The following is a 266,064-nucleotide window of genomic DNA, read 5'->3' as shown; positions in this document are numbered from 1 at the left end:
GAAAGGGTTTGGGATGCTGCTGAACCCAGCTGATGCTCATGGGCACCACTGCTGCCTGCTGACATGTCTGTGCTGCTGGTGCCTGTCGTGCTGGCACAGGTCATTGCCTTTCCTGAGCCAAAAAGGCACTTGCAGGAAAAGGCTGCTGTGGCCAGTGATGAGCTGTGCTTGTGGCCCTTAGCAGGAAGGAGGAGATAAGCCCTCCACCTCAGGCTTGGAAAGGTACAAAGCCCTCGGGGCTGGCTTGGCTTCTGCTTAATGGTACAGAGGCCTTTCCTCTCCCCAGGGTTGTGGGTCTCTTACCATTATCACTGGTGTGAGCAGAGCTGCCCACTGCTGTTGTGCTGCTGATTCCAACCGAGGAAAGCAGGGGGTTTCATGTGTCCAAGTGGTGGGACAGACTGTTTCACCTTTGGAGGATATGGCAAAGCCTTGCTGTCATTCCCTCTGGGTTTGGATACCCCTGAAGAAGCACACACACACCCCTGGAGTGTGCAACGGCCATGATTCACAGGAGTGGCTGGAGCAAGAGAAACTTGTGGGGATCCTCATCTTGAAAACAAAGATCCACATGGATCTGACCAAAGGTGTGCTGATTCTTGCCCATATTCTGCCTGATTTCTGTGGCAGTGAAGCTGCTAAGGTGGGATCTGCGGGACAGGGCTGGACCTCGAGGAAACTTCTGCTGTGGCCTGGAGTGTCAGCTCCTCTGGAGCAGGCACCATGTGGGCAGGAGGGATTTATGGGAAGTCAGAGGAAAGCCTCAGTGACCATCAGCCAGGGAAGAATGTGAAGGCAAGCAAGATAACGAGGCTGCGGAGCTGGGGCAGATATTGATCCCTGAAGGATGGAGCAACTGCATTTCCGTGACAGCCCTACATGGCCTCTGCTTGAGGCCTGAGGAAGGGTTTCTGTGCCTGACAGCTTGTCAGGTTTTTTCCCAGCAGTATCATTGGGTCTAATAAAAGACATTACCTCTTCCTCCAAACACGGGCTCTTCTGCTCCTCACAGCCTGCAAACGTGGTGGAAGGCAGCCTGGGGCTACCATGCCCTACAAGGGTATTGGGCGCCTGGCAGAGAGCTTGGGAGTCACCCAGCTGGTTCTCACAGGCTGCTGGGGGGGTTCCTGTAACCTGCACTCTTAGTTAGGAATAAAAGTGATGACACACTGGAAAAATCACTCTAAGGTGGGAAATGTGTGAAGGATGGGTGTCATGGAGGGACTGGAGGTGGATGAGGATGGGGTTCACTGCAGGCTGCAGCAGGGAAGCAGGGGCAGGTGATTATTTTTTCCCCAGTCCCAGGAGAGTATGTCCCAGGAGAGTAGAAGTGGGAGAGTTTTATTCTCCCAGCTATAGGACTGGAGCAGGAGCCTGGGATTTAATCAGTGGCAACTTTAGGGCCTGTCTTTGAAGTCAGGGTAGGTTGCCAAACTGAGGTCAAATCTGTTCCTAGTGGTTTGGGGTGTGCAGAAGCATTCTGGTGTTCAAGAACTCAGAACTCCTCACCCTTCTGCCTTGGGAGCAAGTGGGGCTGGAAGGAGGGTGAGCAGGGAGAGCTGGAGACAAAAATCTTCCCCTGCTGCATTTCTAGTTGAGTTGCTACCCAAGCACTTTGCTGAACTCAGCCTAGAGCTGGAAGGGAAAGGCAGAGAGTGTCTTCCTGACCTTTGGCGCTGAGAACTGAGAGATCTCATGAGCTGGGACCTGAGGTTCTTATGAAAAGGCTCAGGGATGCTTTCAGCCTCACAGCTTTGCTGCTCCCCAGCCTCTGCTGGGATGCCTTGTTGGCTGCCAGTGTGGCCTGGCATGAAGCTGGCAAGGAGCCTGCACAGGGACAGCTCCTGGGCAGCCGCTGCTCTCTGTTGCTGTCGGTGACCACATTGCTGTCCTCGAGCTGCTGTGTCCCACCAGAAGCTCTTTGGGTGATGTTCCCCATAATTTGGGATCTGTCATGACATGAGTGCAGCTCCTGGGGGATGTCCTAGGAGCTGCTGGAAGCCTGTCTGCTGGGGTTGGTCCCAGGCAGGCTGCCTGGCCTCTGTTCCAGCAGCATGGCTGGGATTCAGGTGGGGATGTTGTTCTCCCCTGTGCTGCTGCTCGATTTAGACGGGTGTAGGGTTTCCTGGAGCCTGGGCAGGGCCTGGCTGGGCAGAGCCTCCCTTCCCCAGGAAAGGCAGAAAGGTTAAAGTGTGCTGGGGAGTTGTGACAACGGCGTCGCCAGGGAACGGCCGTGCTTGGTGCAGGGCCAGCTCCCCAGCACAGGCTCTTTGCCAGCTCCAGCCAATGTAGACTCTGGCTTTAAGTTCCTGAATGAGGAAAGGGGAGGAAAAAAAAACCCAAAAAACCCACCCTGAGAAGCTTTGGTGGTGTTTGCTTTGCTTCTGTGCTTTGCAGAGACACAGAGCTCCGTGCTGCTCCTTGGGCTACCAAAGGCATCCAAAATGCTGGTGCACAGCTGCTCTTTCCCTTCCCTGCCACACAACTTGGGACTGGGCTGCTTTCAGCTCATTTCCCTTTGCTCACAAAAGTATTTTGCCACAGTGCTGAGTCCTGTGACACTCATCCACCCCTCCTGCCACTCTCCTGTGGAGATCCATCGTGCTGGCCCCTAGCACTGCAGTGTCTGCTCTCAGAGGGTTGTTTACCTGATCCCCTCTGAGCGAGTGTGTCTCATAGGCAGCCTGGGAAGGCTGCAGGCAGCTCTCCTGCCCTCCCTGGAGAATGTTGTCCAACCTTCCCCTGCACCCACAACTCTGAGGGGATGGCAGGGCCTGGCTGGGGTGCATGGGCTCCTGCTCCCCTGCCCTCGGAGGAGATGTGCTCCTTCCACCCAGGGCTGGTCAGGAGAGTACAGGGCCAAAGGCTGCTGCAGCAGTGGCAGTGTGTGCTTGAAGTGACATTGGTGGCCTCCAGGTGCCTGGCAGCCCTTGGCCAGAGGAAGGGAGAGGCAATTCCAAAGTGGATGTGGTGATGACAGTTGGTGGGCAGGGTCCCCACTGCCCCAGGCACGATCTCTCACTAGTTATTGTGCCCTCTGCCCTGCACAGGCCCAGCTGGGGGACTCCTGCTCGCCATGGCAGTGGTGCTTGGGCCAGGAACAGGCAGAGTGGATGCAGCTCCAGGGCTGTGTTCAGCATTGGACCCCTCACTGCCAGAGGGACACTAAGGGGCCAGAGCCAGGCAGCAGAGATGGGGAGGAGCTGATGAAACGGGGGTGTTGAGCCTGGAGAAGTGGAGGCTGAGGGGAGACAGAGGCACCCTCTGCAACTGCCTGACAGGAGGCTGCAGGGAGCTGGGGGTCGGTCTCTCCAGCAATGAATGACAGGACAAGAGGAAATGCCCTCAACTTGTGCCAGGGAGGTTTAGGTTGGAGATTTGGAACAATTTCTTTCCTGAGAGGGTTGTCAGTCCTTGTGCCAGGCTGCCCAGGGCAATGGAGGAGTCCCCAGCCCTGGAGGGATCCCAAAGCTGTGGAGCTGTGAGGCCGAGGGACTTATGCAGGGGCTGACGATGCCTGTGCAGCACCCACACACAGGCTGCTCCCTCTGGCAGCCCCCAGCTCCTTCGTTTCTTTCTCTGATCCCCAAAACACTTTCTTTTGCAGGAAAACAGTCTCTTAAGTGAGTGCTGGGGCAGGCTGCAGCCACCAGCCAGTGACCAGTTCCCAGGTGGGCTGGGCATCCGTGCCTGGAGCCGCTGGTGCCCTTGGGTATCTCCTCATGCCCAGGGGTCCTTGGGGGCTGCTTTCCCCAAGGGCTACAGCGTGGGCACTGTGGCATCTCAGTGGCACACTGACCAGCACTGTCACCGCCAGCTCCCGGCCACCATCCCCAGGGGGTGGCCACTGGCTGCCCAGTGCCACCTGTGGGCACCTTGGAAGCACTTGGCCAAGTTACCCCCCTGTGCTGTTAGTGGGTGCTGCTGTGGCCAGGGCCAGGCCAGGGCCGGGGCAGGGCTGTGTCCTTTGAACGGGCTCCAGCAGCGACAGGTGCTGGGAAAGGCGAAGCGGGACGGTGCCGCTGCTGTAACGGATCCCCCTGTGCCCGCACTAATCCGGCTCCGTTACAGCCGGGCTAGAAGAGGCTGCTCCCGCGGGCGCTGGCGCAGTGCGATGCTGCCCTCCCCACTCTGCACTGGGACACAGGTAAAGGGGCTGGAGGGGACCCTGGGGCGCAGCACTGGGAGGACCTGGGGGCGGCAGAGCCCCCGACCCCAGGACAAGCGCAGGCTCTGTCCCTGTGGGCTCCCTGCGCTGAGCTGCAGGAGACGGGATTGCTCAGCTGGGAATTGGCTGCTGTAGCTCCGGTCCCAGCAAGACACTGGGATGGTCACCAGTGGGTTTGTTCCTAGGCCTGGGCTGTCCTGGGCTCTGGATGGCTGCAAAGGGGGCTGTTGTGGAGCAGGATGAGGGGAGGTGGCTGGGCAGTGGAGCAGGGATTTGGGGATCGGGTGCTGGGCTGGAGGGGACAGGGTGGCAGCTCGTGCAGATACATGGGCATCAGCAGGTCCCTTTGCTGGGGACTGTGGCAGGGCTGTGCAGGGAGCTGGGTGGCTGCTGGGGCCAGGGGTCTGCATGTCCCTGTGCAGCTGGGGCTCTGCTGTGCTGGGGATGCTCCCCTCCCTGGCAGCCTGGGGCTGGAGCTGCCGGCTCCTGCCCAGCCATGGGAAGACGTGGCCTCAGCTTGGCCCTGTGGCAGCGACAGGCGCCAGTGCCAGACCCACGGCTGGGCAGATGTGGGGCCCCAATGGGACGGTGCGAGGGAGCGGTGGCTGCGTGGGGCCGGCGGCAGGGGCACGGTCCTGGCTGGCTGAGCCCCTCCCGCCGTGTCCCTCTGTGGGGTGGTGGGACCCTGGAGCCCTCAGCTTCTGTTCCCTTCCACAGGAGCATCGCTGAACAGGGAGCGCCCCAGAGAGCCGCCTCCTGCCCAGAGAGCCCCCATGGAGCAGGACGGCGGGGTGAGCAGCGTGCCAGGCACAGGGGGGGCTGCTGATGTGTCCCCCCTGGGAGCAGAGAGTGGCACAGCCCCAGCAGCCCTCCAGGACCAGCCCCAAGCAGGGACAGTGCCGGCCGTCACGGAGGCGCAGGATGCAGGGAAGGACGAGCCTGGGCACAAGAAGGTTCCGGCTGCTGCTGTGGCTCAGGGTGGGGAGCAGGCAGAGGCTGGGAAGGGAAAGGCTGTGGGAGAGGCCGAAGGGAAGGCAGAGCCTGTGGGGAACACAGCCCTGAGCGCTCCAGAGCCCCTGGAGGGGGAGAAGGAGAAGGCAGCACCAGCAGAGGAGGCCGCTGCAGCAGCACAACACAACACAGGACAGGCAGCGCCTGCTGAGAAGGTGCCGGCTGGAGCCAAGGCCCAGGACAGAGGGAAGGGTAAGAGAGATGCTCCAGCTGCAGGAGAGCCAGCAGGAGGGCAGGCAGTGCCTGCAGAGGGGAAGGCTCCGGCTGCTGCCAAGGCTCAGGATGGAGGGAAGGAGCAAAGCTCTGGTGGGTTAGAGGCTGAGAGTGGGGGGAAAGCTGAACCCGTGGAGAAGGCTCCAGTCACCACAGAGAATGAAGGTGGGAAGGGAAAGCCCACAGAGGGAACAGCCTCAGCTGCAGCACAGGCTCAGGATGGAGGCAAAGAAGAACCTTTGAAGGAGAAAACTCCAACTGCTGCAAAGGAGAAGGCTTCATCTTCTGCAAAGGCTCAGGATGGAGAGAAGAAAGCTGCAAAGACAGAGAAAGCCCCAGCTGATAAAAAGCCTGCAAAGGAGAAGACTCCAGCTACTAAAAAGGCTCAGGATGGAGAGAAGAAAGCTGCAAAGGCAGAGAAAGCCCCAGCTGATAAAAAGCCTGCAAAGGAGGAGGCTCCAGCTACTGAAAAGGCTCAGGATGGAGAGAAGAAAGCTGCAAAGGCAGAGAAAGCCCCAGCTGATAAAAAGCCTGCAAAGGAGAAGACTCCAGCTACTGAAAAGGCTCAGGATGGAGAGAAGAAAGCTGCAAAGGCAGAGAAAGCCCCTGCTGCAAAGAAGCCTCAAGAGGGAGGCAAAGAAGAGCCTGCAAAGAAGGCCCCGGCTGCTGGAAAGCCTCAGGATGGAGAGAATAAAGTGGCAAAGGCAGAGAAGGCCCCAGCTGCAAAAAAGGCTCAAGATGGGAGTAAAGAGCAACCTGCAAAGGAGAAAGCTGCAGGTCCTGTAAAGGAGAAGGTCCCAGCAGCTGCCAAGGCTCAGGAGGGAGAGAAGACAGCAGCAAAGGCAGAGAAAGCCCCAGCTGCAAAGAAGCCTCAAGATGGAGGCAAAAAGGAGCCTGCAAAGGAGAAGGCCCCGGCTGCTGGAAAGGCTCAGGATGAAGCTGTGCCAGTGGAACCCTCTGCAGCTGCAGCAGAGGCTGGGGATGGAGCCGAGGAGCCCACAGAGACAGCGGCCACAGCTGTGGCCGGGGCTCGGGGTGAAGGGGAGGAGACGGACAAGCAGCAGCAGCCAAGGGGCCCCGAGCCCCCGCGCCCGGCTCTGCTGCAGAGCCTGAGCTGCCCGGCCGCCTGCCAGAGGTACCTGCACCCTCCTGGGCTGGGGTCCCCCCTCACTGCTCCCCCAGGAGCCCGGGGACCCTCTGGGCTGCGCTTGGGGGGCTGCTGCCCGGGCTCCGCTCACCTCCTGCTCCTGTTGCAGGGAGGAGCAGCCCTGGGCACAGGGGGCAGCGATGGAGATGATACCGGAGGAGGCCACAGCGGAGCCATCCCTGAGGGACCTGGAGCCCCCCAGCCCTGCAGCGAGCCCTGGCACCCCCCAGGAGAGGACAGTGCCCAGTGCCACGGGGCAGCCCCCTGCTCCTGCTGGGGCCACGGAGCAGCCTGGCTCTGGAGGGCCACCTTCCTCAACAGAGGCAGAGCCACCCCTCAGCCCCTACCTCACCCCGGATTTTGGGAAGGAAGACCCTTTTGAGATACTGGGTAAGGCTGGGAGGTGTCTGCATTGTTCTCACACCCCGGGACCCTCAGTGGGGCAGCAGCCCGGGGTCCCCCATGGCCCTGCCCGTGCTTGCCAGCTCATGCTCTTGGCTTGTCACCTGCCCGGTGGCCTTCGAGCTCCTGTTTCACTGTAACCAGGGCTAAATGCGTCGCGTCCTCTCCCCGGGCTCCTGCGGCCGCAGCCTGGCACAGCCCCCGCGGCCAGGGCTGCCCGGCAGGATGAGGAGCCCGGGGAGTGACAGCCCCTGTCTGGCCGGTGGCAGGGGCCGGCGTGTCCCCGTGTCCTGCCCCGCTGTCCCCGCAGGGCTGGCAGCGCTGGGGCTGCGGCGGGTGCTCGTGCGGTCCCTGCGAGGCCGGCTCCGGACGGGGTGCGTGGTGGGGAGGGGTCCGTCCTGGGCGGGCGAGCGAGAGGGACGTGGTGGCCCGGAGAAGGTGACACGCAGCAGCGTGGCCTGGAGAGGGCGAGCTTGGCTCGCAGGACCGGGTGTGCCCCGCAGCCGGGCGATGCTGCGGGCGGGAGCGAGGGGCTGAGCCGCCGGTAGAGGCTGCGGCAGCCCCTGGCTCAGCCCGGCTCGCGGTACGTGGCCGCATCCTGCACGGGTCTGGGTCGTGGCGCTGGGTGCTGGTCCTCCCTGCGGGGAGTTCCTGGCCGGGCAGCTCTGCTCCTCAGCCCAGCCTTCCTCTCTGGGCAGATGACGTCCCGCCGCCTCCCGCGCCCTTCGCGCACCGCATCGTCACGCTGCGCTCCGCCAGCGTCAGCTCCCACTTCAACCTCAGCTCCAAGGACATCCTGGGAGGGTAAGGAAGGGCCCGGGGGGTGGCTTTTCCCCGGCCTCGCCCCTCGCTGCTGTCCAGCCTCGGGCCGTCAGCCTTGCTCGAGGAGGCGCCTCAGCTCAGGGTGTGCTGGTGCCTCGGGCAGGATGGGTGCGGAGGGGAGCGGTGGGCAGCACCCCAGGGCAACCTGGAGGGCTGCAGCAGCCTGGGTGGCTGGTGGCATTGGCATCTCCCTCTATCCCTCCCCAGGGGCAAGTTTGGTGAAGTCCACACGTGCACAGAGAAGCAGACGGGGCTCAAGCTGGCAGCCAAAGTGATCCGGAAGCAGGGTGCCAAGGACAAGGTCTAACCCACGCTGGGGCAGGGGCAGGGGGCTCCTCCTGGCCTCGGCGCCACTAGAAAACGGTGTGGCCAAGGTGGGAGGTGGCAGCATCCTGCCCCTGCTGCCGTGCCACAGCCCGTGCCGGCACTGGGGGCTCGGCTGGGGCTGACACTGGGGGCTCCTTCTGCAGGAGATGGTGCTGCTGGAGATCGACGTGATGAACCAGCTCAACCACCGCAACCTCATCCAGCTCTACGACGCCATCGAGACGCCCCGGGAGATCGTCCTCTTCATGGAGTTGTGAGTGCTGGGACAGTGCTGCAGGGGGCCCGATGCCCGGGTGAGGGGCGCCGCTGTGGGGGATGCTGCAGGGATGGAGCAGATGTGCCCAGCCCCTTGCCAAGCAGCGGGGACTGGCCACAGGAAATATCCCTCACTTCACCTTTTCCCTCTTGGGCACCTTCATGTCATATTGGGCTTAGTGGCAGCCTCAGGCTCTGCCTGGCTGGGATGGCATCTCTTTCACCAGAGCTGCATTGGGGGTGGAGCTGACCCAAGTCTTCCCATACAGCTCCTTTTCCCCTGACCACTTGCTCCAGGGAGGCTGGAGCTGTGCTGGGGCTGTTCTACTCTACAAGCCCTGGGGGAGTTGGGGTGCTTTGGGGTAACCCTGCCTTTGCTGTGCCTGCCTGGCAGGGGGTATCTAATCCCAGCACATACACATCCTGCCGTGGCTCTGCTCAGCCTCTACACCAGCATCTCTATCTACAGTGGGGCTGGGGGTCCCTGGGTGGGCAGGGGGCTCTGCAGGAGGGTTGCTCGGGGCAGGGAGCTCTGGGTGATCCCACGGTCCATCCCTGCCCAGCGTGGAGGGCGGAGAGCTCTTCGAGCGGATCATCGACGACGACTATCACCTGACGGAGGTGGACTGCATGGTGTTCGTGCGGCAGATCTGCGAGGGCATCCGCTTCATGCACCACATGAATGTGCTGCACCTCGACCTCAAGGTGTGGGGCTGGGAGCGATGATGGGTGCTGCTTGGGCCTGGGTCAGCCATGGGAGTCGTGGGCTGCCAGACCCCTGCGCTGGGGACGTCCCCTCTCAGCAGAGGAGCAATGGTCTTCCTGTGCCCACAGCCCGAGAATATCCTCTGTGTCGCTGCCACCGGACACATGGTGAAGATCATTGACTTTGGGCTGGCTAGAAGGTGCTATCATCCCACCTTGGCTCCATCCCTCCTCCCTGACCCTGTGCTCCCCTTCAGCCCCACGCACTCTGAGGCTGCTGGAGCCCCAGGACGTGCTCTGGGCTGTGACTGCCAGCCCCGCTGTCCCTGGCTGGCACGGGAGGGCAGCGGTTTGGGGGAGCAGCCTGTCCCCCTCCTGCTGACTCACCACCCCCATCTGTAGGTACAACCCCCAAGAGAAGCTGAAAGTGAACTTTGGAACCCCTGAATTCCTCTCCCCTGAGGTGGTCAACTACGAGCAGGTCTCCTACTCCACGGACATGTGGAGCATGGGCGTCATCACCTACATGCTGTACGTCAGGGGCGTGAGGGGGGGCTGGGGGCTGGGGCAGAGCTCCCCCAGCCACGGAGCCATCCCCAAGCTGTCCACATGCCCCAGGCACCTGGCTGCACAGGAGCACAACGCAGCAAAACACCACCTCCCTCCTCAGGGTCACCCTGCCCCAAGCACTGGGGCCAGAGTGGCTCTGTTCCAAGGGGTTTGGGAGGTGCTGCAGCCCAGGGACACCCAGTTCCTCATCCCCTTGCACCCCCAGGCTCAGCGGCCTCTCCCCCTTCTTGGGTGACAATGACACTGAGACTCTCAACAACGTCCTGGCTGCCAACTGGTACTTTGATGAGGAGACCTTCGAGAGCGTGTCTGACGAGGCCAAGGATTTTGTCTCGAATCTCATCATCAAGGAGAAGAGGTGTGAGGCAGGGGTGGCTGTGGGGACCCTGGGGTGGGCATCTCCAGAGCTGCATGCTCAGCCTCTGGGCACCACACTAATCCCTGCACCTGGACCAGCAGCATCCTCTGCTGTCCTGTATCAAAAGAGCCTCATATGCCTCTGTCCCAGCAGAGCCTTGTGTCCCTCTGGAGTCACCTGCTCTAAGCAGGACGTGCTGGAGCACTCGGGGTCCTGCCCAACCCCACAGCCCCCTGCACACAGCCATCGGGCTGGTTTCTCCCTGCAAGTTCCTGGGGTTTAGGGGTTCTTGGGCAGCTGGAGAAGGAGGTGGGGCAGGGAGAAGGGCTCGAGCTGTGGTGACCCAGGCTCCTCTCACCCCCAGTGCCCGGATGAGCGCTGGCCAGTGCCTGAAGCATCCCTGGCTCAACAACCTGGCAGAAAAGGCCAAACGCTGCAACCGCCGGCTCAAGTCCCAAGTGCTGCTCAAGAAATACGTCATGCGGCGGCGCTGGAAGGTGCAGACGGGCTGCTGGGGAGGGGCAGCGCTGCCTGCAGGAGCTCCCCGGGGTGGCCACCCTCTGCCTCACTGCCAGATGGCATCTGGGATATGAGGGTGGCTCTGTCTGCTGCTGCTGGCAGCCGGGGCACGAGGGCTGGGGACTCCTGAGCCTGCAGGAAAGGCTCCCCAGCAGCAGAGTCCTTGTGCGGAAGGTGGGACCCCTGTCAAATGTAGGTCCCTTTGTGGTGATTGTTTCTTCCCGAGAGCACAAAGGGGCAGAAATGGTGCGGTGACAGTGTAAGGGATGATCCCCAGCAGCAACCCTTTGCCCCCCTCTGCCCTAAGCTCCCCTCCCATGCAGCCCCGCTGAGTTGGTGCCTGGGTGCTGCCCACTCCCCAGCCTGGCTCCTCCCCAGCCCCAGGAACAGGGTCTGGCTCAGCTTCAGCCCTCGCAGTAGGATGAGCATCTCTCCTCTTCCCCCTTTACAGAAAAACTTCATCGGGGTGTGTGCTGCCAACCGCTTCAAGAAGATCACGAGCTCGGGGTCACTGACGGCGCTGGGTGTCTGAGCAGGGCTCGGAGCCACGAGGCCAGAGAGGGACTGCTTGAGAGGATCTCACATCAGTCTTGCTTCTGGACAGCAGCAGGACCTCAGGGGGGTCCTCACTTCCACCACGGGGCCGAGGGCTGGAGCCGCGCAGCCCCTTCCCTGCCCGTGCTGCTGCCGGGTGCCTGCTCCGGACCCCGCGCTGCTGCGGCACACGCTGTGCCCCTGCTCTGTGCCACCACCACCGCTGCTCTGCCACGTTTCCTGGGGCTGCCCCTGCCCTGGCACCCAGCGCCCGAGGGACTGCTCGGGGACCGGGACCCGCCGGGCTCTGTCCCGCACCCGGCGCGGCGCCGGGGACCCGCTGCTGGGGGTCGGCAGCGACCTGCGGGGCTCCAGCCCTCCCCATTCCGGATTTCTTCGGACTTTGAGGCTGCTGCTGAGCGCTGATTCCTGATTTCACTCTGGCCCAGCTGCGTGATGCTCGACCAGCAGCATCTCTGCTTCCTTGCCGGGACCTCAGAGGCTCCGGGTCGGGTTGGTGCGAGCCCCCGCTCCCAGGGCTGCTCTGCGCTTGCCGCTGCCTCGGACCCAAGACTTGTGTGCTCTGCCTGTAAATGCTGCAGCCCTCCCCTGCCTTCGCTGTCCCTGGAGCCCGAGCTGCCCGACCTCCCTTCCCCGCCCCGGGGCTCGGCGCGGGGATGCCGGAGGGCTGGCACGGACCGTCACCCTGGCACTTTGGCACCGGGGCTGGGGCTCCTCCTCACCGGCTGCGCGGGACGGATCTGGCCCCGATCTGTTGCTCGCACAGGAAGGGAGGAAGCGGTGAGCACGCTTCCAGCAGCGTCCCCGGCTGGGAGCCAGCGCGGGAAGAAGGAGGCTTTGTGTTCCTCCTGCCCTCCCTGCCCTTCGGCTTTGCCAGCGGGGGGAAAACACAACCTTTGCTTCACCCGTCCCCGCCAGATCAAGATGAGCGAGGCGGCCGTAATGCAGAGCAGCTGCAGCGGCTCCCCCGCGAGCACCGCTCCCGCCCCGACCACCAACACACAGGAACCGCGGCGCGGGGGCTGCGGCCGCCCCCTGCTCCCGGGGCTCTGCGGGACCGATCGCTCTGCGGGGTGCGGGTGCTCTGCCTCCTCCTCTGCCTCACCCTGACCCTCTTCCCTGCTGCCTGCACCCCTCGAGGCTCCCCAGGGCTGCTGGAGGAGGGACAGCCCCCGGGCTTTACACCTTCCAGCCCCGACTGCGGTGGGGAGTGAGATGGGGGGGGGCTGTTGGAGGGGTCTCAGGCTCCCCCTGCCCTCCAACTTTGGCTTTTGCTGTGGCTGAGCCCCCCCCGAGCCAGGACTGTGTGTTTGCTGGAAAAAACCTGGGGAGAGATGGTGGGAGGCATCAGCCTCCCAGAGCACCCTTGGCTTCAGTTTCATCCCTCACCCCCAGTAGGGGACACAGCTCAATGCCACCGTCCTGCCCAACTCTCACCCTCTTGTAAATAAATGTACAGGTCTGCCCGCAGCCCCTGCTGCCCTTGCTTCTGGCTCCCAGCCTCACCCCTGCTCCCGGCCCCCTGAGCCCTGTGGCTGCAGTCTGAGGGCTGCAGGTGAGCGAGGGACAGGGTGTCCTGTCCCCGGGGCTGAGGGGACAGAGGGGTCCCAGCTGTGCTGGAGAGGCAGAGCTGTGCAGCTCCCAGCGCAGCAGGGACTGGCTCAGAGCACCTCAGGCTGCCGGAGGGAGGGAGGGAGGGCTGGTGTCCTCACAGCGTCAGCAGCTACTCAAGCGGGGTGGGATGCCCAGGCCAAGGCTGGTGGGAGGCTGCTGCCCCTCGGTGCTCTGGGGCTGCCCCTGGCCCCGAAGCAGTTCGGGCAGCGGGGCCGTGCCGCCGTTCCTCCGGCCGGTGCCTGTCGGCGGCCGCCAGCGCAGCCCCATCTGGTTCGAGTTACGCTGCGCAGCGCTGACGTCTCCTTCCTGCCGGGCCCCGGCAGAGCGTGGGGGCTGCAGGGCCCCGCTGCGGGGTGGCCCGTGCTCCTGCTGGCCCGGCCGCTGCCCCTGGATGCTCCCGGGACTCTGAGCTGCTCTGAGGCATCAATTCCTGGCTGCAGCCCTGCCAGTGCCTGGCTGGGGCGTGGGGATGGACGGGCACTGGCACATCACCGTGCCCCGAGCCCAGGGTGGGGGATCCCTGCCCCACAGCTCACTTTTGGCTTCTCCCCTGCCCCAGGACCCCACAGGAGTACCCATCACACCTCCATCGAGCCCAGAGGAAAGGGGATGTGGGACTAGCAGCCGTGGAAGCAGCCATAGCCCCAGCCTGTGCTCCCAGAGGCAGGACAGAGCCTTGGAGCACCCAGAGCCGTGGGGAGGGGACGGGTCCTGCTGGGGATGCTGGGCACAGAGACAGAGCTGGTCCTGCTCCAGCACAGGCTGCATCAGGCACACACAGGTACAGCAGTGCCATCCCTCGTATGGGGGGTCTCCGTCACCCCCATGGCCACACAGCACAGCCTGGGCTCCACACAACGTGTCCACAGCATCTGTCCCCACAGCCCTGAGCACTCCCATGGAGCAGCCTCTGCCCAGCCCTGCTGCAGCCCATCCCTATGGCACCCACCCTGCCTGCACCAGCCAAGGGCCCCGAGGGCAGCCCAGGGAGGGAAGGGGAGCTGGCAGACCCGTGCTGGCACCCACAGGAGGTTTGCCCCATGACTGGGTGCAGCCCGGTCCCCAGATGCGGCACAGCCCATGATGGGAGCGGGCAAGTGGGCCAGGGGCCAGTGGCCAGGCCACCCACTGCGAGCTGAGAGCTGGGGAGGAGGCAGGGCAGGGAGAGCAGCGAGCCCACGGCCAGGAGCCGGGACGGGCGTGGGGAGGAGAGTGGATGGCCCCGGTCTGCGTGTCCCAGGGCTCTGTGGGACGGGGGTCCCCATCCCCATCCCCACCCCATCCCCATCCCCACCCCATCCCCAGGAGCTGCAGCTGGAGGGGGCAGCGGGATGGCACGGCACAGGGCCGGGGCCGTGTGTCCTTCCCAGGCGCTGGGGCGGGCGCTGTGGAGGGCGCTGGGCCCGACCACGCTGCGTGGGAACCAGACGGCCCCCGGGCACGGCCGCGGCCGCGGCTTCCTCCCGCGCCCCCGGGGAGCACGGGAAGGAGGGGGCTGAGGTCAGGCGCTCGCCGCCGCGCCGGAGACGCCACAGCATGATGTAGGCGCTCAAATATTGTTTTTCACTGGGGAGGGGAAAAAAAAACGAGAGAATGGAGAGGCCCAGGGCTGAGTGGCCGTCCTGTCCTGCCCTGTCCTATCCCCTCCTGTCCCGTCTCTGATGTGGAGGGCAGCCCCCCCCTGCCCTGCGCGGGGTTGGGATGTGGCCACAGCTCAGCAGAGTGTGTCTGGGGGCTGATAACGGGGCTGACGTGGCTGTGGTGCTCTTGGTCCCTGAGTGACGCCAGCACTGTCCCTTAGTGCCAGCGCAGCCCCCGCAGAGACCCCCCAGGACTGGCCAAGCTGGGGTCCTGCAGCTTTGGGGGGCCACGGGGCTGTGCCACAAACCCTCTCCCCACAGCAGTGTGGAGGACCCCTGCAGCCTGGCGTTCTCACCCCGTGCCTGCCCTGTGGCTGCTGGTGCCGTGGGGCCTGGGCACTGCTGCTCCTGGGGGTCCCCCGTCTCCCAGGCAGGGGTGGGCTGGATGAGGGTGTGGGCAGAGCCCCTCTACCTTGCCGGCACTGCTCTGGCCCCAATCCAGCCCTGTGGAGATGCTGTCCTGGTGGCCTGGGGGGGATGGGGCTGGTGGGCTGCTCCCAGCCTGGAGCTGTGTGGAGACTCTAGCCCACCCAGCGCCCCAAGCTCAGCTGTCTGGGACAGGCCCCAGTGCCAGCCTGGTGCCAGCAGCGCTGATTCAGCCTGTGCCTCTCACCGGCAGCTGCCCAGAGTGATTCAGATCAGAGGAATCCACTTTCCCCTCCATTCCCATCCCAGCCACAGCCCCTGGCACAGCCCTGCTCTGGGGGTGCCCCGGCCTCAGGGTATCTGCAGGGACCTGGTGGGACCCTGGCATGCACTGGCACAGCCCTGGGCAGGGATGGGGATGGAGCCCTGTCCCCCCACGGTGCCACTGTCTCTTCTCCCTGGTCTCTCAGGGCCCATATGGGTGTGTGAGTAGAGCCACGTGCTGAGGCTGGTGCCCGTTGTGCCACGAGAGGCACTTTGAGCAGCCCCAGGCACAGCACCCTGGCCGGGGCTCTGTGGGCTCTCGCTCCTGTTGCAGCACATTCCCCTGCTCCTCGGGGTGAGGTTTCCTCCTGCTACCCCAGGCTGAGGCTCTGGGGGTCCATGCAAAACCATGTCCCCAGCACATCCCAGGGACATGGGACCTGGATAAGGGTGCCCTGACCCAGGCTGTGCCTCGTCCCCCCATGGCCTCACCATCCGGTCGGTGACGGCTGATGGAGGGGCTGCACTGGGTGGCCTCAGGGGCTCAGGTCCCCCAGCCAGCAGCCGGGCTGGGGCAGAGGTTCCCCAGCTCACCCCTGCCCGCTGCCCACCCCAAGCAGGGCGCAGAGACCACAGAGGCAGCGTTGGGGAATGTGCTTTATTCGGTGCTTGGGGCGTCCCTCACTCGAAGAAGAACATGCCGGGTGTCCGGTAGAGGCAGGGGGGCAGCCCCAGCGGGTACCCACCGGCCCCCTGCAGCGGGACGGTGCCCACCGGCCCCCACGGCTCCTTCTGCTCACCCACCCGCGGCCCCACGGCCCCAAAGGGAGGCTGGCGGGAGGCAGTGGGGGCCGGGGGGGGTCGCGGCCAGGAGATGCTCCAGCGCAGCGCTGCATGGCCGCTCCTTCACGCAGAGCCGCAGCGCCTGCACCCGGCACTGGAAGCTGCCACCCAGCGCCTCGGGCCCCGGCCGGCCGAAGGAGCCGAAAACCGGCAGGGGGGGCTGTGCATAGCCCTCCCCCTCCAGGAAACAGGACGGGGGGGGCTTGCCCGTGCCCAGGAGGGTGCCGGGGAACGCTGGGGGCACCTGCCCAAAGGGCTGGCCTGGCCCTAGCCCTGGGATAGGCAGCTCCTCGCCTTCCAGCTGCCCCGGGGGGGTGCCCGGGGGGGCCGGGGAGTCCTGGGGGGGGTCCCTGGGCTGGGTGGGCAGAAGGGCAGGATGAGGCGCCGGGCGCTCGCTGGGCAGCGGGTACTGACCTGGCCGGGGCAGCGCTGCCGGGAGCCCCCCGAAGACAGTCTCCTTGGGCGGGCGGCTCTCGTGGGCGGCAAAGAACGGCCCCTTGGGCTGCGGCACGTCGGGCAGGTACCGGCAGGGCTGCCCGCCCTTGGGCAGCTGCCGCCGGGCGCAGGGCTCGGCGCACCCCGGCGCCCCGGCACCCTCGGGCAGCGTGGGGGGGCTCGGCAGGCGCCCCGTGCCCAGGGCCGAGCCGTAGCCCCCCTCGTCCTTCCCCTCCTCGGGCAGCGTGGCGACAGTCGGCCCCCGTGCCCGCTGCCTGGGGGGCTTCCCGCGCCCCTCGTCCCCCTCGTCCCCCGGCGTGTGGCAGAAGCCCCTCTTCCTGGTGAAGCGCCGGCGCCGCCGCAAGAAGCTGCCGTTCTCAAACATGTTGTAGCAGTCGGGGTCGAGCGTCCAGTAGTTGCCCTTCCCGGGCTTCTTGTCGTCGCGGGGCACCTTGACGAAGCACTCGTTGAGGGACAGGTTGTGGCGGATGCTGTTCTGCCAGCCCTGCTTGTTGTCGCGGTAGAAGGTGAAGCGGCCCATGATGTAGCGGTAGATGCCGCTGAGCGTGATGCGCTTGTCGGGCGCGCTCTGGATGGCCATGGTGATGAGGGCGATGTAGCTGTAGGGTGGTTTGGTGGCTTCGGCGCTGGGGAAGGAGCCGCCGGTCGGCTCGGGGGCCGGGGGGCTGCGCAGAGCCGCGTCGCCGACGGGGAGGTCCGGCTGCATCCTCCTGCCCGGCCGCCGTCCTCCCGCTCTGCCGCCCGGCCCCCGGGACGGCCCCGTTAAAACCCGCCGGCGGCCCAGCCTCCTGCTCCCGGGCGGCGAGGGGGCGGCCGGCCCCTCCTCTCCGGGGCCGCCCAGGGCGGAGCGGGGCTCTGCCGTCCAGCGCCGGTCCCTGCGGGCGGACGGACGGATGCGCCAAGCCCTGGAGCTGGCACGGCCGCGGCGTCCCCAGCCTCCGGCTCCCTCTGTCCCTCTTCCCACGGGAGGTTCCCACGACCCGAGTTTCATCCTGCTCACGGTGTGCAGCTGGGCCCCAGCTGGGGATGGTGGGGGCTGAGCAGCGGGGCTGCTGCCGGCCCTCGGCTCCCCACCAGACCCCTGCCCACCCCAGTGCCCTCCAGCCTGGGACTGTGCTGGATGCTCTGCACCATGCCAGGTCTCTGCTCTGTGCCCAGTCCCTGCACCGTGCCCAGCCAGGACGCTGCCTCTAGGGTGCAGCACAGCATCTGCCTCCCAGAAGCCTCCTTGCTCCACTCACCAGGGGAAACTGAGGCACCTTTGGGACAGGATTCCATGTTGCTAATGGGCACCTCACCACTGCCAGAACCAGGGGCAGGGCAGGTCTGGAGGCAGCACAGGGGCAGGGGAGGTGGCCCACACTGTCCCCCATGGCTGGGGCTGAGCTGGCTGTGCTTGCAGACTGAGGTTCTGCCTGGGTACAGCTCCCTCAGCTGCCTGTGCCCACCTTGCACCAGCCCCAGCCCCCCAGGCTGCTGGTAGAGCAGGTGCCCCCCCGACACCGGAGCCAGTGGTACCAAAACACAGCCTTTATTGCTGAGGTTCGCTAACGGCAAGTCCAGAGGATGGAGCCGGCTCTGCCCCGGCTCTGCCCCAGCTCTGCCTCCTCACCAAACAAGCATGTGGCCAATCCCAGCCCGGGGGTCCCGGGGAATAAACACAGCGATGGTCTGTGTGGGAGGAGCAGCCGCCTGCCCCAGCCAGTGCCCGCCTGCGCCCGGCCCCGTGGCGCTCAGCACCCCGCGGCGCTCAGCACCCCGCCACACACCGCAGCGCCCGGGGCTGTGGGGCTGCAGGGCAGCCTGCTCCAAGGTTCTTGTTGCGACTGAGCTATTGTGTGGTGCCGGCCCAGGCTCAGGGTTGGCAGAGCTGTTTGAGGACGCGGATGATGTGGCTGGAGGCACCGGGGGCATAGGGCTGGGGGGAACCGTGGAGCAGCGTCGGTCCCATGCGCTGGGCGTGATGGAAGAGCTCCCGCGCGAACACCGGCTCCACCTGCAGAGGCACAGCGCCCGTGGAGCAGGTGGCACGTGCCCGTGTGCCCCACAGCCACCAGCGCCAGCCCTGCTGCCTACTCACGTGGGCCATGATGAGCTTCTGGAGGTGGTGGCCGGTGCTGGTGGGATACTCCTCCCCGAAGCACAGGTGGATCTGGTACTGCGGCGTGGGCTGCCCGTGGCTCAGGTACTCCCGCAGCTCTGCAAGACACCGGCCCTGTCAGGGTACCCCACAGCCCCACAGTACAGAGCTGGGGCCAAACCTGCCCCCATTGCCGAGGGCATCGGGGTCTGCCGGGGCAGGGGCTGCCGCGTGGGCACTTACGCTGCAGGAACTGCTGCGTGTCCAGCAGCTTGTAGGTTTTCTCCCTCTCCAGCTTGTTGGGCCAGTCCTTGTGTGGAGCCAGCGGCCCGTTCCAGTACACCCTGCCCTGGCACTGGCGCTTCATGAAGACCCCCTCGGGCGCCACCCACAGCAGCACCCCGCGCTCCAGGTGCGGCAGGAGCTGCTGCAGCACGTGTGCCATGGCGGCGCCGTGGCCGGTGCCGCCCAGTGCCCGCGGCGACGGGAACTCCACCTGCTCCATGCAGGACGGGCCGTAGAGCCGCTCGCTGTCGGCCGGCACAGCGCGGGACGTGATGCGGCAGCCCTCGGCCGTGTGCGTCGTCACCTCCTTCACCAGCACGTCGCAGTAGTACAGGCGGATGTGGAGCCAGCAGTCTGAGGGGAGGGGAGGGGAGGGGAGGGGAGGGGAGGGGAGGGGAGGGGAGGGGAGGGGAGGGGAGGGGAGGGGAGGGGAGGGGAGGGGAGGGGAGGGGAGGGGATGGTCAGCTCGTGGGCAGTCTGGTCTGACGGGACCACCTGGGGCATTGCCCGGTCAGAGCGGCTCCTACCTGAGTGGCTGACGTCCTCCATGAGCAGGTAGGATGGGAGTCTGGGGAGGAGGTGGCTGTGGGTCGGGTCCCAGGCGCAGAAGGCTCCCCTCATGTGGCAGCCTGGGCCAGGGTAGAGATGAGGTGGAAAAGGGATGTGGACAGCTGTCCCCAGGGGCTCCCAGGTGCTGTCCTGGGCCAGGTGGGCAGCAAGGTCTTTCCCACTGCTGCTGCTCATTACTGGGCCTTATTAAAGCTCTTAAGCAGCTTCACTGGGGCAGGAGGCCCCAGTCCCAGCCTCCATCCCCCATCCCCAGGCTGGGCAGTGTGTGCTCCCTGTCCCCAGCCCCATCCCACTGCCAGGGACCCTCCTCACCTCGTTCAGCCAGGTGGGCAGACAGCGGGGTCTGTGGACACACGTGCCACTTCTCCACTGTGTCCTTCTGGCTCTCCGGACTGCTGGTGGCACTGGCCTGGGGAGGAGAGCAGCTGCTGTGAGGGCCGAGGCAGCAGAGGAGGGCCCTGAGCAGGCTCCTGCCTCTGTCACACACCCCATGTGCCCACACATCCCCAGCCTGAGTCTGGCAGCAGGGGACCTGCAAGGATGACCTGCAGGGGACCAGCACAGGGACCTGCAAGGATGCTCAAGGGAGCCAGGGGGGATGCAGGCAGGATGTAGGCAGGGGGCAACTAGCAGATAAAGGGAGATTTGGGGCTCCTCCAGCACACAAGCAGCTCCTGTGGCAGACAGCACAGGGTAGGCGGCTGGCTCACCTGTGGATCTTTGCTGGCTGGGGACATGTCACCATCCTTCTCTGCAGGGAGTAAGGAAAACCTACTGATCTCCCAGTCAGGAACAGCCCCAGGGAAGGAACCCGTGACATCTGCAGAGGAGGAGGAACAGGGAGGAAGGATGGTGTCTATGGGACACAGGGCTTGTGGAGGCCCAGTGCAGTCATCAGCCCTGAGTCTGGCACAGGAGGAGGAGGAGCAGAAGGGACGTACCTGTGTTGTGGGCACCATCAGACATGATCTGATACACCTTGTAGGGCTCAGAGATGTCCAGCTGGCTCCTCTCAGGCACCTCCTGGAAGTCTGTGCTCTTGTTGAGGGCGCAGCGGAGACGAGTCTTCCAGGTGGAGGGGTCAGCTTTGTCCATCCCCTCGTGGTACTTCCCCTTGTAGACAGTCCAAGCCTGCCAGGCAGAGGGTGCTCAGCGCCGTGCCCTGGTCCCAGTACTCTGCTGCCCAAGGGGGCTGGGGGGCAGTGGGGAGCCGGGGCTGTGTGTCCTGGGGAGCTGAAGAGGGTGTCCCTGGGGAGTGCACGGGGAGCTGGGCAATGGAGAGCCCCGAAGGTGTGCATGGAGCTGGGTAGAGGGTCTTGGGGCTGTGGAGCTGAGGGGCAGGACACAGGGCTGTGTAATGGGGAGCCGCGGGGGTGTGCACGGAGCCAGGTGGAGGGATCCCGGGGTTGCTCCTGGAGCCGGGCAGGGGGTCTCGGGGATGTTCTCAGGGCATATGGAGGGTCCCAGGGTGTGCACGGAGCCTAGTGGGAGGTCCTGGGAAGCGCACGTAGCCGGGCAGGGGGATCCAGGGGATGCTCTTGGAGCCGGGCAGGGGGTCTCGGGGATGTTCTCAGGGCATATGGGGGGTCCCAGGGTGTGCACGGAGCCTAGTGGGAGGTCCCGGGGAGCGCACGTAGCCGGGCAGGGATCCAGGGGATGCTCCCGTCTCCCGGGGGGTGCCGGTACCTTGAAGAGCGCGGCGTCCTGCTGCTGCCGGTAATCCTGCTTGGCCGCGTGCTTCCAGGGGATGCGGAACAGCGTCCGGTGCCGGTTCTCCCAGCGCAGCCCCGGGTACCGGCCGCTGTCGATCTGCGCGATCAGCCACTCCTTCAGCCTCAGCGGTCCCCCCGACTCCGCCATCGCGGCCCCGCGCCCGGCCCGGCCCGAGGAAACGTGCCGAGGTGGCGAAAGCGAAAGCGCCGCTCCGGGTTTCACTTTCCCTTTCCCGCTGTGCGCCGGCTGCCCGGAGAGGCGCGGGGGGAGCGGGACGGGACGCGAGGGGCGCCGCGGGGAGCGAGCCATGCGCCTCGCAGCCGCGGCAAAGCGGGTCCGTGGCCGGGGGGCAGTGAGCCCATCTGCTCGCCGAGTCATGCAGCGCTTCGCTCCGTGTCTGCGCGGGCGGGTGCTGGGGGGTGACTCCTCCGAGCAGCGCACACAGCAGCGCGTTTACACCAAGTCCAGTGTTATTCTCTTTTCTGACTCCTCCTTGTCCTGAAGATTGAGTAAAGGATCATCCAGCCTCTGGCGCCCGAGGCAGGGGATTCCATCCTCACCGGTGCAAAGCCTGCATGTAAAGTAACCGGGCCCGCTCCCATAGAGATGCTGATGGTGGGCTGAGCACAGTCGTTACCAAATCATGCATATTCAGTGGCTGAGGCCATCCCATCCACCTGTTGATGATGGTCTCTTCCTCTCAGGCAGAGAAATTGTTGTTCCAGGATGTCCTTTATGAGGATAATTTGTCTGTCCTGAGTCCAGAGACGTTTATTTTGATCAGTGCCATCTTAATATTAGTTCTAACTACAAAGCCCCTCTGCATCTGGGCCTAGAACATACTGTTTCAATCTGTCTCCTGTGATCTTTTATCTGGTTATGGGACAGAGTCACCCACGGGAGAGGGGGCACCCACCTTGTACCCATGGGAGAAGGGACAGGGCCACCCAGGACAGTGGAGACAGGCACCCAACAGAAGTGGGGAACAGGGTCACCCACAGGAGAGGGGATGTGGCACCAGAAATCACAGGAGTCTCCTTTACATCCATCCCTGGTGCCTTCCCTCAGACCTTCAGAACTCCCACATGCACCCCACAGGGGACAAGGGACCCACTCTCCCATCATCCTGCTTTGGGGACCAGGACACCTCCTTGCCCCTGGGGACATGGCCTCAGGTGGGACTGTGTCGGCCCACAGGGGTGAGGAGCTGCAGGAACAGGCCTGGGGTTTCCTGGCTGGCTGAGCAGTGACATTGTCCCATCTCTAAGATCTCTCCTCCCCTCTGACACTCACTCACATCTGCCTCACGGGGCTTTGGGTGCTGAGTCGAACAGGAACCGGGTGGGAAGGAGCGAGATGAGCTGTACCAGAGTCTGCTGGGGGCTGGGAGAGAGCCTGAATCATCCCCCACTGCCTTCGGGGTTCCTGGCAGAAGCTGTACTCACAGAGGAGCCGTGGTCAGGGTGCTGCTGGGCACTGTCCTTCCCACACCTCAGCAAAGGGCTTCCTGCGCCTGCGCTGCTCTGCAGGGCTGCACGTGCTGGTGTGCACAGGGGTAAGATGAGTGTCAGTGCTGGGAGATCCAGCACAGGGTCCCAGGCAGCCCCTTGGCTCCCAGCTGGCTCCTTAGTATCCTTCCTCAGTGCTGTGGCTACTGGCAGGGTCTATCCCTCTCTCCTTGCAGTGAGGAGCTCAGCTCCGCTGCCCTTTCTGGAGGAGGAGGAGTTTCCCCTCTCTTGGGGCAGGGATGGAGCTGGCTGGTACCAAGCAGCCCTCACAAAGGGCTGTGCTGGAGCAGGGCTGGCGGTGTGACCCCCTCACCAGCAGCAGGGCACGGGCCAGGGGCCTCTGGGCTCACAGGGCTGCCCTGGGGTGACACTGCTGTGACTCCTCCATCACTGCTGCAGAGCCACATGTCATTGCCTGGGGAAGCCCCACTCCTCTGCCCAGCCCACCGGGTCTGTGCTCACAGCCCGCTGCGTTTCCTTTCCAGCTCTGAGTCAGAGCAAAGCACCTCTCCCTGAGAGAAGAGACGAGGCTGCCGAGAGCTGACGGGCTCCCTGGGGCTTGCAAAGCCTCGGAATGAATCAGCTGCGGCACCGCTCCCGACCCTGGGCTTTCCTGGAGGGCGTGGGGATGGGGGCACAGGGGGCTGTACAAGCCAGCCACGCTGCCACGTGTTTGCTCTCCTTTACTCAGCCTGTCTGTGGCCTCTTTGCCACAGAGCAATGGCTGCACAGGCTGTGGGGTGGGCTGACCTGGGGGCTGCCTGTGCCCACGCAGGGTGTGGGGCTGTGGCTGACCCAGGGGCTGCCTGCAACATGGCTCTCCGTGCCTGGGAGGAGGCAGCTGTGCCAGCACTGCAGCTCTGAGCACAGAGGCAGTCCTGCTCCAGCAATTGGGGAGAGGAGCAGCAGGCAGGATCCCCTGACCCAGTCAGCGTTGGGCTGTGCTTGCCCTCACCCTGGTAGCCTGTGGCTCTCCTGCTTAGTGCTGCCACAGCCAGGCTGGCACCTCACAGGAAGCTGCTCACCACCAGCCAGGGGGGGGATTTCCAGCAGCTGTGGGGCTGTCTGGGCAGCAACCTGAGCCCCTGGTGTGTGTCCCCCACCCCGTCCCCCCTGTACCGGTGCTGCCTCTCCCAGGGGCTCACACAGATGACACCGAGGCCATTGGGGAAATTGCAGCCGTTTGGCAGCCACAGCCCGGGGGCTGAGCCTTTGTCAGGCAGGAATTTCACCTCGTGTGACAGGGCCTGGGGGATCTAATTAGCACAGCGTCACTGAAATGCTCAGGAGCCGGTTTCCCTGCATGGGGAAGATGAAGCTGCTTAACCCTTCAACTTTTCATGCCAAAATGAGCTTCAAAGGGAGTCAAACATTAACCTGCAACTAACCCAACCTTCACTGGGGTTTTCCCAGTTTTGCAAACGAGATCTGCCAAAATAAACATGTTTTGCTGTGCCACAGAGCTGGGCTGGAGCTAGGCTGGAGCTGGGCTGGAGGGGCCAGGGGTTTAAGGGAGGAACAGGGTGTGAACACCTGGGCACAGTGTGTCCTGGCATGAGGCTGATGGAAGGGTACAGCCACGCACACATCCATCCCAGGTGCATAGCCCTGTGGTGCTGGGACACCACTCTGGTGGATGCTGGAAGGACAAAGGGTACTGGAGAGCCCTGGCCTGGGAGGAGAGGGGGAACCCCATGGCAGAGGGTGCAGGAGCAGCAGAGGATGATGCACTCCTGCTTACTCCATGGGCTCAGTGTCTATCCAGTGAGGTGGGAGTCAGGTTCCCAGGCTGCCTGGGCCATCCCAAGCTGGGAGACACCCTCTCCTGTGAGAGAGGGATTGCAGGGGTGAGAGACACCTCAGAAACCTGCTCTGGCAGCTCAGCTCCCAGCAGAGGAGATGCTGACGTCCCAGCTGGGTATCCCCAGCATCTTTCCCACCTGTGACTCTGTCTCAGGGAAAGGTATAAAGGTGTGGGGAGGAGCTGGGGCTTCTGGTGATCAGCTGGTGCTGGGTTCCTAGTAGCTGGATGCAGAAGGCTTCTGGACCAGGTAAGTGGGGTAGTGAGACAGGCTCCACGTGAGCAGCTGCCTGCTGCTGCCTGGAGCAAGGCCTGTCCCCACAGAGCCCAGCCACAGCACCCAAGTTTCTGGCTTCTCCTCTGACCTTCCTGTAAGGCAGAGGGTGGTCCCTAGGCAGGCATGTCAGTGCCCTCAGCCCACTCCTCCCCGGGGCTGCAGAGAGCTGCAAGCAGCAGCCTCCAGCCCTGCCCCATGCCAGGACCTTCCTCCTCAGCATCCTCTGACCCAGCCATGGCAGGGGAGTCAGACTTTGACAGTGGGTGTTTATTACTGTGGGGGCATCAAAAGTCTTTAAGCAAAATGGCTTAAGGCTCTGCTTTAGTGAGGTCTGCCTGGGTTAAACGCTCTGTTCCCACCTTGTACAGATTGTGCCCTGGGAGGGCTGGGAATGGGGTGCGATGGACTCCTAAAGCTACAGAGCTCGCTCGGGGCTTGTGCTTGGCCGGGCTGGAGCTGGGAGCCGGTGCGGTGGCGTTACCCGGTACTGCACCCGCGCGGCCCCGGGAGCTGGTGCTGCTGGTGGGACCAGCGCTGGCTCTCCCGTACCCTGTGCGTCCCGTCCCCAAGTGCTAAAGCTGCTGCCGGCATCACCTGGCTCTGCCCCGAGCAGGAGCCCGCAGGGACCTGGGGGCAGAGACCTGCACCTTTCACCGGGGGTCCCAGATATGCTGATGTGAAGGGGCTGAGCCCACCGAGTGCTGCAGAGCCCTCAGCACACACAGATCCCTCCCCGAGCGCTGAGAGCCGGGGCAGAGGATGGCACACTCACAGCCCAGAAGAGAAGAAGGAGCTGGGCTCGGTGTGAGTCCCCTGCACAGTGCTCCCCCAGCACCCTGCACTGCAGCTCCTTCGTCTCTCCCAGGCTGTCGGGTGGTTCCTGCAGCTCTCCCTCGGCTGGAGTCACTTCAGACAAGCTGGGATGCAGGAGAACGTCCTCTTCACCCTCAGCAGGAAGGGAGTTGTGCTCCTCATGTCTCTGGCTCTTGGGACCAGTCCTTGCATTGCTCCCTCCGTCCTGGATGCTCCTCTTCTCCCTGCTGGCAGCAAGGCCCTTATTTCTTCCTCGTCGTCGAAAGGGGATGGCCCATACCTCTGCTTCAGGTGCCGGCGGACCTGGGGAGGGAGGGAGAAGCCAATTAAGGCGCCTGTTTGCAAGGGCAGGTCTAGCAAGGGGAGCAGGGAAGCAGCCTGGTGCTCTGGGCACTCGTCCTCGCCCTGGGAGCCGCGGGCAGGCTGCGCCCTGGAGCAGGACACGGGGGGGTGCAGAGGCTGGTCCCACCTTGCGGGCTGCGCCGCTGCCGAACTCGGCCAGCTGCTGCCTGAAGCCGGGGTTGGGGTTGGCCACGGGCCGGACGCTGCGCACAGCCTCCAGCACCTCCTGGCAGCTCAGCTCCGTCACGGCCATGACATAGGCGACCACCACGGTGGTGCTGCGGGAGATGCCGGCGAGGCTGGCGAGGGAAAGGGCACAAGGGCTGTGGCTGGCGGCACACCCCGACCCCCACGCTCAGCCCTTCCCCCGCCGCCGTGCTTCGGTTCCTCTTCTCCAAGGACTTGCTCCCCGGGAGGCCTCAGCCCTCCCCAGGCTGCCCAGGGTGCCTATAAATACCCACCACTCCCCGGGGAAGCGGCAGCAGCGGCGCTGCCTGGCTGCCTGCCCCAGGCCCCGCTCTTCCCACTCGCTCAGCTGCAGCAGAAAGCTGCCCCGTCTCCAGGGCTGCCTGGAATCCTGCTGGGCTTGAGTCCCAACCCGCAGCCGAGGGTGGATCCGTGGGCACAGAGCCCTGTGACAGGCTGGCTTTGCTCAGGGGGCTGCAGCCAAAGCTGGGGCTGGGGGCTGCAGTGTGTGGGGGCATGTGGCACAGGGACACGAGTGTTACCAGTGGACGAGGCAGTTCCCTCCGTGCAGGCGACACTGGTGAATAAAACTGATGCATTCTTTGAAGTGCCTCTTGCTAGCAGGAAAAATAAACCAGACAGAATAAGGGCTTCAGGGGTGGAACAGGGTTTTTAGGCTGCAGACACAGTAGCCCTGTGTGTTTGAGGCTGAAGCACTGACACAAACTGCCAAGAGCTGCTGGGACCTGAGCAGCTCGGTGCTGCTGCTGCCTGAGGGAAGGTGCCTAGGTCAGCTCAGGCTGTGCTGGAGCCATGTGGGGCTGCACTGGCCTGATGTAACTTGTGCTGGGCCAGTGGGAGCTTGGCTGCTCGTGCCTCCAGCCATGCCAGTGCCCTTGGCTAGCTCCATACCCTTTGCCCACTCTCCTCCCTCCAGGCACCCCTAGGGGGAAGCTCACTGCTCCTGTCCCTCAGAGCTGCCCCAGGGACAGCACCCGCTCCCAAACAGTTACTGGGATGCTGTCAGTGTCCAGAGGTGGTTCCCCAGCACCGGGTCATGGTGCCTCCAGCCTGTGGGTTGCTGTGTTAATGGGGCTGGAGGCAGCACCTCAAGAGCCTGGGGTTCTGTGAGCTTCCCCCTTGATTGCCCTGCAGAGCTCAGCCCTTCCCCCAAGCCAGCCCCAGCACCCCGGGGTACTCACATGTTAGCCTCAGGGGTGTCAGGCAGGGGGATGCGGAGGTAGGTGATATCCTGGGAGACAGAAAGAAAGAGAAGCTCAGGTGCTGTGCTCAGGGTGTTGTGTGTGCTTGCAGATGGTCTGGCAGGGCCTTTGTTCCTCACCCAGCGCTGCCTGTGGGGCTTCACCACTCCCAACACAGCATCCTCCTGTGTGGGGATGGGCTGCTTTCTGCCTGGGCAGTGGGGGACGGGCAGCTTGTAGGAGGGGGTAGGAAACAAGATGGTTGAAGAGCTGGAAATTGTTTCCTATTGGCATTCAAGGACAAGTTATAGGCACAAGACAGTCAGTTTCCTATGCCTGGGGGGCTGCCCAGCTCCTCTGGGACCAACTGAGAGGAAGAGAGGGGTATATGTGCCATGGGATGCTGCTGCATGGAAGGGGCTGTAGATATCTATACAGTGCCATGGGGTGCAGGACCTTACCTGCAGCAAGGGCTGGGGAGATTCATGGATGGAAACGATGTGGGTGATGTTGTTCCGGCTCAGCTGCTCCAGATCTTTGGCATCTAAAGGATAAAGCTGGATATGAGTATGTACTCACTTCTTACCCTCTCACTCTGCTGTGCTCCTGCAGCCAGCCAGCACACAAAGCTGTGCTCCAGAGCATCGGCTGCCTCACCTACCACGTGAGACACATCAACACACCCTGTAAATCTTGAATGCAGACCCTGTGATACCAAACCAGGGACCAGCATTGACACCTGCATGGAAAAACCCCCTCCCTTGTGATCAGGCAGCTTCCTGCTTGCCTGCGCTTGCCCTCATCTTTGCCTGCACCTCCCCTGTGCAAACACATATGTAGCAACGGGACTTGGTGTAGCTTGAGGAATCTGCTTCATCTCATCAGCTGTGGAAGGGGAGCTGCAGAGATCTGTGTCACCCCTGAGTTTGGCTCACTCTGAGCTCTTCTTGAGCACCCGAGGGATCTGCAGAAAGCACCTGCTCTCTGTGTCCCCTGCAGCTGTGTGTGCAGCACTGGGTACCCTCAGCTCACTAACACCTCCCAGCTCTGGCTGGGATCCCGGTCACCAGGCCAGCAGTGGTTAGGCTGGGAAGGGGCTATGCTTGCCATCACAGCCATCTCCCTTTTATGCCATGACCTGGATGCTGAACAAGCTGCTGGAGAGGAGGACAAATGTCTTCCCATCTCATTGCCTTGGGTTTGTAACATTTCACGTGGTGCAAAGCCTTGGCTCAGGAATCCAGAGCACAGTGTGCTAATGGTGTGATGTGAATTTTAACAGGAGTCTTGAGAGAGACACTGTGGGTTAGGGGAGGCGGGTGGGGACCTTCAGGGGAACTTGCACAGTACCTATGACCTTCCCACCTGCCTCAGGCAAGCAGAGGTGGCAATTGGTGACACTGGCACCAAGAGCAGAGGGATGGCAATTAATGATACTGGCATCAAGGCTTACAGGGGCTGGGAAAGCTTTTGTTTGGAGACACTGTCTCCATGAGCAGTCAGAGCTTCACGTAGCAGGCCTGAAATCTCTGTCATCACCTGGATTGCCTGGCAGAGCAATGCTCAGGTGGCATCGGGCCAAGGCCCCAAAGGAACACCCATGATGAGCCCTTGTCCCTCTGCTCCCAGCAAGCTGCAGCCCCTCAGCACACTCCAAGGTGCTGGGCAGTGCTGGGACCTTTCCTGGCAAGGCCATGGCCCCCCTCAGCCCCTTCCTCCCCCGTGTCCCTGGGGCTCAGGGCAGCTGTTAAATAAGGAACCAGAAGTGAAGGCAGTGGGTTTCTGCCCCGCATTTCCCCTGGTGCCTCCCCTCTCACTGCTGCCAACTGAGCACATGGTGGGGGCTGGAGGGCATTGGGCAGCATTTGCAGGCAGGCATGGGCTCAAATGAGCCCAGTTCACAGGCTGGAGAGGTCTCTGTAAGTGCTGGGGCTCTGCTTACCGATGAAGTTCCCGAGGTAGAGGCCAGGCAGGATCTGTGGGACACAAGGAGAAGTGGCAGCATGAGCAGTGACCTTGTGCCACGGTACCCGCTGTGCCCAGCCCCCCACAGGCCAGAAAGCCCCAGGTTCTGCCATTCTGAGCATCAGAATGATGCATCATTCTGAGCACCAGCTCCAGGGCAGGAGCAGTGCCCATGCAGCTAAAGCTGTGTGCTTCTGGGGCTGCCCTGGCACACCAACCTGGGCAGCCACACAGTGCTGCACCCTCACGGGTGCTGGGACTCAGCCACAGCTTTTTTATTGCTCCTCTTGCTTATTATCAATCAAGTCTTTGTTGGGGCTTCTGTTCTGAGCTCAGCGAGCTGCACACGCCTCCGTGCAGCCTCACACTACACCCGTGACCTGCTCAAGTCCTGCTGCCTGAGGGACCAGGAAGCAACAGGCTCAGAGAAGCCCAAGGGGAGTGTGATGATCCCTCTCCAGGCCCCAGGCTCTGCTCCCCTGGCTCTGTGCTGCAGGGAGCCTTTTTCTAAGTGCCCAGGAGCAGATTGCTCTGGACACTGTGTCTTCATCTTATTTTCCTTGTGAAATTCCACTTCTCATCACGAGAAGATAATGACTTGACAATGCCTCAGTTAATAGCACTGCAGATGTGGAAGCAGGACACCTCACAACCTCTTACCCAGAGGCATTTTCCCTTTCCCTCTGCCTGGGCAGGGAGGATCCCTGGGCTGTTCACCCCAATATCCAGCCTGTTCCCCTCAGCTTCTCCCAGCTGCAACCTTCAGTGCCCAGGACCTGGGTAGGGGGAGGTGATTTCCACCAACACAACTGAGCTCATCCCCAGCTCAGCCCACGTTTGGAAATGTTTTTCTTGATTGAACAGCTTAAAAAATGGGGTTATTTTATGCTTCCTAAGATTTTAGATCAATTTTCTATCGACAGGGCACCTTTAACTTGCAGCTGCAGCACTGAGAGGAGCGAGCAGCAGAGCAGCAGTTAGGAAGGGCAGCTCCCAAGGGCAGAATGCTGAGCCACAAATAACGGCACGTTCCCGTGCCCAGCATTCTTCTGACCCGCTCCTCGCTGGAGAAAACCCCGCCTGCAGCACTGGGCACTTCCCCGGGTAACGAGCAGTTACCGGCGGGTGTTTAAAGCTTAGGACCCGGAGATTCTTGCAGGAAGATGTATTTGGTCAGCTGTGACAGGGAGGAGCTCAAACAACCATAAAATAGTGGCCAGGGACTCTCACAAAGCCGGGCTCTGCCGAGCAGGGGTGCAGGACCACGGGGCTTGGGGCTGCACAGGGCTCCCGGCGTGTGCTCGGGAGCCGGTCCCTTGGCTTTAAAGGCGTTGGGCAAGGTTCCCCCCTCCCTCCGAGGTGCTCGCTACCACCCCTGCCCTCCACACGCCCCGGGGCCGCCGTCGGGAGGAGCCGCGGCTGGCGCAGCGTCCTGCCCGCTTCTCCTCTGCTTTGGCTGTCCCAGCAGGTAAACGGGCTGGCGACGGCCGAGCCCTGGCAGCTGAAACGCGGCTCGGCAGGGCTGAGGGAGCCGCCGGGCAAGCGTGTCCCAGCCGCAGCGCCCGGCCGAGCCGCCCCGGCCGGCAGCCGCCCCGCAGCTCCCCGTTACCTGGCTCATGCCGTTGCCCATGGCCGGCAGCGGCCGCCGCGGGCGGGACGGGACGCGGGTGTCCTTGTCCCCAATGCTGCCGTCCTCGCCGTCCCCAGGCACGGCCGCCGGCCCCGCTCCGGACTCTCGCCGGTCGGGTTTCCGTCATGAAGAGCTCGGCTGGCCCGGGCCGGCCGCGGCCGTGCAGGGGCAGAGCGGACCTCGGGCGCCGTCCTGCGCGGCTCCTGGCGAGGCCGTTCCCGGGCCGCCCCAGTGCCGCTGCGCACCGGCTGCTGCTGGCGCCGGGAGCAGACAAAGGAGGAGAAACTCCCCCTTTGCGCCGTGGCGCGGGAGTGCGGGGGCCGCGCTGGCTGCTGCCTGTCGCCGCTGCCCGCCGCGGCCGCACAACGCTGCAGTGTGCGGAGAAGAACAAAACCTTTGTCCTGCGCCATCAAGGAAGGTCTGTGCGGCCACGCACTGAAGCGCCCGGAAGCATACCCGCCCCTGCCTGCACAATGCCACCTCTGCCCGCTCCATGCCACCCCTGCCCGCTCCATGCCACCCCTGCCCGCTCCATGCCACCCCTGCCTGCACAATGCCACCTCTGCCCGCTCCATGCCACCCCTGCCTGCACAATTGCCACCTCTGCCCGCTCCATGCCACCCCTGCCTGCACAATGCCACCTCTGCCTGCTCCATGCCATCTCTGCATGGACCATACCACCCCTGCCTGCTCCATTCCCACCCCTGCCTGCACAATGCCACCTCTGCCCGCTCCATGCCACCCCTGCCTGCTCCATGCCACCCCTGCCTGCTCCATTCCCACCCCTGCCTGCACAATGCCACCTCTGCCCGCTCCATGCCACCTCTGCATGGACCATACCACCCCTGCCTCCTCCATTCCCACCCCTGCCTGCACAATGCCACTTCTGCCTGCACAATGCCACTTCTGCCCGCTCCATGCCACCCCTGCCTGCTCCATTCCCACCCCTGTCTGCAGAATGCCACCCCTGCCTGCTCCATGCCCGCCCCTGCCTGCACAATGCCACCCCTAACCTCTCTGTGCCCACCTCTGCCTGTTCCATGTCCACCTCTGCCTGTACTATGCCAGTAAGTACCCTGCTACCCCTGCTTGTGACATGCCCAGCCTTGCCTGCACCCATTACAAGGTGTGTGAGACCCCAGCTCTGCCTGTGGACAGAAAGCAGTGCCCACCTGCAGGTAGGTGATGCAGTGGCCCTGCCATGCTCAAGGGGGTCTACACGAGTCTCCCAGGGTCTTTGCAAGGGCAGAGGGGTTGGGCAGTGCCAGTGGGTCTCATGAGCCAAGCGCAAAGGTCCTGCAGGTAAGGGGTCACTGCTCCCCTGCAATGACCTGGGCCAGATTTTAGAAGTTTTTAGATCAGTTTGCTGTCTGTCTCTGCCACTGGCCCTAGCTGGGTGCCATGCTGGGCCACCACTGGGCTCATTGGGACTGGGAAAGTGCCAGCCCCCATCCTGGCAGTGGGGCAATGGCAGAGCCAGGGGTCAGGGACTCCCCCTGCCCTGACACGCTGCAGCCCTGTATGGGGCTGGAACTTGTGGGTGCAGGGCAGGGGGACATGAGGTAGGGGCTTAGGGACACAGGGTAAGGGGACATGGCAGGATGAGAGGGGACAGTGGAATATGGGGTGTGGGGGTTTGGGAGCCCCCAGGCCAGGACTGAGGGGACAGAGTGGAACTGGGAGACACCGGGACATGGTGGGGACGAACGCCTGGGACGGGAGGGGGGGTTACAGCGAGGCTCGAGGGGGAGACGGGGGGTGATGGGCAGCTCGGGGGGGATCAGCTCGGTGGAGGGAGGGGCAGTCCCGGTGTTCTGGTCCCGCGACCGCCCCCTGCTGCCCAGCGCACCAGTTGCCACGGAGACGGGCGCAGGCTCAGTCCCGGTCCCGGTCGATGCTCGCGGTGGGAGGTGGTGTCAGCAGCCCTGGGCTGGGGGGGTTCGGCCCGGAGCAGCGCCCGGCAAAGGGAGTTTTTGCCTTCCACTGTCCCGGGGCCGCTGCTTTGCGCTGGGGTCTCCCGAGCGGGGACACTCGTTTGTTCCCGTGCGCAGCGCTACTTGCTACAGGTCGAGCTCTCAGAGCCCGGGAGGCTACTCCTGGGTATACCCGGGCATCGCTCCCGCCGCGGCGGAGCGGGACGCGGCCCCGCACTCGGCAGCCGGGCACAGAGCGGGGCTTGTAACGGGGTGCCAGAGCCGGGGGTGGGAGCGGGGATGGGCTGCTGCGGGAGCGGGGCTGAGCCTGCCCGGGGCCGGCTGGGACAGGACGGAGCTACGCGGGGGCTGTGCTACAAATGGTAGAACACGGGTTGTAAGAGCTGCTCTGTTGCAGCTCCCCGTGTCCGTGCAGACACACAGAACATTGAAATCCAGCCTTCTCCTCCACAAAGAAAATCCGTTCTCAGTGGTATCCGTGTTCATTCTTTGTTCTCCTCTTGGTGGCTGATCCCCAGCAGCTTCTCCAGGGTAATTAAAGTGAGTCAGACTGAGGGAGCATTTGTGGCACTGAACCTTCTATTTCTCTTTCTACCCAGCTGATCAGCAGAAGTGCTGAGTGAAGAATCTGAAGAGGTTTCAGAAGCAGTCAGAAGGAGAAGCTGAGGCAACAAAATGTGCCTTTATTCTGAGGACCATCAAAATGCCTCCAGAGTTGTTTGTGGAAGTTACATTTATTTGTGGAAGAATTTCACAAGAATCCTGGCATTGCTTGGATTATGAAAGCAGTGAGTATGTGCTGTCCCAAGGAAAGTGAGACAGGGATGAAGGAATGCCTTCCTTCTGCAGAGGGAGAGGAAAACACACAGGACATCCCCAGGAAGAGCTGGGCAGAGCAAGGGGGCTGGGAGCAGCAGTGCTCTTGGCTGCTTTCCTGATCAACTTGTACTACCAAAACACTTCTTGCCTAACAATTTACTTCAGCAGGCAAAAGACAGGTTGTTCTATTTGTAGACCCAAAGTTAACTTAGTGGTGGAGATATAAAGTACAGAGGTCTTGTGTGGAGGAACAAGTTGTTCTGGGGGTCATGGCCAAGTTCATGCTCTGAAATCTTTCAGTTTGGCTGCAGGTGTGCAAGAAGGTGGCTGGGTGTGCAGAGCAGAAGTCTAACTGGGTTTCTGGCTAAGCAGCATTCTGAGGTGGCCCCCAGAGGGAGGAAAATCCCACTGTGTTAGACATGAACTGCTGTAAGTGCAGACAACCTACTGAACAACTTCCCTCTGAGAATGTGAAAACATTCCAGGAGCAACTTGGAGCACAAATTGAGGTGGGTTTGTTGGGCATTAGCTTCTCTCTGCTCTGCAGTTAGAGACCTGAAGGGTAACCTCGTTCTCTGAATCACATTTGTCTCCCCAAACCTGTAGCTACTTGGAGCTGTGCTGAAGGCAGCAACTTCCACTGCAACCAGTGTTCTGGGAACCGAGGGAAAAGTGTGTTTCCTTTGAAAACTACGACAGTACAACATGACACCCAAATGCTGTGCTGCTGCCAACTGATTCCAGCCACTTAACACCAGGAGTATCCTGCTGGGGTGAGTAATTAAAACTACACCCATCTGTGAGACCTGGGATCCAGCAATCCCCTTGGGAGGAGGCTGGGACAGGAGGATTCCCCCCCTCTGCCCATCAGGCCCAGCTAAGGGCATACATTTGTGAGAAGTGAATGGGAGGTAATTATGCAAACTAATATCTGAATTGCAGCCAGGAGGAGAACAGTTAGTGATTATCCAACTCTACCAAAAGGGAACGTGTTAATTGGCAACTAAAAACCTTACATTAAGCTGATTTGATGCCCACAGTCTCAATGATAAATAACAAGGATGCAAGAAGAGCTCATGATCACTGAGATTACACCAACAACTTCCATGGAATAGTTTGTGGCTGACCTCAGAAGTCACAGACAGCCCATGTCTGAGGTACAGTGGCAAAAAGGCAGAGCCCAGCTCAAAGGGAGAACAGGCTGAGATAAGGGAGAAAAAGCCTCCTCAGAAGCTGGTATTTAAAACAAAACAGCAACAAGAAACAACCTTTAGTTTGACTCTAGATTGTTATTTTTTTCATACAGGTTTTGTCACTGAGTGAAAACTGTGTCACCAAAGCTCAGCTGAAGGTCTCAGCAGTGCATGTGCTGCAAACACAGCACAGGTATTGGAACAGCAGGAACCCGAAAGCACAACCCCCTTGTCATTGCAGGAGCTGAGAGAAACAGAAACAGCAAGTGGCACTTCAGAAATGACAAGCAAATAGGATGATTGTTCTTTCAGCCTTAATCATGCCAAGTGTGAGCAGTACTGTGGGTAAGGAAACTTCCCCTGGATGTGATTGATGTTGACAGTGCTCCCTACAAAGTGTCTTCTCCGGGTTTATTTCACTCCTCTCTCTAACAAGGGGTGGCAGCTGCTGTACCTGTTACAGCCCTGTGTCCTGGCAGCTTCCATCCAGTATCCCACAGGGTGCCACTGGGGACAGTTTTACATCAAGTGAGGCAGTAGCTGCAGCTCAGCTGTGGTCCTGGATAGCTCTGACTTGCACAATCTGCTCTGTTCAGCTCTCAGACCAAGTCACTGCCCAGGCAGCCTGTACTTACAGAGCTGGAGTAGCTCGAGCTGGTCAGGAAATGGGTGGGAATGGAAACCACAGTGCTCAGCTGCTGTGGGGCTCTCCTGGGAGATGCTGGGCTTGGTATCACCCCCAGAGACATCCACATCCCACCACTATAAAGGGTTAATGCTCATTCTGTCAGTTCCCCTCAGCGTTTGCTGCAGCCAGACTTTGGGTTTCACTCCTCTCTTTCTGGAAGCTGAGGGATGTTGTTTTTGCTTTAGTACGACTGAGAACAGGAATAGAAACTTTGCAATAAGCTCAGAATGTTCTTTGGCTCAGTGCATGGGAAAGAGATTTAGGGTTGGATTTCCTATTGCTTCACACTTTCTCTTGCCCAGGGGCTGGGCAATGGTTTTGGGGACAGTCTTTTCTCAGATGAACCGTTGGACACTCTGCCTGTGCCTCTCATTTACTGCTGTCAGATCTCCCCAGGTGGCTTCTGGAAGCAAGTGCTTTGTCTTCCCCCACTGCCAATAGCCAGGAAGGCTGTAGGCTTGAGTGCTGTCTTCTCAGAGATGCACTTCGTGTTGTGGCCAGGGAGGGCAGGCAGGAAAAGATGTTTATTGCCTTCTAAGGGGTTTTATTAAAAGGTTTGGAATGGATGGTGTGGTTCCACGTCTTTCTTGGCAACTGATCACAATCCTCCAACATTTATAGTGATTAAATGGTGCCTTTCCTGCAACAGAGCAGTGTAAGCACAAATGCTGCTGCTTCAGAGTGGGGAAACAAAGCAGCACAGGGCTGTGAAGGGCACAGAGTCCCTGTCAGAGCTGGGCCTTTCACAAGAGCTCTCTTTCAGAGGCCCTTCTGCTTCGTGCCTCCCACACTTACAGCTTCTGGGGCACTCTGTTCCCAGCAGCTTGTCTTGCAGCACTTGGGGATTTTCACCACTGTGCTGACCTCAGATGTTAATGGTAGAGGGATGGCCACTGCTTTCAGCTTTGTCTCTGGTTGTCTGGGAGTTTATTGCTGTGCACAGAGAATTGTCACTGCTCAGGTGCTTCAGTGCCTGTGTGTGATGCTGTAGGCTGACAGGGAAGAAGAGTGTTGGAGGCTCTGAGCTGACAGAGAACAGCAGCCCTGACAGAGACTAAAAGGGGCAAATGCTTCCCAAAAGTGGCTGCAGAAGCCCTGCTGAAAACAAGCACCTGAGTGTAGGGGCAATGGTGTCCTTCACAGCCTTGCTTTCCAAGCCTTGAGTCCCAGTAGAGTTCCTCACATGGCAGCTTTGCTGCAAAGCCCACCCTGCAGCCCCCATGGTGAGTGCTCACTGGGCACTTCCCTGGAGCTGCCACTGTGGCAGCCTGTGCAGAGCTTCTTCCCTGTCAGCCCACAGCATCAAACACAGGCCTGAAGCACCTGAGCAAGGACAGGCTGGACGAGGGAGATGCTGTCTTCTGGAAAAGCCACACGTGAGACAGTTCAGGTTATTTTTAACCTGTGTGAAAACTCACAGAGGGTTTGACTGTGCCTCTTGTGGTTGTCAGCTACAGTGCTGTAGATCTGCCATGGAGCAGGGGTACTTGGCTTTTTAGCTTTAAATCACACCAGTTTGGGGGAGCTTGGAATGGGGCAGTTGTGGGAACTTGGCATGATTAGGAGCAGCTGTGGAAGTGGAGAAAGCAGCACTGGGGAGGCTGGAGTAGGCATTGCTGCCCTGGCAGGATGGACAGTGGGCAAGAGTCAGAGGCAAGTGCAGAGTCCTGCATCTGGGGAGGAACAGCCCCCTGTGCCAGGACAGGCTGGGGGTGACCTGCTGGAGAGCAGCTCTGGGAGAGGCACCTGGGAGTGCTGGGTGATAATAAATTGACCATGAGCAGCAACGTGCCCTCGTGGGCAAGGAGCCAACGAGTGTGTGGGCAGCAGGTCAAGGGAGGTTCTCACCCCTTCTACTCTGCCCTGCTGAGGCCTCATCTGGAGTCCTGGATCCAGTGCTGGGATCCCCAGCTCAGCAGAGACAGGGAACTGCTGGAGAGAGGCCAGGGTAGGGACACCAAGAAGCTGAGGGGATGGAACATGTGTGTGAGGAGGAAAGGCTGCAGCCCTGGGGCTGTTCAGCCTGGGGAAGGCTGAGCTCAGGGGCACCTCAGCAACACTGACCAATATCTAAGGGGTGTGTCAGGAGGATGGGGGGGGGACAGTGCCAGGACTGGGGGAATGGACAGCTGGAGCACAGAAAGCTCCAACAGTGACCTTAGCAAGTTGTGCTGGGGGAGCAGGCTCAGACTCAGGGCAGTATGGAAGACAAGGAGTGTTAAAACCTTTGTAGGAGCCATTACTGGTTAAATCACTTGTCCTTTTGCTCAGTGACTGTCCCTGCTCAGCCCCCCTCAGGATGCTTTTTAAGCCCATCTGCATTTTATCCCTTCATCTTGCTTTGAAGGCCTTTCTCTGGTCTCTTGCCTTCCAACTTAACAGCAGAACATGTTTTCTCAGCAAGACTAAAAGGATGCTGCCTCCCCCTGTCCCTCCCTATGCATCTTCAAGGAGATTCCTGACATGCCTCAATTGTGGAGCTTTGTTTTAACTCCACAGGCACTCAGAACTCCTCTGCTGTGGGCTGGGCACTCTGAGGATTCCCAAAGCCTCCTACTCCTGTTCCTAACAGGACAGTGAATCAGCTCAGAGGCCAAACTGCAGCAGCACTCCAATAAAGACCCAACACACAGCGTTAGGAATGTCCCAGTGCTCTGGTTTTAATGACCCCACTTCCACCCCAGCCATGTCCCAGCCTGTGCCCTGGTGCTGCAGCGAGGAGCAGCAAAGGGTTTGTGATCCAAGTGCACTGCAGCTCTGTAGCTGAGGAGCCAGAAGCTTCCCAGGGCCTCAGCCCAGGTGGGCTCTGTGCACACCAATGTTCTCCTGCACATCCTGAAGGCTCCAGGAGTGACACAGCTGCATCAGCCCTCCAGGATGCGATTGATGAGCTTCATCTCCTCAGCAGTCATGGGGTTCAAGTTAAAACCCTTCAGCTGAGCTTTACCTGAGAGAACACAGAGGAAAATCAGGATTCTGCTACAAAGTAAGAAAGAAGAACATGCAAAACCCTAGAAGGGCTGCAGGGAGAGCCCTGGAAGCTGCTGTGGGGTCACTCTGGTGTGACAGGGGAGTCTGTTTAGCATGCTCTGCCACAGGATGCTGCTGGAGCCAGGAAGGAGCTGCAAAGGCAGCAGGAACCCAGCTGCAGGAGCTTCTGAACCCTGGGGAAGGGTGTGGAGAACAAGTCATAAGGAACAGCTGAGGGAGCTGGGGCTATTTAGCCTGGAGGAGGCTAAGGGGAGGTAGGGGGTGTAGTGAGGAGCTCAACTCTTCCCTTTCCAGTAATGACAGGACAGGGGGAAAGGGGCTCAAGTTGCTCCAGGGGAGGTTGAGGTTGGAGCTGAGGCAGAAGTGTTTCCCTGAGAGGGGTGTCAGCCCCTGTGCCAGGCTGCCCAGGGAGCTGGGGGAGTGCCCAGCCCTGGAGGGATCCCAAAGCCATGGGGCTGAGGTGCTGAGGGCTGTGGGTCAGTGCTGGGCTGGGCAATGGGTGCACTCCAGGAGCTGCAAGGGTTTTTCCAACCAAACCAATTCTGTGATTGTCTGAACCCTCCTGGCACACACTGTCTCCTCCCAGAGAGCCAGGAGGTTCCAGAGCAGAGTGTTTACCCTGAGCTTCCAAGAGGCGGTTGACCTTCACACGCAGCTCCTTCCGCAGGTTGTTTATCTCCTCATCCAGTTGTTCCTGGTCTGAGGCAAGTGGCACAGGAGTGAGGAGGGCTGTGGGCTCTGGGGTTGAGGCTGAAGGCTCTGGGGTGGGATGCTGGGTGTGGAAGCCCAGGCCGGGGGAGGGGGCGGGAGAGGACACTTCCCACCCACCTCAGGGTCCCACCTGCCCGTGGGGGCTCAGCCCCAGCTCGTGCCTCCCAGGGCCCTGCCTGGAGCAGCTGGGTGCTGGTGAGGGCCAGGGTCTGCCCTGAGGTTTGGGCACTTTGAGCCCGGGGCTGGGCAGAACCCCGGGTATTTCAGCGAGTGCCATTCAGGGGCTGAGCCCGGGGGCTGCCTCACCCTTCTGCAGCATCTCCTTGGTGCGCACTTTTGGGAGCTCGACGAACATGTTCCCGAAGCAGACCATGGCCTTGCCTGGGGGGGGCAGGAGGGAAAGGCAGAGGCTGTGTCAGTGAAGCCGTTCTGGCAGCGGGACGCAGCCGCCGGGGGCCGGGCTCGGGCCTCACCGTCGGGCTCCGGGTCCTTGTGCAGCGCCCGCAGCGCCTCGCGGTTCCGATTCCGCTTCACGTCCAGGTCCACGATCTGTAGCGGGAGAGAACGAGAGACAGCGAGAGGCGGCCGCGGCTGGGGGACAGCGCCGGGGCCGCCGGGCCGGGCCGCACCTGCTGCCGCGCCGCCAGCACGTCCTCGGCCAGCTCCTCCACCTCGGCCAGGTAGCGCAGCACGAAGGCCGGGTCCCGCGCCATGGCCGCGCCGCTCCGTTCCGGTCCGCCGCCGCTCCGGGCCGGGCTGCAGCCGCAGCCGGGCGGGCGGTTCCGTGGCGGGAGGGTCCGGGCGGGAGGGCGCCCCCTGGCGGCCGCTCCGCCGCCTCCCGAGGGCCGTGTGCGCGCGCCGCGGGGACGCGCGAGCTGCCGGGAACGCGGCGGGAGCGGGGACGGACGGACGGACGGACGGGGGGAGGGAGCGGGGAGCGCGGGACGGCGCCCGCCGCCCGGCACAAGGACGGAGCGCTGGGCTGAGCAGCCGGCGCTGGCCGCGGCCCCGCGGCTCCCCGCGGCTCAGAGGGGCTTTGCGCTGCGACCCGTCCCCGCGCACGGGGGTCGTTCACGCGCTGCGGCTCGTCCCCGCTCGCCGCCGGCTCCACGCTGCTGCTCGGCTCGGCGCTGGCGGCCGGGCTCCTGGAGCCCCCACCGTGCCTTTCTCTCCCGTTTTTCTCCCCAGATCGGCACGAAGAGCACGGCGAGCGCGGCGCGGTGAGCTCGGGGCTCGTTTCCTTTCTGGAGCTCAGCGGGCGAGCGGCCGCCGCCCCCGGGGAGGGGACTCGGCTGCGGTCCCGGCAGCTCAGCCCAGCCTCGGCCGGTCCCTGTGGCCCCCGGTTTGCACCGAGCTCAGAGCAGCTGCGGGGCTCTGCCAAGGGCACTGCGTCAGTCTTTTGCCCTGAATGACCCTGCCTAGGGGAAGGGGCAAACATCACTCTTCAGAACGGTCTTTGTCCTCTTAAAATGTCTCTTACCTCCTTTCCCCCCCTCACCCAGCCTGTGAGCAAGAGGCAGGGAAATGGAGCATTGGAGGTGCAGAGAACCCCAGCACTGGTGGCAAGGACTGGCAGACCCTCACCTGACAGGTCATGGTGGATGCAGGTTTTCATGTCCCTGCTCTGGGCAGAGCTCCAAAGCAGCGTTTACTCCTCTCTGCTGGAAGGGAGGTTCCCAGCTCAGAGCCATCAGCCCCGTGGCCTCTCCACACGGTGCTGGTCCCGCTCCCATTGCCCACTGGGAACAACATGCTGCACGTTTCCCTGCGGGTCTGTGCTCTCAAGAAAGTGTGTCCTGACCTTCAGCATGGCAGTGCTCAGCCAGGGCTGCTCCTGCTCAGGACTCTGCACCCTTTCTGCCTCTCAGCAGCACCACTCAGCATCGCTTGATGCTGGGGGCACTGGAGAGAGGTGGTGGCCAGCCCGTGGTCACCACACTTCAGTGGGCACATAATCCCTTAAGGGAGATTACCCAGATCAGAAGATTACTGGCCCTAATCCCATCAGGTCGTTTGTTGCTGTTAACTGGGGAGAGCTGCTGTGTCTGCTGCAGCCTGGGCTAAAATCAGGCGCTTCCAGGGCTGCAGGGGAAGCGAGCTCTGGTGCACAGCATCCTGCCCAAGCCCTGGTGCACAGCATCCTGCCCAAGCCCTGGTGCACAGCATCCTGCCCAGGCCCTGGTGCACAGCATCCTGCCCAGGCCATGGTGCTCAGATCCTGCCCAGACCCTGGTGCTCAGATCCTGCTCAGGCCCTGGTGCTCAGATCCTGCCCAGGCCCTGGTGCACAGCATCCTGCCCAGGCCCTGGTGCACAGCATCCTGCCCAGGCCATGGTGCTCAGATCCTGCCTAGGCCATGGTGCTCAGATCCTGCCCAGACTGGCAGCATTCACACTCCACTTGGATTTTTTCCTGACATCGACTAGAAGAGGCAGCAGGATTGGGGCTGGAGCCAGGGCTGGAAAATGCTCCTTTTTTTTGGTGGGGGTGGCTGACTGGAGGTCTCCAGAGTGGATCAGGGACCAGCTGCTTCCCATCCACTGTCTCAGGGATCCCAGAGGGACAGGGGCCCCGGGGTCAGCTGCAGAGGAGGGTGCAGGGCATGGGATGGGATGTGGGACACAGAATGTGGCACGTGGATCTGATTTTCTCCTGCAGCCTCACAGCACAACATCCATCATGGTGTGAGTAGCTTCAGCTTCTGACAGACATAAAGGTAGCATTTGATCCTTGTTGCTTTGATGGGATCAGAATTGAACAGCACCTGAGTCTCATGATGTGTGCTGAGATCCTAATAGGAGCTACGTTGGCCTCCCAGTGACAGCCCCGTCCATCTCTCCTGCTCCACACACATGGACACGGCCTCTTGACACTGAGGGTTGGCTGCAGAGCTGGGAGCTGGTGGTGGTGCAGGGGAAATACGACCTGACTGGGTGGTCACCATCCCCTTCAGCACACTGGGAACCTCCCACCACCTCCCTCAGCAGCCCTTGTACTGCCCAGTGAGGCAAGGGGGAGGGAGTGCCTTCAAAGTCTGTATGGCAGGCGTGGCGACAGGGAGGGGATGGGGATATCAGGATGGAAACAGGAAGGTGGGGATGGGATAAGGGTGTGGGGATGGGATGGAGATGGGGATAGGAATGAGCTGCCTGTGTGCTGGCAGCAGTGGAAGGAAGCACAGTGGTTATCTGGGGTTGCCAGTGACAGTGCAATGAGGGCAGGGTTTTGCCAGGGCTTTTGGGCTGCTCACCCTGGGAAGGGAGGGTCCAGCCTGGCACAGACCTGGGGGAGCTGCAGCTGAGTCTGCTCTGGCAGGAGGATCACAAAGCCACGGGCAGCAGGAAAGCGTTTGCAGGGCAGCGAGTGGCGGCTGCTGCTGAGCTCAGGGGCCTTTCCCCAGCCAAGCTCTCAGTCAGACACAAACCATCAGGGATTTCTCTTGCTGGAGCCAGCGCTGGGGCTGGTCATTTGTTTGGAAGCTGGACTCAGCCTGGGGACTAGAGACTTGTTTGGACCAGTCACACATTTATGTGCCCTCTGGGGAACCAGGCAGTCAGAGGAACCTCCCTCCCTCTCTCCCTCCTGCCCGCTGCCGAGGGCTGCTTTGCTTTGCTGTGTATTTGGTTGTGGAAAGAACAGGGTTTGGTTTCAGCATGTTCCTTTTTCTTCCTGGCAGCACTTTTATGTATGCAGCTAGAAACCCTCCCTGCCTGCTGACAGCTGCACGAGAAGGCTTCAGGGATGTTTATAGGGTTTGGTTTTTTTTCTCTCTCGTTTTTTCCTGTGGCTGCTGGGGCCTGTTGTTCAGATAAATCATCAAACCACGGCCCTGTGTTTTCATGCTGTGGATGTTTAACTCTGCTTTCAGCAGATGCCTTTCAGGACCAGTGAAGGAAAGTGGGTCCATCTCTCCCTGCTCTCCAGTTCCCCTCTCCCTGGTGCTGTGCCCACCACTGCAGCAGCACCAGCACCAGCTCTGCACCATTGCCCAGCCAGGGGAGTGACTGAGCCCACAGAGGGCTGGGAGTGCCCAGGTGATGGAGATTGCTCTGGCCCGTGGAGCCAGTCCCCCGAAAGGTCCCTGGTCCTGAGCAGTGGTGGATGAGAAGCTCCTTTATTCATGTTTTGGGATGCTGGGATCGTCCCCTCCCCCAGGCAGGCGTTTGTGGAGGGGATCTGTCAGGAGCATCTCAAGGTTAGGTATTTAAGTCTCATTACCCATGCTAATGCATGCAGCACTGGGAGCCTCGCCGAGGGCCTGACTCTGCTCCCTTGTGCTGACTAATGCATCCCCCACCCTGCTTGTCCCTCGGTTTTGTGCAGCAGGACCCCAGACTCATCCCTGATATGAGCTGATGCCCTTGCTGCTCTGCCAGGCAGGGTTGGGAAGTTGGCTGTGTCCTGGGGTAGCACTGTGTGCTCACCGTGGGACACGCTGCAGCCGTGTGTGGGGCTCCTCAGGGCTGAGCCTTGGGGGTCCCTGTCTGTGGTCTGGGGGCTGAAGCTGCCTTCTCCAGCCAGCTGCCTGTCTGCCATTACCCTCCCTGGAGACATGCTACAAAGGAACAAAAAGGCTTTTCGCTGCCAGCAGTGCCAGGGATGCCTGCACAGTGCTGCTCCCTGTGTGTGTGTCCCGTGGGGCTACCAGCCCCTCACGCTGCCAGCCGGGGGGGCTCTGCCACACACTGCATCCAACTCTGATAGGCAGCAAACAGAAGGGAGATGATGGGGCAGAGCTGAGCAACGTCTAGGGGCACACACATGCCTAAAGCCCAGTGCCTCAGAGACTCTGGCACTTCCACTGGCCGTGAGGCTCCTCAGGGTGCCTCGGGCAGTAACCCCGGCCTGTGGCCTGGCCCTGGGGGAGCAGAGGCACATCACCTCCAGGACCCATGAGCAGGGGTTTGCTTGGGCTGAGACCTGGGGCCGGGGGAGCTCAAGGCAGCTCAGCTTCAGAGCTCGGGTCCTCCACGAGCTGGGCGAGGGGTGGTCGGGCAGCAGGACCCCCGCCCCGGGGGGATCAGCTGGCATCGGGGCGGGAAGGCAGCTGCTCGCACCGGCAGGTCGGTGCGGGCTGGGGAAGGGGAGGAGGGACGGGGCGGCCGCCGGCACCGTGCGCTCCCCCGGGACCCCCAGCGGCGGCGGCGGGGGAGGGTGGGCCGGGGGGGCGTCCGCCCTTTCCGGAGCGGGGAGTGGCGGGGACGGGGCGGGAGCTGCCGGGACCCGCCGGGGCGGGGGGGTCGGGGCTGGGGGGATGTGCCGGGCTCGGCGGCTGCCGGCCGGCGGGCGCGGGGCGAGGCCGGCGGGGGCGGGCGCTGCCGGGGCGGGCTCGGCGGCTCCGTCCTCCCTCCGGAAGTCTCTCCCGCTCCCTCCTTTCTCCTCCTCTCCCCCGACAACATGGCCGCGAAGTCGGACGGCGGCGGCGGCCCGGCCGTGCGGCTGGAGAGCCCGGAGGGGGGCGGCGGGAGGCGGGAGGGCAGCGCGACCCCCCCGGCGCGGCGGTACCGGCTGCGGGACGGCTGCTGGGTGCTCTGCGCCCTCCTGGTCTGCTTCGCCGACGGTGCCTCGGACCTGTGGCTGGCGGCCCATTACTACGTGCGGGGGCAGCGGTGGTGGTTCGGGCTGACGCTGCTCTTCGTGCTGCTGCCCTCGCTCGTGGTGCAGCTCCTCAGCTTCAGGTGGTTCGTGTACGACTTCGCCGCCGGCAGCACCAAGGACAGCGCCGGCAGCACCAAGGACAGCGCCCGCGGCCCCCGCGGCTGCTGCCGCCTCTGCGTCTGGCTGCTGCAGGGCCTGATCCACCTCCTGCAGCTGGGGCAGGTCTGGAGGTACGGGGGGACCCGGGATGGGGGGGGCAGGGAGGCGGGATGGCGGGATGGCGGGATGCGCGGCTTGATCCACCTCCTGCAGGTGGGGTGGGTCCGGTGGTACGGGGGTCCGGAGATGGGGGAGACAAGGGGTCAGGATGGGAGGCTGCAGGGCTTGATCCACCTCCTGCAGCTGGGGCAGGTCTGGAGGTACGAGGTGAGCAGGGATGGGAGGGGGGCGGGAGGGACAGGGGGCCAGGATGAGGCTGCTGAAGCTGGAACGGATCTGAAGGCATGAGGCTCATGGAATTGAGATGGGGCTGGATGGATTGGCAGGGTGCAGCAGGGACACAGTAAGGATACCAGGATGCAGCACAGCAGACACAGGTGGGGATGGCAGGAGATGGGGGAAGCGGGTGGGGATGGCTGGGGCGGGGCGTGGGGATCAATCCCTCTGCAGCCACAACAGGAGGGGTGGTGGGGGACACCCTCAGCAGAGCCCGGCTGTGGGTGCCGGTGGGTGCAGGCAGGAGCTGTGGGTGCTGCCAGGAGCTGGCATCAGCTCAGCTGAGTGGCACAGACTTGCTGTCTCCATGGCCAGGAGATGCTGGGCCTGCTGAGGGGCCTGCCTGGCCGTGGAGGTGCTTCTGCTGGATCTCTGAACACCTCGGGCTCAGATTCTCCTCCCAGGTCCTCCCCTGCTCCTGCTCAGAGTTCACTGTCATCTGCGGGGTCGCGGAGGTGCCATTTGTCCCCGGTTTGTCCCCAGTCTGGAGGGTCTCTGCTGCCTGCCCCTTCCTGCTCCTGGGGACAGCTGGGCAGGGCGAGCAACAGCTTGGCAGGCTGGAGCAGGCTTGAAGTCCTTCGCCTGTGTCTCCACAGACCCTGCAGAAGCCCGAGCTGATGGTCTCTTGGCTCCTACCTCCCCTGTGCCGTGGAGCCGGCCGTTGTCCCTCCCAGCACTGCTGAGCTCCATCCAGCCGCGGCTCTGGCACGGAGCTGCTTCCTGGGGAGGCTGGTGCTGGCGGGGAGTGGAGACAATGGCAAATTCCCGGAACAATGGAGCAGACAGTCCTCGCCCTCCCGGCTCGGGTTTCAGTGCTTCCCCTCCTGACCTACTGTAGTACAGAGGCTGCTCCACTCCCTGTAGTTGTCTACGTGCATTTGTCCATCTGTGGCTCTTTCTGGGATGCTCCTGGGATGTCAAACTTTGTTTCACAGTGCAGCGTGCACCGTGCTCGAGGGGCTCCTGCCCCTTCCCTCACGCAGCCACCGCCTGCCCTGCCCATCCCCATGGCAGCTCCTGGGCTGTGCTGCCTGCAGGAGGGGTACGAGCCCTGCCTTAGTGTGCTGGTGGAGCTGGTGAGGAAGAGGATGAGTTGTCTGGAACTGAGAATTGCCTGGCACCCTGAGGGCAGTCGCCTGCTACCGGCCTGAGTCGGACCAGGCTGCTCTGGGGGCTTTGCTCGCTGTGGTGTCAGCTGTGCTCTCCTGAGCGGCTGCTTCACGGAGGCTCTTAAGCCAATTAAAGTGGTAACTCTCAGCACTGACCCTCCAGGACATGTTGGTCTCAAGCTGCAGCTGAGGCTGTTTCTAATCTCGGGATTTGGGATTAGCTCGGGTGACCAGTTAAATGCAGTTTGCTAAACCCATTAGTGAGGCTGGATCCGGTGCAGGTAGATGTGGCAGTTAAAGAAGTGGATAAATGCTGCATGTGAAGGGAAGGCTTTTCCTTGGCCAGGGCACTGTGCCTGTCCCTTGCCAAACTTGTCCTCCTTCCCTGATTTACCTGCCCCCCGCTGCCTTGCGGTTGCCTCGGCAGGTCTCACACCTACCAAATCAATCACTGCACTGCCCCAAGCCCCAGCTGTGACAAAAACCCCAAATCACAAACACACAGCTGCTCCCCAGCTGCACAGGCAGCTCTGAGCACTGCCTGAGCTTATCCCAAATGGAAGCTGTCGTGAGAAGCTGCTGAAGGTAGTTGCCATCAGCACGTTCATGATGCACACGCGAGTGCTCTGCCAGGGATGCTCTCTGGAGGTGGTGCTGGTTGCACGGCCATGTGCTGCCACAGCTGCTTTCACCCAGGGTCATACCAGGATTGACTGCCTCCAGGTCACTGAGGCCAGACCCAGAGTGCCCCCCTCCACTTGCAGATCCTCCCTAAAAGTCCACCATCAGCCCATGTTCCCCCATTCTCTGCTGGCTTGGGGGCCTGGTGCCACTCCTGGGTTTTGATGCCAGTCCTGTGGCAGCCTGTGGGTCACAGACACCCTTGGCAGCTCCCTGTGTGGGGTTACAAGGTGTGGCAGAGCTGAGACCCACAGATTTCCACCCCCCCACCCCCACCCCAGCCCCTCTGCTCCCCAGGACTTTGCTCTGTCCTCTCAGGAGCCCTCAGCTCTGAGACCACCCAACTTTGGGTTGTCAGCTGGTCCCACTGCAGGACCCAGCACTGGAGTCAGTTGCTGAGGGTTCCCACATAGCCTGGGGTGCACAGGACAAGGGGCTTTTCAGGGCCAGACTGAACCTTCCCCTGAGCACGAGTGGCCTTGGCTGCTCCTGTCCACAGGGAGGACCTGGGGCACGTTGGAGTGTGGGGATGGTGACACGAGGACTTTGATGGGCGTGGGGCTGTGCCAGCCAGGCACACGTGCAGCTCTCTCTGATGACCTGACTTGGTGGGATGTGGAAGGGATTAAAATGGCTGCAACAGGGAAGCAATTTTCTCCTTGTTTAAATAAAGGATTAAGGGATGAGATCCCAAATTGCCTTCTAGGAAAATCACACTCCCTATCACTCCCGCTTAGGCCGGGGGGGTCCCTCATCCTTTCCCATCTGAGCACCATGATAACGGATTTGGTTATAATCAGACCTGAGCTTTTCTCCTCATGCTTCTTTTTATTTCCCTCCCCCCTCCCAACACTTAAAGCCCAGGGTCAGGAGCTGGGAGTTGAGGGCAAACGATGACTCTGGCATCAAACCCAGCGGTGCCAGTGCCGCAGCACAGCCGGCTCCTGCCCCTGCCCGCGGCCGCCCCGCCGCAGGCTCTGCTCCGCTGCCTCTCGGTAACACGAAGGCGGGAGCAATGAGCCCTGGGAGCTCTCTCAGTCGCTTTTCTGCCTCATCATCAGCTTTTGGAAAATGAAATGACTGTTTTCCCCTCTGGCCGGGGCCGATGCCATGTTTTCGGGGCAGCTGCCAAGCGCCCGCCCTCAGCGCCGGGACGTTCCTCTGCGCCCAGGCGCCGCGGGGTGATCAGATGCATCGCAAACAGCAATCAACAGTTCACTCTGGCCAGTTGAGGGGAGATGAAATCGTGTTTTAATGAGATCTGTGGAGCTGACGGGAAGGCGGGAGGAGTAACTGTGGCCTCGCCAGAGGATGGGGGGGCTGCGTGTCACTCGGGCAGCCGGGGACCGTGTGGGTCTGGGGGCTGTGTGAGGGAGGGGCTGTTGTGCAACGGGGTGTCCCAGCACTGATGGGCCCAATTAGTGAGGCTGATTACAGGGTGAGGCTGATTACAGGGAGAGGATGAGGTTGCTGGTGTCTGAGTCTCACTCGCACATGGGTGCCCTGGGACTGGCAGTGACTCCCTGTGACATCCCAGGCTTGGCATCGCTTCTCCCATAGCCCTCCCCTATGCCCTTCTGGCCCCAGGATGCCCCCAGTTCACACCCTGGTAGTGAGGGGGGGCTGCAACTGGGGTGCAACTACTGAAATGGCATTCTTTGCTGACAGTAACTTCTTGCCCCACTCTTCTGGGGGAAGAGCTTTCTGGAGCTCCCAGCAGGGCAGTGGGAGGGGATGGGGCAGGTGGTCATAGGGCTGCTGGTGCACCAGTGGCCTCACTGGGGAGGACCATGGATGCCCTGTGGGACCAGCATGCCCACCCTGCCCTCCTGCATGCTGAGAGAGCTGGTGGGGCTGCCCAGGGTGGGAGAAGATGGCAGCAGGATGGCACAGGGGCCTCAGTGGCCCCAGCTGATGGCCCCCACCATGGTGTTGGGGCTTTCCAGTCCCGGGGTGGGAGGACTCGGCTGTCCCTGCAGCAGGAGCAGGGCTGGCTCCTGCCTCCCCACGCTGATGGATGAGCCAAAAGTGCTGGGATCGGGGTTTCTCCTGTGCTCTGGGCTCCTGGAGTTGGCTGGCAGCACTTTCTGGAGCTGATGGAGAAGCCATCACTCTGTGTGAGGGTTTTATCCACCTGGGAGGAAGCTTTACAGCCTGATGCCCTCCCTCTTCACCCCTCTTTTTTTCCCCTTGTCCATCTCCCTCCTCTCAGGAGGCAGCAGAGCCACTGGCCCACCGTGCAGGCAGGGCTGCCCGGGGATGCCCGGTGCCCATCCAGCCCGTGTTCCCTCCCGCAGTGCCCGGATCTGGCCCGGTGCCACCGGCAGGGGTCCCTGGTGCTGGTGACTCAGCCGGTGCGTGTGTCAGTGCCACGCACACCTCCGCTGACCCCCGGCCGACAACCAGATGGCCGGGGCCGGCATGTGCCCATGTCTGTGGCCCTGCCAAGAGCTGGGGCAGCACCGGCACGAGCGCCCGGGAGCTTCCCGCGGGCAGCATGGCATGACCAGCTGGTGCCACCGTCCCGGCTGAGGCAGGGGGCTTCACGCCAGCCCAGACGAAAATATCCCCTTTGAGAAGCAGCCGGTTGTGGTGCTGGGCTGGGGCCAGGGCACTCCAGATCCACTGGTGGCTGGATCCAGGGGCTGTGGGACAGATGCCTTGGCTGGGGCAGGGGGAAGCCCCCAGCTGCATAAGGGCACCGGGGCAGCACCCGGGAGTGGAGGGGTGGGGTGATGGCCAGGTGGGCATCGTGATGGCTGAGTGGGAGGCCAGGTGAGCCCTGGGGTAGCAGGGTGTTGAGCTGCCTCTATATAAGCTGCTCCTTCCTGGCATCTCAGGGCCCTGGGATGGGAGTGGGATGTGCTCTGTGTTGCTGCTGCAGCCTCCTGTGCTCCCTGGCTTCCCTGCCCCCAAGTGTGGGGAGGGGGTGTTTGCAGTTGGCAGCAGTCCTGGGGCGTTGTCTCATTTCACCCGCGTTCCCCATCTGCTCAGGTACCTCCGCACGCTGTACCTGGGGCTGCAGAGCCGCTGGCAGGCCGAGCACCGCCGCCGCCACTTCTACTGGCGGATGATGTTCGAGAGCGCGGACATCAGCATGCTGAGGCTGCTGGAGACCTTCCTGAAGAGCGCGCCGCAGCTCGTGCTGCAGCTCAGCATCATGGTGCAGCAGAGCAACATCGAGCCGCTGCAGGGTAAGGGCCATGGGGGTGCAGGGGCATGGGGGCGGTGGGACGGGGACCCTGGGGCTGGCACAAGCTCTCGTTGCCCTCCCCCTGTGCCCCCTGCAGGGCTGTCGGCCTCTGCCTCGCTGCTCTCCCTGGCGTGGATGATCGCTTCCTACCAGAAGGTGCTGCGGGACTCGCGGGAGGACAAGATGCCCATGTCCTACAAGGGGGCCGTGGTGCAGATCCTGTGGCACCTCTTCACCATCGCCGCCCGTGCCATCGCCTTCGCCCTCTTCGCCTCCGTGTTCCAGCTCTACTTCGGCATCTTCATCGTCACCCACTGGTGCATCATGACCTTCTGGATCATCCAGGGCGAGACGGACTTCTGCATGTCCAAGTGGGAGGAGATCATCTACAACATGGTGGTGGGCATCATCTACATCTTCTGCTGGTTCAACGTCAAGGAGGGACGGAGCCGCTACCGCATGTGCATCTACTACATCATCACGCTGTCGGAGAACGCCGCCCTCACCATCCTCTGGTTCCTCTACTACGACCGCAAGGCCACCTCCGACTTCCACGCCTTAATCCTCGTCTGCGTGGTCAGCTCCAGCTTCGCCCTCGGCATCTTCTTCATGTTCATCTACTACTGCCTCTTGCACCCCAACGGCCCCATGTTCGGCCCCCGCGCCGGGGGATGCATTTTCCGGCAGCGGCCGGCCCCGGCGCCGGGGTCCCCCACGGACGCCGTCACCAGCCCGCCCCGCTCGCTGCCGCGGACTACAGGGGGGGAGCGGGACGGGGCGCCGGGGGAGCGGGACAGCTGCGTGCCCGTCTTCCAGGTGAGACCCTGCGCCCCGCCGGCGCCGGCCGCCCGCGCCCCCCGGACAGAGGGACCCGTCATCCGCATTGACCTGCCCAGGAAGAAGTACCCGGCCTGGGACGCCCACTTCATCGACCGGCGCCTGCGGAAGACCATCCTGGCGCTGGAGTACGCGTCGCCCACCACCCCGCGCCTGCAGTACCGCACCCCGGGTGCACCCCAGGAGCTGCTGGAGTACGAGACCACCGTGTAGGGGGGGGAGTGTGGGGCAGTGGGCGGCTCTCCCGGGGCCGTCCCCGCCTCTCCGAGCCGTTTGCCTTTCCGTTGGGTTTGCCGGCGCTGCCGTGTCGAGTGCCCCGCGGGCGGGGGCTGGGGGGGGGGTCTCTTGGTGCTATCCCCCTCCCTGTGCCGCTCTCCCGCAGCCAAGACCCCCGTCTCACCCCCTGGCAGCCGCCTCAGCTCCCCCTGGGGCTCGTCCTTGCCAAAAAACCTCACCGGTGCCTGAGGCCAAGGTGGTGGGTGCTGTGGCCCCACAGCACTTGACCGTGTCAGTGGTGCAGGATGGGGAGTGGGGACAGCCCGGGCTGGGAGCCAGCAGCTGCGAAGGGCTGGGGGCACGGGGGGGCACGGTGAGGCCCAGGTGAGCGGCACACAGGGGGACACAGGTGCCGGTGCCATGGCAGGGCCATGGGGCTGGAGCGTGGCCACACTGGGGAGTACGTGGGGCTCCTCATCCCCAGGGAGCTGGGGCAGGGGACAGATGGGATCAGGCCAGCCCCTCCATGTCTCCCACTTCCCCCACACCCTGCAGAGCCGGTCCCAGGGAAATTTCCTCCATCTCCATCCTTGGTGCCCCCACCTCAGAGCTGAGCCATGTCCCAGGTCTAATGGGGTCCCTGCTACCCTGTGGGGTGCAGCCCCTGCCCTGGGCCACAGACCCTGCTCTCCCTGGCTCTGAGCTGAGCCCTGTCTCTCCCCTCTGTCCCCACAGGAACTGCTTCATCTCATCGGGTTTGTTTTCACCTGAATGGTGACATTTTGTTTGACATTTTCTACCTCCACTGCTCCCGGGGGGGCAGGGGCCTGACTGGCCCCACGGAGGGGGGCACACGGGGTTCCCCAAAGCAGGATTCACCCTCAGCCATTCTCTCCTCCCAGGGCTGGTTTTGCTTCCCACCCGAGAGCGTTTCTATCCACCCTCCATCAGTATCAGCTCCCTCCCGCTCCCCAGTGTAAGCTTGAGCCTGGATCCTGTCTCTCCCCTGCCCACACAGAGGAGTGGGGCTGCCCTGGGCTCCAGGTCTGAATGTGTTCCTGCCCCTGCCTGGATCCCTTGGTGTGTTTCTACCCCAAAGGGCTCTGATGAATGTACCTTGTGCCCCCCAGGCCAGACATGTCCAAGGGGATATGTGTGTGTGTATGTGTGTGTGCAGGGGCTGGCAGGGGGTTGCAGGGCAGGGCAGCTGCTGGACTCCACGGCCAGGTATTGCCCCAGCACCCACAGCCCCTGTGCCTTCCCTGTGCCCCCCACAGCAGCCACGCAGGGGCCTGGGCACCAGCTACCCCGTGCCATGGTGCCAAACCCTGTCCTGGGCTGAGGAGCGTGGCACGAGGCAGCGTGTTGGCTCGGGGAAGCGGCTGCGAGGGAGCTGTGCCCGGGACCAGCTCTGGCTGCTGCCCGCTGTGCCTGGGCACAGGGTTCCCAGGGGTCGGCGTGGGGGCAGGGCCGGGGGGGCTGCGCCGTGTCCGTGGCATCACCTTGCTTTATTTTCCCATTTCTCTGTAGCCAGAAGGCCAAGGTGAGAGTGGGCCGGGGAGGGCTGATGGTGGGGTCACTGGTGCTAACTGGTGCTAACTGGAAGCCTCGGAAAGCCTTTCGGACCACGACCTACGCCCCTCCTCCGCTGCTGGTCCCGGGCAGCTGCCGGTGGCTGGTGCCGACTGCGCCGGGGGCAGCAGCGGGCGCGGGGCGGCTCCGCGGGGAGGGAGGGGGGGGGTCTCTTTTCCTCAGGGAAGGTGGGAGGGTGCCGGACTGGAGCCAGGGGTCAGCCCTGCAGCAGCCGGGCAGCGTTACCAATCCCCGGCGCAGAGGCGGGAAGCTGCCGGGGATGGGGCCGGGATGCGTGGGGACCGTCTGCCAGGACAAGGCAGCTCCCCGGGGCTCCTCCCTGCCCAAGCCCCCCCTCCCCCGCCCCCCGAGAGTAGCTGCCGGTCAGGGCGATCTGCACCCTCGTGCCCTTCACCGCCGGGGTTTGCGGGGGGACCCCGGGGCCGGGACAGCGGGACGTCGGGACACTTTTCTATGCACTCAAGCCACGGTATTCTCAGCCCTGGGCTGCTCCGGGCAGGGGCTCAGCAGCAGCGAGCCCCGGCCCGTACGGTGCTGCCCCGCTCGGAGCGGGGGGTCCTGGCCACGCGTGGGGCTGGGGGCAGCCACAGGTCACCCCACTGCCACCCACCCCCCAGCCTGTGCCATGGCGGGGGCAAACGCAGGGCCCCGGTGCCAGCGGCAGCACCGGGATGGTGGCATTTGCCTACCGGGGCCGCGGTGAGGGGACACGACCCGGGGCCACGCCGGGTGCGACGGGACGGGGCAGCTCCGGGGGTGCTGGAGCTCCCACCGGGGACGGGGGTCCAGGGGGATGGCCGGTGGGGTGGCCGCGGGCTGCCCCTGCTTCAGGGAGCGGGGAGAGGTTGGGGCCGGGGCCGTTCATTCGCTGTGGAGGCGGTCGGGGGGTCTCAGCCACGTCCCCGGTCCTTCCCTCCGGCCCCCGGGGGCTCGCGGCCGCTGTCACGTACTGTAAATACTCTGTGTGCCACCTTCTTCTCTGGGACCCCCGGCGCGGGCAGGGGGCGAGTGGGAGGCCGGGTCCGGACCGAGACTTTTTTGTATACCACAAACCTTTTGTATATTTTTAATTTTGCTGCAACATGAGATATTAAATTCATTTCAATAAGCTCTGCCTGCAGGAACCTGCCCTTGCCCTCACCCCCTGGGCTCTGCGGCGGGGCAGGACGCTGCCCATCTGTCCCGGGGTGCCTGGGGGTGTGGGGGGACGGGGCAGGACGGCTGCAGCCGGTGTCGGTGGCCCTGGCCGGTGCTGGCCCTGGCCTGCCGCCTGGCAGGGAAAGGGTGCATGGGCAGGATGCAGCTGCAGGGGAGGAAGCCTCCGGACATGGCCACTGCCAGACACGGCCACTGCCGGGACAACCTCCCCCCGTCAGGGGCCCCGATCCCCGGCAGACCCCCAGACCCAAGGGGTACTCGTGCCTGATGGGTGGCCGTGGGCACGGGGTGCTGGGTGCAGCTGCACAGCATCCTGCCAGTGCCATTCCCCGTGCCAGGGCCCAGGGCAGGACGGGGCAGCGCAGAGAGGACCGATACCCCCCAGCACTGCCCTGTGAGAACAGGAGTCAGAGGCAGCAGAACCTGCACCAGACCCAGCAAGGAGCCCACCCGTGGCAGTGAGGAGCAGGGGCTGCCCTGCAGCCGGGTCCCGTGGGCACCCACAGCCCCAGCGCCTGCTCCAGCCCCAGCCTGCCTCAGCCCCTGCCTCTGCCCAGAGCCCAGAGCAGCCCCAGCTCACACCAGTCCCAGCCCAGCCCTAGCCCCAATCCCTGTCCCTATCCCAGCCCCAGCCCTAGCCCCAATCCCTGTCCCCATCCCAGCCCAGTCCCAGCCCAGCCCAGTCCCAGCACCCCCGGCAGGAACTCACGTCCTGCCGTCCTGGTGGAGTTTCCGATGCAGGAAAGCGCGGCGGCGCCGGGCGGGCGGTGGGGCGGCCGTGCCGGAGGCCTCACCATGGACTGCGAGGCCAAGAAGGGGAAGAAGGTGCGTGGGGCTGGGGTTGGTACCTCGTGGGGGCCGGTGGGGCAGGGTGGGAGTGGGCAAGGTGCATGGGGACACTTGGGCCAGGGCCCTGCAGCCCCTCCCCTGGCACAGAGGGGTGAGGTGGGGTCCCCACTCGCTGCCTCCCAAACCACCCAAACGGTGCAAGTTTGGGGTGAGTGAGCAGAGAGGTGTCCCGCAGAGCCCGTGCGTGGTTGCCAGGGTCAGGTGCCCTGTGCTGATGTGTCCCTGTGCCCCTTCTCCCTGGCAGGGCTTCGTGTCTCCCATCAAGAGGCTGGTTTTCCCCAAGGCTGCCCGGAGGCCGGCGCTCCGCAGCAGCGTCTACCGGCGGCCGCTGCACTCCGTGCCCCTCTACCCCCCCGACTACCTGATCGACCCCCAGATCCTGCTGCACGACTATGTGGAGAAGGAGGTGAAGGTAAGGGGTAAGGGGTGCCCAGGGCTGTCCCTACCTGCTCGGGGAAGGCAGACATGAGGCCACTGCCCCTGTGGTGGCCAGGAGGGTGCTGGTCCCCTCCCTGCCCTGGCAAACACTCAGGGAGGGGGAGCTGGGGGTGCAGAGAGGACCCACCATTGCAGAGTCTCCCTGTACCCCAGGGGACGTGGGTGCTGAGGTGTGGAGGGTGGATGCCCCAGCCCCTCAAGCTGCCCTGGACTTTCTTCCCACTAGTTTTTAGGCCACTTGACCTGGGTGACATCCTCCCTGAACCCCTCCAGCCGGGACGAGGTGCTGCAGCTGCTGGACACGGCCAGGGTAAGAGGGGTCCCCACACCTCGGGGGTGGGCGCCGGGTGCCCCATGCCATCGGGTGCCCGAAGCCCTGTGTGCCCCCGCAGCAGCTGAAGGAGCTGCCGCTGCAGACGACGCCGGAGCAGGACAGTATCCTGAGCCTCTCGGCACGCTGCCTCCTGCTCACCTGGCGCGACAACGAGGAGCTCATCCTGCGCATCCCCACCCACGAGATCGCCGCAGCCTCCTACCTGCGTGACGATGCTCTGCACCTCCTCATCCTCAAAACCGGTGTGGCCATCAAGCCACGGCCACCTGCAGTGGCACAGCCAGCCCCGAGCGCCCTGTGTCCTCAGGACATGGGGGGCTGGAGCCTGGGGGGTGCTGGGGGGGCTCTGGGGCCATCCACAAAAGCCTGTACTGACCCACCGGCTCTTCAAGGGGCTTGATGGGCATCTGCTTCCCACTGTCCTCACTCCACAGGGCTCCCTGTCTTCAGGCTTCTGCTGCCCTGGCAGGTCCCAGCTGCGTTCCCAGCCCGTTCCCTTTAATGACAGGAGGAAAGGAGTCTGGAAGTGACCCCTGTCCTCCTGCTCTCCCCACACATGGAGCCGGGGGGGAGGGGGGGGGGGCGGTGCAGGGGCTCTGGCACTTTAATCAGCAAACTAGGCTCAGCTGTTTGCTGCAGGCGGGGGTCTCTAGGGAGGGTCTTCTAATCCCCTGCCCCAGCCCCACTGCTCTCAGTCTGCTGGGGCTCTCTCCGTCTCTGCATCCTGCTTGGGTGGTGAGATGGGGCAACCAGGGCAGGGCGGGCAGCACAGCTCCCTGCCCTGAAGCCCAATCTCTCCTTGCTGCCCCAGGCCTGGGAGTGGACCCGGTCCCCGCTGGAGCACACCCCGAGGCGGCCCCGGCCGGTGTGCCGGAGGCTTTCCCCCCCGAGAAACGTCCCGGGGGCTCATGGCCGGAGGGTGGGCGTCTGGGGGGCCCGATGGAGCGGCGGCACACCATCTGCAGCCTGGACTGGCGAGCGTCGCGGGGCGGACAGGAGACCCGTCAGGGCGGCAGCCTGGAGCGGCGGCGGGGCGGCAGCTGGGAGCGGCGGCAGCGCGGGCGGCCGTCGGGCAGCTGGGAGCGGCGGCAGCCGTGCGGCGGCAGCTGGGAGCGGCGACGGGCCGGGGCCGGGGCCGCGGGCGGCAGCTGGGAGCGCGGCACCGGCGGCTTCGGCAGCTGGGAGCGGCGGCACGCGGGCAGCAACCCCCTGGACCCCCAGGAGCCCTGCCCCGACGCCTACTCCAACCTCATCATCCTCGCCGTGCCCAACAGGGTGAGTGGCCCCGTGGCATGTGCCCACTCGCTGGCACACGGACACCCACCGGCACCCACCCACGCTCCCTCCCTCCCTCTCTCCTGTTGCAGGATGCCGGCGAGGAGTCCTGTGCACTCATCTGTCAGGTCTTCCAGATCATCTACGGCGACCAGAGCATCGAGTGTGTCGACCGTGCTGGGTACCACTACACCTCCACTCCCACGAGGCCCTGGCTCTGCAGCAGGAGTGAGTGGCTGGACAGGCGTGGGGCTGGCGGGCAGGGGTGTGTGAGCACCTGCATGGGGGGCAGCAGCCGTGGCAAGGGCTCAGCCCCACTCTGAGACCTCATCTCTCCCTCCGCAGGTGAGAGCTGCCGCACAGACGGGACGTACGCCTACGATGCCGACTTCAGCTGCTGCAGCTCCTTGTGAGTCTGGGTCCCCAGGGTGTCCCTGCCCTGGGGTGGGTGTCCCTGCCCTGGGTGGGTGCCCCTACTCCCAGGTGGGTGTCCCTGACCGGGGTGAGTTCCTATTGTGGATGCAGAGATGCCCCAGCCCTGCCTGATGGTGGGTGCTGTGTATGGAGGAGCACGTGGGCACGAGGGGTGCCAAGACCCACTGACCCCCATCCTCCCACAGCAATGGCTCCCACGAGACCTTTGAAGCGTACTACAGCGGCGCCTCCTCGCCCTCCTTCCACCAGTCCCACCACAGCCTGGCCACAGCCTGCAGCGGCAGCGACCAGAGCGGCGTGGGGCTGGAGCAGCTGCAGGACTACATGGTGACGGTGCGGCTGGGGACAGGGAGGGCTGGCAGCGGGCAGGCCTGAGCCCCCCGTGCCAGAGAGCGGCCAGCAAGGCACGAGGTGGCAGTCCAGGACCCGTGTCCCCAACCTGACCCGTGGCTGTGTCCCCACAGCTGCGCAACAAGCTGTCGCCACAGGAGATCCAGCAGTTTGCCGTCCTGCTGCGCGAGTACCGCCTGGGCACGCCGGTGCCGCAGTACTGCGCCGAGCTGCTGCGCCTCTACGGCGAGCGCAGGAAGTTCCTGCTCCTGGGTGAGTGGCTGCGGCCCTGCTGTGGCGCTCGGTCACTCCGGCCACGCCGCTGCAGCCCGTGGGTGATGGTGGCGGGTGTGATCTGGGGAGTGCTGGGGTCCTGCTGCTGATGGGATGGGATGCAATGGGATGGATGGGATGGGATGCAATGGGATGGATGGGATGGCATCCCCTTCAAGCAGCTGGTGGGGCTGCCCACCAGGGCAGAGACACCCCGAGGCTCACAGCACCCCTGGCAGGAATGAGGCCCTTCATCCCCGACCAAGACATCGGGTACTTTGAGACGTTCCTGGAGAGCATCGGCATCCGGGAGGGCGGGATCCTCACCGACAGCTTCGGGCGCATCAAGCGCAGCATGAGCAACACGTCGGCCTCGGCCGTGCGCAGCTACGACAGCTGCTCCCTGCGCTCCGAGGCCGAGTCCTTCAACCGCATCATCACGGACATCACCCACGACATCGAGGCACTGGCGCGGGATGAGGAGGAGGAGGAGGAAGAGGACAACTACCTGTGAGGCAATGCTGAGGTGCCCTCTGTGCTCACCAATGTGCTGCACCTCCAAGCCAGGGTTTGCCGCGTGCCCAGCTCTGCCCCGCTGCCTGGGAGGTGGGATACTGCCCCCCTCTGTGTCACTGCAGGAGAGGACACGGGCTCTGTGCTGCCCTGGCAGCTCTCAGCGGCGTGATGGCATCGCAGGGCTGCCATGGCAGTGGGGGAGCTCCAGGCCAGCAACACCAGGTGCTGTAATTTCTGTAGATTGCAATTAAATGCCAGGCCTGGGAGTGGAGCAGGTTCTTCCCCAGGGAAAGGCTGTGAGGGGTGGGGGGCTGCTCACTGTGCCACTGCTGGCCTGGGCAGCATCCACCCCCATGCCACACACAGGTTTGGGTGCTCCTGGCTGTGCTGGGCTGTCCCTGGGGGTTACTCCTGGCAGTGTGGGACTCTGGGGAGCTCAGAAGTGCAGAGGCACAGCGAGTGTGTGCTGTGCTGGGGGGCTGGTGGCCACTGTTGGCCTGCTGCTGCCCGTGCCACTGGCCTGGGGCACCCTGGAAAAACACTTTTGCTTTCCAAAACAGGGGAAGCACTGGGGAAGGCTGTTCCTACCCAGAGCCCCCGGGATGCTTTCAGCAGGGGCTGCTGGTGTAGTGTCCCCTCTCCTGTGGCTGAGCACCCCAGTGTGAGGCAGAGCTGGAGGCTGTTGTGACACAGCCCGTGGTGTCCCATCAGTGGCCCTGCACCACCCGTCCGGCTGTTTCACAAGAGGAAGTTGCTGCCTGGGGCCGCGGCTTCCTGCAGCCCCTCCCGCTGCCCAGGGCCGGGTCCTGCTCCCCGCCGGCCTCCTGAGCCTCAGCCCGAGGTCCTGGCCGCTCTCCTCTGGCCAGTGTCCCCTGGATGATGTCCCCCGGCCGCTGTCCCTCGGGGGGTCGGTGCTGCAGCCCGCGGCCGGTGCGTGGGCAGCCAGGGGCTGGGGCTACCTCCAACTAGTCATTTTTTTCTCCTTTAAAAATATACATATGCAAATCCTGCTGCAGGCGATGTGCTTCCACCCTCTGCCACCCCGAGCCAGAGCAGCGGTGGAGCCGTGGGGCCCTTCGCTGCTGCCCTCCCCGTCCCTGCATCAGGGGTGCTCTGGATGAACCAGGACAGAGGCTTCCTCAAACCCCTCTGGGCTCCCGGCGGTCTCTGGCACCCATCGGGGGGCATACAGCCCATCCTGATGACACGGGGGGTCCCCACAGGCAGCAGAGGCACCCACGAAAGCCAGTTCTGCTGCCTTTGGCCCAGGGGAACCTTCCTGGACCGGAGGGGTCCGATTCGATGTGCGATGGGAGTCCTCACTTCTGTCCCGGTTTGGGTGCCCCGAGGCCGGTACCGAGAGGCATTGGCCGCGCCGGTCCCGTCGGGCAGCAGCGGCCCCGGGAGGGCGGCGGGGGCAGGGGCGGGCCGGGGCGGGGCCGGGGCAGAACGCGGCGGCTGCGAGACGAGACCGAGCCCGGGAGCGGGACGGGGACGTTCCCCGGGACGGCTGCGCAGGTGAGAGCGGAGCCCCGAGGGCTGCGGGGCCGTGCGGGGAGAACCCCGCTGCCGGTCCCGGCCAGCCCGGTGAGTCCGTCCCTGCCCCGGGCCAGCCGCCGCTGCCTCGGTCCGTCTCCGTGCCGGGGCTGGGTCTGGCCCTTCTCGGTGCGGCGGCGTCTCAGTGTTCCGGGGGAAGCGGTGCCGGAGCGTCCCGGTGCAGAGCCGGGGAGATGGTCCCTGCCGGGGCCGCGCGGGGGTTATCGGGGTCTTGGCAGCACTTGCTCTGCCAGCGAGGGCACAGGGCAGCGGCGGGCTGCAGGACGTTGCTGCAGGGTGGGATGCACCAGGAACGGCAGCGGCTGCCCCCTCAATGCTCCCGGGGCTGCAGGAGCCATCCGGAGAGCTATGGCCACTCAGTCACTACAAGGGTGAGTGAGCCCCGGGCCCCACATCCCAGACGGGGTTTTGCCCCTGACCTGAGCAGCTGGGGGTGCAGGGGCCGAGGGGCTCCTGCCTGTGGCTCCAGCTGTGACCCACAGTGACTCCTGCACTCCCTGGGGTGGTGGCTGTCCTGCTGCTGCTGCCACAGAGGCTGCCGTGGGCTCTGCTCTGAAGCACAATGCAGCGGCTGAGAGGGGCTGCTGATGGCCCCTCGTGCTCTCTGGCAGGGCAGAGTGATGGGCTGTGCCAGAAGCTCACCCACCCCTGCTGTGTGCCCAAACCTCAGCAGCCCTGGCAGAAGGATGCCTGGGAGATCCCTCGGGAGTCGCTGAGGCTGGAGAGGAAGCTGAGCCAGGCAGTTCAGAGAAGTGTGGATGGGTGAGAGCGAGGAGGAGGCAGCTGGGATGAAGATCAAGGTGATAGTGGAGGATCAGGATGAGGGATGGGAGAGGAGGTAGGGAAATAGCAGGGAGAGAGTGACTTGTGGGAGAGGAGCAGGGGAAGTGGAGGTGGCCCTGGACTTAATGCAGGACCTGCTGGGGGCTGGGTGTGGGGGGTCTCCAGACCTCATGCAGCAGCTCCATCTGCAGGACTGGCTGCTTCAGCTCCAAAATCCAGTGCTCCCAGTGCCTGGGCACTGGGCAGCCTGGGAGCAGTCTGTTGTGCCACCCCACAGCTACCTACAACAAGCACACCAAGGTGGCAGTGAAGACGCTGAAGCTGGGCAGCATGTCTGTGGCCGCCTTCCTGGCGGAGGTGAACCTGCTGAACATACTGCAGCACAACAAGCTGGTGAAGCTGCATGCAGTGGTCACCAGGGAGGAGCCCATCTACATCATCACAGAGCTCATGGAGAAAGGTGCTGGTGCATCCCTGTGCAGCTGCCACAGGCCAGGCCAAACCATGGTACCCAGCTGCAACAGGGATGCTGCAGCATCGGCCCCTCCTGCATCCCTGCACTTGGCTGTGGGCTCTGGGGCTGTGTGTGGGCTCTGGGGCTGTGTGTGCTGGGGCAGGGGGCTGAGCTGGGCTGGGGGATGCAGTGACAGCCCTGGCAGAGAAGGACAGGGGGCAGACAAGGAGGAGGACTGTGCAAGGCAGGAGGGAGCTCACCCAGAGGGCTGAGCCACCAGCCCCACACCCTTCGCTGTCTGCAGGGAGTTTGCTGGATTTCCTGAAGAGCGAGGATGGGAAGAGGCAGCCACTCCCAAAGCTGATTGACTTCTCTGCCCAGGTGTGGAGGGAGCAGACCTTAAATGGTCGTGTTGTGCTGGTCAGCCCGGTCCTGACCTCCTCTGCAAGGGATTCCCAGCAGGAGTCAGTCACATCCTGCAGCAGGGAGGAGTGACCTGTAATGCCTTGAGATGGGTTGTGGTGTTTCAAGGAGCTGATTTGTGTTTGTCTCTTTCCCCTTTTTACAGATTGCAGAAGGAATAGCTTTTATTGAGAAGAGGACCTACATCCACAGAGACCTGAGAGCTGCCAACATCCTGGTGTCAGCGATACTGGTGTGCAAGGTTGCAGACTTTGGGCTGGCCAGTCATCAAGGATGATGAGTACACGGCCAGGGAAGGTGGGGAGCTGCTGGGGGAAGGAAGGTGGGGAGCTGCTGGGGGCAGCTGCTGCTGTCAGAGGGGTGAAGGGCTGTGGGAGTCCCTCAGAGCCCTTGAGGGCTGTGCAGATGAGGGAAGCTGCTCTCATTTGCATGGCTTCACCTCTTCCTCTTCTCTTTGTTAGTTTCCTGTTCCCCATATTTCAGCACAGTTTCTCACCATATGGGCTGAAGCTCATGTTTCCCACTGGATTTCTTTGCCCAGGTGCCAAGTTCCCCATTAAGTGGACGGCACCAGAGGCCATCAGCTATGGCTCCTTCACCATCAAATCAGACATCTGGTCCCTCGGGATCCTCCTGACTGAGATCATCACGTACAGGCGCATCCCCTACCCAGGTAAGGAGGGGAAATGGCAGGTTCCATCCTCCACCTTCTGGGCCCCAAGCACAGGATTCATTTCTGTATGGAGTTCAGTCTGTGAGAGCAGAGGGGAATGGTGAGGAAGGTGGCTCTCACGGGAGGAGCAGAGCTCACAGATGGTAGCACAGGGTCTCAAGAGGGTGATTCTGTCTGTGAGCCATGGACAGGAGCCCAGAGCACACGATGGTCTCTGAGCAGTCTGCACCACTCCTTCAGCTACACCCCCTGCTCAGGACAGAGCTTCCCTGGGATGGAGGAGTCAGAGGGTTTTCTCCCTGGGAGTCCTCAGCAGCCACCAGCTGATTTCACTGCCCTGAAATTCACAGCAGTGTGGCACAGGCCCCCTCTTCTCAGCTTCCAGGAGGCAGAATTGGGACATCTCCCTTGGGGAGCCCCTAAAATAAGCCCAAGACTTCAGGGTACCCATTGTTTTGGTGAGACGGGTATGCTGCCCTGGGGCTGCTCCTGCCAGGCCTCCAGCTTCGTGGGAAACCAGCAGTAGTCAGAATCTCTGACAGACCTGGTCTCCCTGCTTCTAAAGTGTAAGATCCTGGTTTTAAGGTAAGAAGAAAGCTGCCCCAGCTCAGGCTGGGCTGGCTGCCCTGGGTATCTCCCTCAGGGGTTCCTGCCTTGTGGCTCTGTGTCACAGCACAAAATCCCTGGTTCTCTGCCTCCTGTAGATCAGGTGTTTGGAAGCAGCACATCACTTCAGGGCTGAGAGCCGGGCCAGGAGATTTTGGGAAGGCTCAAGCAGTCTGTCAGTCATCATCCTCAGGGACCACCCTGTGTTTTATATCAACAGTTTCTCTGCTACCTTTTTTTCCCCCCACGGGATTCTGTACAAGAGGAGTAAAAGCTGCCACAAAGCAGCGATGAAGGACGTGGGGTGGCACAAAGGGCGGTTGGGGAAGGAACAACTCTGCCATCAAGCCCAGCTTTTATTGGAAGGAATGGCTCATTAAAGGCTCAGCAGATGGAGAAGTGTAGCCTCCATTTGTTTTGAAATGGATGCAAAATGGTTATAATTCCCATCTGATGTGCTCAGCTGGGGCACAAACTGACCTGCTGCAGCCGCCACAGCCTCACTCACACACTCGTTTCCCTGGCCAGGAGCAGCAGTTCCCCCTTCCCACCCCCTTTAACCTATCCTTTTGCCCTTTTCCTCCTGCTGATGTTGCCCAAAGGGTGGATTTGGTTTGGGTTTGGTGTTACCTTGGGGAGGAATGTGTGACAAGCCGTGACACGTTCCCCCTGCTGCGCCGTTCCTCGGGGATGTCGAGCGCGGCGGGGATGCGGGCGCTGGAGCGTGGGTACCACGTGCCCCGCACCCACAACTGCCCCCAGGAGCTCTACGACATGATGATGAGATGCTGGAAAAACAAACCAGAGGATCGTCCCACCTTCGAGTGCACACAGAGCATTCTGGAGGATGTCTTCACCGGCACCGAGGGCCAGTACCAGCAGCAGCCGTGAGGCTGGGCGCGGGCTGAGGCTGCGGCACCGCGCCCCGGCTCCTCCCCGTCCCGCTCCTGCTCTGCCTGCACACGCTGCCCCTGCCAGCCTGGCCCGGGAACTGCAACCTTCCCGGTGTGGCTGAGCTGGAAGCGGGGGCACGAAGCCTTGTGCTCGTGAGGCGGGTGCTTGCCCCGGCAGCGCTGAGCGAGGAGAGCTGGGGATGAGCCTGAGTCTGCTACACATCCAAAAGGCCCAGATCATACCTTTTTAAACCCTTCTGAGATGTTGCCAGGCTGTTTTGCAGAAGGAGGGGCTCTAGCTGTGAGGGCTGGTACGGTCTGGGTGTGCTGGGCAGTGCCCGTGTCTCCGGTCCCTGCGCTGGGGCAATCCCGGTGCATTCCCACGGGACACGCTGCGGTGCAGCTGCAGCTCATCAGCTCGTCCTCTGCGCAGCACCCCGGCTTGTCAATGTCAAATATCACAGAAACACATCTCTCTGCTCTCCCTCCTCGGTTTCCTTCCTGTTTTGCATGGTCCTCGCCCTGCAGAGGGCAAGCTGTGGTGAGGACAGGGCTGCAGGGGACAGACGGACACAGACGGTGCTTTGCAGGGCAGCCTGTGGACAGACCCCCTTCAGAGAGCCTCTGGAGCGGGTTCTGGAGCTGAGGGCTGCCCGGAGCCAGTCGCCAGCCCCAGCAGCCCTTCCCTGGCCCAGCCCCGCAGGCTTCAGCGGCTGCTGGTGCGCCTCCCGCCTCAGCACCGAGCGCGGCGCTCCCTGCTTGCTCCTTACACGCTCTTGCTTGGTTTTGGCGTTCGACGCTGTGTTATCTGGGGGCAGGAGGCCGCTGCGTGCTCGGGCTGCCTCCCAGCCGGCCGCAGCTGGGCCTGCCGCTGCGTTCCGTCCCGCCCCGAGCCTGAAGCCATGGTGCGCTTTGGCCCCAGCTTCGCGGCCTCACGACACGGCGGCGGTCGGAACGGACCCGTAACGGTCACCCAGCGCCATCCCCCGCCGCGGCTGCCCGGCGTAACCGATACGGTACTGATGGCCCTCGCGTCCCTCGGCCCCTGCTCCCGCTCCCCAGCGCGGCGGCGGCGGCGGGGTCGGAGCGGGGCCGCGCCGCCTCAGCGCCCGCACCCGCCATGGCGCCCGCGGCGTCGCTGCCGCCCTCCGCGCCGAGGGCCCGCTGCCCTCAACAGCCATGGCGGCGCGGCCCGCCCTTTCCCGGCCGGTTCTGCGGGGCCCGAGACTCGCCGGGGCCCGAGCCGACGGCCCCTGGCCCGCGCCGCGCGGCAGCAGGGCCGAGCCCGGGCCAGGCGCCGCTCACAGCGGCCGCGCGGGCTCCGCCGCCCGGGGCCGGGCCGGGCCCGCTCCGCCGCGGCCGCCGTCGCCATGGCGATAACCCCGCGGCCGCGCGCGCGCCGCTTCCGCTGACGTCCGCCCCGACACGTGGATCCAAGATGGCGGCGTCGGCGGCGATGGTGAGTGCGGCGGCCGACGGGCCCCGGCGCGGCCCTCGCGCCTCTCCTCGGCCTCGGCGCGGCCCCGGAGGGAGCCGCCGTGCGAGGGGCCCCGTGTCGGGCCTGCGCCGCGCTGGGCGGGACGCGGTGCCGGCCCCCGCCCGGGTCCCGCAGCCGCACCGCGTCTGGCCGGGGCTGTCTCCGCGCCGCGGCCGCTGTCACTGCCCGAGCGGCGGCTCCCAGCTGCGGCGGCCCCGCGCTGCCTCCGCGGCCTCTCTGCACCGCTCTGGGCTGTGAGGACCACCGGCTGCCCTTCCCTTCCCTTCCCTTCCCTTCCCTTCCCTTCCCTTCCCTTCCCTTCCCTTCCCTTCCCTTCCCTTCCCTTCCCCGCTCTCCCAGAGGGCAGCGTTGCCCTGAGCCAGCTGCTTGTGCCGTGGAAAGAGGCTGTTGCGTCGCGTGTGATTTTCCCCAGGTGTTCGGCAGCTGCTTCACCTCTCCGTGTCTCGGCGCCTCAGTTATTCCAGTTATGCCCCACTCCTTGGAGAGCTGAAGGTGTTTGTGCTCGGAGTTTGCTAAGGCAGGCACCTCGCTGCAGAAACGGAGCTGCTGAGATGTTGATGACCTGCCTGAGGTCTTCTAGTAGAAAAGCGGGTTTCCCCCCTCGCCTTTCACGGGAGGGTGTTTCCTCGCTAAGGTGCTGTGAGAAGGGCTGTGTGAGCGACTCGTGCTGATACCTGTTGGCTAGGATGAGGTGTGAGGAGTCCCATGGAGCATCCAGGTTGGCAGAAGCTGGCAGGGAGAGCAGAGACTGGTGCTTGTTTTGCTTTGAGCGTCTGCATCCCCTCAGGCAGGGAGGAAGGAGCGTCTGAACGGGTGTGAAGAGAGGAAGATGGTCCCACTGGGAGTTGCCTCGTAGCCTTTGCTGTTCTGAGGGGCAGAGAAGCCTGTGAGCAGCTCTGCTGAGATGGATGTGAATGTGTCTCTTGTCTCCAAAGCCTTCAGTGACCCTGCCAGTGCCAGGGGGAGCTGGGCAGGGGCCAGACGGGCACAGAGGGTGCTTTGCAGGGGAGCCTCTGGACAGACCCCCTCAGAGAGCCTTCAGAGGAGTGTCTTGGGCTGAGGGACCCCCAGAGCCAGAGGCAGGAAAGATGAGCTTGTGCCAGTCGTTGTCAGGGGGCCGAGGGCCAGGCTGGTTCCTGGGGGGAGGCCAGCAAGTGCCTTTAGCACTGGTAATGTGCCTGAGTGTGGATGTTGCACGTGGGTGGGAGCTGCAGCTTGCTCAGTTACACCTGGATTGGGGCTTTTCCCCTCTCACAAAGTGGAAGCTCGTGTCTTTCCTCCCTTTCTGCCGCCTTGTGACGTGGAGCAGGAGCTCTGTGCGTCCTGCTGGACAACTGGCTCTGCACAGCTGGTGTTTGCCCTGGGTTTTTTCTTCACAGCTGCCTTTGAAAGTTAAAAGCTGTTGGTTACAGCTGTTTGACGTCCCTCTTGCCCTTCCCTGTGCAAAAGGAACGGGACAGTGTCCCTCATCTCATTCATCTGAGCCCCACTGCCACCTCCTACTTCCTTTTCCTCCTGAGGCAAACACTGTGTTGTATTTTTAAGTTCCCATGTGGCTGATGAAACTGTCAGAGCCAAAGCAGCCCTGACACGGTCCCAGCCCCATTCCAGTGCTCGTGGAACACTGGAAACTGCTGCTGCTTCAGCCTCTTCTCCAGCTGTCAGTCTGTGGCAGCCTCTGGTTGGTCAGAGCGTGTTGGCCACGGGGAAGAGCTGCTTGTCAGCTCCTGTTTGCCCCTTCCCTTCCATCAGTGTGGGAGCTCAGACCCTGGCAGTGGCAGCTGTTGGCACCACACGCTGGAGGGGAGTACAATGTGAGAGCAGAGATGTGTGGGGTGGGGGCTCAGCAGGCTGGGGTTCGGCTGGGTGATCCCTCTTTGGTTCCCCTGAGTGATGTGTGTGCCTGGCACTTGGGTCACAAGCCGAGCAGCAGAACTGCTGAAGGTTCCTGGTGCTGCAGAGCGTGGGGAGGACACTGCTGTTTCCTTCTGCTCAGCTGGAGAGGCACAGGGCACTCTTACCAGATCACAGAGGGCAAAGTGTAGTGAAGCACTGGCAACAAACCTCACCTTGTTTCAGGTTGGATCAGTTTTGGGAGTCCAAGGGGTTTCAAAGGAGTGTTTCCCACTTGCTGTGCAGCTGAGTCTCTGCCTGCATTAGGCTGAGCTTAGAGTAGACCTGACAATGTCCCCTGCAAGATAGAAAGCTGTATGTGGTAACTGAGGCTGGTGGTGGCTCGTTTCAGCCCCAGCCTCTTGCCTGGTCACTCTGTTTCCTCTGTATTTGTGTCCTGCCCCTGCTGGCAGAGCTACTGCCTGTGGGCAGCTGGGCAGCAGGTCACAGGGACTGACCCCTCAGAGGCCAGGCAGGGGAAGGGGCACGTGGCTTTGTCACCCCCTTTAGCATGAGCTCGAGTTGTCCCAGCTGGCCTCTGGGGTTTGTGTGGTGTTCTGCTGGTGCTGTACACAGGGAGCTCAGGAGAAGGGACTGAAGGCTCCTTATACCAGAGATTAGACCAGAGCTGATGCTCTAATCCAGCCAAGCTGCTGCTGGATCTAAAGCTCGGTTCCTTTTCCCAGCCCTGCTGCTGGTGCTGGGCAGGGCTCCCTGAGGGCAGGGCGCAGCTCCCTCCTGGCTTTGCTGTGCTGCAGCTTGTGTTGGACCTGCTCAGACCTTCCAGCCTGACTCATCTCTCTGCTCCCTCAAAAAGGACTGGAGACTTTTTCAGTGCTTCTGAGCTGTGTTGGGGTGCAGAGGGGTGAGGAAAGGGGAGTGGAATAGGGGAAGTGCTGCTGTCGGCACCCCTCGAACACAGCCACGAGAGGCTCGTTGGGTATCGGCCCTTGTCCACTGCAGGGGCTGTGAGCAGTGACAGGCTGACTGCTGGCAAGCAGAGCTGACACAGCCAGTGCCAGTACTACATCCCTCTTCTCTGGGAAGCCAGGGAGCTCCCTAGCACAGGAGCTGAGGTGGGTGGGAGTAGCAGAGTCAGCTGCCAGGTCAAGCACGTTTTGGTTGGACAAGGGCAGTGTTTGGCCCAGGGCAGGAGAGACAGCCAGGGAGGAAAGGGACTCATCCAGTAACAAAACAAAGTGAGGAACAGCTTTTCTGAATGTAATTTGTGCTTCACCTGCTGCCTGTGCAGCCTTTGCAGCACCTGGGGCCAGCACTCCCACTGCTGCTGCCTGTCTCTGCCGTCGTTCCCGTGTTTCTGTCATGTTCTAATGTTTCTTCTCCCTTTGGCAGGGAAGGCTGAGGCTGGTGCTGCTCTGCCTGTTGTTGCTGCACACTACAGACTCTTTCTATGTGCCTGGTGTGGCTCCTATGAACTTCCACCACAATGATGCTGTAGAAATAAAGGTAGGAGGAGCGTGGAGGGAGCTGTTACCCTGGGGTCTGGGGCTTTGTGTCCTTTTACTTTTGTCCTTCTTTCTATCACAGTAGTTAAGTGAGACTGGACAGTCAAACCTGAGCATCTGCTTACTGACATTTGGGGGACAGACACTTTCTCCCTTCACAGCGTTTGTGCGGGGTGTTGGGGATGAGCAGCCCACTGCTGCCTCTCGCCCTGCAGCCCTCAGCATGCTTCTCTTTTTGCTTCTGGGATCTTCTACCAAATTCCTTCATCAGTTGCACCAAAGTCCTCAAGACACTGCTGTGTTGGTTTCCAAACTCTCCTTCTCACTGTAGCTTTGAAGTGAGTTTAACCAGAGATTTTTGCCCAGCCTCACAGTGACTCTCCAGGTGCTTTTAGAGGATGGGCCTGTAGGTGGTAGGTCCGTGGAGGAATGAAGATGTGGCTTGAATCAAACCTGTTCAGTTTTCTGTCTCCAAGTCAGATGAGATCCAGGATAAACCCTTTCCAAGTGCAGGCTTTTGTCCTTGAGTGTTGCAGGTCTCACAGCCCAGGCTTGCTGAAGATGTCCTATGCAGCGTTGCTGGCTGTGGATGCTGGATCTGCCTCACCCCTAAGGGAGGAGGGCAGCCTTTGCTTCCAGACATCAGCAATTTATAGCCCATTTCATTTGTTTTTCTAAAGCTGTGGCCTCTGTCTCAGCAAAATCCAGCCCCCTTGGGGTGCTGAGGCTGGCTGCTCCCACGGGAGGCACAGCACAGTTTTCCTGTTGGCCACAGGCTGCCAGACATGGGCTATTTTTAAGCAAGTGAGACTTGCCTGTGGCTACAAGAAGCTTCCCAGAGGAAGGAAGTATTGGGATGGCTGTTCTCAAAGGGATTTCAGGAGCCAAATGCTTCCTGAAGCAACAAGGCAAGTTGGCACATTGGTCAGGCCCTTCCAAGGAGTGAACTTGCCTGTGTTACACAACGCTTCTGGTTTTGGTGCAGCTGTGGCCTGGGCTGTGTGTGGCAACTCTCCAGCAGTGCTTGGGGTTTGTCTCCCCAGGCTGGTGGCTCTCTGCCTTTCCTCCCTCAGATAAAAACTGCTGAACTCTTCATGTCACTGGAGCTCAGACCTCAAGGGCCAGTGTGACATGAACAGCTTTCTTGAGGAAATAACTGTGGTCTTGTTTGAAATGTGACTCTCCTGTGAGCTCCTCCTGTCTCTGAGGACTCCACTGAGCCATAACCTTGTGAAAGAATCCACCACTAAGTAACTTCTTCAAGTGTTTCTCTGTGGACGAAGTGTAGAGAATGAACAGCTGAGAGTTGTGCAGAAGGACGGGAAGCTGGAGACCTCTGTCTCTCTTCTTGATCTAACAGCTTCCAAAAGTGAGCTGGATGGGAGGTGTCTTGAAGCAAACTTCAGCTTCTGGCTGATGCTGGGGGGATAGAAAACTGTCAGAGGTCTTTCCTGGGGATGATTCTCTGTTGTCCCTCCAGGCTGTGAAGCTCACCAGCTCACGAACCCAGCTGCCCTATGAGTACTACTCCCTGCCCTTCTGCCGGCCCACGAAGATCACCTACAAGGCTGAAAATCTGGGTATGTACCCTTGGAGCAGCCCCTTCCCCAGCAGTGCTGGGCTGTCTCTGCCCAGCTGGGGCTGGGAATGTTCACAGGGCTGAAAGCAATTGCAGGTGTCACCTCAAATAGACTGTTTGTGGAACAAGTCCTCTTACTTGTTATGTACTGACTGTTTGCAAACTGGGATGTCCACGTGCTGGAAAGAGGAAGCACCTTTCCTGAAGGCATGTAAGCGGCTTTATGGCAGAGCTTGGAAATTCCAACAAAACAACTGAACTCTTTTGGTTTTATCCCTGAGTGTGTGGCAAGCAGCTGGCAGCCCCAGGGCAGAGTTGATGGTGAGCAGCCTGACGCTCCCTCCCGCTGGCACTCCCTCACCCCTGCTCCTCCTTTCCTGTTTTCCAGGTGAGGTTCTTCGGGGGGACAGGATTGTGAACACACCTTTCGAGGTTTCCATGAACATGGAGAAGAAATGTGAAGTTCTGTGCAACCTCCACAATAAGCCAGTGACTCTCACAGTGGAGCAGAGCAAGCTGATGGCCGAGCGCATCAGGGAAGATTACTACGTCCACCTGTGAGTCGCCTCAGGCGTGGGTTTGTCTCGGTGGGGATTCTGTGTTGTGGACAAATTTGACCTGGAATGTGTGTTTTCAGCATTGCTGATAACCTCCCCGTGGCTACACGGCTGGAGTTCTATTCCAATCGTGAGGAAGAGGAGAAGAAGAAGGAGAAGGATGTGCAGTTCGAGCACGGATACAGGCTTGGGTTCATGGATGGTAACAAGGTAGAGAATCCAGCTGCTGTCTGAGGGAGCCTGGAGGAGCTCTGAGACTGTCAGAGGCCTTTAGAAGGCTACTCAGGGAGTGCCAGGATTGGGATTGCAACCAAAACGTTTTATAGTGGGTGGAAATGTGAGCAGGAGGCCCGTCCCTTGTTGGAAGGAGGTGACTGCTCTGATGGGCAGCAGCACTAGCTCTGAGTCACTGCATGGCCTTGGGCAAACTCCTGCGGTGCTTTGCCCTCAGCAGAGCAAGGGCAGCACACCCCAAAGGCTGTCTGATCTTTGGGTGGCTTGGAGCATCTTGTCCTTCAGAAGAGTGAAGTGTTTCTTGGAGGACACCTGCTGAAGTTTCCAAATGGAAGCTCGTCACGTGCATCCCTGTGGGTGTCTCCCAGGGCTGTGCCCCAGAGGACCTGTTGCCTTACAGACACTGTGTGGCACATGCAGCCCCAGCACTTGTCATGGGTGAATGAACCTGCTGTGCCAGCCTGGGGTCATGGCACAGGTGATGTCAGAGCCTTCTGAGAGCTGCAGCCCCAACTCTGAGTGATGTTTGTCTGCCTGGTGGGAGCAGCAGGCAGGAAACACAGGGCTGTAGCTGCTGAGGTCTTTGTGACCTTTGTGGTGATGGTGCTGAATGCATGGCTGAGAGTTGAGATGTGAGGTTTTCCAGGCCAGAGATAGACCAAAATGTTGTCCCTGATGCTTGGGGGTGGTTGAGGTGTTGCCTTTTCACCAGCTCTCTTCTCTCTTCTGCTTCTTTTGCCCTTGGGGAGCATTAGCCTGATCTTGCTCTGTAGCACAACATATCTGGGAGTAGTTGGAGCCTTCAGACTTCTGTGCTGAAGCTGCTTTCTGCAGTTGTTGCTCCTGAACTTTGCCCACTCCTCCCTCAGGGTGCTAACATGTTCTTTAATATCCATCTGTTTTAGTTCTACCTGCACAACCACCTCTCCTTCATCCTTTACTACCACAGAGAGGATGTGGAAGAGAACCAGGAGCCAACCTACAGGGTCGTGCGCTTTGAAGTGATCCCTCAAAGCATTAAACTAGAAGGTGAGAGATTCTTCTGGAGAGGGGCAAGGGGAGAAGAATCTCTTGTGAGACCGAGAGCTGAATGCTACTGATGTGTCAGGGTGCCAGTTGGTGCTTCTGTTCTGATCTCAGGGCACAGAAATGAAGGAGGCTGAGTGGTAAGGACAATAAACCCCTTTGTTCTTAAGGAAGGATTAAAAGTAGAGAGTGAGCCTTGAAATGCAGCCATTGGACAAACAATTCATAGAAAACCATTGCAGTTTGGGGGCTGGTCATCTAGCATGAAGTGTGCATGGCCTCTAGCTCTTGTCATGGCCCTGATCTCCCCCACTGGGACACTACATGCTAGTCCAGAGACCCACAGAACATCTGGAACTGTTCTGAGGAGACTGGATGTTAAAAACGATGGTTAGGGGGAAACATTCCTACCTCAAGGAGGCCAGGGTGGAACAGGGATCTTGAGGGGAAGTTGTCCATTGTGTATATCACCCTGTGCAGCTCTCCTCTGGCCACAGCAGGCTCTCTGGAGAGATCTTGTTCCTCAGCCTGTCGTGCAATAGAAGCTCTGCTCATGGTCCAGATCCTTGGCCTCAGAGCTTCTGGCTTTTATCCTCCTAGTCAAGGAAAACCCCACACACAGCTTTCCTTAGAGACTGTTGTGGAAGAATAGTTCAGCAAACTGCTAGGCAGGTGAGGAAGGGATGAAAAGCATTTCCAAAGGCTTTGGGGTGCCCTGAGGGTACTCAGGGCAGGGTGATGGGCAGGAGGTGGTGCCTGAGGGGAGGGCTGACCTATCTGTGCTTCCCCTCACAGACTTGAAGGCTGATGAGAAGAACATGTGCACCCTGCCCGAGGCCACAGGCTCTGCCCCTCAGGAAATAGATCCTTCCAAGGAGAACCAGTTGCTCTTCACCTACTCTGTCCACTGGGAGGTGAGGCAGCGGTGGGCTGGGGCTGGCACAGGGGTGTTGTGGAGGGCACTGGGGCTGTGCTGGTATGAACAGAGCTCTGCTCCTCTCTCAGGAGAGTGACATTAAGTGGGCTTCTCGCTGGGACACGTACCTGACCATGAGTGACGTGCAGATCCACTGGTTCTCCATCATTAACTCCGTCGTGGTTGTCTTTTTCCTGTCAGGTGAGTGAGCTGTGTGGGCTGAGGCTTTGCCATGAATCTGCAGGGAACTGTCTGAGGCCTCAGCTGCAGGTAGCTCGAGGGCGATGCAGCTGTGTCTGAACACGGTCAGAAGGGGCAGGGAATGGACAGGGGGCACATCAAACCTCCTGGGCCAGGCAGCATCCCGTGGGGTTGGGCAGTGACCTCCTCCTGCCCTCTGATGGGTACTTGAGGAAGCAGAGTGTGGTTAACACATGCCTTGCATGTCTGTTCAAGGAGGAAAACCCACAGGAAAGCCACAGTGCCCTGTTCCTGCTGGACTGCTGCCTTCCTCGCTCCCTGGGGAGGTGTTTCTGTCCTTGCTCCGGGCTGGGAGAGATGGTTAATGAGTGAGGGCCTCTCCTGCTCACCAGAAGTGTGTTGGTGGAGCGTGAGAGCAGCGCAGCCAGGCGGGAGCTCCTGCCCTCAGCGGGCTTTGTGCTTGTTTCCAGGCATCCTGAGCATGATCATCATCCGCACCCTCCGCAAGGACATTGCCAACTACAACAAGGAAGATGATATTGTATGTGTTCACTCTCAGGGCTGGGATCAGGGAGGGAGGGAAGCCCAAATGAGGAGGGATCTTGGATGTGGTGTCTCCTTCCTTGCCCCTCTTTTGCTTTGAGCCCTAGGGGCTGTCAGCACAGCTCTGGTGCTGTGCATACATCAGCGTTCCTGGTTCAGATGTCTGCAGACCTCAGTAATGATTGCAGACAGCTCTGTAAACCTGTGCCCTGCACTGGCACTTCAGGCCTGGACTGTGTTAAGCCCAAGAGGAAAGAGATTTAACTTATAGTGATACAGTTCTGTAGAACAACCTGGGATGGGACCTGAATTTCCACTGGCACGTGGTAGCTAAAGAACCTTCTTTCCCTGTTGTTGGTACAGGAAGATACCATGGAGGAATCTGGTTGGAAACTTGTGCATGGAGATGTCTTCAGGCCTCCACAGTACCCCATGATCCTCAGCTCTCTCCTGGGGTCTGGAATCCAGCTCTTCTGTATGATCCTGATTGTCATCTGTAAGTGGCACATGTTGCATGGGGGCGCTGTGGGGAGAGCAGCAATGATGCCCCAGGGCACTTGTAGCTCCCACTGACATCGAGTTGTGGAATCCCAGAACCCTTTAGGTTGGAAAAGACCTTTAAGATCATTGACCTTTAACCCAGCACTGCCACAGCCACAACTAACCCATGTCCCTCAGCCCCACGGCTCCATGGCTTTGGGATCCCTCCAGGGATGGGGACTCCCCCACTGCCCTGGGCAGCCTGAGACAGGGCTGGAAGAATTTGTTCCCAATCTCCAACCAAACCCTCCCTTGGTGCAACTTGAGGCTCTTTTCTCTTGTTCTCCTGTATCACTTCACCCTATGATCGTCTCACTTGGGTGAGGAGGCAGCAGGCTGCTTGCTGTTGTGAGCTGGGCAAGGTGATGGGCCTGTGCTCAGCATTTCTGAGTTCCCCAGCTGAAAACATCCTTTGGTGATTATGTTTCCTGTTACCAATGTATGAGCCCTGGGTGATGGAGGGCCAGGAGACTTCAGCACATGTGTGCCTTACCTTTGAGCTGCACCTGCCCAAATCTCAGGTGAAGCCATGGCTAAAGTGTGGTCTGTAGCTTGAGATCAAAGCAGTAGCTGCTTCTCTCAGTGCTGGGGGTGATTGTGCTTTGAAGGAAGCGAGGTGTGTGCAGAAGGCAGAGGTTCCAGGTGGCTGTGGCCTGCTCAGGAGCTGGACTGCTCTCCAGCTGCTGCCTGGCATGTCCCTCACAGCTCCTGCCCTTTGTCCCTTCCCCCCTCGCAGTTGTCGCTATGCTGGGGATGCTGTCGCCTTCCAGCCGGGGTGCGCTGATGACAACCGCCTGCTTTCTCTTCATGTTCATGGGGTAGGTGTCTGCTGCTCCCACAGCAGTGCTCTCCTCTCTGCCCCTCTTCTCCCCAGCTGTGGAAGCCCATTTCCTTTGGTTTGGCTTTGTTTCTCTCCAGGGTTTTTGGCGGATTCTTTGCTGGCCGCTTGTACCGGACTCTGAAAGGACACCGATGGAAGAAGGGAGCCTTTTGTGTGAGTCTTGGGGGGTCCTGTGCTGCTTATCCAGATTTGCAACAGATGCAGATAACTCCACACACATTTGTGGTGTGGGTTGAATCCCATGAAAGGGCAAACAGCAGAGCACATGCTGTGGTAAAGCAGGAGGATTGTCTGAGGCCCTCCCCACGGCCCAGCTGTGTGTGACTGCTGCAGCCCCGGGGATCCTTCCTCCACATCTGCCCTGTCCCAGCAACATCTGGCTGCTCAGTCAAGCGTTTTCTCTTAACCTATGGTTGCTCTTGCAGACAGCCACCCTGTATCCAGGCGTTGTCTTCGGCATCTGCTTCGTCCTCAACTGTTTCATCTGGGGGAAACACTCCTCTGGAGCGGTGGGTCCCGCGGTCAGCCCGGCGCTCGCTGGGCTGGGGGCGAGGGGCAGGGCTGTCTGTTCCAGGTGGGCTGCCAGCCTCACTTCTGTGACTCTTGGTGTGCTTCCAGGTGCCTTTCCCTACCATGGTGGCCTTGCTCTGCATGTGGTTTGGGATCTCCTTGCCCTTGGTCTACCTGGGTTACTACTTTGGATTTCGCAAGCAGCCGTATGACAATCCCGTCCGCACCAATCAGATCCCCAGGCAGATCCCAGAGCAGAGGTGGTACATGAACAAATTCGTTGGGTGAGTTTAAGCCTCCTGCCCTCAGTCTCCTTGGGCTGCTGAACATCCCCTTCTGCTGCTCTCTGGACAGCCACAGAGCAGATGTGTTTCCTTGTGCAACGGTGATGATGTGGGATGACCGTGTGTGTAGGTCATCCACTTGCTGGGTGGAATTTGAGTGCTGGGAGGCTGTGGAGCTCTTGGTAGGAGTGCTGGGAGGTGGCAGGGGGTTTGTAACCTACTGTGCTGCTCATGACTCTGTGTCTCTGCAGGATTCTCATGGCTGGCATTCTGCCCTTCGGAGCCATGTTCATCGAGCTCTTCTTCATTTTCAGTGTAAGCATTTAACCCGCTCTGCTCCCAAAGAGGATTCCTCTGGAGCACTCTCCTGTTCCTGTCCTTACTGCAAGGGCTGCTAGGTTCTCTCCAGAGAGAGCTTGGCTGTGGGTCTCTTCATCCTGTCCTCTTGCTGCAGACACCCAGAGATGTCTGTGGGCCCCTCCTTGGTGATTTGGAGGGTGGTGGTGAAGGGGAGAACTGACCGAGCCATTGTGTCAGGAGAGGCCGTGGTCTCGGGCACCCCCTGAGCCATTCCAGCTGCTGCCTGGGTTTTCCTTCTGTGGTCAGGGAGGAAGTTGCTGTTCCATTGCTTGGGTGATGGAGGGAGGTGAACAAATGATCTCAGAGCTGCCTTTGGGCAGCTTTTTGCAGGCTACTTCCTCTGCAGCAACGCTGTGAAACGCGTTAGATGTGTGGTTCCGTCGGCCCCAGGCTGGGGGGCTCCTCCTTTTCCCTTGGGTTGGCTGCCAGAAGTTTGTCTCGTGCTCACTGATTGATGGAAACAAATTTCTGCTCTGTCTTTTGTTTCAGGCCATCTGGGAGAACCAGTTCTATTACCTTTTTGGCTTTCTCTTCCTGGTGTTTATAATCCTGGTGGTATCGTGCTCCCAGATCAGCATTGTCATGGTTTACTTCCAGCTTTGTGCTGAGGTGAGATCCCCACACGTGCAGTTTCAGTAGCTCAGGGTCCTTGCTCCTGGGAAAAGCCCAGCAGAGCTCCAGGTTGGCTCAGCTCTGGGAGGGTGATTGCTCAGAACACCTCTTGACTTGAGGAGAATTGAAGCTATTGATTATCTGCTAGGCTGGGAACTGTGGTTTCGTACCAGAAGTGGCAGCTGAGAGCAGGGCACTGAGCTGCCATCTCTTCCCAAAGAAACCCTTTGATTCCATCCCCATGGGGAGTGCAGCGTGGGGCCAGAGGTGTGTGTGCTCCTCAGGGGCAGGTGCTGGGGCACTTCACTGTCAACTTTTCATCTGGAAACACTTGTGTGACAAGAGAGTTCCACAGCCCCAAGCTGTGCTTTTCCTCTGAAGGGAAATGGGTGGTGTCCTCCCTGTCCCAGAAGGGTCACAGCTGCCCGGGACGGTGACAGGGAGAGGACCCTGTGGGATAAGGAGGCTTTTCCCTGCCAGGATTACCGCTGGTGGTGGAGGACGTTCCTGGTGTCAGGAGGATCCGCCTTCTACGTGCTCATCTACGCCATCTTCTACTTTGTGAACAAGGTACTGGCACTTCTCTTGTGTGGGAGAGCCCCCTTTCTAGAGGAGACAGTGGGATTTGGGCAGGGAGGGGGTGGGGACTCCCTAGCCCTGACCTGTCCCCATGCCAGCCCAAGGCAGCTCAGGAGCCCCTCCCTGGGGAGGGAAGGTGGGCAGTGCCCAGGCCCCTGTGCCAGGCTGAGCTGTGTCCCCTCACTGCAGCCCGAAGGGCATCGATCACTCCTCAGCTGTAGAGAACCAAAGGGGGTGGAGATTCCCCTCCCCTCTCTGCCCAGTGTCCCCTCGGGCAGGGCACTGCCTGCTCTGGGCACCTCTTCCCTCTGGGCTTCATTTCGCTCGTGTTTTCCTCCTGTCCCGTTGCAGCTGGATATCGTGGAGTTCATCCCTTCCTTACTGTACTTTGGCTACACCGCCCTCATGGTCCTGTCCTTCTGGCTCCTCACCGGCACCATCGGCTTCTACGCAGCCTACATGTTCGTGCGCAAGATCTACGCGGCCGTGAAGATCGACTGACGCTGCAGAGAGCCAGGGCGAGCGGCTGCCTCTGAGCCTGGGCTCCTGGGAGCCAAGGGCACGTCTCCTCCTCCCAGCTCCTGAGGAAACAAAACCCAGTGGGAGAGCCATGAGAGAAATAAATAGCTCCTCATTTTGGAATGTGACTTTGGCACGGTGTACATGGATTCTGGGCTACTTCTGGGGGAAAAGGGGTCTGTAGATACCTTGCATTTTAACTTTATTATCCTGTTCCATATCTGAGGGAGTTTTTTAGCAGGGAGATGTCCCTCTGTGTCAGTAAAACCCCCTTTTTGCTAATTCATCCTTTTTTGTTGTGACATTGGTGACGAATGGAGTTCAGACGGCAGCGGGAGCACTCGTGGAAACGTTTTCTTCCAGCCCCTTCGGGTGCTCTGGGATTCAGGGAGACTCTTCAGACAACCATCACGCCGGGTTTCTTTCCTGCCTGCACGGAGGAGGGAGCTTTACTGTGGCAAACTGAAAGGAGCTTGGAGCCTGAGCCCCGGCGGCGGCGTGTTCACAGCGGGCTGGAGGAGCCACTGGGAGCCTGGCAAGTGCGACTTCAGCCCAGAGCGCTGCAGAGCCCTGAGCCTCGGCATCGCTCCTCCCCCGCCGGCCTCAGCAGGAGGAAGGGCTGAGGGGGAGGGGATTCCCTCTCCGCGGGAGTGAGGTCGCTGCCGGTGCTGGACAGGACTGGAGGGATGTGTGAGGTACCGACCTGGCTGTGTTTTGTCGGTGGGCTGAGCCACTGTGAGTGTGTGCAGAGGGGCTGGGGACAGAGGCAGCGGCCCCCAGGGGCTCTCCCATGGCCAGGAGCAGGCTGTGCCCTCCCTGCCCTCTGCTCCAGCTGCTCTCTTCTCCTCAATCCTCTACCTCCAGGGAACAGGAGGTGTGTGCCCTGGAGCTGGAGCTTGTTCTCCTGCCCTGGGAGGGCTGGTGGGGCTCTGCTGTGGTGGGCTCCTCTCTTTGCCAGCATCAGCCCCTGGGCAGCTCTTGTTAAAAGAGGTTAAAAAGGTTTTTCTATTCTGGTCACTTCAGTTTACCAGTGAAAAGGTTCCACAGTGCAGTGAAGGCTCCCTCCTTTCCCCAGACCTGCTGGACTCAGTCAGGGCTGCAGGGGAGAGGGTTTTTAGTGAGGTGTTTGTACCCAATGAGGCCTCTGAGTAACCAACTGCCACAGGCAAACCCCTTCCAATCCAGGACTGCCCAAAGCCTTCCCTGTCAGCAGCACTGATGTGCACCCATCAGGGGTTTGGGGCTCTGTTAACCTCAGTTGCCATAAGTTTCCAGCAGGTCCCTGCCAGGAGCTGTGTCTCACAGTGGCCGTGGCCCTGTGGGAGGCTGCCCAGGGGGTGACTCCTTGCCATGGAGCCTCCCCAGCCTTGTCCAGGGGCTCCTGTGGCTGCCCATCATGCCAAAGTCTAATGAGCCAGGAGTCCTGGGTGGGAAAAGGCAGCGAGGCCTGTGCAGGGAGGCTGTGCCCAGAGGCCTGTGTCACTTCTGATTTGAGGTCACTCTGAGATTTCAGTTGATTTCTTTTTCCTGTCATGTTCTGCCCCAGCCCCAGGGGAGAGGCTTAGCCAGCACTGGTTCCTCTCCCTTCCCTGAAGTGTTTTCTCTGTATTCTTTGTAATTTTTAATTAATGTATGTATTCTTTGTGTCTCACTGTAAATAAATCTGCCATTGTCCTCTTCTGCTCTCCTGGGTTCTCCTAAGCCACCTCCTGAGGTTTCCTTGTCCTGACACTTGTCCAGCACCCGTGTGCAGCCCTGGACGTGTGGCTTCTGTCAGAGGCAGAGCTTGGGACGTGCTGCTCTTCCCTTTGTGCTGTTCCTGTGCTGCTCAGGTGACTGAGCAGTGTCTCCCAGCATGGTGTGTCCTGGCTGCTGCCAGGTGCTGTAAGGCAGTGCCAGGGGGCTGAGGTGTTGGGCTGATCCCTGCGTGCAGGGAGCATCTCCTGCGTGAAACGTTGTTTGAGGCAGCAGCAGCAGTGCTGAGGGGCTGAAGGGCCAGGAGCAGCAGCAGGGACAAGGTGCAATACAGGAGTACGATGGGGAGGGAGCTGCCGCCTCTTTCCTCGGAGCCCTTCGGGTGTGTTGGTGCTGTGGAAGCTGTCCCGTTGGTATTGGCCCAGCTTGATGTCTTTGCCAGTGCTGGGGGTGTGTGGCAGGAGAGCAGCAGGTGGCTGTTAAAGGTGCTGAGAGAGGGAATTCACCTTTCCTCCCCTTCAGGCAAAAGCAGGATTCAGCTCTGCTGCCAGCACAAGCTGGGCCGAGCTTGGGTTTGTCAGGCAGCTGAGGGAATTGCTGTTGCCTTAAGGATGAAACTAGATCACACCCAGAAAAGGGCCTCAACACTGACAAAGGTGCCAGCTTTTCAACAGGGTGCTCAAAAGAAGCTCCTGAGAGGGCAGGATGCTCTTTGCCCTTCTGTGCACCTCAGGCTGCTCCTGCAGCTGGTGTCAGTGACGCTCGTGGCTGAGGCCGGGAGGTTTGCTCCTGGGCTCTGGGGAAGAGGAGTGGGCTGTGCTGCTCTGAAAGGCTCCCACAGGGGTGGTAGTTGTAGTGGAACCCAGTGACTAGAACTTGGTGTTTATCAACTGTTTGCTCACTGGCAGGAGATGACAGCACTGGCAGCAGTGGGCTGGGCCCTGTCTGGGGGAGTCAAATGCTTTTGCTGGAAAGAGTCTGAGAAGTCTGAGTGGTTTCATGTGGGGAACTGGCTTTGACTTGCCTTGTCTTTACTTAAACCCAAACCCCCAGGTTCCTCCAGGACAAACACCTAGAGCAGGTCATTCAAATGGTTTTAATAAGCAGCTTCACTAGAACAATGTTCAACTGGAACTTCACTTTGCAGGAGCAAATTGTAGCAACACACCCTCCATTTCCTAAGGGCCTGCATTTGCCTTTACTGTGTAAAACCCTTGTTCACAGCCCCCACAGTACTCCATGGAAAGAGGGGATTCACTCAACAGTTGAGCTTTAACAAAGGGAAGCTTCTGGCCTCGGCAGGTTGGGCACAGGGCCAGAGCCACTGCAACCCTCCCAGGGCTGAGGAAGCCCAAACTCTTTCCCTTCCAGCATGGTGTTTGCAGCTCTGGATCAGACCCCAGCAGCAGCTCTGCCCAGGGGCAGCTTCTTCTGTGAGTCCAACTGCAGACCTGGCCTCGAGGATGAACATGGGGTGAGGGAGATGCTTCAGTCACTCCCTGAAGCCTCTGCACACATGGAAGAAAACCTCATGGTGGAGCTTCGCAAGCAGCAGCAGTTGATCTGTTCCCTGGGCATCAGTTTCTGCTCACCAGGTCAGTCTTTGGCTCATTCCTGGGGCAGCCCAGAGGTGCTCAGTGAAAGCACGTGGGGATGGCTCTGGGTGCACATCGCTCCCAGCCCTGAGGAAACTCCCTGCCTGGAGCCCCAGGATGGCTGCACATGTTCCTGTGCCCCCTGATGGAGGGGAACCTGCTTTGGCAGGGGGTTGGGCTGGAGGAGCTCTGCAGGGCCCTTCCAGCCCCCACCATGGGGATCCCCCTCCCCATGGCACCCCTCAGCGGGGGGCTCAGCTGGCTGTGCTGGTGCTGGCCTCTGAAGGAGCTCAGTTTTCTCTTGGGAACAGGTAGAAGCTGTTCACCACCAGGAAGTGGTTTGTGAGGTGCACATGCAGCACTGCACATGGAAGTATTCCCTGATAGTTCTGGCCTGGCTGACACAACAGTCCCAGCTGTGCCTCTGCTGTGAGAGGGGCTGTGGCTCCGTCTCCCACTCCAAACCACCCCACGAGCTCCAGTGCACCAGCACTACACACTCCTCTTGCTGGTTTGGACCTTCCCTTTGTGGACAAGTGTTGCTGCAACTCTGCTGGTTACAGCAGCTGTGGAAAAGCAACTCACACATGCAAATAATAGCAAAATGAATTCCATTTATTCTTTGACAGACTACTGGTAGGAAGAAGATGCCTGGCTCTAAGTTTAGCTACCACTGCTAAAGGAATCCAGTGCTGATGTCTGTTCAGAGTACAATGCAGGCAAAAAGCAAGAAAGCTGAAGGCTGGGGAGCAGGAGGAGGGGTGCCAGGGCGTTGCATAATCCTGCCCATCCTCACTGGCTGCGAGGGACCAGCTCTGAGCAGCTGTTTCTCACAACAAAACACGCAGTTAAGAAGATCCCCTCAACTGAAGGCAGGGCTAAGGCTTGCATATAGTGGTAACAGTGATTTGCAGAGAGAAAAGCAACAGAGGAGAGGCCTGAGGTATTTGGTGACAGCAAACAGAGAAGCTGCAATGCCCTGTTTACCCTTTCTACGCTAGAGAACGAGAAGGCACTCATTGGACTTCAAAAGGCAACGTTTGACAGAGGAGGGAGGGATGTACTGCATTTCACTGGGGGAGATCATTGCCACAGGATATTGCTGAGGTAAATAAATCTTATATTACATTTTGATACAAAAGTATTCTTTGCAGCATTGCTGGCTAACCTAAACTGCCTGGTCTAAGTGTGGGAGAATCGGTGGATCTCTAACAGTCACTCTGGGAACAATCACTAAGCTAAATTAAAAGTAAAATTCTTGGGTAAAATGGGAGGGGGAGAAGCCTCTGGGGGAGGGGGAGAAGCCTCTGGAGAAGGGGTGCAGTGGGATGGGTGGCTCAGCAGAAGGTTCAATGCACTGCCAGGGACGTGTCCGGCCTCGCTGACGGAGCTGACACCACAGAGCAGAGGTAGATGCTGTGTTTTACAGGTTTATGGAGAACAATCTCGATCATCTCCTGGTTTATGTTGGCTTACAGTGGGTCCTCCATGCTGAGGTATGAGGGTGTGTGTGTCTGTGTGCACAGATGTGCACTGGTGTACGGGGAGATCGGCCTCGTGGGGCACCACCTGCAGCACACGGGGCCCAGGAGCAGGAGCCAGGGCTGATGCCGAAGGACTCAGCACCCACCAGGTGGACAGTCCATGGAAGAATGTTAAGTGGTGGAGCAGGGGAAGCAGGACTTCAGGAGGCAAAGCTCGAGGAGGTGGGTACAGAAAGGGCAGCGGGACCAAAAGCCAAGCCAGAGGGTGGCTGTGCTGCAGGGTTGGGGCCCTCAGTGCCCGCTGGAACGGTTAGTGTTGGGGAAAACGCATCAGATGCCCTGACAGGGTGTACACCAAGCTGGGGCCAGGTCTTCCTCCCACTTCCTGGATGTTATCACCTTGGGATAGAGGTAAAAATGTATCTCCTAAGAGACTGCTTCATGGATAAGCCGAAAAGGGGGTACTGACCTCACTCAGCTGCTAGGCTGGAAAGGCCCGAAGGAACTCGTACTGCGCTCCTCCTGTGCAGCGGGGCTTGCAGCCCGCTCCCCACTGCCTGGGGCTGCTCCCTGCTGCTGGCCCCGGGCTCCTCACCTCGTTTCTTCACATGCTTTGGTTTCCAAAACAGATGCCCATTCTGCCTGCCCAGGGGCAGCGTTTCCAAGGACTGTCCCCAGCCCCTGGGTGGGTGCCGAGCTGCCCCGTGCCCCCAACATGCCGCAGCCGGGGAGCAGACGTGGGGAGCTGCTGCCTGCAGAGGCTGAAGTGGTCCGAGCTCAGTGTGTTTCCCCATGGGGGAAGAACATGATCAGTGGGGAGAAATCAGTGCAACCTGACTTCGTTGTGTAAACAGTGTTCTAAGCTACACCAGCGAGAAACCCAGCGGGTTCTGGTGCCTCCTATGTCTGTAATGGCAGAAACAGATTTGTGTTGTGTAAACAATGTTCCCTGTAACGAGTTTAAGCAAACAGCTCCGAGAGGAGAGCGAGGCGATGCCTCCAAACTCACTGTGTAAACGGCCTCGTTGCTTAACACTGCTGTGGAGCCAGATGTGCTCCGTGGGGTGAGCTGTGCTCCGTGGGGTGAGCTGCTGTGGAGCCAGCTGTGCTCCGTGGGGTGAGCCGTGCTCCGTGGGGTGAGCTGCTGTGGAGCCAGCTGTGCTCCGTGGGGTGAGCTGCTGTGGAGCCAGCTGTGCTCTGAGGGGTGAGCTGTGCTCCATGGGGGGATGAGAGGTAGTGGGGAAGGACGCCTCTTCCCCGTCGGCTTCACACAGAGTGGGTGTCCTGACTTCTCCTTCTCCACGGGGAGACGTTGGCTGTTTTGCCAGAATTGCAGTGTGGTAACATGAAATGGAAGCTGGACTCTTCAATTTAGCCCGAGATGAAAGAGCCTCAGCTCCTCCTCAGGGGCAGTCCCTTCCCAAAGCGCTCCGGGGTCTCGGGGAAGGTCAGTGCTAAGCGTGGCTCCTGATTCACAGATTCAAAGTTAGATAAAATACATCCAGTCTATTAGCTGAAATCTTCCTGCTGTACAGGACTGGGACTGGCACAGGGATAGATGCTGTTCCAGTCTTACAAGTGCTCCAGCCAGAGATCAGACACCTCCTGCCCGGAGGCGGCTCTGCAAAGCTTTCGCTCCCCCAGGGGAAGAGTTGTGCGTTTTTAAGGCTCTCTGCAGAAGGGTGGCTGAAAGCTCTGTCCTCCAGTGCCACGGTCAGCTTATTGGAACGCCTGGTGGAAACGTGGCAGTGTGGTTGTGCTCAAGCTGGAGGTGAAGACGGGGGGCAACGAATGAAGGGGCCCAAAGTTCAGTGAGGCCCCAGCTCCAGGAGACTCTTGAGGTTGGTGTTGCAAAGTGGTAAGCAGTGGCTGTGCCTCCCCCTGTGAGTAGCCCATGACCAATCCCCCTGACGACACGGGTGGATTGCAAGGAGGAAGGTTTAGGGGGAGGAAGCCAAGAAGATGAGAGAAGTCCATGTTAGCAGCACAGAGAGCCTCCGAAAGGTTAGCGGGGCTCTTGGAAAGCAAAGCCTCATCCAGGGGGGGCGGCTGAGGCGAGGAGGACTGAGGCTCACCAGATGAGAGAGACAGGCTGCCAGGGAAGTCTGACAAAAAGCTGTCCACCTCTACTTTGGGTAGTTTCTCAGGCAAATATGAGGTAGATCCAAGCTGATACTTTGGAGGAGGCTGCGGTGGGGAGGAGATGGGAGAAGACGACTCCAGAGGATAGCTCATTCCCACGGGAAGAGAGTTGGGAACCAAGGAGTGGGGCATCCCTGAGCTCGGCATGGTCTGGAGGTGCGTGCTGTACATGCCCACGGGCAGCATGCCAGGGAAGCTCTTGCCCCCCATCATGTCTCTGGATGCCACGCACAGGACAGGACTCAGCTCTTCCTTCACCGCGACAGACGAGCTGCAGCTCAGGAGCCCCAGCATGTCGACTGGCTCCGTCTTGATCTTCAGCAGTTCCTGGGAGTGGCTCTTCTTCATGTGCCTGGTCAGATGATCTTTCCTCCCAAACCTCTGGGCGCAGTACTGGCACAAGAAGTCCTTCCTCCCCGTGTGCACCACCAGGTGCCTGCGCACGTCCTTGCGGGTGTAGAAGCGCCTGTCGCAGTGGTCACACGGGTGCTTCTTCTCCTTGGCGCCCCCCGACGCCCGCCGGGAATGGGCCTTGAGGTGCTCCAGCAGGACCTGGGTGCTCTCGAAGCTCTGCAGACACACCTTGCAGCTGAGGTCGCCGCTGGCCGCCGCGTGCATGGCCAGGTGCCGCCGGAAGCCCAGCTTGGTGTTGTAGTTCTTGCCGCACTCGGGGCAGTGCAGAGCCTCCTTGTTGGGGTCGTGGGTCTGCAGGTGGTTGCGGAGGTGATCCTTGCGGTGGAACATCTTCTCGCAGTACATGCACTGGTGAGGCTTCTGAGCAGAGTGCGTGGCCATGTGCCTGGTGGGAGGAAAGTGGTGGAGTTCAGACCGGTTCCCAGCCCCCAGCACAACCGTTTCCCTCGTGTTCTACTCTTCAGCCCACGAGAAGTCCCCGGCAGCGTTTGCTGCCGCCGAAGGCCGTGTGGAGCCCCATGCCCGAGGGGGCAGCTACAGCCCTGTCCCGGCAGTGCCTGTCCCCCCTTCAGCTGCCACCCCACACGGGCACTGCAGCCCGCTGCTGGGCTCCTGCTCTCCAAGGGGCAGGTGGTGGGTGTCTGCAGGCTGCCTGCCATCAGGAGCCGTTGCGCAGGCAGCACCTCGGGATGTCCCACCCCCTGACACTGGGCTTCACCTCACATTCCTGGGGATCATGTGGTTCAACTATTCTCTGCTACATTTCAGTAAGTAAGACCTTCCTGCTACAACAAGAGCTGCCATAGAAGCATTTCTGTGATTAAAGTCGGGGCTTGTCAAATGAGAATGCTGTTTGTGCGTTTCATCTCGTTTTCTAATCTGTGACCTTCACTTTCTGCTTCAGTTTCCTCCTCAGTAAAACACAAAACAGCCCAAGCTCAGGATAAAGAGTCATCTGAGGTTCTCTGGAAGGTGCTTAAAAAGATGCCAAGGACAGTACTGCCTGGCAGCTGCTGTGCCAGGTAACAAGGGCATTTCCCCTCCTCCACCTTCTCAGAAATTCAAGCCCAGCCAACACGAGGGAGGGGTTTTCCCCTCTGCAGAGGCACTCAGCAGTTACCCACCTGTACAGCTTGTACTTGGAAGCAAAGGCCTTGCCACAGTGCAGCTGGGGGCAGTTGTAGGGTCTCTGCTCGCCGTGAGGAAGCGGGTGAGTTCTCAGCTTGTCCACACTGGGGAAGGAGGGCTCCGATATTTCACATTGGCACTTGCCCTGACTCTCTGTCTCTTCACCTCTTGGTCTGGGGACTAATTTCCAGCCCGTCTCTTCCTCCTCCTGCTTTGCATCTTGCATCCAGTTGGGAACACCGGGGAAAAATGCCGTCATGGCAGGTCTAGTGGAACACGGCCATGTCGAGCGGAAGCAGCCAGCGGGCGCTGCACTTCTCTCCTGGAACCCTCTGTGACCAGACGGCTCTAACAGCCAAACACCTTCACCTGCAATCACACAAGGGTTGCTGTTGGCATGCTGCATCCTGCCCCTGCACACAAACCCGTGGGAGCACTCAGGCAGCGCTACACGAGGCTGCTGTGAGTACAGAGGCACAGGGCACCCCGAGCCCCACATTTGCTGTCTTTTATCCCCCTGTTCCCCGATGAAAAGGACGTTAAACCTTTCTCTGAATGACATTTGTGCAACTATTAAGAGCCAGTGTTGCCTCTTCTGTGCATCTCCTCCTGAAGTACCAGACGGGGTCTCTCTGTAGCTCTGAAGACCTCACCTTTCCCCCTGGGTTTTGGGGATCACTTCTCTGCCCCTTTTGTCACGTTCTTCAAGACCTGCTCTCGATCTTTGCTCACATGGAATTCCCTGCTAGAGCTTCTCACAGAAACTAAGCTTCTCTTGCATTTTTTCCTATCTACTCTGCTCCCACCCTGGGGCAGCAGCAACACCATCTCCCAGCAGACCAACCTGAACTCCCACACATGGGGCAACGGGGATGGGGAACAAAACTCGCTCTTACCAGCACCACCAGCCCTGTTTCAGGAAGGCAGCAGATGCCTCTTCTCTTCAGGGGGATATTAGTCATGGTATTTTCACTTTCCTACTGTGGGGCAGATTCTGCCTCCCTGGATGTGGCGGTTTTGCTACACTAACGAGCAATTTCAATGGTTTTGATTACTTTATGCTCTTCTCCATTGACAATGGAAGCTCCAACCCGTTACTGTTCACCACACTCTCTCTTCCCTATGCTCTGCTGCCTTTCAGGTGGATGAGAGTCTACATTAATCTCCCTCAGCAGGTCATTCCTGAGTTGTGTTTGTCTGGCTGGTGAAGGGCTGTGTTCTCAGACACTTCTGCCAACGCCTGATCTGGGCAATGTCTGGCTGACAGCAAACCCTCAGAAAAGATCTTTCACTGAATTTAGCTGCCTGAGAAACTCTTCTTAAAATAGCACCAAACCCTCAAGCTCTTTCTCACTCCATGATTGCTTCAGAGGAGGAACTTCCTGCCTGCACCATCACCACGAGTGCCAGTTGTGGGCAGGATGTGCAACTAGAAGGGAACTCACCAACCCCCATGAAGAACGTTATGAACAGTCACTGCAGCTCCAGCAGCCCTCACAGCAGTGTGAGTGGCTCCAGCAGCCCTCAGGGTAGCGTGAGTGGCTCCCTCAGGATGGGAAACACTGGGAAATGGGAGGACTCCTGAGAAAACCTGTCCCTGGGAGGTCTGGAAATGTCTGTCAAGAACAGAACTCAGCTCTGTGCAGGCTGAATCTGCGTGGGCAGAACAGAACAATAAAGGGCTGGATCTGCTGAGGTGCCCCTGGGGTAGGGCACAGGAGCCCTGTGGGTCCCAGCACTCAGCCTCTGTAGGTGTCTCAGTCTGGAGCAGTTCCCCTCAGTACCAGACGCGGGCCATAAAAGAGGAAGGGTCTCTACCTCCTGTCGAGGGCTGTGCACATGTGCCAGGAGTCTTTGCCACTTGCTCAGGTTGTTGCTTCTGTCCCTCTGAACAAGCTCAGCCATCTGTGCTGGTTCCAAAGCTACCTGAAAGGAGACAGACCTTGAATTTTGCTGTCTGTCATAATCAGGCACATTAACTATTGCCTTCAGAGCAGAAACCCCAGTCCCACGGAGGAAAGGTGTGGTAACCTCTGTAACTGGAAAACTTTATCAACTTTACTTTAAAATGGTAAGGGTCTAGCAAGAAAAAAGGCTTGACCTAGTTGGGTCTGGTTCTAAGTCTAAATGCATGTCCTGGGGCACTGTGGCAGCTGTGGCATGAGCAAACAAACCCAAACAAACACACCAGATGAGGGTCTGGCACAGCATCAGTGGAAGACAGGAGCTGTGTTTCTTACAGCTTTCCTGCAGTCACAAACCCCGACTGCCATGTCCTTCAGGACCCCTGACAGCCCTTAGGAAAACCCTTGTTGCATTGCAGTGAGGGACTCCGGCTGCTTCCAGAGACAGAGGCTTTTCACCCTTTCCCAGCAGGGCAGCTCAAGCGTTGCTCTCACTTTCCTTCACTTGCTCACTTACACATTCTGGAAAAACACTCTGTGCAGAGTTTGCGTTTAAGGCCCAGGGAGAAGCTGCTGCAGCTTTCCCACAGGCTGGGAGCAGACACACCATCTCCCAGGATGATCTCCCCATCCAACCGAGCTCCCCATCCACCCTCTCCTTCCCTGACGTGACCACAGACGGGACTTTAAACGCGCGAACCCTCTCCCTGCACCGCCGGGAAAGCTCCAAACGCCGACACGGCTCCGCCACGATTTACTTATGCTACCAAAACCCGCTTTTACCACCCGCTCGGCCCCAAAGCGGCCGCAAAACCCCCAAGGGACGGTGCGGCCACGCTGGCTGCGAACCGCGGAGCTGCCCGCGGCCGGGGCCGGGTTGCCCGGAGCGTGTCCGGGGGGAGCCGCTGGCAGCTCCGCCGCTGGCAACGGCAGAGCCCGCGTCGGGGAAGGGCCGGTGGCGGGGGCCGCGCACGTGCCGCGCCCCCCCGTTACCATGGCGCAGCCCTGACGGGAGGGAGGGGGGAGGCGGGCCCGGCCTACGCCCCCGTCCCCCGCCCCCCCTGTGCCCTGAGGGGACCCCGCCGCCGAGGGGACGGGGCCCGCCGTGACGCCGCCCTCCGTGCCGGCCCTCTCCGCGCCGGTGCCGCCCCCCCCCCCGCAGCCCTCCTCCCCCGCCCCCCCCCCCGCACTCACCCCGTTCCCCGGGGCCCCGCCAGGCGCGGCTCCGGCCCAGGCCCCGCCGGCCCCATTGTGCGGGGCATTGTGGGAGTGACGTCGCTCTCCCGCTTCCGCCCCCATGGCGGCGGCTTCCCGCTGGCCAGGCCGTTCCGGCGGGCCGCGGGGCATGCCGGGATGGGGCGGCGCGCCCGGGGCCTCCGCCGAGCCGCCATGGCGCCGCCGCGCGCGCTCCGCCGTCTCCTCTTCCTCCTGCTGCTGCTGCTGCCGGCGGGCGCCGGCGCGGGCCCCGCCTGGGACGAGGCCGGTTACGTGCTCTACTGCCCCTGCATGGGTGAGGCCCCGCCGCCGCCGAGCCCCCGCGGCCGAACCCCCGGCTGAGCCCCCCCGGCTGAGCCCCCGCGGCCGAGCCCCCGGCTGAGCGCCGCTGTCGCCCCTCTCGCAGGCCGGTTCGGGAACCAGGCCGAGCACTTCCTGGGAGCCCTGGCCTTCGCTCGGGCCCTCAACCGGACGCTGGCCGTGCCGCCGTGGATCGAGTACCGGCACCACCGCCCGCCCTACACCAACGTGAGCCCCGGGGAGGGGTCGGGGGAGCGGGGAGGGGGCTGCGGGCTGGGTCCCGGCAGGGTGAAGCGCGGTGCGGTGCGGGCCCCGGCCGAGGCTCCGCGCCCCGGGGCCGGACGTTCCGCCGCCCGCTGAGTGAAGCCGTGGGCCGCGCCCGCAGCTGCACGTTCCGTACACGGAGCACTTCAAGCTGGAGCCGTTGCTGCGCTACCACCGCGTCATCCCCTTGGAGCAGTTCATGCGGCGGCTGGCGCCCCGGCACTGGCCACCCGGACAGCGAGTGGCGTACTGCTTCGAGGCTGCGGCACAGCGGAGCGCCGACAGGAGCACGTGTCCCATGAAGGTGAGCTCCGGGCAGCCCGTGCTGCTGCTGCTGGGCCCCAGGGCAGGGCTGACTCATTCAGCTCGCTGTTGGTTTGCAAACTGTCCACCCTAAATGTGCCCGCAGGGCGTTCCCTTTCCCAGCCCTCAGGGCAGTGCCTGCCCTCTCACACCTTCCTTTGTCAGCAAGTGCTTGGGGGGCAGGAAGACGGTGCTATAAGGAGTTTTGGCCACGCAGTGGTGTGCAGCAGGACAGCAGCTCTGTGGCTGAGCTCCCACTGGTCTCTGCCCGTTTCCCACCTCTCGTGCTGCTGGTTTTAAAGCAGCCTGTTTTAAACAGGAGCTGGAGGGCCGTGGTGTTCTTGTTCTTCTAAGGCAGCCTTTGTATGAGTTGTTTTGCTCTGGTGTGTTTTGCTGCCTCCTTTCTGGGGAGCTATTGGGTGACACACAGGCTGCTGTATTTGATCAGCTTTCCTCCTGCCACGGGAAAGCTCCTCAGCTCAGCAGTCTAGGATCTCAGCAGCTCTACCTCTCAGGCTCTGAACACTCATCTTTCCTTTCAGGATGGAAATCCCTTTGGGCCCTTCTGGGATCAATTTCAAGTGGATTTTGATAGATCAGAGCTCTTCAAGGGAATCTCCTTCAATGCTGCATACAAGGACCACTGGATCCAAAGGTAGTGAGGGGATGTGGAAGTGCTGGTGTGCTGCTGCAGAACGAGTCATAGATACAGTTGTAGGTGCTGTGAGAAGCTTTTGTGTTTGGAGGGGAGAGACTGAAGGGTTTCCTTAGCAATACAGTTTAAACTCTCTGTGGTTGGGCATGAAGTACTGGCTGAGCCCAAGCCTGTGGGCAGCCTGGGGCCTGAGCTCCGTCAGGCTGGGGGATTTCTGCACCAGCAATATTCAGTTGCAGTGTTTGTTGGTAATGTGTAATTCCTCCTGACAAAGAATTCAGTGGTGGGTTGCTGAGCGTGAGCTGGGGGGATTTTTGTTGCCTCCTGTTTTCAGAGCCACTTCAGTGGTGACAGAATGTCAGAACATTTGAGTGACAGATTTGCCCTAGTCTGGGATGAAAAGCTAAGCTGTCCTTGCTCGCTAGCTCATCACCATGTGGTGAGATCCTGCTTTTTGTCTGTCCAGCAGCACTCATTTGCTCATTGCAGGTGAAAGCAGAACCTGACCTTTGCTCCAGTGCTCTGTTCATGTGCCAGAATGGTCAGGATCTGGCTTGGGTAGACCTGGAGCAGCAGATGCTGTTCTAGTTCAGAGTGTTCATCCCTTCCACTGGCCTTCACAGAGTTCATGCACAGTAGTCTGTGCCAGGTGGTGCACACAAGATGTCATGTTTGGGTCTGCTGGGTGCTTTTGCTGTAGGTTTCCCCCATCTGAGCACCCTGTCCTCGCCCTACCTGGAGCCCCAGCCCAGTTTCCAGTCTTGGAGGAGCACCGGCCCCTGCAGAAGTACATGGTGTGGTCTGATGCCATGGTGAAGAAAGGAGAAGCCTATATCCACTCCCTGCTGGTCAGGCCCTACGTGGGAATTCACCTGAGGATTGGCTCAGACTGGGTAGGGTCCCTGTGCCAGGCTGGCTGCTGTGCCCCGGGCAGCTGCCCCAGGCTGAGGGAAGCTGCCTGAGGAGGAGCTGTGCTGGCTGCCCCGGCCCCACGGCAGCTCGTTGGCAGCGCCCTCTGCAGCAGGCAGAGCCAGGGCCTGGGGCAGTGTTCCCTCACACTCTGGCCGTTCCAAAGTGAGGTTTTCTCTGGTCTCCCTTGGGCAGAAGAACGCCTGCAACATGCTGAAGGAGGGCACGGCCGGGCCGCACCTCATGGCCTCGCCGCAGTGCGTGGGCTACGAGCGGAGCGCGGCGGCGCCGCTCACCATGGACATGTGTCTGCCCGGCCTGCGCGAGATCCGCCGCGCCCTCGGCCTCTGGGTGGCAAAGACGGAAGCCAAGTCCGTGTATATCGCCACCGACTCGGAGCCCTACACGGCAGAGATACAGCAGCTGTTCCAGGGCAAGGTGAGGCGTTCAGAAACCCCTCTGACCCCCGCTGGCACGAGTGACTTGATAAAAGCCTCCCGTGGCTACCAGCCTGTTGCTGTCCTGAGCAGGATGGCAGCTGGGTGATGTGCTACTCACAGGCAAACGTTGGCATCTCCCTTTGGGTCGTAGCTATAGCAATTGTGCTGTGAAGAGCATGGTCCTGTGTGGTAGTCCATCTGTCCTTGGAAAAGCCTTAAATGACACAAGTCTCAGTGATTACAAACATGTAAAGGGTGGGTGTGAGGAGGATGGAGCCAGGCTGTGCTCAGTGATGGCCAATGATAGGAAAAGGGGCAACGGGCACAAGCTGGAACAGAAAAGGTTCCAAAGGAACACAGGGGGAAATTTCCTCCCTGCTGAGGTGAGGGAGCACTGGCAGGGGCTGCCCAGATGGGCTGTGGAGTGTCCTGCTCTGGAGACATTCCAACCCAGCTGGATGAGTTCCTGTGTGCCCTGCTCTAGGTGGTGCTGCTCTGGCAGGGGGGTTGCACTGGATGAGCTTTCCAGCCTTTGGGACTCTGTGATCTTCAGAACTGCTTTGCTGTTTATCTATCTGCTCATAAATGAGTTGTAGGGTGACCTAAGACAGAATCCACTCACTTTTTGTCATGTATTTCCATTCCTAATGTTATGCCAGGGTGTTTGCATTGTAATCACAGGTGGCTGGGTTCACGTGCTGCCCTCGTTTCCCTGCAGGTCAAGGTTGTGAGCTTGCAGCCAGAGGTGCCCCAGGTTGATCTGTACATTCTCGGCCAGTCCGACCACTTCATCGGGAACTGCGTCTCGTCCTTCACCGCCTTTGTGAAGCGAGAGCGCGACGTGCACGGGAAGCCCTCGTCCTTCTTTGGCATGGACAACCCGCCCAGGCTACGGGATGAGTTCTGAGCAGAAGGGGAAGGGGCTCTGTTGTTCTCTGGGCTCTGAGGTTGGTGCCTCGCTGAGGGGCCGCTTGGTGCCAGCGCCATTCGCTGCACCCTGCCGGGCTGTCTCAGACCTGCCCCAGCCCTCATCCTGCTCAGTCACCTCTAGACTGTTCTGTCTGACTCCTGTGTTTCCAGCATGAGGTCAGGCAGAAGAACTCCTAAACTCACGTTGTTTGTAGGGAGCTGTAAGCTCTGTGTAGTTTTTAGGGTGTAGTTGTGTAGTGCTGGGGCTGGGGCTCGCCAGCCGCCAGTGTGAGGCAGCTGCTGCCCTTTCCTCCTCTCCATTCTTTACTCCCTCGGATTGAAATTTTACCTGGAGACATTGGGAAGCTTCTTGTCAAAAACTGACCCAAATTTCTCTGTAAGTGCCAAATCTTACCAGGAACATTCCATTCCCTGCACAGGGAGTGCAAGGGAGAGCTCAGGACTGGAAGCCAGCTCTGGGTTCATCGAGTATTGCTGTTGCCTTCCCAGAGCTGTGTCACCTCAGTGCCTCGTTGCCATTCCCCTGCTGAAAGAGATTAATCTCTGGTGCTGTGGGGCAGCTGGGTGGCTTCTGAACGAGGCAGCTTCCTCTTCAGTCTGTCTTTGTCCAGAGCTGGGGAGATCTTCACAGCCAGTTGAGAGCAATGGACGTGGGGCTTTTGTAGCTTTGTAGCTGTTGGGGTCAGGTAGAGGCTCGTGGTAGGACCAAAGCTGGTTTTGAGCTGAGACTTTTCACAGTAGCTGTAGTGGGGTTGGTGTGTGTTGTCCCTGGATCTGTGTTAACGGTTTCTATCCTCTTGTTTGGTTTTGTACTGTGTAAAATAACCCCTCTGACCCCAGGACCTGTGTCTGGGGGCAGCTCCCTGGGAAGTGTTGGCTGATGGTGGAACAGCAGCCCCAGCCCTTGGCTTGACACAGTACAGCCTGGTGCTGGGAAGACCCCTAATCCTGTCGGGGTGAGGCTCCCAGGCCTCTGGTGCTCTGACTTCAGTTGGATTTTTTTATTCTTTATCCAAAGACCAAGTAGAGAACTTGCTGCTCCTTTTTGTTCAGAGGCCACCAAGCTGAGTCTGTGGTGCCAGGGCTGGCTGCCTTGCTACAGGCTCCAACCACAGCCTTGATGGAGCTCTAAATGCCACTTTGGTGGTGGGTTTTTTCCTCCCTGCCCGTGTTTCTGAGCTGTGAAGGAGTTTAAAGGCTCAAGGCACTGAGCAGAAGAGGAAGGTACTCCCGGGGCTGGGCTGGCAAAGCCCCATCTCTCGCTTCCTCAGGGCTGCTTTGCAGGAGCTGCAGGCTGTGGTGGGTTTGGGCCCCTGGATGCTCCTCAGCGCTTCACTGGGGCCGGTGCCGCCGAGGGGTGGCTCTGGGCTGCTTTGCAGGGTGAGGAGCGCGGGCAGCCTCGTTACACCGAGGGGTGGGGGCTTAAAACACACCTGTCGTTGTCGTAAGAATAAAGAGCTGGTTTTGTATTCGCTGCTCTGGCCCCGCCCGTCCTTCGCGCTCCGGGCAGCGAGAGGGGCCGGGGCCGGCGGCCGCTCTGTCCCGCGCCGGCCGGGCCGCGGCCGCTCCGGAAGTGGCGGCGTGGGGGCGGGCGCGCGCGTTGCCAAGGAAGTGCGTCATGGCGGGGGCGGGGCCTCGGTGCCGCGGGAGGAGGCGGCCGCGCGGCTCCATGGTGACGGCGCAGGTGAGTCGGGCCCGGCCGCGGCCGTGCGGCGGCACCGGCCCCGGGACCTGCCGCGGCCCGGGGCGCTCGCCCGCCGGCCGGGGCCCGGTGCGGCGCGGGGGTGGCGGCGCGGGGCTGCCCGCGCGGCCGGTGCCGCTCGGCGGTGTGGGCCGGGGCAGGGAGCGAGGGACGCGGCGGGCCCTGCCCCCTGACAGGCCCCGGGCGCCGAGGGGAGGGCGGGCGGCACCGGGCGGCTGAGGGTCTCTCCCTCCCGGGCGCGGCTCGCTGGCCTCGGGTGCGGGGCCGGACGCCCCGGGCCCCCTCCCCTGGGCAGCCGCGAGGGCGGCGGGTGATGCCGTTACCAGGAGCGAGCTGGCAGGCCCGGCTGGAGCCGGGGGCCCGTGCCCGACGCCTCCCCGCGCCAGGGGACACCGCAGGGCGCTGCGCTGAAGCGAGGAGGTGACAGAGGTGACCACAGCAGAGGGCACGCGGTGGCAGAGGGGACGCTGGGGGTGTCCTGATGGGCCACGGCGCGTTAGGGAGGTACGGGAGAGGGGAACGGCAGCCACAGAGATGGTTGGGTTACGATGGGAGAGAAGGACACGAGGGGTGAGGCTGAGGCATTGCCAGCCCACAGATAAATCGCAAGGAGGCGATGGAGTGTGTGAGGTGGTTCCCGGGGACGTGCAGAGAAGGGCTAGGGCTGAGGCAGCACGCCAAGAAAACACTGCTTAGATCTTTAAGCTTGAGCTGGGATGTGGATGGGCCTCGGGACTCCAGACCGGCCAGGGCAGGCAGGAGGAGAGGGACGTGCCTGACACAGCCGATGCAGCAGCACCTCACACCAGCACCTCCCAGCTCCCGAGAGCTTCTGAGCACACATCCCTACCTGAGCTTACATTCTGGTAGTGGCAGTGCTTGGTTTTCTTTCAGGCACAGCCTTGTGCTTGGATTTCTGCCCACCCTTCCCTCTTGGTTCATCTGGAGCACAACTCCAAACACATTCATCCTTCACCTTGACCTTTAGGGAGGGAAGGGCAGGGCGGGGAGCGTGGATGCCATCCCCACTCTGCTGGCCAGCCCTGTCTGGCCACTCTGGGCAGCTCAGGCCTTGCCCAGGGGTTTCTGAGCAATGCAAAGGCTGCCAACTCATTGGGTTTATTTTTCAGTTACACACTTGGGTCAGTCTGAGGAAAACCATTGTTTGTTGTTCTTCCAGTAATCTTCACAGCAGCAGCTCAAATAATTTGGGACGATTTGTGAGGGATGTTACGAAAATAGCCCAAATGAGGGGAAAGTAAGTTATTTGTGACTACAGATTATCAGCATTATCAGACTCATCCTGATGAGATATTCCCAGAGGGACAGAACTATGGGACCTAAGTTTTGTTGCCAGAGCTGTCACAGGGGACACGGTGGGTGTTTCACTTCTGGCTCCTGGAGAGTATGTGGCTGGCCACGTGTGTTCTGGTGAAGATTAACTTCATTCTGGTCTCTTAGTGTCAGTCACAGCAGCTTCAGAAGGGGCACTTCTCATCAGTGGAGCGTTTTGGTTATTAATATAACACATACAATATGTCCTGGCTCTGCTTTCCAGAATCCTGCTTGTTGGGAGTGTTTGCCAATGGGAATGTTCTCCACAGTGGTGCAGGTGAACGTTGTGTGGACTTGTCCAAAAGAGTTTGTTTCCTGTGAGCTTGATCTACAGGAATATGTCTGGCAGGGGAATGTGTTTGACATGCAGCTGCTGCTGGTGAGCAGAGGGAGAGCTGCTTCCTGGGATCCTGCCAGGCTTGTCCCCGTTTCGCCTGTTCTTTGGTGCTGTTGTAGAAGGTGTGTTCCTTGTGAGCCAGACTGTCAGGTCATCTTCATGTGGAGCTGCCAGGAGGGAAATGGTTTCGTTCAGCAGTGATCCAAAATTCCTGGATCAGTTTGAATTGGCTGGGCAGGCTGGAAATGCTGCTTCTGGGTGATTGTCCAGTTAGGTCAGTTCAGTGCATGTTCCTCATCTTCCTCCCAGCAGCTACCACATGCTTTGGTGGGAATGAGGAGAAGCAAGAAGCTTCCCCTCACACACCCAGGGAAATTCTGAGAGGCCACATTGAGCTGTTCAGTACAAACTTGCTTATTTGTTGCTCTTGTGCTGTTCTTTGTAGCACAGATTGACAGGCTGGATGTTGGGAGAAAAATCAGAACCACAGCATGGTGGGGGTTGGAAGGGACCTTTAGAGATGGTCTAGTCCAACCCCCTGCCAAAGCAGGTTCCCCTCACTCAAGTGGCACAAGAACATGTCCAGGGGTTTTGGAAACCTCCGGAGCAGGAGCCTCCACACCCTCCCTGGGCAGCCTGGGCCAGGGCTCCCTCACCTCACACTAAAAGAGTTTCTCCTCCTATGCCAGTGAAACTGTTTGTGTTCCAGCCTGTGCCCATCACCCCTTGTCCTGGCACTGGATACAACAGACAAAAGTGCTGCCCCAGCCTCCTGACACCCACCATTAATGAGCTCCCCCCTCAGTCTCCTCCAGACTGAGCAGCCCCAGGTCCCACAACCTTTCCTCAGCAGGAAGATGTTCCAGTCCCCTGATCATCTTGGTGTCCCTGCACTGGCCTCTCTCCAGCAGTTCCCTGTCCCTCTGGAGCTGGGGAGTCCAGAACTGGCCACAGGACTCCAGATGAGGCTTCATCTAGACAGGGCAGAGGGAGAGCAGAACCTCCCTCACCTTGCTGCCCACACTCCTTGATGCACAAGCTTCCCTCTCAGTCCTCTTGCTCCAGTTCTGAAGTTCTCTGCCAGCTTGTGTGAAAAGCCCTCCTGAGACACACAATTACTGAGTGAAAAACAGACAAAACCCGTGGTCTCTGCAGGTCCAGCTGGTAGGGGAAGAGCAAAGAGGTGCTGAGGAGGCCAGGCTGGGCGCTGCCAGTGCTGCCCAGGCTCTCCAGCCTCTTCCAGTGTGGCAACAATTTGGTTTTTAAGGGTTGGTTTGAAAGCCAAGAGAAGGTTCCCCACTGACTCCACTGTTCCCCACTGACTGTAGAGATGTGATTTGAGGTGGGTTCTTTGCAGCAGAGCCTGTAGAAGTGATGCTGTTTGATGGACAGGACGGGCTTCGGTGAAGTCCCTCCCAAGCCAGCGACTGCCAGGCGCTGCTGGGGGAGCCCAGGCTGCGGCTTTGGGAGAGGATTGCTCCCTGCAGCAATGTGCCCTCACATCTTCCTCCTTTGTTGGTGTTCCAGGGTTCTAGCAGGGCACCATCCGCCGCTCAGCCCGGGCCGGCCCTAGACCCGCTGCCATGTCGAAGCTGAAGAGCTCGGAGTCCGTGAGGGTGGTGGTTCGGTGCCGGCCCATGAACAGCAAAGAGAAAACGGCTTCGTACGAGAAAGTGGTCAATGTGGACGTGAAGCTGGGGCAGGTCTCGGTGAAGAACCCCCGGGGAACGACTCACGAGCTGCCTAAAACCTTCACCTTTGACGCCGTGTACGACTGGAACTCCAAACAAGTGGAACTCTACGATGAGACCTTCAGGCCTCTGGTGGACTCGGTTCTGCAAGGGTTCAACGGGACTATCTTCGCCTACGGGCAGACTGGGACGGGGAAAACGTACACGATGGAAGGGGTCCGCGGGGACCCTGAGAAGAGGGGCGTCATCCCCAACTCATTTGATCACATCTTCACCCACATCTCCAGGTCTCAGAACCAGCAATACCTCGTTAGGGCGTCTTACCTGGAAATCTACCAAGAAGAAATCAGAGACTTGCTGTCAAAGGATCAGTCCAAGCGGCTGGAGCTGAAGGAGAGGCCGGACACTGGGGTGTACGTTAAGGATCTGTCGTCCTTTGTCACGAAAAGCGTCAAAGAGATCGAGCACGTCATGAACGTGGGGAACCAGAACCGCTCCGTGGGGGCCACCAACATGAACGAGCACAGCTCTCGCTCTCACGCCATCTTCGTCATCACCATCGAGTGCAGCGAGCTGGGGCTGGATGGGGAGAACCACATCCGCGTGGGGAAGCTCAACCTGGTGGACCTGGCGGGCAGCGAGCGGCAGACCAAGACTGGAGCCCAGGGAGAGAGGCTCAAGGAGGCCACGAAAATCAACCTCTCCCTCTCGGCTTTGGGCAACGTGATCTCCGCCCTGGTAGATGGCAAAAGCACACACATTCCCTACCGGGACTCGAAGCTGACTCGCTTACTGCAAGACTCGTTAGGTGGCAATGCCAAGACTGTGATGGTGGCCAACATAGGCCCTGCCTCTTACAACGTGGAGGAGACTCTGACCACGCTGAGGTACGCCAACCGCGCCAAGAACATCAAGAACAAGCCACGAGTGAACGAGGACCCGAAGGACGCTCTGCTACGGGAGTTCCAGGAGGAGATCGCCCGGCTCAAGGCACAGCTGGAGAAACGGTCCATTGGCAAAAGAAAGAGGAGAGAGAGGAGGAGGGACGGTGGGGAAGAGGAGGAGGACACCGAAGAGGGTGAGGATGAAGGAGATGACAAAGACGACTATTGGAGGGAGCAACAGGAAAAGCTGGAGATCGAGAAGAAAGCTATAGTTGAGGATCACAGCTTGGTGGCAGAAGAAAAGATGAGACTGCTGAAGGAGAAGGAGAAGAAAATGGAGGACTTGAGGCGAGAGAAGGAGGCGACAGAGATGCTGAGTGCTAAGATCAAGGTACGGTCCTTCCTTGTCATGTGTTTTGAAAGCACTTTATGTAGGCCGTGGGGAGAACAGAGGCCTTCCCAGCTTGGGAAGAGCTTTCACAAGAAGGCTCCAGGACAGTGGCTTATGTTTAGATTGGAGGGCTTAAAATAAACCGTTTCTGGCCAGAAGTTGCAATTTCCACCATTAATTACACATCTCAGTGGTGATGGGTTGTTGCGTTGTTCAGATCTTGTCAGATCTTACACAGTCAGCACAATGAAATGTGATGATGCATCTTTCCACGAGCTGTGGCGTGGAAGGTGCTTCATTCTGTCCCAGGTCATTAAGGAGTTAATTACAGGAGAGCACAGTCTTGGTTCTCCAGCTGTGCTGCAGGTTGCAGCCCTGGGTGGTTCTAAGCAAGTCACTGTGTCATTCATCCCTCAGTTCTGTAGGAGCTTTAGGAAACAGTAATTCCTGCAGCAGCTGACATGAGGGAGATCATTAGATAAGGGTCCTTCCCCGAGGAGGCTGGATCCACGTGAGAGAAAATGCAGTTTTGTGGTCACTGAGAGAAGGTTCTGACCCTAGTTTTTCCTTTCAGGCCATGGAAAGCAAGCTGCTGGTGGGGGGGAAAAACATTGTGGATCACACGAACGAGCAGCAGAAAATCCTCGAACAGAAACGACAGGAAATCGCAGAACAGGTACAAGGAAGAACATTGGCTGGGCTGTACAGAACTTGTGTCAAAGGTTGTGTCAGGAGCAGCTGTAAGAGAACTCACCATGGTTAACTGCAGCATTGGTTGAATGGCAATCTTTACTTCAAAAGAAGGGGGAAGGGCTTATGTCCTGTTTGTCATTGTATGAAATAAGGAGAAGAGGTTTGTAAGAGCTTTATTCCAGCTCTTCACATTAAGGATTTGTGTCCTGTCTTGCTTCGAGCAGCCTGGAAGTGGAGAAATCCTTGGAATACCTCAGAGAGGGACAGTTCAGCCATCAGCTCAAGGGAGGGGTGTTTGCTCTGTGCTCAAAGCATTTTCTGCTGCTGATTCTTAAGTGCAATGGCTGCTGTGAATCCCTAAAGAGAATCTAAATGGTGTTTGATTCTTTTAATTGAAGCTTGAGCACATTTACTCACACTATCTGATTTTAGTAGCAAAATCAGGACAAAGAAGAGTTAGTGCTTCTGGTGCTTCTGAGGAAAGAGGTAGGAAGAGCTCAAAGGTGAAGCCCAGGGAGGTAATAACATCCTGAGCTTGGTTCCACACGTGGCAGCCTGGAGGTGACAATGGAGTTGTGGTCTTTAATCTTGCTTGTCACCTTCAGAAACGTCGGGAGCGAGAGATCCAGCAGCAGATGGAGAGTCGGGACGAGGAAACACTGGAGCTGAAGGAAACCTACAGCTCCCTGCAGCAAGAGGTGGACATAAAGACCAAAAAGCTCAAAAAGGTAAAATGATTCCATGTCTAGTGGGTTAGGGAGAAAATGGAGTTGTGTGTGGAGGAGACGTGGGCAAACTGTGCTTTTGGCTCCCGTGTGTGTTGCAGCTGTTTTCCAAGCTGCAAGCTGTGAAGGCAGAGATCCACGATCTCCAGGAAGAGCACATCAAGGAGCGCCAGAACCTGGAACAGACCCAGAATGAACTTACCAGGGAACTAAAGCTGAAGTGAGTCCCATCCCATCACAGCCTGCTGTTACCTGTGGCAGAGGCAGTTTCCCTGGCTGGGGAGCGGAGGGACTGCATTGCACGTGCTTCTGGAACAGGGCTGAATGTGATCAAAACCATTCCTCCTGTTCCAGTGGGAAGGGAGCAGTGGAAAGTCATCTGCTAATGATGTTTCTTGTGTCTTTCCCATTGCTGTGGTTGCATATAGGCACCTGATTATTGAAAATTTCATTCCCTTGGAAGAAAAGAATAAGATCATGAACAGATCATTCTTTGATGAAGAGGAAGACCAGTGGAAACTGCATCCCATAACCCGTCTGGAGTGAGTCTGCTTCTAATCTGCTCTTGGGATGGAATTACAGATCCCACAAAACCCTCTAGCTGTCAGAAGGGGCATTGGATTGGGGATTTAAAGTGACCCTCTGGAGTTCACAGCTCCTTGCTGCACAATACAGCACGGTGTTCCTCTTAGTAGGCTGACTACAAGGGGAATGTTCAGTTAGGAGAATTCTGGGAAGATTAGGATTCTTCTTCTAGATTAGCCCAATAATTGATTGTGAAATCCACCTAGGAGTGCATTCACCATTCCAGTAGCAATGAGTTCCTGAGTTTCTTTCCTGGCTTAGATAGGAAAGCTCTCAAATACAATTCTGGGGAGAGCTGTGGCTGGATCCTGCCTCTCTCCACACAGAGCTCTCCACAGCAAATGTAGACAGTTGGGTGCATCTGAGTGCAGCTGTGGTCTGTGGAGTAAAAATAAGTAGAAATCCTTCCTTTTGGGTTGGGAACAGATGACTCAGGACAGCTGAATGTCCTTTGTCTCTGCAGAGGTAGTTCCTGCTCTCCTGAGAGGTGTTTCTCTGTGAACTGGCTGATGTTTTAGCTCATAAACTCCAACTCTTTGGCTTTGGTGTGTAACAGAGCAGGGCTCTCTTTTCTCTAGTACCCAGCAGATGATGAGGCGCCCGGTGTCTGCCGTGGGCTACAAGCGGCCGCTGAGCCAACACGCCAGGACATCCATGATGATTCGCCCAGAGGCGCGGTACAGGGTAAGCCCACATGTGGTTACAAGCTTCAGCTGCTCACCCTCCTGGTCAGGAGAATGGCCATTGCAGAGGGCTGGGAGTTCTCTCATGTCCTGCAGACATCTGTAAAATTCTTCAGAATCAGTTTCTGGAGGGAAAAGTGCATTTCATTTGTATGGACACGGGTAGACCTGGACTGTGCTTTTACTCTCTCAGGCAGAGAACATTGTGTTACTGGAACTGGACATGCCCAGCAGAACAACGAGGGACTATGAAGGTCCAGCCATTGCTCCCAAAGTTCAGGCAGCTCTAGAAGCAGCTCTGCAGGATGAAGATGAGATACAGGTGGATGCTTCCAGCTTTGAGAGCACCTCAAATAAAAAATCAAAACCCAGGTGAGCTGGACTTGGGGTAAGCAGGTGAGGCAGCAGCAGGGCTGCAAGGACAGTTGTATCTCTGTCAGTGAGGTTAGGGTGAGCTGGGCTGTGAAGCAGAGAGAGAGAGGAACATGGGCAAGCTGAGACTGATGGGAGAATAAATGCAGTGAAAAAAGTCAGCTTTGGGGAGATTCATCTTAACAGGTAACAGGGGACATTGGTGGGGCTTTTGGCTTATTTTGTTTCATTTTTATTTCTTCAGGCCTAAAACTGGAAGGAAATCTGGGGGATCCTCTTCAGCAGGCACCCACAGTTCTCAGCTCTACCCACAGTCCCGAGGGCTGGTTCCAAAGTAAAACCAGCAGTTCCTCTCCAGGGCATCAACAGCCTTTGCCTTCTGAGAGCAGAGACGAGGAAAAAGCTGCAGAGAGAACTCCTGGCCAGGCTCCAGCCCCTTTCCCCTGGAGATGGCCTCTGTGCTGTTGAACTGACTTGTGCCAGTCTGGGAGCACTGAGCCACAGGAAGATCCGTGCTTGCAATTCAGCATTTGGCCTCTGTGGGAAACAGATTTTAGTTAGGAAATGAGAAATGCATGAGGTACGTTCAAGTGTGTTAGAAGCCATGGGAATCACCTCACAGCATCACCATCTCCTCCTGCACTAGCCCTTCTGCTGCACTGGGCCTTTTTTGTTGTTGGGCAATAAGAAGACAAGAGTTGAAAATCATCTCAACAGAACCATCACTCCAGAGCTCCACAGTGAGAACCAAAGCAGAGGATCTGTTCAAACTTGACTAGGTGCATAGTTTTTTCCCTCTTCCTGCTTGACGGACTGGAATCATTTGTGGTTAAGAGGTCAGTGTGAACGGGCAGCAGCCAGTGTGTACTCACCACCACGTAGCTGTGCCTCCCGTTAGAGTGGGAGGGAAAAAACGGGGCCTTGGAAGGAACTTTTCACTCTCCAGAAAGAAAGCAGTAGAAACTGAAATCCCTTCCTTGTTTACAGGCACAAGTGAGAGCTCCACTAAACTGACCTCCCACAGACCTCACCCCTACCAGCAGGAACCACCTAGTCAGAGAACACACCTGCATAGCAGTGCCAGCTTCACAGCTCGCTTCCTCTCTCATGCCTTCATTTTTACCCCAGGCATTTCAAACCAGTGTCCATGCGAAGTCTTAAAACAGTGGGGTGGTTTCCTCACGGGACTGGCTCAGAGCTCTCTTCCTGGCAGGCTCTGAGCTCTCTTCCCGGCAGGCTCGGGCTGCCCTTGTGCTCCCCCGGGAGGCGGGCAGAGGGCAGAGCACCGTAAGGCGGAGCGGCCTTGGAGCAGAGCTCTTCCTGCAAGCACAGCCCTTCCCCTCGCTGTATGAGGAGGTTCAGCCTTCGGTACCTTTTGTGCCTCGCCTATTCCACCTTGGAAGCTTTCCCTTTGCACCTCTCAGCCTGTGCAGAGCCCGCTGGGAGTGAAAGCACCAGTTACTGACTCTGGGAAATGGACTCTGGTAATAATTCCAGGGAGTTCACTTTGAAAACGAGAGAGGAAGAGCTCCTGCTTTTGATGGTCTCTATGCAGAGCTGCCCTATGACTGAAGCAGGCTCCTGTCATGCTGCAGGCTCGTGTGGCAGGCTAGAGGGTGGTGGAAGTGCCACGCTGAGGACAGAGTAAGGTGTCCCTGTCTAGTGTCTCACAGCTCATTCGTAAGTTTTAGTTCACTGTATACCGAGGCTCGGGATGGTGCTTTTTCTGGTTGCTGTCACCTTATGAATGTTTTTACCCCTTTCCCTCACTGATGACTTCCTCCAGGCTGACATGTGCAAGTGGATGAGAATTTGCCTGGTTTCAGAAATGCCCTGCCTCTGCCTGGTGTGCTCATTCGGCACTAGCACAGCTCACCTCTGCATCTGCAGGCACGGTGCCCCGGTGAGCAGCTGCCCAGGGCAGCCCCAGCTCGGCTGCTTTCATCCACACAGTGCTTCTCTGCACCTCAGAATCAAGATACATACACACAAATGCATATATATATGAGTTTTGGTGGAAGAAAGAGGAGTTTGCTTGTAACTGAGAGCAGGCATGTGACAAATTTCTTTCAGTATGGAAACCTGGCATACTCTTCCCTTTCATAAAGCACTGTTTCTGCTCACAGAGCCTCTTCAGTGGCTCTTGCTGCAGAACATGTCACCTTCCCTTTTCTCCTTCCTCCTCTCTAGCACATCATCCTCTGCACATGGCTGTTTCAAAGGGATGATTGTATGGTGTAAGCACTCTGAGAACTGAAACGAAAGGGGGCAAAGACCTGAAACATCGACAACGTGTGTAACCAGGTGTATGTGCACACCCCTGTGCATGTTCTGTGTGCTGATGCATACAGAGGCATGTCTGTGCCTGCATATAGAGCTCCTGGGACACTGTTCTTCCACAGGGACTCCTCTGTGGAACTCCTGTGCTGGGAGCTCCTCATGGCAGGGCTGGCGTGCTGCAAACCCAACCTCTCCTCGTTTGAGTGTCCATAGCTGGTTAATGTGGCAGAAAGGCTCTGTTTTTAATACTGTAGAAATTCAGTAGCAAGGTGAAGGAAACTCAGTAGGGTGGAAAAAAGAGAACAAAACTGCATATTTAGTTGTTGTATTTCCATTGGAGCAGGGGCTGGAGGCTGGGGGAGTGCAGGCACGGGCAAGCTCACGTCACTACAAAAGCTTCAGAGTCTCATTCCAATGGACTTGTCCTCGACCAGATACTCAGTGGCACTGATATTAAGATAAAATACATTGTCTTAAGCTGTACAAAATGTACTGAGCTCTGTGTTGAAGTTTCTAGAAACATTCCTGTCAAGTTTGCCCCTCTGTGGCTGTTCCCTGAGCCAGCTGGGCTTCCTGCAGGGCAAGGGCCAGACACAGGAAATCCAGCAGCTCCTGGAAGAGGCCCACGGACAGCATGTGCCAGCACAGTTCCTTCAGAGGAATGTTTTACATCCTTCTGCTCTGATCTGTATAATGGGATCCTTTTGTGAAAGGTGACATGGAGCTCAAGGCAGCCCCTGGCTCTGGGACAAGCCCTGTGTGACATGTGCATAGGAATCAAAAGCACTTTCCAAAACCCCTTGACGGGGCTCTAGCGCCTTTCTGAACACATTTGCATGCTGCTTGAATCTTCTGAAGCACATACCTCTGTCCCAGCCCCTGGGGCTCATGCAGTACACAGATCAGAGCTGACTCGTGTTCAGGGTTGTCTGCAAGCCTGCCTGCTCTGAACACAGCTCCCTAAGACACCCAGAGCCTGGAGCTGTCTCCTCTCTGTCACCCTTCAGGTGCAACAGCTCAGGGCGACTCCCCTGGGTCTGTTCCTGCTGTGTGGAAGGCAACTTGGGAAAGATAACCTGTACAAGCCATAACTGAATAGGGAGATGGAACTGAGAACACTGCTCCTGGCTGTGCTGTGCAGGGGGGTCACTGCCCCAGGTGCTCACAACCCCCTTCAGTCCCGTGTCCTGCCCGAGGGAGATCCCGAGCCCTCTGCACACAGCTGTCCGTCCCTCTGAGAACTCCTGGGGGTCACCCCTCTCCGCTGTCCCTTCGCTCATCTGTAGACAAAGAACCTGTCAATAGTTCTGTCCATAGTTTTACAGCTTGTATTTATTTGTATCATCTCTTTTGTCTAGGAATGTAAAGTGATACCGAGATACAACGTCTAATAAAGTCAATAAGAGCTATTGCATCTACCAAGGCGGGTCCGGCTCCATTAATTCCCCTGTGAGTAAGGGCAGCGCAGCTCCATGTATTACCCCGCCGCACGGTGCTTCCCCCTCCCGCCCCCACGGAGAAGAACCACCTCCGGGCAAGCGATGAAGTGTAAGGCGTGAGTGGGAGCGGAGCTGCGTCTGGCACTGGGCACCCGGCGAGCCGAGGGAAGGGCCGTGGCCGGCGATAACGGACGCGCCAAGAGCCCGGCGGCAACCGGCGGCGGCTTGAGCCCGGCTCCGCGGGGAGAGGCGGCCTCGGGGCAGCGCGGGAGCCGGGGAGCGGCGGGGCCGGTGCCTCCATCCCCGCGGCCGGCGCATCCATCCCCGCGGCCGCCCCCCGGCCCGGGCGGTGCCCCCTCTCCCGCCGCCATCAGGCGAGGGCGAAGGCAGCGGCCGCTCCCGGCGAGCCGCGCGACGCGCGCAGTGCCCGCCGGGAGCCGTAGTCCGGCGGGAGAGGCGGGGCCGCGGCGGCGGCGGCGGCGGGAACTACAACTCCCGGCAGCCATTGCGGTTTGTTTTCCTTCAAACGAGGCCCAGGACCCGCCGGCGCGCACCGGGCCCCGCCTCTCCGGTCGCAGCGCGCGGGCCTCGCCGTGTCCCGCCGCGGCCACCGTCGCCGAGCCCCGCCTCCTCCCCCCCGTTCCCGGCCCTTTGACCCCGTTGTTATGTCGGGCCCGAGCCGCCGCCGCCGCCTCCCGTAGCGCCCGGAGCCGCCCCCGCCTCGCGCCCCGCTCGGCCCGCCCCGCGCCCGCCGCCCGCCCGCCCGCCCGCGCGCGCCCCGCCCCACCGCCGCCGCCGCCGCCCGCGCGCGCATAACGGTCCGCGCCCGCCGCGCCGCCGCCCCGCGCGGGAGGAGGATGAAGGAGATGAAGCAGCGGAGGAAGAAGGAGCGCACGTGGGCCGAGGCCGCCCGCCTGGTGAGGCGGGGGAAGGGCCGCCGCCGCCGCCCCGCCGCGGAGGGCCTGGGGCGGGCCCCGGGGAGGGGGGTGCGGGGGCTCCACCGGGCCCCGCCGGGCCTTGCCCGCCCGGGGGCTGCGCTCGCCGCCGGCTCCGGCCGCTCCTCGCCTTACCGGAGTGGGGAGGACGCGGGCGCCGCGCCCCAGCGGGGCAAAGCCGGGGCCCGGCTGTTCCCGGCGGCGGGAGTGGTGTCAGTGGTGCCGCCCCGGTCCCGCGGCGGGCGGCCTCGTCCCCGGCTGTTTTCCTTCCCCAGCCGGCCGAGAGGGAGGGGAGCTCCCGGGAGTGCGCTGGGGCGGGGGTGGGGACGGTGCGACCGCAGCTCCCGGCCCGCCGAGGAAGCTTTGGGACGAGCTGCCCCCCGCCCGGGGGTCCCCGGGGCCGCCGCCGCCTCCTGCCGGGCCGCGGGGCCGGGCTGTGGCGGGGCTCGGCGAGGCAGCGGTTCGGTACTTGCCGCCGCGGTTGTTGCGCGCGGCCCGGGCAGGGCTGTGGCCGCTCTTGGGGAGGGAACGGTTCATTTTCTCCTTTTCAGATGACTTAAGGCAGCGCGGGAGGAACTGGGGCCGGGGGGAGGCCTGGCCCGGGCTCTGGGCACAACCGCTGTCAAAACTTTCTGGTTTAATGCCCGAGGCTGCAGGAACCTGATGCCTCCGGTTCCCTCCGTGCCCCAGCAGCCCCAGAGAGCGGGCAGGGGGTGCAGGGGGGGCTTCAGCCGCCTGTGCCAACACCCCGGGGTCGGCACGGCGCTGGGTGTTACTGTGACCCTTTGCGGTTTAGGGGGTGTAGCTGCGGGTATTTCTGAGTCTTTTTGTCTTTGAGGCTCAAACTTGCAGATGTGCTCCCACGGGCTTTGTGCCTGTCTGTGGGGAGGCTGCAGTGCTTCCACCATGGCAGTGGGAGAAGGGGAATTTCCCTCCGTGTGAAAGCTGTAACTGTCTTGAACCCACACTCATAGTCTAGGGAATGCAAAGGGAAAGATGACTGGGGTATGTTTCAGGTAGTGAGCGTGAGCTAGTTGGGAGTTTCATTCAAGGGGTGAGTTTGGAGGTGTTTAGGCTGGTACTCGGTTCAGGGCCTCTGTGGCCATAGCTGCAGCTGGTGAGAAGGAGCCCATCACTCCTGGTGACACAGTGACCCAGGTCTGTGCAGGTACAGGAATGCCAGAACACAAGGTGAGGGATGTTCCATCTGCCTGTGGCCGGTGTGAGGGCATCTCTGCTCTCTCCATAGTCCTCTGGGTGGCCCTGGGCTGGTGAGGATAAGGGAGAACTGCGTGTGGAGATCTGCAGGGATGGGTGTGCAGGGCCTCAGGGTGTTTTGTTTCTTTGCTTTTTCTCCTGTGTGTGTTTATTTTGTTCTTGCCTGGCCAGGTTGTGCGCTGGAGCACGTAAATATTCAGAAGAAACTGTGTGTGAATCCAACTGAGACTCGTGTCTGGTGTCAGGGATGTTCAGGATGGGTCTTGGTGCTCCCTCTGAGTAAGATTGGTTTGGCTATCAGAGTGTTTTCTTACTGCTTGCCAGGAGGAAACCTAATCAGACAGGCATCTGTCTTCCAGCAACTTGCATAATCTTTTGTGTGTGTGAATTGTAATATTTCAGACTTTGCCTGGAAAACTGGAGAATTCCCTGAGCCAGGCCCTGGAGAATTCCCTGCAGGAGTCTGGGGGTCTGTCACCTCATCCTGCGTTTCTCCCCGAGCTGAGGGCATCACTGCAGGGGGCAAGGATGCTCCCCTGGCAGGTGCCATGGGGGCAGAGGCCATGGCAGATGACCTTATAGTCACCTCATGCTCCTGAGCTCCAACAAGTAGAAAAGATCCATCTTTCTGAGCTGCCCAAAGCAGAGTGTGGGGCTGTGCTTCTGAGGCAGCCCCCTAACACCCCTCCTCATGCCCACCTGCTGCGAAAGGGATCTTCCAACACAGCTCCTCTCCCCTGCCTCGTGGCCAGAACCTCAGGCACAGTGGGAGCACAACGAGCCTGAGACTCAACAGCATCTTGGAGCCATTGATGAACCAGGAATAGAACCATCTCACACTAGATTATGCACTTAGAGAGACCTGTAGCAGCGCTTCCAGCTCGTGGGACTGATTGTAAATGCACTAAAAATAGCTGCTTTATTTCACACCAGTCTTACACATGCTCCCTGTCAAAATGCCTTTACTTTGCCATTCTGACACTCACCATTGTGGGGTTTTCTCCTCTCCACGTTTCTGAGAATCACAGGCAAAAGTGCTTTCAGAGCAGCTGCTCTCCTGGAGCCAAATGCTACACACGCTCCACAGAACGAGCCTTGAAAGGGCCATTTGAACAGCCAGAGCTGTGGGACTGTCCAGCAGGTGCTGGCAGAACCAGATGGCTGGTGAATGGGGTGCAGGAGGGATGGGAACATCCCTACTTAGGGATGTAGAAACCTGTGAGTGTTGCTGTTATCAACAGTGGAGGGGGAAAGGTCTGTTTTGGGGCGAGGAGTAGCTGAGGTGGAGTCACTGACAGAGGGTCGATGTGGTGACAATGGGGTTGGGTTGGCGAGGGCTGGAGGGCCCATGCTGGGGCTCCCCCAGCCCTGCCGTTGAGCAGCCCGTGTGGCTGCTGGTGGGAGATTGTTCCCCTGAGCACAGACTCTTTGCTCTTTATGTAAACGCTCGTTCGTGCTCTGCTTTGGGCTGTGTGTTTTGCTCCCTGTGTCTGTTGCTCCAGGGAGGTTTCTGTGAGCTGTGAGTGTCCTCATTTTGCAGAGGAGGCTTGTTGCATGCTGTGGCTCTGGCCCTAGGCTTCAGGGCTGTGTTTCCCCTCCTCAGCCCTCTGCTCCCTGCGGGTCACACTTCATGGAGGCAGCATAACCTGGGCAAGGGTTTGGATTAGTGGAAGCAAAAAGTGTGATGGAGCTGTGTTGACTCAGAATTGAAATTGCTGACTCTCTCTGGGTATGGTTCACCACTTTGATCTTCTCTGTAAACTCTTTGCCTTTTGGCTGTGTTTTCTCTCAGGTTATGTAGAGCTCCTTTCCCTCCCCTGCAGCCCAACGCCGCTGGCTTTTTGATCTTCCAGTGTCTGAAAAAGACACGTTGGGTGGATATTGCTCTCAGGAATTCCTTTTATCACAAAGCATAGTTGCAGTGCAGAACCACACTGACATGGGTTGGATCTTTCTGCACTCGTGGAGGCTGGACAAGGTGTGGAGATGCAATGGTGCCCTGCACCATGTTGCGTTTGTGAGTGTCCTGTTGGGAGGCAACCTGCAGGCTCTGTGCCTGGCCACGGTGCTGCAGTGACTCACTTCTGGATGTCACTGATAGAAATGGGGCATTGGGGTTCCTCTGCTGAGTCCTCACACAGTCAGACCGAAAGCCGTCGGCGTGCTGCTGCGTCCTGCAGAGCCCCGTGACGAATGCAGCCAGGCCTGTGCATCGCTGTGGCCAGTGCTTTAGGGGAATTTAGACCACAGCTATGATCAGAAGTTCCCCAGTGAAAACCCATTGCTGCCTTTCTGGCTGTTCCAGGCCACGTCCTGTGCCTGTGTCACATCTCTTTGCCCAGCCAGGCCTGGAGGTCAGTGAGTTGGGGTGTCCTTGTGGTCAGGGAGCCGTGCTGTCTGCTTCCATGTGTGGAATCTGCTCCCAAAGAGACCTGGTGGGTTCCATCTACTGCAGCTGATTCGGGTTGGTTGTTTCCTGTTGGTGTGGGTAATCATCCACAGACATGACCAATCCTCTCTTTGAATCCTTCAGTTTTTGCTGTTTAGACATTTTGGAGCAGTAAGTTGCACAGCCTTTAGGACAATATCAGTACCATCCCCCTTAGGTGTGCCCATGAGTCAGTGACAATCTGTTCCTCATACCATATGTGAAAGGAGTAGTTATTGTATTGCCTCTTTAATACCTGATTGTACTCCTTTTCTTTCAAAGGCAAGCAGTCCAAATCTTTACAGTGTCTCAGCCATTATTTTTCCCCCACACACCTTTTACTCTCCTTTGTCCTTCTCTGAATTCTGTCCTTCCCTGACAAGAAGTCTGACTCTTACCCATGGTACCCTCCTTGAACTGGAGCGAAGATGAGTGCAGTGACCCAAGGAAGGTATGCTATCGAGTGATCTGCTTATACAGTAACACTGGTAGGGCCAGAAAAAGGCTGGATGCCTTACTGACAGATAGGAAGGTGTGTGGCAGGGGGAAGGTTTTACATCGTTAGAGGTCACTAACATCTGAACACTTGAAGGTTGTGTGTGGCAGCAGCTCAGGTGAATGTACACTGGGGTCACTGGTAAAGCTTCCACTGGTTTCGTGCTGTGGGGCTGAGGCCAAATTCTGCTGCTTTTTCTCTCCTTCGTGTTTGTATTTCAGTTCATTAGGGACCAGATGAAGCCTTTTGTGGTGCTTACCAGCATCTAATCTTGAGGCAGCCTGAAACTTGTAGTGTGTCTTTTGCAGATGAATGAAGTTTTAAGAGGCAAATCGTTGGAGCTGAGCTGCAACTTGTGGAGTGGTCTGAGAAAGCAGAAGCAAATTCTGTGCTGACATGTGGCCTTTCTCTCTTTGCAGGTGCTGGAAAATTATTCTGATGCTCCTATGACCCCAAAACAGATTCTGCAGGTCATAGAGGCTGAAGGACTAAAGGAAATGAGGTTAGTATTGATGACTTTGCCTAAAACATAGCGCAGAGCATGGGGAGGCTGCCTGTGAAGGTTTGTGTTGCTTCCTGCAGCTCTGCCTCAGCTCCAGCCCACTTTTTCTTCTTCCCTTTTTCCTCTTTCCAACATGGTTATTTCTTATGACAGTGCAGACATTTATATACAGGTTTGGGGTTTTGTTTGGAGGGTTTTTTTCATCTTTGACAATAACTGAAAGCTGTTGTTGGGTTTTTTGGTAACATCCATCGACTGTAAATCACCTACTGCAGATCAGACTCCTACACTGCTGTACTTGCTGTTTCTCTCATAAGTAGCTCCCAGTCCCTTCTGTATTATGACTCTAGTTTCAGATCAGTTTAAGCTTTGTGTCCTCTGATGCTTCTAGAGCAGAGAGTCTGTTTAGGAGGCTGAAAACAGCCATCTTTACTTTATACCTGGATTTTCGAGCACCGTGGCAGCGCAACTCACACTGTTGTGGCTCTTGCCATTGGACAGAGGAGATGCCTGTCTCAATGTGGGCTTCATATGGAAAAGAACTTCATATGGAGCCTCAGAAGCGACAGGAGTGGGAGACTGTTCTCCCTGGTTAAGTTCCTGTGAACTTCCACCTGATCCTGTGACAGTGGTAGAAGAGAAATACGGTGCCTTGCAGATCAAAGACAGCAGGTAACTCTGGTAGTCCAGTTAGTGCTGTGTGGCAGAGAAAGAGTCTGACTACCAGAGACAGCAAAAGCAGTCTCTCTTGGCTGCTGCCCATTGATTGGCTTCTGGACAGTCAGGATGTGTGGCCTGTTTCTAGTCTTACTTTCCCCTCACCTTCATTCTGGGGACTTTTTCCACTGTGGTGTTTGCCTTTCCTCAACCTGTACCCTGAACCCAGCTACAGGAGGTAAACTGGTTTCCCCAGGATCTAATAACTCAGAACGTTAGCTTGTGTCTGCTCCCTGTTGGTGTCTGAAATCAGGGAACTGCTGGGATGGTTTGAATAGTGAGAGTGATGCCTCCAGAGATGTGGTGAGTGGGAGCTGCCATTGTTTGGAGAGGGGTGATGTCAGGTTGATCCTTGCCCAGGAGGTCTTTACTGGATTGGATATGGGCAGTGGTTTCACAGCTCTGAGTAGGGTTCAGAGAGGCTTTTGATGAGGACTTCCATACAGCTTTGTTTTAATCAGTACTCTATGTCAGTCCTGTTACCTCAGCAGACAGCTGAGGATCTCTGGGTGTAGACTGGCCTCTGCTAAGGGCAATAGCAGCTCTGTCTCCACACACATAAGTTACCTTGGTGCTCTCCCAGTTTTGACAAGTGACCTGCCCCAGCAGGTAACTAAAGAGCAGACTGTGGAGCCTGTGCCCAGTTAAATCCCACAGAGCTCAGTCCTTCCTTTGAAGGTCAGTAGTTTTCCCTCAGGATATCTGCTTTTCCTTCCCCGGTCATTAGTGCTCTGCTTTAAGAAAAGCCTGTTTTCTCGGGAGGAGGATTGTTCAGAGAAGAAAGGCCGTGATCCTGCCTGGCTACCCACGCTGCAGACTCAGCTGCAACTTGTATAGAACCTCTTCCTGAAACTCTGTTTCCTGAAGGAAATGGCTTAGTGGCTGGAGATGTTTTTCCCTTTGAGTCAGTGCTGAGGCAGTGCTCAGAGATACTGGGGCCCAGCACCATGGCTGGATCCTGCCTGCTAGCACAGATTTAATTGCTTGGGGTTCTTTTTTCTCAGTTCAGGGAAAACTCTTTCTTCTGCTCTTCTCAGGAAGTGTGCTCAGGGTGGCTGTTCAGCACCAAAGGGAAAACACTGTCAAACAGGACAGGAGGCTGGAAATGTTTCTCACAACACCTAAAAGTGACACAGGGGTAATTCTGTCTGTTGCCAGGGCTTGTGCAGAAATGTCCAAAACCCAAACACACCTTCATGATGGAAACAGACACTACCCAAAGTTCTCATCTGAGAACGATTGTTTCCTTGGAAGTATTTTGTCTCAGCCCAGTTTTCAGTTTCACTTTTAACAAGAATGAAACTGATACTGCTTTAATGTATCTTCCAGGTAACTTTCTGCCTCTGTGACTTAATGGAAAGCATGAGGTTACGTGGCACAGAGGTTCCAGCAGTGTGAGTGTAGGATGGTTGCTTAAACCAGGCAATTACGTAGGACTTGAGAAATGAGTGGCCCAGAGCCTTTCTGTGTAACTGTGCCAGTGTGGTTGGTGTGTGACGTGCTGGGGAAGCCATTCCAGAAGCAGTCTCTGTGCAGTTGCTGCTGGGTTTGTTTACATCTGAATAAACTGGGAGGGCTGGTGAAATTAATCCAACCGTGGAAGTGTCAAGCAAAGAAAGGGAGGAAACGGGAAATGAAAGTCAGAAATGTCTAAAAATGGCTGAGAGGGACTTGAAGAGTTGGCATAACACTCCCTGCTCTCTGGTGGTTGCTTTACTGTGATGAGCTTGGGCTGATTGCACTGGTCAAGAGGGTGAATACAGTCACACTGGGACCGAAGTGCCCACCCCATAGGGCTCAGGAGTGACACCTCTGTTCCCCTCAGCTCGATGCTGCCCATTTAAACAGATCCTTCACACTGTGTTCTCGTTAAAAGCTGCTGTTCTGTGCCATTCTCTGTTCCAGTGGCACGTCTCCCCTGGCCTGCCTCAATGCCATGCTCCATTCCAACTCCAGGGGAGGAGATGGGCTGTTTTACAAACTGCCTGGACGCATCAGCCTGTTCACACTCAAGGTGAGTGCAGGGTCCCTGCCCTCAGCTGAGGGCTGAGGTGTGAGTCCTGCTGTGGCTGGGCCTGGCTGGGTGTTAAACTGTCCCTGAGCACTGTGTGAGCTGAAGGTGCAGCATGTGGGATCATCATGTGACAGTGTCTGGAATCTATCACTACATTAGAGCTTGTGCCTTTCAGCTCTTTCAACCATATATGATACTTTCCTTTTAAAATACCCTGTTACTTGAATTGCACAGGCAAGATAAATCCTCTTACTCCAATGCTTGGTGTCCAGCTCAGGTGGCTGCTCTCTTTCTGCCAGGCACGAGGGAACACAGCCAACCAGTGAGTTAAATTGGGCTGAGAGCTCCTAGCTGCAACTGAAATCTTGACAGGAACATGTATATTCATTCTTCTATTGTTTGCTTTGTGTTCCACCACACTCTGTGTATGCTCAGCACCAGTGTTTCCTCAGATCTTGAGGTCTCTCTGCAGCACTTTGTAGTTTGGGTTGATTGTCCCAGTCATCTCTAATGTTGAAAATGCTTCTGGTCTGAGGCTTTTCTTTTGCATTGTTTTGTGATTCCCTGATAAGTGTCAGCTTGGTAGAAAACAGGTATCTCAGCTCTTCCATTTGCATCCGTTCCCCTGCTGCCAGGGAGTTGTGTTGAACTGCTGAAAACAGATGGAATGGAAATGGCTTTGACTAGAGAAGCAGTAAATACATCTCTTAAGCTGACTCTCTTAGTAGCTGGCTACTCTGATGCTGCCTGTTCTGTCACAGTGAGAATGAGAGATTTCTCTTTATTAGAAGCTGCCAGCTTGCAGAAAAGTGTGACAGATTCTTGACCTCACTTTGCACATGTCTGAGTTACTCATCTGAGAGATGTTCCAATAGTTGAGGTGACTTCTGTTCCCCTGTGAGCCCAAAGATGCTTCAAAATACTTTCCTGTATCAAGGAGTAAAATAGGGAAGATTAAAAAATAGCTTAAAAACCTCTCTGCAGCCAGCTGTATGTGTCCTGGGTTGAGGGTGTGGTGGCTGGGAGGGAGGGCTGTACCCACCCCAGCTGTGTTTGCCCCTGTAGAAGGATGCCCTGCAGTGGTCTCGGAACCTATCTGTGCCAGAAGGGGAGGAGCTGGAGGATACAGCAGACGCAGAAAGCTGCGGGTCCAATGAAGCAAGCACTGTGAGTGGTGATAACGATGGTAAGTGTCTCAGGACATTCAGCTGCACCTGCAGGACCTACTGCTGTGTCTCACTGAGTGCCCACCTCTTACAGTGTCCCTCGATGAAACCTCTTCTAATGCCTCGTGTTCCACTGAGTCTCAGAGCAAGGGACACGCTGCTACCAGGGAGAGCTACAGATCCGCCTCCCAGGTAGGAAAACGTGGGGCTGGAGGGAAGCAGGAACTTAAGGGGAGCTTCCATCAGTGTGTGGCAGCTGGGGAGTGTGACAGGGGCTGGGTGTGCACAGAGGTCTCAGTTATGGGGCTGTCTCCTGAGCTGAGGAACTGCACTATGGCGAGGTAACTTGGACTTGTCCACTCTTCCTAAATGTAACAACAGCTGGAGGTTTCCCCACGAGCCAGGTACTTCTTTAACTGGGAAATGTGCAGCTTAGAAGATTATTTTACCCCTCCATAAAACTTTGTTGTTGTTTCTTTCTGGACTGCAGACAACCAAACAAAAGAAAAAGACTGGTGTGATGCTGCCACGTGTTGTGTTAACACCACTGAAAGTCAACGGGGCACACATGGAGTCTGCCTCTGGTGAGCGTGGCTTTGGCTGGGGTGGGTTTCTGATGGCTGCATGCACAGCTTACCATCAGTGGACCCTGGTTATCTGTGAGTTTGCCTGAGGGTTTCTGTGGCTGTGAATGTGACCATGCAGAGCTGTGTGTGTGTTCAGCTCCACCAAAGCAGTTGGTTACTGGGCAATACCCTGTAAAGTGTGTCTGTTACTAGCAGGCGGTTCTCGTGTGTCAGAGCACTCTCCCACTTGGGCTTCTGCTGTTCTTTGTGTATTTTGATGGAATTGTTTTGGTTTTAGGCTTCACAGGAAGGCATGCTGATGGGGAGAGCAGCAGCACATCCAGCAGCAGCAGCAGCTCTTTGGCCCTGTGCAAAGCCTCCTTGCGCAGCAGAACAGAGATCAACAGGGACCCTCCGCAGCTGCTGAGGGGCATCCGCAAGCCCACGGCTGGTACGTGCTTCTGGGTGCAGTCACAACAGCTGAGCATGAGCACAGGCACTGCTGGGGTCCTTGTGTGCCTGAGGAAAGAGCACCAAGGTTCTCTGCCTCCAGAAGGCACCTGGTGGTCCTGAGGCTCACGAGCCGGTTGTTTAAAGCAGTTGGTGGGAAGTTTGCCTGCTCTGAAGAGCAGCACAGAGAATTGAACCCGAGTGTGGCAGAAGTGTGACCTCATTGCAGGATCCCAGCTGTGTGTGCGTTCATTACTGTGCCTGAGACTCTGAGACTCTTCCCTGCTGGCACACTACAGACCTTCCCCATCTTGTACTCCTTTTGCTGTCGCAGTTTGACATGAGTTTCATGCCTGGAATGCTGAGACACTTTCATACAGCAATGTTTCCTTTATTTGCCTGTCCTTAAACCACAGGGCAAATGAAACGAAACAGGGGGGAGGATATTGACTTTGAGACACCGGGTTCCATCCTTGTCAACACCAACCTGCGAGCTCTGATCAACTCCAGGACCTTCAACGCGCTCCCCTCGCACTTCCAGCAGCAGCTGCTTTACCTCCTGCCAGAGGTGGACAGACAGGTACGAGGGTGCAGCATGGGGGGGTTTCCCCTCCCCTGCTGGCAGAACAGCTGGACAAATGGTGTGTGTCTGTCCTGGGTTGCTCCCGCCAGGTCGGGGCCGACGGGCTGCTGCGGCTCAGCGGCAGCGCCCTGAACAACGAGTTCTTCACGCATGCGGCGCAGAGCTGGCGGGAGCGGCTGGCGGATGGTGAGTGTCTGAGGAGCAGGTCCCCGCCACACAGCGCTGTGGGGGTACTCTTTTGCTGTTAATGAATGGGAATCCAGCCCAGCTTTGCAGTGTATCTCTGGGTATGTTGTCCCCAACTCTTCTTTCTTCTTTCAAATCAAAGATGTATTTCCCTTTGGTGCCACGGGACCTTGAGAACAAAGTGCTGGGGTGTGAAGTTCTGCCAGGCTTCTCTTTCCTTCAGTGGCAACCTGTGTCTGGTAACACAGGAATTTTTGCAGGCTTACTTGAGGCTGTGACACTGTTGTTGTCCTTAAGGAGTTGCAGGTGGCACATGGGTCTGTGGTGGGGTGGAGAGCAGGACACCACCAGAAGGGCTGTCCCTCGTGTACTTGGCTTCTGTGCTGTTAAGCTCTTGCAGAGTCAGTTTTGTTTGGAGTTGCATTTCGGTCTCTTGCTGCCACATAGGTGAGTTCACCCACGAGATGCAAGTTCGAATTCGGCAGGAGATGGAAAAGGAGAAGAGAGTGGAGCAATGGAAAGAGAAGTTCTTCGAGGACTACTACGGGCAAAAGTGAGAACCGTTGCCTCATTGTCCTGTTTGGTGGGTGCTCAGGCAGGTTCCAGAGCGTGTTTCTGCCTGGAGATACCTGAGGGGATGCAGCATAAACTCCTGAAAAGCAGAGGCTTGGGGAAGTCCTGAGTGGAAGGGGCTGGGCCGTGCCAGGGCTGTGTAGCCCATCTCTCTCTTTTGCAGGATGAGTTAATATGACTCGTTTTCCATCACAACTCCTTTAGTTTTCCCCATCCCCATGTAGAGATGGTGTCATTGCAGAGTGCCTCGGTGGGGTTTTGATGAGTCTGTTCCTGTACACAGGACAAGCCATCATGGAGGACGAGTCCTTCCCTTAGTGTGGGCTTCAGCTTTTAACTGGTTCTTGTGTTTGCCTCATAGGTTGGGCCTGACCCAAGAAGAATCCCAGGAGCAGAATTCGGTGCAGGAGGATGCTGAGAACAGGACAGGACTGTCTGTGAAGGGAGAGGGGAGGCTGCCCCGCGGCCCTGCCACACGGCAGAGGGACGGGCACTTCAAGAAGCGGTCGCGGGCCGAGCTGCGCTGCAGGGCCCGCAGGAGCCTCTACAAGCGGCGTGACCCTGAGCCCGGCGAGGCTCCCTCGGAGGCCCCTTCCCTGGCTGCAGCCTCCTCTCTTCCCAAAGAGACAAAGCCCGAGACAGACCCCCAGCAGGATGATGCGACGAGTCCTTCGGCCGCGGGGCTGAAGCCAGAGGCTTCGGAACTGCACCTTCCTGCAGAGGCTTCCAACTCCCACGGGGCGTCGGAGGATCTGCCCCTGGCAGCTGCAAACAGAATTCCCAGCGTGCCCCAGGAGAACTCTGCTGGGGAGGCCAAGGAGCAGAAGAGGAAATGCTTTGAGGAGGCTGCCTCTGCCTCCTTCCCCGAAAAGAAGCCCCGGCTTGAAGATCGTCAGTCCTTTCGTAACACAATTGAAAGTGTTCACCCAGAAAAGCCACAGCCTACTAAAGAGGAGCCAAAAGTCCCACCCATCCGGGTAGGAAAGAGTCACAGCTGCTGGGTTTCTCGGGGCTGTCTGCTCAGAGGCATCCAAACCGTGCTCACAAGTGTTGTGATGTAAAGAGGGGCGGTGAAAGGGTTCCCTTGGTAGAGTAGCCGTGGGTAGCACAGCTTCACCGTCAGCCTGGGGCAGCAAAGAGGGGAAAAGCATTGCAGGGTCTTTGCACAGGAGCACAGGGAAACTTTGCCTTGCTCTGGCAGTTTGCATTTCTGTGGAGACAGAGGGCACTGCTCAGACCAGCTGACTTGTTGGAGAGAGACACCTCTGAGTTGTGTTCTTCACCCCATGCAGCTTCTCAGTTCTGCTCCTTTTGGGCAGAACCTCAGTATTCCTTCAGGCTTTTCCCCTTTTGACTGGAGGTGTCGATGTTGTGAGCCTCAGGGGCAGCCATCCTGGCCCAAAGGACACCATTTGGGTTTCTGGAGGTCTGGATGGAAATTGCTTCCTTGGTAATTAATTGTGTGTGGGCTCTGGTGGGAGGAGGTGAATGGGGACTGAGCTGTTGTGGCAGCATGTGGGGGGGGCTGTGGGCAAGGAGGGCAGGGACAGGGGGCTGGGAGCAGTTTGCTGCTGCTCTGCCCACAGCAGCTTCCTCCTGGGTGTTTCGAGCTCTGGTTGAATTCTCGCGGTGAGAGCTGTGACGGGGAGCTGCTCAGAAAACGCCTCTCAGCGTCTGCAAGCAGCCAGGGCTCCGAGCTAACGGCTTCTCCCTCTCTTTCCAGATTCAACTTTCACGTATTAAACCACCCTGGGTGGTTAAAGGTCAGCCCACTTACCAGATCTGCCCCCGGATCGTCCCCAGCACGGAGCCCCGCGGCCGCGCCGGCGCCAGGACTCTCGCCGACATTAAGGCCCGTGCTCTGCAGGCCCGAGCCCAGCGCGAGGCCGCCATCGGAGGCGGCGGCGGCCCCGGCGGGGGGAGAAGCCCCGAGGCAGGAGGGGCTGGAGGGGACCCCCCCGGCCCAGCAGAGCGCAGGAGTTCCAGGAGAGCTCACGGAAAGCGTCCGGCAGATCCACAACGAGCACAACTACTGTCGCCTCTCCGCCTGAACTCGGAGGCGGCTGCTCCGGGGGGCGAGGCCAGGCCCTCCCTCTGCTCCAGACCAAACCCCCTGTGTCCTGGGCCTGGGGAGCTGGGCTGTGCTGCCTCGGGGGAGGCTCAGCCCCGAGATGCTTCACCCAGAAGGTGCTTCTGGGAGGCTTCGACTAGGTCACCCTCGGACAGTGCAGCTCCCGAGGGGCAGGAGGAGGGCCCCGAGCAGCCCCACCGTGACCCAAGGACCGAAGCCCCACCTTGTGTGGCGTCCCAGGAGAGGCACAGCCCCAGCCCGAAGCGGGGGCTGCCTCTGCTGAACGGTCTGTCACGGCCCTGGGCGCTGGGAGACGCGTCGGGGCCCAGAGATGCTCCTGCTCCCGCCAGGCAGCTGGAACCTCACCCCCATCCAAAGGAACAGTCCTCCAGTTGTGCTCTGCCAGAGCTGGCATCAGCTGGTAAAGAGTGCCATGAGCCAGAAATGGCGCCCAGGGCTGGATTTAAAGGCTCTGAAACGATTGTGGAAAAAGGCATCACCGACAGCAGTAGCTCCAGAGCAGCAGCTGCTGGAGGGGAGAAGCTGGGGCCTGGGCCAGGCCCCTCTACTCATCTGCCCGTGGAGAAAGAGGGAGATGGGAAACCCTGCAGCGAGGAACAGGGCCCAGAGCCGCTGGGGAAGCTCTCTCTCCACGATGGCTTTATTCATCAGAATAGGAGAGACGGTGCTGAAAAACCTGTGCAGCTGAGGGAGAAATGCCCCAGAGCACTGCAGCCGCTGAGGGAGACTCCAGAGCTCAAGACAAAGAGAGATGATGAAGCACAGAGTGTGCACAGTGGCACCACAGACACCGCTTCAGACTTCGAAGCTGACGTAGCCGAGGAGGGCACAGAGCTGGGTCCGTGTGGCAGGAGCGAGACGGCTGGGGAAGTCTCTTCCTGTGCCAGCAGCAGCGAGAGGGTCAGAGCAGAACCATCCGTGGGAGCTGAGGGCCTGGGCCACGTTGTGGACTCTACTGGTGCCAGGACAGACCCCATCTCCCCATCGTCGGGGTGGGGGCCGTGCCCAGCGCCGCCCCGGGGCACCCAGCGCCCCACGGCTCCTGCTCAGCCCGTGGCCTCTGTGGAAACCAACAACCCTCTGGTGCTGCAGCTGCTGAAGGGGAACCTGCCCCTGGAAGAAGCTCTCCCAGTGTCTCACAGCGAGGTGAAGCTGGACGTGGCACAGCCGCTGCTGGATGAGCAGCCAGGAAGCCTCTCCCTGCACACGGACAGAGGCAGCGAGGGCTGCTTGGGCAGGGAATCTGCAGGTGGAGGGACACAGACGAGCGCCCTGGGCAGGAGCAAGGACTTGCAGGCACTGAGACCTTCTGTGGAGCCCCAGGAGCAGCGTGGGACAGGGGCAGCACCGCCCAGAGCGGGAGCAGCGCAGGACCAACCCGCCCCAGATAAACATTCCAAAGTTGGCGCGACCTTCAGCCACCGAGAGCGACGGGCAGACGTGGCAAGTGCCTGGCAGGAGCCTGAGGACACGGGCCCTGGGGAGAGAACGTTGTCTGCTCCTGGCCTCGAGGAGCAGAAGGAGTTGTGGCAGGCGCAGCGGCTTCCGCAGCTCGACGCCCTGGCGAGTCCGGAGAAGCCGAACGGCTGCGGGGAGCCCCGGTTCTTACCCCCGGCTGCAGCTCCTGGCGCAGCCCAGGCCGCAGGGGCCGCGCTCGGCAACAGCTACGTGGGAGCTCAAGGCAAGAAACTCTTTGGCTCTGGCTTTGCTGGCAAGCCCAGTGTGAGGCCGCATCACGGCAGCACCACGTGCCCCGGGACACAGGCTCCTGCGCCCAAGAGCCGCGCGGCAGCAGCAGCGGCCGTGGGGGAGCCGCCGGCAGCGAGGAGGAGTGAGAAGGGGCTGGTGAGCGGCAGCCTGGGCAAGAGCGACGCAGAGAACCGGCAGCACTCGGCACCGGAGCCGGGGGAGCGTTGGCAGAGCCTCCCCCTGGTCATGGACCTGCCCTTCTTCAAGCTGGCCAGGGAGCCGGGGCGAGGACACGGTCACCCTCTGGAGCCTTCGTCCATCCCCTCGCAGCTCAACATCAAGCAGGCGTTTTATGGGAAGCTCTCGAAGCTGCAGCTGGGTTCCACCGGCTTTACCTGCTCGTCCCCCGCGGCCCTGCAGGGGCTGGGGGGCAGCGTGGTGCCCCTGGCCCACCCCGGGGCCCTGGCTGCCGCCCGCAGCGCTGCCCTGTCCGTGCAGATGTTCTCCGGCGGCGGCCAGGAGCTGGCGTTCCAGTGCTCCTGCAGCCTTAAAGCCATGATCATGTGTAAAGGCTGCGGGGCCTTCTGTCACGACGACTGTATAGGACCCTCTAAGCTCTGTGTATTGTGCCTTGTGGTGAGATAATAAATTATGGCCATGGGACAAATTGTATCTTCAGTGTGTGTACTTTGATAAGGACTGATCCCAGAACCTGTCCCCACTGTCCGCTCCTGCTCGTCGTAGAAACGCTGTTACACGTGGTCTGGGTGAGGAAAGGACCGAGCCGAGGGAAGCCGCTGCAGCCTGGGTGGGCTGAGCCCCACAGGAGCCTCCCTTCTGCGTCCTGCTCTCCTGGAGACCCCTAGCCCGTGCTGCCCGAGGGGAACCTGCCAGGCCCTCGGTGGAGGAAACCTTCACATCCAAAGGAACTGCTGGAACAGGGTGTTTTCTCTCTCGGGGCTGCGTTAGCTGAGGCCCTACAGTCTTCCACTCTCCCCTTCCGCCGTCTCCGTTGTTCCTGGATCGTGTGGGAAGTGCCACTGGCCAGCGAGTGAGAGCAAAGAGCTGCTGTGCCCCGAGGGCTGGAGCGTGCCTGGGCTGCTGCAGCAGGACACGGTGCCCCCTGGAGCCTCACCCAGCCGCCTGTACCCTGGCTGGAGCCACCTCGGAGGGTGCAGGAAGGAGAGAGGAGCAGCGTCCAGTGCCCAGCTCCTGCCCTGTGCCAGGCTGTGTGTGCCCAGGGCTGCCCCCGGCCTGGCTCCTGCAGCAGCTGCTGCCCGTGGGACCCAGGGGGCTGCGCCAAGGACCGTAACACGAGGGCTCTGGCCAGGAGCAGGTGTCCCTGAGCAGCTCTGGGACCACCATTCACATCTAAACAGTGCTTTTTCTTTTCTGTTTGTTTTTTATTAATCTGTTTTCATTCTTGGATGTATAAAGTGAATTCTTTGCCTCCTGTAAGTATCCTCTATGCATCTGTTGATCATGTATTTATATGTTGTACACAGTACTGGCCACCTCTGTAAATGGATGTAATGTACATAGACCAGAAAAAGGTTCTTTTTCTTTCTTCCTTTGGCTTTTCAGGCTCTCCAGCAGTGTTGCATTACAGTGGTGTTAGTTATGAACCTGCAGCAGCAGTCAGAGCCTCTGTATTCCAGGAGGCTCAGCCCATGCAGGTGCCTGGGTGCTGACAGCCTGCCCCTGCCCCAGGGCATTTGCCAGGTCTCTGCCCTGCTCTGTGCTGATGGGTGCTGGCAGTGAAATCCCAAAGCTGCAGGGGAGGAGGTGACCAATGCCAGGAACAAACCCTCCTCCTCTTCAGAGCAGGTGCTGATGAGAAGTCGTGGCTATGCTGAGGGGAGAGGAGGCTGCTGGACTCCAGCAGCAGCAGCCACAATCATAGGAGGGTGTTGTTATTTTTTCTTGTCCCTTTTCTTGCTCTGTCCTACCTCCCTTGACCATGCACTTTTGGTTTTAACCGTGCAAGTCCCTCTTTGACGTGCAAGCCTGAGGGATGCAGCAGGTTCCGTCTCTGGGGTGGTTTATCCTCCAGGCCTCTGGCAGCCTCGTGGTGTGGGAAGGAGCGAGGCCCCGGCTGCAGGGCTGCAGGGCAGTGCAGGGACCTGCTTACCAAAGAGAGGGAGCGGAGCTGGGGCTGGCTCTGCCTCCTCGGGGGCCACTGCAGGGTGCAGATTGCAGCAGTGTGGGCTGCAGAGCCCTCGGGGTGGGGGGGCTGCTCGTGTATGTCCCTTGTGGTATTGGAAAAATAAACACTCTAAAACCCACATGTGTGGTTGCAATCCTCTTTTTGTCTGAAATCATCCTCTGTGCTCTCTAAGCCAATGTTGCTTTTCCTTCCCTCCTAACTGGGAGCCTTCCAGAGCTCTGCTGTGGGGATTCAAGAGGGGGCTGTGTTGCTGCCTGGGCTTCAGCAGATGGTTTTGATGCAGTCACAGGGTGGAGGCAGCACCTGCAGACACCACAGGGTTCAGGGGTCCCAGGAGGCAGCAGTGGGACCGGGGTGCTGTGGGAGCCAAGCCCCTGGGCACCCTCCAGCTGCCTTTGTGTCTCAGTCCTTGGACAAATGGACTTCAGAAGGTTCTAAAGAGCCCAAAACCCTGAGAGCAGTTCTTGAAGCTGGCCGCAAAGGTCAGGTATTGATCTGTCCTGGGGAGCTGCATGGTCAGACGGTGTCTGCAGGCACAGGGAGGGGTCAAGATGCCCAGATGATGTAAATACACTAAAGTAATGCAGAAACCAAGTGGGGTTGTTGCTCAGGTGAGCTGTGAAACCCCTGAGTGACTGACAGGGAGTGTCCCACGTCACTGGCACAGCACACGGGGCTGTCGGGATCGGTTCCATCCCACACGGCAGCTCCGAGGGCTCAGGAGCCAGATCCTGTTCCTGCCAGGAGTTCCCACAAGGCAAAGGTAACTCTTTTCTCTCTGCTATTTAATAAACAAGAGATTTTTTCTCTCTCCCAGACTCTGGCTCTGGCTCTGTGGCTCTGCAATGTCCTGGCTCCGTGGCTGTGGAGGGGACGTCCCGGATCTCCCCGGGATGCTGCGGAAGCGTTTGCAAAGGAAGCAGCAGCTGGGCTGCAGAGGGCTGGGGCTGAGCCCTGCTGCTCCCCAACCGTCCCCCCGGGGCTGTGACCCCTCTGACCCATCTCCTGCATCCTCCTGGCCGGCACCAGCCGCTGATGCTCATCAGGAGTTTGTCTACACGGCGCTTTGAGAGAAACGTTCCATGGATGCAAAGGTTTATTATACTTAGTGAATAGAGCTGATGAAGAAAAGAACCCAGTCTTTTCCATGAGGGACAGGGAGAGTGTTCCACAAACTTCAATGAAAACTCCATTTTTCTTTGTTTTCCACAAAAAAAACCCCCCACCCAAGACACTTCACAAATTCAACCTTGTCAACATATAAGTTAAGCAGGAACTTTGTGACTCCCCAGAGCTGCTCTGGGCAGAACCCACGCCCGGGAAAGCACAATTTGGGCAGCAGCAGGGACAGGTGGAGGTTGGGGTTTGATCTTTTCACACCTCAATTTAGATCCCACCTCGGTGACCAGCTCTGGCTGGGGCTGGGGGCACAAGGGGCAGCGGCACCCCGGGGGGCTCGACAGGAGGAGGAAGCCCTTGTTGTTATACAGTGTTTATTAAGTAGATTCAGTCTTATATATGATATACAGATCCAAAGGGGGGAAATGAATGAAAGAAAAAAAACAACCCCCCCCCCAAAATAAAAAAGAGGATTCCACATAGTTATGAAATCAGTGCATTTAGCAGGTCATACCATGGAGAGAACAGCTCGATTAACAGCTCATTGGTCTTTGTTAAGTGAGGGGAACAGGGAGGTGGCCTGTGCTAATCATTCCACAAACAGAACAGAACCGAGTTGCATCACACAGATAACAGACACACGTTCTAAGAATTAAAATATTAAGCCACATTTACTGGAAAAATCCACAGTATATAACACAAATAACTCTTATCAAGCTCGTTGAGGAGGAAGCGCTCATCTGCTTGAGAGCCACGTGAAGTTGCATAGGTGCCTATCTGCAGAAAGATCCTTTCAAACGATTTCAAATCAATCGATTAAGCAATAAAGTGTCACCTCAGAAGCTGGATTAAGTGCCATGAGCTTGGTCTGAGCCCTCGGGAAAGGCCCCACTTCCCCAAGAGCCTCCTCCCGAGGCAACCAGCTCCCAGGAGCTCCCACCTCTGCCTGCGGCCGGGTCCCCCCCAGCCCGGGTGCTGCTCCCCCACAATGAACTCAGCAGCTTCACCCTCTGGGAGGAGGAAGAGGAAGAGGAAGAGGAGGCTGGGGAAGCTGCAGCCCCACACGGTTCACTGTCTGAGCTGGGGGGTGAGTCGAGGCCAATCCCAATGTCGGCTACTGGGGCAGAAAAAAGGAAAGGAAGGAAAATCGACTGATTTGTGCAAAACTCCGAATTGCCTGGAGGGGGTCTGGGCTCAGTGGGGTCTGGGCTCGGTGGGGTCTGGGCTCAGTGGGGTCTGGGCTCGGTGGGGTCCGGGCTTGCTCAGTGGGGTCTGGGCTCAGTGGGATCTGGGCTCGGTGGGCTCTGCCCCGGGGTGGGTGTCAGCAGGAGGGGGAGGCTGTGGCTGGCTCAAGCAGATGAAGGGGGTGAGACGCATCTTCCTCGTCAACAGCGGGTCTGGCAGAACACACAGGGGCCGGGAGTTCTGTACATGTAAACAGTACACTTCCACTGAGTCCAAAATCAGGAGCAAAAAATACAAAGGTTCACATTGGTCTTAGGTAGATACAGGCGAAGAACCGAGCTCTGCAGCTCCCAGACAACCCAACGAAAGTTCCTAAAGCACCACTAAATCATATAAAAATCAGACCATGGACGGATTGTGGTCGGTTTCTGCTGAAGTTTCTATGCTACCTTGTAAAAAGTTTTACAAAAAATTACAAATCAAAAGTCTATTTAACCCTCTGAGTTCAAAGCAGCATTGATACCCCCCCATGGAACTGGTACTAAACAGCGGCCCGTGGGGAGGGGAGACGCCGTCCTGGGGGCTGCACAGTCCCGGGGCTGCACAGCCAGGGCAGGGCAGGGCAAGGGCTGGAGTTCAGAATACAATAACATTAAATTAAAAATAAATCTATTCTTCTCGACCAGTGATCAGCTTTTTCCTTAAAACCAAACCAGAGCATCCAGACCGTTTGCTAACCCAGCGTCCTCCCACCTCCCCTCGGAGCGTCCCGAGGGCTGCCGTGTTCTGCTCCTTGCTCCTTCCTCCTGGGTGAGCCCCTGGAATGGTGGTTCCTGACCCCGTCCTTGCCCGGGCAGCAAAGGAATGCGGCTGCCAAAGGGTCCCAGAGCACGGACGGGCCGAGCACGGATCAGCTGGAGAGGAGGTGCCAGAGAAGGAACCGTCACAGTCACAGCGCGGCTCGGGGGAAACGCAACAGAAAGAAAGAAAGAAATGCAAAGATCCCTGACAGAAACTCGGAGCCAACCCCGTTTGCTTCGTAACTTGTCACCAGGCTGTCCCCAGGGCTCTGGGAGTCTGAGTCTGTGCCATTCAGCTGGAGGTGGGCGCACGGGTGCTGGGGCGGGGGAGGCTTTGCCCAGCTCCCCCTGCAGCCCCGACCTCCGCCGGCCCCGGCCGCCCTTTGACAAGGAGCCGCTCGACTTCGGGACGTGCCGAGACGCTGAAAGTTCAAAGGTGATCTGCTAAGGACAGATAGAAACTCGTATAAATTAAACCCCAGGCAAAGGCAGCTGCCGGCGACCTGTCCAGGAGCCCCAGGGAACCTCTGCGCCGGCGACCCGCCTGGCAACCCCGTGGCCGCGCTGCCGGGGCCGGGGCCGAGGGAGGGTTCCGGGCCAGCGATTGTCTCTGCCTCTCCTTCCTTAACGTTAAGACTCTCACACATGGCTGCAGATACGTGTTTTTGTTGTCAGAGGTTTGTTACTTCGTGGTATCCACACAAAAATAAATATTTACATAGACTGCAGGGACGGGAGGATGCGGCGAGAGGCCAAACCCAGCGGCGGGGGAGAGCCGGCTGCCGTGGGGGCTGCTGGCCTGGGGTGGCCCTCACCCCCTCCCCAGGGCAGGGGGATGAGTGGGGAGAGGGAACAGCCCAGGCAAGGGGCAGGGATGGACACGGTGCTCCCGGTTCCAGCATCGCCTCCCAGCTCATCTCTGCACAGACCCCCCGGCTGTGCCCCCGGCTGGGTCCCTTTTCTCCAAATGCTATGGGGAGTTTCAGGTTTGGGGACAAACAGTCAATGCAAGGGTGAGTCCTTTCTGCTGCTGGGCCTGTCCTCAGGCTGAGAGCAGGGCAGAGGTTCTGCTTCTCTTCCAGTGTCTGGGGACTGTGATTGGGATCAAGGCTCCCGAGCCCCCGCCCGGCTCCGCTCCGGCCCCAGCTCAAACCCCAGGGAGCAGCAGCCCCCCGTCACCAGCCCGGAGCAGCCAAAGCAGAGAGAGGCTGCAGAGAGAAACCATCCACCTAGGACAGAGCACTGTGGGGTGACTGATGGGACCTCTCGGGCAGCCAGGGCTCCTGCCCCGGCCAGGCAGTGGGAGGAGGAGGGAGGGGGGTCCCCAGCGTGGCCCCCCACACGTTGCTGTGCTGGGCTCAGCACTGGGGTTTAGCAGCACTGGCAGTAGGTATTGCACTGAGCAAAACGAAGTGCATTCGTGGGGATGGGGGTGCTAAAGGGCAGGGTGGGCTTCGGGCTCTTCCACACTGGGGGGGTTGCGGGCTCGTTCCGGGGCTGTGAGCTGGGGGACGGGGGGGTCCCGGAGGGGACGGTGTCAGTTCTGCTGCCGATGGCCGCCCGGCTGGGGGCCGGAGCCACCCCCTGCCCGGCTGCCGGGGGGCTGCAGCAGCCGGGCTCAGCGAGCTGGGGCCAGGGTCCCGCGCGGCAACACTCACCGGCCCCAGCCCCGGCCCGAGCCCACAGTGGAGTGTGAGGTAGAGAACGGACGCTGGCCACCACACACATGTTTCTCGGGCTCCTCTCCTTCCTTGCCGCTCTTCGCCGTGACTCAGACGAGCGCCAGTCGTCCTCCTGCCCGCAGGCTCCGCCGGGTCTCTGCTCAGCACCGGGGCTGCGCAGGATTGGCCCCTCGCTCCGCTCTTCAGCTGCGCTCGCCCAGGGCCGGGCAGCCTCCGAGTCCAGGGCTGGGTGACAAACTCGCTCCCTGTGGGACAAGGGCTCCCCAGAGCCGCCCGGCCGCTAGCAGTGTAGTGATATGGAATGTGTTACTTCACAGGAGGGATCCCCTCGGGTCAGACACACACAGCACTGGCATCTGTACAAACTCAAACGAATCCATTTCCAGAAAAATAAATTACTAAGGGGAGAGGAGGGTCCATTGCTCAATAAATACGTGATTCACCTAAGACCTGGAAATTAGCTGGGGGCGGGAATCTAACAGTTGGGTCCACAAAGGTTATTCTAAATACATCTGCAGCCCCAAACCTCCCCAGGCTCCCTTCTGCCCTTGCAAACCCCACCCCCGTCCTTCCGAGCCGCGGGCCTGGCTCCCGCTGCAGAGCGTGTCCATCGCCTCAGCTCCCAGCTGCTCGGGGTGGAAAACAAAACAGGTCTCTGGGCTCCCGGCTTCCGAAGCTCCCCGCGGCCGCCGCTCGCCGGGAGGCCGCTGGGCAGGGCAGCGCCGGGAGCCTGTTCCCGGCAGGTCCGAAGGGTGCCGCGGGCAGAGGCCGCTGGCGGCGTCAGTTCTGCTGCAGGATGAGGTTTTCCAGTTCGTCTGCGGAGCGCAGCAGGAACGCGGCCGACTCCCGGTAGCCGGCGATGAGCTGCCGCACGGCGCTGATCTCCGTGGGGCTCAGCTGCGCCGCCTGCATCCCCCGGCTGCTGCTGTTGGACGGCGCCGTGCTGGAGGCGCCGCCTTTCATGCTGAGGTCGGTCGGACCTGGGAGGCAGAGAGAGGAAGAAGCTCAGGCACGGCAGCCTTGTCCCTGCACGTCCCACCCCAGGAGCCCCCGGGGCAGCACAGACCCCTCAGCCAGCACAGGCCTCTGCAGCAGCCTGGAGGACAGAGGCCTCAGCATCACCCTGACCCCAACCATGGAATCACAGACTCATTTCAGCTGGAAAAGCTCCTGGAGTCCCCCCCTGCCCTCACCCTGCCCAGCCCAGCACTGACCCACAGCCCTCAGCACCTCAGCTTTGGGATCCCTCCAGGGCTGGGCACTGCCCCAGCTCCCTGGGCAGCCTGGCACAGGGGCTGACACCCCTCTCAGGGAAACAGTTCTGTCTCAGCTCCAATCTCAGCCTCCCCTCAAGCAATTTGAGCCCATTTCCTCCTGTCTTAAATCCCACACTGCAGCCTGCCCCAGCTGTGCTGCAAAGGGAGGGTCTGTGGCCACACTCTGCCAGGAGCCAGCCCAGCTGGAGGGGCTCAGCCCACCACAAACCCCTGCACAGGGAGGGGAAAGCAGGGAGAGCCCCAAGGAAAGCAACACTGGGGCAGCAAATGCTGCAGGAGGAGTGGCAGCCACAGAGGACTGACACAGCTGCTGAGAAGGAGGGGAGGAGGGGGAGGAGGAGGAGAAGGAGGAGGAGGAGGCTGTCACGTGAAAGCAATTTCACTGGACAGAAAGGCAGCAGCACAGGGAGCCCATTTCCCAGCTCACCAAGGGGGAAGGAGCTGGGAGTGGGGACGTGGGTTTGAGCAAGAATCACCTTAGGTGGGGGATGGAGGGAGGAGATACTTCTGGGCAGCAAACACCACAGGCTTTCTGCTCACAGAGGGAGAAGGTGCAGCTCCAGCATGCTCTTACCTCTAAAGGACTGGACAAGAGCTTGGGCAAAGGGGGGAAATTGTGACGCAGGGGGTTAAAACCCCAGCAGAAGGCAGCAAGGTGAGCTGCAGGCTCTGCTGTGGGCCCTGCTCTGTGCCCTGCCCTGAGCTCTGCTGTGTCAGCTCCTCCCAGGCCCGTGCTCACTGGGGCTGCTCTGAGGCACCCACGAGGGTTCCCTGTCTCCCACTGAGGGGCCCACGCTCGTGGCCAGGAGAGGGGCTGGGGGTGCCTGTGCTGCTCTGGGGAGGACCCACAGCTGCCCCTGCCATGCTGCAAGGATTAGGTCTCAGCAGCTGGAGGCCGGTGCAGGATCTTTATTCAGGGTTAAGAAGCATTAGGAAGGGATGATAAGAGTTAATCCCAGACAGGCATCTCTCTGGGCTCCGGAAATCACATCCCTCCAAATCCTCACTCCCCTCTGGGCAGGCAGGGGCAGGGCAGGAGCCCAGAGGGCACTGGGGAAAGCAAAGGCAGCCCTGAGGTTGCCAAAGACCAGCTGAGGACCTCATGGACTCCAGCCCCTCCTGCCACTGCTGCCAGAGGGCTGCTGCCCAGTTGCAAGGCCCCTCAGCCTCACCTGTGCTCTCCTTCTGCCCTCCCACCCTGCAGCATCCATCCTTTCCCAGGCCATGCCTAGCCCATCACTGCCCCCCCGAGCTGAGGCAGGAGCTGCCTGTGCCCTGGCTGCTGCTGCAGAGCCCCCTGACTTCACCAGCCCCGTCCCCATCCCTGTCCCAGGAGCAGCCAGGGAGGGCTGGGAAAGGCAGGGCTCATGGCAGCAATGAGATCAGGGCAGTGATAGGCACCCACTCCTGTTAATAATTAATAGCTGTTGGTACAGATTCTCTTTTTTTCCAGTGACACTCCTTCCCTCCTCCAGTGCCACCCCGACCGTCCCTCCAAGTTCAGCTCAAACAATTAACCCCCCGCTGACGAGGCAAGCTGAGCAGAGGCCTCTTGTCAGCTGCAGGACGGGGCTGTGCTGTGTGTGGGAGATGCTGCTGTGACCGGGCTGGGGGGAGCAGAGGCGAGGGCTGAGGGGGCTCCCCGTGCCCCCACGGGCCCTGGCACAGCGTGTGCCCACTCACCATTACTGTGGTTGCCCGTCTGGAGGGAGGCGGGTGGCTGCAGCCCACTCCCCAGCGACCCGTAGCCACGGTAGCTGTAGTTCAGGCTTCCATTGATGTACACTGGGTCTTGGGAGTAAGATGAAGCTGGCAGTGAATAGGAGGAGTGGGTGATGGCTGTGGAGTCTCTGGAGTGCTGCTTGTCTAGAGCAATGGGTTCATCCTGCATGGGGGAAGCACAACCTTGCTGCAGCAGGAGCCCAGGCAGGAGCCCAGGCAGGAGCCCAGGCTGTTGGGAGGCTTGGTGAGGGCACAGTTGGTCTCCCATGGCTGCACCGTGGCCAACACAAGCCAGGGTCTCCATCCCCGCTGGCCCGAGTCTCAGCTCACACCACGGGGCCCCGTTCTGCTGCTCCCTGACGTTCACAGAGACTTTCTCAAATGCTTTGCCCCAGGTGGCTCAGGACTGTGTCTCCTCCCGCCCCCGCTGCCGCAGGAGGCCGTGGGCCCCGTCCCTCCCCCCGTACCTGGGAGCTCTGGTAGATCTCCAGCCGCATCCTCTTGGCCGCTTTCCGCGTTTCACTCTCGCAGGCGGCTGCCAGGATGTTCTCAGCCATGGCCGAGGTCAGGTGCGGCGGCGTGGGCCTGGTCTGCGGGGGGAACACGAGCAGAGAGGGTGCTGAGGGCTGTGCCGGGGGGGCAGCACGGGCAGGGGGCCGTGGGGCGGCCGCTCACCATCTCCATCCCGTTCTTCTTCATGCGGCGGCAGGACTTGAGGTAGGTGCGGATGCGCTTGCGTGCCCGCTCCTGGAACTCGGGGAACTGCCGGCTGCAGGACTCGATGATGGCCTGGATCTTCTCCTTGGGCTGCTTGGAGATGGGAACCATCCTGTCCAGGTTCTCGTCCACGAACAGGCGCACGAACATCTGCAAGGGAGGAGACAGACGGTGTGGCCACGGGGGCGGGAGGCCGGCGGGCTCGGGCTCGCCCCCGCCGCGGCGCCCTCCTCACGTTGAAGGCCTTTAGTCTCTCTGGGTCCATCCCCTCCGAGTCGTTGATCTTGTCGTTGTCTTCGTGGTCGTCGTGGTCATCGTCGTCCTCGTCGGCCGTGGGGGCCCTGCCCACCGTCAGGTCCTCGGGGCAGCCGCTGGCCTCCGTCTTGATGGAGTCGTAGCTGCCGGAGCTGTATGGAGGGGACTGAGAGGAGACGGGGGTTACCGTGAGCAGCCCTGGCCTGCCCCAGCCCAGCCTCGCCGGGAGAAAGCCCTTTCTGCCTCGCTCACTGCTTCTGGCCCCTTTCCTCACGTCCCCCTGGGAAGATGAACCTGTGGCTGGACTCAGGGTGTCAGCTCCTGCCCACTCAGGGCTCGGGAGGCCTGAGGTGTGGGGACCGTGGCTCTGCCTGACCGGGAACGGGCTCCCGGCACGGCAGCAGCGGCACAGCTGGCCAGGCTGAGCTGAGCCCCCTGCAGTGCCCCGGCTCTGGGGCAGGCAGGGTGTGGGGGATGCCCCTGGCTCTCCTAAACCATCCCTGACTCTCCCAAACCACTCCTGGCTCTCCCAAACCATCCCTCCCTATCCCAACCATTCTTCCCTCTCCCAAACCATCCCTGGCTCTCCCAAACCACCTCTGGTTCTCCCAAGCCATGTCTGGCTCTCCCAACCATCCCTCCCTCTCCCAACTCATCCCTCCTCCCAACCATCCCTCCTTCTCCCAACCCATCCCTCCTCCCAACCATCCCTCCTTCTCCCAACCCATCCCTCCCTCTCCCAACCATTCTTCCCTCTTCCAAGCCACCCCTGGCTCTCCCAAACCATCTCTGTCTCTCTCAAACCATCCTTCCCTTTCCCAAACCATGTCTGGCTCTTCCAAAGCACCTCTGGTTCTCCCAAGGCACGTCTGGCTCTCCCAAACCATCCCTCCCTCTCCCAACCCATGCCTTCCTCTCCCAGCCGTGCCCCAGCCCGGCAGCAGCGGCGGGCAGCCCGTGCCGTACCTCAGCTGTGCTCTTCACCGCGTACTTGACCCTGCTGCGCAGCCCATCGGCGCTGCAGCCGTCGGGCTGGAAGGCCGGGGGCACGTGTGCGGGCGCGAGCTTGTCGCAGAGGTTGATGGGCTGGTCGTCGGCAGAGGCGGTGAAGTCCATGGGCGCTGCGGTGCCATTGCCGTTCATCTCGGGGAAGGTGCTGTCGCCCTGCGTGCTGCTGGACGTGGAGGGGTTCAGGGTGGAGGAGCCGTTCCCGCTGCAGCTCTCTGACGAGGAGTCATCTGCGAGGAAGGACACGAGCTCGCTGCTCTGCCCCTCTGTGCCGGCCTCCCCCAGCCCGCAGCGGCACCGGCGGCACGGCCGGGGCTGCTCTGGGCTCACTGGGCGGGTGAGTGGCTGTGGCCGGGAGCTGGGCTGGCACGGCCGTGCTTCAGGCCCCGGGGTGCTGCAGCTGGAGGCTCAGGCTGCGGTGGCCGTGGCTGCGGGGCCATGGTGGCGTGGCTGCGCTCCCCTGGCGCTCAGAGCAGCCGGATGCCACCGTGCCCCGTGCCAGGGCCACCCATCCCTCTGGCAGCTGACGGTCCCCGGGGCTGCGGCGCCTGGGCTTGAATAAGAACTTTGGAATTTGGTCCTTTTTGGTTTCTGTTTGCATTGCAGGGAGGAGAAAGGGGCACTGCCACTCCCCAGCGGGTCCCTCGCCTCCCAGCACGGCCCGGGGCTGTGTGCGGCGGGAGGTGAGGAGCTGCAGCGGCCTGGGGACACGCTGCTCCCGGGAGCGCTGGCGTGTGGGGATGGCACACGAGGACACGCTGCTCCCCACAGCGCTGGGGTGTGGGGATGGCACACGAGGGCAGGCTCACTGGGCTGGGAAAACCCTGAGTGGGCACGCTGCCCGGCTGGGCATGCTGCTGCAGGCTGCACAGCCATCTCTCCTGTCCCACTCACAGCCCGAGTGACCTCCTACACCCTTCGTGGACGCTCCTGCTTCCCTGTTTCCACACTCCCCAGAGCCATCCCCATGGCAGCTGCCCCTTTCCCCAGCACCACGGCCCAGGGCCCGGCCAGAGCGGTGCCACACACTCCCGGCACACAGCCCGGCTGCTGCTGGGGCTCAGTTACGTTCCCACCCCCAGGGCCTGGCACCCTCCCCGTGCCCGGCTCCAGGCACAGCCCGGAGCCGCCGGTGCCCGGTGCTCCCGGGGCCAGGCACGCCGTTTGCACGCTGCTCAGCCCGCTTTCCCCTTCCCTCCCCCTTGCTGCAGTAAATCCTTTATTTCATTAGGTGCCTCTGCGAGAGGGAAAGGGCGAAGCACGTGGGGAGCCGCTTCCTGCGCCAGCGTGCGCCGGGCGCCGAACAAAGAAGCAGCGGCAGCGGGGAGCAGATGGCGGGGCCGGCGCACGGCCCATGCCGCCCGGCACAATGGCTCCCGGGGCCGGCCGCTCCCGTGCACCACGGCCGGGCCCGAAGGCGTGAGGGGAGGAAGGTGCCCAGCTGCTGCGGCCCAGCCTCCTCCCGCTCCCCCCGCTGGCACCCACGGCAAGCTTTGAGGAGAGGCTGGGCGAGCGCTCCCGTGACCCTGCAGCAGCCCAGGACTTTGGATCCCTTAAAATAAACAGACTTGAGGACACTCAGGAGGCCAAGCCGGCCGTGGGGCCAGCCGGGGCTGCCACCGTGTCCCCGGCTGCCCCGCCACGCTGCCGGCGCCCCCTGTCCGGCCTCAGGCCCGTGAGCCCCAAAACGAGAGGTCCCTGCTGGCGCTCCCTGCCCAGCGCAGCTCCCTCCCCCTCCTTTCCCTTGCGCTGATCCACTTATTTGTCTGAGCGATGGCCGGAGCCGACCTAATCCCAGGCGCCGGTTGTGTGCCGGGTGCTCCGGCATCGCCCTCCCCAGCACGGGGCTGCTCCAGGCAGGAGCCCTCAGCCCTGTGCGGCTCTGGGGCAGCTCAGCAGCCAGCATAGCCCCGGGAGCCCCTCGCAGCCAGCCGCCGGGCTCGGCGCTCAGCACAGCCCCTGCCAGGCTCAGGAGCGCTGGGCTCCCCGGGGCCACCCCGGATCCTGGCCAGGCCCTCCCCCTGCTCTGCTCTGTGCCGGGCAGACGGGGCTCCCAGAGGGAGGCTCCAGCCTGGCCCAGCGATGCCTCTTGGAAGGATTAAGGAGAATTACTCCCCTTTGCAGAGGCAGGAGCTGCACCCAGGCCCTGCCATCAGCCCCCTGGCAACAGCGCTGTGCCACAGCACCCACCCGTGCCACAGGGCAGGGACCCCCAGCATGGCGCCAGGGCCCCTCCATGCCAACAAACTCTCACCAGGTAACACCACCAAGACAAGTGTCACGTATGAGCGCCCTGAGCATCCCCAACCTGCTCCCAACAGCCCTGTCCTGGGCACCCCTGCGTGCCTCTGACATCCCCATCCTGCCTCCAGCACCCTGGGCACCCTGCTCTGCCCTTGCCCAGCCACCTCCAGCCTTCCCGTGGCTCTGGGACCATCCCCACTCCCTGCAGCTCCCATCCCAGCTGGGTGGGATCTCGGGGGTGAGCTCTGGACCCCCCAACTTCTCAACATCTCCTTTCTGTTGCACAAAACACACTCAGCAGCTGCAAACCAGATTTGCTCCTCAGCTCTACTGCATTTACAAACCTTGGGCTTGCTACAGCCAAAACACACTGAAAACAAAGAGGAGATGCCTCCAAGAACCTGCCCAGGTGGAACAGGAGACGAAACAGGAATCTAAGGCAAGGACCAGCACCTACTTAAGCCAGCTCTGCTTAAACCAAGGCAGGTAAATAACAAGGTCTGTAAACCCACTAGCTACAGATAATTTCCTCATTTCTACATTTGTGCAGGTTGTGCTCTCCCAGAAGCTCTGCATATAAAGTGGTGGATTAATCTCAGCCTTGTGAGCAGAGAAAAAGCCACAAATTCAGATCGCCAGGTCCCTGGTGCTGAAGGGGAACGGCCTCAGTCAGCTCAAGGGGCTGGGGAGGGAGCTCTGGGCTCTGCCACCCAGCACAGGGCCAGGCAGCTTCCCTGGGGCATCTCCAGCCCACGTCCTGCCCTGCGGGGACACCCACAGCGAAGCAGGGCGTGGGGAGAAGGAGCAGGAGCCCCCCTGGATGGACGGCGGGCAGCGGCGGGGCCGTGCTGGCGGCACTCCCAGAGAACCACTGTGGTAACACCCACCAAGCCCCTGAGCTCGGTGGGGTCCTCTGCAGCCCCCCAAAGCCCCGTGAGCAGCAGGGCTGGGGCAGCAGCAGGTGAGCAAGGCCAGGCTGTGCAGCCATGAATATATTCATTATGGAACCAGCACGAGCCTGGTGAGCCCCCTGCTCGCGGCTGGAGCTCGGCTGCACGAGGAGCCCCTCTAATGAGGATAATTGGGAGCCCCCCTGCTCTACCCCTATGCCCTAATTGAAGCAGATGGAACTGTAAAAACAACGTCACTCCCTCCCATCCCATCGGGTTTGGTCTCTGGGTTGGAAAAGGGGAACATCTCGTTTAACGCCCTTGAGACGCGGCTCCAGGGGCTGGGGGTGCAGAGCCCGGCAGCGTGCAGGGGATGCTGGTGGAGACGCTGCCCGCCCCGTGACCTCGCAGCACCGTCCTCCCCGGCCCCTCCACGAGGCCAGGCCACGGCCAGGCTGGCGAGGAGGCCGTGGGCAAGCTGCTGGTGCCTCTGCCACGGCCTCGGCATCTCCCCGGCAGCGCCCAGCCCGCCCGAGCGAGAAGCAAAATGGCTCCTTGGGCCGCGGTGCCGGGGGAGGAGGGGATCAGTCACTTATTAAATGAATTAATCAGGGCTCAGTGTTTTCATTTTGAAGAGGCTGCTGGATTATCCTTGATTTTCTGAGGCCCTGGATTTGCGGAGATCAGGAGGGGAAGGGGCGATTTCCAACACCTGCTCCCCGGGAGGTTGTACGGCGGGGAAGTGGTTGGGTTGGACGTCTCTGTCGGCGAAGGCCACCAAAGGCACAGCTAACGATGAATGGGGCAAATTGTTCCTCCTCCTGTCACATCTCCAGAGCGGAGACAAAAACCTCTTTTGACTCACAAAACAATGAGCTTATGTAAGAGCCAGCGGCCCACGGAAACCTCGCAGCAGCCCCGCACGGCGCGGCCCTGCCCGCGCCCCACCGCAGCCCACGGCCAGCGCGGCCACTGCCACGGCCCAGCAGCCACCCACCCACACACCGACCCTCCTGGAGCTGCTCCCACCTGAGGCTGCCGGGAGGGGGCTGCCGGGAGGGCTGGAGCATCCCAGCGCCCGCCCGCAACACAGCAGCGAGATGAAAAGTACCATAAATTATTCACTCACAAAAGAGAGGAGCAGGGGGAAGGACGGGAGGAAGGGAGCCCTGCGAGGAAGGGACACTTCATACAAATTACAGAGCCCGAGTGGGAAGGGGGCCCCGTGGGGGGCCGGGGCTGGGCGGCGGCGCCGTGTCCGTCGGGGCTCCTGCACCCACGGCCGGGCGCTGAGCAGCAGGAGAGGCCCCGGCCCGTGCTGCTCACTGGGCCAGAGCACGAGTCCCGGTCTCCCCAGGTCCTGTCTGGCTCACGGCCTCCAAGACACACGAGAGAGGAGAAAGGCCTGTGGCTGGGAGCGGCGCTGGGCTTCCTGTCTCCCTCGGTTAATGCAAACCTCGTTATTCCCAGACCAAGTGCCCAACCCTCCGCTCCCTCCCTGGGTCCCTGCCTCGACCAGAGCACTCCAGCAGTCAGACATCTGGCCCGGCTGGACACAAGGCAGCGCTGTGCCACAGCTCCCCCCTCCCCATGAAAGGTGCCCCCCGGCGCCATCTCCCCCGGTGCCGTCTCCCCCGGCTCCGCTGCCCGGCCCGACGCCGCAGCTCCCTCCCGGCTCCAGCCCCACCACAGACATTGTCCCACGCACCAAAGCCTGGCAGCTCCACAAACACACTCTGGCCCTCGGTTCTCCCTTCTCCTCCCGACCCCAGTCCCTCCCAGAGCTGCTCCTCCAGCCACCTCACTTGCCCACACCAAGGAAGGAGGTGGCACAGTCCAAGCCTCTCCTTATGCCACCCGGATCCCACTGCAGGGAGGAGACACGCTGTGGCCTGGCACTGCCCAGGCTCTGCCTCTTCCCACGGCAAACAAACGGGTTTGGCGGCTTTGGGCAGGACTGACAGGGAGCCCTGCCATCAGAGACCCTGCTGCTAACCCCCATCCTCTGGGCAGGGCAGAGGGGGACGGTCCCCAGCCCCCAGCTCTGCACCCCTCGCAGCAACAAAGGACAGCCCTTCAAAAGACACCGAGAGGAGAGTTGTTTATCCCCAGCCTTTGCTCGGGAGGAGCAGCAATGCCCCTGGAAACGGTCACGGGGAGCAGAGCCACCAGCCCAGACCGCTGAGGCGAGGCAGGGACGTGCCTGCTGCCCTCTGCCATGGGGACAGCACAGCGTGGGGACAGCGGAAACACACACCTCAGAAAAGTAAGATGAGGTCACACCTAGCTGTTGAAAGGTCTGGATGCTGGTCCTGGTCTTGTTTTAGGCTCCTGGGAGGGTGAAACCCAACACTGGTGCAGGAAGCGCTGGGAAGAGCGAGGATTTTGCAGCCTGGGTGAAACACGGGGCCCGGCGCTCGCAGATCAGCTCCTGGGATGGCCAGGTGCCATGTGTCTGCTGGGCCCTCCCAGGGCTGGCAAAGGTGTGTTTATGTTCTCCTGGAGCAGGGACGGGGCCGGATGAGGAAAGCCCCAGCACAGGGAAGCGCAGGACACCCGATGCCGCCGGAGGAACAGAGGCTGCGTGGCCCAGCCGGGTACCAGCTGCCGGGGCGCTGCAGGTGCGGAGCGGGGCCTGGGCACGGAGCCTGGCACGAGGCCGGCGTGTGGGGTCCCGTGGGCAGGAGAGGGGCTGGCTGTGCCGGCACGGGCCGGGCTGCTGCTCTGCACGTGCCAAGAGGGCTGCTCTCCTCCCCACAAAGCGCTCTGCCAGCTCAGGGGCTCAGGGGACCTGGTGACATGCAGCACATCGTGGGCATCACAGCAAGTACCAGCGGTGTGACCCGGAGCTGTGGGATGTGTGCCATGCCAGGAGATGCTGCTGTGCTGGGGACGGCTTGGTGCTGTCCCTGCCAGGCCCAGGGCAGGGTGTCACAGGAGCAATGAGCCCCTGCTTGGTCTCAGGACAGCATCCTGACATAACACCTGCCTGCACGTCCTTGAGGTTCCTCCTTGGAGCACTCCTGAGGGATGTCCCCAGCACCTGGATGCCCTCCCAGCCAGATGCCTCGAGGGATGGTCCCCAAGAACACGTGCCTTCACCGTTAAGTAGGTTAAGAAAGTTCTTTCTCCAAGGTCTGGATTAGCTGCTGCTGCTCCAGGCAGAACTGGCTCAGTAGGGGGATGCTGTCAGTCAAGCGAGGACTCAGCAGGGAGCTTGGCTGGGAGAGGATCTATCTCAACATAGTGCTGTGAAGCAGCCTCACGCCCCTCGTGCAGGGAAAGATCTTACACTCAGGAGCTTTCCCTGCTCTTCAGAAGGATGGGGCAGGAGCAGCAACCCCTGTCCATGGGCTGCTCCTGGGGAGCTGGATGCGCAGCCAGGGACAAGGCAAGATGTGTCCTATCAGCAGGCAAAACGGAGGCATCTTCTGCAGTGGTCCAAGCGCTTGGCCGTGTCACACACCCCAGTTTCAGGCTGGCCTCCTGCTTTCTCTTCAAGGGCACTGCACATGCCAGCACATCATGGCATCCCCGTGCTGGGCTCCCCTCTCAGCCTCACACACCAGACCAAAGCGGGAGGGAGGGTTTGGGATGCTGCACTGGCCTGTGGATGCAGATGGGCTCTGGGGATGGACAGACTCCGGCTGAAGCTGCTGTGGCACGACAGGACCAGGGCTGGGACCTGTGCTCAACTGGGAGAGGGCAGGGGATATCTCCAGGGATTACAACAGGCACAGGGCACAGCGAGCTGGCACAGCAAGTCCAGTCACCTTGCTCCAACTGCTGGCTCCCACAGCCGTGTCCCTCCAGGATGTGCAGCACAATGGCTCCGCTCCAGCAGCAAAGGGCTCACGTTGATCCTGACGCTGCTTTCGGTGGCCAGCAGCTTCCTGCAGCCACGTATGCCGGCAGCAGCATCCGACGGGGAGGGGACGCTGCAGGGAGCTTCACATTTTCCGTGCTGGGGCCCACAGGGTGAGTAACACAGGAAAGTGGAAGGAGGGAGCGTGCGCACGTCGGCGTCGCTGCCCCGAGCTCTGCAGCCCGACCCGAGTCCCACCCCGTGCCCACCAACACGGGGAGAACCCAGCTCTGCTCCTGCTCTCTCCCCATGGTGCCTTCTCCGTCCCTTACTCACTGAAGTCATAAGGTCTAATTTGTCTTCCCTGCTGGCCCAGGGGCTGATGCTGGTTGCACCATGGCTACACTGGGCAGAGGGATCCAGGCAGGCAGACAAAAGCAGGTATTGGCTTTCCTAGGAGCTGCCTTTGAGCTCTCTGAAGATTTAGCAGATACTTGTGTATCACAGCATGGGACAAGGGTTCCCTGCTCTCCCACGTCTCTGGATTTCACAGCTCTCCCATGTCTCTGGATTTCACGCCACTCTGCTCCTATGCCACAGGACAGCACTTGCTCCTCCCAGGCCTCTGACAGACCTGGAGCTGGGGCTTCAGTCCTCCAAACAAGACGTTTTTTAACAACCCTGTCAGATACTGCTGCTCTCCTCTGGGCTCACTCCAGGAAAACTCTGTACTTTAGGAAGCCTCCCACGGAAGACACACTCCAAGCATCCCACCCATCGCACAGTAGCAGGTTGGAGCAATTTAGTAGCTCAAAAGGATTTCCAGAGGGAGGAAAGTACCAAGTCCTGAACAGGCTGCTGACTGCAGGAAGTGGCTGGTGCCAGGACGCTTGGCGTGGCTGTGGGACGGGCACAGGGCTCGCTGTGGCACTGCCTGCATCACCCACGGCTGCTGGACAAAGGCTGGGGCTCTGCAGAGCACAGTGCACAGCTGAGGGCAGGAGATCAAAAGCACAGAGAGCTCTGAGCAGAGCCCTCAGGCTGCCCTGGCACCAGGACTGTGTGCAGGGCACCTTGGCCAGTTGGACTCCAAGGGCCAGGCAGCTCATGCAGGCTGGTTACTCACACTTAGATGACTTCCTTGGGAAGGCCTTGCATGTGCACAGCCTCAGCAAGCCAGTGGGAACCTGGTCAAACACATTTCCTTCCAAAAAAAAGAGGTTCCATAGGTTGAGAGAAGAGGAAGCTGCAGAGTGCTTGACACTTTGATCGATGCATTCCCTTCCCCATGCCAGTGATTTGCCCTTCCTCTTGCAATGTGCTCCTTCCCTGCTCCTTCCCTGCTCTGTGCTCCTCTCCTCCAGCTGCCTGCTGCCCTCCTGGGTCACTTGGGTCTCTCCATCATCCTTCCCTTCTCAGCCTCCTGAATGCTGCAGTCCTGGCAGGAGGGTTGGTTTGGCAGAGGGACTGGCAGGAGACCTTTCACTCCAGTGGCATTAGCCTGCATTTCAGAGCTCCAGGACACAGACCCTCACCACAGGGACAAAACCTCTTCTCAGTCCCATAAAATGCTCCCTGAAGTACGACGGCCTGATGGAAATGCCACGCTGGCTTCTTCTTGATGGGTCTCATTACTAACCCAGGGCTTGGCTGTTACTCCTCAACTCCACCAGCAGTGACCTGCTAAAGCCGACCTGGCTCAGGCTGCTGCTGACCCCAGGGACAGCCTGGGACACCCACCTTCCTCACAGAAAGGAAGGGACTAGTTGTGCTTTATTGCTCACCAATGAGCCTCAGAAAAGAAGGGCCCCAAAGAGGACACCTGCTTCTGAGTTAAAACCACAGGGCATGAAAAAATGGAAGCACTTCCTAAGAGGGCAGAGAGAGGGGATTTAGCTTTAGTGAGAACATCTTGATTTGCCTAAATACGCGAGTCCCTCGTTAAATCACCGTCCTGTGGAATCAGAGTGCTCAGCAAAGCAATCAAAACTGTGTCACTCCAGATTGCAAATGAGACCTGGGAATTCAGTGGTGAAGGATAAGCCACCAGCCTGAAACGTCCCCACGGGCAAACAGTAACGTTGAGGAGGGACAGAGAGCCTGTGGAGGCGGCAGGGCTGCAAGGCAGCGCGCTCAGGGAGGAGGCTGCAGCCTGGTCCTGAACAGCCCAACGCCTCTGATGTCAGCAGCTGTGCTACCACCCAAACACTCTTCCTGCTGCCACAGGCACAGCCCCACTGCCAGGCCCTGCACAAGCACAAGTGCCCCTGCCCATCCCACTGACCGGTTTCACATCCTCACCACGCTGCCTGACACTGGGGCTGCTCCTGGTGAGGTAACACCAGCAGCTTCTCAAAACTGCAGATTTGCAACACAAACTGAAGTGCAACAGTGCTGGACTGAAGAGAGCAGTGTCTCTGCTGTCCCCACTGTCATTGCCACTGGCCACACATGCAGCTAAAAGCCACCATGGGGAGACCTGCCGGCACAAAAGCCCTTTCATTCCTCTGGGGTGGATTTCCAGCCCCCTTTCTTAAAGCAGCACTGACCCAGCCCGAGTCGTCCCTCAGCTCCTCCACTCCCCACTCTCCCAGCAGCAGCCAGACTGGGGATAATGAGGGATTCAACCTCTTGAGCAAAAGCCAGTAATAGTCCAACCACTGAACCCTTCAAGCACCACAGAGATGAACTCTGACCTGAACCCATCCTTCTACCATTTATTTACCAGCACGTTTCACAGAGGTAACAGACCACCTCTCTTCACCAAACACTTCCTCCCACCCAGCCCACGTCTGACACCTTCAGCCCCTTCCAATCTCCTGCCCAGACAGAGTGAGGAGACACCCACGTCCACCCCACACTCCCACCAATGTCAGGAACTGCACATCACACACTTCTTGCTGGGGGATCCAAGATGCCGTCTAAGATGCAGCTTTCCAAACAGGGAAAGCTGTGACCTGCACTGTGAAGCCTTGCTATCCTTCCTGCAGTGGGGCAGCATGCAGCCCACAGTACAGATTCATGGGGTTTGCCTCTGCACACCCAGAGAACTACAACCTCATGCCTTAGGAGAGGATTTGGTGACTTTACCAAGTCACCTCATCACTCCCTCCAGCTCCCTGGCAGGAGGTTGTGGCAAGGTGAGCAAAGTCTCTTCTCCCAGGTAAAAAGTGATTGGATATGAGGAAATGGCCTCAAGCTGCTCCAGGGGAGGCTGAGATTGCAGACTGGGAAAATCTCCTTCACTGACAGGGTTGTTCAGCACTGTGCCAGGGTGCCCAGAGAGGTAGGCGAGTCCCCGTCCCTGGAGCTATTGCAAAGCCTCGGAGCTGAGGTGCTGAGGGCCATGGGTTAGTGGTGGGCTTGGCAGGGTGAGGGGAGGGGTTGGTCTTGATGATCTCAAAGGTCTTTTCCAATCAAAACAGGTCTATGATTATATGACTCTCTGGAAGAGCTGGGAGCCAGGTCCTCACATAAAGACCATCAGCTCTGAGCTGAAGAGGGCCCTGGCTGAGCAGGGACTGGGAGTCAGTGCTGCTCTGAAGCCTGTGCTGATAGGAAATCCATCCTACAGGTGGGACACCTGATCAGAAGGGACTGGTTAATGTTTAATAGGTGACAAACCCAGGGTGCAGCGGAGGCTTCCCGCCCGCCGGGACTCACCGTCCTCGTGGCCGTGCAGGTTCTGCGGGCTGCGCATGCTCTCGTCCTGGCTGGGGCTCAGGCTGGAGTTCAGGTGCTGGTCAGCTGAGATCCATGTGGAGTCGTTCATATCAAAGTCCTCACTGCTCACCGACGTCTCATCCTGGGGGCAAGCAGCAAAGGGTTAACCCAATGAGTTATTTTCTTTCCTCCTTTCTCTGGCTTTAACATCTCCTGCCCTAAAAGCAGCCCAGCGAGCAGCCCCTGCTCCCCCCGCGACGGCTGCCGGCCCCTCGGCGCTCCCCAAGGCCAGCGAGCCCTTCCCCGGGCGGCCGCCCCAGCCCCGGTGAGGCCGGGCTCTGCTTCCTGCCTGCAGACGTGCCTGAGCAATGGCACTGTCTCTAATTGAGGACAATTAGAAGGAGCTCGCATCCTGTAGGAGCGGATGGCTGAGCCCCGCAGTTTACCCTTTAATCTCCATCCACCCCAGCGCGCTTGTGGCGGGCGGGAGCTGGGGACGGCCTCGGCCCCGTCAAACGGCTCAGACCCTCTTTGAGGTCAAATCGTCTGCGGCAACGGGAACCCCCAGGGGACTGGCACCCGCGGGGAGAGGCCGCTGGGGCAGATCTGGGTGGTGGCACCGATGCCCCTAGACCTGCGCTGCTTCGTGCCACAGAGGAGGCTCCTGGAGAGCCGCCCCGAGGCGCTGCTCCTCCAGCCCTCTCCGAAGGGAAACTGCTCCCTGTTCCCTGCCCAAAGCCGACCACATGCTCCCCGGGAAGGGGCCGGGGCAGCGAGGCCCCAGCGAGGCAGGGACACCAGAGCTCGGGCCAGCCGCCTGCTCCACGGCAGCATAGATGACATTCCTCTCTCCCACTCCTGCAGCTGAAAGGACATTTTCTCTCTGCCTCTCTCTCCCTTCTCCCTAACCTTTACAGTACTTCAAGACACAGCCCTTGGATCGCTTCCAGCGCCGGAAAGGTCAGCCACAGGATTTCAAAACCATCATCATAAAGGCAGCACTGAGATCCTGAATGAGAGGAGGGGCTGGGGGACCTCCCCACACGCAGCTCGGGAGGAAGCAGATCCGTGTTCCCATATGAGCATGGTCCTGCTGGATCCCTTCATCTGCCCTGCTCCCCTCCCCAGGCGATGGGCACAGACCATGTCCAGAGCCCTGGGGTGCAGGGGAACACCAAAAATGCTTCCAGAACCGCTTTCAACAGCGCTTTCCTTTGATGGAAACATTTCAAAGGCTTGTAAACTCTCTGCTCTTATTTTGTTTTCCTCCCCCTGGTCGTGAGATAAAATGCAATCCCCGCTCCTTCCCGTGTACCAGGCGGCTGGTGTGTGCCCCTCCAGCCCAGCCTGCAGCCCATAAAGGCTGCCCTGTCTGCTCATCGCTGCCTGACCATTTTGACTGTGAGCAAACAAATGTCTTTCAAGATAGGTTTGTGCTTTTCCTCCCAGCTCCTCGTCCCTGCTGCAGACACATCTGCTGGCTCCGGGCTCCAGCCCGCCCCAGCCCACTCCCTCCCTGTGCCTCCCAGGGAGCTTCCTGAAATCTGCAGGAAGGGACAGAGGGACGGGGCTCAGCAGCCCCGTGGGGCAGGGCCATCCAGCCCCCAGCAGTGTGCCCCCCTGCAGCCCCCTGAGCCCAGGTGGGACAGAGGGACACAGCAACTCCCCCACTCAGCACTGCGCCGTGGCCACGAAGCAATCCTGTCTCTCCAGAAACTCCATCTTGTACACAGAGGAACAGAACTGCAAAGGTCTCCCTGTTGCAAACTATAAATAGTCTCTTTATTGTAAGCATTTGCAGGGAGGCAGCCACCCTAATATCTGGCCTCCTTCACAAGGCTTACTCAAGATTACTGTCAGAGCTTAAGAGACAAACGCAAATGCCAAGGTCCTTGCTGCCCACAGTCTCTCACCTGTCTGGTGAGGAGGAGGAGCCCTGGGAGAGACCCGCGATGTTTTTGGAAAGCAGCCAGCTCTGGAGTAGCCTCTGGGGGCTGCAGAGGCCACCCAGCACCGGCACCCACCCTCCAGCCAGGCAGTATCACTCTCCCCATGCTCAGCATCACGCTCCCCACGCACTCTCCCGCGGTGGGAGCACGGTGACAGGAGGGATTCCTGCCTGCACGTGCCACCTGAAGTGCTTTACAAATGTGTACAACTCTCTAGAGGTGCAATAACATTTGCCTATTATTAGGAATACTCTGGATATCAAACCAGAAACTGATAACCTATAAATGACTCAAATCAAAAGAGGCCGTCGCACGTTCACCAGTCCAGGGTGCAGTCACCAGCAGAAAGAGACAGTTGCTGCTGTGGGACCCTGCCAGGAGGCCACATCCCCACATCCCCAGTGTCACCCTCTGCTTTCCAGTTTGCTGCTTTCCAACAACCTTGGCTAAACCATCAAAGAGACAGCCCTCCTGGCAGCTCCCAGGCACAGCCCACCCCAAGGGCAAGCAAAGCCGACAGTGCAGGCGCTGGGTGAACCCTTCATGTCAGTGGGAAACAGCCACAGCACTGCTGGGACAACATCTGCTGCCCGTGGGCTTGGGGCAGCCCCCACAGCTCTGCCCAGGCCACGATGCCTGGGAGCTCCTCACACCTTTGTGCCTCTTCCCCAAAGCAAGAGAAAAGCTGCAATTTCGAGCATGGCTCTGGCCAGCCCTGTCCCGTGGCTCTGGCCAGCCCCGTCCCTGTGGCTCTGGCATCCTCTGCTGCCCCTCGGCCACATCTCTCACTGCTCGCTGGGACATCAGAGGCCACCAGCAAGTTCCCTCCTCAGAACATCCCTCAGAGAGCAAAGGCTCAGTGTTGTGAGCTCACACCAGGGACAGTCCCAGGCATGGGAGGCCCCAGCAGCAGCACCCAGAGCCCAGCCACAGCCCAGGAGCAGCCCTGATCCATCGGCTGGAGCAGAGGGACAGCAGCACAGCACAGGTCCTGGTGTCAAAACACACGACAACAGAGTGCAATCAAAACTGCTGGCTGGGTGGGGAGCTCTGAATTTCCCCTGGATGCCAAGAACCTGGCTGAAGGCTGAGCCCTGGAGCAGGCTCCACCACCCAGCCAAACAAGGAAGCATTTCTCAACAGCCACACAGCTACGACTCGGAGCAATACGGTAAATCTCATCTACCCTTCCACCCTCTTTTGGCTCGCAAGTCAGGCAGCTCATTCTTTTTCCTCTCTGGGTTCTCAGGAGAATTCTCTCTGCTAATTTCTTCTTTCCTGTAAACAAACTTCAAATGAAACTTTCATTAGCAAACAGAACACAGTCCATTACCAGAGCCCGTGTCAGGACCGGACGCCTCCTCCCCGGTTCCACGCCACCGGTGGCACAGACGGCAGCGACAGCCCCAACCAGCCAGCCCAGCGCCGAACCCCAAACCCCGGCTGCCGCCCTCCTCCTTCCTGCCTTCCTCAGCTCTCCAGAGAGATCTCCTCACCCCGCTGTAAAGTCCCATCGCTTTGTTTCCAACGTTCAAGGGACTGAGCGATCAAGGGTCAGGCGACGTGCGTGCGGCTCCTCTTTGGCAAGGGGAAGTCAGATCCTGCCGGTGCGCTCGCAGGCCACACCCCAGGGCTCCGGGCACCAGGCAGGGTTTGGAAAACAACATCCTCGCTCCTCTCCTTATCTACAGTCCAACATTCACAGCTGCTCTGCAGCCAGCGTCGCTCTAGCCGGCAAAGGCAGAGACTCACATGCGCAGGGCTCACACTCCGCGTTTCTGTCCCACTTTCCATTCACCACTCCTGGAGCAGCTCGTGTGCACGCGGCCGCTGAGCCTCCCAACTTCCCTCCAAGTCAGAAAAGTATCCTTCCTCCTCTAGAGCTGGAAACCCTGGGTACCAACAGCAGCCCTGGCTGGACTGAGAACACAGCGAGTCACTGGTAGATCCAGGGGCATCATCGGGACCTCCGGGTAGCAAGGCTTTAATTTCCAGGCAATGTTTCTCCAGCAGCAGCTCTCCTTCCTGGAGAACCACCTCCCACAGCACAGGCTGGAGCAGGGCAGGGGGGGAAGCTACACTTAGAACTGCATCTCGTAAATATATGCAAGGCTATCAGTAACCTGCTTATTTTACAGCCAGGCTCAGTTTCTCGGGGACTGCCTTGCACGTCTCTCTCCAGTCATTTACATGCTGTGCCTCACGCTTTATATTCCAGGCTCCGAGTCTCAGGACAGTTTATTTTCTCTCTTTGAGTCCTTTTATTCTAAGCTGTGTCCTTTCACGCCACAGTCTGCTGTCCCGGTGGGATTTCCCAGGGCAGAGCAGGAACCGAGGCTGTGTAACGTCCCCAGCACGCAGCCACGCTCAGCTTCCCACCACAACCTGACGTGTTTTTAGAGTCAACAAAAGGCAACGCGTGACCACCAGCCCCCGGAGCCGCTCCACGGCCGTGCCAGCTGCAGCCTGCCCGGCACAGGCAGCCCCCAGACCCGCCAGGTCACGGCAGCTCCCGCCGGGACCCGTGTCCCCAGCCTTGGGACGAGCTCTCAGCAAGGCAGCCTCATCTCCGTCTCAAGCTGCTGTTTAAACCCGGCCCTCTGAGCATGCCAAGAAGGTATTGAACCAGATTTGACCCTAACTTAACCAGTTCAGCGCGGAGAAAGGCTTACTAATGGAACATAAAACACTCCCGGTCAAAGATTGATCCTGCAGCCCCCAGCACGGCGCTGGTCAGTGCTCGAGGAGCGGCGGCACACGGGTGTACGCGGGCTGCGGTGGCAGCGAGCTGTGACTGCGCTGCCTACTCGTGTGTGCAATTCACACACCAAACAGAGCATCCCCAGAGCTCTTTGTCAGGGCACTTACGTCCTTATTTACTGCTATTTCTCCCCGATTTCCACAAGACGTGGCAAAAACGAGTATTCTTTAGTTCCCAAAAACGGGCAAAAGAGTTAATTCAAAAGGCGAACAGCAAATGAAAGAGGAAGAGAGGCTCATCGCCTCCCGCACCTCCCCTTGCTCTAAGAGCTCTCCTTCTGGGACCCCCCCGGAGCGCAGGGTGCTTAGGGGGGGGCAGGGGCGGCCCCGCACCCCCGTCCGCGGCCGCTGCCCCCCGCGCTCCTGCTTCAGCCGGGCAGCGCTGAAGAGGGGACCCGGGCCCCGTGTGTCCCCCCCTCCCCGTACCTCGCACCCACCTCCCTGGCACCTGAACTCGCTCCCAGCCGGGCGGGCGCTTTGCTTTTCCACGCCAGGCGCGGACGGTGCCTCGATCCCCATAAAGCGCGCGGTGTAAAAGGGCACTTTGCTCTTCCCCCAGCGCCGGGGAGGGAGGGAGGGGGCGCGGCTTTGGAGCAGAGGGCCGAAGGGAACAGCCCTGCGGGCTGAGCGGCTGGGGGTCCCCCCCCATCCCCGACGGCCACGGGGCCCGGCGTCGCCCCCCGGCTGGGACACGGCTCCCACGCGTGTCTCCCCGCAGCAGCGAGGTGCCGGGAGCCGGGCGAACGTTCCCGTCCCGCCCCCCGCGCCCCTCTGCCCGCAGGTAAATAAATACACCCGCGACGGAGAGACCTGGCCGCGCGTGTGCGCGGAGCCGGGGCCGGCACACGGAGCTCGGCGTGCGCCGGGGATTGACACGTAAGTAGGGCTTTACCTCCAGGGAGGCGGCTATTTCCAGCACAATCCCCGCCCGTGGCCGGGGCCGGGGCGGGCGGCGCGGCGATGGCGGCGTAGAACCGGTGCCCAGGAATTGATGGGGCCGGAGCGCTCCCGCCGCCGCCTCCTCCCACTTTCTTCTCCGCTTTTGTGCTCTTCCGGGGAAGGGAAGGGGGAGCCGCGCCGGGCGCGGGGAAGGACGCGCCAACCTCCCCCCGCCGCCGCCGCCGCCGCCGGGCGGGCGACCCGCAACTTCCCGGGGAAGCGGCGCGGCGCGGCCGCTCCCCCCCGAGCCGGGGCCGGGCCCCGCGGCCGCCCCCCCCGCCCCGCCCCGCCCCGCCCGCCAATGCCCCCCCCACTTCCCGCAACGCCGCGGCCGCGTGGAGCCCCGCGCATCCTCCCCCCTCCTCCTCCTCCACCTGGGGGCCGGGGCCGGAGCCCCCCGCGGCCGGGCGCGTACCTGGAGCCGGGCCTGGGGCCTGCCGGCCTGCGCCAGCCCGGCGGCGCGGCTGGGAGCGCGGGGCGGAGGGACGGAGGGAGGGGGCCCGGGCTGGCGGCGCTCCGGAGAGGCTGACAACCAGCTGCTGCCCGGGGAGAGGGGCCGGCGCTGCGGAGCGCGTCACTCCCGGCTCCCGGGGGGGCGGAGGGGGGCGAGCGGGGCCCGGCCGCGGGCGGAGGGGGCGGGGGAAGGGGAGCGGGGCCGCGGGGGGCGGGCGCACCGGGCCGGGCGCGGCGGGGGGCGCGGGAGCCGCGCCTGGAAGAGCACATTGTGGAGGGCCGGGGAGGGCCCTTCCTCCGGGAGGAAGAGACAATGTCCAGGGCCGGGCGCCTGCTGGAGAGCCGCGAGAATGCACGGCCGGCGGCACGGCACGGATCGGTACGGCACGGCCGGGGGTGGGGGGCTGCAGCCCGCCCGAGCATCCTCCGCTCGGCACGGCACGGCACGGCTCGGGGGGGGGCTGCAACCCGCCGGGGGACACCCGGCCGGGCCCGGCCCGCTGACCTACAGCCGGCCCGGCCCCGGGAGCTGCGGCCTGGGCAGCGCCGAGGTTTGCCCGTGCCGCCAGGAACGGGCCCGGCGGCGAGTCCCCGGCGCGGGGTGGGCGTCCCGCAGCCCCCAGCCCCCCTTCCCCTGCGCTGGGTGGGTGCAGCGGTGCCCAGGCCCCGCGCCGCCGCCTCTGCTGAATCCTTTTGTTTCAGAGGATTCTCCCTGTCGCACCGTGGGAGCAGGAGAAGACCCCGCGCTGCCAGCGGCAGCATCGCTCGGCGCCGCAGCCGCCCTCTGCACCTTGGAGCTCGGCTGCTGTTAAAGCAGGGCAGCTCCTCGACGGCAACGCTGCCCACCCCAGCTCAGCCGTGCCCCCAGCACAGCCCCGTGTCGGGCACCCTGCTGCCGCATCCCCAGGAGGGCTCAGGATGCTGGGTGGGCAGTGCCTGGGGTCCTGGCACGGCTCTGGATGGTGCCAGCTACAGACAGGGCCCTGAGGACAGTGGGTTGGTGACCTGCTGCTTGGTTGGAGATGGAAGCTATGGGCAGAGGGGCCTTAACATCCCTCTGCCCAGCCTGTCTCCCACCTCAGCGTCCCCCTCCCCAGCCCATCTCCCTCCCCACACTGTTTAAGGGCGATGAAGGCAATTTTTACAGAGCAACCCAAGTGTAAGGGATTGTGCTGGAGCCTGCAGCAGGCCAGTGCCAGAGCTGAGGATGGGAACTGTCACAGTCGTGTTTATGGCTTGTTAGTGCGGATGCCCAATTATGATGTTTTCTACTCCAGCCTTAACCACTTCACTGCTAGGGAAAGCATGCAAGGGAGGAGGGGCAGCTGGGGAAGATCTCAGGCCGGAGGTGAAGATGGGTATTGCTCAGTAATGGTGTTTGCATCTCCTCCAGGTCAGTCCATGGAGCCAGAGGCTGAGGGGTGGGAGCAGAGCCCCAGTGCTCCCACTGCCAGGGAGAGCAGTGGGCTGCAAGCCCCCAGCTGCAGGGGCCTGCTCTGCACTCACTTCCAGCTCAATGGCTGCTGCTCCTCCCTGGAGCTAAAATAAAATCCTGACCATTTAAGGTGAACAGGAGACTTGCTGTGGACCTCACTGGAGCGGGATTGTAACCCCTTCCCATTGCTGGGCTTTGTTTACTCCTTACGCTCCCTTCAGCTTCGAGCTAGACCAGCTTGAAGCCATTTAGGAGAACAGCACATCCCCCCAGGGAGCGAGGCTCCGGCCCCTCTGTGCAGAGCTGGCTGGGGACACAGGCTGGCCAGGGTGTGGGTTGGAGGCACGGCCACTGCTCCGTGCTGCCTCACCATGTGGACACTCTTATTTTATACTAAGTGCCTTTGTGTGGGTTAGGTTAATCCACTTTGGAAATGGATTAACCTAAATTTCACATCGGCAAACTTAGTGCCCAACGGCCACATCCACACAGGGAGCAAGGGAGGAAGAGCAGCTCAGCCGTAGCTGCCGGGCAGGAGCTTTTCCTCACGCAGGGGAGGGGTCCTGACCCTCAGGGGGGTCACTGCTGCAACAAGTGGGGTCATGAGCCCGACAGAAACGCAATTGTCTGTGCCAGCGCTCGGGGTCGCGGCGCTGGCAGCAGCGGGGCTCACCGGCGCAGGGGGGCTGCCTCCAGAGCCGGGGAAGCTTTGGGGAGGAGCACACACAGCTCCTTTCCAGTGGGTATTTTTTTGATTCAAAAGTATCTAGGGGGAAATAACTGGCAATTAGATTTAGAATTGGTAATAATAATTCATCAGGTTGTCAGGAAGAGGGCAAGTGCCTTAGGAGACTGCACGTTACCATAATAAACCAGTACTACTCTTATTATTTCATATACAACACACAGCAAATACATTATTCATAAGTCGCTTCCCTCCCACTCTCCTCTCATCATGTTCATTACTCCTGGTCCCTGCAAACCCCTTCACACAGCCAGAGAACCCGGGGTTCCCTGCCAGGCTGTGCCAGGGTGCCAGCAGAGCCCGAGCCGCGGGGCAGAGCAGCCGTGCCCCGTGCCACACTGCCCAGCCGCGTACCAGGCAGCGCTAACCATGCCCTGACCCCATCTGTCAGCATTTCCTAAGGCAAGGCTCCACAAGAATACCAGGGCTGCTGGCAAACCCAGGGATAAGCTACGTTTAAGGCACTGTGGGAGCTTAATTGAATGGTTGTGTTGTGGAGTATGGGGCACAGTGATCTAGTGGCAGGAGCAGGGGACTGCAGGATCCGGCCATGGTGCCAGAGGAGTCACTGACTCATGGGCGACCTTGTGCCAGTCACTTGATGTTCTTGTGCCTCTGAAAAGTAGGCTAAATAACAAATGGGAGCTCCTGCATTGGGTCCTCTGTGACCATCAAACCCCGCTGGGTAACGGGCATTAGAACACGAATCTATGGGGGCAAGGACTGTGAGGAAAGCGGGGCAAGAGGGGCCGTGCTGCGGAGGAAGAGATGCTCACAACTGCTCCTTTTGCCGAAGGAGGGCCCCAGTTGCATGGCACAAGCTGTTATCAACACTGTAGTTTAACTTATCTGCCATCTAGAGCAGAGTCAGGGAAAAAAAGAGAGTAAAGATTTGGGAAACTTTGCTCTAGAGCAGATTCGATGTGGGTGAGGGCTGCATTCCCACTGCAGCTTGGGCTCTCCCTCTGCAAAAGCAGCAGTTGTGAGCATCTGGCATATGCATGAATAAAAAGGTGGGGTTTTTCTTCCCCAAGAGCCAAGATCAAGACATGGGAGTGAAATACAGCTCCCTCCTTCATGGGGTACATCAGGCTCTGCCAAGCAAAGGAGCAGGAAAGGAGCTGGTGGAATTTGCCTTGCTCTGGAGCACAGGGAATGTGTTTTTGAAGGAGCAGGTCACAGTCAAACATCCCCCCAACATCTCTTGCCAAAGCCTGAACCCACAGCACCAACAGGAATATCTGCCTTGCACTACACACTGAGCACAACCCTCACAGCTCCTACCCAAATCAGAATCAAGTCAACATAAACAGAGCAACCACTGAACCCATTTCTGGCAGTTCTCAAGCCACACCATGTGTTTCAGAATCCATCTTTGAGAGTCAAATGGACTCCTCAGAGGTAGACACACCCTCAGAGATACACATACCCTCAGAGATACACACACCCTCAGAGACACACACAGCCTCAGAGACACACACAGCCTCAGAGACACACACAGCCTCAGAGATAGACACACACACCCATTTTGTGCTCATGAGGCTCGTGAGGTAGGTCCTAGGAGCCTGCAAGGTGCAGGCAGTGGAAACAAAAGCCAGTGGCCAACGTGAGGTTTGAAAGCTGAACCACACAGCTCCATCTCTGTAACAATGGAAATCATTAATAACAGCTCCCACTCTCCAAGTAGCTGCCATCCAAGCTCTTGAAGAGCTTTATTAGTGAGCAAGACCTCAGAAGTCTCTCTAAGGTATCATCCCCTTTTTAAAGGGAGAAGGCAATTAAGAGACAGCCATTTGTGTGACTTGATCAAAGTCAATACACAACACCCAGCACCTGTGCTCGCTCAGGAGCCAGTGCAGAGCACCTCACCATGCAGAGCCTCCCACAGCACGGGGCAAATCTAACAGGATCCGTGAGACTGTTGCATGGATGTGAAATGCTTTCTTCAAGGTGCAGTGTGCGTCTTTCCAGCCTCCCCAGGAACATTTCCTGGCCCCACTTCACAGGACCTGAACCAAAACTTTGTTTCCAGTTGTGATGGGAACAGAGGCTCTGCTGCTGGTGACTGCACAGGGGCTGGACAGCATCCCTCCTCACCACACAGGGGAGGCACATGGAAGAAATGACAAATTAAAGACAGGTAATGTGATTTCTGGCCCCACTCATTCAGTGCTCCCAGAATCAGGCTCAAGCAGCTCTCAGGTCTTAGTAGGTTCCTCAGGCTGAATCAGTGGACAACGTGCACCGAGGGGTTGGGGGTGTGTGTGTTGGATCAAGGAGGAGCAGGGAATCCACACAAGCCTTGCATGGGCCAGGCAGTGCAGGACCTCACAGCCACAGCTGTGCAGCTCTGAGCTCCATGGAGTCACCAGCCCAGGGGACTCCACATTCCCCAGCCAAGCGCCACTGGCCCGTCCTTCCTCCCAGGCACACCCACTGCGGGCTCCCACTGCCCAGCACAGGTCTGCCATGCCCTGCTCCTGCTTGATCCAACACAGCCCTCACCAGCACAACAACCACAGCTCCACTGAGAGGGAGATTAACTTGTAAACATCCCCCAGATGCTCTCCTGGACCTCAGCTGAGCTCCACAGTGTCACAGAGAGTGAGGAAGGGAACTGCTTCTCTCCACTGGTCCACCAGTGAGGAAAACAGACCAGACCAGTCACACTGGGCAACTAAATACACCTGAGCAGCCGAGGAGTAGGTGAATTGTGCCAAGCATCACTGGCATCAGGCAATGCCACTGCCTTCCTTACAGATTTTCCCCAAAACTCCAGAGTCTGGGCCTTGGCATCACACCTCATTTGAAGATGAAAGCCACAGCGGCAGGATTTATCCCGGGCAGCCCAAGCTGGGGGTCTCAAATTGTTTGCTTGCATTGAGTGTTGCACTGAACAAACAGCAAGCTCACCTGTACTGCAGCTGTGCTGGGAAAGTACTGCGAGATGCACACAAAGGGAAAGAAAAGCTCTTCAGTTGTTACCAGCTGGGGACGTCAGCGTTAATTCCAACAACAAAAACGAGTTGACCCTCGCTGAAAGCAAGCTATTCACAGGAGTCTGAAACCAGCCTCAGTGCTGTGATCATCTGACCTCCTGCATCTCATGAGCCATTAAGGCCAAGGATGAAAGTTTTGCTAAACTATCTTTGCCAGTAAAGGAGGCTGTTGTGACAGCCAGAGCTGCCTCCTCAGCTCTGGCCAGGGCCAAGTCCCTCATTTAGGGCAGAACTGGTGGTTGCCAGGCCCCTCCTGCTGCAGCTCCACTAGAGCAAGCCTGCATCCTATCGATTGCATGAGCAGCTCTGGTCACAGTGCTCACTCTGGCTGTATGGCAAATATTCCCTTTTCCTCTGGATGTAAGGGTGCATTTAGCACTTCCCTAGTGCTCCAAAATGGCTTAAAACAGGAGGAGCAGGGAACAAAGATCTTTCCAAGCCAAGGAAAGGCCCCTTGAATGAGTTACCTCATCAGGTTGATTTAGAGGTATTTATTCATGGAGATGTTTAACACCCTCTTTAATGGGCTGGAAAGTACCTTATCATCCTCATGTGATGCAAACCCATCATCCCACTTCCTTTTCAGATACTGACTGCATACTTCTGCCTTCCCTGCCTATGAACAGATGCAGCATTGCTTTGGGATCCCTTCACTAAGCACCCAAACAGCTAAATCCGGGTCCTGGATCTCGCCCAGCAGCTGCCAGCCCTCCCAGATTTGGTTCTGGTCTCAGGACTATGTGAAATGAGATGTCTACAGTTCTCACTGGTGAACTTACAGGCTGCAAATGAAAACCTGGTGTGTCCTCTCCTGCAGCCACTCTCCCCCCTCCCTGCCTCTGCAGCCTCCCCTGTGCCAGTTCTGCACCCCCAGGATTAGCCTGGAGATGGATGTGAGGCAGAAGGAAGCGAGCAAGCTGCCAGGGGAAGATGCATCTTAGCTCTTCTGGTAATACCAGAGCCTTCTGAGACACTGAAGCGAGCGAGCACAATAGGGGGTGGACCAGGGAGAGAGGAGAGTGGAAGGAGGAGGACTTAACGCTGCAAACCAGCCTCTGGTCACGAGGCTCTGAGAGCTCCCAAATCCCGCAGCGGAGGCTCCATCCTCCCCAGCATTAGATAAAGCCAACTCCCTGCACATCTGTGGGAGCTAAACCCGAGTGCCCCCTCCCAGCCTTACATTACTCTGCTGTTGGGGTTAAAGCATTGCTTGAAACCGTCTTTTAAACCCCACATTCACGCATCCTCACACCCTCCAGGCTTGCAGGGAAACTCCCTGGCGGGTGCAGGACCAGGCTCTGTCCCTCTCAGACACAAGCCAGCCTGGCAAAGCCATGGCAACAAGGAAAACGCTGCCGTTGTTCCTCATCCCAGAGCAGATCCTGCCATTCACTGATTGCATGACCTTCTGTCAGCAGTCATTGAAGCAACCTTTCAAAATGTTTCTGTATCATTTAAACCTGGTTACTTGGCCCTGGACTGCATCTGCCAAGGCAGCAGCAACATCTCCAGAGCAGCGAGTGAGCCTGGGGCACTGCAGGGCTGGGGTTTGGCTTTTAAAATCTCTATATCCCAGCAGCCACCAGTGGAAATTCTGCCCCAACAGCCTTGCATGGAAAATAAATCCAAGGCTGAGTTGGAGTAAGACAGAAAAGATTGTCTGGGAGATGGCTGCAATACACCTGAGTAACTCAGTCACTTAAAAATGCCAGTATTTAGCACGTGAAAATGAGGTGGAAGGATCGTCACAGATAAATAGCAAATCTCTTTATTCCCTTTTGCTGCCACATTGGGAAGGTCAGGAGTTCAGAGGTGCTGTAATGCCTGGGTACAGACCCTGCAGTGTGGTTACCTCAGCACTCTGTGGAGTGGGTCCTGATTTTTGTCACCCGTGTGAGAACTGGTATAAAATGGGAATGAAGGAAGACTCACACCCCAGAAGCTCCTTCTTGTGAGCCCAGTTTAAGCAACACAGGTCACAGCTGGTTTTCACCACGCCAGAGCAAGTGTACTGACTCCAAGAAATACACTGCAACACATTCAATGGGAACTCTTGGTCTGGTGAGCAAAGAGCTCCTCTTCTCACTGCTCCTTGTCCCTAAGCAGAGATAAAAGGCTTTATCTAAGGTTCTTCTGGAGACACCATTACCCTAATACTGATGTGCTCAGGAGCACTAATAAATTACACTTACATGCACACGTTTTTTCCTCAATAATGAAGTTAAAAGCCCACTTTGGCATAAATTCATTCACTGTTACCCCAAGTGAAGCAAGTTCCTCCCGGTGCTGCTGCACACCAGTAATTGCTTCTGGCAAAAGCAAAGTCCAACCCAAGTCTGTTTCATTTCTTTCTGTGCTCCCCCCCCCAAGCACTGGTGAGTGCTGGGCAGAAGGGTGGCACAGCAGCAGAGCTGAGCTGCAGAGGAACCAGGATCATTCTGTAAATGTTAGTCTATGAAAGCCAGGCAGTGTGTGTTTGGACAGTGCACATGTCAAAGCAGGTTGTCTTTTCTTCCTGGTTTGCATTTGTAGCAAAGTCAGAATTCCCCTTTTTCTTTTATTTTCATCTTCAGAGGACTCTGGCAGTTTGTAAACCCCTGGAACCCCAGCAGCTCAAACTCCTAACCCCAAAGCTTCCCCACAGCAGCCCATGACCTGTGCTCCACAAAGACTGCCAGGATCCTCCAGGAGAAGAGGATGGGACTGTTGTGTTTCCAATGCAAAGTATGAAGAAGGAAAAAAACAGGAGGGGAATGCTTGGCAAAGGGAACTAAAGCCTGGTATTGATATTATGACACACATTTTCTGCACGTGGCCTTCAGTGCTCACAGCACAGGTAGAGCCAGAGCTGCCCTGGGAGGGTGGCACTGGCTTCCCTGGGAGCCGTGGAGCACCCACACCCAGCGCCCAACCAGCTGAATCCCCTCCAGACTGGCATTCCTTCTAGATCTCAAGGAAAGCTTTAACACTTCAGAAGCCTGAGCCACAGGACTAATCCTTTGTTCTTTTGCTCTCAGAAATCAGTTCCAGGAACACACCAATGGCAAATTTTACCTCTCCCAAAGAGTTTTTCCCCTTGGTTGCTACAGCTTGAAACTTTCCAAAAGCTGCACTGCAACGTGCTGATGGGAGCTCAGGGAAAGAGAAACTTTAGAGGCAGGGAGTAACATCAAGCCATTTGGTTTATGATCTAAACCACCAAGTCCTGCTTGCCTCAGCTGGTCCCTTTTCTGTTCCCATATGACACACACGTCTATTCCCACCTTAGTGAGCGTCAAGGGTGTTGGTGGTAGCAGCACATCCCATCTCTCTACCTCTCCAGTGCAAACTGCTAAAACATGCTTCAGGGTATAAACTTCTCAGCCCTCTAAATTACCAAGCAAAGTTCTCAAAACAAGTATTCCTAAGCATGCAGCCTCAAAACTCGAGGTTCAGTACTAAAGCCTGCCAGCTTCTGGGGTGGGTTCTATTCTGGAAGTAAGACCAAACTGCAAGTACAGTTTTCTACCTGTAGAAATTTGGTACAGGAGCTTACTGAGGCTTCATAACACAATCCTGTAGAACAGAGCTTTGAAGCCAAGAGGAACAGGTAGGAAATGCATAAATGTTAACTAGACAAAGCCCTCAGACTGTCCTTTTGTGTACATCAAACTTGCAAGAGCTGCCTGGAATGGTGAAAAGCACCATTTGTCCTCATGGCCCACTGAGTCCTTAAACCTTGGTGAAGAGCAGGTTGGTGTTCATTGGCATGAAGAACAGTTGGGTCTGCAACATCAGCACCCCGCTGCTGGGAGTTGCACCCAGACCCAGCAAACACTGCACAAGCCAAAGGCGGTTGGAACACGTTGGCTTTCGATCCTCTTTATCCCAAAGTGGTGCTGAAGCAGCCATCACACACCACCAGGCAGCACAACCACCCACTCCATGTCCCAGCCCAATCCTGCCAAACTTGGTGCATTTGGCATTTCAAAAGCTATAACATAACCCGGTGCAAACACAGCCTTAAACCCACTCAGACATCCAACATGCACAAAGGAGAGCTCCAGAACCCAGAAGTGCTTCTGCTCTTGTCCCTCAGCAAGGTTTCACTGCCAAAGCCTCAGAGGAGCTTGGTGTCTCTCCAGCTCCTGAGAGCAAATCCACATCTGGCATTTCACACCCTGGCAATGGATGCTCTAACCAATGTCCCTTTAGGGTGCCACTAGACAGAAGTACTTGTTGGGCACAGTTTCACAGGTGAAGCTGTCAGCAGTGTTTGCCACCACTGCACAATGCAAACTCCTTCACTCCTTGCAACTGGCAGTAACATATGAGATCAGATTCAGGTTTCAGTGTGCTGGAAAGAAAACCCAGCACTGCCTTCCAGTGCAGATTGTGGGGAGCAAGTAAAACACACTTTTCTTTTTATAGACTGTTTCCATGGTGCACAGAGGTTCCCACAGCTAACTCTGCAGCTGCACAACTTCACAAAATTGCACAGCCTGGGTGTAATTCTGTGGCAGTCTGCCCCATCCAACCCCAAATCAAAATTCAGTGGCTTAACACTCTCATCAGACAACTGAGCCTTCTCCCACTTGGACACAAGAGCAGAGTTGCTGTGAGTGAACTTCCTCAAGCTGCCCATCAGCTGCAGAGAGCACCAAACACCTGAAGCAAGGTCTGGGTTTCACATCTCACTTGCAAAAGCTCCCAGACAATTAGGAAGAGGTAAACAAACCAAGTCCTATGTGCTACATTTATTTCTAAGGCAATTTCTTAGAAGAACCATACTTCTAAAGAACAAGCAGAGTGTTGTAAGCAGTAACTGCATCAGCTCCATCTCTGCACTGACACGACTGTGGAGCAGACCTGTTTGCCTTCCCCGAGCCAGACCAGAGGCACACTGCTCTCCCAGCCTCCACACACCAACACTCACTGCACCTGAGCAGAGCCTGACCTGCCTGGGCCAACTGGCTGTTTCCAGAAGCATCCTCCCAAAGCCAAGGTGCCCAGGCCCATGGCCACACAGACACAGGCCCGTGGCCACACAGACACCCCGCACCGCAGCCACTCACCTGCTCCTGGGAATTCATCACCCGCAGCTTCATTTGCTTCAGGTAGGTCGAGGTGAGGGGCATGTTGTAGTCAATGATCCCAGAAACCAAAGAGGAAGGTGGTTCACTCTCTGAGGAACAGAGGAGACACTTCATTTAGATACAGGGACCTGGAAGCACAGACCTGCCCTGTGTGCTCATCATCCTTAAGCACATGCATTTAACAGCCCTTCGAATCCCAAGCCAGCGCCCCCTGGGCCGAGGGTTCCAGCAGAACATGACCCCACCAAGAACATGATCACAGAACAGATGCTGTTTTGCACACAGAGTGGAAAAAAAAGGCATTGCTGTCACCTGTGGAAAAGAAAACACATAATACAGAGCTGTCCAGGCTGTCCAAGTGGGATGTAGGAGAGGAAGGAACCGAGTCGTGCCGCCATCTCAGCAGCACTTCCATGCAAAGGGGATCCTTGCAGAGGCTGAGGAGCAGGAACACGTTTGCAGCTTGCTTCAGCACTGCAAGGGCTTGCCAATTTTGCTGGGATTCCCTCAGGTAGGAGTTAACATTAAGGCAACTTATTAAGCATCTCTATCTGGTGATGAAGATTATTTTTAACACCCTCATTAAAACACAAACTTAATTTTAAAGATCTTTAATGTAAATTGTTCCCATTGATTCCTCTGGCTGCACCATATTGAGCTCTAGACATGAGATTCAGACCTCTCCTGCAGATTTGCCTGGTCCTTCCAGACCAGAAGGGCCCCCACAAAACAAATCCTCACTGTTTTTCCTGAATTCTCCAAGTCTAGCCAGTTCTGCCACCATCACCGTGGAGCTTGTGAGCTCTGTACAGAGCACAGGAACACTGGTGGAATGATCTGTTCTCATGCTGAATTCACAGGCTCCTGCAATGTGTTTGTCCCATTGGAAAGTTGCCACAGGAACAGCCTCTGGCTAAAAAGAAGATTTCTTTGCCTTCAGTACAGGCAGATGCAAGTGTGGAGAATTAATCCAGCCTTCCCACACACTCTGAAGGGATGTGGTGTCCACTGGAAAAGCAGCTGACAGGACAAGGGACTGGGAAGAAGGATTCCCAGGAGCTGAAGGTGAACCCACAGTGGCAGGTTTCCATTCCCATCTCTGAATCTCCCTGGCTGGCTTGCATTGTCTGGATTCACAGGCACTTCTCACACAGCCCCTTGAAAAAGCACCTTAGAAAACCCACCAACCCAAACACAAGGGCCTGGCTTTTCAGAAGTGCTGAATACCAAAACATGCCAAGAAAACTCAGCAGCTCTGCAGATGCTTCACACCTCTGGAAATGCCAGATCTGAATAGAAATGACCTCACCCAAAACCTGTCTGTAACCACCTTAAGCATTCAGTGAGTTTTCTGTCTCAAAACACTAACTGCATCCACGGAAATACAATGCTTGCTTTTTCTTTTTCCAGGTCCATCCCATTCATCCCTGAATGTCCTGCCTGTGGATGCAGGAAAGGGCAGACAGAGCTACTCAGGCCATCAGCTTGCTCACACATGAGGGTACAAAGCCTTTAGGAACCCTGTAAACTGATTCTCCCTTCCCATGCCAGTGATCTCTGTCAGGCTTCAACCTGCACATTAATGAAGACCACTCCTATGCTTCCACATATGAAGTACCTAAAGTAACCCACTACTGCACCATGCAAGGACGTTGCTTCGTGATGAAAAGCTCCTAAAATCCCAGAGCAAGGGCTGCTCCTCTCAGTCTGGTTTGGTGGTGAAAGGGGAACCAGCTCCCAGACACAGCATCTGCCACCACCCAGGCTGCCAGGGGTCAGCAGCCTTTGAGAAGAGTTTAGGAAAGCATTTGCTAAGAGTAACAATGATGGAGCCACAGGCATGGCCCAGGCAAGTCTCTCAGACCACTCCCCACTTAACAGTTCAACCCTCCAGAGATGAATGAGGTTCAACAGCAGCAGCTCAGCATCCTCAGACAGGGAGGAAGAAGGAAGCTGATGATCTTTGGTGCTTAGATTCTGCCTGAAACCATCCTGATGTAAATGGCTAATAATCCTATTAGCAGTCACAAATTTGCTGTGGATCCCTTCAGCTGCCACAGATAACAGCTTCAGCCCAAGAAAGCAAAACCTCTTTCATTTTCCCCCCTTGTTTAAGCCAACTGGAAAAGAAAGAAAACCTTTGTTTTCAAAGGCCTGGGGGACTCCACGGGAACAATCCTCCCGTCCTACGTCACACGAGGGGGCTGCTGGAACCCTTCAGCTCCTTTTTCAAAGTGCTCTGTATCACATGCCCCACGTGGTGGACACACAGATGGAACAGACACAACAGTTGGAAGTACCAGCGTTTTGATCCCAACTCCACTGGAACTAGTCCCAATTTACTAGTGGGGTGAGGAGATCACAGGGAAGTCCACTGATGTTCCACCTTTCCCACGAGCAAGACAATTTGCTGTATGAACTATGGGAGTGCCCTGCAGGGCTTCATGTCACTTCTGCTTAATTAGGGATTTCTGTGATGAGGATTTAAAGGTGCTGAGATCTCTAATGGACAGAGATGGGAATGGCTGACAAGCATCTACAGGTAAAGCTTAACCCGGGGTGTGTGTGTGTGCATGTGCCCACACTGAGGTGATTCTCCTGTGACTCCGATGCTTTTTCAGGTGATTTGCTCCCCATACATTCCTGAATATGTATCAGTGCAATCAGACACTTCCCCAGTAAAAGTTCCCTTATCTAATCTGCTCCATGCATTTTCACAGGTACTTAGTCACTATTTAGGTACAATTCAGAGCAGAAAGGCACTTCTGTCCCTCTGTCTTTCCATTCCTCTGGGAGAGGAAGCAGAACCTTTTACGTGCAGGATCCTTTGTTTTCCTGCTCCATTTATTTTTAGGAGAGCTGCTAAAGGGGAAAGCTTCAGGAAAATAACTATTGTATAAACTTACACAGCTAGGGCTGATCTGGGGAAGATACCCAGCACCTCCTGTCCTGTGAGCTGCCTCTGGGCTGGGGCGGGTGCCCTGTTGCTGGAGCAGCCAGGGGAGGGGATGGTGGGTGGGCAGCAGGGAGCCCCTGAAGGAACAATGATTCTTTTCATCACCTGCCTCCAGAAGAAGGATCCCAAGCAGTGGGGCTGAGGGCTCAGCTGGGGCCAGGCATTTAGTGAGGTGTCCTGGTCTGGGTCAGGTCAATGGGCAACATCTGTGTTGGCCTCACTCATCCCATGGCCCTTCCTGGCCACCCCAAGCACAAGGCTGTGCTGCAGGGCTCGGAGTGTCCCGGTGATGGATGCAGCACAGCCAGGGATGCAGCTCCCAGCAAGGCCAAAGGCCAAAGCTTCTCTCAACCTAATTGGAAAGAGGGATCGGGCCCCTGGCCAGCAGAGTGGGAAGGGCTGCAGTGATGGAGCTGAGGCTGAGAAATGTCACATAGGGTTTTTTGTGAGAGTCCCTAAAAAAACACAAGTACAGAGCATTTCAGTCACTATCTTTGGAAAGCTGGCCCCAAAAATCCACTGGGGCCCAACCTCTGGGCTGTCCATAGCTCTGCTGCCACCAGCAAACAGTGGAAGTTGGTGTTTAGTATTTAGGCACTATTGTTGGGTCTTTTGTTCCTTTAATTCTGCTTCTTTGCTTGATAAGAGCTGCCAAATGAGCCCTGTTTACCTTAACAGGTTTGGAACAGAGGAACTCTCTGCTTATGGGGTTTTTTAAAGCAGCATTTTTGTTGGACTAAAGCTCTCAGTCAGTTTGATGCTTTGCACTTGATAATGGAAACAAGTCTGAGAAAGAAAAACATGCAGCCATCAACTTTGACCGTTCACTGGAAGAAAACCTGATCCCACTCTGTGCACTGCTTGTATCTTTCAGGCCTGGGAGCTGCAGATTGGTTCTGTTTTCAAAGGTATAAAGGAGCCAAGGGCCACAACGGCCCCACCAGTACACAGGCATAACAGAACTTTGATTACCAAAACACTTTCCCTTATCAAAGCAGGAGAATGATGTGCACATCTGTTAATTACTGCAGATTACTCCTTTATCAGAAGCTTGGGTTATTCACACACATTCAGTGCTTTTCATTGCAAAATTAATAGCTTCAATGAAAAACTTGAGGTCATTTTTTTTGGTCAGCAATAGAAGTTTCCACCCCTGTAGGACTCTGGGCTGACTGCAGGCATATCTGCAGTGGCTTTGCCCCACGCTTTGTTCAGCCACACCAGAGAAGCTCAGAGAGGAAGATCAATGGCTTCTGCTCTCCAAGCTGAAAACAGACAAACCACATTTAAGCAGTTCTTTCAGCTTGGCTATAAAAGTGCATGAAAAATCACACAGGTTAGGAAAACCATTAGGTTAAGCAGTATCCCCTGGCTGGGGCAGGATCCTGACAGCTCCCAGCGAGCCTGTGCTGCTGCGAAACGCTGCGTCAGCTCTGCTGGCAGGATACATTCCCCTTACCTTTGGGCTCCAGGCCGTTGGAGTTGAAATGCATCCTCTTCTGGCACTCGGTGCAGCTCATCAGGAACCTGGTCACGGCTTCTCTCGGGAGGAAAGCGTAGGTCTCTGCAATCTGGGAGAACAAGGAGAGGGCTGTACCTCCTGGGCAAGGGACAGTGCCTAAGGGAGAGCCGGGTGCTCTCCCACCCAGCCTGGCCAAGAGCTCACAGCAACACACCCTGCCCTTCAGCTGGTCCTGGGATCCCTGTACCACTCCCTCCTGAGCAGCTGTTGATGGAGCAACATTTTAGGAGGGTAATGGGTGTGTCAATGAGGCACCAGGATGCAAAGGACCAGCCCTCTGGGCATAGCCATCCCTTCCCAGAAACTCCTTTGCACTCCTCCTTGGAGCCCAGGAAGAGCCAAGCTACCAATGTGTGAGACTCCAATGAGAGTGAGGCCTCCTCAGCTCTGTTTGCATTGTTAATTACCATCACACCAGTAACCTGAAGAATCCATTAATCTTTCGTAAGGGCAGGTCGCTTTTCCCCACACTGACAATCAATTACTGTTAATAACACTTTGCACTTCTGTGACATATTTCATCAAGGGAATTGGGAACATTTTTACAAACAGCAATGAATGAAGTGTCCTGCACCTGTGTGGCAGGGCTGCATTTTACAACATGAGGAAAAGCTCGGGATAAATATTGAAAACTTGGATGCTTGACATTAAACACTATACCCAGACCTGAGCACCCTCAGAAGGTGCCTGGCTACTGCAGAGTCCTATTCTTCCAATTAATCCCTGCCAGCAGCAATGTTACAGCATTTCTAAAGATCAAGACTAGGTCATTTAGAGAAGGAATGGGGCAATTTCAATGTAGATTTCTTTAAGGCCATAAGAGACCATCAAATCACAGAGTCAGACCTTCCTGGTAGCACCAGTCAGGGAAGTGCACCCAGGTTCTGCAGCCCAGCAGCCTGTGCCTTGCCTGAAACATCTTCCAGGAAGACATCTGGTCTTAATTGGAAGGCATTAAGAGGTGGAAAGCCCACCTCTTACTTTGGGGTTGATTCCTACAGTTAATCACCCATCCTGTTTGGTCTAAGTGACTTGTGGTAGCACGGCAGTTCCCAAACCAGGGGCCGTGACCCCAGCAGGGGTCACAGCACTTACAAGTGGGGTCATAAAGCAGACAGAAATGCAATTGTTTGTGCCAGTCCTGGGGGCTGAGAGCCCAGCAGAAGTGGGGCTCAGGTCGGGAAGCGGGGCTGCAACCAGACACCCCGGGAGCCACGGCCGGAGAGGGGGCTGAGCCGGGACAGCAGTCCAGGCCGTCCTGACCCTCTCCTCTGGCCAGTGGGCATCACCGTCCCACCTCATTTTGTTTACAACAATGAAAGATACATTCCAAGAGGCTTTTTTTTCTGGCCTCCAGGACAGTGTGCTGCCCAAGCTTGGGAGACAGCGATGTCGCAGAAGCAGGGCGGTAGGGACAGTGTGCTGCCCAAGCTTGGGAGGCAGCGATGTCCCAGAAGCAGGGCGGTAGGGACAGTGTGCTGCCCAAGCTTGGGAGGCAGCGATGTCCCAGAAGCAGGGCAGTAGGGGCAGGGTGCTGCCCAAGCTTGGGAGGCAGTGATGTCCCAGAAGCAGGGCAGTAGGGACAGGGTGCTGCCCAAGCTTGGGAGGCAGCGATGTCCCAGAAGCAGGGCAGTAGGGACAGTGTGCTGCCCAAGCTTGGGAGGCAGCGATGTCCCAGAAGCAGGGCAGTAGGGACAGGGTGCTGCCCAAGCTTGGGAGGCAGCGATGTCCCAGAAGCAGGGCAGTAGGGACAGGGTGCTGCCCAAGCTTGGGAGGCAGCGATGTCCCAGAAGCAGGGCGGTGGGGCAGAGGGTTCGTGGCTGGCGGCACAGGCAGCCCCGTGACCCGCCGCTGCGGCGGGAGCACACACAGCCATTCATTCATCTCCACTGAGCGGCAGCAGAGCCCGAGGTTTCCGTGCACGCTGATGCCAGATGGGTGGAAAGTTCAGGCAGGGACCTCGTCCCAGCCGTTCAAATGGAGGATGCAGTGCCTGGTCCTCATGGGAGTCTCCTCCTGTTCAGCTGCAGCCCCGTGGAGCTCCGTTGTGACCGAGCGCCTGCCCAGCTCAGCCTTTGCCTCTGTGTGTGTGGTAGGAACCCACACACAAGCACCAGCAGCTCCCACAGAAACGCTGAAATCAGGGGCCTGGAAATTGCTGGTGGCTGAGGTGGTGGCGTGGCACAGGCAGGGAGCTGCCCTGTCACTGCCTGCGGGGCTGAGCCCTGTTTCCCTGCCTCTTTTGCTCCAGCAAACTCATAGTCTCTGCTGCAAATGTTCAGCTAATTTTAGTGGTACAGTTGTTATTTCTCAGCTGATTTGATGCTCTGCAGAGCAGACAGCTCCCTTGATGAGTTATCTCCCATCCAAACTCCCTTTCTGATTGCCTCCCTCCGGAGGTCACGGACAAGGGCAAACTCTCCAGTGCCTCTAATCACAAACGGTGGGGAACAGGAGAGGGAGGAAAGCGTCAGGGGACACGGGAAGCTCTGGAGGCAGCAGCCCCACAGTGTGTCCTTTGTGCACCCCGAGCCGTGGCAGGGGCCACGCTACGCAGCATTTCACCTTCCAGAGCCGGCTGCAAAGGCGCTGCAGGGAGACAGGGCACGAGCAGGGCCAGGCAGCCCAGCCAGCAGCGTCCTGCCAGGTCAGGAGGGGATACACGCTGCTAATGTGATGATCTCAGCTCAAGAGGGAGACAGAGGGGAGGAGCGTGAAGCTCTGTGACTGCTGTGAGCAGGCCTGGGAAAACAGACGGATCCAGCCGGCTCCCCCGGGGCTGTGCAGGGCACAGATTAGGCCTCCAGAGAGATGAATTGAAGGAATTAGGGGAGGGTCGGAGGGGCCTGCTGCAGACATGAGCGGAAAGTTTTCCAATCGTGGCCGTGCTGGTGGGGCTGCTCCCCACCCCCTTCCCAGCTATAACGAGGTCACTTGCCCCAGGGAGGGTCAGCGCCTGCCCCAGCCCCGTGCTCTGCTGCAGGGCCGGGAGCTGAGCCCGCAGGGCACAGGGCGATGCCACCAGCTCCGTGTCCGCAGCCCTGCTCCCCAGGGGCTCCTCCTGCATACAAGGGGCTGCAGGGCACCAACAGCCACGGACAGACAGCCACGGCAGGACAGGCAGGGCAGACTCCACCCCTGAGGCAGCTCCGGCAGCACACCCAGCCCTGCATAATCTCAGGCATCATCACAGAGACCAGGGCAGGCTGCACAGACCTCTCTGAGATGATGTATACACCAGAGACAGGAGCTGCCAGCCAGCCACTTCTGTCTCTAAGCGACCTGGTCCTTAGGGCTGTGGGATTCAAGGGAGCAGCTCGGCTTTGGACAGTAAATTCAGCTTTTCCTGTAAAAGGAGAGCCCAAATGTTTGCACGTGGGCTGTGCAGAGTCAGGAGGAACACCAAGCTCCCTGGAGAAGCACACTTCAAGCTAAATTATTCCCGACCTAACTGGAGTGGGTTCAGGATGGATAGAGCTGGTTCTCAGCATCCATGGAGCACCTGATGAGACTCAGCTCGGTGCCTGCCTCCATTTTGTAAGGGAGGAAGCCCAGCCATGGGCTGGCAAGAGCATCCACTCGTCTGGGGAAGAGGGCTGGGCTCCAGCCCTGCCCCAGTCCCCCCTTTCTGGCTGCTCCTGCCCTTCAAGACCCAGGCGGGACATTTCCCTCTGGCTGAGGGAGAGGGAGGCAGATGGCACAGAGCAGCGTGTGCAGGGGTCTGGGCAAACCTCCCCTCACCCACCAGTAATGCCGAGCATTTCTCTTTCTCCTTTCTTCCCCCCAGACACCTACAGTTGTCTTTGTATGATTCACTGGGCCTTTCCTCCCAGGCAGCCCCACCGTTGCGCTGCCTCTGCAGCCGCGTTTCCCATCTCCCCGGCACAGCTGCTCTGCCTTTGAACGGCTCCTGCCTCACGCCTCCCTGCACAGGCAAACACGGCTCCCCTCTGCCTGTGCCTCGTGCCAGTGGCTCTGCTTCCCCCCAGCCTCCCGTGGCCGTGGCTGCTGCAGCCCCGTCCCCTCGCTGCCTGGGGCACGTGAAGGGGGAGTCTCACCGCTCGGTAGGTTTTCTTCTGCCCGGCATGTTTGGGTGCTTTGCCTGGCTCCGACGAGCTCTCCACATGCATCGAGTATATGATGTCAAAGAAATCTTCCACCACAGCCACACGTTTCAGAGAGATGCCCTCGGGCTCCGACAGTCCATCTGCCCCCTACAACAGTGCAGGCAAGTTGAGTTAGTGTCAGGATGGGTGACAGGGGTGACGAGATCGGCCCCGGGGCTAACGTGGTTGGAGGGGGCAGAGTGGCAGTGCTCCAGCCCCGGGCTGCCTTGGGCACGGGGGGATGTGGGGGATAAATTAAACAGTGCTCCAGGGAGGATCCTGCTGTAGCCAGGGCAGTGGCGGCTGCTGCTGCTGTGCTGCTGAAGCTGCCAGTGAAATTGGGCCAGGAACAAAAAAAAAATACCACGAGGACAGTCCAGAATGGAGTCACAGCCAATCAAGAAATTCAATGTTCATAATTTGGGAGTATTTTGCTAGGCAGGGAGCAGGCAGGGGAAGCCATTTGGACCCTCACATGGTACTAAACCACCCCGGGAAGCCCTGCAATGTGGGGCAGGCTCGCAGGCTGCAGTCCCCACAGCCACGGATCAGCTGGCAGGACAAGGCTTCTCTCTGATGCCAGGATACGGCCCCTAAAGGAAGGAGATAGAATCGCCCTCCTTCCCTGCGCTGACCTTTCCAAGGCACCCTCCCTCTCTCGCATACGCAGAGCAGCTGAGCGCTGGCAGCAGCAGCACAGCTCTTTGTGTGTGAGGATGTGCTGGAGAGCAGGAGGCAGTAATTCTGCCACACGGCAGTGGTGACAGACTGGTGGGAGTGGGAAGTGTGGGGAGCAGGGCTCCTCCGAGCTGACTGGCACCAACGGTGTCAGCTCAGGCTGGCAGGGTGTGCTGAGGGAAGGGGAGGCAGCCCTCGGTCCCTGGCACAAAGCACCAGAGCGGGGAGTGCCCGTGGGAGGTGGCTGGTGGCTACTGCAGTGGCAGAGGGTCCCCAGAGAGGGCCAGGCTCGGGCAGGCCCTTTGCTGGCTCCTTGGGAAAAGGGCCATTGCTGCAGAGCCAGCTGTACAGAAATACCCACGCCACAGGCACAGGCACGCCGTGTCCCTTGGAGGCCCTTTCCAAAACGGGATGCTGAGCAGCTGGCACAGCCCAGGCTGGCCAGCAGCAGCCCCCACACCTCACTGACACACAGAATCTCCTCTCCACCAGCACTCAGGTGCCTGTGAGTGCGGGCAGAGGTCTGTGTGTGACAGGAACACCCAGGCTCCCAGCCCCCGGCTTCTGCTGTTACTGGTGGTTGGGCTCCGTGTATCTTACACGGTCTATAGATCGGATAAACGCTGTTCTTAAGCTACCAGTTGAGGGACTCTCAAAAATCAATCATTTTAGAGGGACCTTCTGCTAAAGACGCACCCAGCATGCTGGGGAAAGAGTCCTTTAATATAAAGCACCTCCTGTTACAGCTGGCTCCTCAGCCCTGCTCAGAAGAGGGGCACGGAGCGTGGTGGGACAGGGCAGCCTGCTCACCCAGCACCAGCATTTCCCAGCACAACCCGCCTCTGCCTTCCCTGGGGAGCCCTGAGCCGCGTGTCAAGGTGGCTGCAACAAAGGGAATGTTGGGAAGGAACACAAGGGGCAGGGTGGCAGCGCTGCCGTGGTGGGGGTCGGGAAACTTTGCCCCAGGGAGCGTCTTTGAGGAACACGGATCTAATTTCTTCTGTCACCATTCAGGGAGTTTTACTTGAATCGAGGGCACGGGTATTCCCCTGCCAAGGAGAAGCGGGCATTAGGAGGCTTCCTACTGACCAATAATCCTCAGAGCGGGGTTGAAATGAGGATAATTATGGAAACAGGACAAAGGAAAACGCAGAGTCAGATGCAACAAGCAGAACCCTCAACATTAAGGTTGTAACCAACCCCTACACAGCTCATTATTCCCAGAGCCATCCCAACCGACTAACGCCCTCCTCCCTGCACGGCTGGCGGCTTTCCTCCTCGCTTTCAGGATGACTGCAGTGAAGGTAACCTCAGGGTCTGGGCACTGCTACAGACTCTCTGCTCATCCAGCACTGCTGGATGCCAGAGCTGTCTCCTCGATGCCCCAGCCCCTGCAGCAGCTCTCTCCTGACTCCTCGCCTCTCTCCATCCCTTCCTCAGCCTTGTGACTTCTCCCCCCATGATGATTCTTTAGCTCTGGGAAGCAGGTGAGATGCCAGCAGTATCAAAGCCACTGGATGTAAGAAGCTGTATCAAGTCAGTGTGTCCAGGATAGCAGATGTTTCTGTCTGGCCATATACCCAAACGTTGGCCTAGGATCTCAGAGGACACATGCCCTGCTGACAACCTCTCAGAGGGGCCCAGGCCCCTCCGGTTCCTCCTCCCACATCTAGTGTGGCCCACAACTATTCAAGGCATGAGGCAGAGCGTGTATCATCCCAGAACAGCTTAAACCCCTCAGGTTTAAAAAGCAATAAAGATTCAGCTGGGAAGAAGGATGGGAATAAGAGATGCTTCTGGCACCTCTTGGTGTTGGGGCTTGCTTGGAAGCCACATGCCCCTGAAACACACAAAAGATTTCAGGGGCAAAACTCAGCTTTGACATAAGGACCTGGAGGCAGGTGGCACTTCAGGTGCTGAGGAGAGGAAATCCCTTTGCCACCTTCCAGCACTTCGCTGTTCCGTTGTCTGTCCCTGGTCTCTCCTCCCTTTCCATCCCGCAGACCTCACCCCTCTCTCCTGCCTCCTCCCCTCCTGCCAGGCATTCGTAGCACTCTCTGTCCTCTCACCTCCTCTCCTCCAGGTTATCCATCAGGCCTTTCCCCACACACAGTGTCCTTTGTCTTCCCCATCTCGCCCAGCCCCACGCCTCTCCACTCGCCTCCTCCTCACACCTCCCGGCTGCCTGTAACCCCATATCCCCCTGCCCTCCACCGCAGCGCCTGCAGCCTCTCGCCGCGCCATGGCCTCGCTCCCTCCTGCACCTCCTCTGCGTCCCCAGCCCCGAGCCCCCGCTCTCCTGCGCTCCGCAGCTGCCCAGGGCAACCCAGAGCCGTGCGGGCGCAGGGTAGCGGGAGGCGACGGCCATTTCAGGCCGAGCTGCCCTGGGGCGAGGCGCGGGGACGGGCAGCGCTCTGGCCCCGCCGAGCCCCGGCATCTTTGTTCTCGCAGCCGCGCCGGCCCTGCCCGCCCTCCCGCAGCCGGGGCCGCGCTCAGCGCCCCGCGCCCGCTCCCCTGGGGCCGCCCGGGGCCGGTGTGCGGGAGGGGGGGGAGGCGGCCCGGTGCGGCGGCGGGGCCGGGGCCGGGCGCGGGCGGCAGCGCCGCGGGGACATCTGCCGCGGCGGCGGGGAGGGAAGGAGGGAGGGCCCGGGCCGGGCTGAGGCCCGCCGGCAGGTAGCGGGGTAGCCATGGCAACCGGCGGGGCCGCGCGCTGCCGGCGCTAATCCGCTCCCCCGGGCCGGGCCGGGCCGGGCCCGCCGCCGGCTCCTCACGCCCGCCCGGCTGCCCCCGCAGGGCCCTGCCCGGCCCCGGCCGGGGCCCCAGAGCCGCGGGCAGGGCCCTGACGCGCCCGGCGCTGGGCTGCGGGGGCGCAGTGTCCCGCATCCCCCCGGCCCCGCCGCCCGCTCGCCGCCGCTCTGCCCGCGGCAGCCACGCCATGGCTCCCACACGGACCGGCCCGGCCCTGCCCTTGGAGCCCGGCCGCGGCATCCACACGTGGCCGTGCCCGGCCTCCTCTGCCCCGCCGGCTCTCTCTGCTCGCTCCAGCGGCCCCCGCAGCCGTCCCTGAGCTGCCCAGCATGTGTGCGTGAAAACTGTCCTAACCGAGGGATTCCCGGCTACACTGCAGCTCGGGCGAGCAAACCGGCTTGTCTGCGGGGAGTGGATCCGAGGGCAGCAGCTGCCATCCGATCCCCTTGGTGCAGCCGAGCCGTGACCTCCACCCCGAGCCCCCGCGAGCTGCCACGGCCCCGCTCAAAACCAGACTCCCAGCCCCGGGCAGCCCCACGGAGAGCCAGGGGATGGACGAGCAGCAGCAGGCAAAGCCGTGCCAAGGGCTCCCCATCCCCACAAGCCCTTCCCCACCTCGAATCCCGAGCTGTGAGAATCTGAGGGGATTTCATTTGAGCTGTGAGCCAGGGCAGCCAGCTCTCTGAAAGTCTGAGTGCTCCCAGCACTGCTGGCAGACCCAGAGCTCGCCCAGGCTGGGCTCAACAGCCTGGAGGGTGCTGGCTCTGCCCTGGCACCGGCTGCCAGGGGTAACCTCTGGCTCCTGCAGCCGGCCAGCAGCTCTCCTGGGGCCCCGGCAGCTGCTCCCTGGGGAAGCATCCCTTTTCAGAGGGGAGTGTGCTGGAGGGCAGGGGGTGCTGGAGCAGGAGCGGGATGGGAGGGAGTGCCGACTGCTTCCCCATCTGCTGTGTTCAACGGCAGATAAAGCGCTGCCCTGGCCCTGGCGCGAGGGGCTGATACCAGCCAAATTCAGCTTCCTGTGAGTCAAAAGCTGCTTCCTGCCGGCAGAGCCCTGCCTGATAATGGCTGCACTCTGTTCTCTGGCTGGGCAGCAGACCCTCTGCCCTCGCCTCTTCTCGCGCTTCCCACATGAAAGCATTTGCCCCTGTATCTCTCAACCACAGCCTCTCCCCCTCACCCAGTGCAGAGCCTCTCAGCATGTTAAACTCTAATTTCCTGCTGCCCTGTCACTCTCATCCCTGGGACACCCAAAAGGGACGTTTGGAGCCAGCTGTATCGAGCTGCCCTTCAAGGTCACCTCCCTTGCACACAGAAGAGAGGCAGTGTCGTTGGCTCTGCCTGAGCTCCTGCTGCTTGCTGGCAGCAGGGCATGGCCACTGTGCCCCAGCCAGCTCAGGATGAGGGTTCCCAGTCCCATGCTGAGGTGACCATGGGTTCCTCAGCCTGTGCCCAGCAGCACTTTCTCTGTGGCAGTCATCCAGCCCTCGCCCTCACAGTGGTTCCCTCTGCTGCATGCACAAAGGTGCCCTCGCGTACCCATGCTGAGATTAACAAACATGGGGCTGCGTTTTATCTGAGCACCCTGCTGCCCCTTTTTTCTTTAAGGTGCCTTTCTAATTTCCTACAAGTTATGTTTCATTTTAAGGAAATTTTTCTTCCTCTGAAAAGGTTTATCAGCTGTAACAGGGAGTGGACCTGCACAGGAAAAAGCAGCTGGACAGAAGCTGGGGCAGACAGCGAGGGATGAAATCCCACCGTGCCGTCACACACATCCCTGGCAGGTGCTTCAGAGATAACACACAAGTGCTCCTCCCTGGGCAGCCCTCCTCCTCACCAGGTAGCCTTCCCCTTCCCTGGACAGCCCTCCTCTTCCCCAGGCAGCCCCCTGCCTCTCCAGCTGCGTCCCGTGCCTGGTGCTGCGGGGTCCGGCAGCAGCCGGAGCAGTGAGTGTGCCGAGCACAGCCCACCTCTGCATCTGCATCTCCTGCTCCTGCACAGGCTTCAGCACCAAACCAGGCATTTTATTTCAATATGGACTCTTACAACTTTTGATCAAGAAACTGTTCTTGGTACTTCTCATCTCTGGGAAGTCGGCCCTTGATTGGCTTCTATATTTAGACTTCTCCAGGGCTTTAGGAAGTTCACTCCTCGTGGTATTTAGGTGTAGGATGAAAGCAGCTTTTGCGGGGGATATGTTAAACCACAGCAGGCTCCCTTTGCTAATGCTGAGAGGAGAAAGAAGAGCTAGATTCCTCAAACTTCCCTCTTCCTCTTGCCCCTCACGCCACGGGCACAGTGCTTGCCTTAGACACGGGCACTGGGGAATTGCTAGGCTGAGAACAATATCAGTTGTATTGCTCGTAATAAAAAGAACCCATCAGCAGGGTATGGGAAATGCTCTCACACATTTTGCTCTTTTTTCCTCCTGAAAATATTTTGCTGGGAAATTCTTCTGATCGTTTGCTGGTTGAAAAATGAGGGAAAGGCGGCTGCTGAAATGCTGGCGGTGTTTCTCTGCACCAAGCGTCTATGTGTCGTTTTGCATGAACCACCAGGCAAACAGGAACCCCCCATCCTGCACTTACAGCTACAGCCCTACTTACTGCAGTAAAACCAGCCCCGGCGCTGCTCATCAGCTGCGCCTCGCTCCAGCCCCGGAGAGCTCATATCTCCAGGGGAAACCAAGGCACAAACAAGCCATTTTCCCAAAGCCACGAGTCGGCTCTCCCCGGGAGCTGATGTGCCTGAGGCCACCAGCCTGCCCTGGCTGCACTCGCGTTGTTTCTCTCCCCAGAACTGAACACAATATTTGGTGGGGCTTGCAGAGCACACACCTCCATGTGAGGGGGAGCCGGGAGCACGGGTTTTAGGTGCAAACAAAGCTGAGGTGTGTGTCTTTCAGCGCCTCTTAAGTGAGCTGCTCTTTCAGCAGCCGCAGCTGAGCGTCAGGATGGGTCCAGGCCCTTTGCTCTGACCTCGGCTTATTCCTCTCCCAGCTCCCAGGCCCTGGGAATGAAAACACAGCGGGCTGGGAGGGGCGAGCCTGGAAATGGCAGCTCTGCCTCCAGCTGCAGACGGGGCCCAGGTGGGCTGCAGGCTGTGCTGCGGGGTGCCTGGCTGGCCGGGGCCAGGGGAGGTGGCTGGGTGCAGTGTCGGGAGGGCGGCTGAATGGGGCTGCCCTCCATCCTGGGCCTGCCAGGGGGAGGGACGAGAAGCCTGGCTGGCAGAGAGCTTTGCTCAGATGTCTGCTCAGAGCCTTGCTCGGATGCCTGGGAGGCAGAGGACATTTTGCACCGCCAGCAGCAGGCTGCATGCTGAGCTGGGGAAGAGGGTGAGCGGCTGGAGCTGGCACACAGAGGTAAGGGCTGTGCCCCCCGATTACTGTGACAGGCTGGGCCAAGGAGAACAAATACTGTGGAGCAGCCTAAGCTGCCATTGCAGCACCGTTTCTCTCGGGTTTGGTGAGAAAGGCTGCTGTGGCCTCGTGAGCAGAGCACCCAATGACCTGCCTGGAAAGCAGCTCCCCCGGGGCCGTGCTCTTCCCAGCTGGGGCCGGCTGCGGTGCGGGGCTCTGCGGGAGCAGCGTGGTGCTGGGGTCACTAACGGGGCAGGTGTCAGGGATGTTATCAGCTGGGGGTTATTGCCATGCTGCACTGTTTCTTACTGGTTTGAAATTGGCAGAGTTCAAATGCGAGGTGTGGGGGGGAGGTTAAATAAATCTGCAAAGATGGGCAGCAATTCCTTAGTGTCATTTAGATCTTGTGTTCAGTCATTTGGGGTGGTGAAAGGCAAACTGCATCTGTAATTAGAACAGTGTTTGTATTCCACAGAGTCCTTAAAGCAATCTAAAACCAGAAACCTAACACATATTGAAAACATAAAGCTGCAACACAAACTCAGGGCATGTTTAGAGCTGGTTCTTCCCTAAAGTAACTTATCACCGAGAGCAATTTCCACTTGCCAAGGCATTAATCTAATAAAGATCACCACCAAAGCCAAATCTTTCGAGCTGGAGGAGAACAAGGCCCTGTAATAAGTGATGAGGTTACCCGTCACAGCAAGGTGACCCCTCTCCTCCTGGGAATAGACCCAGCAGTGTGAGGGTAGCCGGACTACATCATCACACCTACAGCGAGGACACGGTGATGTCAAAATGAAAGTAGGGAGGAGGAGGCGCAGAGCAGCAGAGGCAGCGGCAGCTCAGCTCGGCAGTGGCAAGCAAAATTATGTAAAAGAAGTTCCAAACGATGCTACAGCGAATCAAGGTCAGGCTGGGCTGCGAGGCTGAGCCCTGCATGCATGGCAGCCTGGTGTCAGCTCCCTGCTCCCTGGCAAGTCACAGTATGTGGGCCACAGCCGGAGACTCCCACAGGAACAGCGAGATGTGCCTCTAGGAAAACACTGACAGCTCAGCAGCCGTCCGAGGGGGCAACACGGCTGCACGGCCTCCCCTCGCCAAGCCCAGCCTCCTCGCCAGGTAAGGGTGCTGCAGGGCTGGAGCCAGGCTGTGCTGCAGTGGCTTCAGCACAGCACAGCCCTGATGCCAGAGCTTGGAAACGACTCTCTGCCACTTTACCCCCAGCACCGCCACCTGGCTGGCTGCTCTCCCCCAGCCCTGAGCAGGCTGCGTCCCGGAATGCCACACCTCAAACACAGACAGTGCCTGCTCGTGACGGGCATGGTGGGCTCCAACACCCCTCTCCCCAACACGGGCACCCAGCAGAGCACCCAGCCGCCAGCCCCAGGGAAGCGGGCGCTGGGGTTTGTTCTGGGCTGCACACGCGGCTCTGCGAGGGCGGGAGGTCCCACACAGGGAGTGAGGCGAAGGGCTCAAGGGAGAGATGTTGATGGAAAGCTGTTAGGTCTCTCCCTGCACTCAGGTAAACCCTCTCTGTATTCTGGCTTCTTGTTTCCATTATAACCACGCTAGGTGGACCCCAAGTCTTCCAAAAGCTGAGCTCTGACTTGTGAACGATGCCCAGGAAGGATTCCCCGGTAACCTGGGACGACCAAGTGGATTTTTTTGTGCTCTTGACTGAGACTACACATGGGGGGAGCAGAAATCAAACATGTTCTTTAACACTCTGTCATGGTAACCCATCCACAGAGAGCCTTCTCCCAGGTCTGACACAGGCCAACAACATCCCATCCCATCTAACTGCCACATCCCTGCAGGGTCACACAGAGTGACTGCACATATGGGTCCCCTGCTTTTCTTTGAGTCTGTGTCTCCAAACAGGGATGCTACTGGGAGCAGAAGAAAGGGAGGGCAAACCAAATGGGGCAGGGAAGCCTGACAATTAATATAACCTGCCCTCTGCGTGAGGAATAAATTGGCAGCTGACAGGTTATAATCTGTGCAAGCAGGATCTTCACAGGAGAGGTGAAGGCTCCATTGGGGGCCAATTGGATGGTTAATTAGGAGGACAAAGCAGAGGATTCGTGAAAATGTTTATGAAACGGTGCTTGGCAAAGGAGCCTCTGAGAAACCCTCACCAGACAGGAGCTGCTTCTGGTTCGAGGGAGGAAATAGGAGGGTGAAACAGCAGAACCGAGCACTGAGAGAGAAAACAGCACCGCAAATGCCCGTGAGAGGGCCGGGGGATTCCCCAGCGCAGCGCAGGGGAGTTCGGGGAAGGACCCTGCGACACCTAACTCTTCTCGAAATGCTCGGGCCGTGTCCTGCCCCTTCCCCCGCCCTCCCCGGGCCCCAGAGCCGAGGCCGGAGCCGGGCGTGCGGAGCAGCCTCTGGCGCTGCCGCAGCCAATCCACACGGCCGGAGCCGGGCAGGGAAGGGCACGAGGAAAGCAATTAAACCCGAGCTTTGCTTGGGACTCACAGATGACTGCTTGTGTGAGAAATGCCTGAGCTTCTTTAAGCGCCTTGGCGGTGGCTGGAGCTGGCCTGATCCCCCATCCCCTGCTCAGCGCTGCTGCTGCAGCAGGAGCGTGACTGATGCTCTCTGTCCCACACACAGCTCCGAGAGCTCAGAGGTAGGAACCAGTTGCTAAGAGACAGGACTGTACTTTCCAGCCCACATCCAGACCTTTGTCACCAGCTCAAGGGCTTTCTGCTGGATGAAAACGCCCGGTGCAGGTGAGCAGGGGCAGGCGTGCCTCCCCCAGCCTGGCACAGTCGCCTGGCCCTGCCAGCAGCCAAACCCATGATGGGAATGACCAACCCAAAAGTGTCCCTAAAGGGAGCAGCTCCCCTGGGCTGGCTGCCTGCCCCAGTGCTGTGCCACTGCAGACTGGAACACCCCACTGGGAGCTGGGCACCAGCGTGGACAGTGCTCGCAGCACCGAAACCCGGAAGGTTTCAGATGTCTTGGCAACATGGATGAGTGGATGACACAGGGTTTGCTTTGAGATCAAATGCAAGCCCAGCCAGGAGTCCCAGACTTCATCTTCTTTCTTTTTTTTTTTTGAGGGGAGGGTGCCTGATGAGTCTGAATTAATTTTTAGCCCAGAGACTCCCACAACAGGGACCCATCAGCCTATCTGGCAACTGGAAAGCCCAAACCCCGAATTACCTCGTCTTCCCCAGAGCTCCCATCTCCCTCTCAGCAAGGGATGGCTCCATCTGAGCCGCTGTGCCTGTGTGTTGGGAGGGAAATGCATCCAAAACAGAGCAAGGACTGGATGAAACCATCTCCACAGCATCTCAGAGCCCTGGCTGTCACTCCCTGCATGGCCCTTTACTGACCCACAGGGAAGAAGCTGCTATGCCCAACCTCTGCTCGTACTGTCTGCCCCAACCCACACGCACATACAGCCTGCAGTGACTTCTCCTCAAAGAAACTGCTACTCTTTGGCATCAGCCATAACAGTGAAACTCAGCAGCATTCTGACACAGACAAGGATTCTGGCCAACAGGTACCCGCCCTTGCCATGATCCACTAATTAAACCAGACACCGAAACTCAGTGGTGGCTCTGGCCCATCTTGGTGGAATTTTTTAGAGGTGGGCACAGATAACATGAGATCAGGGGAAGGTAACTGCTAATTTGCACTAAATAAAGAGATATGAATATGCATTCCCCTGTCACAGCAATGCAGACGAGGTTTTGGGAAGCCAAAGCATCCGTGAGGGCCAGTGGAGGGACACCTCATTGATGCTCCCGCACACCTCTGTGGTTTCCCTGCCATTTCTTTGTCCACTGTGTAAGTTCACAGGCTGCTCACATCAGACCTCATACAACAGCAAAAACAAGACTGAAGAAATTATATTAGCAGGAGATTATTGCTGAGAATGGTTTGGATGAACTGGTTCTTGAGAAAGTTCTCACCGAGAGGAGTGTGGCCACCTCTCTGGGGCTCTGCTGCTGTCTTTAGTCAGCGACAGAATTCCCCTGCCTGCTCGTGGCCAGAGCAAGCTGCTCCAAGCCACAGCCCGTGGGGACAGCAGCCCACATATCACTCTTACAGACAGTCCTCTCAGCTCCTCAGTAATGAATTCAGGGCCCTGACTGCCTGGACCCCTCTCTGCAAAAGTGGGATGGAATCAGAAGGATTGGAGCAATGGCACCAGACCTGGATTTCTTTCCTTTCCATTTTAGCTTAGGGCCTTGCAGAGCTGTGGTTTGTTTGCCTTTTTACCTTCTCCAGAGCAATACCCACCAAGGACCACAAATTTAAAAGCAATTTTGGGGTGAAGGAGAGAACTTTCAGGTGAAGGTTATCTAAAAAATGCCATTCCTCTTGGGTCAGCAGTGCCATGGATGCTCCTGCAGTCACGTAGGACGCTCAGTGTAGGTGGCAGAGAGGTTATTCTTTCAGCAGCTCTTCAGCCAGACATGTATTGGGGGACTGTGGCCGGGAGAAGCAGTGGGATGTGGGACCTTTGCTGATGCAATCTGGGTCTCATGAGCACTGCTGACCAAAGCCATACCCTGAGGCTGAGGCTGTGTGGGGACGGTGGTATCTCCTGCTGGAGCCGCACCACAAGACAAGCCTCTGCAGTGGGTCTGCCTTGCCATCAGCCTGGTATCTCAGTGGAAAAAAAGCAAGGACTGAATTAGATGCTGCTTTTCCCCACATCCCCAAAAGGGGCTTTGTCAGGCTGACCTGGAGGGGTAGGAGTGGGCAGGAGCTGCAATTGGGCTGTGTTGACTGATCTCTTGCTCCCAGCTCAGGGAGCAACTTCATTCTGCCAATCTGCAAAACAGCAGATCATCAGAGCTCTTGAAATTCAGCTTGCAAAGGTACTGGAGGCTTTTGCTGCTGCCTGGTGAGCTTCAGCCAGCTCTCAGCCCAGGACTGGGTATCACTGCTGCGACATTTCACCACGAGCAGCTTCGCAAGTAAAAGCTGTGACTGATGTGCAAACTTGGAGCTGAACCTGGAAGGGATGATGATGTAGAATTGCTCTAGGCTGGGTTGGATGGGATCATGTGCCCAGGCAGCATCATGCCAGTCTCCTAAGTGCACGTTTGGATGTAAAAGCACCGTGGGTTCAGCTCCTTGGAAAACCCAGCGCTGCCCCACGTGCACAGGGCCAGGCTGTTTCACAGCAGGAGAAGGCTCTGCATGCTCTAAGTAAGGCTTGTGCTATACAAGTAATAGACAATTTCTCAGATAACACCCTCAGGCCCATTTGCCTTGTCTAAGGATCTTCTGAATGGCCTTGATTTATTTTTTTTAATCACTTGAAGTCCACAGAAGGTCTGAGTGGTTATTCACACAGTGAAAACCTTCTGTTCACTCAGAGGTTATAGACGTGCAGCTTTTGGGGGCACTGAATATGGGCATTGAAGGGTACTTGTACCAGGAAAAATGTGGCTTCTATTAGCTGCTGGAGCAGCATCTTTCTGACATGCCCAGCTTCTCAGCTCCAGCGCTCTGACATGGTGCTGTGCTGTCCCACAGCCTGGCACTGCGGCTTCCACACCCCAACGCTCCCTGGCCCCAGAGATAACAGGTATTTAGCAACAGGCTGAGGGACTGGCCCAGTGTGCCATGTCATGTTTCTCCTGCTGTCGGTAAAAGGCCTCCATCCATTTTGCTTTTTGGCCTCACTGTTTCTCCTCACAGCACTCTCCCAGCTCTGGTACCTCTCCTCAGGGCAGTTTCCCCAGGCATGATGGTGAAATCATTTCCCCAGCCTGGCTCTGGGGCTGGCAGCACAGGTGACCTGCACCTGCACAGCAACAGCAGCCACCCACACCAATGTCTGCAGCCTCTCAGCACTGCCTGCAAGGACCCCAGAGCCTCATGTCAGCTCTGCAGGGGACAGGGAGAGAGCAGGAAAGCAAAACCCAATGTGGGCAGCACTGCAGAGCCTCGCCAGTCCCTGAAGGGCTGCTCTGACGCCAGGCACTGCCTGCCCCAGCCCTGCACCACAGCCTGCCAGCACAAATCTGTCCTGCGAGGCCGGTCACACCAGAGTTGTGACAAGCTCCCATCACGCACAGCCAAGTGCAGCATGGACTGAGGGAGCATGCAGAACCACTCCTGCAGCCAGTGCCCGAACCCAGGCGTGAGGGGAACCCTCCTCCTGCCCTGCACCCCACCGCCACAGCCAGACCCCTCTGCGGCTGTCACCAAGCGCTGCCCCTTTCCCTGCGCCGCGGCTCCGTCTTAGCCTTTGGATGAGAAGCGTTGTCTAAATGATGCTAAATGCTTAGGACAAGAGGGACATGAGATTATAATGAACTGCATCTTAGCACCTTGTCACGAACAAATTCTCCCACAGTTCTCAGCAAAGCTGGGGAGAAGGGAGAGTGCTGAGCAGCCAGCACCGGGGTCGGTCCAGCCCGCAGATAATGAGGGCTTTCACACCTCAGTGCCTGTTAGACCCCTCCTTCAGAAGGGCAGATCTGGGCACTGGCACTTTGGGCTGTATCCATTGTCTGTGCTGTAGCAGCACACAAAGGTACCCTCCTCCTCCTTGGTACAGCCTAAGCGTGTTTTTTTCCCCACGCCCCTGGCCTAAAGGATGCAGCATCCAGCCCGTACGTGAGCGGGGCTGTCACACAACGTCCTCCACTGCTAAACCTGTGTGTTCATCTGCGAGGGGTTTTGTAGTTGTATGTGTTAAATGTCCAGCATCTTTGGGACATTCATCTGGGAAAAAGAAATCTGAACAGTGTCTGTGCCAGACATCCGTCCACGCTGCTGTTCCTATTCCCAGTGCATTCTTTGAGAAGACCACCATCTGCTCTGACCACCACCTAAGGCAGATGCCCCCTTCTCAGTGCACAGTCCCAGCTCTCAAGCCACCCAAATCTGATTAGGCCTGCTCTGATGAGAGGCCTGGAGGAGGGCAAGGGAAAGTTACTCAGGAGAGAAAATAATAACCACATGTTAATTATGTTTTTGCTACAGATGAGCAGAAAATACACAAACCAGCTCAGGATGTGTAAGCCAAAAGGAGCAGCTCTCCCGAGTTCCATCTGGGGAGTTATTATTTTGGGGGTTTGGGATATTTTTTATACAGAGGAGGAGTGGCCCCAGCCCTGTCAGGAGAAGGAAGGATCTTATCCCCACTGCTGCCCTCTACATGCTCTTTACCACCTCTCTTGTAGCTTTCACTCCCAGTACCTCGGATTTCCTGTAGCGACCTGCAGATAGAGCTGAGCGAGCAATGCACCCCCCGCCCCCGTCCCCGCTGCACCCAGCTGCGCCGGCTTCGCCCGGCCTCCCGCCGCGGGACAGTCCCGAGCACGGGGCTCCTCCGGCTGATGTGCTCGGAGAAGGACGAGCGGGCAGGACGAGCCGTATCGGGCTGCTGAGGAGCACAGCCAGGAGAAAACAACCGAAATGCCGCTCCAGAAGTATTTGGGGAAAGCAGCTGAAGAGGCATTAAAGCAGAATCCCGCTTTGCCGTCGAGCAAAAGGCTCGTAGCAGCTTCATGAATTATTTGGCTGCATGCATGAGAGAAATGAAATACACCCACAAACCCAGCCCAAAACACCGAGGATGAGGAGAGCGCCGAATTACGAGGAGCTGAGGAAAATCCCTGACAAGTTACCTCTAAATTTGAGAGCCACTTCAGGCAGAACCAAAACGCAGCAACTGCATCCGTCTGAAACGGTGCACGGGATCCCTGGCAGGGAGGGGCACGGTGGGGCTGGGAGGGCTGGCACAGAAGGGCTGGGAGGCAGCAACTTCTGCAGCCCCCGGCGCCGGAGGATTTTGGGGAGGGCGAGGACCCGTCCTCCCTCCAGCCAGCAGCTCTCTCAGGCGCTCCCAGCCCCACGGTCCCGCGGGCAAGGCGGGCGCTGGGAAATGAGCCGCGTTGCCCCTTGCAAAACGCAGCTGTCCCCCGAGGGCATGCCTGCTTTTTGTTTGTTGCTTGACGGGAGCCTGGGTATATCTCCTATCTGTAGCCTGCAGGGACTCTGCCAGGGAAGATGCGGGGGGCCTAGACACGCTCCTCGCTGAAACTTCATCTGTGCAGAAGCCCTTTGGGAATACGCGGGGCTTGCGCCGGCCTCGCTGAGCTGCTGACCCTCGGGACTCCCTCACGGACAAAGGGGAGGGGGCGTCTAGCTAGCAGCAGGGTCGAGGGAGTCTGGCTCGGCCTCTCTGGGGTACCATGACTCTGCAGCATTTGGAAGATCTGGGATAGAGTCGCTGGCTAGATGGAGAGGACCCGGGGGAAGTGCTGGAGCTGGGGAAGGGGGTACCACTCCTAACCCCCCCTCAGCGGGGGCTCGTGGAGGGGGGGCAGCGGCAGGGGGAGGCTGCAGAGAGGGCTCAGCAACAAAAAAAAAGGCAAAGAATTTTTTTTGGGGACATGGCATGGGGGAGGGGGGCTGCAAGGGGAGAAAGAAAGGAGCCTCTGAGCACCACGAAGGGAAAGGGAGAAATAATGACCCTTCCCCCTCCCCCCAATAATAAGGCAGACCAGATGGGAGGTAAATAGTGCGTTTAGAAGCATTTGCCACAGATGGGCTGCCCTCAATGGAAGCATCCTCCAGCCACATCAATGCTGGAGTCTGTGTGCACAGAAAACACTGCACCCTTCAGAGCCGCGGCAGCAGCAGCAGCGGCGGGAGCGGAGGGGAGGGACGGGGAGGGGGGGTCAAAAAGAATAAAAAACCCATCCCTCCCGGAGCCCTTCTGCGGCCGGCGGCCCGGAGCGGGGCCCGGAGGGGCGGCGGGACCGTCCCCCCCCGCCCCGGCAGCAGGGGCAGCGGGGCCGGGGCAGCGCGGCCGCGCCGGGCGCACCCTGCGCGCAGGGCCGGGGCCGCCAAAGTTGCGCGTTTCCCTCCGCGGCGGGGAGCGGAGCGCGCTCGGGACGGGAACAATGGGGCGGCGGGGCAGCCCCGGGCGGCGGCGGGGCGGGGAGGCGGGCGGCAGGCAGCAGGCAGGCAGCAGGCAGGGAGGGAGGGAGGGACGGAGGGAAGGAGGGAGGGAGGCGGCCGGTGCGCCCCGCGCCGCCGGCCCGGCGGGGCGCCGAACAATGAGGCTCCGGCGGGGGAGTTTCCCGGGACGGCGGCCCGCTGGCAGGCGCGGGTGGGGGGGGGGCTGCCCTAATCCGGGCTCTGCCGATGCCCGCACCCCCCGAGGCACCGGCTGCAGCGGCCGCGCCGGGGCGGGCAGCGCCGCGGGACGCCGGGGCCGGGCGAGCCGCAGCGGGCCGGGCGAGCCCCGCTCCGCTCCGCACCCGCTCCGCGCGGCGGCCGGGCGGGCAGGGCGCGGCGGCGAGGGCGGGGGGTGCCGGCGCCCCCTCCCCGCCGCTCTCTGCCCTTGACTGCGGACCTGTCCCCGGCCGTGGGGCGGATGGGAAATGCCGGGCGAACGTGATCGGACGGGGCGGGGGGGCAGCGGGGCCCGCACCGGGCGGCGACGCGGCCCCCCCTCCCCCGCGGGGGCAGGTGCAACGGCGGCGGCCACGGGGCACCGCCGCCCCCACGCCCCGCCGCGCCCGCACCGGATGGGACGGGGACGGGGATGGGGGGGGCGGGGGAGGGGGGGGGGGCGGCGGAAGGTGCGAGGCTCCGGGCGGGTGCCTCTCCTCATCCGCATCCCCGGGCGGGTCGGGGCGGCGGGGGCGCGGCGGCTGCCCCGGGAGCGGCGGGGGCTGCGGGAGCGGCCGGGGCCAGCGTCGCGCCCCGCATGGGGCATGCGCGCTCCCGGCGGCCGGCGGCGCGGCGGGGCTGCGCCGCCCGGTGCTGACGGGACAGGGCCGGCGCGGCGGTGGCCGTGGCGGTGGCGGGGACAAGGGGCCCCGGAGGTGCCCGCCCCCGCCCCGGGCAACCCTCCCCCCTCCCGCCCGCACCCCCGGGGAGGACAGACAGACACGGACAGGCAGGCAGACAGACAGACACAGAGCCCCCGGGGCACGGAGCGCACTAACCGTTCCCGTTTTCACCGGCACATATACCACCACTTGACCCATCTTCGTCGCCTCCCTGGTGCCGTTTCCCAGGCGGAAGCCCTTGGACCGGACCCAGAACTGGAACTTGCCTTTCTCCCCCCCGCCGGAGCCGCCGCCGGAGCCGGATCCCCCTTGCAGCACCTCGGCGATGCGCTGGTACTTGCTCCGGGTCACAGTCTTGGTTTTGGCCGAGTCCCCGTAGGTGCGCAGGCACCAGTCCCGGAACTGCCGCCCCAGCTCGCTGTCCCCGGGGCGGCTCCCCCGCAGCAGCAGCGGCGGCTTCGGCATCGCCCGGCCGGCGGCGGCGGCGGCGGCAGCGGCGGCGGCAGCGGCGGCGGCGGCAGCGCCCGGCCCCGCGCCCTGTCCCGGAGCGGGCGGAGGGGCAGCCGGGGCGGCGCGGCGAGCCCCGGCCGGCGCTCGGCGCGGCGCGGCCCGGGACGGTCTGCGGGGGCGACGGCCGGGATGGAAGCGGGGAGGGGGCGGAGGGGGGGGGCGGGTGTCCGAGGCAAAGGGGGAGCGCCGGGGCTCGGACAGCGACCCGGCGAGCCGGGTGGAGGGAGGCACCGGCGGCGCCAGCAGCAGCAGCAGCCGCTCCTGTCACAGGATCACAGGCGGCTCCGGCTCGTCCCCCTCCCTCCCTCCCTCCGCCCGCCCGCCCGCCCGTCCCTGCCTCCTCCGCCCCCCTCCGGCCGCCTCCTCCTCTCAGCGGGATCCCACCTGTTAGAGCGGCCGCGACGACGACGACGGGCCCCCCCCCTCCCCACCTCCTCCCCCGGCCGGCCCGCCCCGGGACCGCCGCTCCCCCTCCGCCCCGGCGCTCCGCCGCCCACCGCTCCCCGCAGTGCCGCCGGTGGGATGCGCTCCCCCGGCTCTGGTCGGCCCCCCCGCTCCCCTCCTCCCCGCTCCCCGGGCCCGGACGGGGGCCGGCGAGCGGGGCGGAGGGGAGGGAGGAACCGAGCAGAGCCGTAGGGAGGTGTCGGGGGGCTCGGGTCCAGGTGCCGGTCCCAGACAAAGGGCCGGCGGGGCGCGGGCGCACGTGTGCGGCGGGACGGGCCGGCGGGGGCGGAGGCGGGCACCTGCCGAGCCGCCGCAGAGCCGGGGAGGAGCCGCGGGGGCAGCGGCAGCGGCGGGGTCCGGAACGGCCTGCAACGAGCGGGACCGGGGCGGGATCGCCCCGCAGCGCCCTCGGCCGGGATTGTCCATAACGGCTTGAGGCTTGTCCCATAGGACCGGGAGAGCCGCAGCCGAGACACGGCCCCGGGGCAACCGCCATCCTCGTAGCCCCGGAGAGGGAGACAAAGGCCGGACCCCGGCTCCGGTGCCTCTCTCTCCGCTGCCCTGCGGCCGCCCCCGCCCTCCGCGGCTCTTCCCCGGGCAGGAGCCGGCGGAGCATCCCCGCGGCAGCGGCCGGGCAGCTGTCCCGCGGCCCGACCCAACCCCGCCGCTGCGGGGACGAAAGGGGGGGGTGGGCTCCACCGGGCCGCTCCTCCGCCTCCGGGAGGGTCTCGGGGGGTGGGGGCGGGGGCGGTCACAGCTGGCCCGGGGGGGCGCGAAGGGGCCGCGGGTCCCAGCCCGCAGCTGTGACTCTGTGGCTCCTCAGCAGTCACACGCATGTGCCGTGTTCCTGGCGGTGGCACACGTGTGCTCCCAGGCTGTCCACGGGCAGCAGGCGTGTGCTCCGTGTCTGTCAGTGCCATGTCTGTGCTTGCCCACCCAGCAGTGCCACACGTGTGCTTCTGGTCTGGCAATGCCACACATGTGCTCCCAGCTTGTCCATTGGTGCTACACGTGTGTTCCAAGCCTGTGTCTCAGTGCTGCGTGTGTGCTCCATGCCCAGATGGCAGTGCCACACATGTGGTCCTGGTCTGTCCATGGGTGCCATGTGAGTGCTCCCTGTCCATCAGTGCCAGGTATGTGCTCTGTGCTCACCCAGTAGTGCCCCATGTGCACTCCTTCTCTGTCCATGGGTGCCACGCATATGGTCCCAGTCTGTCCATCGGTGCCATCAGTGCCATGTGTGCTCCCAATCTGTCAATCACTGCCATATGTGTGCTCCTGGTATTTCCATCAGTGCCAGGCATGTGCTCCGTGCCCACCCAGCAGTGCCACGCGCTTCCCCATGCCGGCTGGGGGGAGGCAGCGGTGTGTGCCGAGGGCTGCCCGCGTTGCCAGCAGCACTAAGGCTGGCCTGAGGATGTAGAAGCAGGAGCTGAGAGCCTGTGGGAACCTGGAAGAGGAATTTGATGTGTCAGAGAGTTGTCAGAGGCTGGTGCTGGAGGTGCAGGGCGCGGTGGCAGCAGAGCCAGTGCACAGGCAGCTGTGGGACTGGAGGGAAAGCTGTGAGCCATTTTATCCACTTGTCCTGTGCCAGCCACAGTGTGCCCATCCAACAGATCCTGAGGTGGGAACTGAGTACTGCAGGAGCCAAGCCATGGGTAAGCCATGCAGAGGGAGTGCAGTGCAATTAGGGAGTGCCATTGTAAATGACATTGACTTTCTCTACCCACTGGATATTTGGGCACCTCTCAAAGAGTTCCCAGTGTCACCATCCAGTTTGCACTGTGCCTGGCAGAACGCCGTTGTAAGGGGACTTGTGGAGTGTAGAAGGTCTTCCCCATCTTGGGGAACTTGCTAGTGCACTGCAGTGTTTTTGCTGACCACTGAAAAGAACATGGACATCCTTCCAAGCCTCAGTCAGCCATGGAAGCTCAGCTTTCTCGGGGAACTGCTGCCAGGAGCAGTTAGAGAGATGGGAATGGTGGAAAGGAGAAGGATATTCTCACAGCTGGGACACAGTGGGCAACTTCCTCACAAAGACTGCAGGTGAAGTCAGGCACAGCTCTTGGCTACAGCACATGGGCATCCTGTCTGCACAGTGAAGCAATGACCAGCTGAGCTTGGTGTCCAGAGCCAGCTGCCACTGGGATGCCCACAGGGTTGGGTGGGACTTCCTACAAGAACTCTGTGCATAGGCTTTGCTGGAGCTGTGGTGGCAGTTGGTGTCCAGGAGAGCCAGTGAAGTGCTCAGCACTGGAGCAGAGCTGCATGGCAGGAGATGGTGGGTGAGGAAGAGAGGAAAAGGACACTGCATAGTGTTGAGGACACTCTTGTCCTTAAAGATAGAGGGGAAAAGAAGTGGAAGTGTTTGGTGGCACTGGTCTTTAAACCACCAGTCCTGGATGACAGATCCTGGGTGGGGGTCAGCACAGCCTGGCTGCTCTTCATAGATGAACACATGGCAGTTCCAGGCCTGTTGCTATTTACAGTAGATAAATAAAAGCTGTTAGTAACTTCCAACAAATACAAACCAGACATTAGTTCTCTTCATGACATTTCTTCAGGCAGGAGTACCCCAGACTCTGGTCATTTCTATTGACTTGAGATTATTCTCTAACACACACAAAAGCAAGGAAATCAGGAAGCACAGAACATAATATCTAGAAAATACCTAATTGGCAGTATCAGGGCAGCTTAGCTGAGAGGTGAAGTGAAGAGGGAGATCTGCAGGGCCTCTGTAGCATAGTGAGTATCAGGAAAGGTACATGGGGGGGTGTGTGTGTGTATGGAGGTCCCTTGTCAAGGTGCAAGAAAAGAGGATGATTGACAGCTGTATGGGCCATTAGACTGATAAAATGAGATCATTTTTACCCATCTGATAGCTAACTGGTGGAATTGATCAGCCCAGAGAGTGTGTATGCAAAAGGACCAGGTGTCCATTGAGAGGAGAAACACCTGGGCAGACAGAGATTTAAGAAAGAGGAGGGTGAGATAAGCACTTGTGTGTTAGGGGTGAGGCTACAGCTGATGGTCAGCAGTGAGAGCAATGCTTCCTCTCGGGATATTTCCTTCCCCAGTTATTTGGCTGTGGCACTTGGCCTCTCTTTGAAGTGTCAGATACTTCTGAGGACAGGGGCAGCTCCACCATGTTCCTGCAGTTCCTGCCTTTCCCACAGTGCTCAGCACGAGCAGCACCTCCAGCCCTCAGCCTCAGCTCCCAGCCTCTTCTGCCAGAGCCTGGCTCGTGCCTCAGTGGGGCAGGGTGGTGGGATGGGTGACCCCCACCGGCCTGGTAGGCTGGGCCAGGGACCCTCTGGTCCTCCCTGAGGTGGCTGCTGGCTGGTGGGGTGCCAGCAGTGGACATGTCTCAGCACTCACCTCAGACACTCCCACAGTTGAGTTTACAGCTTATGTGTGAAAATGATAACTGGAAAGTGCCCTTCTCCTCAAAGCTGTTTGAAATGCAGTTTATCAGCTGGGAAGGAGGGCAGCCAAATGCCACAGGAAAAGCTGTGTGTGGCAGGACAGCAGCAAGAGCCCCATGGACCACAGCTGGAGAAGGTGCTGTGCCAGCAGGTGCCCTGCTGTGTCCCTGGCTGTGCTGGTCCTGTTGGGTGGCATCTGGATGCACACTTGAGTAGCACCCAAACTGGAACCATTTACCAATTACCCCTAAGTGCTAATGGGTGGGATGAGAGGGGCTGAGAGCAGGGAGGGTATAGGGGGAACTGAACCATCAGTAGCCTGGTACCAAGCAGTGAAACTGAGCTCAGGGGTCAATGCCCATCACTGCTGCTGGCAGCTGGGAGTGTTTCCCAGGGAAAGGATAGAGGAATGTCAAGCTACCTGTGGGATCACTGAGGATGAGTGTTTGGCTCTGTAACTTCAGTCATTCAAAGCCAGACAGCCAGTGGTACCTGTGTGTGTCGCTGCCTCAACCCTCCATGTGTGACAATAAGAAGCTGTTGGTGCCAGATGCAACCCACCAACGGGATGCAGTCAGAAAAAGGAGAATGATCCCAAGTTGTCTTGGGAGAGTCATTCTGAGAGAGGTACAGAGAAGTAGAGAAGCTGTAGTGAAGCTCCAGACTGCTGCCTGGCTCTGGTGAGCCATATTGAGAGAATTCAGCCTGAGTCTGGTGCAGAGAGTTTGCTGTGTTGTTCAGGAGAAGGGAGAGGGTGTCACAGAGATACTTCAGCTAAATGAGTGCTGAGAGAAGATGCATTTGTGGATGGTCGAGAGGTAGACAGCAGGGAGGGACATGGACTAAAGCCCCAGCAGCACCTTGGCACAAGAACAAGGAGGAATAAATGGACTATGTATAAACTCCAGTTTGAGATGAGAAGGTGCTGGGGCCCTCAGTCTCTAGAGGAGGGATCTCAGAGGAGAACTAGGGAGAGAACCCGAGCACTGCAGAAACAGAGCTTGGTCAGGGTGAGTGACATGGCCCAGAGGGGACAGGGCACCATCTGAGATTCCTTTGGGGTCTCTGTCCCCAGAGGGAGGAATCAGTTGTAATTCTTCTGTAGTTTTTGCTAATTTTCAACCTAAACAATGCGATTTTTTCCAAGTAAAATTATTCTTGACTTTAATCAAAACCTAATTTAGATCCAGGTCAGATAACAAGTCAAAGCAGCTACGGGCAGTCAACAAAGAGTGTGAATTCCTTCTGGAGCCTGTTGGATTTCTGTCTGTGTCACAGCTCCAAACCCCATCGTTTGCTGTGGCTTCTGCTCAGGAGAGGCTGGAGACTGGCCCAGCAGAGGAGCTGAGCCACAGGGTCAATGTTCTGCTCAGGAGAGGCCTGGGACTGGCCCAGCAGAGGAGCTGAGCTACAGGGTCAATGTTCTGCTCAGGAGAGGCCTGGGACTGGCCCAGCAGAGGAACTGAGCCACAGGGTCAATGGGCATCTGTGGAAATTAGTAATAGACATTTCCCCACCTTCTTATTCTGCCTCCAGCGTGATTTCAGAGGGCTGGGCACCAAACTGCGTGGCTGCCCAAGTGATGCTCTGGGGGGAAAAGCCCTGGGGGAGCGCAGCAGGGGCCCGAAATACCCAGCAGCTGCCAGGGCTGTGTGGGAGCAGGATGGGAACAGCCGGGGAGCTGCAGAGCAGGGCTCAGCTACATTTCCAGAGCTGCGTGGGGAAGGCTGATGGCACCTGCCCACATCCTCTGTGACTGCACATGATGCCACATCTCCCTCAGTTTCAAGATCAGCAGATTTACCCTTCTCTGCTTTTTTTTCTTCAGGAGAAAGAAGGGGAAAAAAAACCCCATCCAGGCAAGCCCAGATTCCAGGCTGGGCTGTGCTAACAGGCTGTGGCCAGGCAAGGCTGGAGGACACGGGGTGCCCTCTGTGAGCTGGAGCTCTCATTGTCAGTGTGGCAGAGGATGAGAAGGGAAGTAATGTGAACCAAAAATAGGCTTAACAGTTTGGGAAGTGAAACTGTGTTCCTGTGACCTCTCACACTTGTGCTTTTGTGCAGGGCAGTGGGTTGCCTTGCTCACCCGTCGAGAGGAGAGGCATCTCCTTTGCTCCAGGTGTAATCTGTCCCTCCAGGCACATCTGCTGGGGCTGTCGTCCCCCAGTCCCATGGTCCTCCTTTGAAATCCTCACCATGGGTGCAGTCCAGCAGCATCTGCATCTGCAAACATCTGGACAGGGCTTTCCCATGAGCTGCCCATGGGAGGTTGGGGGATTGCTCTGGGCTCTGAGGACTCCCCACTGCCCGTGTGGGACCTCTGGGCACAGCTGGCACGGGAAGGAGAGGCAAGTCCTGGCCCATGAGGGTAACTCTGCTCCTTTCAGAAGGGAAGTGTGAGGTGGGAGTCTGGCCCTTAGCTTAAAACATTTAGATGCTAGTGCTTAAAGGCATTGCTGGCTGGTGGGGAAGAGAGGAGGAAGCAGAGACCTTGTGCCTGGGGAGGGCTGCGTGCTCACCAGGGCCTCAGGAGAAGCTGGGTTTAAATTTGCAGTGTGCTGGTGGGACAATATGTGTGGCTGGGATCTAATACACTTGGGCTGAATCCTGGAAACCCATCTAGCAGCAGGATAAGGAAATGCTGGCTATTCTTTGGTCTCCTAATACTTGAAGCACTTTGACACAGCTATTAACTCAGTGGACACTCATCCATGTGTCTCACCCTTCCCCTTCCCTGCCTGGCCGGGTGCCCTGGCTGCTGTGTGGGTGCTGAGCTGTGGGTGCCTGTGTTGCTCATGGCAGTCCCTGAACAGGTTCCCTGGTGCCATCTGTCTCCAAAGGCTCCTGGTTACCACCAGAGCTGGAGCCTCACCTGCAGCATCACCCCGGGCAACGTTCCCGTGGGGGGACAAGAGGCACCTGGCCCTGGGCAGAACTGACCCAGCAGCCTGCAGGATGCTGATGCTTTCTTTTGACTTTCTGTGCCAGGCAGTGGCTGAGTGAGCACTGGGGCAATTTCTGTTGGTTTTGTCTGGGAGGTGTGTGGTTGGCTCTTTGCCAGGTTTCCTAGAATTGTCTCGGGGCTGTTGAGGTCTGGTCTGGCCCCAGAATCAAGCGGATTCTGTGTCGTCCTGGGGCTGAACGGGTTAATTTTTGTGCTTCTCTCCCCAGCTCGCTGCGGACTCTGGCTGGGACAGAACATCTGTCTGTTGCTATGGCTGCAGTACACTTGAAGGGGATGACTGGATAATTATTGCAAACATCCATCCTGCCTGATGTGCTCCGGACCCTCCCTGCCCAAACGCAGGGCGAGCGGCCGCCCTTCCCAGTCCAACTTCAGTCACGGGGATCCTACCTAGGGGTGGTGCGCTGGCAGCACCTTTTCATTTGCATAATTAATGAGGCCGAGGCTCCAGGGCTCCTGGGAAATCCGACGCAAAGCAGCAGCGATGAAATGGCACGGAGGGCTCCAGCCTTCTCCGCGGCTCAGCAGAGCTCTGCTGGCTGATAACGCCCTGCTTGGGAGCTACAGGGGAGTTGTTCTCCCGTTTCCATTAATTTACCACCCACTTGTATCTGAACAGATTGCTCCGGGCCCGATCCTGCGGTACCTCCTGCCAGGCACACGCCACGGGGCTGTCTGACGATGAGCAGGATGCGGCCGGTGTGGCGGGGGCAGAGGCGTCCCTTGGTGCAAAGTCCACACGGGCTGTCCCCGCGGGGCACGGGGCTCGGCAGCTGTAAGATCCCGGTCCTGCAAGGGCCAACTTGGCTTCTCACAGCCGCTGCTGCTGGGAAAGCTGCTGCCCATGCATGTGGCTGCTGCCCACAGCGCTGCCCGGGCTCCCTGCCTGTGCTACCATTGCCCGTGACGCTCTGGCTTGCTGGATCACACTGTGCTCACCTCTGCAGCACCTGGGCGCTCTCCTGTGTGTGCAGCCAGGGTGCCAGCGCTGTGATGGGTCAGTACATGGTGGGGATGGGCAAGGTGGGCGGTTGCCCTGCAGAGTGACCCTCCTGGATGGCCCCTGGAGCGGTGCCAGCGAGCTCACTGCCCAGTGACCCACCCGGGACCCTCAGTCTCGCCTTGCAGCTTCCCAGCGGTGCCCTCCTGGGCCCTGGCATGCCCTAAGCACCTCCCTGCAACTCCTTCCTCTGCCCTAGGAGTCTGCCTGCCTTCAGCCTGTGCTGCAACACCCACATCCCCTTTGTTCCTGGTATTGCTGCTGTTCTTTGCCTACTGGTGTTTAACCCTGCCCTGGATCTAACTTGAGGGGGGGTCAGAAACCCAGATCCAGAGCTGTGCCCTGTGGGTTGTCCCTGTTTTGGCAAGTCCCACTGCTGAAGTAGCAGAGCAAATAATAATGCAGAAGTTCCCCTTCTGAGCAGACATTGCTGTACTTTGCTTAACCATCAGCTTCAATGCATCCATTGTACGTTTTTTTTCTGTGGGGAGTCCCAGTGGAGCTGGAACCACGATGACCACAGACCCCTGCAGCCGCCGGCCGACAGCAGCAGCGCAGCCGGGACCCTCCGCTGGGGCCGTGTTCGCCCTGGGTAGGCTGAGCAGGACCAGGCTGCCTTTTGCCCTTCCCCTTATCTCTCATTGGCAATAGGGAATAAGATTTTCAGGCAGCACTTTGCATCTGCAGAGCACCCACAAGCACTAGTTGGTGCGGAGCGTTTCTAGAGGCTGAGCACTGGCTGGAGGACAGTGACAGGTAGGGACTGGGGCTGGGGCCGTGGGACTCTCCATCAGACAGAGCTGCCTCTCTAAACAAGGAATGAGGATGGCACAGGGAGGGAGAGAACTGTGGGCTGCTCTGGGTCTTGTTTGATCCTTATCATCCTTGCATTTTTGTGTATGATTCAATAAACTCCTTTGCTTGCACAACTTGATTCTGGTCGGCATGACTCAGGTGCAAATGCTCTTCTCACATTAACAAGTAACACAGTTGAGCCCCATCACTATAAAACCTTCAAGTGATCCTAATTTTGATTCAGTTGGCCTACAGGGCAGAACTAAGCTCTTCTGAGGCCTTTGCAGAAGGAGTGGGGCAAATGAGGGTGGCAGGGGGGTAGGTACCACCTTGGCCCTGCAAAAGAGACTCTCAGCTGAAGCTGGCATCTGCTTGCTAAACCTACAGAAGGGCTGTTAGTTAGTGTTTTAGGGGCTCTTGGAGCTTCTCCTCCCCCAGGAGCTCAGGATATCCTGCCCCAGAGGAAGCTCTGGGATCTGCCGTCCCAGGCTGAGCCCTGGCCTCAGGCAGTCAGAGCAGGCTGGGTGCTTGGGGTAGGGGATGTCCATCTGCTCCATGGAGGTGGCTGCAGGGGGACTGCAGGTGATCAGCACCTCTGAAGCACAGCCAGCAGGATGCCCAGCTCTTCTTGGATGTGTCTTCTGGGTGCCCATGTTTGGAGGTGACTTGCCTGAAAACACACATGTCATCTGTGAGCTGGGGGTCTTTGGGAGGATCCAGGCAGAAGGATTGCTACGGCAGGAGGAAAGATGATGCCACTTTCTCCTCACAATAAGGTCCTGTACCTGTGGTGTCCTGGAACTGTGGGGAAGCTCTGGCCCCAGGGCTTCAGGGGCTGTAGGGAACAAGCTGTCTGCAGTTTCTGCTCCTATTTGTAAATCCTGGGGAAGTATAGCAGGACGTGCACTGTCCTGTGGCAGGGTGCAGGTTGTTCTCTCCTGCCAGTGCCAGTCCTCAGCTATGACTTCCCTGTTCCTAGCCCAGCCCTAAAGGCTCTTGAGCAGAGCTTTGACTTCCATGCTCCCCGAGACTGCAGGCAGGGGGGAGGGCGAGTCACTGCAAAGCCATGGCTGAAACGCAGAGCTGTGCCTGGCAGCCGGGAGCGGGGGGAGGAGGAGCGGGCACAGTGCTCCCCCAAGGCCAGTCCTGGCCTGGAGCTCGAGGTGGGGGCTGGCGTGGGGATGGAGGCTTGCCATCGCCCCTACCTCCCGGGCTTGGCCCCATTTCCAATGTGTCTTGGCACCATATGGCGCTTGCTTTATTTGTTCTGCTGCGACTTGGGAAGGAGGGCAGTGGCTCATTGTCTGGCAGAGGAGGTGGGACGCAGGCACGGGAACATGCCCGTGTCCCGCGGGATCACCGCCCGAGCCCGAGCTGCAGGGCAGTGTCCCCATCCCTGCGCAGCCCCGTGCTCCGGGGGGGCTTCCCCGCAGAGCCGCTGCCGGAGATTCGCCCACCCGCGGGGCTGCGGAGCCGAAGCAGCTCCGCGTGTGCGGGAGCGTCCCGGTGCGCGGCACGACCGACCCGCAACGGGACGCAGCCTGGTAGGAGGAAACGTGGCAGAGCTGCTACTGACTCATCAGAGCACAGGCAGCAATTCTGCGACAGCGATGCCGGGCTTGCCCAGCACCAAAAAGTGACAGCACGCTCCTCCCACCCGGGCTTGCGGGGAGCAGGAGCCTTCTCCGCATGCCCGCTGTCTGGAGAAGCCGCTATCCCACGCACACCTCCCCATCCTGCTCCGTGGCATCCCAAATCTCAGCCTACAGCCTCCCTTGCTGCCCACACGCTCCCTCTGGTCCTGCCCGCACCCCCCTCGCCCCCCCTTTCCCTGCGCTGCTCATGGCTCAGCTCGCCCCCTTCGACCTACAGAGGTGGGGGTTGGGGGGGGGAGGCTGCCTTGGAGGCTCAGAGGCCCAGCCCTGCCAGATTTGCATATTTTTTGCTGGCCCCTAAACAAGACATTTCTCAGGGGAAAATGAATGCATCGTCTTCCGTCCCCGGGGGTGCTGAGCGCTGGGACTGCAGCCACCGGTCCCGGAGGGGCCGCGGTCCCTGCAGCCCCCGCAGGCACAGCCCACCCCGCACCCCGCTGCTCTCCGCAGCAAAAACGGCTTTTTTTGGGGGGGTGTGGTTTCAAAATTCATGGTCTCTAATGCTACTGACCTGGGACCAGGTCCTGTCCCTCTCCTCCGGCCCGAGGGGTCCTGGAGGCGGCCGGGCTGCAGCCGCCTGCACAAAGCTGCACATTTTGGTTTTGTCCCTGGGATTTCCAGCACGTCCCTCCTCTCGTGTATAATTTAGTCGCATGAAAAGGAGCCGCGCGAGGAGGAGTAGAGGATGGGGAAACTTGCAAAGTCAGCCGGGGAGAGGGAATCTGTGTCAGAAAGCATTACCAAGGGGGCTGGAGGATTGGCTCCAGTTGCTCCCAGTTGCTGGTTGTTTGTGCCAACCCCTCAGGAGCTCGCCCGGCGCAACGCGCGGCTCTTTCTTTCCCTGCGTCCCTCTCGGCTCCTTTTATTGCGCTGCGGGCCCCGGCTGGGCCAGCCCCGCGCCGTTGCTATGGCTGCTCTGCGCGGGGGGGCTCGGCCGGGGAATCGCCTCCGGAGAGCATCTCCCTCCTTTTCCCCCCGGCCGCCGGGCTCGGGGCCCCGCTCCGGCTCCTCCACGGCAAAATCCGCAGAGTGGATTTGTCCCCGTGGGATAACACAGGGCTGTGCCCGCCGCTGCCAGCGCCCGCAGCAGCAGCAGCAGCAGGAGGAGGAGGAGGAGGGCAGGGCAGCTGCGGGCTGGGCGGCAGGCAGCGGCCCCGGGGAGGGGGACGGGAGGGGCGGCGGGCAGGGAGCGGGGCAGCGCTGCCGGGAGCGGGCACTGCCCGGTGCGGGCCGGGGGGCCGGTACCGCCCCCGTTCCCGGAGAGCTGGGGGGGGCCGCGCCGGAGCGGAGCGCAGCTGATCCCCGGGCTCGGAGCGCAGCTGATCCGCCCCCCCAGCCCCCCTCCGGCCCCCCGCCAGCTGCCGCAGCGGAGGCAGCCGCGCAGCCCGCACCCCGGCCCGGGGCTGGGAGGGTGGCCGGGGCAAGCAGATCCCTGCCGCGGGGAGGGGAGAAGGGGCGGGACGCTGCCCGGTTCCTCCGCGCCGTGCGGGGCGGCCGGAGGGGAGCGCTCGGTCCCTGCCCGCTGCCGCTGCCGGGGGGGGAGGGAGCGGAGCGAGGGCGGGCGGCGCCGGCCCCGGGGGAGAGCAGCGGGGGGGCCGAGGCGGGGGCAGCATCCTGACCGGGAGGGGATAAATGGGCAGAGGTGGAGGTGGCTCCGCGCTGCAGGCTGCTGCCTTCAGCTCTGCCAGCTGCGTGGTCCAGGGCCGCTGCTCTTCCCGCAGCGGGTGTGTGGGCACTGAGCTCTCCGTGACGCCAGGGTGGCAGCCAGGGTCCGGCCGTGCTGCCGGGGGGGGGAAGCCCAAGGCTGCGGGGACGGTGCCTCTCCTGAGCCGCGACGCTGGCAGGGAACAGCAGCAGCACACCGAGCCCTGTTCCTGTCCCGCTGGTGGTCCCCAGCCCTCGCCGTGGGAGCCGTCCCTGCTGCACACCCATGGCTGCGAGCGCTGCGGGTGATGGGGCTGCAGCCGAGCAGCGCTGCCCCTGCCGCGGGTGCTCTGTGCGCCCCAGATCCTCGCTCTGCATCTCCACCCAGGGATGTGCCGGGGCCGGGGGGGCTGGGGCAGAGCCCGGCAGCCCCCGCAGCCCCCAGGGCCCGTCTGTGCTGCGTGGTGTCGGGGCGGCAGGGGGGGCGTCGGGCCCCGGCAGTGCTGTGGTGGGAGCGGGTGTCACGGCCCCCGCGGTGCCCCCAGCTGCACAGGCACGGTGCCTCCTGATTACCATCTTGTTGGGAGCTGCTGCAGCCGCTGTAATTTGATGCTCTCGAAGTTGGTGTTTACAAGGGACAAGGCAGCCATCCGAGGGCTCTTCTTGTTCTCCCAGTGAAAGAATATTCCTCTCTCCACCGCGTGTGGCTGCTCCATGTGCCAAGCGCTGCCCAGCTTACACCGAGCATCTCGCTGAAGCACCTTATGGGAGTCAGCACCTCCAGAGCCGCCATCTGGCCTGGGCAACGAGGATGGAGACCCCACACCAGCGTGTGTGTTGTGACAGTGGGTGTAGACCTTCCATGCAGTTGTCTGCTCAGGGCCAGACGGCTCTCTGGTGCCCATGGTGGCCATGCTCAGGAAGACGCCCACCAGGCAGGAGGTGCTGGGAAGTGGGCAGGCAGCCGGCAACCCCGTGGGACTCATCAGCTCCCTGTTGACAAATCCTTTCACTCGTGAGCAAGCAGAGCAGGATGGAGCCCAGTACAAGGCTTCCCAGCACCACTCAGCCTGGGATTGCAACGTCCCCCACTGGACACACCAGTGTTTCGGTTGCCACTGGGATCAGCAAGGTGCTCACCTTCCCTGGACAGTGAGTGGGCTGCTGAGCTGGCCCCACCAGAGTCTTGCCACCCCCCTCCAGGCTGTCCCCACGGCCCCAACACCCCCAGCCACAACACAGCGGGGCTCATCTACAGAGCTGGGCGAGGTGCCGCTGGCATCTGTGCCCTTGTCATTTCACCAGGGCTGAAAATCATGTCAGTCACCACACTCAAACCCTGGCTGTTGTGCAGGCACCCTGGCGGGATCTGGGCACTTTGGCACGGCTCCTGCAGCACAGCGTGACTCGGGGCTGTGCTGCTGAACAGATGGCAGCGCCGCAGCCGCCGGGGGATGGAGGGATGGAGAGGTACCTGCTGCCCTCTGGCCCGTCTGTCCCAGCCGGGAGCGGGGGCTGCACACCAGCCCTTCTGAGGGGCCCTGGGGAGGGTGTTTGCAGGATGACAACAAGGGCAAACTCTGCTCCAGGCAGCTCTCAGGCAGCAGCCTGAGGATCAGCAGCAATAAGAGCTCCACGAGCCCTTTGTGCTCGCCATGTTTAGGCAGTGCTGTCTATCACGGGGCAGCAGATCCTCCCTTTGGGGTTTTTACGTGTCCCCAGCTCACTGGAGTCCTGCTGAGAGAAGAGTGAGAGATAAAAGCCAAACCAGCTGCAGGAGGGAGGGATTGGGCACTGCAAGCACCTGGGCTGGGGCAGGGCTGCAGGCAGGAGCCTATAAGGCAGGCTGGAAACAGGGGCACGAGGCATGTTATGGCAGGGAACAGCTTCAGGAGGAGATGAGGCTGGAGCTGGAGGCAAAGCAGGAGCATGGAGCGGGCTGGGAGGTTGTGGTGAGTGAGCTGCAGTTATTCCCAGCACTGTTATTACAGCCCCCTGTTCCTAACACCCCCGGTGAGGTGGGAGCACCATGTTCTCTAAGAACACACAGTTGCCAGGTCCTGCCCCTTGGCCCTGTGCTGGCTGCGTGTGGGGATGGAGCTGCCAGTGCTTCAGCTTTGCTGCTGGGAGGGGGAGGGAGATGGCGGAGGGGAAGGCAGGACTCTTCATCCTCATGGGTAATGGTGGCAGGGAGGAGAGGCAGCTCCTGGGCTAGCTGCAGCATCTGTCCTCCCTGTCCTGGCCCTGCCCCAGCAGGGAGGGCTTTTCCTCCTTCCCTGGGGAGGAAGGAGGGATGGGCTCATCCCCTGCGAGGGATGGACATGCCGTTTGTGAGCTGTTCTTGTCACTGGTGCTGTGCTTGTATCCATGTGTCTTGCAAACCCTGAGCCCGGTGTGGTGGTCAGGGCTGGCCTGGCTCTTCCCTCTGATGTCTCTGCTCTGGGCTGTGAGGTTGGTTTCTAGGCAGAGCCTTAAAAATGGCATGCATACAAGTACTAAAAAAAGCATAATTTTATTCAATAACTGCATTGTGTGCTCAGAATCCACTTGTGTGTGAGATGGAGCAGTAGGAAAGCTGGTGAAAAGGCGTGTGTGCTCCCCCTCTCTTTAACCTGCTCCAGCAGTGCTCAGCTGAAGCTGTTCTGCACCAGCAGCTGTATGTGGAGGGGCTCTGGCTCCAGCCCTGGGGGGCTCGTGTCCCTCCCCACACAGCAGGACCTTGAGTCCATCCCGGGGGGGCTCTGCCTGGCTCTGGGGTCCTCCCTCTGCATCGAGGCTGCATGGGAAGGGTCCAGGGTCCTGCAGGCACCTGCCCCCCTCCCATCCCACACTCCTGCTGTCTTCTCAGAGCCTGGGTCTACAGAGGCCACTCGTGGGGGGCCCAGGCTCCCCGCACTGTCCCACACACCCCGCATAGATGGTGGGTTGGTAACTTTTACGTGTGCGTGTGTGTGTATATATGTACACAGCCAGTTCCTCGGTAGTGGAAGCTAAAATTGCCAGGCTGGCTGGCTGGGTGCCCAGATGCAGGGGGTGGCCCCGGCGAGGCGGAGGTTCTCCTGGTTATTTTGGGTCCGTTCTCGGCAAAGCCACGGTGGGGGATGCGCCGCCCCGAGCAGCACGTCGCGGGGTGCGTGGGGTGGGACGGGGCGTGCTCGGGCCCCCTCCCCGCGTGATGGGGGGGAACAGACACGGGCGGGTTTCGGGCTCGTTGCGTTTTGAATAAATCTGGACGGTGAGGAGGGGGCGTTGTGCCGAGACACGGCTCCTGCCCCCAGCGCGGAGCCTGAGCTCCCGGCTGCCGCCGCTGCGGGGGCGGTACCGAGGGGGGCTCGGCGCAGGACGGCCCAGCCGGGCGGTGTCTGGGGGTCGCACTGGGCTCTGGAGGGGGGGCTGCGGTAGCTCCGGGGCTGCCGGCTCGAAAAGCGCTTGTGGGGACCGCGGGGGAAATGGTGCTGCGGGGTGGGGGTCGGTAGGATCGGGGGATGGGGGAGGGCGGGGAGCGGTGCGGGGGGCGCGGGGCGGGGTGCGGGGGTTGCGCGGCTCTGCGCGGTGCTCTGCTGCCCTCTGCTGCTCGCGCTCCGCACTGCGCGGGGGGCAGCGAGAGGCTCCGCTGCGGGGGGGACACGGGGACCCCAACCCTGCTCCGCGGGGCTGCCGAGCCAGGAGCACGGAGCTGCCCCGTCTGAGGGTCGCTGGGGAGAGCGCAGGGACAGCCCGGCCGTGCCGTGGGCAGGGTCCCGGTGAGGGAAGAGCTCGTGACCTTGCTGGCAGCCCCTAAATTCTGAGGCCAGCAGTGTCGGGGTGCCACTGGCCTCGGCCTGGCCGTGGCTGCTGCCCGTGTCCCGCTCCTCACTCACCATCCACCCACCTGCCTGGAGCAAAGTTCGGGCTTGGATCGTGGAGGGGACCTGCTCAGGCTTTTCTCGGGCTGCGGCTCCAAAACTCAGCCCAAGGGCACCATGTGCAAGTGCTGGGGCTCCCTGGGGGCTCGGGCTGCTGTGGTGCAGGCTCGGGCTGCTGTGGTGCAGGCTCGGGCTGCTGTGGTGCAGTGGATGGCACTGAATGGTACAGGGATGCTTCCCTGGTGTTTTGCAGGGGCAGATCACCACTGGGACTTGTTACAAGCACATGTTTAAGGAACAACGTTCCCCCAGGCTGGGAGGTGTCAGCAGCACAAGGGTTAACCCTGCTTTCCCTCTCTTTCCATGGTGTGGTTGGGGATAACCTCGTTAGCTGTGTCAGGGATGGATGCCCCTGGGACAGAGCAGCCCTTTAAAATGGAGCTGTGCACTGCAGGGTAGGGCTGGGAAATGGGAGCTGTGCGGCCTCAGTGGGCAGATGGCAGAGTGCTCCTGCTGCCATGCACGGGCCTGTGGCACTTGGTGTCGAGGCCCTGCTTGGGGTGTCAGAGAGGGGAGCAGCTGGACAGGGCTGTGGGGGACAGGGTGGGTTTGTCACAGCAGGTCTGGATGCTGGTAACAAAGCTGTGCCTGCAAGAGAGGCAATTGCAATTGGTTGGTTCCAGATTGGGCTGCCTCAAGGGCACGGGGTGCCCAGCCCCTGTCCCACAGCTCAGGGGGTTATTCCCTGGCCCCAGAGATTTGTCTCCTCATCTGCCCTCAGAGAGGGTGCTCAGGACTGGGTCAGGGCTGGCAACACAGATGAGCACAGGGACCCTGACACCACTCTGCCTGTTTTCAGATGGGCTGGTGAGCTCCCATCACCCTTCCCAGGGCTGGTACTGGTGCCCAGGAATTGTTTGCTGCCTGTGCTGTTGTGCCACGGGCCCTGTTTCTGGTGGCCACCTCCCCGTGCTGAGGGAGAAGATGGGTTCCTTATGCCTGAGCATTCATTCGCTCTTGATCGACAGCCTGCGGTCTGGCTCAGCAACCCCAATTGTTCCCAGTGTGCCTGGACAAAGAAGTGCCTAGAGAGATGGCAAGGCTTAGGAGAAGAGGACATGCTAGGAATATTTCCCCTGCCTTAGACACCACCAGTTTTCCCCACCCCCTCCTGCAAGAATGGGACGCAGCAGCTCAGAGCTCCACAGGCAGGATAAGATGCCTCCCTGTGTGTCCAGAGCAGGGTGGGAGCAGGAGAAGCCTGTCCCAAGACAGGAGGAGGGTTTCTTCCTGTGGAGCTTGTCCTCAGGAACGGCCTCTCCTGGTGATGGAGGTGGATGCCAAATGCCTTTCCCCGAGCATGGGCCATGGGAGCCCCAGGTACCCTCGTGCATCCCCTGTGGGTGCCTGTCCCCAGGGACTCGCGTGGCACTGCAGGGTAATGGCACTGCCCTGGGGCCTCCTGTGTGCCCAGGATTGCTGTTCCCAGGCAGACAAAGCAATTTTGAGAGCTCAAGTTTGCAGGTGGTGGATTTTTTGCTGGGTGACGCATCACTCCAAAACCTGGAAGGACTGGGGAGGGGAACAGGATGGGGTGAGGAGGGACAGGAGTGGCTCCACCAGCCACGCTGCTCTGTGCAGGACTAAAGCCATCACAGGGGCAACCCCTTTTCCTTTCCCCCAAGCCTGGTGTTCAGCTGCACCCTCGCTGCAAGCTGCAGGCTTTGCCTGGCGCTGGGCTGAGCTCTGGGATGCTGTGATGGCTGATGCTTTCTTTTCTCCCCGGCTTGTCTCACCTGCCATGACTCATTCCCAGCTTTTGGCCATCCCTGAGATTCGTTGCCCTATTTTGCAAGCAGGGAAGCTGGAACGGGAATAAAGACCAAGCTCTCCAAACCCAGGGCATGGAGCAGCTCCCAGCGGGGTCTGTGTGAGCAGGGGGTTCCCGCGGGAGCTCTGCCGGTTCCCACGCGACCCGCTCAAGGTCAGGCAGAGCCGGCAGCGAGCCCCCAGCGCCGGTTCCTTCCTTCCCCCGGCCCGGGGGCTCGCAGGGGGAGCGGAAGCAGAGCCTGAGCCTGTGTCTGCTCTGCGAGCTCGAGCAGGGGGAGGGCGGCGGGTGCCAACGAGGCTTTTGTTCTCGGAGCTTAGAGGGCTCCTTCACATGTGAGGGGAGCGGCACCGGCGCTGCCAATTGACATTGCAGAAGATGCTGCATCTGAAAACATCCCGGCTGCCTCGGTCATTAGCATCTGACATGGTTGAGAATCACAGCGGCATTGAGTCGGTGCCGGGAAGGGACAGACCCCGCGAGCACAGCCCCTGTCTCCTGGCCGCTCTGGTGCGGCTTTGTGGCAGGAGGCTGGCAGGGATGAGCTGGAGGCTGCCTGGGAGCACAGTACCCGCTCCAGCCTGGCTGCTGGGGGCCGCTCTGCCATCTTCCCTGGGCTCAGCAGAGACTGCCCGGCAGCTTGGGGTGCAGTAAGGGGGTCTCTGAGGTGACAGAGGGCTCCCGTTGTGGGGAACGGGGCTGCACAAGCGTCTGAGCGTGCAGGGGAGGGACAGTGTTGTGGATTTGACATGGCTGAGCCGTCCCTGCATTGCTGCAGCCCCCACACTCGGGGCCTTGCTGCAGCCCAGAGAGCCCACATGTCCCCGCTCCCACCCCCACGGTGGGGGCCTGGGCAGGAGCAGAGGGGTGGGGGGGGGGGGGGCTGTAGCATGGCAGCCCCCAGGGGAAATGGGCTGAGAAAGCCCAGGGGGAGGCAAACCGCTGCAGAAGTGGCTTCACCCCGAGCTGGCAAGAGGCCCCTGTTTTCCCCCGCACCCGCTGTCCTGCAGAGATTAGCGCTGGGCTTGGCGGGCAGCGGAAGAGGCTGCAGGCGCAGAGCACGGCGGGGCCTCTGGGAACCCGGGCACAGCGGGCACGGCCGAGCCCCCTCCCGCCCTCCCAGCTGCGGCTCAGCCCCGCTCAGCCCTCCCCGTGGCATTTGCCAGCACCCCGTGTGCTGGTGGCAGAGCCGGGTGTGCTCTGAGGGACTGCACCGGGCTCCTGCCCCGGTGCTCTGACAGGGGGTGAGCTGGTTGCCCTGTGCCTGCGCTGCTGGAGCTGGCTCCCTCCCCGTGCCCGCTCCCTGTGGGGCTGCCAGCTTGGCTCATGGCACCGGGGTCCTCTCAGCATCATGCTCTGGTGCCGCCGGTCAGACACCCGTGGGGATGGGGAGGCAGAGTGGAGGTGACCCCTGCAGCCAGGGTCAGAGGCGTGTGGCAGCCCTGAGGGGCTGAATCCCACCCGGGCAGGGGGAGGAGTGCAGAGGGCAGCAGATTCCTGACCCACAACTGAGGCTGGCATCTTCTCCAGCATGGCCTTGGGCCACCTCCTGCTGTCACGGGGTAGGGCTGAGTGGTGCCTCCTTGGCACAAGGGCGAGGAGAAGTAATAGGAACAGGCAGCAGCAAACAGAGAGCAGAAAAATGCCTTTTGTCCTGAGAAAGCATCTTCTTTCTCCCTGGAATATATTTCCCTGCCCCCAAAAGGAGATGGAATGAAAGGAGATGGAATATTTCACAGGCCACGAGTGCAGAGGGTTGGGGTTTTAAACATTTTACCATAGTGATGTGATGAGGTTGAAATGCTGATGGATGGCCCCACACCTGGCAAGCAGATACCTAAATCCCGTCCCTGGGTTTGCCAGCAGGGTTGCCCAGCCCCCTTCCCAAACACACAGCACAGCCTAGACCCACTCCTGGTTCTCGTTGCTCATGTAGGACTGCAGGAGGCAAAGCAGGAAAGTGCTGGGTCTTCTGCAGGCTGAGAGAGACAGGGAGGAACCTCAGTGAACTGAACACTTCCCACTGCCCCAGTGTTGGCTCAGGGGTCTCACTCTGCTCCTGCAGCTCATCCTCACTCTCAGGCAACTGAGGAGTTGAACTAATGGTGCCTCATGGGGTTTGGGTGTTTGTCTACCAGGAAAGGGGCTGCAGCTCCCCCTGTGCTGTCACCCAAACTGCCCACCTGAGAGCGGCTTGCTGCAGCCCAGCACACACCACTTGAGTTACCCACTACACCCCTGAGATCTTTTGCCCCCGGTTCAGGGAGGCAGTTGTTTAGCTGCCCAAGGTCTGCTGAGGTACACCCTTCCCAATTGTGCCTCGTACAGAAAGAGAATCAATCCATTTGCCAGTACAAGAGAAGAGGCTGGGAAGCAGCCAGTGATTCCCCTGGTCAGATGCTCTCCTTTCTTCCCTTGTCCTCTCTGCTTAATTCTTCCAAATCTGAAAATGATCCTTTGCTTCTCTTTCTCTTTTTCTCACAAAATCACATTCTTATACAAACGGAGCAGGATGGGAACAGGTTTATTTCTGTGGTGTTTTAGGACAGGAATCCACAGATTTCTGAACCACAATTTCTCGTAACAGTATACAAAAGGGGACTTGCAGCTGCTTCAGAACATCTGCTGAAGTTTCAGGTTCTGAGGGACTGATGGGTCCTCTTGGGCCTTGACACCACTGCTCCTTGCACAGCCTTATCTCTTATCAGGGTGTTAAGAGTCAGTTGGGCAACAGCAGAGCTGCAGCCCACAAGGAGAAATTAAACATCCTGCCCAGGTGTCAGCCCAGGCCCCTGCAGCTTCAGCTGAAGCTTTCCAGGCTGGTTTTGACCCGTTCCATTTCATGCAGAAAACTGTAGAACTGGGGCAAAGTTAACTCTGCAGAGGAAAAAAAACAATGAGACATTAAGTCTTAGATTTCAGGTTATGCTTCCAGCATGGGCAAAGCTGTTGTGGTGCTACTGCAGAGCAGCCTGTGCCCCTCAGCCCAGCAGCAGCAGACAGGAGGGCTCAGGGCAGCTGATGCTTGGAATCCTAGAGTGATGGGGCTGGAAGGGCCCTGTAGAGCTGCTCCAGCCCAACTCCCTGCTAAGGCAGGTTCTCCTTGATCAGGGGGCACAGGCTTGCTGGGCTGTGTGGGTTTCAGGGTGAGGGTTCTCCCCACAGCCCCCACACTGGGGAATGGTTTGTCCTGTCAGCCCCGCTGCTCTGGCTGCCTCTCAGCTCTGTGGCATATCTGCATTTGCCTATACAAAGGCTGTCCCAACAGTCCATGTTCCTAGATGCTCCTGGGGTCACTGCAATGGGGAAAGGGCAAGAGAAGCCCCAGCACCCATCAGTGACCTTGCTGAGTCTGCACCCAGAGCTCCCCCCACCTCCAGCAGCACCTGGGAGCTCTGAGCTGCTGCTGCTCCACTTTCACCCACTCAAACGCTTCCTTCTCTTCCAGAACCATCAACTCACCCATGTACACGTTTTCTGTTTGGGTCCCCTTTTTAATCACCAGCTTCAGCTTGGGGGAAGAAAAAGCAGAGGTATTTTAATTCAGAGACCTGTACTCTTGAGCACCACAAAAGACAGAAGCACAGGAGCCTGCTGTGAGTTTTGGACAGGCAAACTGCTGCAAAGCACACGCAGCTCTGACAGACATTTGGGGAACTCTCATGTAGGAAGAGATTCCTTAGGCACTGGAAGGATGTCTGGATGCCCCATTTCCCCTCCCTCCCCATGATAGCATGATCTTTGCTAGATGGAGCTTTCTGAAGAGCATTGCAGAGTGGGCTATGCTTCTGCCATCCGTGCTGTCTTCAGCAGAGACACAAGCAGCAGTCTGGCTGCTGGCAGTTGCACTAGGAAAGTTGAAGCAGATGCACTGCTGCAGAGCTTGTTCCTCTGAGATTTAGCTTTCCTCTAGTTCCCTCCCTCAGCCAGTCCTTCCCACACGCCTGGTCACAGCTTGTTCCTTAACTGCACTACAACCTGAACCCTCTGATGAAGGAGATTTACCTGTAAGAAGATACTTCCCACTTTTTCCAGTTCACTGCTCCCAGCAGTCACTGTGAGGTAGAAAGGAGAGAAGGGAGGACGATCTGTTAGCTACACTGTGAAATAGTGGTTTAGCTCTTCAGTTTCTGGCTCAGCTCTATTACCTCCAAACTTCCACTCCATATCTATCAGCTGGTTAATCATCAGCGTCTGTCCAACAGCCAGGCATGTCAGGGTAGGGGAATTCACCTTCCACTGCAAGAGCAAAAGACACACAAGCAATCAATTTGGAGAGGCCTCTCTATGTTACTGCAACTCCAACACAAGTCAGAAATGAGGCAGACCGATGGCAGAGGCCTGAAATGGAGGTGTGCAAAGGGCCAAGCTAAGGTGGTCGGGAGGGGCTGCTGGAGATGTGTGAACCCTGCTCGGATTTCCAGCTGCCTTGTCACAGCTGTAAACCAAACTCACTGCTTTTCTTTTAACACTGGTTCAGTGTAACAATATCTGTGCAAAAAGTCATGTGTTCATGTAACTGTGTGACCCTGGGGCTCAGAGTGTGCAGAGCAGAAAAGCAATCAAAGGGGAGCCACACGGGGATGGCTGCAGCCAGCAGGGAGAGGCCACAGCAGACCGTCGCTATCATCAGCCAAGGTGTTCCCATCGGTTAGCCAAGGATCTCCTGGGCTGGGCTGGAAGCAAGGACCCAAAGTGCTGACACAGCAGCACAGAGGGGTTATTATGAATTCCCACTCCAAGATTGTCATTTCTGTTAGCTCAGAAACAACCAGAAAACATATGAATACCTGTTCTGCGAAGTAAGTGGCTTTTTCCTCGCTGAGGCCTGTGGGAGAGACCAGAGATCACCACACGTGATAAATATTAATTACCTTTTATTTGGTGAATGTCAGGTGACCTACCTAGAGCCATAAAATCAGCTCTGACTTGTTCAGGAGACAAATTCCTCCTCAGGGCACCTGAAAAAAAAACCCAACATAAAGAAAAGGCTCTTTTCACTGAGTGAGACCAAGGTTTAGCGAGCTGGAGGAGTGCAGGGAGGGAGCCCCTGCCTCGGAAAGCCGCTGCCCTGGGACCGTGTTTTGAAACAAACCCCAGCCCGCAGGGACAGCCCATCCAGTTGTGCCTGCCCGGGGCTTTGCAGATGCCCGGCACTTTAAAAGTCAGGGCTAGGGGAGTGCCCGGGGAGGGAGATTTCATTGCGGGTATCCATGGCAACGGCAGCAGCGGTTGTGTTTTGAAGCTGCTGCTTTCTCTCCTATAGAAGCTTTGCTTGTTAAAGGAGAACTGTTAAGGCTGGCAGGCTACTAATTTGACCTACCTGCTGTGTTTTGGATTATGGGTGTGAACATGTGCATATAACACTTTCCCCTGCTGCGACTGCCTCCTTTGTTCTGGGGCACAGGCAGCACATGGGAGTTTACAGGGATTCTGTTCTCTGAAGCCCAGAGCAGGAATCTCATAAATTCAAAGAGACTGCCAGTCCCACGTGGCCTCCCAGCCTGCAGCACACAGGCAAAGGTATCTGCTGAAATGCAGCCTGTCACCGACTGCAGCATCCCAGAGAGAGCCCGAAGTGAGGAGGGGGCTGAGCCAGTGCCCACAGAGGGGAGCCAGGGGAGAGCATCCAGATCCATTACACACCCCCCAGGCAGCTGCAGCAGAGGAAATTCTTCAGTACTACTCCTGGACAGAAGAAATGGCTTGAAGTACAGGGTGAAAGTTCAGGCCCCATGCAGGAAAGAGTTGTGCAGGGGTTCACCGCTGGGACAAGAGCTATGGGGAACTCAGACTGGGGGATGATAGCAGGGGATCCATGGGATGAGTGTGCCACAGAGGTGTTTGATGCATTATCAGGTCATAAGTCTCATAAAGGGCTGGAGTCTGGACTATTCAAGGGCAATCCCCTCTTCCCCACTATTAATGAATGAGAAACTGCTGGGCACCCAAGTGTCTTTCTACAAGCAGCCTGCAGGGACAGCTGTCTCCTTGGCTGGCCTAGAGCCACGCAGGTATCCAGCCCACACTCATACCCATCTCAAACAGGGCTTGTCCTTGCAGGAATTACAGCACCAGGTCACTTGGATGGACATTCCTACAAGGACCTCGTGCCATCACCAGGCTGCACTGATCTGGCAAAACAGATTTAGAGGTGGAAGTTGAAGCAAGCACTGTTACAGTGCTGTGCTTGCATTCAGTGCATAGATGTTTAAGGAGTTTAGTTAAGCCTGTGAGATGTGTGTGCAGGCAGGGCAGGAGGAACACAGCCAGGTCATCAAACAGGGCTATTTCAAGAGGAGAAGTTTTGGTTTTTAAATGCTAAGCCATTCATTATGTACCATTAGCACTTATTGTGCAAACCAGTGCTCTGGCTTTTGAAGAGATCCTTTAGCAGCATGCAGGAATAGGGCAATAGTTTGGTCTCAGAGAAGCAAATGCCAGTGTCTGACTTACCATTAGGTACCAGAAGAATACTTTTGACAATGTTTTTCAGGGGGCCCAAGCTGATTTTGTTCGTGGTGGCAAAGTCTGAGAGCTGAGTCAGAAACCTTTCTACCTGCTCAAGAGAAAGAGCAAGGACACAATCTTCTGTTTCTCAGCAGAGAGCTGCACTCACACACTTCTGTGTGCTCTGCTCATGCATTTTACCTCCTTGGGCTCCGTAAGAAAGCGGAAGAGGACTTCAGTCAGCGCTGAGAATTGCTGTGAAGAAACAGGGCAGTGTTACAGTCGGGCATCAGCACCTTCATTGCTCAGCACCCCGCCACCCCCATCAGCACCTGCTTCCAATATATTGGTCCCAGAGTTTGATCTGCTGTGCTGGTAAGAGCCCCCTGTCCTCAGCATTACAAATGGCTACAGATGGGCTTTGCTCATGGGCACTTTGCAGGGACTCAAAGGGTTTCTGCAGCTGGGAGCTGGCACTGCACGGGGCTTTTGTGACTTGGCTAATCAGAAGCTGCTGTTCTCATCCCGTGTAACCCAGAAACTGCGAGCAGGGAAAGATGCAAACATCTACTCTCACGTTTCACTAACCCGGGAAAGAAAAGAACTGGTTAAAGGTGTAGCTGCTGCCTCCAGCGTTCCGAGCTGCAGCTGGCATGGCTGCAGAGAGAGCACGGCACCAGCAGCCTCCCTCCTCTGCCCGTGCCAGCACCGGCCATGACCCGGGTAGGGCTGGCTGGGCTGCCGCTCCGCAACCCCGCCCCGGGCCCTGGAGAGCGCGGTGCCGTTCCGAGCGAGCACAGACCCCGCGGGGACCCGGGCACGGGAGGCCTGGAGGCCTGACCGGGGCTGCCACCGGAGCTTGGGGCCTGGAAGCCCGCTGCGGCCCGGCTCCGGGGCTGCTCCGGAGCTCGGTCCCGGCCGGCCCCGCGGAGCTGCCGGTGCGGGGCTGCTCCCGCGGCCGCGTCCCGCCCGCCCCGGCCCGGCCGCACCTGGGCGCTGAGCTGGTTGAGGTTGTGCATGTCGCCGGTCACGGCCTCCGGCACCGGCTCGCGGGTGAAGTTGAGCAGCCCCATGGCGGCGGCCGCGGCTCCGCCCGCCCGGCCCGGCCCCGGCGCCTCCGCCCGCCTCAGCCTGAGCATTGGCGGCCGCACTTTCCGCGCCGCCGCCGCCCCGCTGCCCCCGGCCCCGAACCGGCGGCTGCAGCGGCCGCGGGCTCCCGGCGGGGTCCTTCCCGGCCCCTGGAGCAGCCGCTCGGGGCGGGACGGCCCGGGGCAGCCCCGGAGCCCACAGCCCCTGCGGCCGCCACGGCGCCGCCCAGCCCCTTGTTGGCACCCGGAGCTGGCAGGAGGGGTGGCCGGTGGGCTGATGTGGCTGGTTGCCCACAGGAGGGGTGGCCAGCAGGCTGACGTGGCTGGTTGCCCACGGGAGGGGTGGCCGGTGGGCTGGTGTGGCTGGTTGCCCACGGGAGGGGTGGCCAGCGGGCCAGTGTGGCTGGTTGCCCACAGGAGGGGTGGCCAGCGGGCTGGCATGGCTGGTTGCCCATGGGAGGGATGGCCAGTGGGCTGGTGTGGCTGGTTGCCCGCGGGAGGGGTGGCCAGCGGGCTGGCATGGCTGGTTGCCCATGGGAGGGGTGGCCAGTGGGCTGGTGTGGCTGGTTGCCCACAGGAGGGGTGGCCAGTGGGCCGGCATGGCTGATTGCCCACGGGAGGGGTGGCCAGCAGGCTGGTGTGGCTGGTTGCCCACAGGAGGGGTGGGCAGTGGGCTGGCATGGCTGGTTGCCCACGGCTGGGTTTGCCCCCCAGCACAGCTTTGTGCACCTTTGATCCATCCTGCGGAACGTCTTTCGGATGGGGAGGTTCGGGACACGTTTTTGCTTTCCTACCCAAGACTAGGCAGAACCCCGAATGAGAGCTGCAGCAGCACGTCTGTGTGTTTGTGCCCCAAAACGCTGGCTTTCCATTCCTCAGGTCTTCATGCTAGAGATACACAGCCCCGTGTCTAACTGCACACACTTGGTCACTTCCATGGGCAAGGTACAAGTACAAGGTGTGATGGCTGCAAGCACCAGTCCTAAACTCCAGGCAATATGTGAGGGAGCTGTGGGCACCCTCAGAGCACAGGGGCTTCACCTACAGGTCTGGCTGATGGATGAGGAGTGTCAGGTCTATTTCTGCACAAAACCCTCAACTAAATTGTTTAAACATCATAGTTTATAGGGTGAATTCCTTTCCCCTCCCTGCTCCCCCTCCTCAAAATTCCACTTAGGACTCCAAGTTCAGGTGTGATTTTCGCCTCTGGCCGCTGCTCCCATCTGCTGAGCCTGGCAGAGGGTCATGGTGACCGCGATGGTGACAGTGGCCCGGGGCAGGGCAGTCCCTGGGGCTGAGCAGCTCAGCTCCACGCTGGTCTCCCTGATTCCCTGCTCTGGGCTGAGCCAACCCCTGGGCAGAAAGTGTCGGTGTCAAAGGGGTTTCACAGGGAGATTTTAAGCTGATCCCCATAAGCAGGAGGTCTCCTTGATTCAGGGAGGTGTAGGAAGGCAGGTGAGGTATGAACTCTGGTTTCTGTTTGTGCTGGGGAGAGAGGCCTTGATCCGGGGAATATTAAAGGTGGATGTATTCCTGCAGAGAACAATGGAGCTGATCCCATCCTTAAAGACTCTCTTGTCTTAAGCTGCTATTTCAGTTTCCAAGAGGAGGAAAAAAAGCCCAGGAGCAGTTATTTCACCATCACTGTGAATGTGTCGGATCCATTTTAGCTGGGAAGGTGGTCACTGGCAGCCTGGGTGAAGACACCTTGTAAAAGCCTTTGTGGAAGGTGGGAGTGCAGCAGCCAGCCAGGCTTGGCTTTTACTGCTGACGCTTTCAATTGCAAATGAGAGTGTAGGAAATTTTATAGTGCCTCTCATTGTGAAGATATCCCAGCAGTGGTTTATAAACGAGTTAAGCAGCAAAGTACCACTAATGATGAGGAGTTAAGAGATATTTACTGGTGGTCTGGCTGGACCAGGCTTCCTTTTCTTCTCCCTCCACCTCCCAGCCCAGCTGGGAGATTTTCTGTTTCCTATACAGAGATTGGAACTCTGTACCTGGATGGAATGGGATTGTAGAGGTGAAAAAAACATGCAGCAGCATGGAGGTGCTTGCAGCATTCAGCCCTAAATAGTTAGGATTCGCCAAACCGAGATGCAGGTTGTTTACATTGGAACAGTTGATCAGGTTCCATGGTGAGCTGTCCATGTGGAAAACCACAGGATGGGCTAAGAACTTAACTAAAGCTCATGCAGGGTGATGAAGGGGCTGGGTAGCAGGGGATGCCAGTGCTTGTGAACGCAGGATTCCTCTCTGGCTTGAAAATGTTGCACACAGCCTTAGCAATTAATAATTGCAGATGGTTCCTGCCCATTCTCATAAGCACCAAAATGCACTCGCCAGAAAACTGAAACAGGGAACGAGGCACTTTTCTGTCTGGTCTGCAGACATGCCTTTATTTCCCTGTGTCTCTCCAGGGTGATGCTTTAGGAATGGTTTTCTTACATGGCTGTAAGGATGGTCCCAGTGCAGGTGTGTGTGTGCTTGTGTGACCACGCAGGAGCTATTGCAGCAGGGAGAAGCCAACCTTGTTAAACAGCTTCCCAGGCAGCAAACCAAACTGTTGGGGAAGGTTGAGTGACAGGATCCAAGAAGAGTCTGAGTTGAGGTACGTGCTTGTAACATCCTGTTCAAACAATCTCCAGGAAATTTGGCAGTTCCACCTCCTGGGATGCTGCTCTGGCTGCCCTGTGGCGTGCAAGTGCCAGCACACCCAGCCCAGCACCCGCGGTTCTGTGCTGGCAGGCAGGATTGGTTCTGCCAGCACTCAGCTTTGAAAAGGATTCACTGAAACAAAAGAGAAGGTTGCAGAGTGAAGGACTGGGTTAAAGGGTGCCAAGCAGAGGGTGGCCCCCAGCACCCCTGGCAGAGCCCCCTGGGCAGCCTGTATCCCCAGGGCAGCCATCACCCCTGGGTGCCTCTGCCAGGCCATTCTCATGCAGAATGTGTTGCTGATAGACTCATCAGAGCTGGGGATGAGCTGAGGACAGCAGCTGGGGCTTGTTTGCCACAAGTACTGGAGTAGAAGCAGCTGCAAAAAGCAATGGGGCCACATGCACACGGGGAAATAGGGTATTGCAAATGGTGCCCTCCAAAAGGAGCCAGAGGGTCAGCCTGCCCTGCTTCAGGTGCATTTTTTCAGCTTCATTTCACCCATCAAACTTGAAAAGCTCCCTCAGAGAATATTGCCTGGGAAAGGGTCTTTACTATATATTCCCAAGAGACCAGATCCTGGGGTGTGAGTGTCCTGTTTCTATCCAGAGCTCTCAAAGCCCTTTGCAGTCATTTTGAGGAGCCTCGGAGCACCTTCCTGAAGTGGGAGAGCATTGCCTGCTCTTGCTGGCCTGAGAAAGGCCTGGAAAAGGGGAGAGAGTGTGAATGAGCCAGGGGTAAAACCCAGACACCTTTGGCCCCAGCTGGTGCTGAGCCCACCTCTGCTCTGCCTGCCCTGCAGTGTCTGCCTTGGGCTGTGTGGGCTCAGGTCACCATCTCTGTACAGGGCTGAGGGATGCTGCAGCTCCTCCCACCTCGCTGGTGTGATGGAGATTGCCCAGCTGAAGCTTTGGAGGGGTTAGTTCCGTTCCTAGGCGAGGCTGACAACTTTAAGACCAGGATTTCAGTTTCTCCTGCTGTTTACTGGCCCTTCCTCTCCCCCACACACGCTGCACTGGTTGCTCCCAGGCAAACGTTGCTACAGGAGTAAATTATTGCAAGCGTTGCGAGCAAAGGTTGCGGCAGAGCTGGAAGCAGCACGGCTGCGCTCTGCTGGGCTCCTGCCTTGTGACAAACCCCTTCCCCTGCCCCTGAGCAGAGGTGATAATCCCTGACCCGTGAGGGAAGGAGCAGGAGCCCCGGGGAGCAGCGTTTCTCCCCAGAAAAGTCTGTGTGTGCTGCGGAGGGCGCTTTGGGGAGGCCTCGTCACTTCAGATTAGGCTGTAGCAGGCGTATCCTGTTTTCTAGGAAAAAAGAGGATTTTGTGGGCAGCTTTGTTAGGGAGGCATTGAAGATCTGTCTTTGTGTGCCTCTGTGTTTGAAGTTTACAGGCTGATGGCTGCAGACTCTTCTGGATGTTCTGGTTACATGCATGACACTTACTTTTAACCTTATTTTTATGAGAGGTTTGTATCATGTGGCTCTGGCCAGCCCACAGGAAGGGCTAGAAACTTCATGTAGGAGGGAAAACACTTCCTATCTCCGTGTAAACAGCAGTTCCCCCCAGATGGGAAAGGCCAGCCCAGCTACAGGGGCTGCTGGAGGCTTATCCTCACATGTGGCAGCAGGATGAGGCTTTCCCACCTTGCAGACAGACCTCTCCTTCTGCAGCCAGAGCCCTGCCACTGTGCTGCTGGAGAGCACAGCTCTGCCCCAGGCCTGGGAGAGATGCTGGGAGCAGCAGAGCTTCTCCAAGGAGCAGCGGTGAGGAGCGGCTAGGCGCTGGGAGCTGCGGTGGAGCAGAGCTGGGGGAGAGGCGGATGGGCCACGTGGCGCTGGGGCCAGGGCTCAGGCTGCCGAGCTGCTTGTGGAAGAGCAGGATGGGTCCCGTGGGATGTGCCCTGAGGGGGTCTTGGAGTGAGGAATGCCAGGCAGTGAAAATGGTTGTTACTTCAGGCTGGGCTGTGTGTACACTGACACAGGAAGCCCCAAAGCCTGAACTCAGCAGGAGCATCACCACTGGCTTCAGCGAAAGGAAAAGTTCCTCCCTCTCCCTGCCCCAGGGTCGCCAGAGGAGCTCACAACTGCCCAGGGTGATGTAATGGCACTGGTGTTTCTCTCTGCCTGCTGGAAGAATAAACAAGTACTTAACTGTTAGTGGGGCCTGGGAGCCACAGATGCAGAGAGGACACTGGCACTGCTGATGGCTGGGGGTGATGAAATGGATCTGCTTTTGTGAAGGATCTCCAGACAAACTCCTGCTTGTGAAACGTGGAGCAGGTCCTCATCAGGGGCACAGAACAAGAGGCAGCAGGTGATAGGAGCCAGGACAGCTCTGGCCAGGGAATGTTGTTGTTGGTTTGCCTGGCCAGGGTGGCAAAGGAGACCTTCGGGAAGATGTTTGAAAGTGGACAGAGAGGAGCTGGTGCCGTAACCCAGGACACTGCAGAGGCTGAGCAGCCTTCGGTGAAGAGCAGTGTTCAGGGCCACGAGTGGTGAGTGATGTGTGGAAGGACTGGCACAGTCACTGGGAAGCATTCACAGTGGAGGACGAGGATAAGGAACCACTTCTGATGGGAATGGATGTTGCCAGTCCTGGCTCTGTTGTGATGGTGACACAGAGTGCCTTTTTCAGCTGGATGGTCACTGGCTCCATGGATGTGAAGTGCTGGCCCAGGGAGGCCAGCCAGGTGTGAGAATGGCTCTTGCTGGAATGATTTCTTTTGCAAGCACTGGGCAGTGCAGCCATGCTGCTCCTCTGTCACAGGGAGGGATGTGCCCGTGGCACGGCGTGCAGAGGGACCCCAGCACTGCTCCCTGCTCCTGTAAGCCCTGGCCATGCTGCCTGACTTCTCTGCCTGGCTTCTCCTGGTTGCTGCAGTGGCAGAGCAGAGGAGTTTTGCCCCTGGGGCCGTGTCCCACCTCTTGTCCATGCTGGAGAGCCTCAGGGCTGATGAGAATGGGGTGGGAGGGTTGCTCTGGTACTTGCCTGTTCATCAGGAATGGCTGAGGGACTGGCAGGGCACCAGAAATGCCTGGCAGGAGACTAAATGTAAAATCCTCTCTAGAGGTACCAATTTCTTCCCCTGTGAGATGACACACAAGCTCTCTTGGCTGTTAAGAAATAAACTCACAGCCTATCTCTGTGGTTGTGTGTAGCTGAGACAGGGAGAAGTCAGGGTTTGGCTCATCAACTGCCTGGAGCTGCTTTGTTCGATACCAGGCCTTTCCCACAGACGCCGTGCACAGCCGTGCTCTCCTGCACTAAATGATAACTGAGGGGAAGAGAGAAAGAGGGCGTTTCAGCCGGGTGGGAGATTGATGGCAGGTCACTGGGGCCAACAGCGGCAGGAAGGTTTCCGTAGAAAGGGAGAGGAGCCGGTGGATGCCTGAAGTGAGTGAGGGCTGGCTCCGTGCTAACGGTGCCCTGGAAACTCTCCTGAGCACGACATGCAAAAGCATTTTGCCTTCTTGAATTTGGGAAAACAAACAGGAGTAAAATCTGCTTGCTTGGTTTTAATCTGCTTGGCAGAGTTTCAATTAGCTTTAGGTTTATAGGGGATGTGTTTATTTGAACTGTAATCTCCAGTGTTCCCGAAGGCTTCCCCAGACCACAGCTCCTGGCTCCTCTGCTGCACTTGCAGGGCTGTTCTTTCACACGTGCATCCACATTTCACGCTTGTGCTTTGCAGGGATGGAGGGGTGTTCTGGGGGAACCTGCTGCACGGGCCTTGGGCTGCCCCAGACACTTCCTGCAGGTTTCAGATACTTCGCTTAACTCATTTTTCCTCTTGGTCTTGAGAGTTTATTCCTGTCACACAGGGATAATCACACTCCTTCTCCTGACTGTTAGAGTTTTCTGCTGGATCTAGAAGCAATGGCAAGCGAGCAGAGATTATACCCCACGTGGACTCTGGATGCTTTGTCTCGGGCAGGAGAGGCGCAGGCTTTTCCTCGTCCCCAGCACAGCCCGTGCAAGTGTCTCTGCAGGAAAGGGGACGGGCAAACGAACCAAACCCGACTGGAAAGCTCGGGGGGCTTTGTGTGTGCTGCAAGGGGCACGGTGCTGGCGCAAAGCAGCGGGGCAGAGGGGTGGCTTGTGGGGCAAGGGCTCTGGGGGTGCCCTTTCTCTGCTAGGATGGTTCCTCTGTTGCATCGGGGTGCTGAGCCCCAGAGGGCTGCTGAGCCCTGGAGGATGCTGGGCACTGGGTGACACCGAGGGTACCAGGGGATGGGGACCCCCGGGAGGGTGTGAGACATCAAGGGGGTCGTAGAACCCCGGGAGGGGGATGCTGAGTCCCGCGAGGGGGATGCTGGGTCCCGGAGGGGTGGGGGGCAATGGGTGATGTCCCGGGACATGCGGAGCAGCGGGGGGGGGGATACAGCGGCGCCGGGCGTGCGGAGCCGCGGGGGGTTTGGATCGCAGGGGAATGCGGGGCCCCGGGGAATGCGTGCGCGGGGGGCCGGGCGGGTGCGGTGCGGGCCCCGCGCTCCCCTCCCCTCCCCCGCCGTGCGGCGCGGCGGGCGGCGGGGGCGGCGGCGGAGGAGGGGCTGCCCAGCACGGGCAGGGTTAAAGCGCCATGTAACCGGAGCGCGGGGCTGTCGGGGGCCGGCCGGGGCGCGGGCGGCGGCGAGCGGCGCGGCCCCGCCGGACGGCGCGTCCCGCAGGTGAGCGCGGGGCCGGGGGCACCGAGGCGGGCCGGGGCCGCCGGGGCCGGAGCCGCCGCTCGCCCTCGTGGACGGCTTTGTTGTGCGCGGCGGCGGCGGCGGGGGACAATGGGGCGGGCGGGGACGCGGCACCGGGCGCACCGGAGCTGCCCGGCCGCGGCCGATCGGGCGGCCCCGCGCCCGGTTCGCGGCGGCTCGGGGCGGAGGGGGCGGCGGGTCCCGCCGCCACTTGTTGCCGGCGTTCGGCGCCCCCCGGGCGGGTTCGCGGGAGGCTCGGTACGCCCGTGGCCCCGGGCTGGGCTCGCTCCCGCTCCCGTCGCAACTTTCGGAGTTTCCCGCGGCTCCGTATCCCGGGGGCGCGTCCCGGGGCTGTCACGGCGGGGTCGGGCCAGGGGCTCGGGACCCCCGGCGATGCCGGGACGGGCGGGGACAGAGCCCGAGGCCGCGGCAGGAGCACGGCAAACCCGCGGAACCTCGGGCTCTCGTCGGTGGAACGGCAAGTGACGGCTTCGGAGCGGGAAGGGTTTGGGGAGGGTTTGAGGGGAGGGCTGGGGTTACCGTGGCCCGGCGGTCCCCGGCCAGCGCCGCCCCCAGGCAGGGGGGCCCGGGGAGGGCTTCCGGGAGCCCGGGATGCCGCGGCTGAGCCGCCGGGGCTGAATACCTTTGTTTTGGGTTCGTGGGTCAGGGATCTGTCAGCATATCGTGCTTTTTCTCTGTTCGCAGGGAAGCAGCTCCCCACCGGCGGCTCGGGCGAGCGGTGTCCCCGGGGCTGAGAACGGAGGGGAGGGAGCAGCCGGAGCCGGGACGGTGCCAGGCACCGGCCCCACCGGCAGGTACCGATCCGGGGGGGAGCCCGGCGGGGAGGGGTCTCTGCCGGCGTCCCCCTTCTCCCTCTGGAGCCCGGGGAGAAGCTTCGCTCCGCTGGAGAGAGAGGGGGAGCATTGGAAAAAGAGAAATGAACTCCCCAGCGTGGGGCACGAGTCCCGGGAGCCCGGGACAGAGGCGCCGGGGGATGCACAGGGAGGGCGCTGGTCCGGGGGCTCCCGCTGATGCTGCCCCGACCTCACTCGGAAAGGATTGAAGAGATGGAGCCAGGGGGGTGAAATGTGCTGTCCCTGCAGCAGGACTCGCTTTTTCTGCCTCTTGTTTGCAGTTTGCTAGTTTTTTATGGCAGTGGAGGGGAATGAGCCAGGGCGTCCCAGTGCCCTGCTCTGGGGAGGGCTGGAGGCTGGAGCCTGGGCTGTACAGGGCCAGGTGGGGGGAGATGGGGACAGTGAGGCATCATTGTCATGGCTTTATGTCCTCTTGTGCAGGGGAAAGATGAAGCAGTGAGAGTTGCAGGCAGTGGACCTGCCATCGCTGAGCAAGACCCACCTGCGTGAGGACAGCCCCCTGCAGCCCCCAGCCCTGCCTGCAGGCAGCACTGGCTCCACGCCGGGCACGTCCCGGGGCAGGGGGCTTGGCAGAGCCAGCGTGGCTCGTCTCGGCGGGACGTGAGCGAGATGAGCATGGTAAAGAGCCTAGAGTGGCTGGAGCAGCGGCTGGCCGCGATGGTGGCTGCCCAGGAGACTTCTCAGGCCTGGTCTGAGGAGGGACTGGTTTGGTTTTTGTTTCTTTTCATTCAATCCAGCTTTGCTGCAAGGCAGCAGGCACCGGGCTGGAGCCTGGGGGGGCCGCAGAGGACTGGAGCCTGGAGGGGCTGCAGAGGGCTGGAGCCTGGGGGGGGCTGCAGAGGGCTGGAGCCTGGGGTGGCCGCAGAGGGCTGGAGCCTGGGGTGGCCGCAGAGGGCTGGAGCCTGGGGAGGCTGCAGAGGGCTGGAGCCTGGGGAGGCTGCAGAGGGCTGGAGCCTGGGGAGGCTGCAGAGGGCTGGAGCCTGGGGGGGCTGCAGAAGGCTGGAGCCTGGGGGGGCTGCAGAGAGCTGTGGGGCAGGGGCAGGAGAGGAAACGGGGGAAAATGGAGGGAAGTGTGGAGCGCGGGAGCCAGAGAGGGGCCAGGCACAGGAAACGGGCAGGGGAGGGGAGAGCCTGCCCTTCTTAATGAGCATATCTGCCAAAATGGGCTCCCTTTCTTACTAAACTGCCAACCCAGCAACTCTTTTCTTTCCAGGATTAGAGGGAAATGTTCACTTTGGGGAGAGTTAAAGGCCATTTGTGTGAGCCATAGCCCTGAGCCAGCCTGGAGGGAGCGAGCCCCGGCCATTGGGGTCCTTTATTTCTTTTTTGTTATTCAAACAGTGCTTGGGTGATGGCTGCCATCCCAGCCATCCTGTAAAACGCTTCCCTCCAGCCTTTTGATATGCATGCCCCTGTCTGGAGGCAAAGTCCGGCTGTCTCCCCTGCAATCTCTCCACCTACTGGGGAAACACACCTGATAAGGGCCAGCCTGTTTTCTCAAGAAAGAAAACTGAAACCAGGCTCAGCCAGGCTGGGGGAACAGCTCAGAGCCAGGCTGGGGGAGCAGCCCCAGGGGCAGCGGGAGCCTCGGGGCACAGCCGGGATGCAGGATGCGGCGCAGGTGAGCGCAGCCCGTCCGCCTGCTCCAGGGCAGCCCCCGGCCGGGCAGACCTGGGATGCAGAGTCTCTCTAAGCAGTTAATATTGTGGCATGGTCTTTAACCAGTTTGGCAAACCTTAAAGAAACTGGTGTTGCAAAACTAGGGCGGGATCCGGAGTCAGCGGGTTCATTGTCTTGGTGGGGTATCGCTGCAGGGCACGTCCTGGTCACCAGGCTGCTGCTGGAGCCAGTCTCTGGGGGAGCTTTGAGCATCGGGGCTGGAATTCTGCAGCATTTTATTCTTCGTGGGTTCTCGTGCAGAGGGCAGGGGCTGGAGTGCAGTGCCTGTGTGTTTGCAGTGAGTTAGGCAATGCAAACACCGCGGGGCTGTTTTTCCTCCTCCCCCCTGTCAGACAGAACATGTGAGGGGAGTGCTCTGGTTCTTATTATTTTCGTAATGCCCTGTGTGCACATGTTGGTGTGTGTCTCTGCGAGGGGAGGTGAGGACAAAGAGCTGAGCCTTCCTCCCAGGCAGGAGCTGGTGAGGCTTGTGAGGACAGTGGCTCCTGGGGGAGATTCTTGGTGGTCGTTGGCCCCGGCAGCCCCCTTCAGATGGTCCCAGGAGTGTGACTTCGTTTCGTGATGCTGAAGGGCTGGGGACTGGGCTCCTGCTGCCTCAGTGCAGGCTGCTGGGAAAGGGAGGCTTTACCTCGCTGTGCACTTGGGGTCATGGTGTGATGTTCGCTTTTCTGCTTGTGCAGTGCTGTGTCTGTGTCTCCTCCTGCTGCAGGTCCTGCCTGTGCCTGCTGAGCTGCAGCCCTTGTGCTTGGGCTATGCCTGTGGGTCTGAGCTGGCTGAGCTGAGGGGTTTGTGCCTCCAGTGCTGCTGGGGAGCACTTAAGTCCATGACTTTCTCCCCCACTTTTATAACAGAGATGGTGTCAGAGCTCCCTGAGCACGTGGCAAAGCCGAGCTTGGCACATCGGGGGCTCAGTCCTGGCTCTTTGTCCTGAGGAGACCTGGCTGCTGTGGTGCCCTCCCCTCTGCCTCCTGAGTGCAGGACTAGCAGGGCTGTGCTGGCCTGATGGCCCACTGGAGACTGGGCACTGGGCAGCATCCGAGGCTGGATCGTAACAGCCTCATGCTGCCCTGTAACAGCCTGTTCTCTGGGTCACCCTCATGCTAACAGCAGCATTCCTTCCCACAGCTGGCTGCATGGATTCTGGCTGGGATTGCTGCTGTGCATTGCAGGCTGGGGAGCAGGATCAGAGCCTGTAGGAGCTGCTCTGGGTGTACTGCTGTGCTGCTCTGGGTGTACTGCTGTACTGCTGTGCTGTGCTGCTGTACCCAAGAGCATCCAGGGCTGGCGCGTGGGACCAGCCGCTCGGGCTGGGGGCAGCTGGGGCAGCCCGGCGAGTCTGGGCAGCTCCCAGGAATTGTTTGCTGGCTCTGGGAGCAGATGTGCAGCAGCAGTGGGATTTCTGCACGCAGCTGTAGGGGTTTGTGCAGCTTTAGCCTCCCTCTGGTGCCATTCCTCTCCTCGTGCCTTTGTTGAGCAGCCATGTCTGCGGGGGCTGCCGGGACGTGCTCCTGGGGGCTCTGCCTGCAGAGGTGGGCTCCCAGCATCTGTTTTCCTTCGTGTTTGGATGTTACCAGGGTTTTAACACTGCCCTTGGCATTCAAAACATCAAACCCTGCCTGTTCTTTGTTTGTCAGAGGTGCTGACAGATGATTTCAAAGCAGAAATCTCAATTAGTGGAGCAGGTGAAGCGATGCTGAGTGAGGGCACTGGGGAGGGGGCGGCAGGGCTGGAGCCTGGGGTCTCTGGGGCTGGAGCAGGGGGTTGCTTTTGCTTCCTAACAGGGCCTTAGGTGCATAGAGCCCTGATTGCTCCTTAGCTCATGGAGCTGAGTTACGTGCTCCTGAAATGACTGTGCTGCTGGAGGGGCAAGTTGCAGCACAGATCCGTAGCCCAGCAATGAAGCAGCTTCGTTAGCAAAGTCCCAGGTGCCTCTGGGAAAGCCTGAGAGCTTCCACTTCCCAAAACAAGATCCAGGGAGGACACCCGAGGGAAGGCAGAGGCATTGGCAGACGAGCCATGACCCACCTCTCCTTGGGGAACCCTGTCTGGGCTTTATCTGCACAGCAGCAGCTCCCAGGGAGAGGGACCCCAGCCCTGGGGCAGGGGGTGGTGCTGTGGGAGTGCTGCCCAGACCCCTGCCCTGCCCTGGGAGCTGAGGTAGGGGAGAGAAGGAGGAATTTTTTCCCAGTGGGTGAGTGTAAGTCACTGCAGGCCCCTGGTACCTGGGGCAGGGGATGTCCCCTGCTTTCTGATGCATCCAGTTTGACCAGACTGCTCCAGATGCATCTCCAGTTAGACCCCTCTGCTGAGGGCACGAGAAGTTGTGGCTGGCCTGAAGAGCTCAAGCTGTCTGCTTTGCTTTCCCTGGGCTTTTCTGCCTGCCTAAATTTCCATTCCCCTCTGGCTTCCACAGGCCACCATGAAGAAGGGCAAGAGCCACAGCCAGGATGAAGCAGGCTGCAGGACAGAGCTGATCCTCACCAATGGGGACTGCACCGACCCTACTAAGGACACCCCTGCCCTTGTCCTGGAGCCGAGCAGGAAGCCCAGCACTCCAGGTGAGTCTGGAGCAGATCCCAGGGAACAAAAGAGTCCATTAGGTCCCCACACTTGCTGTTAGTCCCTCTCAGCTTTGGGGGCTGGTGGGTGATCTGGGAGTGCTGGTGTCAGCAGTGCTGTGATGGGAGCCTCAGGGACACTGCCTGACTGTGCTCTCAGCCACACTTCTCCAAGATGAGGTTTCAGTCTTTTCCAATCATGCTGTGCTGCTCAGAGCAGTTGCAGGTGGAGGTGTGAGGACACTGCCAGGACAGGCAGCAGGGCCTGAGGCTGCTCTTCCTTATCCCTGTGCAGATGCTGGGGCCCTGAAGAACAAGAGGGTGAGCAAGGGAGACCTCTCCAAGGAGGACCTGTCCTGGCCACTCACAGTCACGAAGGAGAAGGAGGTGAGTGTTCACCAGGGCTGCTCTAAGCCCTGATTGCCCAGGGGCTTTGTGGGTTGTCTGCAGGGGCAGCTGGTGCCCAGGACCCTCACTTGTTTCCCCTTGCCTAGTGCCAGGAGAGCAGTCCAATGGCAGATGCAATATGCATTGTAAAGCACAGTAATTGTTTTCACTTAAGAGTTCCCGGCTGGCATGGGGGCAGCAGCAGCAGGAGGGGGTGGGGTGTGATGCAGTGGTGCCCACTGTGTGTGGCAACAGTCTAGTAATTATTATGCTGGCTTTTCCTTTAAAAAGCCTTGGCCTCGTTGCTGGGCTGAAGCATCTCACGTCTCCCCCTCTCAGGGTGCACTGCTTGTAGCTGCTTTGGGGCTGGATCCCAATTTTGTCTCCACTAGGTTGACTAACCTCCAGGGTCTGGAAGCATTCTTTTTCTTGCCTTCTGGCTTTATTGTTTTGACTTTGAAATAAAACCCCAAGGTTGGAGATCTGTCTCTGATGAGGCAGCTTCCAAAAGAAAGGGCCATAAATCCAGCAGGGGTGAGAATGCTGCTTTCCCACCACTCGGGCTCAGGGGCTCGGCACTTGCAAAACCTCCTTTCGTTTTCAAACTCTTGTTATGCCAGAGGCAGGAAATGTGTGTGGGTCAGACTGTTTGTAAACTAGGGCTGCTGAAACCACAGGGGAAAGGCTGCCCTGGCTGCTTCCGCAGGGCTGGGCTGCAGGAGGGAGAGAGGGAGAGGCCCCCACACCAGTGTGAGCCCCCCACACCAGTGTGAGCCCTGGGCTTTATCTGCACTGCTGATCTGTGTGGCTGTGCCAGGGCCTGTGGCTCTCCCAGGGGCCAGTCCTTGATGGGTGCTGGCTCCTGCTGCTCTGGGTCACAGTGTTGTGGCTGCAGCTGCAAGGGAAGGTGCAGGAGGGTGTAGTCAAGGCTGCATGTGACCTGCTGAAAACAAAAGCTGATGTGAGTGGCTGCTGGTGAGCCCCTGCTCCCAGTGCCGGGTGCTGGGGGTTGCAGCAGTGGATGCTCCTGTGCAGTGCCTGGTTGCACCAAGGCTCAGCCTGAATTGCCTCCTGCAGCTCTCCAGGCTCTTTGGCCTTCCCCCAGTCCCCAGGGCTCTGGTGTCCTTGGAGCACAGCCTGTCCCTGTCCCCGCGTGCCAGGGGCATGGTTGGTGCCACGGCACCTCTGTGTGGTTGCAGGTGCAGCCCCGGGGCAGTGCTGGTTGGGAGAGCAGCCTCAGGCAGAAGCCGCCCGTCCGACTCATCTTCCAGGCGGGACAGACCCGGCACGAGATGCGGATCAAGGAGCCCAGCAGCGTGGAGGCTGCCGGGGACCTGCCAGCCCCCCTGCGGGTGAGGGTCTGCGTGGGGCCAGGGCTTCCCTGGGGCTTCCCTGGGGCTCCAGAGACCTGCACTGCTGCTGTGCCTTGGCCAAGTGGCTTCAGACATGTTGCAGACACGTCCTGCCTCAGTTTCCCTTGTGAAGTGGGAGGGTGTGTGCTTGGCCCAGCTATGAACTGTGTGCTTAGAGCAGCCTGGGCTGACTGGGGAGAGGAAAAGGGAAGAGAGCAAGCGAGACACTGTGTTCTGTGTCTTACAAGCAAAAGCAGAACACTTCTCCCTCACTTGTCCCAGTCCTGGGCCCTCCCATCCCTTCCCAGCTGCTCCCTGGCTCTCCCTCTCCCCAGCTGAGGGGTTGGGGGTGACGTGGGGCAGGTCTCTGCTCCCCCCTGCCCCTCTGGCTGCCTTCCTGCCCTGCTCACCCTCCTGCCTGTGCCGTGCAGAGCTCCAAGCGCCGCTCGTCCGTGCCCGTGGCCACCATCGACCTGACGGAGGAGGACTCGCGGGACTCGTCCCAGAGCAGCAGCACCCTGTCGGGCAGCAGCTCCCAGGAGGGGCAGAACGGCTCTGCTGAGCTGGGGGCCGAGGAGCTGGAGAGCAGGGACACGGGGGTGGCACTGGAGTACCAGGTACGGAGCGGCCGGGCTCTGCCCAGAGCGCTGCGGGGCGAGGACGGACCTTCCCCGGGCTGCAGGCCAGAGGATGCTCTGCAAACCTCACCACTGCTTCTGCCCTGCTCTTCCCTGTGTGCCCAGGGTGTGGTGTGAGGGTGCTGGGCTGTCCCCAGGCCGTGCCACCCCTGGGGCTGCAGAGGGCCCCGAGCCGCGTGCGCGGCACACGCCGGGCTGGCAGCCACGCCGCCCCGGCCAGACACGCAGTTGCATGTGCAGGAAACGTTTCTGTGGGGGGAGATGCTGGAGAGAAAGGAAACTGCTGGAGCTGCAGAGAGTGATTCAGTGCCTGCAGGGCGTCAGGGCAGGGCCTGAGACTTGCAGGAATTGAGCAATTGTGTCTCCGCTGCATAATTAGGTGCCTAATTGCAGAACAAAGCTGGGAAGGAGAGCTCTGCAGGCAGAGGTGACTGCTCCTGTGAGCAGCGTCTCCCTGGGCACAGCAGTGTGCCAGCATGGCCCATCAGGCTGCCTGTTGGAGGCCCTTGGCACGGTCACACCAAAATTCCTGGCTCGTCCTTCTCTGTTTTTGCTCTGCCCCTTTTTCCACCCTCCCATGTGGCAACAAGAGGAGGGTGGGTGCCCTGTCCCTGGGGTGCAGCCAGAGGAGCTGAGCTGTGAGGTTGTGCTGAGGAGCTGCTTGGGCAGCCCAGGGAGTGAACGTGGTCCCAAGTCCTCTGTGCAGCAGGCAGGACACGCAGCATCGTCCCTGGCTGGGCTGCAGCGTGCCATGAGACAAGTTCCCCTGATGAACGTGGCTGCGAGTCCATCCGTGCCCCTCCAGGGCTCTGCCCGCCTCTTCCCCTCAGCAGGGCTGCTGCAAGCCCTTCTGTGACAGCTGGAGCTTTGCAGTTGCTGGTTTGTGTGAGGGCTGGCAAAGGCTTGTCAGCTTCTGAGCAGAGACCCCGGGAGGGCGGGTAGGAGTGGGCACGCGCCGGTGCTGGTGCCGGCAGGGCCGTGCAGGATGGAGCACGCACGGTGCCGCGTGTGCCAGGCGCCAGGCGTGGGGCTGCAGCTGCCAGCGCTGCCAGGGGGCAGCTCTGCTGTTTTTCTGGGTGGGAGGGTGGGGAGAGAAGAGGGGCAGCTTTTGTAGCTCCCTGCACAGGGGCCCACGTGTGTGGAGCAGCTCTGCAGGGCACCCCGAGGCCGTTCCGTGCTGCGGGCACTCGGGATGTGTGCTCCAGGCTGATGTGTGTTGTCTCTGGTTCTCAGGATGGGAAGGAATTTGGAATTGGGGAGCTGGTGTGGGGAAAGATCAAAGGTTTCTCCTGGTGGCCTGCGATCGTGGTGTCCTACCGAGCCACGGCCAAGCGCCAGGCGGTGTCGGGCATGCGCTGGGTGCAGTGGTTCGGAGATGGCAAGTTCTCAGAGGTAAGCTGCCTGCCCCTGCCTTCGCCCAGGCTGACATCCCTTCCTTCCCCTGCACGTTTCTGCTGGCTGTCCCGCTGCTGAGGCTGCCTCTGGGCTGTGTGTGCCCAGCTGCAGCCTCCCTGGGCAGGGACCCTGCTGTAGGCGGGCTCTGGCATTCTCGTGGCCACCAAAAGATGGTGCAGGATCCGGCAGTGTGGGGTCTGCCCGGCCCCTGCACAGGGTTGTGTCCATGTCCTGGTCTCTCAGACTGCCCCATGGCTCCCTGCCTGGCGAGGGGTGAGGGATGCCCTCCTGGAGCCTCATTGCCCCTCAGCCATCCTGCACCTCCCCTGCACTGCAGGCAGGAGGAAGTAAATGCTTGGTGCTGGTGCTGAGCCATGTGCTGGGTGCCATGTGCTGGATGTCAGTGCCGTGCTGGGTGCCAGTGCCGTGCCAGTGCCGTGCCGGTGCCATGCCAGTGCTGCGCTGGTGCCGTGCTGGGTGCCAGCGCTGTGCCAGTGCCGCGCTGGTGCCGTGCTGGGTGCTGTGCCGTGCCGGTTGTGCGTTCAGCAGTGCAGTGCCAGCAGAGGGTGCAAAACCCCTGTTGCAGCAGCTCAGGCCGTGCTGCTGCCTCTGCTCTCCTCCCTCTGCTGCTCATCTCATCCCCCTCTGCAGAGCTGCCGCTGGGCTCTGCCGCACACACAGCCCACACAAAGCCCCGGCAGCGCCGTGCCGGCGGGGCATGGCCGAAGCCAGGCGTGCCCCTGCTCACTGGTGAGCTGCTGTCCCTCTCCCCCAGGTTTCTGCAGACAAGCTGGTGGGACTGATGGCCTTCAGGCAGCATTTCAATTCCTCCTCGTTCAATAAGCTGGTCTCCTACCGACGAGCCATATACCATGCCCTGGAGGTAACCACGGAGCGGAGCTGGGGTGCACGGATACGGTGCCAAGTGCGGTGGCCGGGCTCTGTGGGGTGTGGGCAGAGACAGGCTGTGCTTGGGAGGCTGATGCAGTGGAGGAGATGCACTGCTGGGCAGGAAGAGGTGTCCGAGCCAGGGAGCAGGGCAGCCACTCAGCCCCTGTGCCTGCAGTGCCAGGGGAGGCGGTGGGGCCGGACTTCCCACGGCTCTGCTTTGCGTCTGGGCTGGCTCTGGGTAATGCCTGTGAATCACCTTGAGAGCAGTCTCTGAGGGAGCTCCTGCCACAGTCCAGAATTAATCATTTCCCCCATCTGCTGGACAGATGTCTGTAGGAAACCCCTCCTTTCTCTGATGCAGCCATGGGGCCAAACTCTGATTATTCTGGGAGATTCAGTAATAACCTGCTGCTCCAGAAACCCCTGGGGCCAGGCTCCCATGGTAATCCCAGGTTACAAGGCAGTGTCACACTGGCAGAATGTGTCCTGGGCTCGTGCCAGCTGCCCCTTGTAGCCAGGACTGGCACTGAGCACCCCATAGGTCTGATCCTCATCCAGGGGATGCATCATGCTCCAGGTGAAGGTGCTGGAAACCCGCAGACACCTTTTCTTTGCTTCCTATTGCTTGCTGGGGAGCAGAGTCTGGGTGAGAGCTGGGGCTGATCTGTCCGTGTTCCCAGCTGCACTGGGGCTGGTGGGGGACAGATGGGCTCACTGAGGGAGGGGAGGCTGGGAGCACGGCCGAGGACCCACCCGGCACAGGAATCCGGCAGCTGCTGCTGTGCTGGGGATGCCAAGCCCCATGCACGTGTGTGTGTGTGTGTGTGTGTGTGTGTGTGTGTGTGGTGGGGATGGGGCCTGGACCCTGGCAGACATCTGAGCCACACGTGCTGTGGCTGGGCTGCTCCCTGCCTGGGGACCAGCACTGGGCACCCTGGTCCTGAGCGTCCCCTCTCTCTCGGCAGGTTGCCCGGAGCCGCTGTGGGAAGACGTTTGCAGCCACCCCTGGGGAGTCCCTGAAGGAGCAGCTGAAGCCCATGGTCGACTGGGCACTCACTGGCTTCAAACCCCTGGGGCTGAAGGGGCTGCAGCCACCCAAAGTCTCAGGTGAGGTGGTGGCAGGAGCAGGGCCAGGGGCTGTCTGGGCAGCAGCCATCGCAGCTCTCAGCCCAGCCTAGCCCTGAGGGGGCCCTGGGGCTCCTCCCTCCTCACTGGGGTTTCCCACAGCAGCGCTGCAAAAACCCAGAGTAAAACACCCCCAAAGCCATTGCTCCTGAAAGCCAGTGACCTGCCTGAGCCTCGAGCCACCCGAGTGCTTGGGCAGGCTTCTGCTGCTGGGACCTGGCAGGGCTTGTGCCAGAGCTTTGTCCCCAGCGAGCTGCCTTTCCCTTTCCCCTGCAGAGAACGGGGCCCTGAGGAACGGGACAGAGGAGGTGCTGTCCCTTGACCAGTACCCTCCCTTCAAGAGGCTGAAGACCAACCTCTGCAACAACAGCAAGGAGCAGCGGGTGGAAGAGGATCAGACCAGAGGTAATGGCAGTGAGAGCTGGGGAGCAGCAGGGCTTGGGCTGTGCATCCTGAAAAGCACCTGGAAACTTCTCTGGGAAAGGGCTGGGCTCTTCTTCCCAGGGCCATGAGCTTGGTTTCTGAAGGCAAAAAAGTGTTTGTGGTCTTGCATTGCTCACTTTGCTCACCAGCAAACACAGCTGCAAGACATGATGCCACAAGCTGAGCTCCATTAGTTGCTCTGCTTGGGAATGGTCTGTGCATTGCTACTTTGAGCTCTAATACCTGCAGGAGCTCAGGGATGGGGGTTTTGCACCAAGATTTCCAACATGTCCCTGGTCTGCCTTCTCTGTGCAGTGATCAGGAGGGCTGCAGCAGATACTGCAGGAGACCAGGTGTCTGCAAGCAGAGGACATTACAGTTTGTTACATGAGGAGTGATAAATATCTTTGCTTTTTCTTTTTTTAAATGCTATAAAGAACAAATGGTTTCTGAAGTGACAAACAACAGTGGGAGCCTCGAAGGTAATTGATCACCCTGTTTCCTTTGGGAGATGTGTGGCTGAGGCAGGTGCCTGTGGGCAGCTCCAGGCAGACGTGGGGGGTCGCTGTTTACCCGGGGTCTGTAGAAGGGGGACAGCAGGTTGAGGGGCCTCCCCTCGTGTGTGGGGAGCAGATTGTGGTGCAGTTCCCCCCCAGGACTGTTCCTGGGGAGCCACAGCTGCACACGGGGCTCAGCCTGTGCCCTGGGTGATGGAGCTCTCTGCCACACAGACAGCTGCTTGTCCTGCGGCAGGAGGAATGCGGCCACCTTCCACCCGCTGTTCCAGGGCGGCCTCTGCCAGACCTGCAGGGTAAGTGCTGCTGTGCCAGGGCTGGGTTGGGGTGCAGGGTCTGGCCCCGCTGCAGCCAGTGCTGTTGGGACAGGAGGGGTGTCTGTGCCGGGTCCTGGCCGTGCTGGATGCACCGTGGGGCTGTGTCCCTGTGTGCTTTCCTCCTGAAGCACCAAGGATGTGCATCCCTGAGCTCCTGCTGCTCACCAGGGACAGAGCAAACCTACCTTCTGTCTTTGCCCTCTGGGCACGGATCCTGACCCTCCACCCTTCTCTCCTCCTGGCTGTCCTTCTGCTAGGATAGATTCCTGGAGCTCTTCTACATGTATGATGAGGACGGGTACCAGTCCTACTGCACCGTGTGCTGCGAAGGCAAGGAGCTGCTGCTTTGCAGCAACGCCAGCTGCTGCAGGTGAGCCCTGTGGCTGCACTGGCCAGGCTGGCAGCCACGCTGCTGGGACTCCAGGGATGCAGGCTGAGACCGGGCAAGCTGCTGTGCTGCCACACGCAGAGCACATCCCAGCACAGCCTGCTCGTCCCTGCTGAGTCACTCAGCACTTGTGTAAGCCCTGGGGAGGATGGCAGGAGCTTTATACCTGTGTCACCAGCTTGTGTTGGCAGCCTTAAAAACCAGAGTGCTGAGTGGAAAAACATCCTATAGACTGGGGTGGGGGCTCCAGTGCATGGCAGGGTGGGCTCCAGGAGAGGCTGAGGTGATCCAGAGAGTTTCTGCAGGCAGTGGACATGAGGTGGTGTGGTTTGGGCAGGTGCTTCTGTGTGGAGTGTCTGGAGGTGCTGGTGGGGCGAGGGACGTCAGCCAAGGCAAAAGAGCAGGAGCCCTGGAACTGCTACATGTGCCAGCCTCAGAGGAGCTACGGGGTGCTGCAGCGCCGGCAGGACTGGAACACCCGCCTGCAGGACTTCTTCACCAGCGACAAGGGACAGGAATATGTAAGGGCTAGGGGGGAGGAGGCTGCAGGGTGCAGGGAGAATAGCTCAAAAGGCCTCATCCCTCTGACTTGGTCTCACTCTGTCACTCTCTCCCAGAGTGCTGTGCTCTTGGCTCTGCAGGTGCTCCCCTGAAGGCAGAAGTGATGCCTGTAGAGCAAAGATTTGGCCTCAGAGCATCACAGCACTGCCCAGAGCTGGGGCTTCACTGCTCTGCTTTCCTTGTAGGCTGCACCCAAAATCTACCCAACGATCCCACCGGCAAAGAGGAGACCTATTCGAGTGCTGTCCTTATTTGACGGCATAGCCACAGGTGAGGCACTGGAAGAGCCACCATCCTGGAGGCTTTCAGCACTGGATGTTGGGCATGAATAGGTTCATGGCCTCAGTGCTGCCTCTGAAAGCTTGATGAGGAGAGGGGGAGGAGGGGCAGGGGGTCTCCTTCAGAAGAGGATAAGGGCAGGGGCTCCCCTTCCTGCTGGACAGGGCTGTGGAGAAAGGGCGGGTGGATGGAGGGGAGGGCATGGGAATTGTGCTCACAGAGGTTCTGCTTCACCATCTCAGTGGCTGGTTGCACTGTGAAGCAAGAGCTGTGAGAGTGCTGGTAACCTGGCCTCTAGTAAAGAAAGTGCACGAGGGCAACTGGTTTGACTGGGTTCAGTCAGCTCTGCAGTTCTGCTTTCTGGGAGCAAAGCTGCCTGGAGGAACAGGTCCAAAAACAGCTTGCTCACCCACAAGTTCTGTGTGACTGCACCTAGGAGATGCAAGAGTGGCCACATCGAGCCTCTGTGCTGAAGAAGGAGACTGGGAGACTAAAGAGAGCAGTGCAGCCTCAGACCTCTGTCCCTTGGCAGGGTACGTGGTGCTGAAGGACTTGGGCATCCAAGTGGAGAAGTACATTGCCTCGGAGATCTGCGAGGACCGCATTGCTGTGGGCACCATGCGGCACGAGGGCAACATCACCTACGTGCACGACGTCAGGAACATCACCAAGAGAAACGTGAGCGGGAGGGCAGGGGCATGGGGCACCACGGCAGCAGTGGGCTCACCCACTGGCTCTGGCATGGGCTGCCTGGCTGGGGAGAGACCTATGTGGTGTCACCTAACTGTGTCTGTCTATTCATTCCAGATCGAGGAGTGGGGTCCCTTTGATCTGGTGATCGGGGGAAGCCCCTGCAATGACCTCTCGCTCGTGAATTCAGCCAGGAAGGGGCTGTATGGTAAGGCTGCTCTGCCTCTGCAGGGTTGGGTACCCCTGGGGTGTTCCTGAGAAGTCTAGGGAAGTGGCTCAGCCCCAGTTTGTGTTGGTGATGGCTCCTGTCTGAGCTGCAAACCCTGGCATGGCACCTGCAAAGCTCAGGCTGTCTCCATGCCACTTGTGATGGGGAGGGCAGCCGGGTCACCTGGACTTGTAGCCCTGTGCTACAACTGGTCCCAACCCTCCCCTCTGACTCTCTCCCGTGTAGAAGGAACAGGGAGGCTGTTCTTTGAATTCTACCACCTGCTCAACTACGCCCGGCCCAAGGCGGGGGAGGAGCGTCCCTTCTTCTGGATGTTCGAGAACGTGGTGGCCATGAGGGTCAACGACAAGCGGGACATCTCTCGCTTTCTGGAGGTGGGGATTGCTGCCAGCCCCCGGGAGGGCTCAGAGCAGGGGACACTTGCTGGGCTGTGCCAGCTGTGCCCAGGCTGAGGGGCTCTGGCTGTGGTTTCATACGGCCCCCAGGCAAAACCCACCGTCTGGTGCAGGGATTGACTTCTTTGTCTTGGCTCTGGGTCCCCTCTGGCTTGCAGTGGGTTAACCCTGAGCATTAGCTCTCTGTGAGGAGGGTTTTGCCAGCCTTGCAGAGAGCATCTGTTAGAGCAATGCCTGTTGTTTCTAGAGAGAGGGAGGTCAGGGGCTGGAAAGGATTTTTGACTGAGTGGCAGCCAGGACGGGCTGTGTGGCAGCAGGAAGCCCTGTGGAGGCTGACAGTCCTGACCCTGGCCCAGAGAAACCAGCTCTGGAGCACGCTGTGGTTGTCCTTAGCTGCTGGCCACTGCTGTGGTGTGGGAGCCCACGTGGCCCATCAGGCTGGGATCTGCTGGGAGTGAGGATTTGGGGGGCTGCATCCTTGGGAGGATTTGCTAGTGCAGTGGAGAAGGGCTTCTCATGCATGAGGGGGCTGAGCCTGCACCTCCTGACTTTTACTTCCCCTCCCGTGGCCTGCAGTGTAACCCCGTCATGATTGATGCCATCAAGATCTCTGCTGCCCACCGAGCTCGCTATTTCTGGGGCAACCTTCCAGGGATGAACAGGTAAATCCTTCACTGTCGCTTTGAGCCTCTCACTGGAGTTTGGTTCATGGTGCTCATGTGGTTTTTCTTTGCTCCTTGGCCCTAAGCCCAGCTCCTGGGAGCTGCAGCAGCTCCTGTACGGCGTGCTTTGCCTGCGGGGCTGTGCATGTGATGATGCGCTGCCTCATGAGCAGCCAAGAGACTCTGGGAAAGTGTAGCAATGTCCCCTGCCTCAGACCTGAAGCCTGTGCAGGGAAGAGTGACAGGGCTCGTGCAGGATGCTGCCTGGGCTGTCTAGCTTGGGGATGCACACGTGTAGCAGCCTTTAGGAGCCAGACTGCCGTGGGAGTGCTGTATGGCAGCCCTGTGTCCCGGTCAGTGCTGTGCAGGGCTTTGCCAGAGATGACCCCCCAGCAGCCTCCTTGGCTGGTGCTGGTTAGTGTGGGGAAGCTCACACTGTGTCAGGCAGTAAAGCACAACTGTGCTTGTATGTAGCCCCCCAAATTCACATCAACACGTAACAGGAGTAAAATCCAGTTAGTGGCAATCCTGCACACCAAATGCTCCTGGTTTAGGCACAGCCAAAGCCTTGGCCAATAAACACAGACTGCTTTTACTTTTGCTTGTTTATATTTAAATTGCCAGTGTTTGTTGGAGTTAAATCTAATTAAAGCTGAGCTGGAGGCACATAGGTATCTGACAGTGAAATGGCTTTTTGTCCTGACTCGAGCTCTCTCCATGAATAGCTCCAGGTGGTGCTTGCAGAGGTGCCCTGTGAGCAGGGGCAGGCAGGATGGCACAGCACAGCACAGGGCTCTTCCAAAAGCACTCCCAAGAAAAGCTGTGGAGGGCAGTGGGGAATGTGGGTTGGCACTGCTTGGCCCCATTAGGAATGGCTAATGAGCAAGGCCGGCGATGCTGCTCAGGCTCTGACCATGCTGCAGAGCCCTGTCCCCCTCCCATAGGAGATTTTCCCGTCTGGGTGGCTCAGGAGGGGCACTGCCCTGGGGCAAAGGGCTCCTGTGCTGCCTCCCTGAGAGGAGCAGCTCTGCTCTGGCGTGTGCAGATGACTTTATGGCAAACGACCTCTAATTGCTTGGTGGTTCCTCTGTGATCTGTTGACCTTGGCCAAGCCTGAGAGGCTACATGAGGACACAGGGAGCTGGGAGCAACTTTCTATTGTCTTTAGCTATTTAGTTACTTAGTATTTTATTTAGATAGTCCCCATATTCGGTGCTGATGCTGATTCCTAGCTGAGAGGTTACTGGTGGCTCTTCTGTTTTGCTTTTCCTTTTCCAAGTCCAGTTTAAAACAGAGCCAGCATGCTGGGGTCTTCATCCCTGCCACGGTCTCCCTTTAGCTGGGAAACTGGGTGCTGGTGGTGCTGGGCTGAGACCCTGCTGCAGTTTGTATACCAGGGTGTACCAGTGCAACATGGCAGCTTGGTGAGCTCCAGAGCTGTGACAGAAAAATTGCTGGTGGTTAATGTTGGCTGCCCTCAGTGCTGTGAGCCCCTGGAGCTGGGGCAGCTCGCAGTTCCCTGCCCACAGGCATGTCCTGGGAGGGGGATGGTTGTGCATACTTGCCACGGGTAGATTTCCATGAGCCAGCAGGTGCAGCGTGAGGCTCCTTCATTCCTGGCTTGCCTCCCCCTGATGAGTCACATCCCCAGTCCACAGCTGAGTCTGGGCTCCCTGTCTGCGAGTGGTTTAAGTGGTGTGGAGCAGCTGAGCCTGCACACAGCGTGGGGTGGTCTGTCAGGAGGGTGGGCTCTGGGGGCCTGGGGTGGATGCTGATCCTCACCCAGCCCTCACTTATGCCTCTGCCCCGCAGGATCTTTGGCTTTCCCCTCCACTACACGGACGTCTCCACCGTGGGCCGCGGGACTCGCCAGAAGCTGCTAGGGAGATCCTGGAGCGTCCCCGTCATCCAGCACCTCCTCTCCCCGCTCAAGGATTACTTTGCCTGTGAATAGCCAGCCCGAGCCTCCCTGGTCTCTCTGGTAAAGATGCACAGCTCCACTGCCGTGGCGGCAGAGGGACGGGCACCGGCGCCGGACTCCTCCCCGGCCGCGTGCTGCAGGACCACAGCCTGGCCCCAGGGAGAGCTGCAGAGATGTCTTTAACCAAAGAACCTGGCAGGGTAACTTTTCTTTAAAGGGACTAACGGCAGTGATACCTAGAAAATGATGGACAAAAGTTGTACTTAGCCAGCGCAGGGAGCTCTGTGCATAACCGAGGAGATGGGAGTCTCCAGAGCATCAAACATTCTGGTTTAGCCCCGAGCTGGAAAGTCACAACTGGCTGAGCAGTAAGTGTGGGGGCAGCTGCTGGGGTGCTGCAGGCAAACTTGAACTCTAGTGAATTAGTGCTTTTCCTAAACAAACAAAACCTCTCTTGAAGCAACTGCCAAAAATTGGCACCCTGCAGCAGCAGGTGTAGGGGCCCTGGTCAGGTCACTCTGAACATGCAGGACACACATGGTCAGGTTACACACACTGAACATGCAGGATACACATGGTCAGGTCACACTGAACATGCAGGACACACATGGTCAGGTCACACTGAACATGCAGAACACACATGGTCAGGTCACTCTGAACATGCAGGATACACATGGTCAGGTTACACTGAACATGCAGAACACATGTTCAGGTCACACTGAACATGCAGAACACACATGGTCAGGTCACACTGAACATGCAGGACACACATGGTCAGGTCACAATGAACATGCAGAACACACATGGTCAGGTCACACTGAACATGCAGGACACACATGGTCAGGTCACACTGAATATGCAGAACACATGTTCAGGTCACACTGAACATGCAGAACACACATGGTCAGGTCACACTGAACATGCAGGACACACATGTTCAGGTCACACTGAACATGCAGGACACAGGGTCAGGTCACACTGAACATGCAGGACACACATGTTCAGGTCACACTGAACATGCAGGACACAGAAACCAAATCTTTTTTTTCTTTAACTTTTATTTTTAAGACTCCTGAGAGACGTTTGATTTTGTTGTTTAATGTCTGTTGCTGCTTTAAGGCATTACATAAGAATGTGGAGATTCCTAGACCTGAATGTAGCTGAAACTGAACTGTGAGGTGATAGAATTACTTTTCTAGCTAGAACTAAGGAGATACTGTTGTCTACACTTGGCTGTAGTTTACAGATGTTCACCACTTCCTTTTGAAAGCATCCACAAGTTTTCCTTACGTTTTACAATCCTGCTGAGTGGTTTGGAAGCTCACACAGGAGTGGAGCAGGGAGGATTCGGGCTCCAGTGTCTGTAAAGGAAAGTGTTCTCTGAGCATTCATTTCCCAGCTGAATGTGGTGCATTAGCAGGAAGGATAGTGTCATAGCCCATGTTGTCTTCCCAATGCAGCCCCCCAGTGTCACGTCCCGTGTCACAAACCCCAGCAGTAGCAGCAGTGTGTTAGCTGTGGCACAGAGGCTGCCTGGCAGGGAAAGGCTCCTCCTGATCCAGCCAGGCCCAGGAGCCCAGCCCTGCCCTGGCCCACCCCAGCCCTGCTCCATGGGCAGGGGGCTACCCCCAGCATCAGTGGGGTGAGGAGGCTGCTGGGGGCAGGGGCAGGTCCTGGGCTCTGCAGGCAGGGGCTGTACCTCTCCTCCCCTGTGCTTCCTCCTCCCCAGCCTGGGATGCTGCTGCGTGTGTGCCCCAGGGCTGTACCCCCAAACCTGAGCTCCTGCCTCTACCCTGTGCTCACTTTGGATTGCCCCCCTCTGCTCCCTGACTTTGCTGGAGGGATTGTCTTGCTGTCCATGAAGTCCCAGGGGTGCTGTTCCCATGGCTTGTGCCCATCCCTCTCTGCCAGGTTTTGGGTAGCCACAGGGCTGCTGTCTCAGCTGGTGGCTCCCGAGGACTCTTTGAACTCCAACGCACATTTCAATGCACTGAGACAACTCCTGACGTTCCCCCTTGGTCCCTCTGTCCTCTCCTACCTCTGCTGTTCACTGCAGCCCGTCCCCTGGCTCTGGCAGAGTCCTTGGGTGCCTTCACACAACTAAGTACGTGCAGCCCATGGTTTGGTGTCGGGCTGTTGCTGTGCCCAACGCCAGGCTGTCTCATGAGGTGCTGCACAGCATCAGTGGCAAAGGAGAGCTTCCCTCCCGGCTCTTTCTACCTCTCTGACATGCAGGGGTACCCCCTTGCACCCCCTCACAGGGGTTGGAGGGTGGCAACCTCCCCAGAGGAGGAAGCCTCCCGTTTCCCACTCATGCTGTGTGCAGCTTTCCACCCCACACCCATCCCCAGGCTCTGAGGACCGTTTTCTCTGTCCAACCCCAGGCTGCATTTGGGAATGGGCAGGAAGGGAAGCCCAGGCAGCTGAACAGCCTTTTGCTCCTTGGTCCTGCCCAGAGGTTACTCTGTAAAGTCCTCCCACGGGACTGGACTCGTAGTGACATGTGTTTGAGCCACAGGAAAGTGCTGGAGAAAGCCAAGCAGCCTCCTTCCCATCCCCGCTGGCATCCACCACACCAGCGAGCGCTTGGGCACCAGCAGCAGTCTCTGGCCAGCTGTGTCACTGACTGGGAACGTGGCAGGGTGGGTTCTGTGGGTGCTGGCATCACCACTGCCACGCTGCCTGGCTTTGAACCCCTCAGCAACCTCCCACCCTTCTGTCCCCAGCACACACCCAAGTCACAACACTAATGTCTGAGCCCAGCCCCCTCCACAGTCCCTGGTCAGTGCCAGACGGGGCCTTGGGGGGTCACCACCTACCGTCCCTCGCCATGGGACCCACTTTGATTCTTCCCATCCGGGCTGAGGGGTGGCCTCTGCCAGCCTCCACTCCCTGGCATCTCTGGTTTCATGCTCCAGATCTCACATCCTCTGTCTGATCAAAAGGAAACGGAAAAATAGATGAGACAAAGACACCAGTGAAAGATCAAAGGGACGAGAAGGGTGTTGGCACAAGTCTCACTGATCACAACTGTAGCAGACAAGTCTTCCTCGAAAGATCTGTCCCTGTGAGAGCTGCCTCTGTATTACGTGTTTATACCAATGTTAAGGAGAGGTAGATTGGGGAAATGCCTTCTGAATGCTTTGTTAAAGGTTTCTAACTCTCCCTGGTGCTATTTTTTTAGGGTAAGGGTTTGTGACGTCGGAGTGTTGCGGGTTTTTATACTGTCTTTTGAAAATAAAAGAAACAAATGGTTTTGTTGAACGTTTCAGACACTGTGTGTCCAGAGAGAGACAGCTCAGCACTGCCCTTCTCCAAGCAGCTCTGCTGGCCCCTGTGTGGGAAGGGAAGGGAAGGGAAGGGAAGGGAAGGGAAGGGAAGGGAAGGGGATCCACCTCGGCAGGGTGCTGTTTGCTGATGTCTTGGTAAAAATCAGTATTTCTGTGTGATCAGACAGTCCTGTGGTAAACCCCTGGTGGGAAAATGAAGGGGTTTACAGAGAGATAGCTGAGGTGCCCATTGCTGTGCTGCCTGGAGGCCCAGCTGTGTGGCATGGAGATGGGACGGGGATGGAGATGGATGGGGATGGAGGGGATGGATGGAAGGGGATGGGGTTGGATCAGGATGGAGGTGGATGAGGATGGAGGTGGATGAGGATGGAGGTGGATGGGGCGGGATGGGGATGGGGGTGGATGGATGGGGAGGGGATGAGGATGGAGGTGGATGGAGCTGGGGGTGGGGATGGGGATGGATGGGGAGGGGATGGGGATGGATGGATGGGGATGGATGGGGAGGGGATGAGGATGGAGGTGGATGGGGCTGGGGGTGGATGGGGTTGGGCCGGGCCGGGCCGGGCCTGATGCGCCCCGCCGGCTCCTCGGCACGCGCGCGGCACGCGGCCTGGCACGCGGGGGGGCGGGGCCAGCGGATCAGCCAATCGCAGGCGAGCGCGCGGCCGCTCCGTGGCAACGCGTCGCGTTTCCCCGCCCCCTGGCTCCTCCCCGCGCGCGGCCGCCGTGACGTCAGCGCGTAGCGCGCGAGTGACGTGACGCGGTGCCGGGCAGGCGGGCGGGGCCGGTTTGAACGCGGCGGAGACGGGGCGAGAGCGGGGCAGGTAACGGGCCGGGCGGCGGCGCGGCGGCGGCGCGGGGCCGGCGGCCGGGCGGGGAGGCGGCCGCGGGCTCGGGAGCGGCCGGGCCGGCCTGGGCTTGCGGGCTGAGCGCCCGGCGCGCTGTGAGGGGACCGTCGTGAGGCCTGTAGGGCTGGGCCGGGCCGGGCCGCGCCTGCCCCGAGCGCGGCGGGGGGCGGCGGGGCCTCGGCGGGGCCCGCGGTGCGGGCGGGGAACGCGGCGGCGGCGGCGGGGGGCTGCGGGCCGTGCCACGCCCGCGGCGGGGGCGTGCGGCGGGGCCGGCCCAGCCCGGCCCGGCCCGGCCCCGCCCGGCGGCAGCTGCCCCGGGGCTCTGCGGGCGCGCAGCGAGTGTGGCGGCTCCGCTTTGTGCCGGCGGGGCTGGGCGGGACCGGCCGCTCGCGGTTTCTTCCTGGAGAGCTACCGGGAGGGAGCAGGAAGTGCCGCCGCCGCGCTCGGCCGGCGCGGAGGGGAGGGATGAATAACTCGGCGCGGCCGGGGTTCCTTTCGTCAGTCTCCACGTGAGCGCCTCGGTGTTCGTTACCGTTGGAGCGAAACAAGGTCTGTCCAGCGGTTGGCAGCTCCGGCTGCATCTGTGCAGCGCCGTTTCCTCGGCGGTCGCGTCACCTCCGCAGTGTCCCAGGCGCGTCCCAGCACCAGCCGCGGGAACGTGTGTGACACCAGCGTTTGCCGTCCTTAGGTCTTTGGTTCTTTCTCTTTCTTTCAGAAAATGGCAGTTAATGTGTATTCTACTTCAGTGACCAGCGATAACTTGAGTCGACATGACATGCTTGCCTGGATCAATGAGTCTCTGCAGCTGGCGCTGACCAAGATTGAGCAGCTGTGCTCAGGTGAGGGGGCACAGTGGGGCAGGGCTCCGGGGGGTGAGGTACAGCTGCCCCCCGTGAGCTGTCTGTGCTGAGCTGTGCTGCTGGCTTAGGTCCTGCCACCAACAGATTCATGGTCAGTGTCATGATCGGGTTACAGTTGGGGTTTTATTGAAGCAGTTGTTAATAACATAAGTGTGATGAAAAGGCAGATTCTGTTCCGACTCCCAGCAGCAGAGCTGGAATAAGAAGGAATGGGAGTCAACGTGAGAAAAAGACTCTTAGAAGAGGCATTTTCAGTGAGGAATTAAGCATTTAGTCTTGTTGGATAGAGCAAGTCTCACAAAAGTACTAAGTAGCGTCAATAAATGTGATTTCTTATTGAAGAGAACTGCCAGGAGATCTGGGAACAGGGTGAGGAAGGCAGACTGCTGACTCCTGGGTTCTCCTCCAACAGTTTACAGCTCTTTGTGATAAAGGAATGTGTCAGTCTTTGTCACCCCAGCCTGTCTTGGCTCAAGTGACTTCAGCACAGCTGAATCTGAGGGAGCATTGTAGGCAGAAAAGGGGAAGTGATTGTGGAACCAAAATGGAGTCAAGTGTCATCAGAGCAAGGAGAGAGTGTTGTGGAAGGAGGCTTGTAGAAACGAACAACAGGTAGTAGTCTAACAAGGCTAAAAATGCAACCTAGGTGGAAGATGGTGATTTGGATAACTGCAACAGGCAGGTGGAAGGGACTTGTTGAAAAGTGGAAGCGCAGCTCCTACAATGAGCTTGAGAGAAGATGTTGCTCACAGCATGAGATGTGGAAGCTGGAGGTGGAACAAAGGAGGCATGACATTAAAATACATTTGGGACAGTCAGAACAGCCTGTGGCTGAGCCCATGGAAGAAACACTCACAGGTATTACAGAGAAGCAGGGGACATAGAGTAGACATCTGTCAGGTGTTTCTAGAGGCTTTTATCTAGTGAGGTAATGGAGAAAAACTGTAAGGGTGAAGGAACTGAAGGTCTGCAACCACAGGAGTAAGGGGAATGATAAGCATTTCAGGTAGGCAGGTTAAAACCCTCCTGTGTACAGCTGAGAAGTTGTGCTTAGAGGTGAGGCTAATTAGTGTTGGCTCTGCAGAGTTCCAGCTTGCCTGTTTTTCGGAAAAGGCTGAGAGCTCTTGATGTGGCATGTACTGAGTAACGTCCCTTTCCCTGTGTCTGCAGAAATGCTTCATGCCTCTGCAGGTGTGGAAATGGCTTTGTTGTCTGTCACAGTCATGTGAGAGCAGGAGTTCCCAAGCTGGTGTTGCTACCTTTGGCGAGAGCAGTGGTGACAGCAGCAGTTTGAGGTTGCATTAATGCACAGAAGGTGACCTCTGGCCTATGCCCTGATCTCTGTTTTTGTTTGAACATGCTTTTCACTACCAGTAGTTGGCAAGACCTTGATTGCTGGCAAGTGTCTGAGTTGGGCATTGGAGTTCTTCAGCATGTGAACTGAGAGATGGGGGGGGGTCAAACAGCAAAGTTTGTTTGGTTTTTGTTCTATTTGTATCAGTGGATGAGCAGCAGCCTTCTAGTATCAGGGGAAAGTGGGAGCCCTGAGGACCTGCAGAATATCCAGAGACAAAGTGAGCAATGTAGGACTTTGTGTTGCCTGTGATTGAGTTGAACAGGGCAACACCATGGTGTGTTGCTTGTTGGCCTTTAGGTAATGTTGTGCTTCCGTTTTTGGTGGCACACAGCTGCATGTGAGCACTGCAGAGTGAGGATGTTCGAGTGCTTTTTTGGTTGGGTTTGTATATTCTACAAAAGCTATTTTTCTGGAGGTGATTCTCTACCATTAGTGGCTGAACTGAATCCCTCTTTTTCTCTTCTACAGCAAGAGCTGCACTGAAATGGAAGGTTTAAGATTGAGAGAAATAGTACCTTAGTTCAGTTCTTTGACTAAAGCTTGATTTAAATATGGTCCAGCTGAATTTGGCCTCTGGCCTTTCAGGGCACCTTGAGTTGTGTTCTGTTTGTAGTAAGTAAGTGTAAATGTTAACTGTTTTAGTAATGATTTAACTGTTTATCTAGTTTAGCTCTGTTAGTGTTGGTGTGAAGAGATTGCTGCCTGAGACACAGGTAACATCTCACATCTCTGCTGGTTCCACGAAGAAAGGAAAATCAGACTCCTCATTGGATGTTTTTTTGGTTTGGGAGTTGTGAGGGGGCAGTTGTGTTCTGCTCCCTTAGGCTTAATTCCAGCTGTGCTGTACCAACACAGGAGACTGTATGTTCTTGCATTTGTTGCCTTTAAAGGATTCTGTAGCTGAGGAGAATCAGGCCAGTTTTGGTCTGACTGACTGGATTTATCCTGGGGTTTGTGTTCTTTTTCTTTTGGCAGGTGCTGCATACTGTCAGTTTATGGACATGCTCTTCCCAGGTTCTGTAGCACTCAAGAAAGTGAAGTTTCAAGCAAAATTGGAACATGAGTACATTCAAAACTTCAAGGTTCTACAAGCAGGTTTTAAACGAATGGGCGTTGACAAAGTAAGCTGGGTTGTGACCGATTCTGTGTGCTCTTAAGATCAAAGTAGGTGGAAGGCACTTTCAAATTGAGAGCTGAATCAATCTGGGAACAGAGTTTGCTCTTGATTTTTGTTGTCCTCACTGCCTGCTTTGCTCCAGCTGAGGTTAGGTTTCCAGTTATCAATGATGAGATGGATATTTCCATTTGATTCTGTGCCACTTAGGTAGCACAGGCTCATACTGAAACTTCTGTGAGCGAAGGTTTATCTGAGCTTCCTGATTGACCATCTTTGTACCAGATATGTTCTCATAACCTACTGATATGTCCTAAGGATTTCAAATTGCTTTTTACAAGCATCTAGAGTCAGAGTCACTTAGGTTGGAAAAGACCTTTCAGATCGAGTCCAGCTGTTACCCCAGCACTGCCATGGCCAGGACTAAACTGTGTCTCTCAGCATCACATCTGCATGGCTTTTTAAATACCTCCAGGTATTGAAATCTGCATTTTTAAGCTGGTGAAGATGAGGTTTGTGGAGAAACTGGTTCAGATCAAACGCTAGTTACACTCCTGGCAGGGCAGTGTACCTGGGTAATAGTTACCAACAGCGTGTTTGGTGTGATGCCCACATTTTCTGTGCTAAAGCTCCTCCCTGTCTTTTAAGAAGATGTATCATTCTGTGCTGCCTTGCAGCTTCCCACATGTTCAGTTGGACTTCTGCTTGGAGGAGGGAGCTTGTGCAGCATGTCCCCAGCTGGCCAGCCAGCCATGCTTTCACATGCTGAATGGGCACAGGCTGGTCATAGCCCCTGGCCCCTGCCAGATCATGGGCTCTGCTCCTGGCCAGCTTCACAGTTTGCTGCATCTCTTTGCTCCTTATTAACTGTGATTTACTAAAAAGGTGATGTTTAGATCTTGTAGCGGTTGTGTGTGTTAGAAGTTGATGAAATGGGTCAGCAGCCCAGGTTCCTGGAGGCTGGCACTGTGAGCCAGCCTCACTGTTACAGAGGCATCTGATGGTGACACTTGGTGTGTCAGAAACCTTGCTGCACAATGGATTGAGATTATTTGGCCCCTCATAGTGAAAGCAGAATTTGGTTTTAATTCCAGTTATTAGCAAAAATCCTGCTATTTGACATACAGTTATGTTCAAGGAGGATTTTCTCTAGTCTGGATGAAGGATATCTTCATTTGCATATCTTCTGAGTGCACTAATTCAAACCTTTCTATATGAGAGGGACATTCTTTGCCCTTAATATGAGTTTGACTTTTTTTTTTTCCCCCCTCACTCCAGATAATTCCTGTGGACAAACTAGTGAAAGGAAAATTTCAGGACAACTTTGAATTTGTTCAGTGGTTCAAAAAATTTTTTGATGCAAACTATGATGGGAAGGAGTATGATCCTGTTTCTGCTCGACAAGGCCAAGAGACAGTAGCACCAAACCTTGTTGCTCCAGTTCTGAACAAACCCAAGAAATCTCTCAGTGCTGGCAGTGCAGGTAGGGAACGTAGTTAAAAGATTACCTAGATCACAAACCCTCTGGGGAAGGTACGACTGGGTTGCTCTTTCAAATGGGTATGTGGAACGATGGTACCTTGCATCTTGGTTCAGAGGTGGTAGGCTTCAAACACTGAGTTGTCTTGTGGTACCCAGTTACCTGGGAGCTACAGAAAGAGCAGCCTACTCTAAAAGGAACAATGGCAAGGACTGGTGCCAACGCATGGAGTCAAGAAGGAGGGAACATACCTTCAAACTCCTGTGTTGGTTCCTAAGCTTGTTTGGAGGGGGGGTTAGTACCTCTATAGGAGCAAGAAAGGTGTTTCGAGGGGAACTAATGCTGAATTGATCTTGCAGCCCCACAGAGGCCCATTGTCACACAGAGGACTGCAGCAACTCCAAAAGCTGGTGCTGGGATGGTCAAAAAGGCTACAGGAGATGATGAGTCAGCAGGACTGATCGAGCAGGTGTGGTGACCAGAGCAGCCTGTGTGCTGACCTGTGCTTGCAGATCTATCTTTTAGTGGTATGAAGTGACAGGGTCAGGCAGGTGGAAGACAATGATCTGAATCCAGTAAGCTCATGTAAAATAAATTAATTGGAAGCCTTCATTATATAATGGCCTTGCTCTTCTGATAGGAGAGATACCCTGTCTGCAGTACAGGAGTGCCCAGACATTTGAACCCAGTGGGTGCCATATCACACATAGCATTGTTTTTAAGGATTTCACAGCTGTGTTGCAGCTATCACAGCATTCCAACCAAGCTATGAGCAGCTGCTCCTTCCCTGAAATACTGAATGTGACACAACTATATCTGCCATCAGGCTGAGAGTTGTCTTGAACATGTTAGGAAAGACAACTGCAGGTAGTGCTTTACCTATTTCTTGTCAGAAGCCTGTGGGATTCCCAAGGGGCATTGCATTGGAGCTGTGTGTTTGTTGTGGCAGCAACATAACTCTGTGAGAATTTGTAATATAGGTACAAGTATTGTAAATAATATTACATTAAATGTTATTTATTAAGTAATATAAAGCATAGTATTATTTCCCTCCTCTCACAGTCCCCCTTCCCCCCATCCTTGTTATTTTTGAGCTGCTTTGCATATTAACACCTTTCTGAGAACCCTGGGGACCCTGCCTTGTGACTGAGCAGCTACTACTGAGCTCTGTCTTGACTGGATGAATTATTATCGATGCCCTTTGGCAGATCAATGTATTGAAAATTGCTGTTGAAGATCTGGAGAAGGAGAGAGACTTCTACTTTGGCAAGTTGAGGAACATTGAGTTGATCTGCCAGGAGAATGAAGGGGAGAATGACCCCGTGTTGCAGAGGATTGTGGAAATTCTTTATGCCACAGATGTAAGTAATCTGGTATAAGTGGTTATTGCATAGTTTCTCCCTCCCCTTGTAACTGGAAGCTGCTTTGCTTTCCAGGGCTCCCTCTGCTTCTACTTTGTTTTGTTAGGTTTTTTTCCTCTTCAGGTTTATGGCCTAGCTTCCTGTAATAAAGGAACAGATTAACAGTTATAGTCAAACAGCAGACAGGGTTAGCCTCTCGTGAAGAGTGAGTAACAAATAGACCAAAGATGAGGAAGATAACCTATGGTAATACATCTTGACTCTGTAAACAGTGACTTAAGGGTATCTGTCCTAAATAAAAGGTGTGTGTGGGGGAAAGCATGGTGTGTAAGAGTATAACCAGGAACTGGTTTGACATCAGTTGTTTTATTCCCCTTCAGGAAGGCTTTGTGATACCTGACGAAGGAGCACCGCAGGAGGAACAAGAAGAGTATTAACAGACCACATACTGTACCAGCAGAGCAGCAACATCAGAATTCTTTGCCCCAGATATGTGCTTAACTGTAAAATACTCCACTTTATTCTTAGAGGACTCACTGGTTTCTTTTCATAAGCAAAAAAGTACCTCTTCTTAAAGTGCACTTTGCAGAAGTTTCACTTTTTACAGTGGGTTTGAGTTTGGAGCTCTTCCTCACTTTGTAGCAGAGCAGTATTCACATCTAGGTGGTCTATTTAGGGAGCAAGAGGCTGACTATTTGGAACTTGTTGCAGAGCGGTTTGCTGGTAAAACACTGTTGGAAGACTCTTCTTGTATCTGAGATGGTGTGTGGTGGAGAAATTAAAGACTCTGACTCACAGAAAGATTGAGTTAATGTGAAATTGCAGCACAGAAATGATAATAAAAATGCCTTAAGAGTATTTAAAATATGCTTCCAGATGCCAAATTGGAGTAATGTGACAGGAGATTTTATGTGCTTCGTGTTGGGGCAGACGCTTGTTTAACTCCATTCACTGCTGTCTGAGAGGCCTTGCGTGGCAACCCCGCTTTGTCAGCAAGTGCTCAAAGGGGCTATGAAAACAAACCTCCATTCCTATGTAAAGCTGCTTACAAAGTGATTAGTTCTCGATGAAATGGGCCTTACCGTTGCCTGTCACAAGATTAGAGGGAGTATGAACAGCTGAGACACATAAATTACCTTCAAGAGCGCTAAAGCCTTTTTCTGTGGCATTGTGGTTAATGACTTGGCCAAAACGTACTGTGTTTTCTGTGAGAGGAATGAAACGAGACCCAAAACAACAGAAAAAGCAAAGGGCATCCATTCTTACTGCTGAGAATGTTCTTCAGAAGTCATTTCCCTCCCTGGCTCTTGTTTCTGTTTGTCCTGTTTCTTCTCTATTTTCGTTGGTGTGCTTTTTGGTTGCTCTTTTCTCTTTCCCATCCCAAGGAGTGCTGATGAGATCTGAGCTGTAGCAGGACTTGCACTGTGCAGCTACCTTAGAATGAGAGTGAGCTGAACACGAGGAGGATGTTTTTCTTGTCTTGCTTTTTCTCCCCTCTCAAACCAGGGCACATCTAATAGTGAGACTTATCAGTCCAGTAGCCTTCTGGGGTAAGAACTAAAAGATGCTGGCTAACAGAGCTGATGTTATTGCAGAAAATACAGTACTGAGACTAACTTAAATATTAATATTTAAACTACTTTCCTTAACTGTCTTTTTGCTATCATGCCCCTCATTACTGTTGTGTTTGGCAAGATCCTGCAAGACTTCTGATCCCCCTTCACTACTGAGATTGATCAGTCCTGTTGTGCTTGTATTCATTTGTTTCTGGTGGTAGCTTGTCCTGAAACGTGTGTAGGAGAGCATTTTACAGTAACTGTTGTGTAGTGCATGAATCTTTGTGAAAATCAAGAGAAAAACCCAAATCCAGTGAATGCCAAAAATGCAAGTGTCCAGCCATTGTTGAAAACTGCAGTGGTGCTATTTCTCTTGTGGCCTTTTAGACTTTTGTTGCCCTACAGCTCCATTTTACTGAGAAAACCGTATCTGACTTGGATTTTTCTTGACAGGGTTTTTCTATATTAAGCAGTTTCTAAATAAAGTTCTGTATTTCAAGAGTGTCCTGTCTGCTGGAGTCTCTCGTGCTTTCAGATGCGATTAGGCCAAGCTGAAGTTGCTGGTAGCTTTCACGATGGAGCTTGCAGGACCTGGAATATCAGCTTTCATTCTGCAGTCCTAGTTACAGGCCTTGCTGACTTGAGTGGCAGTCGTGTTGAAGCTTCCTTTGGAGCGTGCTGGGGGAAGCCATTGCTCCAGTTCTTTCGTGCTGTTTTCTTTCTCCCCCTCCCACAAGTGGGTGAAGTGCAATCATGGTCTTGGCTTCTTACTGAGGGGGTGAGAATGTGACAGGAATGCTGTCACGTGGCTTCATGTTTAAAGTGTTTGAAAGCTGCTAAACCACGGAAGGTTGGTTATGAACAAGGCAGACATCAGTTGCATCTGTTGCCAGTCTCTGAGCAGATTGACTGTACACTCAGCCGATTCGTTTCATTTGAAGTGTGTTTCATAGATGAGCTTAAACTCTTCAGAGGAGAGCATGTGTAATGTATTTAACCTTGAAATGGGAAGTGTTCCCTGCAGGGCTTCTCCATCATGCTGGAGACCCCTCTCCCTGTCCCCAGGGTGCCCTGGGGATGCCTTACTCTACAGAACAGGCATTGCTGGCATTGCCTGTTGCTGTTGGAGCACAGAAGTGCAGACGTAGATCAGGGGTTTTGATGCACATAAAATCTTCTTTACCATTACTCACTTGCTTTGAGGTTGGAAGCATATTTTTTATTGACTCTAAATGTTCCATTATTCCAGCAACTCAAAGTGAAAGATGGCAATAGCATGTGGCTGAATGTGCAGAGGACTTCTTGGGTGTCTGCTCCTTGCAGTCCACTTGTACTCTGGGATCTGGTTGCTTCAAGTCTCTTTTTTTAGCAGGTGGCCTGTGTGGAGCTGTGAAGCACCCAGGCCATTGGATGGGCTGCCTTAGGTGGGTTTGATCTCTGTTAGCAAAGCAGGCAGGTGCCCTTTGATGCTCAGAGCAAGGAGTCAGAGATGCTGCTGGTGCTCCTTGTGAGGCCATCAGATGTGTGTGGGCCTGTTGGACGTGTGTTACAGAACTAAATGGGAACTGCAGTTGTGTGAGTCAAATGCTGCTGAGATTTCCAGTTGTCTGCATCCCTTCTTTGCTACCAAGATGAGTTATAAACAGAATGGGGACAAACTCTTGTAGTCAACCTTATAGGCATCTCTGCATCACCTGATTTTTAATGTCCTTTTTTGGGAAGAAAATAACAGCCCAACTCAAACCCATAGACATAACACAGCTACTCTGTTACACTGGTACAGTATATGCTGTTCATTAAATGCTCACCTGCCAGAACAGTTCTGATAGCATCCAACCTTTCTTAGTATGTTAGTTCTGTCAGGTGTTTGAACAAGGAGCAGAGTGGCAGCAGCAGAAGCTCAGCTCTCCCTTCTGTACCAACTTGTCTGACTTGCAGGTGGACTTGTGGATGTTTTTTTAACTTTTATTGTTCAATTTTTTAAAGAATTCCTGGTTTGCAATGACAATTCTTACTGTACCTGTTAAAAGCCTTCAAATAAAGGCCCAAAACTTGCTTGCTGTTGTATCCTGTCGCTATTTAATGTGGCTGCTTGAGCACTCGGTCGTCTTGTCTGTCTGGTCGTGCATCTGTCCATGGGAACGCGTGTGTCCTATATCCAAGGATAAGGCTGGAGTCTACTTCTTGCAAGAGAAAGATCTATTTTGCTCGATGAGGAGTGTGCTGTGGGCTGGAGGCTGTGCTGGTGCTTTGCAGAGTGTGCCTCTCCGTTTCTGTGCCAGTGCAAGGGAGCAAGGAGGTGACGGGCTGGGCCTAACGTGGGAGCCCTGGGGAGTGGCAGGGGAGGAGGGACGTGTGCCAGGGCACCTGTGCTTTGTTAGCAGGGCAGCTTAAGGAACTTACTGATCTTTTAAAGCAGAGGAAGCCATTGCAGAAAATTCCCAGAAGGCAATCCCAGCTTCAGAGAGGCAAAGGCCACTCTCTGCAGCAGCTCTCTCTGTCAACACAGCTGGCTTTTTGAACTGTGACCTTCAAATAATAGCTATTTGTCACATTGATAGGATTATATGTATAAACATTTATCAGACATCACAAGAGACTGCAACAGTATGTCTGTAAACATACAATAATATCTAAATATATAAAAATATGCCATGTGTATGAAAATACCTTTGGCTGACCTGTCAGAGCTGTGGGCAATGGGAACTCTTGTCATTCCTGTTATTAAGTCTGAGAGGCATTTTTCAGACATTTTTCCTCTGGAAAACAGTTCTGTGAAATGGTTGTCTGTCAGTCTCACAGTGCTCTGACTCTAATTTTCGTCCCCAGGGGATGCATAAGGATGAATGGACATTCAAGAGGTATTAAATCACAGGACAGCATGGACAGAAATCTCACTGTACTCCAAGATCTGCAGATTGATGTTTATGCAGGGATGAGCAGATGAGGTTAAAATGAGGGGATGGGGAGGTGGGTCCATTTTCAAAACCTAAATACAAAATGGTATTTAGTCTTGGCTTTTCTCTCAAAGAAGGGCTTTCTGGGGGGTGAGGAGAGAAACAGAAAGAGAGGTTTGTGGCAGTGTCTGTCAAGATGGTGATGAAGCTCCACAGCAGCCCCATGTAAAAGCAGAGAGGGGCAAAGAGGAGGAGCAGTTACCCCAGAGCTGCTTCCCTGTGACCAGTGGGTGCACAGAGGGCGGAGGAACAGACAAAATGTGTTGCTACAAAGGTGAGTAGCACCAGAAGAAGTGACAACTGTCTGACACCCTACTGGAAGGTGGGATGCAAAGAACTCTTGATGGCAGCTGCTTTCCTTCTGTTTTCAGATAAGGCTGCTCTTTCTGAACCTCTCCAGAAATGCCAGTCTCAGGGCAGACCCTTGTTAGATGCTTGGATGGATATGAAGATTCCCTCACATGTAATAAAGGAATGAGAGATTTTCCTTACTGCTGAGTTATTAAGGTTAGTTCAAGTCACATGGGCCTGGGAGGTTGGGTGTGTGGGTGATTAGCATGTGCAGGGCTTGGTACTGCCCTGATAGTATTATCTGAGCTGGCTAATGTTAAACTAGCCTGGGTGTGAGCTGCTCTCAGGGCATTGTCACAGGGACCCTCTTCTCCTAAGGGTACTTCCATTCACTAGAAACTTCAGAATAGACACAGGCCACTCTTGTTTGATGATCCCTTTGTCTTCCCAAATGGCACAGGGGGAATGAGCAACCCTGGTGCAGGTGAATGTGTTCTCTAGTGCTGTTAAAACAAGATTTGGATGGGCTCAGTGAAGCAGCTGCAGTTAGCCACTCATGGTTTGGATGAATCGTTTGGTTGGTCACTGCTTTGGGTGGTTCCTGTTGCTTTGTTTTCTTAAGGGTTGAATAAGTAGTTGTAAGTTCACATAAGTATACGGAAATGAGCAGATGGTGTAAGCCCTGTCAGCCAAATCTACAGGAAGGGGAAATGCTCTTGGAGTCCTTAGAGATGGCCAGAAAAGGTTTCTTCTGTACTAGAAGTTTCCTGCAGTGCTCTTTGGTCATAAGGGTTATCAAAATGGGGGTTTAACCCTTTCATCTTTCTAAATGTCTCTCAGCTGGCTCTGGTCTCACAGGGCTTTTCTCTTTAAATTTGCTTGGGCTATCAGACATTGGCTTGTTTACCTTGGATGGGAAAGCTTTTCAGAGAGGCTATTTCTTATAGCTACAGACAGTGTGGCAGAAACAGTAACCTTGTAAGAGTCTGTTCTGCAGCTCTCCCTCCGTTTCTGCTGGCTGCAAGGGTGAGATTCTGTGTGCCAGAAAAGCTCCACACAGAGTCCCTTCTTGAATCAAACGTTTTTTCATCCTGGGAGAGTTTCAGACAGGGGTCAAAGGCTGCCTTTCAGAGATACCTCTCATGACCAACAAGTGGAAGTTGTTTTATACATATAAACAACAAACTGGCTGGGAAACAGCTCTTGAAATATTTGATGAAAAGAGTTTCCTCATCTGCTAATTTATGGTGTGCTTTTTGTGAGAGATATGCCTTCACCTCCTGCTTTGAACATGCAACATTTAAGGCAGTAACGTTCATGCCAGGGATTTTAACAGAAGGGCAAGAGAACAGCTGCAACCTGTGATTCCCTTTTATCAATTTGGGAAAGCTTTGAGCAGTGAGTGGTATTCTCACCACGGTTTCAGCAGTTCAGCGTTACAGAGTGGTTTGCTCTGTCTGCAAAACCATTGCAGAGACCTGTGCAAACTTGGCAGGCAGCAGTGTAAACGGCCAGTTTACAAATAGCTATGTCCCATCCCTGTGTGGGTGCAGAATGGCCATGGGCTGCACCATTTAGGCTTCCAAGAAATGCATGTGCTGGTTTGGAAGCTGTAGAAATGTGCTGCAGGGTTGTTTTTGGGTTCACCTTTGATTCAGCACTATTACAGCATGGCACCTTTATGATCTTTTTGCTCGAATGTGACTGATGTGTTTGAGGCTGGGTCTCAGTTTGCAGTGCTTGTTTTCACAGGTTTGAATGAGTTCTGCATGGCAATGAAAGAAATTGCAGGTAATGCTAACAGTAAAGATCTCAAGGACACGTTATGAAGACTGACAGTGGCTGTGATGCTTCGTAGCCTGGGGAGTGGCACTGTCCTCTGAAGGATGAGGGCTCAGGGGGAGCAGTTGCAAAAATCATTTCCTGATTTCTTTTTCTTTGAGAAACCCTCCCATCACTTGTCACTGGTGCAGGGCTGGGCTTGTTTGCACAGCCATCTTCAACAGTTCTTGCTCCATCAATGCCATGGAATCTCAGATAATTAATTCTACTCTCCCTTTGATAGTGTGCACATGAATCCAGTGTCTGGCAGGAAGTGTACATGGACTGTGCTGCCCAGTGCAGGAGCAAAGATTCCATGCTGGAAAGCAAATCACACCTGCTGTCCCAAGTGCCCAAGGAAGTAATCTGACTGCTGTAGTAAGGTATATCTGAAACACAATCCTGTGTTAAGAGCTGCTTGTATTTGTCTTCCCCTTAAATGGTTCTCCTGTGCTGCCATGAGAAATGTCCTCTCCTTAAGCATTTATTTTTTCATCAAACAGAAAACTTGAGCACTCTCCCTGATGAAATTGGCTTAATAACCAATGTCTCCTATAAAGTCATAGATTTGGTGACAAAGAACCTCTTCAAATGGGTTCTCTTTTGGGTTTAATCAGTCTGGTTTGGCTATTGTATATAAACCCATGAATTTAGTAGATTGAACCTGTTACAAAGGCAAAGCAGCATATAAGCTATGGCAGCTCTTCTCCTTCAAGGGCTTTAGGTTTACAAAGGTAAAATGACCTATTTAGGGAGATTCAAAGAACTGAGGTTGATCCAACCTGGAGAGGAGGCTACACTGAGGCTGGAGGAAGAGACTGAGGTCTTTGCCTGCACAAGAGGCTGTTGCCATGTCCATGGTGAAACAAACATGTGGAATTAAATTCCATCTGAGAGAATCCCAAAGGCAGGGCAGTAGCAGAGCCTTTTCTGGTCAGGCACTGCAGCATACTGGTGCTGTGGCTGTCTCACATGGGCAGCCTGCTCTGTGCTATTTGTATAGCTCATGAGCAACTGGCATAAGGGAAATATGAATAACAGTGGATCAGTGGCTCTCCCACTTCTCTCCCTGCTCGTACCTTCCTGTATCAAAAGGAGAATGGAACTTTGCTGCTGCTCCTCCTGGGTCACCAGGAGCTGGTGGCTGTATGCTGTGAGCAGCTCTACTGCTGCACTGCCCTGGGGCCAGCTCTCCAGGGAGCTCTGGCTGCAGTGTGATGTACGCAGCCCTCGCCCTGCCCCAGGCAGATAACACATCTTCAAGTGACCTTTGCTTAGGGGATCATGGGAGGGATCCCTCTTGGGGGATGCTACTGCTCTTGTTGCAGTTAAAGTGCTCCCATGGCCTTTACTTGGTGTGGATGATGCACACTTAGTCGTGTGTTTATACCAAACCACTATGATGCACAGAAATGCTCTGTCTCCTCTGCTCTTCCTTGGATTGTGTTTGTCTCTTCATCTTCTGTGGCCAGTCACCTCTAGTCCCTTCTGTTTTCTGCTTTCCCTCAGACTTATATTTTGCCATCTGTGTTCCACTGGACTCTTTATTCTTCTGAAGAAGCAGAAATAGTGGAGTAGACAAAAGGATCTTCCTGTCTCATCTCTTCCCTAAAAGAAGGGCGTTTGCAGTAAAACACATGGAGGCTCAAACGCCACAGTGTCATTAAGTGGAATCTTTCCTCTTTGGCAGGCACTCCTTGGGAACTAGTGCCACCAGATAAAGTTCATTCCTCAGCTCAAGCCTGTTGCCTCCTGCTCAGCCACTGATAAGATCCATGGTGCTTACTTCACTGCCATTAAAATAGCACAGGCATCCTCTGGTAAGACAGGTCTCTGCCTCTGTTCTCTAATTTAGCCATTGCACAATGGTATCAGACAGTGCTGCTGGTATTTTAACATTCTTCTTTCCAAGTACAACATCCTGGCAATAGACTCCAGGTGCTGGGAAACATGAGTTGGACAGAAATGTGAAGGGCCTCCCTTTCTTTGCAATTTATTACTATTATTATTCTTTTAAACCTGTAAATAAATGAAGCTTTTAACAGTTGTCAGACACTGAGAGGACGTTGCTGCAGAGCTGGAGGATGATAGGATCAGTTTCTGTAGGAAGCGTTGCCCTTGGGAAGCATCCCCATGGGCTGGGAGGGCATCTGAAGGCCAAGCTGAGTGAAGGTGGTTGGCTCAGAACTTTATGGCCCAGGGAAGGCTTGTGCTCTTCTGCCAGCACAGAAGTATTGGACTTGCAGCACTGGCAGTCAAGGTGCTGGAGGTGGTGTGAGGCTGGAGGTTGTGGCAGAGGCTCAGGCTGAGCTGTTGCTGGCTGGAGGCTCCAGCTGAGCCCGGCTGCTGCCTCGAGCCCGGGGCTGGGGAGTGCAGGTGTCTGCAGGGCAGGGGGTGAGCCAGTGGGAGCTGGATGTCTTCCTGGTACAATCACTTTCTAGTTCACCTTTCAGTCCTGTTTCTCTCCTTTCCTTGCAAACATTACTCAACTTTCCCACCATTTGAATTCGTCTTTTTGGTTTTTTCCCATCTCCTCCTTTTTTTTTATTCACACTCCCTGTTTGTCTCTTCTTTCTGTGCATCTCATTCCTCTTGCATCAATGTTTCTCACTTTTCCCCCTCTATGGCTCAGCATCCTCCCATCCCCCTTCCCTGCTTTCATAATGCATTTATCCTGGCAGCAATCCACCGTCTCCTGAGCACTAATGGGGTACAGCAGAAAGCCCCAGTTGCTGTTTGGCCTGCTTGCAACTGCCCAAACACGTTCAGAATCTGCTCTGCTGTAAAGTTGGGAGCCATTTGACATTTTTTTCTGCCTACAGCTGTATTGTTTGTGCTGTTTCCTCCCTGTTTTCCCAACCTGGGGCCACGCTGTGCTCCTCAGCAACGTTGCCTGGAAATTGTGGGTCTCTGCCACTGCAGTTTTGCCTGTCCAAACAATTTGCCACAACAAAAGATGTGAATGTTTAATTACTGCTGCCAAGAGGCCAAAATCCCAATTGCTGGCACCTGCACTCCCCAACCTCTCTGGTCTGCTGCTGGTGGGTGGGATAATGTTGAGCCTTCTGTGGGCTGCCATCATTCACCAGCCCATACATTTTGTCTTCTCTTACCTAAAAACGTAGCTCACATCTTCTTTTGCTCCTGCATAGCTGGACTTTGAGGAAATGAGGCTGTTCTGCACGTGGGCTTGGTGCCTCTCTCCCCGTGACAGCTGCTTCTGCCACACGTGTGGTTTTTAAACCCACAGCTGCTGGTGGTCCCTCCGACGGGGGTCTGACGGTGTGCCACCCTTAAAACCGGCTGGTTTCATACGCTGGAGTGATTTTTCTGCTCGTGGCTGTAGCAGAGGAGGATCACCACCAGATGGTACTGTGGGGCTTCCGTTGGTGCTCGGAACAGCTCTGCCTGTGGTTTTCAGGGAAGGATTTAGACGGTGGGATTAACCTGGGTCATCTCTGCGGAATGCTTTTGTTTGGCTGTTTGCACATGAGCTTTCCACACGAAGGAGTTTCAGACTGTGAGTGGGTTGCAGATTCCTGACTGCTCCCCAGATATCCAGAACTTGGCATTCAGAGGATGCTGTTGGTTGGTTAAATGGTTTCTTTGGGGGCCCGTTGCTGCTGTTAATCCACACACCTGCATCCTTCCCAACCATGGCTGGTGTGCTTTTAGCAACTGAGCAAACATGGGATGGTGCTGCAGGGCCAGAACTGCTCCTCAGAGCCAACCCTCGTGTGTGCTTCACAGCAAGGGGATGGAGAAGGCTGGTCCAAGAGAGGTTCCTTTCAGAAAAGCCTTTCCTGTTGCAAGGCAGTTTTCTCTGGTGCTAATTTCCCAGCATCTCAGCAGAAGATGTAGGTGTGAGTGTCTTGTTTTGGCCCCTTTATAAAAGCTGGGATTTGACCTTGTTTTTTAACCAGTTGGCCCTGTGCTTCCTCCTTCACCTGTGCCCACAGTCTTTGCCCCTCTTCTACTCTGTAGCAATAACTCTGGTCCTTCCATTATGCCTGGCAAGTGCTTGTTGGGTGTCCAAGCCCCCTGCTCAGGGGATGTGCAGGGCCTGTAAACCAGAGACACCAACCCATCCCCAAAGCAAAGCAGGAGCGCCCCCCGGCCCTTGCTCCTGACAGGAGCCCACTGCCTGGGCTGGCTGTTGCGTTTCCCTGCCGGCAGCCGCTGCATGTGGCCGCTCCAGGAGGCTGCCAGGCCTCTGCAAGCACCATCACTTACCCTGACAGACTGTTATTTTTCTATTAGGACTCTCTGATTTTAGGCTGTAAATCACTGACTGTATTACTTGCCAGAGCCCTGTCCTGGCTGTTGTGCTAGCCAAGGGATTGTATGAAGAGTGGCTGCACTTGACTCCTGTGTTGTTCCTGTTTCAGAAGGAGCTCATGCTGGATCCCTCTCTGGAGCTGCTCTTTTCACATCTTGTTTCTCTGCTGCCTTTTCTGCATGGATGGTGATATCATGCACCTTTGTTTGTCCATCTCTCTGCAGCCTTTAACAGCTTCCAAAACCCTACTGCCAGCTCACTGCAAGAGAGAGATTTTCTCTTCCTCTCCTACTCCTTGCAAAGGAGCAAAGGGACCAGCTGTGTGCTGGGCTTCTCTGGTGTTCTTTTTGAGAACAGAGTTAAGGATGTGCACAGCACTTGCATAGAGCATTAGCTTTGCATGAGATGAAGGCCAGCACTAGCCCCTGCACTTCTGTAATAGCTTTTTACCTGGTTATGGATCTCATCAGTCCAACTCCACTGTCTGAATGTGGCAGCATCTTTCTTAATCTGTTTAGGTCGGGAATTTCTGTCTGTGGCCACTACAGAGGCTCAAAGTTTGGATACTTGTATAAACACCTCTCCTTTGTTCCTTTCTTTTCCTTGTCTTCTCATTATCTGATCTTTCCTATTTAATATTCTCTGATTTTTCTCTGTCTTCCCCTTTTGTGCCCTCCTTCCTCATCCTGGAGCTCCCCTCCCTCGTGGAGGCTCTGCCAGGCTGTACCCAGCCTTTGCTGAGAATCTGCAAGGACCTGCTGTCATTTTCATGCATAGCTGGATATTTCCTGTGCTCATAGGGCATCAGTGATTGCTTTAGAGAAAGGCATCCTCTGTTTTGATCGTTCCCCAGAGATGAATTTATTGGCAAGATGCCATGAAAGTGCCTTTTTTTCCCTCTCCCCTCTGCAGCTGAAATCATACATGCTGATAATGGCCATTATTTCTGACACTCACTGTTTTATTAGTAATATTGATATTTGTGTCTTAATCAGCCAGCTGATGCTGGTCAGCATTAATGGCAGCACTGTGCTAGCAGCAGGGCAGGACTGTGATAAGCTGGGTTGAAATTCCTGCAAAGGCTGCTGTGTAAAGCCCATATTCTGTCAGGAGTCTCTCATAACCTTATAAACAATTAAGTAGCCTTCATGCAATTAGTGTTTTTCTGCCCTCTGATTGCCCATCTCTTTGTCCTCACAATGTTTGTTGCAGGTTAGTGCAGTTTCACTGTGGTGCACTTGATGGATCGTTTTTGTCTGCAGACCACTCCTGGCAGGGATGTGTCACTGAACCTTTGCCCTGTGGCTGATGCCTGTTACAGCACAGTGAGCAACTTCTTCACATGCCTCCCACCTTCCCACTGAAAGGGGGGCATGGGAGAGGGCAGAGAACCTGCAAGGAGAGAATGACTCCAAGAGACTTTGCTTGATACAGTGTTTGCTGTGTTCTGGGCTCTAAGGGCACTCTCACAGCACTGCAGGTGTCCTTAAGGCACCGTTTCCTTTCTCCTTTCATATTGTTACAGAGCCTCCAATTCCAACAGGTCCCACTTAGGGTTCTCCTAATCCAGTTATCTCACTGTGTTTATCTGATAGCTATCATGTCCTGTCTCCATCAAGAGCTGCTAATGAGTTTGTTCTTCATTCTTCTCTGTAAATTTGTGTAATGAATAGTTCTGAAGTTCTGAGTTATGAAGGGCTGGTGCATAACTGACGAGGTCTTGATGATCTCTCTGCTCTTGTGCAGAGCTCATGAGCCCTTGCACTCTGCCAGGGATGCAAAGGAATCCTGTTGTAACACTGGATGGAACTGTGCAAGAGGCACAACTTTCAGTATTGGAAAGGGGAGCTGATCTCCTGACACAACTAGATCTGTAGGGAAATCATCCTGCTTCTAACAGCAAAGGCAGATCTGAGGCCCTGGGGGTCCACAGGTACCTGCTCCCTCCCTCTCTGGACTGGGACACTACCACAGGTGCTTTGTTTGGTTTGTGCAGGCACTCAAATTACAGTCCTGTCTTCAGCCTTTCCTGGGCTGGGACCATGGTGAATATTTGTAGAGATGTTATTGTTTGTGAACTATAAAACTAGTTGAAGAGTGCTGGAGAGTTATCCAAATAAAAGCAATAGGCCTATTAATAGTGCTCCTGCAGTAACAAGCAAGTAGAATGAAATGGACCATGTTTCTAGAAAATATCTTGGCTTCCAGCAGACTGAAACATGAGCTCAATCTACTCCCTTGCACAAAGTGTAAACAGCTTGATGTGGAGCAAATCTTCTGTCACACTGATGGAACAAATTTAGATCAGAACTCTGACTCAGTGCTCTGACATGCTGGTGCTCAGAACCTCTCCCAGACAGCACCCAGTGGGATTCTGGGTGCTGTGCAAATGCTTCAAGTACCTGGTCTCAAGCTTCCCAAAGCAGCTGATTTTGAGGAAAGTATGGGGAGATTTTCATCTTCTTGGTGTTGTGATGAACGTTGTTTGGACGTGGAGCTTATCCCCTGCTGAGCTCTGTCCCCTTCTCAGTGTTGCTGGTAGTGGAAGGTGCCACAGCCCTTCTGCCAGAGTGTCCCTAAACAAGTGATTCCACTTTTCCAGGTGCTTCTAGCAGTGGAATCTGTTTTGCTCTTAGTGCTCTTGGAGTAATAGTACTAAATGCAGCATGATGAAAGGGAGATAGTAGAAAACAGCAATAGAGGCTTTCAAGATGAAAAGTGGCTCATTCCCAGTGCTCAGACATTTACTGAGAATCAAGAGAAACCCATGAGAAGTGTGCAAAAAAACCAAGCTTTTGTGCAAGCTACACGTGAGGCTGATGAGAGGAAAACGTGCTGAGAGGCCTCATACAGCCAGGCTTCAACAAGAGGCTAAAGAGGCTTTGTTTCCTGTTTTACCTTTTGCAGAGACTTGGCAGAAACAGCCCAAAGGAGAAGAGACTGCTCAAGCCACAGGACACCAGCAAGTGTGGTTCTGTGCTTTAGGTAGGAACTGGAGCAAAGTTTGGCTTGATGCAAACTGTGCTCACTGTGTGAGAACTCTGGCTGCTTCTCTGTGAATCCTGCTCCCAGGCAACAGATTCTTTTAGAGATGAGGAAGCATCACCTCTTGGCATTCTCGCTCCTCTCTCTGCCTTGTCTTGGTCAGCAGCGTAGCTTTCTATTTCTGGATGGTTTATATCTCAGTAAAGTTGCTGCAGAACATGTCTTTACAAGACTTTCTCTTGTGCTTCATCTTGAGAAGAAATAATGGCCCTTAAAAAGTGCTTTTACAGACTTCAAACGTGTAGCATGTCCTTCAGATAAAAGCAGCACTGTAACGGTCTGTGGGTGTGATGTGAAGTGCAGCAGCTTTGGGCATGTGATGTTTCTGACATCTGCAGAAAACCCAGCTGGCAGAAGGTGAAAGTGTCAAGGTATGTGTTGGTTCTCTCAAGAACCAGAGAGCTGCTGCTAAAACTTATGTTTTAGCAAAAACAAAATGAGAGAAAACTGGCAGAAAGATCCAAGGGATGAAGCAGCAGCTGTACAAAAGGTTGGAGGTGTTGGTGCTGCTCTGCAGCTTACCCACTGGTCCCAGGGCGAGGAGAGCAGACAGTGTGTGAGTCACTGTCCTCCCTTCCAGGTGATTTTACAACAGAAACGTGAGCAAAGTCCTGACGCAACTGTCCTGAGCACCAGTGTGAGGGTGGCTGCAGTTACCCTTCATCAGTAGCTAGGGAAGGAGGGATGCTGGGCCAATTCTGAGCAAAGCACAGCAAACATGAGCACAGCTGACCAGACCACATTTCTGAGTGCTAATGACTGGCTGCTCTTGCCTGGGCATTGAGGTGAGTTAGGGTTTGGAATTTAGGGTGTCTGCTTACCTGATGGAATGCAGACAGAGGCTGCAGCAGGCAGGTTTCTGCTCAGCTGAACCATGCTGTGTCTGAGGGTCATAGATGTTGGTCTGATGTTTGCTGCGAGCTGCTGAAGCCTGTAAGCTGCTGGTGCTGCTGTTGTGCACAGCTCTGAAGGGAGGGCAGCACCCTTTTATTTCTTATGCCCAATCGCTTTCCTGCAGGTTCTAAAGTCACAGTGACAATCCCTGCAGAGATAACTTAGACAGTGGAGAAGATGTAAAGGTTGAACTGAGAAGAACCTTCATAAATTGTTGAGCTTGTCCTTGGTGAGAATCTTCATGAATTAATTTTATTTCATCTGTTCAGCACATTGTGAATGGTTGGGTTTCATCCCTGATCCCTTCAGAGCCCCTGACCTCTCAGGGGGTCATTTGAAGAACTTGCCTCCCATTTTGGGTATAAAGAGTCTCAGGCTTATGATTACTGCAGCAGCAACTGCTCTGTCAGACTGTGGGAGCTGCTGGGGAGATAGGTGGGTGCCCCAGACGGAACACTCACCTGGTAATAATCAGCTGCACTGGGACCCTGGCTCTATAGCAGAATAATCTCATCAGAGCAGATATTTCCCTCCCAGGCTTTTATTAGCTGCTGTGGCTGGTTTTAGAATGAACATGTGACTCGTTTAAATTGTGCATATTCAAAAGTGTGGGAGGAGAACAGGTTCCTGCTAAAAGGATTTTGTTCTTGGAGATATTTTGGTTCCAGTGGAAGTGCCATAGATCCAGAGCTTGTGCTGTGCAGACAAGGCAAGGACTGAAATGAGGCCAGTGCAGGAGCAGTCTGAGGCTCTGGAGGGTCCCTGACAGCCCTTACAGCTGGTTCTTTCTTACATGTAGATTTTAAAAGGAAAAGAAAGACATAAATATTTATCTCTGTTTGTTTTGACTTGCCTTGTCCTCAGAGTGTTGGTTATTTTGCCCTCTAGCTTCTGATCTCCTAAGTTGTTGTAAGATCTGTTGCTCTTGAGCACATAAATCTGGGTTCAGCCACATGTTATGGGCAGACACTTGAAGTCTGGAGTTACAGCAAGTGAACACTGATTTCAGCCTGTCCAAAATACAACTGGAAGCGCTGGGAAGATGCTGCAGTTCTCGTTGCCTTATGTTGCCATTTTTGATTGGGAATGTTTACAGCCAGTTTCCATGTTTATAGTAATTGACTGTGAGGGAATATATGCTGGAGCCACTCATGAGTGGTGCTGTGCAGGTGGGACAGGGCTCCTGGAGCTCCCCACGCCAGCAGATCCTTCCCAACAGGGCATGTGAGACACCAGCATCACCAGGCTGGAGCCACTGCAGCCTTGCCCTGTCTGGGGTGGGTTTTTTGGGTGCCTGCTGTGAGTGTGCTGGCACCCTCCCACCATCCTGCAAAAGCAGAGACCTTCCTTGAAAGAGATGATTTAAAAGCAGAGCTGGTGAAGCCCAGGCTCACTGGGAACTGGCTCAGCAGGTTGCCCAGAGCTGATCAACAGTACAGATGTGTCTCTACTGCGCCTCCACGAGTCAAGTGTGTTGGGGCAGGTACAGCTGGGCAGAGCTGGGGTGTGAGAGCAAGAAAAGCACTTGGGAGCTTTGTTAGGGGAAAAAGAATCATTAGAAAAAAGTTTTTAATCAAATGTCTAAAATATTTCCTTTGCAGCCCTGTGGCACTGCAGCTGCTGAGGGTAGGTGTCTGCCACAGCTCCATCCCGTGTCCTCGGCTCTGGAGCAGCGTGGAACCACAGGCTCAGAGGAGTGAGAGCCACAGGAGACCCTCAGTACAGTGGGGCAGAGATGTGGCCACACAGATTTATCCAGGGAAGCAGCTGGTGTGAAGTACAAATACACCATTAGTACAGGCTCATCATCCTTCCTCTGAACACTTGGTCCTCAAAACACCAACAGTTTGTTACTTTTATTGCCTGAGGTCCCTGGCAGCAGCTGTGGTGAGGGGAAGGTGGATGGAGGGCTGTGTGGTGTTGTGCTGGTGGGGGCTGTCTGGGGACCCTCCTCAAGAGAGGCAGCTGATGGCCCCTCTGTGGGGGTCCCTGATGGCTGAGGACACGTTCCTGTTCGTGCACATGATTTGGTGATTATGTTTAGTGGTCTGTAGGGGACAGTTAGAAAAGCTGAAACACGTGGCAGCTTCCAGCACATCCTCACTGCAAGCACAGCAGGGACGGGACTGCAGCAAAGCAGGGAGGAGAAGGTCTGAGCTGTCCTTTGGGTCCCAGGGAAAGGAAGGGATGCCTGTAACTGCTCCTAATGATAATTACTGTTGCTTTTTTATAATCCAAGCCTGAGCTTTGCTGCACATGTGTTGAGTACAAAGGCAAACACAAGCAGAGGAAGAGTCCTTTGCACTGCACCGTGGACTTCCCACCTCCCACCATTGCTCTGGGTTTATTTCCAGCAGGAGAGCACTTTGCTCAGGTGCCTGGAGAAGGGTTTCCTCTATGTCTCTGTGTATCACAGCGTCACCTACTGAGAATATTTTTTATTTTAAACCCTTCTTGGCAAGTCCAGCTCAGCCTCTGTGCCCAGGCACTGACTTGCACAGATGCAGCTCACCATGGGGCTGTTCTCTGTTTGCTTCTCTGCTCCCTCTCATTGGCTGTGGACCATTTTTTATCTTTAGACTGACTTACAGCCATTTATTTTGCCAAGAGGCTTTGACTCTGTCCCTGGAGAGGAGGAAAATGCTCTTGTTTGGGTAAATACAGAGTTCCCACCAGGTTGCACGAGCTGTGTGCCCGTAGCTGTAACGCTGGGATCCGGGCGTGTGGCAATGCCCACCCAGTGCCAGCCCAGTCTGGCTGGTGGGGCTTGGGGCCAGGCCTTGCCATGGCTCTCAGCAATGAGCCTTCCCAACCAGCTCCTGGGTTGTGGCCTTGGCTGCCTGTGGAGTGAAGGTTGCTGTGGTCTGTTTGCAGGAGAGGAGCACAGGTCATCTCTTTGCTAAGACTGCCCTCTCGGAGGCAGCAGCCTGCAGGTTGCACTTAAAAACATTAAACTGGGTTCAAATCATCTCCTGATGATTTTATTATTCTTTCTCTTATTTCTCTCAATTGCTTTTGTCTGATAATGGTTTGGTTTGTTTCATAGCAGTGTCATTTTGCCTGCAGCAATATTGATGGGAGTGTGGAAGCCACATTAAGAAACAAAACATCCTGTTTGGGTTAAAAAACAAGGTGCAGCTCATTTCTGATTCTGTTGCCTAGAGCCATAAGGAAAAGGAATTTTTCTCTACTTCTCCAGGTGTAGACATGGAGCAAATGCCTCACGAACCCCACTGCTGCAAGCTTGAGATGGGGCACAACTGTGGTTTGTCTGCCTGACCGTGGGCACGTCACGTCCCTGGGGCTGCAGCCAACAGCCTGTGCTGGGACCAGGGTGAAGTGTAGCATTGGTACCCTGCAACCCTCCTGACAGCATGTGTGATCCTGCTCTAGGGGAGGAGGAAACCTCTGTGCAGTGCTGATGAACAACAACATCCCTGAGCCAGCGTGTGCCAGCCTGAGCTTCTGACACCTCCAAAAGGAAAAACAATCCAGGACTAGTTGGGTTTTTTCCTTTATTTAAGCTTAAATCTCTGAGCCTGGGATGAAGTAACGTTCTCACATGTTTCACACACCTAAAACACTTCAAAGCTGCTTTTCCATGGGGCACAGGGGGATGCTGCACCATAGAAATTGCAAGTGATGCCCCTTTCCAGCTTTAGCTTGCATCCCACATTGTCTTCTGTTTTCTCTCAATTCAGTTTCTGGCTGGTGTTTGTGATCTGTTTTTTTCTATGAATTGCTGTATATTGTCAGCCCTGGTATCTAACTATAAACCTAGCTATCAATAAGAACACGTTTGCAGTGGGGGCCCGTGGCTCCAGCTCTCTGCAGGTTCCAGAAGGTTACTGGAGTAGCTGACTGGGAGCTGAGCCTGGTTTTTAAAACGAGACTGAGGGTTTTTTTCCAAAAGCTGTATCCCTTATCTATCCACCAGACTTGTTTTGACACTTAAGTTATTTAGGTGGTTTAATATAGTTCAGCAGCAGCTCAAAACCACGGTCTTCCATCTGATCTGTTGCTTCTACAGGTGTTCTGTCTGTAAAGCTTCTGTTTCGGTGCAGCTGAGAGGGAAGATCAGATGTGCTGGAGCCACCCAAAGTGCACAATTACTCCATGGAGAGACCTCTGGAGGTAAGTGTGAGCCGAGTGTCATCTGTGAGACTGAAGTTTCACAACAGTTTTCCTGATAGCTCCCACAGGAAGGGTGTAGGAGCAGCTCCTGGAGCGGGAGGGAGCAGCCCAGCAACAGGAGTGAGGGACAAACCCCTGACAGTGCCCCACGATGCCAAAACAGCTTCCACACTGGCAAGGACAGGCAAAGCCTTCCCAGCAGAAGTTCCCCTTCCTGCTAGATGGCCTGGGGTAGGGCTCCAGCAATGCTTTCCTCCCACCCTCTTATGAGGTCATCTTTTGCTTTTCAGATCGACTTTCAGGGCCTCTTTGGGAGCTTTGGTTCTGAAAACCAACTGTAAGTCCACAGGGATGTTTCCTCCCCTCATTTCTCACTATTCAAAATCCAGACTATCCAAGGCTGGTGGAGTTGGTTTGTTTTGTTTGGGTTTTGCTCCCTTTTGGGGAAGCTCAAGTGTCTGTTGTTTGCTGAAGCAGTTGCATATTGTACACGTGTTTAATTCTTAACAGGCAAAGTGGATATGAGGA

General features: G+C 58.3%; 16 protein-coding genes and 2 long non-coding RNA genes across 40 annotated transcripts; 12 read left to right on the top strand and 6 right to left on the bottom strand.

The window, feature by feature from the left end:
- Positions 1–4,941: 4,941 nt before the first annotated feature.
- Positions 4,942–11,029, top strand: MYLK2 (myosin light chain kinase 2). Its single transcript, XM_062009439.1, has 14 exons — positions 4,942–5,146; positions 5,240–5,775; positions 5,842–5,904; positions 5,938–6,527; positions 6,649–6,929; positions 7,640–7,745; positions 7,971–8,064; positions 8,234–8,343; positions 8,909–9,050; positions 9,180–9,250; positions 9,453–9,581; positions 9,826–9,978; positions 10,343–10,475; positions 10,949–11,029. The coding sequence occupies exons 1-14, from the start codon at positions 4,942–4,944 to the stop codon at positions 11,027–11,029; spliced, it is 2,694 nt and encodes an 897-aa protein (XP_061865423.1).
- A 4,545-nt stretch (positions 11,030–15,574) lies between these two features.
- On the bottom strand, positions 15,575–17,029 carry FOXS1 (forkhead box S1). The gene is given in 2 exon segments (XM_062009142.1): positions 15,575–15,794; positions 15,796–17,029. Coding segments are annotated over 2 exon segments (1,323 nt in total). The 5' UTR covers positions 16,942–17,029; the 3' UTR covers positions 15,575–15,617.
- Positions 17,030–17,989: 960 nt separating this feature from the next.
- On the bottom strand, positions 17,990–31,001 carry DUSP15 (dual specificity phosphatase 15). Its single transcript, XM_062009438.1, has 16 exons — positions 30,587–31,001; positions 28,955–28,988; positions 27,474–27,556; positions 27,013–27,062; positions 26,353–26,427; positions 25,752–25,923; positions 25,377–25,585; positions 24,558–24,561; positions 20,857–21,309; positions 20,112–20,301; positions 19,881–19,990; positions 19,483–19,579; positions 19,128–19,229; positions 18,559–18,954; positions 18,316–18,434; positions 17,990–18,231 (listed from the first exon to the last, which is right to left on the bottom strand). The coding sequence occupies exons 1-16, from the start codon at positions 30,605–30,607 to the stop codon at positions 18,091–18,093; spliced, it is 2,256 nt and encodes a 751-aa protein (XP_061865422.1). The 5' UTR covers positions 30,608–31,001; the 3' UTR covers positions 17,990–18,090.
- Positions 31,002–32,852: 1,851 nt separating this feature from the next.
- Positions 32,853–35,774, top strand: LOC133626932 (uncharacterized). The gene is made up of 4 exons (XR_009819842.1): positions 32,853–33,329; positions 33,661–33,869; positions 33,967–34,133; positions 34,667–35,774. It is a non-coding gene; the product is annotated as an uncharacterized LOC133626932 (long non-coding RNA).
- A 2,102-nt stretch (positions 35,775–37,876) lies between these two features.
- PDRG1 (p53 and DNA damage regulated 1) lies at positions 37,877–39,721 on the bottom strand. Its single transcript, XM_062009128.1, has 5 exons — positions 39,573–39,721; positions 39,417–39,492; positions 39,250–39,324; positions 38,851–38,931; positions 37,877–38,188 (listed from the first exon to the last, which is right to left on the bottom strand). Exons 1-5 carry the CDS (start codon positions 39,654–39,656, stop codon positions 38,106–38,108), a joined length of 399 nt encoding a protein of 132 aa, XP_061865112.1. The 5' UTR covers positions 39,657–39,721; the 3' UTR covers positions 37,877–38,105.
- Positions 39,722–44,340: 4,619 nt separating this feature from the next.
- XKR7 (XK related 7) lies at positions 44,341–51,069 on the top strand. The gene is made up of 3 exons (XM_062009201.1): positions 44,341–44,771; positions 49,821–50,020; positions 50,117–51,069. Exons 1-3 carry the CDS (start codon positions 44,341–44,343, stop codon positions 51,067–51,069), a joined length of 1,584 nt encoding a protein of 527 aa, XP_061865185.1.
- A 3,256-nt stretch (positions 51,070–54,325) lies between these two features.
- On the top strand, positions 54,326–59,282 carry CCM2L (CCM2 like scaffold protein). Of its 4 annotated transcripts, none has more exons than XM_062009291.1 (10): positions 54,326–54,648; positions 54,917–55,084; positions 55,337–55,420; positions 55,503–55,686; positions 56,256–56,719; positions 56,857–56,947; positions 57,065–57,128; positions 57,340–57,487; positions 57,619–57,757; positions 57,940–59,282. In XM_062009291.1, the coding sequence occupies exons 1-10, from the start codon at positions 54,559–54,561 to the stop codon at positions 58,269–58,271; spliced, it is 1,764 nt and encodes a 587-aa protein (XP_061865275.1). In that variant the 5' UTR covers positions 54,326–54,558; the 3' UTR covers positions 58,272–59,282. The 4 variants fall into 4 exon arrangements, with proteins under 4 accessions (XP_061865275.1, XP_061865277.1, XP_061865274.1 ...); XM_062009293.1 differs by having other exon boundaries at positions 54,327–54,648; positions 56,812–56,947; positions 57,960–58,123; XM_062009290.1 differs by having other exon boundaries at positions 54,332–54,648; positions 56,812–56,947.
- A 517-nt stretch (positions 59,283–59,799) lies between these two features.
- HCK (HCK proto-oncogene, Src family tyrosine kinase) lies at positions 59,800–63,787 on the top strand. Its single transcript, XM_062009294.1, is given in 9 exon segments — positions 59,800–60,201; positions 60,442–60,562; positions 60,564–60,592; positions 60,891–61,073; positions 61,372–61,448; positions 61,636–61,751; positions 61,753–61,787; positions 62,032–62,160; positions 63,455–63,787. Coding segments are annotated over 9 exon segments (954 nt in total). The 5' UTR covers positions 59,800–60,143; the 3' UTR covers positions 63,661–63,787.
- Positions 63,788–64,618: 831 nt separating this feature from the next.
- TM9SF4 (transmembrane 9 superfamily member 4) lies at positions 64,619–80,991 on the top strand. 4 transcript variants are annotated; one of them, XR_009819852.1, is made up of 19 exons: positions 65,091–65,121; positions 68,407–68,520; positions 70,000–70,099; positions 70,487–70,655; positions 70,736–70,865; positions 71,795–71,918; positions 72,711–72,829; positions 72,921–73,032; positions 73,503–73,573; positions 73,939–74,071; positions 74,852–74,933; positions 75,034–75,109; positions 75,382–75,465; positions 75,575–75,750; positions 76,002–76,065; positions 76,600–76,719; positions 77,203–77,292; positions 77,653–78,515; positions 80,887–80,991. XR_009819852.1 is itself a non-coding variant. In XM_062009287.1 (18 exons), the coding sequence occupies exons 2-18, from the start codon at positions 68,485–68,487 to the stop codon at positions 77,800–77,802; spliced, it is 1,836 nt and encodes a 611-aa protein (XP_061865271.1). In that variant the 5' UTR covers positions 64,619–64,678; positions 68,407–68,484; the 3' UTR covers positions 77,803–79,498. The 4 variants fall into 4 exon arrangements, 2 of the variants coding, with proteins under 2 accessions (XP_061865271.1, XP_061865273.1); XR_009819853.1 differs by lacking the exon at positions 80,887–80,991 and adding an exon at positions 79,523–79,543; XM_062009287.1 differs by lacking the exons at positions 65,091–65,121; positions 80,887–80,991 and adding an exon at positions 64,619–64,678 and having other exon boundaries at positions 77,653–79,498.
- A 590-nt stretch (positions 80,992–81,581) lies between these two features.
- Positions 81,582–89,457, bottom strand: PLAGL2 (PLAG1 like zinc finger 2). Of its 5 annotated transcripts, none has more exons than XR_009819854.1 (4): positions 87,724–87,805; positions 86,275–86,647; positions 83,604–85,535; positions 81,582–83,500 (listed from the first exon to the last, which is right to left on the bottom strand). XR_009819854.1 is itself a non-coding variant. In XM_062009297.1 (4 exons), exons 3-4 carry the CDS (start codon positions 86,535–86,537, stop codon positions 84,314–84,316), a joined length of 1,485 nt encoding a protein of 494 aa, XP_061865281.1. In that variant the 5' UTR covers positions 86,538–86,647; positions 88,097–88,204; positions 89,377–89,457; the 3' UTR covers positions 81,582–84,313. The 5 variants fall into 5 exon arrangements, 4 of the variants coding, with proteins under 4 accessions (XP_061865281.1, XP_061865282.1, XP_061865283.1 ...); XM_062009297.1 differs by lacking the exon at positions 87,724–87,805 and adding exons at positions 88,097–88,204; positions 89,377–89,457 and having other exon boundaries at positions 81,582–85,535; XM_062009298.1 differs by lacking the exon at positions 87,724–87,805 and adding exons at positions 88,097–88,200; positions 89,377–89,430 and having other exon boundaries at positions 81,582–85,535.
- A 53-nt stretch (positions 89,458–89,510) lies between these two features.
- Positions 89,511–94,667, top strand: POFUT1 (protein O-fucosyltransferase 1). Its single transcript, XM_062009377.1, has 7 exons — positions 89,511–89,692; positions 89,804–89,925; positions 90,083–90,265; positions 90,807–90,919; positions 91,620–91,812; positions 92,024–92,266; positions 92,987–94,667. Exons 1-7 carry the CDS (start codon positions 89,536–89,538, stop codon positions 93,173–93,175), a joined length of 1,200 nt encoding a protein of 399 aa, XP_061865361.1. The 5' UTR covers positions 89,511–89,535; the 3' UTR covers positions 93,176–94,667.
- Positions 94,668–94,834: 167 nt separating this feature from the next.
- Positions 94,835–106,343, top strand: KIF3B (kinesin family member 3B). Of its 4 annotated transcripts, none has more exons than XM_062009392.1 (9): positions 94,835–94,882; positions 98,100–99,538; positions 100,113–100,214; positions 100,837–100,959; positions 101,058–101,176; positions 101,385–101,498; positions 102,120–102,225; positions 102,418–102,596; positions 102,841–106,343. In XM_062009392.1, the coding sequence occupies exons 2-9, from the start codon at positions 98,156–98,158 to the stop codon at positions 102,932–102,934; spliced, it is 2,220 nt and encodes a 739-aa protein (XP_061865376.1). In that variant the 5' UTR covers positions 94,835–94,882; positions 98,100–98,155; the 3' UTR covers positions 102,935–106,343. The 4 variants fall into 4 exon arrangements, with proteins under 4 accessions (XP_061865376.1, XP_061865379.1, XP_061865377.1 ...); XM_062009395.1 differs by lacking the exon at positions 94,835–94,882 and adding an exon at positions 95,064–95,329; XM_062009393.1 differs by lacking the exon at positions 94,835–94,882 and adding an exon at positions 95,324–95,404.
- A 766-nt stretch (positions 106,344–107,109) lies between these two features.
- ASXL1 (ASXL transcriptional regulator 1) lies at positions 107,110–124,215 on the top strand. The gene is made up of 12 exons (XM_062009390.1): positions 107,110–107,232; positions 111,812–111,894; positions 114,517–114,625; positions 115,691–115,811; positions 115,886–115,983; positions 116,282–116,375; positions 116,656–116,808; positions 117,224–117,387; positions 117,480–117,576; positions 118,024–118,129; positions 118,511–119,126; positions 119,873–124,215. The coding sequence occupies exons 1-12, from the start codon at positions 107,173–107,175 to the stop codon at positions 122,573–122,575; spliced, it is 4,404 nt and encodes a 1,467-aa protein (XP_061865374.1). The 5' UTR covers positions 107,110–107,172; the 3' UTR covers positions 122,576–124,215.
- A 1,653-nt stretch (positions 124,216–125,868) lies between these two features.
- On the bottom strand, positions 125,869–186,443 carry NOL4L (nucleolar protein 4 like). Of its 8 annotated transcripts, XR_009819834.1 has the most exons (12): positions 186,135–186,443; positions 169,356–169,511; positions 165,235–165,346; positions 160,799–160,908; positions 144,465–144,606; positions 133,821–134,092; positions 132,835–133,020; positions 132,558–132,749; positions 132,350–132,472; positions 131,844–132,045; positions 128,860–129,863; positions 125,869–127,645 (listed from the first exon to the last, which is right to left on the bottom strand). XR_009819834.1 is itself a non-coding variant. In XM_062009003.1 (11 exons), the coding sequence occupies exons 1-11, from the start codon at positions 186,441–186,443 to the stop codon at positions 129,664–129,666; spliced, it is 2,004 nt and encodes a 667-aa protein (XP_061864987.1). In that variant the 3' UTR covers positions 125,869–129,663. The 8 variants fall into 8 exon arrangements, 7 of the variants coding, with proteins under 7 accessions (XP_061864987.1, XP_061864991.1, XP_061864990.1 ...); XM_062009003.1 differs by having other exon boundaries at positions 125,869–129,863; XM_062009007.1 differs by lacking the exons at positions 160,799–160,908; positions 165,235–165,346; positions 169,356–169,511; positions 186,135–186,443 and adding an exon at positions 150,528–150,612 and having other exon boundaries at positions 125,869–129,863.
- On the top strand, positions 150,829–152,135 carry LOC133626914 (uncharacterized). The gene is made up of 2 exons (XR_009819835.1): positions 150,829–150,944; positions 151,268–152,135. It is a non-coding gene; the product is annotated as an uncharacterized LOC133626914 (long non-coding RNA).
- Positions 186,444–206,597: 20,154 nt separating the features above from the next.
- COMMD7 (COMM domain containing 7) lies at positions 206,598–211,653 on the bottom strand. The gene is made up of 9 exons (XM_062009065.1): positions 211,529–211,653; positions 210,741–210,794; positions 210,546–210,648; positions 208,994–209,050; positions 208,880–208,917; positions 208,238–208,328; positions 208,095–208,144; positions 207,552–207,600; positions 206,598–206,966 (listed from the first exon to the last, which is right to left on the bottom strand). Exons 1-9 carry the CDS (start codon positions 211,610–211,612, stop codon positions 206,890–206,892), a joined length of 603 nt encoding a protein of 200 aa, XP_061865049.1. The 5' UTR covers positions 211,613–211,653; the 3' UTR covers positions 206,598–206,889.
- Positions 211,654–220,452: 8,799 nt separating this feature from the next.
- DNMT3B (DNA methyltransferase 3 beta) lies at positions 220,453–236,282 on the top strand. 2 transcript variants are annotated; one of them, XM_062008977.1, is made up of 19 exons: positions 220,453–220,548; positions 223,937–224,081; positions 224,377–224,468; positions 225,740–225,820; positions 226,252–226,437; positions 227,692–227,850; positions 228,629–228,736; positions 229,710–229,851; positions 230,146–230,274; positions 230,730–230,774; positions 231,024–231,103; positions 231,382–231,494; positions 231,850–232,033; positions 232,259–232,343; positions 232,885–233,030; positions 233,160–233,274; positions 233,386–233,645; positions 234,243–234,328; positions 236,141–236,282. In XM_062008977.1, the coding sequence occupies exons 1-19, from the start codon at positions 220,453–220,455 to the stop codon at positions 236,280–236,282; spliced, it is 2,394 nt and encodes a 797-aa protein (XP_061864961.1). The 2 variants fall into 2 exon arrangements, with proteins under 2 accessions (XP_061864961.1, XP_061864960.1); XM_062008976.1 differs by having other exon boundaries at positions 225,668–225,820.
- Positions 236,283–240,294: 4,012 nt separating this feature from the next.
- MAPRE1 (microtubule associated protein RP/EB family member 1) lies at positions 240,295–250,170 on the top strand. Of its 2 annotated transcripts, none has more exons than XM_062009102.1 (7): positions 240,295–240,363; positions 241,103–241,226; positions 243,580–243,725; positions 244,997–245,201; positions 245,558–245,667; positions 246,407–246,559; positions 246,940–250,170. In XM_062009102.1, the coding sequence occupies exons 2-7, from the start codon at positions 241,106–241,108 to the stop codon at positions 246,994–246,996; spliced, it is 792 nt and encodes a 263-aa protein (XP_061865086.1). In that variant the 5' UTR covers positions 240,295–240,363; positions 241,103–241,105; the 3' UTR covers positions 246,997–250,170. The 2 variants fall into 2 exon arrangements, with proteins under 2 accessions (XP_061865086.1, XP_061865085.1); XM_062009101.1 differs by lacking the exon at positions 240,295–240,363 and adding an exon at positions 240,840–240,936.
- Positions 250,171–266,064: the final 15,894 nt, after the last annotated feature.

Source organism: Colius striatus, chromosome 16 (genome assembly GCF_028858725.1).
Source record: "Colius striatus isolate bColStr4 chromosome 16, bColStr4.1.hap1, whole genome shotgun sequence".
NCBI lineage: Eukaryota > Metazoa > Chordata > Aves > Coliiformes > Coliidae > Colius > Colius striatus.
The sequence above is the reverse complement of the archived record's forward strand: the minus strand, read 5'-3'. Positions and strand labels throughout refer to the sequence as shown.

Coding starts and splice junctions, on each gene's coding strand:
- MYLK2 (XM_062009439.1), top strand. CDS start 4,942: ATGGAGCAGGACGGCGGGGTGAGCAGCGTGCCAGGCACAGGGGGGGCT. Junction 6,528..6,648: donor TGCCCGGCCGCCTGCCAGAG/GTACCTGCACCC, acceptor CTCCTGTTGCAG/GGAGGAGCAGCCCTGGGCAC. Junction 6,930..7,639: donor AGACCCTTTTGAGATACTGG/GTAAGGCTGGGA, acceptor CTCTCTGGGCAG/ATGACGTCCCGCCGCCTCCC.
- DUSP15 (XM_062009438.1), bottom strand. CDS start 30,607: ATGGGCAACGGCATGAGCCAG. Junction 25,586..25,751: donor GCAGCGGCGCAGCCCGCAAG/GTGGGACCAGCC, acceptor CTCCCTCCCCAG/GTCCGCCGGCACCTGAAGCA. Junction 18,232..18,315: donor AGAAGCTCATCATGGCCCAC/GTGAGTAGGCAG, acceptor GTGCCTCTGCAG/GTGGAGCCGGTGTTCGCGCG.
- PDRG1 (XM_062009128.1), bottom strand. CDS start 39,656: ATGGCGCGGGACCCGGCCTTCGTGCTGCGCTACCTGGCCGAGGTGGAG. Junction 39,325..39,416: donor CAAGGACCCGGAGCCCGACG/GTGAGGCCCGAG, acceptor TGCCCCCCCCAG/GCAAGGCCATGGTCTGCTTC. Junction 38,932..39,249: donor CAAGGAGATGCTGCAGAAGG/GTGAGGCAGCCC, acceptor CACTTGCCTCAG/ACCAGGAACAACTGGATGAG.
- XKR7 (XM_062009201.1), top strand. CDS start 44,341: ATGGCCGCGAAGTCGGACGGCGGCGGCGGCCCGGCCGTGCGGCTGGAG. Junction 44,772..49,820: donor CAGCTGGGGCAGGTCTGGAG/GTACGGGGGGAC, acceptor CCATCTGCTCAG/GTACCTCCGCACGCTGTACC. Junction 50,021..50,116: donor CAACATCGAGCCGCTGCAGG/GTAAGGGCCATG, acceptor TGCCCCCTGCAG/GGCTGTCGGCCTCTGCCTCG.
- CCM2L (XM_062009290.1), top strand. CDS start 54,559: ATGCAGGAAAGCGCGGCGGCGCCGGGCGGGCGGTGGGGCGGCCGTGCC. Junction 54,649..54,916: donor AGGCCAAGAAGGGGAAGAAG/GTGCGTGGGGCT, acceptor TCTCCCTGGCAG/GGCTTCGTGTCTCCCATCAA. Junction 56,720..56,811: donor TCCTCGCCGTGCCCAACAGG/GTGAGTGGCCCC, acceptor CTCCTGTTGCAG/GATGCCGGCGAGGAGTCCTG.
- TM9SF4 (XM_062009289.1), top strand. CDS start 65,101: ATGGCGGCGTCGGCGGCGATG. Junction 70,866..71,794: donor GGTTCATGGATGGTAACAAG/GTAGAGAATCCA, acceptor CATCTGTTTTAG/TTCTACCTGCACAACCACCT. Junction 72,830..72,920: donor CCTACTCTGTCCACTGGGAG/GTGAGGCAGCGG, acceptor CTCCTCTCTCAG/GAGAGTGACATTAAGTGGGC.
- PLAGL2 (XM_062009295.1), bottom strand. Junction 85,536..86,274: donor TCCAAGTACAAGCTGTACAG/GTGGGTAACTGC, acceptor TCCTCCCACCAG/GCACATGGCCACGCACTCTG.
- POFUT1 (XM_062009377.1), top strand. CDS start 89,536: ATGGGGCGGCGCGCCCGGGGCCTCCGCCGAGCCGCCATGGCGCCGCCG. Junction 89,693..89,803: donor GCTCTACTGCCCCTGCATGG/GTGAGGCCCCGC, acceptor CCCCTCTCGCAG/GCCGGTTCGGGAACCAGGCC. Junction 90,920..91,619: donor AAGGACCACTGGATCCAAAG/GTAGTGAGGGGA, acceptor CTTTTGCTGTAG/GTTTCCCCCATCTGAGCACC.
- KIF3B (XM_062009392.1), top strand. CDS start 98,156: ATGTCGAAGCTGAAGAGCTCGGAGTCCGTGAGGGTGGTGGTTCGGTGC. Junction 99,539..100,112: donor TGCTGAGTGCTAAGATCAAG/GTACGGTCCTTC, acceptor TTTTCCTTTCAG/GCCATGGAAAGCAAGCTGCT. Junction 102,597..102,840: donor AATAAAAAATCAAAACCCAG/GTGAGCTGGACT, acceptor TTATTTCTTCAG/GCCTAAAACTGGAAGGAAAT.
- ASXL1 (XM_062009390.1), top strand. CDS start 107,173: ATGAAGGAGATGAAGCAGCGGAGGAAGAAGGAGCGCACGTGGGCCGAG. Junction 116,376..116,655: donor ACACATGGAGTCTGCCTCTG/GTGAGCGTGGCT, acceptor TTTTGGTTTTAG/GCTTCACAGGAAGGCATGCT. Junction 117,388..117,479: donor TGCCAGAGGTGGACAGACAG/GTACGAGGGTGC, acceptor TGCTCCCGCCAG/GTCGGGGCCGACGGGCTGCT.
- NOL4L (XM_062009003.1), bottom strand. CDS start 186,443: ATGCCGAAGCCGCCGCTGCTGCTGCGGGGGAGCCGCCCCGGGGACAGC. Junction 169,512..186,134: donor TGCCGGTGAAAACGGGAACG/GTTAGTGCGCTC, acceptor GCACTGTTGTAG/GGGGCAGATGGACTGTCGGA. Junction 129,864..131,843: donor GACGGGCAACCACAGTAATG/GTGAGTGGGCAC, acceptor TCTGCCTCCCAG/GTCCGACCGACCTCAGCATG.
- COMMD7 (XM_062009065.1), bottom strand. CDS start 211,612: ATGGGGCTGCTCAACTTCACCCGCGAGCCGGTGCCGGAGGCCGTGACC. Junction 208,918..208,993: donor AGCTGATTTTATGGCTCTAG/GTAGGTCACCTG, acceptor TCTCTCCCACAG/GCCTCAGCGAGGAAAAAGCC. Junction 208,145..208,237: donor TATGGAGTGGAAGTTTGGAG/GTAATAGAGCTG, acceptor TCTACCTCACAG/TGACTGCTGGGAGCAGTGAA.
- DNMT3B (XM_062008976.1), top strand. CDS start 220,453: ATGAGCATGGTAAAGAGCCTAGAGTGGCTGGAGCAGCGGCTGGCCGCG. Junction 230,275..230,729: donor GGAAGAGGATCAGACCAGAG/GTAATGGCAGTG, acceptor AATGCTATAAAG/AACAAATGGTTTCTGAAGTG. Junction 233,275..233,385: donor GGCTGCTCTGCCTCTGCAGG/GTTGGGTACCCC, acceptor GCACCTGCAAAG/CTCAGGCTGTCTCCATGCCA.
- MAPRE1 (XM_062009102.1), top strand. CDS start 241,106: ATGGCAGTTAATGTGTATTCTACTTCAGTGACCAGCGATAACTTGAGT. Junction 241,227..243,579: donor GATTGAGCAGCTGTGCTCAG/GTGAGGGGGCAC, acceptor TTCTTTTGGCAG/GTGCTGCATACTGTCAGTTT. Junction 246,560..246,939: donor AAATTCTTTATGCCACAGAT/GTAAGTAATCTG, acceptor ATTCCCCTTCAG/GAAGGCTTTGTGATACCTGA.